Source organism: Oreochromis niloticus, linkage group LG7 (genome assembly GCF_001858045.2).
Source record: "Oreochromis niloticus isolate F11D_XX linkage group LG7, O_niloticus_UMD_NMBU, whole genome shotgun sequence".
Lineage (NCBI taxonomy): Eukaryota > Metazoa > Chordata > Actinopteri > Cichliformes > Cichlidae > Oreochromis > Oreochromis niloticus.
This window is the reverse complement of record NC_031972.2, coordinates 63,879,241-64,154,478: the sequence shown is the minus strand read 5'-3', so window position 1 is coordinate 64,154,478 and position 275,238 is coordinate 63,879,241. Positions and strand designations below refer to the sequence as shown.

The 275,238-nt window shown below is 44.1% G+C and overlaps 5 protein-coding genes and 1 long non-coding RNA gene across 12 annotated transcripts in view; 4 read left to right on the top strand and 2 right to left on the bottom strand.

Moving 5' to 3' along the window:
* The first annotated feature begins 24,306 nt into the window (after nucleotides 1–24,306).
* Nucleotides 24,307–25,264, top strand: LOC109203028 (uncharacterized). The gene is made up of 2 exons (XR_002062996.2): nucleotides 24,307–24,508; nucleotides 24,794–25,264. It is a non-coding gene; the product is annotated as an uncharacterized LOC109203028 (long non-coding RNA).
* Nucleotides 25,265–35,967: 10,703 nt separating this feature from the next.
* Nucleotides 35,968–42,517, bottom strand: LOC109202968 (putative nuclease HARBI1). The gene is made up of 4 exons (XM_019361975.2): nucleotides 42,444–42,517; nucleotides 39,890–40,281; nucleotides 39,702–39,817; nucleotides 35,968–36,356 (listed from the first exon to the last, which is right to left on the bottom strand). Exons 1-4 carry the CDS (start codon nucleotides 42,515–42,517, stop codon nucleotides 35,985–35,987), a joined length of 954 nt encoding a protein of 317 aa, XP_019217520.2. The 3' UTR covers nucleotides 35,968–35,984.
* A 1,322-nt stretch (nucleotides 42,518–43,839) lies between these two features.
* cnot1 (CCR4-NOT transcription complex, subunit 1) lies at nucleotides 43,840–67,877 on the bottom strand. The gene is given in 50 exon segments (XM_025909313.1): nucleotides 43,840–44,833; nucleotides 44,928–45,062; nucleotides 45,143–45,275; nucleotides 45,482–45,662; nucleotides 45,746–45,895; nucleotides 45,994–46,167; nucleotides 46,288–46,389; nucleotides 46,485–46,602; nucleotides 46,718–46,881; nucleotides 46,976–47,224; nucleotides 47,307–47,538; nucleotides 47,879–48,048; nucleotides 48,239–48,347; nucleotides 48,470–48,612; nucleotides 48,783–48,977; nucleotides 49,219–49,338; nucleotides 49,490–49,594; nucleotides 49,771–49,911; nucleotides 50,005–50,301; nucleotides 50,515–50,591; nucleotides 50,594–50,647; nucleotides 50,988–51,165; nucleotides 51,500–51,577; nucleotides 51,704–51,814; nucleotides 51,904–52,020; nucleotides 52,269–52,448; nucleotides 52,543–52,683; nucleotides 52,792–53,031; nucleotides 53,192–53,270; nucleotides 53,348–53,634; nucleotides 53,740–53,864; nucleotides 54,587–54,715; nucleotides 54,811–55,009; nucleotides 55,177–55,327; nucleotides 55,944–56,095; nucleotides 56,225–56,347; nucleotides 56,665–56,784; nucleotides 56,950–57,190; nucleotides 57,471–57,598; nucleotides 57,716–57,886; nucleotides 57,993–58,103; nucleotides 58,737–58,863; nucleotides 59,211–59,379; nucleotides 59,507–59,710; nucleotides 60,986–61,040; nucleotides 61,536–61,604; nucleotides 62,885–62,983; nucleotides 65,509–65,616; nucleotides 66,025–66,323; nucleotides 67,722–67,877. Coding segments are annotated over 49 exon segments (7,122 nt in total). The 5' UTR covers nucleotides 66,127–66,323; nucleotides 67,722–67,877; the 3' UTR covers nucleotides 43,840–44,754.
* Nucleotides 67,878–78,528: 10,651 nt separating this feature from the next.
* si:ch211-216l23.2 (nuclear receptor coactivator 5) lies at nucleotides 78,529–88,445 on the top strand. 2 transcript variants are annotated; one of them, XM_005463051.4, is made up of 9 exons: nucleotides 78,530–78,744; nucleotides 78,854–78,940; nucleotides 80,524–80,597; nucleotides 80,782–80,905; nucleotides 83,031–83,230; nucleotides 85,127–85,405; nucleotides 85,500–85,670; nucleotides 85,847–86,086; nucleotides 86,184–88,445. In XM_005463051.4, exons 1-9 carry the CDS (start codon nucleotides 78,683–78,685, stop codon nucleotides 86,219–86,221), a joined length of 1,275 nt encoding a protein of 424 aa, XP_005463108.1. In that variant the 5' UTR covers nucleotides 78,530–78,682; the 3' UTR covers nucleotides 86,222–88,445. The 2 variants fall into 2 exon arrangements, with proteins under 2 accessions (XP_019217519.1, XP_005463108.1); XM_019361974.2 differs by lacking the exon at nucleotides 78,854–78,940 and having other exon boundaries at nucleotides 78,529–78,744.
* Nucleotides 88,446–104,160: 15,715 nt separating this feature from the next.
* znf423 (zinc finger protein 423) lies at nucleotides 104,161–235,505 on the top strand. 6 transcript variants are annotated; one of them, XM_005463054.4, is made up of 22 exons: nucleotides 104,161–105,153; nucleotides 128,115–128,177; nucleotides 146,794–146,997; nucleotides 173,145–173,322; nucleotides 173,788–173,912; nucleotides 174,172–174,253; nucleotides 174,332–174,407; nucleotides 174,514–174,794; nucleotides 174,883–175,166; nucleotides 175,246–175,626; nucleotides 175,761–175,942; nucleotides 176,376–176,861; nucleotides 176,969–177,119; nucleotides 177,245–177,802; nucleotides 177,896–178,080; nucleotides 178,451–178,872; nucleotides 179,252–179,465; nucleotides 180,896–180,980; nucleotides 186,160–186,180; nucleotides 220,698–220,829; nucleotides 223,089–223,204; nucleotides 234,551–234,671. In XM_005463054.4, exons 1-22 carry the CDS (start codon nucleotides 105,114–105,116, stop codon nucleotides 234,578–234,580), a joined length of 4,296 nt encoding a protein of 1,431 aa, XP_005463111.1. In that variant the 5' UTR covers nucleotides 104,161–105,113; the 3' UTR covers nucleotides 234,581–234,671. The 6 variants fall into 6 exon arrangements, with proteins under 6 accessions (XP_005463111.1, XP_005463109.1, XP_005463112.1 ...); XM_005463052.4 differs by having other exon boundaries at nucleotides 176,322–176,861; XM_005463055.4 differs by lacking the exon at nucleotides 146,794–146,997 and having other exon boundaries at nucleotides 176,322–176,861.
* A 2,553-nt stretch (nucleotides 235,506–238,058) lies between these two features.
* si:ch211-212o1.2 (transmembrane protein 189) overlaps nucleotides 238,059–275,238 on the top strand; it is a 49,446-nt gene continuing 12,266 nt past the window's right edge. The window contains exons 1-3 of the mRNA XM_003458069.5: nucleotides 238,059–238,910; nucleotides 265,868–265,987; nucleotides 266,131–266,222. Of these exons, the coding sequence (XP_003458117.1) occupies nucleotides 238,751–238,910; nucleotides 265,868–265,987; nucleotides 266,131–266,222 (372 nt within the window). The 5' untranslated portion in view covers nucleotides 238,059–238,750. The remainder of the gene's footprint in view (nucleotides 238,911–265,867; nucleotides 265,988–266,130; nucleotides 266,223–275,238) is intronic.

Sequence of the window (275,238 nt, the reverse complement as noted above, 5' to 3'; positions counted from 1 at the left end):
ATTATTATTATTATTATTATTATGTGTGCCTATGCCAAGAGGCACACATATTACTATTCCTCGGATTTATTATTATTATTCTTCAGTTTCCGCCTGAAATTTTGCAGCGAATCTCGCCCCGCAGTTTTCAGACAAGCTTCATATATGTTACCTCATTTTGTGCGGCTGGATCTGGAATGGTGTGCTATGACTTTTGGTGTTTATGACTATTATAGTTTTGAAATATTAATATTTTAGTGAAAATTTTCCCGCGCTCCTCTGCCAAACAGTTTTGACAATAGGGTTACATATGTTAGATCATTTTGTGCGGCTGGAGCTGGACTACTATGGTACGACTTTTGGTGTTCATGACTTTTATAGTTTTTTAAATATTAATATTTTAGTGCAAATTTAGAAAGATTCTACTTTTGGCGCCATAGAAACAGACTTCATTTGTGGTGTCTTGGCTCTCTCTAGTGGTATACCCGGAGTAGTCAGGCGAAAAGATCTATCCTTGGCCCAAAACTCCATATCCCACAATTCATAGCACGCCTCTACAGAGGCCTCTACCGAGTCAAACAATGGCGGCCACCACTTCGTTTTCTATGTCTTTTATTCGTGTTTCTAGGTCACAAACTAAACTTTAAGACATTTTCAGGCGAGAATATAGGTGTGTAAACTTCAAATATCTGCTCGTTTTATCAAGACATCCCATTAGCAAGAGTTGTCTTATGTGTTGCTGATAGCCAGCCGGCTAGCATAGCGCCGCTAGCATAGTAGCTAGCGCTGCTAGCGACCCTCAAAGCACCCAGGCTGGGCTTATAGTGACGCGGCTAAAATTTGTTGCAACACCCGATCGCTCGCCAAGTCTGTGTTTTAGCTGGACTCATTTTTCGCTTATATGGGCCGATGATGGTGGTCGATGTGGAAAAAATAACTGAGTTGTTTGGTGGTGGAGCTAGCCGGAGCTACAACAGAGGGCAGCTATCCACCGGTGTGTGACAGAAAGGACATGCCGCGAACCACACATAGGAGGTGGGGCAGGCCACCGCCGATCGACCGGTGGTTGCTAACCTGGAGGTCAATCGTGGATCAGGGAAAGCGAAGGTGGTTGCTAACCTGGAGGTCAATCGTGGATCAGGGAAAGCGAAGGCAGGAGCTGAGGGGTGAACTGAATTTCAGGTAAGAAGTTATGAACTGCACTCTATTTGGGTCAGATATAAACAGAGTTAGGTGTAGTTTATTTTCGTTGTGCTGACCTTTTACAATCGTACTGCATGCTAGCTAGCACGACAGCTGTGTGCGCGGTAAGTTACTGATGTTGAACTTTATTATATTCATAAGGGTTGGTTCGTCAGAGTTGCCGTACAAACGGAATCGTCCACATTCAGAGAAACATTACGATTTATTCTGTCGTTACGAAGCCTCCCCTGTCATTCTCTCGCCAGTTGCAACTTCACTCATGAAACTGATCAACGATCGGCTTTCGCTCTTGTTTATCGCGCTAAAGAACAGCAGCACGTTTAAGCTTGATCAGCTGTTGTAGAATTCATTTGATTTTAATTTCTAGCAGCTCCTTCAGTGGAGACTGCGGCACCCACGGTGTGGATGGAGAGATTTCGCAGGTCTTTCCTCCCCACTGCTGTCAGACTCCACAACAAAGACTTTAACTGATCAAACACACACATGTGCAATAACACTAAGTGCAATAATCTTCCTGGCATCGTTGTATTTTTTACTCAGTTGTATATAGCATTTGTATTCTATTTTTATCTTATGTATATTTTATTCTATTTTATTCTACTGTATATAGTTTTTATTTTATTCTATCTGTACAGTTGTGTACTGTATTTATTCTTATTTTATTTTATTCTAATTTTTGCTTCATAACTTTTGCACTGTCCACTTCCTGCTGTGACAAACAAATTTCCCACATGTGGGACTAATAAAGGTTATCTTATCTTATCTTAGTATCAGCTGATGTTTGCTGGGGCACAGCTGTAGAAGCGGCTGGTCCAAACCAGGAGATGTCCTTACTGAATCATCAGAGCTGAACTGGTGATGGAGAACAGGTTTACCCTTTAGGTGACATGAATGAGTTGAAGGGAAGTTATGAACTGTTTCTGACAGACAAAATAACCAAGTCCTGTTTTTGTGTAGCTGACAGCTGGTAACTGTGCAGGGGCGGATCTAGCAAAGCTTTTGCCAGGGGCCAGGTAGGGCATTAACAGGGAAGGGGGACACAAAGATATACTTTTCTTTCTTACTCTCATATAAAATATTTAGCTTTTTATTAAATAGTTATCTGCATCTTACAACCACAGTTGTATAATAATACACAAGATTGGCTGTAGACCATTGTTAATCATTCAGAACACTGTGTAAAATAACAAAAACAAAAAGTGAATGCACATGGGCATGTGTGAAAAGTGGTCCATAATGTAATGCTTCAAAGCGTGTTCATGCAAAATTGTCGGGTCTGCCGTGGTACAATGGACTTCTGCTCATGAACCTGTGTGCACAGCGTCTGCAAATCGGCGCTGTACGAAGTAACTTCATCTTACACAAACTGTAAGCTGTCATCTGTGAAGCGTGAGCGGTTTTGTTTTTACCATAGTTCATGGTGGAGAATGGCTGCTCTTCTGAGTTTTGCTCTCTGTAGCTGTATGAATGGCAAACTACAGTGATTAGCAGCGGCATAGGCACACATAAAATTTTCTTCTGAAATTTTCGCTTTTAGTATTATTATTATTCTCCAGTTCCGCCTGAAATTTTGCAGCGAATCTCGCCTCGCAGTTTTGAGACAAGCTTCATATATGTTACCTCATTTTGTGCGGCGGATCTGGAATGGTGTGCTATGACTTTTGGTGTTTATGAATTTTATAGTTTTTTAAATATTAATATTTTAGTGAAAATTTTCCCGCGCTCCTCTGCCAAACAGTTTTGACATAGGGTACATATGTTAGATCATTTTGTGCGGCTGGAGCTGGACTATTATGTTATGACTTTGGTGTTTATAACTTTTATAGTTTTTTAAATATTAATATTTTAGTGCAAATTTTAGGCCAATTCATCTTTTGGCGCCAAATAAACAGACTTCATTTGTGGTTGTGGCTCTCTCTAGTGGTATGCCGGGAGTGGTACAGCCTGTGTACCCTTATTTGGATTACCGTAATGATGACAATTTCAACGGTGCGCACAGCGTCGCTGCTTTCAGGAGCCCTTGGATTTTTAAGGTTGCGCAAATCATTCAAAAGTTACGGTAATGCTTGTGGAAAACTCAATATCCCACTTCATAGCACGCCTCTACAAGTGAACAATGGCGGCCACCACTCGTTTATATGTCTTTATTCGTGTTTCTAGGTCACAAAATAGCTTTTAAGATTTTCAGGCGAGAATGTAGGTGTGTAAACTTCAAATATCTGCTTGTTTTATCAAGACTCCCATATTTTAGCGACAGTGCTCTGACTACGTCGGTCCTGCCTGACAGCTAGCCGGCTACCTAGCTGGCTACTAGCTAGCTGCCGCGTTGGCTGCAAATGGATAGCGAGGGGACTCTCTCTGTCGTTTCACCTCCCTGGTCTCTCGCAAATGCTCGCATAGAATCGCAGTTACAGCTGGATGTGGAAAAAATAACTGAGTTGTTGGTGGTGGAGCTACAACAGAGGGCAGCTACCCACCGGTGTGTGACAGAAAGGACATGCGCCAACGAGACATATGAGGCCGGGCAGGCGATTGCTAACGCGGTGGTCAATCATGGATCAGGGAAAGCGAAGGCAGGAGCGTGAGGTGAACTGAATTTCAGGTAAGAAGTTATGAACTGCACTCTATTTGGGTCAGATATAAACCGAGTTTAGGTGTAGTTTATTTAGCAGCAGTTCTCTTATGTGTTGCTGATAGCCGGCTAGCTAGCTAGCGCCGCTAGCATAGTTAGCTCGCCGCTAGCAACCCTTCGTGAAAAGCACCCAGGCTTGGCTTATATTGAGGCGGGTGAAACTCGTGTCAGCACCCGGTCGCTCTCTATTTGGGTCAGATATAAACCGAGTTTAGGTGTAGTTTATTTAGCAGCAGTTCTCTTATGTGTTGCTGATAGCCGGCTAGCTAGCTAGCGCCGCAGCATAGTTAGCTCGCGCCGCTAGCAACCCTTCGTGAAAAAGCACCCAGGCTTGGCTTATATTGAGGCGGGTGAAACTCGTGTCAGCACCCGGTCGCTCTCTATTTGGGTCAGATATAAACCGAGTTTAGGTGTAATTTTTTTCGTTGACCTTTTACAATCGTAATGCCACGGGAGTTTATATACAGCTGTGTGCGTACTAAGTTACTGACGTTGGACTTTATTTTATTCATTAGGGTTAGTTCATAGAGTGCCGTGCCGTACAAACGGAATCGTCCCACATTCAGAGAAAACATTATGATTTATTCTGTCGTTACGAAGCCTCCCCTGTCATTCTCTCGCGTGTTGAAACGTCAATCATGAAACTGATCAATGATCGGCTGTTCGCTCTTATTTATCGCGCTAAACAACAGCAGCACGTTTAAGCTTGATCAGCTGTTGTTAGATTCTTTTGATTTTAATTTCTAGTATCAGCTGATGTTTGCTGGAGCATGAAGATGAAATCAGGAGATGTCCTTACTGAATCATCAGAGCTGAACTGGTGATGGAGAAACAGGTTTACACTTTAGGTGACATGAATGAGTTGAAGGGAAGTTATGAGTTGTTTCTGAGAGACAAAGACCAAGCTCCTTTTTTGTGTAGCTGACAGCTGGTAACTGTGCAGGGGCGGATCTAGCAAAGCTTTTGAGGGGGAGGCTAGGGCATAACAGAGAAGGTGGACACAAAGATATACTTTTCTTCTTACTCTCATATAAAATATTTAGCTTTTATTAATAGTTACTGAATCTACAACCAAAGTTTGTATAATAATACACAAGATTGGCTGTAGACCATTGTTCATCATTCAGAACACTGTGTAAAATAACAAAAAACAAAAATGAATGCAAAAGGCATAAATATTATTTAGTTTGATGTGTGGCGGGGTTCTGCAGTGCCGCTGAAGGTGGACCCCACCCCGCAACACGCCTCCGCGTAGTCTGTCTTCTCGCTGTTGGGGTTGTTCGCTAGTTAAAGCTAAGCGCTGTTGGGTACAAACCATGTGGAAAATGGTATAACTAATGCTTCAAAGCGTGTTCATGCAAACATTGTCGGGTCTGCCGTGGTACAATGGACTTCTGCTCATGAACCTGTGTGCACAGCGTCCTGCAAATCGGCGCTGTACGAAGTAACTTCATCTTTACACAAAACTGTAAGCTGTTATCTGTGAAGCGTGAGCGGTGTTTGTTTTTACCATAGTTCATGGTGGAGAATGGTGCTCTTCTGAGTTTTGCTCTCTGTAGCTGTATGAATGGCAAACTACACTGATAGCAGCGGCATAGGCACACATAAAATTTCTTCTGAAATTTTCCTTTCTATTTGTTCCATCGCATATTACTTCTGGTTATTATTATTATTCTCCAGTTTCCGCCTGAAATTTTGCAGCGAACTCGCCTCGCAGTTTGAGACAAGCTTCATATATGTTACCTCATTTTGTGCGGCGATCTGGAATGGTGTGCTATGACTTTTGGTGTTTATGAATTTTATAGTTTTTAAATATTAATATTTTAGTGAAAATTTTCCCGCGCTCCTCTGCCAAACAGTTTTGACATTAGGGTTACATATGTTAGATCATTTTGTGCGGCTGGAGCTGGACTATTATGTTATGACTTTTGGTGTTTATAACTTTTATAGTTTTTTAAATATTAATATTTTAGTGCAAATTTAGGCCATTCATCTTTTGCGCCAATAAACAGACTTCATTTGTGGTGTCTTGGCTCTCTCTAGTGGTATGCCGGGAGTGTACGCCTGTGTCCTTATTTGGATTACGTATGATGAAATTTCAACGGTGGCACAGCGTCGTGCTTCAGAGCCTTGGAATTTTTAAGGTTGCGCAAATCATTCAAAAGTTACGGTAATGCTTGTGAAAACTCAATATCCCACAATTCATAGCACGCCTCTACAGAGTGAACAATGGCGGCCACCACTTCGTTTTATATGTCTTTTATTCGTGTTTCTAGGTCACAAAATAAGCTTTTAAGATATTTCAGGCGAGAATGTAGGTGTGTAAACTTCAAATATCTGCTGTTTTATCAAGACATCCCATATTAGCGACATCTCTGACTAAGTCGGTCCTGCCTGACAGCTAGCCGGCTACCTAGCTGGCCTACCTAGCTAGCTGCCGCACTTGCTGCAAATGGATAGGAGGGGGACCTTCTGTCTTTCACTCCCCGGTCTCTCGCAAGCTCGCATAGAATCGGATTACAAGCTGGATGTGGAAAAAATAACTGAGTTGTTTGGTGGTGGAGCTACAACAGAGGGCAGCTATCCACCGGTGTGTGACAGAAAGGACATGCCGCGAACGAGACATATGAGGCTCGGCATCGCCGGTTGCTAACGCGGTGGTCAATCATGGATCAGGGAAAGCGAAGGCAGGAGCGTGAGGTGAACTGAATTTCAGGTAAGAAGTTATGAACTGCACTCTATTTGGGTCAGATATAAACCGAGTTTAGGTGTAGTTTATTTAGCACAGTTCTCTTATGTGTTGCTGATAGCCGGCTAGCTAGCTAGCGCCGCTAGCTAGTAGCTAGCGCGGCTAGCGACCCTTCGTGAAAAAGCACCCAGGCTTGGCTATATGAGGGGGTGAAATCGTGTCGCACCCGGTCGCTCTCTTATTTGGGTTTCGATATAACGAGTTTAGGTGTAGTTTATTTAGCCAAGCAGTTCTCTATGTGTTGCTGATAGCCGGCCTAGCTAGCTAGCGCCGGTTTCTAGCATAGGTCGTAGCACTCAGAAGGCGGCGCAGGCGTGAGTGCAACCTCGTTCAGGTCGAAGAGTTATGACCCAGCTCTAGGCTTTGCGTTATGTATATAGAAGCCGGTGTTGGTGAAGTTTACTCCGTGTCAGCACCCGGTCGCTTCTCATATTCTGAGGTCAGATAAACACCGGAGTTTAGGTGTAATTTATTTTCGTTGGACCTTTTACAAGTAACCACGTATGCGGTGCTACTAGACGACGGGATTTTTTATCATAAGCTGAGTGCCGTCTAAAAGGTTACCAGAACATTTGAACTGTCTACGAAGCCTCCCCTGTCATTCTCTCGCTGTTGAAACTTCATCATGAAACTGATCATGATCGGCTGTTCCTCTTTTTATCGCGCTAAACAACAGCAGCACGTTTAAGCTTGATCAGCTGTTGTTAGAATTCTTTTGATTGATGTTTGCTGGAGCATGAAGATGAAATCAGGAGATGTCCTTACTGAATCATCAGAGCTGAACTGGTGATGGAGAAACAGGTTTACCTTAGGTGACATGAATGAGTTGAAGGGAAGTTATGAACTGTTTCTGACAGACAAATATACACCAAGCTCCTTTTTTTGTGTAGCTGACAGCTGGTAACTGTGCAGGGGCGGATCTAGCAAAGCTTTTGCCAGGGGGCCAGGTAGGGCATTAACAGAGAAGGTGGACATAAAGATATACTTTTCTTTCTTACTCTCATATAAAATATTTAGCTTTTATTAAATAGTTATCTGAATCTCACAACCAAAGTTTGTATAATAATACACAAGATTGGCTGTAGACCATTGTTCATAATTCAGAACACTGTGTAGAAATAACAAAAAACAAAAAGTGAATGCATGTGTGAAAAGTGGTCTATAATGTAATGCTTCAAAGCGTGTTCATGCAAACATTGTCGGGTCTGCCGTGGTACAATGGGACTTCTGCTCATGAACCTGTGTGCACAGCGTCTGCAAATCGGCGCTGTACGAAGTAACTTCATCTTTACACAAAACTGTAAGCTGTCATCTGTGAAGCGTGAGCGGTGTTTGTTTTTACCATAGTTCATGGTGGAGAATGGCTGCTCTTCTGAGTTTTGCTGTCTGTAGCCGTATGAATGGCAACTACAGTGATTAGCAGCGGCATAGGCACACATAAAATTTCTTCTGAAATTTTCGCTTTCTAGTTATTATGTGTGCTATGCCAAGAGGCACACATATTACTATTCGTCGGATTTATTATTATTATTATTATTATTATTATTATTCTCCAGTTTCCGCCTGAAATTTTGCAGCGAATCTCGCCTCGCAGTTTTGAGACAAGCTTCATATATGTTACCTCATTTTGTGCGGCCGGATCTGGAATGGTGTGCTATGACTTTTGGTGTTTATGAATTTTATAGTTTTTTAAATATTAATATTTTAGTGAAAATTTTCCCGCGCTCCTCTGCCAAACAGTTTTGACATTAGGGTTACATATGTTAGATCATTTTGTGCGGCTGGAGCTGGACTATTATGTTATGACTTTTGGTGTTTATAACTTTTATAGTTTTTTAAATATTAATATTTTAGTGCAAATTTAGGCCAATTCATCTTTTGGCGCCAAATAAACAGACTTCATTTGTGGTGTGTTGGCTCTCTCTAGTGGTATGCCGGGAGTGGTACAGCCTGTGTACCCTTATTTGGATTACCGTAATGATGACAATTTCAACGGTGCGCACAGCGTCGCTGCTTTCAGGAGCCCTTGGAATTTTAAGGTTGCGCAAATCATTCAAAAGTTACGGTAATGCTTGGTGGAAAACTCAATATCCCACAATTCATAGCACGCCTCTACAGAGTGAACAATGGCGGCCACCACTTCGTTTTATATGTCTTTTATTCGTGTTTCTAGGTCACAAAATAAGCTTTTAAGATATTTTCAGGCGAGAATGTAGGTGTGTAAACTTCAAATATCTGCTTGTTTTATCAAGACATCCCATATTTAGCGACAGTGCTCTGACTACGTCGGTCCTGCCTGACAGCTAGCCGGCTACCTAGCTGGCTACCTAGCTAGCTGCCGCACTTGGCTGCAAATGGATAGCGAGGGGACTCTCTCTGTCGTTTCACCTCCCTGGTCTCTCGCAAATGCTCGCATAGAATCGGAGTTACAGCTGGATGTGGAAAAAATAACTGAGTTGTTTGGTGGTGGAGCTACAACAGAGGGCAGCTACCCACCGGTGTGTGACAGAAAGGACATGCCGCCAACGAGACATATGAGGCCGGGCAGGCGATTGCTAACGCGGTGGTCAATCATGGATCAGGGAAAGCGAAGGCAGGAGCGTGAGGTGAACTGAATTTCAGGTAAGAAGTTATGAACTGCACTCTATTTGGGTCAGATATAAACCGAGTTTAGGTGTAGTTTATTTAGCAGCAGTTCTCTTATGTGTTGCTGATAGCCGGCTAGCTAGCTAGCGCCGCTAGCATAGTTAGCTCGCGCCGCTAGCAACCCTTCGTGAAAAAGCACCCAGGCTTGGCTTATATTGAGGCGGGTGAAACTCGTGTCAGCACCCGGTCGCTCTCTATTTGGGTCAGATATAAACCGAGTTTAGGTGTAGTTTATTTAGCAGCAGTTCTCTTATGTGTTGCTGATAGCCGGCTAGCTAGCTAGCGCCGCTAGCATAGTTAGCTCGCGCCGCTAGCAACCCTTCGTGAAAAAGCACCCAGGCTTGGCTTATATTGAGGCGGGTGAAACTCGTGTCAGCACCCGGTCGCTCTCTATTTGGGTCAGATATAAACCGAGTTTAGGTGTAATTTATTTTCGTTGACCTTTTACAATCGTAATGCCACGGGAGTTTATATACAGCTGTGTGCGTACTAAGTTACTGACGTTGGACTTTATTTATTCATTAGGGTTAGTTCATAGAGTTGCCGTGCCGTACAAACGGAATCGTCCCACATTCAGAGAAAACATTATGATTTATTCTGTCGTTACGAAGCCTCCCCTGTCATTCTCTCGCGTGTTGAAACGTCAATCATGAAACTGATCAATGATCGGCTGTTCGCTCTTATTTATCGCGCTAAACAACAGCAGCACGTTTAAGCTTGATCAGCTGTTGTTAGAATTCTTTTGATTTTAATTTCTAGTATCAGCTGATGTTTGCTGGAGCATGAAGATGAAATCAGGAGATGTCCTTACTGAATCATCAGAGCTGAACTGGTGATGGAGAAACAGGTTTACACTTTAGGTGACATGAATGAGTTGAAGGGAAGTTATGAGTTGTTTCTGAGAGACAAAGACCAAGCTCCTTTTTTGTGTAGCTGACAGCTGGTAACTGTGCAGGGGCGGATCTAGCAAAGCTTTTAGGGGGGGGGGGAGCTAGGGCATTAACAGAGAAAGGTGGACACAAAGATATACTTTTCTTTCTTACTCTCATATAAAATATTTAGCTTTTATTAAATAGTTATCTGAATCTCACAACCAAAGTTTGTATAATAATACACAGGATTGCCTGTAGACCATTGTTCATAATTCAGAACACTGTGTAAAAATAACAAAAAACAAAAAGTGAATGCATGTGTGAAAAGTGGTCTATAATGTAATGCTTCAAAGTGTGTTCATGCAAACATTGTCGGGTCTGCCGTGGTACAATGGGACTTCTGCTCATGAACCTGTGTGCACAGCGTCTGCAAATCGGCGCTGTACAAAGTAACTTCATCTTTACACAAAACTGTAAGCTGTCATCTGTGAAGCGTGAGCGGTGTTTGTTTTTACCATAGTTCATGGTGGAGAATGGCTGCTCTTCTGAGTTTTGCTCTCTGTAGCCGTATGAATGGCAAACTACAGTGATTAGCAGCGGCATAGGCACACATAAAATTTCTTCTGAAATTTTCGCTTTCTAGTTATTATTATTCTCCAGTTTCCGCCTGAAATTTTGCAGCGAATCTCGCCTCGCAGTTTTGAGACAAGCTTCATATATGTTACCTCATTTTGTGCGGCCGGATCTGGAATGGTGTGCTATGACTTTTGGTGTTTATGAATTTTATAGTTTTTTAAATATTAATATTTTAGTGAAAATTTTCCCGCGCTCCTCTGCCAAACAGTTTTGACATTAGGGTTACATATGTTAGATCATTTTGTGCGGCTGGAGCTGGACTATTATGTTATGACTTTTGGTGTTTATAACTTTTATAGTTTTTTAAATATTAATATTTTAGTGCAAATTTAGGCCAATTCATCTTTTGGCGCCAAATAAACAGACTTCATTTGTGGTGTGTTGGCGCTCTCTAGTGGTATGCCGGGAGTGGTACAGCCTGTCTACCCTTATTTGGATTACCGTAATGATGACAATTTCAACGGTGCGCACAGCGTCGCTGCTTTCAGGAGCCATTGGAATTTTTAAGGTTGCGCAAATCATTCAAAAGTTACGGTAATGCTTGGTGAAAAACTCAATATCCCATAATTCATAGCACACCTCTGCCGAGTTAAACAATGGCGGCCACCACTTCGTTTTATATGTCTTTTATTAGTGTTTCTAGGTCACAAAATAGACTCTTAAGATATTTTCAGGCGAGAATGTAGGTGTGTAAACTTCAAATATCTGCTTGTTTTATCTAGACATCCCATATTTAGCGACAGTGCTCTAACTACGTCGGTCCTGCCTGACAGCTAGCCGGCTACCAACTAGCTGCAGCACTTTGCTGCAAATGGATAGCGAGGGGACTCTCTCTCTCGTTTCACCTCCCCGGTCTCTCGCAAATGGTCGCACAGAATCGGAGTTACAGCTGGATGTGGAAAAAATAACTGAGTTGTTTGGTGGTGCTATAACGCGGAGCTACAACACTGGTCAGCTATCCACCGGTGTATGACAGAAAGGACATGCCGCGCGTGTTTGCTAACGCGGAGGTCAACCGTGGATCAGGGAAAGCGAAGGCAGGAGCGTGAGGTGAACTGAATTTCAGGTAAGAAGTTATGACCTGCACTCTATTTGGGTCAGATATAAACCGAGTTTAGGTGTAGTTTATTTAGCAGCAGTTCTCTTATGTGTTGCTGATAGCCGGCTAGCTAGCTAGCGCCGCTAGCATAGTTAGCTCGCGCTGCTAGTGACCCTTCGTGAAAAAGCACCCAGGCTTGGCTTATATTGAGGCGGGTGAAAGTCGTGTCAGCACCCGGTCGCTCGCCGACAGTATGTGTTTTAGCTGGACTTATTTTTCGTTGATATGGGCCGTTGATGCTGGAAACCGAAGGCAGGAGCGTGAGGTGAACTGAATTTCAGGTAACAAGTTATGAACTGCACTCTATTTGGGTCAGATATAAACCGAGTTTAGGTGTAATTTATTTTCGTTGACCTTTTACAATCGTACTGCCACGGGAGTTTATATACAGCTGTGTGCGCGCTAAGTTACTGACGTTGGACTTTATTTTATTCATTAGGGTTAGTTCATAGAGTTGCCGTGCCGTACAAACGGAATCGTCCCACATTCAGAGAAAACATTATGATTTATTCTGTCGTTACGAAGCCTCCCCTGTCATTCTCTCGCGTGTTGAAACGTCTATCACAGGGGTCGGCAACCCGCGGCTCCGGAGCCGCATGCGGCTCTTTAGTCCTTATAGTTCGGCTCCGCGTGGTTTGGGCAAATAAATTAGAAGTATTTAGCTGAAGTGTATTTTATTTATGTTAGTTCTTTTTAACTCGTAGTTCTAAATTGGAAGATTAATGTGATATTGACATATAAAAATAAAATTATATTCTATTATTTTTTTTCATCGCTCAAAATAAGAGGCACACCCGCGGAAGCCGGTGTATCCGCCGAAACGCCGTGAATTTATCGAGACTTTCAACCCCAGGAAGGCCAATTATGGATCTTTGGATCCACATTATGTCAGCAGCTGTTCTCCACCGTGAACTATGTTAAAGACAAACACCGTGAGTAAACTGACTTCGTATAGCCCCGATTTGCGGACTCTGCGCAGAGGTTCAGGAGCAAAGTCCCATTGTAAACAAATCACGGCAGACCCGACAATGTTTGCATGAGCATGCTTTTCAGCATCTCTTTATTGAGCACTTTTCACACACGGTTGCTGTACGCATACAGCCAGCCGTAGCTTTTCAGCTCACAGCCCGACATACACCACCAACAACACAACAGCACAGATAGTGCAGACGTAAAGGCGGTGAGGCGTGATTGCGGGTGTCGCTCAGGTGCGTCCGCCTCCTCTGCAGCGTCGCTGCAAACCACGCCCCGCCGCACGCATTAACCAGGTAAAATACATATTTAGGCAGAATTTTGCAAATATCTATTTTTCATTTTTTAGCAGCATAGTGCTTTTTTCCAATTATTTTTTAAGAGTCAGGTCAAGGCTCCAACAGCCCAAAGGCGATATAAGGGTGGCGGCTGACAACAGTTTTTGTTTGCTACATGGATCATTTTAGTTCAGCTGGGTGTCTTTCCTTTTGTTATATTTCTTTAAGAGTTCAAAATGTGTTAATTACGTAAATATAATTTAATTTTCTCTGTAGCACTTCATGGATTTCATAAGCAACACACCTTAGTTGTTCACACAAAGACAAAAAACAATATATACAGTGTTATCTTCATTTTAGATGTCAAAAAGTATTTGCGGCTCCCAGTGTTTTCTTTTGCGTGGAAACCGGGTCCAAGTGGCTCTTTGGGTGTAAAAGGTTGCAGACCCCTGGTCTATCATGAAACTGATCAATGATCGGCTGTTCGCTCTTACTTATCGCGCTAAACAACAGCAGCACGTTTAAGCTTGATCAGCCGATGATGCTGGTCGATGTGGAAAAAATAACTGAGTTGTTTGGTGGTGGAGCTAGCCGGAGCTACAACAGAGGGCAGCTATCCACCGGTGTGTGACAGAAAGGACATGCCGCGAACCACACATAGGAGGTGGGGCAGGCCAACGCAAGACTCACTAGAGTGAGTCTTGATGCTTTTGGCCCATCAAGACTCACTCTCATTTCATCAGTCCATAAAACCTTAGAAAAATCAGTCTTGAGATATTTCTTGGCCCAGTCTTGACGTTTCAGCTTGTGTGTCTTGTTCAGTGGTGGTCGTCTTTCAGCCTTTCTTACCTTGGCCATGTCTCTGAGTATTGCACACATTGTGCTTTTGGGCACTCCAGTGATGCTGCAGCTCTGAAATATGGCCAAACTGGTGGCAAGTGGCATCTTGGCAGCTGCACGCTTGACTTTTCTCAGTTCATGGGCAGTTATTTTGCGCCTTGGTTTTTCCACACGCTTCTTGCGACCCTGTTGACTATTTTGAATGAAACGCTTGATTGTTCGATGATCACGCTTCAGAATCTTTGCAATTTTAAGACTGCTGCATCCCTCTGCAAGATATCTCACTATTTTTGACTTTTCTGAGCCTGTCAAGTCCTTCTTTTGACCCATTTTGCCAAAGGAAAGGAAGTTGCCTAATAGTTATGCACACCTGATATAGGGTGTTGATGTCATTAGACCACACCCCTTCTCATTACAGAGATGCACATCACCTAATATACTTAATTGGTAGTAGGCTTTCGAGCCTATACAGCTTGGAGTAACACAACATGCATGAAGAGGATGATGTGGACAAAATACTCATTTGCCTATTAATTCTGCACTCCCTGTAAACACCAAGCTCCTTTTTTTGTGTAGCTGACAGCTGGTAACTGTGCAGGGGCGGATCTAGCAAAGCTTTTGCCAGGGGGGCAGGTAGTCCATTAACAGAGAAAGGTGGACACAAAGATATACTTTTCTTTCTTACTCTCATATAAAATATTTAGCTTTTATTAAATAGTTATCTGAATCTTACAACCAAAGTTTGTATAATAATACACAAGATTGGCTGTAGACCATTGTTCATCATTCAGAACACTATGTCAAAATAACAAAAGACAAAAAGTGAATGCAAAAGTGCATAAATACTTATTTTACGTGTTTGATGTGTGTGGCGGGGCGTGGTCTGCAGTGCCGCTGGAGGGGAGGTGGACCCACCTGAGCGGCATCTGCAATCACGCCTCACGGGCGTTGTTTGTGCTCTCTCGGCTGTTTTTTGGGTGTGTGTAAGTTGAAAAGCTACAGCCGGTTGTGTGGGTAAACCAACCATGTGTGAAAAGTGGTCCATAACGTAATGCTTCAAAGTGTGTTCATGCAAACATTGTCGGGTCTGCCGTGGTACAATGGGACTTCTGCTCATGAACCTGTGTGCACAGCGTCTGCAAATCGGCGCTGTACGAAGTAACTTCATCTTTACACAAAACTGTAAGCTGTCATCTGTGAAGCGTGAGCGGTGTTTGTTTTTACCATAGTTCATGGTGGAGAATGGCTGCTCTTCTGAGTTTTGCTCTCTGTAGCCGTATGAATGGCAACTACAGTGATTAGCAGCGGCATAGGCACACATAAAATTTCTTCTGAAATTTTCGCTTTCTAGTTCTTTATTATTATTATTCTTCAAGTTGCTTCCGTACGTTTTTCGTCCGTTAACTACTTCCACAATTTTCAGCCGATTTTCACCGTTCAAATTTTAAACTGTTCTGCTATTTTTGCTAATTCCTGCAATGACTTTTGGTATTTTCTGCTATTATACTTTTTAAAATATTAAGCTTTTTTCCTTTAATTTGTCCCATTGAAATGAATGGGAAACTTCCGCAATTCTGCTAAAACTTACTCTTTTTTGAAACTTAACTACTTTCTAATACTTTCGCCTAGAACAACCATTCAAATTTTAAAATGTTCACAAATTATTGGGCTATTCATGAATGATTCAGCTTTTTCATATCTGTTACCGTTTTCATCTTATCCCTCTTTAAGTTTTGAGTTTCATCTTTGTGATTTTTCACAAAATACATGCGTTGTTATGGTTGCTATGCAGTTGGTTCTAAGTGAGCCACTGTACCTTTGGCAATTTTCTCTTCATGTCCGAACAACTTCTTGCTACTCGCTCAATTTTCACTCAACCCACACAAATTATACATCAAAACGTAGGTATTTTTGCTGGCTTTCAGAAAATGTCACCATCATTGTTGTGAGATTTATAGAATTTTGGCAAATCTCCTCAGACCAACACAAAGTCAGAAAACTCTCCATAGAAAGTCAATGGAGAGTTTGTTCAAAATCATCGCTTGATTTCTCTAATGAGAGGCATATTCGAATCGTCATATCTCCTTAACGAAGCGAAGTTAAAACATGAGGCTTGTCCCCGTATATCTTCAGACACTCCTGACGCTCACAATTCAAGAATTTTTTTCTCACCTATTACTGTTCTGAAATGAGTTAGACTTGTTTGAGGGTAGGAAATTCGTCGTTCGCTCAGATTTCTTCAGATTTCAAACTCTGGAAATGAACCACTTTTTTCTCTCGTCATATCTTTTTGATAGATTTCCACAGAGACCTGAAAATTTCCATGATTGTTCACCAAAGCCTGCTGTCTCTTACGGTGAAAGAATGATATTGATACTCCAAATAGATTTAGAGTTAGAAAGCGTTGTTTGAGGGCAAGTCAAGGCAGTTTTTGCTTTGCTCTACTCAGTTATGGTGCATTACAAGTCAAATATCTTTAATAATTCATATTTTAATGATAAAGTGTCAACACTTTAAGATTCCCCGATCTCTTCTGAACAAAACGGTGTAAGAATGACCGTTCTAGCCCCTACGGTTAGGAAATTATGGTCATTTGTTTGAGGGGAGTCGTTATTATGAGAAATAGACTGCAAAAATCCTGTGTCTCTCTGTGCTGCGTGCACCTGTTTTGGCGGGAAAAAGTGCACAGGCTCTCTGATTGGTGGATTCAAATTCAGCAGCTCCCAGGCTGCTTGACTGAGCTAGAAACTTACTTCTCTCTCCCTGTGTGTGGGTGTGTGTTTGTTTGTGTGTGTGTGTGTGTGTGTGTGTGTGTGTGTGTGTGTGTGACAGAGAGAGAGAGGGAGAGAGAGAGAGAGAGAGAGAGAGAGAGAAAGCCTTTTTATGGGATTATCTCATTGTAAGATTCAAATTCAATATATTTAGACTGGTTGACTGAATTTGATCTTGTGTGTGTGTGTGTGTGTGTGTGTGTGTGTGAGAGAGAGAGAGAGAGAGAGAGAGAGAGAGAGAAAGAAAGCCTTTTCATGGGATGATGTCATTGTAAGATTCAAATTCAATATATTTAGACTGGTTGACTGAATTGGATCTTGTGTGTGTGTGTGTGTGTGTGTGTGTATGTGTGTGTGTGTGACAGAGAGAGAGAGAGAGAAAGCCTTTTTATGGGATGATCTCATTGTAAGATTTAAATTCAATATATTTAGACTGGTTGACTGAATTGGATCGTGTGTGTGTGTGTGTGTGTGTGTGTGTGTGTGTGACAGAGAGAGAGAGAGAGAGAGGGCGAGAGAGCCTTTTTATGGAAGCATCTTTTTGTATGATTTAAATTCAATATATTTAAACTGGTTGACTGAATTTGGTCCTGTGTGTGTCTCTCTGTGCATGTGTGTTTCCATATGTGTACATATTTCTGATTGTGTGACTGTTATACTTTTTTTTGCTGATTTTTTTTCATTTAACAATTATATTTGAGGGACCCTTAGCATGTTCAGGATTTTTTCAGCTGTCCATTTTGCTTTTCCAATTTTTCTATTTAACTTATTACTATTGTGCTAAGTCATAGCATTTCTGCTGCTTTTCAGTATTTGTGCTAAATACAGCATTTCTGCTAAATCATACTATTTCTGCTATTTTATAAGATTTGTGCTAAATACAGCATTTGTGCTAAATCATACTATTTCTGCTATTTTATAGGATTTGAGGTAAATATAATATTTCTGTGTAATTATAGTATTTCTACCAAATCATAGTATTACTGCTAAAACTAAAAGTATTTCTGCCAAATCTTGATAGTTCTGCTATATTATTGTACTTGTAATTAATTATAGTATTTGTGCCCTAGCATAGTATTTCTGCCAAATCTTAGTATTATTGCTAAATCATAGTTTTTGAGCAAAATCATATTATTTGAGCATATTCATTCTATTTGTGCCATAGAATAGTATATTTGCTGAATCACAGCATTTCTGCTATGTTGTAGTATTTGTCCTAAATCACAGTATTTCTGCAGTGTTTAGGTATTTTTGTTTAAATAAAGTATCTCTGTAATCTTGTACCATATTTGCTAAATTTCTGTATTTCTGAGAAGTTATCATGTTTCTGCTAAGTTACAATATTTCTGCTAAGTTCTGCTAGGTTATTTTATTTCTGCCGAGTATTATGTTTTCTTTACATTATTGCAGTTCTGCTAAGTTTTTACATTTTTGCTAAGTCCTGCTATGCTTCTCCAAATATATTACAATTTTTTGCTACTTTTCAGCTTTTTCAGCTATTTTTAGCAGACAACTTCAGCGTTACAGCATCCACACTGCATTTTCGCAGGAAATGCAAATTTTTCTAGTTTATGATTTATGATTTGGCAGAAACACTGGGAATTGGTATAAATAGTATGATTTACATGAAATACTTTGACTTAGCAGAAATTCTATAATCTAGCAAAAAGCACTTCAGCATAGCAGAAATTCTATGATTGAGCAGAATTACTAGGATTTAGCACAAACACTATGATTTGGCTCAAAAACCTTTATTTTGCAGTTATATTGTGATTTGGCAGAAATGCTGTGCTTTGGAACAAGTACCAAGATTTGGCAGAAATACTATGAGCAGTAATAATATAACATAGCAGAAATACTGTTATTTTGTGGAAATAGTATGCTTTGGCACAAATACCATGATTTGGCAAAAACACTGATTTAACAGAAATACTATGATTGAGCAGAAGTACTAAGATGTAGTAGAAGTACTTTGATTTAGCAGAAATACTATTATGGAGTAGTAATGGTTTAACATGGGAGAAATATTGATACAGACACACAAACATACACATACACAGAGCCTAAAAGGAACAGAGGCTGTGAAGAGTCTGGACTTGGTATATCTAGGTCAGTTAAATTGGCTGCACCTGCTGTAATCAGCCCTTACACACACAGACACAGAGAGAGGTATAAGTTTTCTGCAGTGTATTTCTCACATTCAGGATTCCCCTCAAACAAATGGCCATAATTTCCTAACCATAGGGGCTAGAAAGCTCATTCTGACATCGTTTTGTTCAGAAGAGATGGGGGAATCTTAAGGTCTTCATAATTCAGAGATAAAATATAGATTATTGAAGATATATGACTTGTAACACACTGCAACTGAGTAGAGGCGAAGCAAAACTGCCTTGACTTGGCCTCAAACAACGTTTTGTAACTCTAAATCTATATGGAGCATCAAAATCATTCTTTCACTGTAAGAAACAGCAGGCTTTGGTGAACAGTCATGGAAATTTTCAGGACTCTGTTGCAATCCATCAAAAAGATATGACGAGAGAACAAAGTATCTCATTTCCAGAGTTTGAAATCTGAAGAGATCTGAGCGAGGGACAAATTTCCTACTCTCAAACATATGCAATTCATGGCCAAACGGTAATAGGTGAGAAAAAAATTCTTGAATTGTGAGCATCAGGACTGTCTGAAGATATATTGGCACAAGCCTCATGTCTCAACTCTGTTTTGTTAAGGAGATATGACGATTTGAAAATGCCTCTAATTAGGGAAATCCAGCGGTGATTTTGAACAAGCTCTCCATTGACTTTCTATGGAGAGTTTTGAGACTTTGTGTTGGTCTGAGAAGATTTGCCAAAATTCTATAAATCCCACAACAATGATAGTGACATTTTCTGAAAGCCTGCAAAAATACCTACATTTTGATGTATAATTTGTGGGAGTTGAGTGGAAATTGAGCGAGTAGCAAGAAGTTGTTCGGACATGAAGAGAAAATTCAGAATGGACGAGTGTACACTCTGAGTTAATTGCATAGCAACCATAACAACGCATGTATTTTCTGAAAAATCACAATTTTGCAACTGAAAACTTAAAGAGAGATAAGATTAAAACGGTAGAAGATCTGAAAAAGCTGAATCATTCAGGAATAGCCCAATAGTCTGAGAACATTTTAAAGTTTGAATGGAGTTTCTAGGTGAAAGTATGACAAAGTAGTTAAGTTTCAAAAACAAGCAAGTTTTAGCAGAATTGTGGAAGTTTTCCATTCATTTCAATGGGACAAATTAAAGGAAAAAAGTGTAATATTTTAAAAAGTATAACAGTAATAAACACCAAAAGTCATAGCTGCAATAAGCAGAAAGAGCAGAACAGTGTAGAGTTTGAACGGAGAAAATCGGACAAAAACTGCTGAAGTAGTTCAGTGCCGAAAAACGTACGGAAGCAACTTGAAGATGAAGAAAAGATAAAGAATAAAGAGAAACAGGAACTCAATAGTGTGGAAGCCCTTGAGGGCATCCACACAATAAAGAATAAAGAGAAACAGGAAAACAATAGTGTGGAAGCCCTTTAAGGGCATCCACACAATAAAGAGAAACAGGAACTCAATAGTGTGGAAGCCCTTTAAGGGCATCCACACAATAAAGTAGAATAAAGAATAAAGAGAAACAGGAACTCAATAGTGTGGATGCATAAAGCATCCACACAACTAGAAAAATTTGCATTTCCTGCGAAAATGCTGTGTGGATGCCTTGACGCTGAAGCTGTCTGCTGAAAAGCTGAAAAAGCTGAAAAGTTGCAAAACGTTGTTGTGGAGAGACGGACAATTCTGCTGAAATGAGCAGAAGCTGCTGAGAATTGTGCTGATAACAGGTGAAAAGGCTGAAAGTTTTGCAGAAAAGAGGTGGATCAGCAGAATTTCTGCAGAAAAGAGGCAAAGAAGCAGAAACTTGCGCTGAAAAGAGATGAATCAGCAGAGTTTCTGCTGAAAAGAGTTTTGTTTTTCTGAAAACAGCCAAAAAAGCTGGAATTTGTGCTGAAAAGGGGTGAAAAAAATGAAAATTTTGCCTACAGGGGTGAAGAAGCTAAAGTATACCAAATCAAAGTATTTGTGCCAAAACATAGTGTTTCTGCCATATTGTGGTACTACTACATTACAACATGAATACGGATTAAAGATGAAAGAAACTGGCAACAAATTCCTCCACTACAAACCAGTCTGATACCACTTCTTTGCAGTGTTCACGTTTACTAAGGCACTACCCAAAAGGCGCCACGAGAGGGCACTCCAACACAAGAGATGAGGTGAATGAGCAGAATTTCTGCTGAAAAGAGGCAGAAGGTTCTGTATGTAGAAAAAGAAACACTGTTGAACCATGTGTGAAATAAATAAAGAAATGAAATGAAAGAACAACCTGGTTCTGCTCAAATTCACCAATCAGAGGTACTGCCTCAGTCTGCTTCATCAGGCTGTGTACTTGTTTCTGCCATGGAGCGTTAACAAGAATCTGAGGTCCATATTAGAAAAGCTGCTAAAATCATAAAACTTTGCAGAATTGTAATAAATTAGCAATATAAATTACAGGTCTGTGATAGTGTATAAATTTGTAGTGAAAAAAAAAAAAACGTGGACCAAGGTGGGATTGAACCCACGACCTTTGAGCTGCAGAGCCGTGTCATTACTGATTGCGCCACCTGGAAAGGGGGCGGCGGTCTGAAAGACAGATACTTGGGCAGTCAGAAAATAGATCGCGGTGAGAGGCGAAAAACGCCGTTTTTTTGGAGTTACAAAACGTCGTGTAACTCAAAAACTAGGAGGGCTAGCAGCATAATTCTTGTACTGGGTGAATCAGCGGACTTTGGTGTATTTTGACTGCGATTTTCATAGCTCGTTCTACCTCCGTCGCGGAGATATGACGAGAGAAGAAACGGCTTCATTTCCAGAGTTTGAAGACTGAGAGGAGGACAGATTTCCTACCCTCAAACAAACGTAATTCATTGCTTAACGGTAAGATAATTGTAAAAACTGCTTCCACTGTGAGTGTCAGCAGTGTCTGAAGATATATTGGCACAAGCCTCATGTCCTAACTTTGCTTTGTTAAGGCGATATGGCGATTTGAAAATGCCTCCTGTTACAGAATTTCAGCTCTGAATTTCAAAACCTCCCCATAGACTTTGAATGGGGAGTATCCAGACCATGTGTCACTTCGAGGCAAATTGCGAAAAAACGGTAAATCTCACAATAAAGATAGTAACATTGTCTGAAAGCCCGCAAAAATACCTACGTTTTGATGTATAGTTTATGGGGGTTGAGTGAAAATTGAGCGAGTAGCAAGAAGTTGTTCGGACATGAAGAGAAAATTCAGAATGGACGAGTGTACACTCTGAGTTAATTGCATAGCAACCATAACAACGCATGTATTTTCTGAAAAATCACAATTTTGCAACTGAAAACTTAAAGAGAGATAAGATTAAAACGGTAGAAGATCTGAAAAAGCTGAATCATTCAGGAATAGCCCAATAGTCTGAGAACATTTTAAAGTTTGAATGGAGTTTCTAGGTGAAAGTATGACAAAGTAGTTAAGTTTCAAAAACAAGCAAGTTTTAGCAGAATTGTGGAAGTTTTCCATTCATTTCAATGGGACAAATTAAAGGAAAAAAGTGTAATATTTTAAAAAGTATAACAGTAATAAACACCAAAAGTCATAGCAGTCATTAGCAGAAAGAGCAGAACAGTTTAGAGTTTGAACGGAGAAAATCGGCTGAAAACTGAGGCAGTAGTTAAGTGCCAAAAAACGGAGCAACTAGAAGAATAACTAGAAAAATTTGCATTTCCTGCGAAAATGCTGTGTGGATGCCTTAACGCTGAAGCTGTCTGCTGAAAAAGCTGAAAAAGTTGAAAAGTTGCAAAAAGTTGTATGGTGGTGAAAAAAAAATTTCACCCTGAGCAGGATTTGAACCTGGCCCTCCTGATCTCAAGGCGGCTACTCATCTCACTGAGCCAAACTTATTCTCACGAAGAGAAGGTGGACAGACTGACCATTCTGCTGAAATGAGCAGAAGCTGCTGAGAATTGTGCTGATAAGAGGTTAAAAGGCTGAAAATTTTGCAGAAAAGAGGTGAATCAGCAGAATTTCTGCTGAAAAGAGGTAAAGAAGCAGAAAGTTGCGTTGAAAAGAGATGAATCAGCAGAATTTCTGCTCAAAAGAGTTTTTTTCTGAAAACAGCTGAGATTTGTGCTAATAAGAGGTGAAAAGGCAGAAAATTTTGCAGAAGAGGTGAATAAGCAGAATTTGGGCTGAAAAGAAGTGAAAATTCTGCTGAAAAGAGTTCAATCAGCAGAACTTCTGCTGAAAAGAGGTGAATGAGCAGAATTCTGCTGAAAAGAGGTTTTTGCTGAAAAGGGGTTAAAAAGGTGGGATTTGTGCTGAAAAGTGGTGAAAAAACTTAAACTTTTGCTGAAAAGGGGTGAAAAAGCTGAAATTTGTGTTGAAAAGAGTTAAAAAAGTTTAAGTGTGAACTGAAAGAAATGTTGCCATAAGCGGGATTTGAACCCGGCCCTCCCAGTCTGAGAACGGATGCTCATCTCACTGAGCTAAAACACAGGTCAACTCGGCAAGGAAAATCAGTGAGGCCACTGATGATATGGCAGAAATGGGCAAAAAATATTGCAAAAAAAATTCAATATCTCAAAAAGTATAGCAGTTATGAGCACCAAAAGTCATAGCACCCATTAGCAGAAACAGCAGAATTTTTTAAAGTTTGAACGGTGAAAATCGGGTGAAAACTGAAGGAGTAGTTAACGTCCAAAAAACGTACGGAAGCAACTTGAAAAAGAAAAATAAAGAATAAAGAGAAACAGGAACTCAATAGTGTGGAAGCCCTTTTAGGGCATCCACACAATAAAGATAAAGAATAAAGAGAAACAGGAAAACAATAGTGTGGATGCCATGAGGCATCCACACAATAAAGAGAAACAGGAACTCAATAGTGTGGAAGCCCTTTAAGGGCATCCACACAATAAAGAGAAACAGGAACTCAATAGTGTGGAAGCCCTTTGAGGGCATCCACACAATAAAGAGAAACAGGAACTCAATAGTGTGGAAGCCCTTTAAGGGCATCCACACAATAATAAAGATTACAACAACAATACTGTGAATGCTTTTACAAGCATTCACACTAATTAGAAGAACAATACTGTGAATGCTTTTACAAGCATTCACACTAATAAAGAAACAGAAGAACAATACTGTGAATGCTTTTACAAGTATTCACACTAATTACAGCAATATGATGCAACAAACACAGCAGTGCTACTAATCCAAAATACTCAAAGCTTCATAGAACTGAAACAAACATTTATTTTTAGCTCCATTCTGCTGCTGATACATAGTTTAGGTTTCTGAATATTAAACTTGTTGCTGCCTTTCATAGTGTGTAACTTGAAGGCCCTGAGTACTTTCTCCCACACTGAAAACACTGGGATGATAACATTATTTGAACATTACCTAATAAGACTGATTCAGGACAGACAATTAGTTATGTTAAACTTTCCTAGCAGTCCTTCACAAACAGGGAACAGTCTGTCTATTCTCTCCATCTGTCAGCTGCTGCTGGCTCTTCCTCCTCCTCTTCCTCACACACTGCTGAGTTTGTCCTGGTGGATCATCAGGGGTGCAGATGTAACAGAGTTAGAAAATAGCTTAATGAATTTCCTCAAAATTGATGTGCTTTGTGACTAGTTGGAGCCACCTGGTGGACAAATACCGCAACTGCAACTGTTAAGGTTCCAAATCGCTGCACAGCGCATGCCTCAGCAAAGGAAAATACTCCCAAGCTGGTGGTAGGTGCTTGTGAGCGATACTGTTGTCAATTGTGTATGTGTATTAATGAAAACATTCTTATAGTGGTAATTGTCAACATGTATTTTGATTGTAAGCAGTACTAGCATGTATCCTGAAAGTTACAGGCATTTTGATGCATGGGTAGTAACTTTATTCACAAGTAGCATTTTTAGTTAGCATGCTAAGCTAAGCTAATACTCGTTAGCTAGTCGGGTGCTTTTTGACTTGCACTCAGCTCTAATGTTTCTCTGTGTGATTGTAATTGTTCTAATTCTTTTTAACAGAACTGAATGTTGCAGTTGCTTTGCACACTGTTAATGACGACTGTGTGCTGTTTTCTTTGTACCAGGTAGGCGCTGTTAAGTGTAAGTTTTAATTGATGCTGTTGTATAGGAAAAAACATGATGAACAATGATGATTGTTTTATAATAGAAAAGCTGTTTTATATGTTATTGTTGTTGTTGGTTAGGAAAAAGGAGAAAAATAAATAAATAATACTGCTACTATACGATCACAGGTTTGGTTTCAGCTAGAACTTTTAAAGAAAGACTTTGTTGATGTTGTGTTGTATAAATATATCTTAGTCATTTGTTAAGTGTTATGTTGGGGGAAAAAAAGAAAAAAAGGAAAATACTCCCAAGCTGGTGAACTGAATGTTGCAGTTGCTTTGCACACTGTTAATGACGACTGTGTGCTGTTTTCTTTGTACCAGTTGCCAGAATAAAGAGGGAGCCCAGAGTAAGGGCAAGTCCAGCGTTGCAGTGCCGTCCTTCCTACATGGGCATATCACGCCACTTGCACGATAGACTCACAGAACAGCAACAGCTACACAAAGCCTCACAGATGATGTGCAGCAGTGGGTCCCTCAGTCTGTCCTCACTCTGGACACTTGCAGTTGTCACACATGGAAATCAAATGTGTGATAAGCTGCAGGATTCAAACACAAGTGTAACTTATAAATACATGTTCATACTTTTATTCCACAATCAGAGAGAAAGAAACAGAGAGAGAGTGCAGGACAGACAGACAGGTGACAGTCTCAGGTGTACACACTGCTACAAAACAGCACAAGAGAAGGAGGATTTAGTGTTTGTGTTATTACGAGTGCTAAACAAGAAGAGTTCCCAGATGGTCCAGTGGACACATGTGTGACTCCTGTGATTAAAGCATCTTTCTTTCAGCTTAACGAGTGAACCGTCAGCTCGTTCAAACACACGTTAAAGTCCGTTTGGCTCTACACCACCGAACAGAGGCAGCAATATAACATAGCTAACATTAACAGTGCAGTGAATCCTGCTTGTGCCGTCATATTCAGGACTGCAAACCGAGCAGCATCACTGACTTTCAGCTTGTTGTGTTTGTGGATATATGACTGACTTTAATTATCCATAAAATCATCACATTCTCTGTAAGATTAAGGTCGACTACATATATATATTTAGAAGTAGAGGCTTTAAAACCAAGTTACCACTTAAAGCAGCGGTCCCCAACCCCCGGGCCTCGGACCGGTACCGGTCCGTGAGTTGTTTGGTACCGGGCCGCGAGAATTGAGGCCCAGGTGTGAAATGTATGGTTTTCAGGGTTTTTATCGGTTTTCAGCGTTATTTTGTTATCGTTTTTATCGTTAACTCGGTTTTCCTGGGTCTTTTCACGTGTGTTATGAATAAATCTTCTTTTTTTCGGTACCGGCACTAGTTTTATTTTGTTGTATTTATCTGCGACACCTTATTGCCGGTCCGTGAAAATATTGTCGGGCATAAACCGGTCCATGGCGCAAAAAAGGTTGGGGACCGCTGGCTTAAAGTACAAACATCGCTAATGTCACATAACTTTCCCGACATGTGGCCAACAGTAATGTTTTAATGTTCTTAAACATTCGCACATAAATAAGTGACATAATATTCAGTACTTACTTTTGACAGTTCACTCTTCGGCCGCTCCCTTCTGCCGTATTTTGCGGCAAAATTATCCACACCCACCGCCGCGCTATGGATTGTGGGATATATGGGGCCACGAAGCGTGCACTGGACCACGCTTGATATTTGGGGAAATTGACGGCGCATTTGGAGTATGCATTTGAATTGGGACAGCCGTCGTCGCGTGGCGGTGACATAATCGCACTTGAAATGCATACTTCAAGCGTGCATACCCTGAATTGGGACACAGCCAACGTGTACAACCATTGGAGATGTGAGCAGGACAGACGGAACAATTGACGGAAAAAGTGTGGACTTTATACCAGTTTTTAAATTGTGTTGATCGGCCACGTAAAACCAGAGTTATGATAAAAATATTTGCAATGTTTGGTTTTCTTCCTGAATACTGTCGTTATTTATATTTACTGCGGGAAGAAACGGTAAAAACGGCGTTTTATAAGGAAAACGCTCGAAAGCACTCTCCGCCTGTGAGCAAAAACAAAACCAAAAACCCCCACCCTTTCCTATTGGTCGAAAAAAGTACCATGTCGACCAATCAAAAAATGATATGGCAACGTGGCATCTAGTTGTTAAGAAACGGGGGGAAGTTTTAGGAGTGACGGCGGTGTTCTGAGATGTGAGAGATTTGAGACGTTTATATGGGCTCAAAATGTGGTCATAAATATTTTGTACTTGTAAATCAGTTTTGTATGTGTAAAAGAGATTTGTGTGTGTGTAAAAAAGATTTGTGTGTGGACTTAGCCAAAAAAACCCTGCAAGTCCCAAGTACGAATTTTGACCCTATTTTTCTTCCTTTCATCTGATTGGTCAATGTCATGTCAATCACAAATGTAACAATCCAATCAGAGAACAGATGGGTTTGGCTGTCGGAGGGGCGCTTTTTTTGAACTGGAGGTCTTTGAAGGGAATAAATGCCTTTTTACATGCTAACCCAGCGTTTTCCTTCATCACCACGAAGGAAAACAGTCTGTGGTCGTCCGAGTTTGGTGATTTTTGTGTCACAGGTCTACGTGTTTAATACAGGGACTTCCACAGCCTTTTCAACAGCGCTGCGGACCGCGGGGGGGGGGGGGCAGTGTTGTGGAAATGACAGTCTTCATTACAAAGCTTTCTTCGTTATGAATTAGCATACATGTTTTTATTGAACATTTGAAGAACTAGCAAAAAAACCAGAAACTCTTGTAGAGGACATAAAGTCAGATATAGAAACGACAAGGAGCAGGTGCATCTAGTACAGGTAGCGCTGCTGCAAAAACCCACAGAGCTCAGCAGCCAGCGCAACAAATTCTGGATCCTTTGCTTTTAGTTAGCAGTTAGCATTAGCAGCACATGCTGCGTCCGATGTGAAAGGACCTTTATGCTGCGCACTGTGACTCACAGCAATGGTCCCGGGTCAGCCCTGACTTTGTGTTAATGGTATTTCTAACCACTGATATACCACGACTTTATCCTTTCAACAGCTGCTGAAAGTTAGGGGACCTAGCTGCTATCGGATATTTCTATAGAGATCCTCCAGCTTCAAACTGTATTACCCTTCAAGGACCTGCAGTTCAAAAAAGCGCCCCTCCGACAGCCAAACCCATCTGTTCTCTGATTGGATTGTTACATTTGTGATTGACATGACATTGGCCAATCAGATGAAAGGAAGAAAAATAGGGTCAAAATTCGTACTTGTAACTTGCAGGTGTTTTTTTGGCTAAGTCCACACACAAATCTTTTTTACACACACAAATCATGATTTACAAGTACAAAATATTTATGACCACATTTTGAGCCCATACGTTTAGCGCAAATCTTGTGTAGTTAGTGTGTAGTGTAGTCAATAGTTTTGTTGTGTGTGTCAGAACAATGAGGCGACTGCTGTCTCCAGGTAGAAACAGCAGTGATACACCTGCTGCTGTCAGACCTGCAGGTATCAGGCTGTTGTTCTCCTTTATCTCATAGTGGACAGAAATTAGTTTTTGGAGTGGCACAAATAATTTGTGTGCCATCAGATTTGATGCAGAACAGCTGATTGTTCTGTAAATAGTTTGAAATGTTTATTTAAAAACGCCTTGGCTGCATTAAAAAAAAAATAGCTGCAAAAAACTTTGTTGTTTGCCAAACTGAGTTACTTTTTTGAAGTAGTAACTATATAATTAATTGCCCAACATTGGTCATTATATATTCTATTTACATTATACATGCTTCCCTTAGGCAGCATCATTAGAAGACATAGCATAAATTTTCACTGCTATGCAGATGACACGCAGCTCTATCTGTCCATGAAGCCAGGTAACACACACCAATTAGTTAAACTGCAGGAATGTCTTAAAGACATAAAGACCTGGATGGCCGCTAACTTTCTGCTTCTTAATTCAGATCAAACTGAGGTTATTGTACTCGGCCCTGAAAATCTTAGAAATATGGTATCTAACCAGATTCTTACTCTGGATGGCATTACCTTGGCCTCCAGTAATGCTGTGAGGAACCTTGGAGTCATTTTTGACCAGGACATGTCCTTCAATGCACATATTAAACAAATATGTAAGACTGCTTTCTTCCATTTGCACAACATCTCTAAAATTAGAAATATCCTGTCTCAGAGTGATGCTGAAAAACTAGTTCATGCATTTATTACTTCCAGGCTGGACTACTGTAATTCTTTATTATCAGGATGTCCTAAAAACTCCCTGAAAAGCCTTCAGCTGATCCAAAATGCTGCAGCAAGAGTCCTGACAGGGACTAGAAAGAGAGAGCAGATTTCTCCTGTTTTGGCTTCCCTTCATTGGCTTCCTGTTAAATCCAGAATTGAATTCAAAATCCTGCTCCTCACATACAAGGTCTTAAATAATCAGGCCCCATCTTATCTTAATGACCTTGTAGTACCATATCACCCTATTAGAGCACTTCGCTCTCACACTGCAGGCCTACTTGTTGTTCCTAGAATATTTAAAAGTAGAATGGGAGGCAGAGCCTTCAGTTTTCAGGCCCCTCTTCTGTGGAACCAACTTCCAGTTTGGATTCGGGAGACAGACACTATCTCTACTTTCAAGATTAGGCTTCAAACTTTCCTTTTTGCTAAAGCATATAGTTAGGGCTGGACCAGGTGACCCTGAATCCTCCCTTAGTTATGCTGCAATAGACGTAGGCTGCCGGGGATTCCCATGATGCATTGAGTTTTTCCTTTCCAGTCACCTTTCTCACTCACTATGTGTTAACAGACCTCTCTGCATCGAATCATATCTGTTATTAATCTCTGTCTCTCTTCCACAGCATGTCTTTATCCTGTTTTCCTTCTTTCACCCCAACCGGTCGCAGCAGATGGCCCCGCCCCTCCCTGAGCCTGGTTCTGCCGGAGGTTTCTTCCTGTTAAAAGGGAGTTTTTCCTTCCCACTGTCGCCAAAGTGCTTGCTCATAGGGGGTCATATGATTGTTGGGTTTTTCTCTGTATTTATTATTGTGTGATCTACTGTACAATATAAAGCGCCTTGAGGCGACTTTTGTTGGGATTTGGCGCTGTGTAAATAAAGTTGAATTGAATTGAATTGAATATACTGTATTTTGCAGACAGAGAGTTACAGACTCTCTCCCAGACCACAGACTCATAATACAAGTCAGAGCTTTATGAAAAAAAAAGAAAGAAAGTTGTGTTTTCAAAATTGGAGTTCAAGTTATTTTTACTTCCAATAGTGTTAACATACTACACAGGTCATGAACAAGATTTTTTAAATTTTCATTGTAAGTGGGCTAAAGCAGTTAATTAAAAGTGGTCTAACATAAATGTAAATGCTGTAATTTGATTATTTTAATGAACCATGTAACTTGGATGGATTAGATGCTGGCGTGACCACAGTGCACACGTCTGATGTCGCACACAGTGGTCCAAGGGACGCTCAGGGAGTTTGTGTGTTCGCTCAGACACATGAAATATTTGAGGGAACATTGGTGGAAACATTATGGGTTCGCGGAGTCAGACGTGGATCAAATATTGTGCAGTATTTTGAAGTTCACTAAACATAGATGTTTACATTTTTCATTTATTTTTTATATTCCAAGATGGCGCCGCGTATGGATGCCCTGGTGCTTCAGTGCGTTACTTCTGTTTTGTTTTTGTGCATAACTTGTGAGTCTGGGCACTCCTCTGGATATTCTTACACCAGAGAAGAGCTTCTTAACTACAGGACTACAACACCTGTGGATTTACTTCCAATATTTGTCGCATCTGCGGCAGATTTACTACAGACTTTGATCAGGAAAGTGAGACGCCGAAGGAGAGGAAAGCGAGCCGGCGCACTCATGCGTCTGAGGAGACGCGGACTGCGAACTGCTCTTCCTGGGATCTTCCTTTCCAACGTACACTCACTCCGGAACAAGATGGACGAGCTGGCCCTGATGAGAAGCATGAACAGAGACTTTGCTTCCTCCTGTGTCTTATGTTTTACGGAGTCGTGACTCTGTGAGGACATCCCGGACCGCGCGCTCAAGTTGGAGGGTTTTCATCTGCTGCGCGCGGACCGGCAGGCCTCTCTCTCTGGTAAGACCACAGGTGGAGGTGTCTGCTTCTACATTAATAGTGGCTGGTGCACAGATGTAACAGTGATTGCTCAGCACTGCTCTTCCTCTCTGGAATACCTTTTTATTCACTGCAAACCGTTTTATTCTCCGCGGGAGTTTGCGTCATTCATCTTGGCCGCTGTTTACATCCCGCCAGATGCGGATGTGGAGGCAGCTCAGTGCGCCCTCGTGGAGCAGATACTGCACATGGAGCGGACATTCCCGGACTCTCTCATTATTGCTCTTGGGGACTTTAACAAAGCCAATCTGAGCCAAGAGCTTCCCAAATACAAGCAATATATTAAATGCCCGACCAGAGAGGAGAGGACATTGGACCACTGTTACAGCACGATCAGCGGGGCCTATCGTGCAGTGCCCCGCGCTTCACTCGGACTTTCTGACCACGTCATGGTCCACCTGATCCCCGCGTACAGACAGAGGCTGAAGCTCTCCAAACCTGTCGTGAGGACTAAAAAAACTTTGGAGCCACGAGGCTGTGGAGGACCTTCGCACGTGTTTGGAGTCTACAGACTGGGACACAATGAGGACTGCTTCTAACAGCTTGGATGAGTTTACGGACACTGTCACCTCCTATACCCACTTCTGTGAGGACAGCATTGTGCCATCACGCACCAGGGTGCGTTATAACAATGACAAACCCTGGTTTACTTCTAAACTCAAAAAGCTGTGGCTGGAAAAGAGAAAGGCGTTCAGAAGCGGAGACAGGGACTGCTACAGAGAGGCCAAGTACAGGTTCACTAAAGAAGTGGACATTGCTAAACATCAGCACTCTGAGAAGATGCAGCAGCAGATCTCAGAGAATGACTCGGCCTCTGTGTGGAAAAGTTTTAGGAATATCACCAACTACAAGCCTAAAACCCCCCACTCCACTGATGACTTGCTCTTGGCAACACCCTTAACGACTTTTACTGCCATTTTGACGAGCCATCAAGCAGCCTTCACACCTCCAACGGCCCCAACAATACAGACTCTTTGGACACTCATTCCTCCACCTCTCCCCCCACCATCAAACACTTCACCTACAACACCTCCCTCCTCACCCCACACCAAGGAGGATTTCACACCACCTTCTCCCACCACAACTCTTCATATTCATGAAGCAGATGTGAGGAAGCAGTTTAAGAGTCTGAATGCTCGGAAAGCTCCTGGCCCAGACGGTGTGTCTCCTGCCACCCTCAGACACTGTGCAAACGAGCTGGCCCCAGTGTTTTCTGGCATTTTCAACTCCTCACTGCAGGCATGTCATGTGCCTGCCTGCTTCAAGTCCTCCACCATAATCCCTGTCCCCAAGAAACCAAGGATCACTGGACTAAATGACTACAGACCTGTGGCTCTGACATCTGTGGTCATGAAGTCATTTGAGCGCCTGGTTCTCTCCTACCTCAGGACCCTCACGGCCCCCCTCCTGGACCCCCTGCAGTTTGCATACAGAGCCAACAGGTCTGTAGATGATGCTATCAACATGGCTCTACACTTCATCCTGCAGCATCTGGACTCCCCAGGAACCTACGCCAGGATCCTGTTTGTGGACTTCAGCTCTGCCTTCAACACCATCCTTCCAGACCATCTCCAAGGCAAGCTTTCCCAGATGAATGTGCCTGATCCCATCTGCTGGTGGATCACTGACTTCCTGACAGACAGGAAGCAGCATGTGAGGCTGGGAAAGAATGTCTCGGACTCCCGGACCATCAGCACCGGCTCCCCTCAGGGCTGTGTTCTTTCTCCTCTGCTCTTCTCCCTGTACACCAACTGCTGCTCCTCCACCCACCAGTCTGTCAAGCTAATCAAGTTTGCAGATGACACCACCGTTATTGGACTCATGTCAGACGGGGATGAGTCTGCCTACAGGGGTCCGTTCTTCGTACCTCGCTTACTACATCCAAGATCAAATGACACATCCAAGATCAAATCATCGCGCCAACTTTGAGCTCGCTATTCCGGTTCTCCGAACACACCTGTTGTTGACGATTAGTACAGCTGGATGAAGTAATGTGAGATCACTGGGTGGCTTAAAAGGGGCTACGCATCAATAGTAGAAACATTGATCGGCGACCCTTTGATTGGTCGGCGAAAATGTCGAAGGAGCGCGCTCAGTATTTTTCGGCAGCAGAGCAAGAACTCTTGATTGAGGGATTTCAGGAGTTTCAGAGTTTAATTAAAACGCAGGGGAACACTGCAAAGGCTGCAAAAGCAAGGAGAGAGGGCTGGCAGAAAGTTGCTGACAAATTAAACTCGTAAGTAATTTATTATATTATATTACATTATATCCTCTTTCACATTAGAGCCACAACAGGACCCACTAGAACATGGGGACAAGTAAAAGTGAAATATAAGAATATTCTACAGAATGGTAATATTTATCACTTATATTGCTTTTAGTCTCTTGAAAAGAGACCCTGAAATAATCTGTTTGTTTGTTTATAACAGCAACCAAGAAAAGGGCAGAGCAAATAAAGACAGGTGGTGGTCCTGCACCCCCTCGTCACACCCCGGCAGAGGAGCTGGCCCTAGGGTTGAATGCCACCAGACCCATTGTTGAGGGCATCCCTGGGGGCAGCTCTTCCTTAGACCAGCAGCCGGGGTGCAGTAGCAGCACCTTCATAACTGGTAAATGAGCTCATAATTCTATTTGTACAATGTAAAATATTTGGTTGTTGCCTTAATTAAAATGCTTTTTGTACTGTGACATTTATTGACATTGTGGGTTTTTTTGTGTGTAGTTTCACATAACACTCCATCACTTCTACCTGTTCCCATGCAAGGGGTGAGTGAAGCATGCACAGTAAGTTGGGAGATATATATATATATATATCTTTTTTTAAATTATTTAGACCAATAGGCACATCCCTTTGTAACACCATTTTGTTTCCATTGCACAGGACAGTGAAGCAACCCTGTCAGATGACTGTGGTTTGGAGGAAGTCCCTGTAAGTGCATGCATAATGTGGCCTGAATTTGTATCTACTTGTGTACTTCTATGTGTTTCTGACTGCAGTATGATTTGCAGGCAAAGAAGCCGGCAGAGAGGCCTGATACAGAGGTGGGCAGTCTTGTAATTAATTTTACTTCCTATATGACATGTATTGACCGTTAAATGTTGTCTCTACAATTGAAACAGGGTGACATTCGTTTGCTCTACAGGGAGTGCAGAATTATTAGGCAAATGAGTATTTTGTCCACATCATCCTCTTCATGCATGTTGTCTTACTCCAAGCTGTATAGGCTCGAAAGCCTACTACCAATTAAGCATATTAGGTGATGTGCATCTCTGTAATGAGAAGGGGTGTGGTCTAATGACATCAACACCCTATATCAGGTGTGCATAATTATTAGGCAACTTCCTTTCCTTTGGCAAAATGGGTCAAAAGAAGGACTTGACAGGCTCAGAAAAGTCAAAAATAGTGAGATATCTTGCAGAGGGATGCAGCAGTCTTAAAATTGCAAAGCTTCTGAAGCGTGATCATCGAACAATCAAGCGTTTCATTCAAAATAGTCAACAGGGTCGCAAGAAGCGTGTGGAAAAACCAAGGCGCGAAATAACTGCCCATGAACTGAGAAAAGTCAAGCGTGCAGCTGCCAAGATGCCACTTGCCACCAGTTTGGCCATATTTCAGAGCTGCAACATCACTGGAGTGCCCAAAAGTACAAGGTGTGCAATACTCAGAGACATGGCCAAGGTAAGAAAGGCTGAAAGACGACCACCACTGAACAAGACACACAAGCTGAAACGTCAAGACTGGCCCAAGAAATATCTCAAGACTGATTTTTCTAAGGTTTTATGGACTGATGAAATGAGAGTGAGTCTTGATGGGCCAGATGGATGGGCCCGTGGCTGGATTGGTAAAGGGCAGAGAGCTCCAGTCCGACTCAGACGCCAGCAAGGTGGAGGTGGAGTACTGGTTTGGGCTGGTATCATCAAAGATGAGCTTGTGGGACCTTTTTGGGTTGAGGATGGAGTCAAGCTCAACTCCCAGTCCTACTGCCAGTTTCTGGAAGACACCTTTTTCAAGCAGTGGTACAGGAAGAAGTCTGCATCCTTCAAGAAAAACATGATTTTCATGCAGGACAATGCTCCATCACACGCGTCCAAGTACTCCACAGCGTGGCTGGCAAGAAAGGGTAGAAAAGAAGAAAAACTAATGACATGGCCTCCTTGTTCACCTGATCTGAACCCCATTGAGAACCTGTGGTCCATCATCAAATGTGAGATTTACAAGGAGGGAAAACAGTACACCTCTCTGAACAGTGTCTGGGAGGCTGTGGTTGCTGCTGCACGCAATGTTGATGGTGAACAGATCAAAACACTGACAGAATCCATGGATGGCAGGCTTTTGAGTGTCCTTGCAAAGAAAGGTGGCTATATTGGTCGCTGATTTGTTTTTGTTTTGTTTTTGAATGTCAGAAATGTATATTTGTGAATGTGGAGATGTTATATTGGTTTCAGTGGTAAAAATAAATAATTGAAATGGGTATATATTTGTTTTTTGTTAAGTTGCCTAATAATTATGCACAGTAATAGTCACCTGCACACACAGATATCCCCCTAAAATAGCTAAAACTAAAAACAAACTAAAAACTACTTCCAAAAACATTCAGCTTTGATATTAATGAGTTTTTTGGGTTCATTGAGAACATGGTTGTTGTTCAATAATAAAATTATTCCTCAAAAATACAACTTGCCTAATAATTCTGCACTCCCTGTATAAGAGAAGTCTCCAGCAAAAAATGGAGTATACTGAGCTAAAGAAACAAAAGCTTCTAGGTGAAATCGAACTTCAAGCTCTAATGATGCAAAAAGTTCAACTAGAAATCGAGTTGCTTCAAAAGGAACTTCAGAGTAAGTAAAAAGAGCACTATTGATGACCTTGAGTGATACAGTATATATGATTTTTTTCCTGGCAAATGATGACCGGCTTTTTTTTGATGAGACTGAAAAAGATGCTCAAATAAATTTCAATGAAAAATATGTTTTGTCATGTTTTTAATATTCGAAATAGTGTTGCACAATTCTGTCCAGTGCAGCTCTGCCACTAGGTTGGTCCAAGTGCACTGGCTGGAGGTCATCATCAGGCTGCACCTCCACCACAGGAGTCCTCTCCTTTCTGATGGTGGCAATGTTGTGCAGTACGGCACATGCAACAATAATGTCACATGCCCTGTCAGGTGCAACCCTCAGACTTTTCAGACACTGAAATCTTCCCTTTATTTGCCCAAAGGTCATTTCAATGCGTGCCCTTGTCCTGGCTAGAGCTGCATTGTAGCGGGTTCGTGGCCCAGGGTTGGGGTCAGGGAATGGTGTCATGAAGTACTGCCTGCATGCATAACCCCTGTAGGAGAATCCCATCGTAGGCCCCTGTGTAATGGAGAAATGCTGTTATGTTAGGCCCAAAATAAGTATGAAATATCAAAATAAGTCTCTTTTTCTTACCACGCTCAAATAATGTGCATAACCCTGACTCTCTGAAAATTCTTGAGTCATGCACTGATCCGGGCCATTTAGAATAGATAGAATAGAATGCCTTTATTGTCACTATACAGTTGTACAATGAGATACAGAGCATCTCCTACTCAGTGTAAACATGCTGGGGGGGGGTACAGTTCTGCAGCGCTATATACACATATGGACAGTATTAACATAGGGAAGAAGATATATATATATATATATATATATATATATATATATATATATATATATATATATATATATATAAAATGTACAATTTACAAGCCGTAAGTAATATGTAATAAATAGTGTTATGTATGTACAGTTGAGTTATTGCACATGGAATTGGTATAAATAGTGGTGGTCCATAGAGGAAGTGGGAAGTGGGGGGCTGTGTTATCGGTGCATGTGTGAGTTCAGGGTGGTTATCGCTTTGGGGAAGAAACTGTTTTTGAGTCTGTGGGTTTTTGTGCTGATGCACCTGCAGCGCTTCCCTGAGGGAAGCAGGCTGAACATGTTGAAGCCAGGGTGGGAGCTGTCCTTGATGATGTTTGCTGCTCTGCTGAGGCAGTGGGAGGAATAAATGTCCATCAGGGAGGGGAGAGGGCAGCCGATGATCTTTTGTGCTGTCTTGACCAGACTCTGAAGCCTCACTCTATCCGCCTTGGTGCAGCTGCCGTACCATACCGTGATGCAGTAGGTTAGCAGGCTCTCAATGGACAAGCGGTAGAAGGTCAGCAGCAGGTTGGAGTTCAGCTTGTACTTCCTGAGGACTCTCAGGAAGTGCAGCCGCTGTTGGGCCTTCTTGACGACCGCTGAGATGTTGTCTGTCCAGGAGATGTCAGCAGAGATGAGGACACCAAGGAACCGGAAGGTGTGGACCCTCTCCACACACTCCCCGTTGATGTAAAGGGGGGCTAAGTCAGTGCTGTGTCTCCTGAAGTCGACAATGAGCTCTTTGGTTTTCTTAGTGTTCAGTGTCAGGTTGTTTTCTGAACACCAGGCTTCTTCAGGACTTCCTCCCTGTAGTCTGCTTCGTCTCCCTTCGAGATGAGTCCGACTACCGTGGTGTCATCAGCAAACTTGATGATGAGAGTGTTGTTGTGGGTCGAACTGCAGTCGTGGGTGTAGAGAGAATACAGGAGGGGGCTCAGCACACAGCCCTGTGGGGAGCCGGTGCTCAGTGTGCGAGTGGAGGAGAGATGAGGGCCGAGTCTTACAGTCTGGGGCCGGTTTGTGAGGAAATCCTTTATCCAGGCACATGTGAGAGGAGGGAGGCCAAGAGTGACCAGTTTGGTGATGAGGATGTCTGGGATGATAGTATTAAAGGCTGAGCTGTAGTCCACGAAGAGCATTCGGACGTAGCTCTGCCGCTGCTCTAGGTGACTCAGCACAGCGTGGAGGGCTGTGGCGATGGCGTCTTCTGTGGATCTGTTTGCGCGGTATGCAAACTGGTGGGGGTCGAATTCTGGGGGGAGGTAATCCTTGATGTGCTGAAGGACTAGTCTCTCAAAGCATTTCATGATTACCGGCGTGAGGGCCACAGGGCGGTAATCATTCAGGCTGGAGATGGGAGACTTCTTCGGCACTGGGATGATTGTGGCTGATTTTAGACAGGATGGGATGGCTACCTGATCCAGTGAGAGGTTGAAGAGTCTGGTGAAGATGAGGGTGAGCTGGTGTGCGCATGCTCTTAGTACCTTGCCAGGTACTCCGTCTGGACCGGCCGCCTTCCTGGGGTTCACTGCTAGGAGCACACGTCTGACATCGTGCTCCGTTACAGTGAGTGGAGTGGTGCAGGAACCAGGTGAGGATGAGGATGGGAGCAGGGCTGAGGCAGATGAGTGCTGCTGTTGTGGTGTTTCAAAGCGGGCGAAGAAGCTGTTTATTTCCTCTGCCAGCTGCACACTCGGGTTTTCTGTTTTCGCAGTGCTGCCTCTGTGGTTGATGATGTCTTGCATTCCCTGCCACACCTCCTGTGTGTTGTTGCTGGACAGGTGGGACTCGATGTTCCTTTTGTGGTCTGACTTGGCTTTTTTAATCCCCCTTTTCAGGTCAGCTCGAGCAGCCCTGTACAGAGCTCTGTCACCTGACCTGAAGGCGGCATCGCGGGCTTTGAGGAGTGAGCGGACCTCGCTGGTCATCCAGGGTTTTTGGTTTGGGAAAACCCGAATGTTTTTGTCCACTGTCACATTTGCAGTACAGAACTTGATGTAGTCCAGAACTGATCCTGTGAAAGTTTCTAGGTCCTGGTGTTCAAATATGTCCCAGTCTGTCTCTGTGAAGCAGTCTTGTAGTTTGTGGAGAGCATTTTCCGGCCAGGTTGTAACAGTCTTTGTGGTGGGCCTGGCACTGCACCTGAGGGGGGTGTAGGCTGGGGAGAGCAGGAGGGAGAGGTGGTCGGACTGACCGAGGTGGGGGAGGGGTATGGCTCTATATGCATGCTTGATGTTGGAGTAAACATGATCTAGAGTGTTTTCTCCTCTGGTGGGACATTTGACATGCTGATAGAACTTTGGGAGTACAGTCTTTATGTTGGCCTTATTAAAATCACCTGCAATAATGTGAACACCATCCGGGTGGATAGAGAGCGCCGTGTTTACGTTGGCGTCGGGTGGAATGTACACAGCCGTGATGATCACTACTGTTAGCTCTCGCGGTAGAAAAAAAGGCAGGCATCTTACCGACATGTACTCGAGGTTCGGGGAGCAGTGACTGTTTATAATTGTCCCGTTGTTGCACCAGCTTTCATGCACGTAAATACAGAGCCCCCCCCCTGCTCTTACCGGAGTCCTTTGTCCTGTCCCAGCAGAGCAGAGTGCGGCCTGCTAGCTGCACGCTAGCATCGGGTATTCCCGGGTGAAGCCAGGTTTCAGTGATGATCAAGGCACAGCAGTCACGAACATAGCGATTTCCCACTAGTTGTAATTCCAGGTCGTCCGTTTTTTGCACGAGGGATCTGGCGTTGGAGAGATAGAGGCCCGGCAGAGGTGGCTTGTGTGGTTTGTTTTTTAGCCTCAGCATAATGCCGGACCTACGGCCCCGCTTTTGCTTCCTCTCCCTCCGTCTGCGCCTCCGCCTAGTCCCGATAACAATCCACGGGGAGCCCGGTGGTCTCGCTATGTGATCTGGGATGCTGCGCTTCCACATTTGTGATATGACACATAGAGTCACACACCATCTAAGAGATTTCATTATATGTGAACACACTCCTTTTCATTATATATTACCATCTAAAATATTAGTATTACTCACCTGCACATTTATACTGTGAACCCCCTTTCGATTGACAAAATCCCCTTCATTGGGGCCTGGGGGGGCCTTGATCGCAATGTGTGTGCAGTCTATGGTACCAATCACATTAGGGAAGCCTGCGGACAATCGAGCTATAGTTACAGACATAGGTCATGATTGCATCACATTCATTATCGAATTTAATGTACCTGCAATAGAAAAAAAGCCCTGTTTGACAACCTGTGGTCTTAAGTGGCTTGGAAAAACCACAAACACACCCAGGAAATGCTTGAGTGCCAGGTATACTTTGCGAATGGAACGGCAGACAGCACTTTTGCCAATGTTCTGTGCGTCTCCAACAGCGTACAGAAACGTGCCACTCGCAAAGAAACGCAAGGCAATGCACACAGTTTGTGCAGTTGTTAATGCCCAACTACGGTGAGTGGAACTCTTAACATAGGGATCCAACAAGTTGGTTAAGTAAATAATACCCTCACGGGAAAATCGATATCTCTCTATGAGCACACTGTCGCGCTGAGCTAAAGGATCCTGTCTATCCCGCAATATACGCTGAATTCTGAAAACTCTCCTTATCAATCTTGCACCTTCCTTGCTCGCGTACAAACGGACAGGACATGGCTGCGACAGACTTCCCAAATCCACCTTCGCTTTTATAGCCGTGGTCTCTCATCTTGATTACACGAAGTAATTTACTATTACTACTCTAACATATGAATTACATCTGAAATAATCAAATACATGAAATAGAATGATTAATAGTACATTTCGCTTTTTTTAGGAAATGACCTGTATGTATCTGTATGAAATCAATAACAGAATCAAATACTGCATTATCTTTAGTTACATTGATAATATTTATTTATGGAAAAACAGTGGAGAAATATCGCTGTTGCTTTCGTATAAATGAAGCGGACATACCTGAGTGGCCGCGATCTAATCCTGTTTACATAAAGTAAGCCTGCTCCCGAGCAGGTTTACGCTTACGGATCTGTTGCTATGACAGCAAGTCCCGGATGAGCTTCGGAGAACCGAACGATCCAAGATCACGTGAAATCGTCAACAATCAAATCCAGCTAACTTACTTAGCGAGGTACGAAGAACGGACCCCAGGAGGGAGGTTGAACGTCTGGTGTCCTGGTGCAGCCACAACAACCTGGTGCTGAATGCCCAGAAGACAGTGGAGATTATTGTGGACTTCAGGAAGCACACAGCCTCGCTCCCCCCCCCCCCATCACCTTTGTGGACTCATTCCGCTTCCTGGGTACCACCATCACCCAGGACCTGAAGTGGGAGCCCACCATCACCTCCGTCATAAAGAAAGCCCAGCAGAGGATGTACTTCCTGAGGCAGCTGAAGAAATTCAACCTGCCAACACGGACGATGATGCAATTCTACACTGCAATCATCGAGTCCATCCTCACCTCCTCTCAGCCTGGCTGGGGGGCTTCTTTGCCTCCCTCCTGCTGTGGTCTGTGACCGGCTCCCGGTGCAGACGGCTCCCTGTGATAGTGTTTCCTCACTTGGCTAATGCGTACCCAGCCCAATTTTACTCTTTAAGTGTGTAAGTGTGTGTGTGTGTGTGTGGGGGGGGGGGGATGTGTGTATCCATGACCGTTTCTGTTAATGAGAGTGTGGGGAATGAGTGGGAGGGAGGGTGGGGTGGGCTGCTTTTAACCATGTAAAGCACTTTGTGCTACAGTTTTTTTGTATGAAAAGTGCTTTATAAATATTGATTGATTGATTGATTGATTGATCACCGTGTGGTACGCTGGAGCCACTATCAGGGACAAACAGAGACTGCAGCGTGTTGTGCGCTCTGCTGAGAAGGTGATTGGCTGCAGACTCCCATCTCTGCAGGACCTGTACACCTCCAGGACACTGGGGTGTGCAGCTCGGATCACAGCTGACCCTTCTCACCCTGGACACAGTCTGTTTGACCTGCTCCCCTCAGGCAGGAGGCTCCGGTCCATTCGCACCAGAACCTCTCGCCATAAGAACAGTTTCCTCCCCTCTGCTGTTGGACTCATGAACAATAACCACATGACTGTTCCCACCACTAACACATGACCCTACACTGTGTTCACTGCATCATTCCATGTCTGGCACTGATCACCACCTGCACTCATGTACATATCTATCCTCTTAGCACTTTTAATTCTTATTTTTATGTCTATTTAAGCGTTATCTGACAGTATGTTTGCACTAAGTACCGCAGCAATTTCCTAATGTTGTAAACCTGCTCAACATTTGGCAATAAAACCCTTTCTGATTCTGATATTGCAAACATTTGCACTGTAATCAGTAGTTGCACACTATTTTATATTATTTTTTGACAATCTTTAAAGCCATTATTCAATACATTGTTATTGTTAAATAAATATCGTCAAATAATCGAGATCTCAATTTCAGTGAAAATGCTCGTGATTATCATTTTTGCCATAATCGAGCAGCCCTAGCTACATGTCAGAACTCCAGCCCGCAATTTTAATCAATTCAGTTAAGATGGATTAATATACAGAACATGAGCCGCTTTAACTCGGACTTGCTCCCACCAACCCTGACTTTACTGTCCAGCGAAGGCAAATGTAGTAAAACTATTACACTGAGAAATGACCGGGCTCCAACCATGAATGTCGTGTCACGGTACAGCGTACAATTGGAATTAATTTTAATAAGTTATTTTGGATTTTCTCCAAACCACACAGAGGCTCAAATACGTCTTATCCTCATCAGAAAAATCACAGAAACACAACCAGTTCTGGTATACCCTCCAGCACCCGCAGGAGGTCTGTTTCTGATTGTTTGGTCAGGAACATTCTGGTGGAGGTCATTTTCCTCCCACTCTCTTCAGATGGTGCTGGGAGACACAAACCTGCCAACAGCTTGTATTGATGTGCTATCTTGGGTCCAGATGTCTCCTCCTGCTGTTTGTGATTCTGATCTGAGCCAAATGTTGAACTAGTCAAAAAAATAAATGTCAGTGGACTCTACCTGCAAAATTAGTGGTGGGGGACCTCAGGCCTCAAGGGCCGATGTCCTGCAGGTGTTAGATGTGTCCTTGATCCAACAAAGCTGATTTAAAAGGCTAAATGACCTGCTCGACATGTCCTGAAACTCTCCAGAGGCCTGGTAATGAACTAATCATGTGATTCAGGTGTGTCGACTCAGGGTGAGATCCTGCAGGACACCGCCCCCTCGAGGCCTGGAGTTCCCCACCATTGTGTAAAATCATTCCTGTTTTGGGCGTTGGCTCATTGTTACCTCTGGACCTGTTGTTAACTTCAAGACTAAAGCAGCTGAAACTGATTTTCAACCCTTTTGATACTTAACTTCCCAGAAGTTTTGACTTAATGCTTAAGAAGTGTTTGATCTTTTGAGCAGTGTTCATATACTTAGATCTGTTCAAGTGGTGCTGTCTTAATGTGACACAGCCAAGCCCCATTAACGATCATGATCGTCTACAACTGGTAGTTTCTCTTTGGCAGCATATACAGGATTTGACATCAGATTGACCAATACCAAGTCCAAGGACCTTCTCCAACTGAGTTCTCCTCTTTAAACCATCGCTAAACATCTGCAGATCCCAAGATGATCAGTTCAAACCCAACCCAAATGGTCGCCCTAGGATGTGAGGAAATCAGTTATGATGTTTAGAAACAATTCCAAAGACTCAACTATAAACTGCTGCCGCACCAGCATCACCGTCTACAGTGAAGTATCTGGATTGAGAGTGCGCCAACCAAGACACCCGGCTACAAAGCAAAGACCTTTATGCTTAACTGAAATTACTAACTGTCCATATGGATAAGCCAAATGTCTTCTGGAGAACCGTTCAAATTTAAATGAACTCTGATCACTCTTTAGCAAGCAGACAGCCAGAAACTCGCTGACTACAAAAAGCATCTGGCTCAAAGAGTCCATTTTTCACTCTGTAGGTGACAGAAAACGACAATCGTGCCCACGACCGGACGCAAACATCCGACTACAACTGTTCAGTATTTCACTGTGGTATAAAAAGCTGTCTTCCTATTATTTAAAAACTAACAGGCTTGAACACTTACTACTATTATTACTGCCAATACAGTTAGTCTCACTTTGTTAATCTTAGTCATGCAGACCTGAAAGAAGACAGATGAAATAGCAGTTTGAATGCTTTATTTACTGTATGTATGCATACTGCTGTTAAGTAGCAAGAACTAAAGGCAAACTAGAAAGGACTACAAAATACAACACATGGACCAATACATTTACAAAACATTCAAAATGTTACAAAATGGGCTGTATTGGTCCTTCTATTGTTGTTCTTCAATTTGGATCTTTATACAAATTTGTCAAGATACAAGGTTTCCATCACTGCATAATTTTACACGTGCCAGGGAGAGACTTCCAGAGCCAGTTTCAAATGGACAAACCATCAGCAAACGTTCTCCACCAACACACCAGGAGTAGACCCCCACCCCACCTGGGAGAACTAGATCTTTCTGTCCCACTTGGAGATAAAAGGAATCAAATGAAAGTAGGCAGCTTTTCTCGTCACTCTACCGTTCAGCCGCTGAAGAAAAACAACAAAAAAGCCAGAAAAAAAAAAAAAAAAAAAAAAAAAAAAAAAAAGGATGTGTGGGAGGGAAGCAAACCAAGGACTTTGGTAGTGAGTGAAAATATGTTTACATGTCTTTACATGTCAAGGTACATTTTATTTGACATGTGCGCATTGCTTTCCACTTGTCTACTCCCATATTCTCCCCTTTTTTCCCCCCAATATTTACATCAAAGCATCAAAAAAAAGTATATTAAACAGCATGTCCCGATCCATTCTCGCCATCTCAACTCCAAAGGGATACGACAAAAAAGGGGGAGGGGAAAAAAAAAAAAAAAAAAAAACCTAACTAGATCCATGAGCAGTAGTCCTTTCATCCACATTCCAGATGACTGTGGTTGCCAGTTTATCCAGTGCCAACAGTAAAGAGGGAGGTGTGTATGTGTGGGGTGGTGAGGGGGGTGGATCAAGGCCACAGCATCTCTCCCGAGGGCTACGAGCTGGCTGGTACACAGGCTAGCTGGCACCGGTGCCCTCCATCACCTGCTGGGCCTGCTTCTGTCCCATGCAGCACTGGGCGACAGACTGAAACAGCCTGAGGAGAGACGGGAGGAAAAGACATCAGCGTCGATTTAAGGCGCCACAACTACAGCTGCTCCCAGACATCGCATATCAAACAGGCAACATACTTTTCAATCTCAGGGGCACAGTGCACAAAGTCGTGGCTCCAGAACTTAAAGGCAGGATTCTTGATCAGCTCGATGAAGGTGATGAGGAGACCCCACGGGTGAGGCCTGTTCACTATCAGCCTCTCCAACAGAACCCTAAAGAACGAGGAGGAAATGTTAACAAAGTATTCGTAGATGATGTCATCGACATCGTCTGGACCTCGGATCAGTCTCACCTGGTGATCTGCTCCTGGATGGCCTCAGTGTTGGCCTCGGCAAACAGATAGAGCATCGTGCAGCTGAAGTAGTGAGTGTGACTGTTGGGGTAACGCAGCTGATTGGCGATCGCATTCAAGAACAGGTAACGCCCTGGAAAGACACGAAATCAGAAGCCTGATGAGAGCTTTCATTCGTTTAAGGTCAGATGGTCAACATCTAAAAATCCAGCTCCGTCTGCACTACCAACATCCAATAAAGACATTTGTTATTTGGGTGAAGAGCTTTAAACAGCTGGTTTCTAAGAAGTAGTGTCTAAATATCTATGAAAAGACCTTATTTTAATGCTGCTAGCCTACCCTCAGTGTCCAGGTCCACAGCCAGATTCTGGAAGATGTCCATGTGAGCAGAGTGGGTGATGGTGCTCATGGAGGGGGTGCTGCCCTTATTGTGAATGTGAGCAATTGCCTGTGTCCCCACATACAACACTAGAGCATTGATCAGCTGGATGTTGTAGCGGTTTCCTGGTTCATTAGACACCTGGGAGACAAAAGATGGCCAATCTCGTCACGCTTTCGTGCTCCTCTTACTCCTGATTTAAAGTAAACGGACACCAAGCCTACCTGCAGGTTACTACGGAGCTCAGACAGGAACGTCACGGGTGAGCGCGTCTTCAGATATGAGTCCAGATCCTTTTTGAACTGTGAAGGCATCACGCCTGTGAAGTTTGTGAGGATCCGTGGAGCGATGTTGATCTCGCTCAGCATGTCCACCTGCAGCAGGAATCGATAAAGGACAGGCCTATTACATCTTTCAGTCTCGAAACCAACTTGGCTCATATCCACGAGTCACACCAAAGCGCTAATCGAACCTTCAGATTGGGTGTGAAAGGGTCAGGAAGCCTCATATTGCGTGGAAAGGCACTGAGGATGAGGTTGCGGAGCTGGATGCAGTTGGGTGGGATGACGTCACAGAAGCCATAATGGTAATCGCACAGAAACTCTGGGAAGTCGTGAAGCAGAACCAGGAGCACTCGCAGCGTGCCCTGAATGGATCATCAGAACAGCAGACTTTTTGTACACATCACTCAAAATACTCTTTGCTTAAAGAGCAACATTAACACTTAAGAGCCAGGATATTGATTTAAATGACCCTGAAAGATCACCTTGTAGAGGATTTGCATAGGTTTGTTGAGCTCTACGTTCCTCAGGAAAGGGGCCAGGTACTTGAAAAGATCAATCAACAGTTGTGCGTACATGGGCCAACCCTAGAGGACGGCATCGGTTTAAAACGAATATTCAAAAACCATTCAAACAAAAACAGCCATGTAATGTCAATTATGTAGGACTTCTTCTTAAATACCTTCTGCTGTGGGGTGTGTGCAAGCATCCTGGCAATGAAGATGCGATGAGAAATCAGTTCCAGCCAGGCGTACACAAAACCAGGTGCTTTGGTGGGTCTCAGGATGTGGAAGGTATTGCTGCGCATAAAAGCAAACGTTGGACGACCACATGGACCAAAGAAAACATCACAAGAACTCGCCAAACTACAGTTTCTCGGCAGGACGAGACCCTTCACAAAAAGCGACTCCTTACCAGAAGGCAGTGAGTGTCTGGAAGTTGATGGTTTCCAGGACATGTTCAGGGGCGTTGAGCTCCAACAGCAGCATGATGAAAATGCGGTGATACGGCAGCTGCTGGAATTCAGTCTGACGAACATCGTGGTCCTGGATCAACACGCCAACTACAATGCCGAGCACCTGTGGAGATATTAAGGTTAAACCATAATGAAAATGCGTGAAACTGGGGTATAAATGATATATCAGAATAATATTCAGTGTTACGTGGGTTCACCTTGTTGAGGAGGTTGATTTTTGTCACTGTGTTGGTGGCCTCTCCAGAGTGTTTCACCAGCAGGGCTATGAGCCTCACAAAGGCATCCAGGTTGTGGTAACATTTAGCTCTGATGATGGCTGCACTGGCTGCTGGGTTGTGCTGCTGTTCAGCTTGTGCCCGATAGCTAATCTCCACACACATTTCTGTGCACAGCCGGAAGAAGCGAGTGATCAGGTCATCCGTCTTCAGAATTCCCTGCTGGTGCATCTAGGAAAAAGAAAACGGGGATGCAAACATGAGTAACAGCACTACTTTTTAATCTTTCCCATTAATAAATGCTGATAAACACCTGGCCAACAAAGGCAGAGAAAGCTTTGGTGCTATCCCTGCCAGCAGCAGCTGAGTGATACAGGTTGACCCATTCCCTCAGGAGGTACTCTGCCTTCTCCCTCAAGCCTGGAGGATCATCATATTCTGACGCCTGTGAAATCCCAGAGTGCATCATGAAGTTGGGTCCACCGTGGGCCCGGTCAATCATGGCTTCATAGTTGGAGCGAACCACATCCATCAGCTGGGGAAGCCTGGAAACGATGAGGTAGAGGGCATAGGAATCAGGTCTCAGCACACTACACCTCCAGAACTACTCATGCCATCAGAGCAAAGGTCAAGCTAGGGTCTGCCACCTCAGACGAGCAGACCACAAACGCATGTTCAGATCATTGAACATCAAACACATGTAAGCGCAGTAAACAAATGCCATCACAGAGCAAAGTGAAACATTACCGTCTACCAAGATTTTGCACTAGCGTCATAAAACTGGCCAACGGAGCTGTAAAGCAGCTCTGAAGGTTAATCTTCAGCCTCAGATCGTAGCTATAATCATTCCACTTCTAATGAATTAAAACTGCTGTGGTTCATTACCCCTCAGGTGCATTAGCTCTGGAGTGTGCACAGGTCCTCATTAAAGTCTCAATTGTGTGGAAGAGGTCAGCTTCTGTGACGTGGCTCACACTGCGTTCATCCACCAGCAGCAGCTTCACCAACTGCATGGCAAATGCAACCGCCATGTAGTGCAGTCCATTTTCCATTGACTGGAGGGAGGAGGGGTGGGGAAAGCATTTTTTTTTTTTACATTTAAAAACACATTTACAGAGCAACCAACGAAAAAGCATCTTTATTCCTCCAGAATTTTTATTTCACCAACTTACAAAACAGATGTGACGACCAGTTAATGGCAGTGAACAGACAAAGACGGCTACCCACAGAGGTAGAAATGTGTACCTGTGCTAGGTGCAGGTCATACTGCTGCATATTTACAAGATGGTTCCTGATCAAAAGCTCCACCGCCTCGACGTTGTACTTGTATTCGTCACGGCATTCAATCAGACACCTGCGAACATGAAGCGAGTCAGACACACTAAATCTAACAGATTCATGGAAAATGTTACAATAACTTTTAGGATGGAGCAGGATATCCCATTCTGTACAAAAACTGTTCTAACATAGACGCACCTGGTGATCTGCTTATTGCACCACTGTGGGCCATAGGCACGTCCATCCTGGAGGGCTTTAAGCACCAACAGGTGGCACTCCCTATAGCGAAGCAGCAAGTCGGCATCGGCGCCGCTCGTAGCATCCAGAAGACCTTCAACAGCCTGGAAGATGGAAGGAGCATTAAGACTTGACCTGTCTAACAGCGATTATTGAAGACAAAACAACATCAGTTCTATAAACTGGTTCCAAGTATGCACAAAAGGAGCAGACAGCTACTGTGTGGAAGACGTCTAAGAGCCAAATCTAAACCAGCAACATTTAGTTATCCCACCTTCTGCAGCAAGCCAAGCGCTGCAATGCCATCCCTGGAGTTTCTAGCCAGAGCCACAGCTTCCAGCAAGCTCCGCAGGGCCTGGGTAAGAGGGTTCATGGCAAGCGCTGGAGGGATGGCATGAAGATGCTGCTCCAGGTCTGCTATGCACTTATCATAGATCTGAGCAACATCATCCGTCGCCCATGCCTGTTGCTGAGATATCGACATGGGAGAAAAAAACAAAAAAAACAGTTTCTGGGTTAAATACGGCAACACAAGAAGTATTTAGTTAAATGTTGCTTTCTGAGCGACTCATCCAGTGAATATTAATAAATGACGACAGAATAATAAATAATAATCTCTCCATGCTACTGTAACCTGCAGGACATGAACTTCCAAACTTATCAGTTCTGTTCTTTGGGATGAGCGCGTGGGTCCCTGAAAATAAACGTACCTTCATGGGCTGAGCCAAGAAGCCAGTCGGTTGGGAAAGGTCATTACTTGGTAAGAAACCTGGAACATTTCTAGCAAACTCCTCATACACAGCCAGCTGCTTAGGGTCCACTCCTCCCACCTGCAGCACAGGCACACCGTTACTCAGAGACTGTATCCACAGATTATGAGTTCTTCTTGTTGCATCTCTTCAAATTAATACAAATTCAGGGCAGGTTTCCATTGTTAATCATGTATTTTAAGATAAAACTAGCATGTTACAATGACCTCACCTTTAGCCTGATCTGCTCTGGCATACGTTCAGCCTGGTAAGTCAGAACAACGGGATCACAATAGCGACGTCCCTCCTGGCGTGCATGCTTCCTCAGCTCAAACTCCTGGAAGAGTAAAAAGGAAACAATGTCAAGAAATTTGACTTTAACATTTCTAGACAGTTACAAAGCTACATGTATTCACCATTCCAACTTGGGCCATAGGCCAATGATCAGTTCCATGAAAATCCAAGTAGATTTGCATTTGTGCCTTTTGACGGAGTCCCCTTTAAAAGTCTTACCGTGGCTAGTCTCTTGTCCATTTCAGGGCCAGCCTTCTCCACTGCTGTTTTCTGAATGAAACAGCAAGCCAGTTCACAGTTGTCTTGAGCAATTCTGGCTGCAGCCTCTTCCATCATGTCCCTCTGTTGGGGTGTTGGTGCCTAAAAGGAAAACAAGTTTGTTATTTGATGCATGTTTTTCCTTTGTCTTAAGTAAACTAGCAATTTAAATACACACCCTCGTGGAGGCCTTACCCTCAGAGCTGCAGCAAAGCTATTCTTTAGGTTGGTGGCAATGCTCATGAGCAGAGGCTCACGGCAGGTGATCATGGCCATGCCAGCAGTCAGGTTTCTCATCATATGGTGCGCAGCCACACGCATGCGGGACTCTTCAGAATCCAGAGCAAAGTCCTTCCTGATGATCTGCTCACAGGTTGTCATTGCGATTTTGATAGAGCGATCGACCACAGGGTGCACCAGCTCCTGGACGGCACGCTCCACTGATTGACGCACACATTGCTTTAGCTGAGGATGAGCCTGCAGCAGAGGGATCTAAGAAAACAAAGAGCGGCCCAAGAATGAGAGAAACGACTAAGAAGAGATCCAAACACATGTAATCATTATTACTCATATTAATTAGTTACTCTCGGTTCCATGAGGTCCCTGACGGCATCTAGTGTGCGTAGCTTCATGTGTGCATAGAATCATGTGACAGTCTACAACTCTGCCCAGACACGAAAATCACGACGTGGTTTTTATACTTACGTTGACATTTATATTGATGTGGGGAGCCAGGCCTGCCAGTGCATACACATTGATGTCATGGTAACTAAACTGCGGGTGGGGGGCCCGGTCGTTGCACAAGTGGTGGTGGTTGCAGCTGGGGTGGAGGGAGGAGCTGCAAATGGAGCAAAGTCTCCTGTTGGTCACAAAATGCTAATTTGATTAAAAAAACCACAAGAAAAAGGCAGATTATACAAAACAAACAGCAAGGACACAAAAACCAACGAGCTTCTTAAAGTGTTCTCAAAGGACAAGTGATAGCCCCAACATGACAAGTAATAATAAGATTCTGATATGTTCAATTATTCAAAAAAACAAACAACAAAAAAACAAGACTATTCAAGTTTTAGACGTAACAGAAGTAATGCATTTTGTTCCTACATGACAAAAAAAACCCCAAACATTTGAGATGTTTAAACTACAAAGACAATTTTAAAAAAGGAATAAATGATCACCTGCAGTAGAGACTGGCAGCATCTCCTCTGGAGGTTTTGCCTCCTTCTTTGGTGCCGATAGCTGCTCCTCGAGGTTCTTTAGCTTCTCCTTGTCCTTCAGCAGGTTTCCTGGCTTCAGCTCGTTGATGTCCAAAGATAAGTTCTTACACAGAACTTCAATCTCAAACTTCAAATTCAACTGTAGTAAACAAAACCATACAGGCAATGAACATCTGATACCTTTTTATTTACCAAAGGAAACATCATTCATTTGAACTGTAATTTTGTTCATGACGTTAAGTGATAATGAGTTCACTGCAGTTTTCAGTGATAAGACATCCTGCTATGCATCATTGTGCATTTAATCTTAATTGTTAAATATCACTCAGCTCAGTAGGATTAATCAAAAACAGGAATTAAGAGAGGCAGCTCCACTGTTACTGTAAATGTAACACAGCCTGACTGGAGTTTAACACTACGGTACAAATCCAGATGCGTTTTCTAAATAGCAACACACAAGGCTAATTTATTACCTTGAGGTCATGTTCCTGATGCAGCTCAGCGAGAACATTCATGATGGCCATTGTCCAAGGATTCTGGGGTCTGAAAACCTGTGGAATCAAAAATATAATCACGCTGAGTGGTTTGGACATTTTCCCCCCACTGTATATATAGAAAAGTTAGTATATGGGCCAGTCTGCTTAGTGTCTACTGAGAAGTACACCTATATTTCTCACCATGCTTCGCACGCTGGATTCCAAAACTTTGGCCACAAAGGGAACCACATAGAGCAGCTCCTGCTGGCCTTTCACATAAGCTTCCAGTAGCAAAGACTTTACTTCTAGATCCTAGAAGAAGGGAAAAATAAACATTAGGCCACTCTGAAGCACAAAAAACAGCAGATAATTTTACAGAGCAAGTAATAAAATGCTCTTACTGTGTAAAGGATAGGCTTGTTTTTGGCCAGTGTAATCATGCCTAACCAGTGGCCAAGGTTCTTCAGCAGGGAGCGATCAGAGAAGTTGGCAGCTGCCTTGTCTGAGGTCAGAAGCACCTGAAAGATGCAGGAAAAAAAAAAGAAGAAGAAAAAAAAAAAAAAAAGAGTATTTTACAAAGGATGACAGTTTAGCCAGAGCAAAACCAGTTCACCCAACATAATAATGTGACGTGTGAGAAATGTATGAAAGTAACTACAGGCGCTTCAAACTAGGCAAGTTTTTGGCAATAAGACACCAGAGCTGATCCAACTTTTGGCAGGTGTCAAACATTGCACTGAACTAAATATTCAGTCTTGAAGTCTACCTTGATGTTCCTGTAGGTTTCATTAAGAACCATCTTCACAAACTCAGGGTTTTTGAGTGTGTCCAAAAAGTTTGAGTAGAGGCTGTGAAAGTTGGGCTCGATGCTGACTCGCTTCATCACCAGGTACTGAGACACCCAGGGCATAAACTCCTCTTTCACCGTCTCTTTCAACTCCTCGACCTGACAAAACAAACGTTCTGCTTTTAAAAAAAAACAGCATCTTTGATTATTAAGGTTGTTCTAATGCAGTAATATTTTGTTTCTTTGCCTTCACCTTCTGAGTCATGTTGGACTGAGAAAGGTTGTTGAAAATAAAAGCAATCTTCTCCTGGACATTCTCCGGAGGTTCTACAATCCTTTCCGTTTGGTCAGTAGCCACCAGCAGGGTGTCAATGTTGGTAGTGTTTATGGAGGGCTGTAGGTAGGAACGGAGACATTTATAAACATTCTCATTTGTCCATATGTAAACGAACGTTCAGCATTACAAGGCTGCCGCATGGTGTCCGGTCAAAACTGAACTCACAGGCACATCCTTCTTGAAGTTGCTGGGTGTCGGTCTTGCGATCGTGGACGTCTTGGAGGCCGTGGTTGTCGTGGTGGTGGTTGTGACGAGGGTGCTGGGCTGGCCTGGCTGTGGGGCTTTAAGGCCGGCAGGTTGCTGTGACTGTGCCTGGGCTTGCACCAGAGCCAGGCTCCCAGGTGTGGTGATGGACCCCTGCATCTTCACTGGAGGGTCCCGTGACTGTTGTCCATACTCAATATACTGCACACACAGGATATTTGAAGATGCAGAGCGACAGATTTAATTTAGCTGAATCAAAGGCGCGCTTCTCTCTTCAGCCAGAGACAGGACTAAGTAAGACTTTATGAATGCTCATAACAGATAAAGGATTATCACAAATAAATTAAGGAAACCTGATTACCTCTTGTAAATGGTGGGGGAATTGCAAGAAATGACCAATTGAAGCCAGGTGCTGACAGTACTGAGGGTAGTCCTTTAGTCTAGAAAAAAGAAAAGATGTCAGCTGTAACGTAACGGCTTATACTTACACTTGTTTTGCAAAAGAAAAAGCTTGTACCTGTTTTTGAACCGATCTAGGGCAGCAATTCCAAAGTAATACATTTTGGATCCGTACGGTTTTCTTAAGGCTTCAAGAACATATCGGAGGGCCAAACCAAGGGCCATGTACGTGACAAGACCCTTCTCGATTATTCCACCAAAAAGACAGGCAGTGATATGCAGCTCCTTGTCCGGGTACTGGGGGAAGAATCTGTATTCCTCAAACAGGTTTCGAAGCATGCAGTTGAACACCTCTCGCTCCCGCTTGATGGTTGAATCCTTAAACCTCTGCAGCATTTCCAAGACCTGCATGAGTGCAATGACATCACATAAGAATTGTTTGACAAGTGTGGAAAGGATTCTATTTGAAGAGAAATGATATTTGCAGAAAAATGTCATGCAACTACTCACTTCATCCACAGACATGGTTGGGTGAGGTGGATGGTTGTAAATGCGCTGGAAGTAACTGTTTGCTTCGTCATCTATTTCCTTACTAAAGTGCTGGTTTGCTTCGGGCCACACCTGAGAAAGGTCGGCTGCGAACAGAAAACCATAAGTGATCATTTTAAGTCAAATAATGAATAAGAATGCACTCATTTTCACTACAATAAACACAAAAGTTTCTTAGTTTATCTACAACACCCAAGTCACATTGTTTGTGTCGCTTAAAATTTCTTCACACACAAAAAAAAAAAAATTAAAATAAAAATTCCCATAGGGGCCCTTTCTGAAATGTTACAGAGCAGAGCAAACACAACAGCTGAAACTGAATGACCTGATTTAGCCCAAAGTACAGGCGAGAGCTGGAGGTCAATAACAGCTGAGACAACTTCTTTCACTGTTCACCCTAAAACACCAACATCAAGCATTCGTGTTCATCTTTACAGACTGGGTGAAAGAAAACTATTGTCTCTTCATCTTAGAGGCCTCTAAGAATTCAGTACTGTAGACAATCACGTCATGTTGAAGAAGCTGAAAAGTATTAAAGTGGGGCCGTCAGCAAAAGCAGACAAGGAATGGAAGACTGATCTGTATTTCCTCTCACACTGAAGTTTACAATCATTTTATTTGAAACAAATCACAAATTAACTTGTTTCAGGAATAAAATCTCACGTTAAGGAAACTGTTTTGGTGGGGCAGACAAAGTGCCCTGAAAGCCAATTTCTTTAGTAAGTGATTATTGTCAAAACCAGAGGAAATACAGTGCTGAGCAGCGCAGGGCGGGGCTCTCAGTCACACCACTACCACCACCACTTACAGGCCTTCATCTTACTCTGCTGAAAGGTTGGTGGGTTCAGGCCCGGTGTGCTCATCTTCCTGGGACCAAAAGGATCAGTGCTTCCTGCTGGCATCCCTAGACCAGGACCGATGCCCGTGCCAAGTGCACCTGGAAGTAACAATAATGTCACTTTACTTTTTGAACTACTATGCTTCGCACTTGTTAGCATGTTTGGATTGAAAAACAAAAACCTGAGGTCATACCAGGGAGCTGTGAAGGGAGGCCGGAAATGCTCCCAAAAGGTGTGCTGGGATTAGGATTGGGAAGTGGTGGAAAGGCTTTTGCTGGAGACTGGGGATTATTGAAAGGTGTATTCACTGGGGTTGGGAAACTTATGCTTGGATTGTGGGAAGTAGCTGTGGGCCCCAAATTCAAACCGCCAATGCCACTCAGAGGGTCCATCTAAACAAAAGGGACATAAAGTTAAGCAGGCAGGAATGGAACACAGAGCTATTACAGAAACCCAAAACATTTATTGTACACTTTATAGAAGTGTTAAGATCAAAATTAGCATCCACAAAACCAATCATAAAAAAAAGATATTTCAAAAGACATGATATGCAAGATACCTGTACAGGTGAGATGGCATCTAGGGTGCTGGTGCTCGGGGCACGTCCCTTTGGCATTACACCTGGTGGTGGCTGTCGGGCTTTATTCATTACATTGCTGCAATTAGCCACCATCGTCAGGATAGTCTCCGACAACTCCTGGGATACACTGCTAAGGATTTTAAAAAACAAACAAACAAACAAACAAACAAACAACCAACCAACCCCCCCCCACACCACACACACACACACACACACACACACACACGTAAGAAAGATGTTACACTGCATCAAACCAATGCTGGGCTCCACTCAAAGCTTCCAAAAGTCCAAGAGCCATTATACAAAAGCCCCTTTTCCATTAGTACCTACTCGGATCAACTTGCCACGGTTTTCCATTAAGTCACAGTACCTGGTACTAAAATAGTACCCACTCGGCCGAGGTTCAAGTGATCCGAGCAGGTACTGAAATGTGATGTCATCAGACTGCATGCTACTTATTGAGAGATTAGTCGTGAAAGCGGCACATTCACAAAAATCACAACCGCCATTTTCGTAACCTGGCATCGAGGGAAATGGCTACAATTAAGAAGAAAAAGCCGCGGCCCGAGTACGATCACCTCTACGTGCACCTTTGTTGTAGTGTTTGTGTCGCATACCAATTATGTCACAGGATGCTTGCTCGTGTTTCTATGACGATGACCACGCACAAAAGGTAGCGCTCGATTGCAATGGAAAAACCAGTCGATCCGAATAGGGGCTAAACACCAGGCTTTAAAGTTCCTCACCCAGCACATGACTGCAAGCAGGCTAGCATGGTGGCTAAAGTCTCTGGAGGTAACTGGGCACTTTTGGGCTGGTCCTTGTCAGGAGCCAAACCCCCCATAATGGATGGACAGCGCCTCTTCAAGAACGTCACACAAGCTTGGATGAAAGGTTCCTGTCACAAGAAGAAATATAATTAATACAAAACCAGAATTTTCATGAAATACGTGTAATGTTACACTAGCATAAACAGGACACCCATCTGAAAAGACATCAATTAGCAATCATTAGTTTAAAGACCTACCCCGTGCTCTCTAATTTTGTCAGTAAGCCATTTATCAAGTTTGAGGTATTCACGACGCGAGGCAAGTGCAGCGAGATCAATAACAAAGGCAAACGGAGTACCATTCAGCAGCATTGATAGAGACTGGAGAGAGGAAAAAAACATTCATGATCACATTGGCTTCATTTAATAATTTGTCTCCATTTATTACATGAAACATTTAATAATCCACCTTTACAACTATAGACACTGACTCTTTTTAAATCCAATTATCAGATTATATACAGAGGTCTGTTATTGCAGCAAACACAATGTTTTTAAATATTAAATCAAAAAAGTTTCCAAGGAGAACTAACATGCTATACAGCGTGTACCTTTACCCTCCATCTTAAATTCAGATAAACTGTTACCAAGAGTACAAAAACTTTAATGGTCAAGGAGAACGCAGTATTCTAACAAACCTTTAAGTCTTGGGCCACATCCAGGATGCGAGATAACTTTGCTTGGTCATACTGCTCCCCTCTCATGTACCATTCAGCCATCGAATGCATAATTAGCTGACGTATGGAAGGAGACTGTCCCTGCAAAAGAGGATGACACACAAAGAGTTTTGTATGCAAGCAGGATTTTTTTTTTTTTTAACCGACAGACCAAACTAGTAGAAAACAGGAGAAACACTTAACTGAAGACAACTTGCCAAACAACATGTTACTCAGCAACACTGAGATCTAATAACAAACACTAACCTGTCCATGCCAGGCGTAGTGCAGGATAATGGCAGAGTTGGGGTGATTTCCCAAAAAGATGGGCATCAGGGTGGAGATGAGCTCGTGGCGCAGTGTGTGCCACGAGGTGGTAATCTGCAGTAATGCCAGCACCAACATATCTGGGCAGTGTTTGATCGGGAAGCTGAACAGCTGCTTCACCTGCTCATACTGGCCCACCTCAGACAGTCGAAGCAGACTCTCCACCAGATCCAGACTTTTCCTGTGAAGAATTACAAAAAGATGTTCGCTTTGTCAGAGATTTAAAGTGTCATGGTAAACTTGATTTGAAGTGATGGAATCGTTTTTTTTAAGTGAACACTTCAGTACACGCAGAGCTCCAACTTTGCCTCCAGTTTAAGAGACCATCAAGGACACATCAATTACATTTTTATTGCTTTAAAGCAGAATCTGAAGCCACAGTAAAAAAAAAAAAAAAAAAAAAAAAAAATCAGCAACTGGCACACCGTTCTGCAGAGGCAAGGTGATATTAATTTCCATACCATGTGGCAATCTCTCTATTGTCATCCTCTGGTGGGGCCTTGAGGATGTCAATGGCCACAGTGTGACAAGGGTAGTCGGCAAAGCAAAACACTTCCGGGTTCATCAGGGAGTGTTGAATGAATGACAACTGGAAAAATACAAAAAGGATGAATTAAACTGCACAAATCAATTCCAACAAGATTCCTCTCATAGCTTTCTCCAAACACAACTGTGAATTTTAACCCTCTTGATGCACATCAGTTACCTGTCCCTCAGCATGTTTCCAAGGCCGATAGATGAGATCCACAGGAAAACTTTCAATGCCCAGCCCTCTCAGGATCCCAAACACCACTATCTGCAGGCCTTTGCTATCTCGGATTATAAAGCCCGGGTGGTCCAGTTCATATGTCACCTCTTTGAAGTTGAGATTGGGATTCTAGGGTATAGGTAAAAAAAAATAATAAGCAGTGAAAATTCAGTCGTTAAAAAGGATTTATTTTTATTTTATTTCTGGTTTTCAGATGAACTGACAGTTCACTTACCACTTCTTTGACAATGTCGATGAGTACCTCAACGTTCCACGTATGTGACTGCGAACCATCGTTCTTATCTTTCCCATCGCTCCAGATACCGCTTCCTGGAGCGGAGATAGACTGCAGAAAGAGGAAAGCCATCAATCAGTCATCAAAATCGGTGTTTGAGCCACCGTCTCCACCTTTGTCCAGTACCATGGGATAGAGTCCACTCACATTTGAAAACAAGTAAAGAAAATAAGGAGCAAAGCAGGTAAGCCTGGGTTTTGATAATGTTTCTTTTTACCTTTTAACATTAAGCCCACGGTGTGAAGGCTTAACTAAGAGGGACAGAAAGAGCCGAGTGTTGAAGGTAAAGTGCTACATGCTTACAGAACAAAGCATCAGACAGAAGGGCTGCTCGGCCTTGGGTGTATGATAACAGGGTACTGTATTCGACTTCACTGTGTCATTAAAGGCCGACTTCAGCATGAAAATAAAACGTGCACACGGAGAAGCTGCCTGACATTGAGAAGTCCACAGCTATGCTAGCCAAATCTTTAACTGGCTGATAATAAAACAGTGTGAACTGCTAGACTGTCTCCTGAACTCAGCAAAAACAACACAACAGTTTGAATCTTCATGTTTGCACTGACAGTAGTTCATGGCAAGTCTGTGTGAAGAGAAACTAACTCTGAACTATAAAGCAAACCAAACAGCGTTCTTACAGTTTCCTGTCACCTCCTGGCCCTTCCGTCAAATAAAGTGTCTCACCTGTAGTGGGATGCCGTCAGTTAGACCAGAGTGGGTACGAGCCATCATGCCCAGGACTCTGGCTACCTGGCTGGCTGTCACCTCTCTCACCCCATATTGGACGATTATGTTTCTGCACTCGTCCAGACTGAAGAGAGGAAAGAAAAGGTCAATGTTGCCTATAATCCGTCATTACTGAGCACTCGCATGTAATTTTAGACCAGAATTTATATTAGGACAGGAATAAGAAATAACTCACTTTGTGGTTTGTGATAAAGCATGTTCAAACAATAAAAAGACTGCCAGATTTCTTTGATATTTATTTAACACAATTTACCAAACACCCAAGAGCTTCTTGGTGCCAACACATGGTCGTTCAAATGATTACTTAGAATTTAGTAACAAGACAAATAATTGTAGTCATAGGAGCATTTAAAAAGTGTTTATTTCTTTTAAATCATTTTGTTCACACAGTTTCGAACAAGCCACACTCACCTAGCACAGAAACCATAGCCAACTTCTTGAATGAATTCTGCAAGAGAACTCTCCATCCTGGTCTTAGCTAACTCCCCCGAGTCAGGCAGGATCCTGTCCATGAGAATGTCCCGTTTTTCAGGGTACAGCAGTGGTGCGAGCACCACAGGACAGCGCTCCTGGGGGAAATCTGACGTCAACACACAGAAAGCGTGGCAGAATCAGTGGCAGAAAACAAAACTGGACGTTTCACCATATCGAGTCAGTCTGTGTGCATATTTAAGATTTACAATCACCCCCCAACTGATCCTCCATACCTCGGCAAAGTGTTTTTAGGAAGGCGTCAATCTGCTCTTGCCCTACCCCACTGGCTCCCTTCTGTCCAAACAGTAGATGGGAGAGCAGTAGGTGCAGCACCTCTATGGCAATGTCTTGGAAGCCACCTTCTTGGTTTCCTCCAAGATCTGCGTCAACGTATGACCGCAGGAGGTCTGGAAGTTTCTGCTTGATGAACTGAGCAGCTGACAGACACAAACAGTTTGTTATCATGCGCTTTCCTGTGGACAATGTTTAAAAAAAAAACCATTAGGTGCAGCTAATGTGAAACACTGAAGTGATTAAATGTTCTGAAGAATGATGGGGACAGTACGCCATGCCTTCCAGAAATGACTACAATCAAAGCACACAATGCTCCTTAACGCGTCTCTGCAAGAAGCGCGTTTGTGTGCAAAAGAGATGAGATGAACTGAAACAAACTCGAGCATTCATTTCAGGATTTCTCTGCATTGCTAAGCACATGTCACAGGCCAGCAGTGGAGTGGGGAGAAACGGCACTGTGCTTGGATGCAATACAGAACAACTGTGACTAGTGTGAGCACAAATCACCTTTATCAAAAGTTTTCAAGAAAAGAATTACTTTAGTTTCAAGTGAAATGCAATGCTGGACAGTGCCTTAGCTTACAGCTAAAACTAGACATTTTCCATACTAAGCACAAGAAAAATCATCACTAATTACAGACTTCATTAAGTTTAACTATTCAGAATTTTAAAGTCAAGCTTTGTTTGTTTCAAATGCAGAGTGCAGCACCATAAAGTCAAACTACTTCTGACACATTGTGACATCAGTGTTTTCTGAAGTCTGACAATTCCTGCTGCCGAGGTTATATCCATGACAACGCGCTACCATGTAAAGCAAAAATTAAGATCTAGTATTATGGCTATGGCATAAGTTTAATGTAATGTCGCCTATAACTTAAAATCACCATGTCATCCATTAATACTCGTATAGGTATTTGTAGCTAAAATTCAGAAAGCTACACAAACTGTAGCATAAAGCAGCGGTGACCAACCTTCTTTTGCACCACAGACCAGTTTATGTTCGACAATATTTTCACGGACTGGCAAGATTTATTCATGACACACGGGAAAAGACGCAGGGAAACTGAGTTAATGACAAAAACCCTGAAAACCATGAATTTCACAGCTGAAGCTCAACTCTCGCGGCCCGAGACTAACGGCCAAACGACTAACAGACTGGTATTGGTCCGCGAACCGGGGGTTGGGGGCCGCTGGCATAAAGAATGCAAACTGCATACTAGTGGCAGACTACCAGGCTCATTTCAGCCAAGATCTTAAGACAATTCAGGAAGAACAAGCATGAAATGTATTAGTTCATCTTTAGAAATAAAGATTTGTTGGAAATATAACAGTTTGTTCACTTTACTGACAAATACTGCTACAAAAACATTGTTTATTCATTGGGTTTAAATAAATGAAGGTGTGCTGGAAAAACTTACCAAAGCCACGAAGGTCTGTGTTGCTGGAGTTGAGCAGAGCAAGGCCAAATATAACCTGAGGGGTAAAAAACAAAACACTTAAAAGGAGAGCCTAATATTTCCTTGATTTCACACAGAGAATCTTTAGATCAAAAGTTAACTTTATGTTCATACAAGTGCCAAAGCTACTATATTGCATTTACATTGTTTCCACTTGATCCTTTACCACCCAGTGTCATACAGGCCACTTGACCTTTATGTCATTTTTCACTGAAAAGTTACAAAATAAATTCTCATGTTTCAGGAACTATTTGAATTTTCTGTTTACTGTAGCTCCCACCATTCTGGGCTAAAGTAAATCAATGCAAAGCTGACTTCTGTCTGTTCAGACAGCAGCATATGTGAAAGCTTTGAAGCTCGTCTTCTCTTCTTTCCAAAACAGTTTGAATTTTGTCTCAGGGAAAAACTGTCACAGAGTTACAGTCATTTAAAGAGTGCTTGTAAAATGGGCCAGCTGATGGGCCAATGGTTTAAAATAAATAAAGAAATAAAGTTAATACAGCGGGCTTACCTCTTGGACTTTGCTGAGCTTAAGAACTTTGCTCAGTTGAGTGAATAAGTGAGCAGATGGCTTCAAACTCTGAAAGACAATTTAAGTCAACAATTTAAAACCACTTGTTATCTCGTGTTTCACCTGAAGGTTGAAATACAATTCAGTGTTATTATTCGTAAACACCTTTAACATGTTGGTACAAACGTGGGTGTCTGAGTTTGTCTCTGAGCTACTTAACCCTTTAAGACCTACCATAGAACCAAGTCCGCCAGAGCTTATCTTTATATTTTTACATGCTGTAGTGCCATTTTTGGAAGCATTTCAAGTCGCTATGCATCAATACAACCGTTATAGCCCAAATTTTAATAATAAGTATGCATTAAGTCCATAGGAACTACATAAATTGCAAAAAAGTGCAAAAAAGTACAAAAAAAATTAAATTGTCTTTTTTTTCCCTCTTTTTTTTTTTTTTTTTTTTTTTTTTTACACATATATTTCTAGTTTGAGAAATTTAAGAGGTTTATCTCTCAAAACTGTAAATACAAGAAAGTTGCACAAAATAGTTTCTAACCACAGGAAATGTATTTTGAGTGACTTCATAGTTTTATTTTTTGAGATACACCATTTTGTATGGACTGCAGAAAAAATGAAAAATATTATAATGCAAATTTACGCAAAAAAACAAAAACAAAACCAAACAAACAAACAAACAAAAAACAAACAAACAAAAAAAAAACCCACCACCCACCCACCCACGTGCATCAAAAACTATTTCCAGCAGTGAAATTTGAGTTCCAAGCATGACAGAAACGATACAGAAAAGCATAAAGTCAAACATGACTTTTAAAAAACACCAGTATAGGCTTATAAGGCCCTGAAGGTTTAAAAAAAATAAAATAAAATAATAATAATAATAATAATTCATTTTCTGCGAAAATGATGTCATTTCCAGTTTCGGGCAGGTATTGGCATATATGTGATAGTTCACGCTGACGTCTATTCCAACGTAGGAAGTGTTATGAACAGCTGATCGGATCGGCACAGTGTGTTTCTGGAATATTATGTTTTTGTTGCTGCAAGTGCTTTTTATGCAATTTTTGCAAAGCTATATGTGGAAGGAAACCTTGACCTAGGACAAACTGATGGCATAAGAGTTAAGTACAACTCCTCCGGTTTGATATGCAAAAAAAATTATTGTGCTAGCTTATGTGGTTGCAGCTCTACAGGGATTTAAAAATAGTTACGCAAAACGGAGCGTGCCCGCTCCGACCGGTCTTAAGGGGTTAAAGCCCAACATGTAAAACACTGGTTTAAGAGATCAAGAGCTTATCTTACTGGTACGCTGACACTTCAGCATCTTTCCTTACCTTCTGGTAGTGCAGGGGATTGTCGATGGCGTAGCACAGAGTAGAGATAAAGTTTGGTTTTGATATCAGCGACACACACTCCTGGATCAGAAACTGTGTCTTTGACAGGTTGGAGAAAAAAAAAGAAAGTATAGGGTGAAGAACAAAATCAGAAAATAAGTCATAAAAACAATAACCAGATTAAGCCATTTTAATTAATGTAACTTTCCTAACAGAGTTACCAGTGACTTATGAAGTATAGGTTTCCCCACTTACAGGGGAAAAAAACACAGCGGCACAGAGGCCGTGGTGAGCCGTCAACACACCAAACTGCATCTCAGAGAAAGTGTACTCTGTTTTTGAATAATCTCAAAGACACGAACAACGTGCACTTCAGGGGTTTAAGCTATTTTTCTGATTATAATAGCAGTGTCCTAAGGAAGGATTCATCTTTCTTCTGCAAGTTATATTTGCCCAACTCCACCATTACCAAATATGAAATGTATAAGATTGTCATTAACTATAAAGTGTGAAGAAGTTAATGACAGATACTGACAGTGTCTGTCAGCCTACAACATCAGAGGTCAGTTAATAAGTTACTGTGAAAGTGAAAAGAAGGTACTCGTACTCTTGGACAGCCACCCCAGTGGGCTCGCACTTTGCTGCTGGAAGGTGATTTTATTACAATAGTTGCTCCAACAGTTTAAAGGAAATTTCAAGGGAAGATGTATTTTCATGTTTTCATTACCAAGAGCTTTCAGAAAATGACTGATTTAATAACAAACGCTAACGATAAATTCACAGAAGAAGAAAAATAAATATGATATTAAACAGGAATTGATTACATCAGCCTTCTATGTATTACTGGGGCTCCAAGAAGCAACAGCAGTCTGACTCTCAAAAAGAGATGTGAAACTAAACCAGAGGTTAAAACGGCTCTTACCAAGCGAAACCATTTTAGTTTCCATATCGCAACCCTAATGTTTGTTTGGAAAGAATAAAAATGGTGTAAACCAGAGTCTGGTTGAAATTCAAGCAGGATAAATTTGACATTTTCTTTTTCTATATTTCTGCCTAATTGCAAATTACTGTGTTAAATACAACCAATAATAACTTAAAGGAACGTTTCAGACAACTTTAAAAGACTGTTCTCCCTCCAAACAACTGCAGAAAATAATCAGAGTTTCTGTTCATCCACTGCTAAAAGCTTACGTGTCTGTTTGATGTTAGTCATCAATTTTTCAGCTTGTAAGTTGATGGCAGTGCGAGGGTCAGCGTCTGTAACTACTGTATTTCTGACACCTCAAATGCCTATATCCTTATACATTACATTAACTGGGGTTCACAATGGAGAAATTGCAGCGTGCGGTTGTATATTTACAGCTATTATCACTACAGCAAAAACAAAAAACCCCAAATGTTGCAAAGGCAGTCTGAGGAGCAAGCACAGACAATTTGTATCAGCCCCATCTCCATCCTTATGGTCCAATCTACTTTAAGGTCTAATCTCTCGACTCTCACAGATTTCACTGATGCCACATGTGTTCACAGCTGTATAGAATAGAATGCCTTTTATTGTCACTATACTCATGTACAATGAGATACAGAGCATCTCCTACTCAGTGCAAACATGTGGGAAAAGAAAGGGGGGTGAGGTGCACAGCTCTGCAGCACTATATACACGTGAACAGTAGTCAGAAAAAAATACAAATCTGCAATAAAATAAATAGCGTTCTAAATTTACGTGCAATAAGCCACATTGTAAATAAAGTAATGCACAGTAGTGATGGTAGTCTGTTTAAAGTCGTTGGATTGGGGGGTGAACTGTGTTGTCAGTGCATGTGTGAGTTCAGGGTGGTTATGGCTTTTCTGTAAGGCTTGAGTGAGTCGTTGCATACTCAAAATACTATAAAAGGAACGGGACATGGGCTTGGAAACAACATCCCCACTGAAATTTAAAAGAAAAAAGGTGCTGTTACTTTGTTATTGGTCCTCGTTTCTGTCATTCTAGCAGTAATAAATGTCAAAGAAAAATGCCAAATTCAAAGAAAGCAATGAACATATCCTGTGTAAACATTTAAATTTAAAAAACACCACGCTGCCATTTGGCAGCCAATTTTTTATCTACATGCTCCATGTAGATTGAGTGCATGGCACTCTCCAGTCTTTATGAATCCAACAACTGGTCAGGATGAGGCCTTACAAAAAAAAAAAAAAAAAACACCCTTACAGAAACTGGGCTATTCTTCCTACACAAAGTGTGTGTATGCTGTGAACAAACAGCCACCTTGGATGATGTCAGTGAAAACATATCAAAGTGTAACAACAAACAAATGGAAAAAAAAATTAAAATGCTACACCGCACCTCATTAGATCCCCCATCAAAATCTTTGCCAAGTACGAAGAAGTTGAGATAAGCAATTGTTGAGCAAATTGAAGAACAAACACGCACACTGGGCCACCATGTTAAAGCCAAGTGTGTTTTCCACCTACTGGCTGTGCACACATCCCTTCTAGTAAGAGGAAAACCTGTAAAATCCCACTAAGAGTTTTGTTTTGCTCCTTGGCAATATTTAGCTGCAGCCTTATATGACAACACCACATATGAAAAATCCAGAATTCAAACAATTCAAATTTAAAGTTACCTGGTGAAAGTCCTTGCCACTGCTTTTACCATCGCCACTGAAATCCACATGGGAGAAGAGACAGCGTAGTAGATGCCTGTCTGCCTCAGGACCGTGACGATTTACAATCTGGGAGAGCACATGAAACACACCATAATGTGAGAACATGTCACACAGACCACCACAGCCACACTAAGCCATATAAAGTTCAAGTTTTCATAACAATGAGGCCACAAGTGAAACGTCAAAACATTAAAACAGCAAGATCGTGTCCTCTTTGCTCCTCCTTTCACCGAGGGAAAAAGAGCACTGCCCAGTTGATCCAATCGTATCTTGAAAATGAGCCAACTTAAACTTGAAAACACACAAAAAGCTCTCTAGAAATGAAGAGAAATGCAATTTTTGGTTTGATTAAGGTTTTAAACATCTACAACTTTAAGTGAATAGAATATCTTGTGATGTTTAAGTATTCCAAGATATCTGTTTGCAAATTTAAAATTAAATCAATAACGGTAAAGACTTTTCGCTACCACTCACATGCTGTATTTCTTGCTGGCTGGCTCGGTAGTTTTTCTTTGTTAAATTGTCCACCAGATAGCTGATTTGAGACAAAGCCAGCGAGAGCGAGTCAAGATTCATTGCTGGTTGGGGCGGAAGCAGGCGGCCGAGCACGGCGCAAAATCACCATTATTCCCCTTTAGTCACTTCAGTGATAAGTTACTTCTGCTCCCCCCCCCCAAAAGGTGTGAATAATGTTGACTTCCAAGTTAATGGTGGATGGGTGGCTCCCAGTGCTAAGTAGGTAGAGTCTTTCAGTTTAAAATCAAGTTCAGCATCTGAAATAAGAAAAACAAACACAAAAATCACTTTGAAATATAAGAGAGAAATTTACTTTTGAGCTGCACACTAATGTCCACTATCAATACAAACTATGGCAGCCTATGAGGCCTACTTAAATGACAGACCCAACAATGCAGTGAATAGCTGCATGGCTACTTATCTGCTAATAAATTCAGAAACAACAGTGAACGAAGTTACTGCCACACAGTTTGGTACAACATATGCACTAAGATTTTATAGGGTTACTTAAACTACACTAGGCCTTAAAAGCACCGTAATGTTTGGAACATAGAGTCACTGCGGTTTTGTCACTTAACAAAATCCCTCCCCCCCAAAAAAGTACGTGGCGTTAAGAGCAACCCACCCTGAGTTTACAATGAGAAAAAGACAAGTGTGGAAATCACACACTGAAACAAAGAGCAGGCTAACGTAACTTACCAAATCTTGGAGAGTACCTATGCGCAAGCATGAGACATTTTTATGAGCGTTAACTGATTAATTATTTACCCAAACGTCTTAATATGCGAATAAAGACAACGTTTAAAAAAAAATGTCAAGCTTCAGGGACTTGGTTCATGGAGCAAGTAGTGAAACATGCCAAATACTCTAGCTAACTATCACCATGACGCTGATAAACACTTGCTACGGAGCAGTTAGCCCTGATGTTCACCGAATATTAGCTTAGTATTAACATAAAACATAAGATGTATTATTGTTTACTCAGCCAAGTCCAAACGCGAATTTAAATCGGATCGATACAATTCGTCTCTGGTTAAATACCAACTTTAACCGATTACCAGCCCCGGGTGCGAGAGTACAGGCTAATGCTATCTCATTAGCAATGTGAAGCTAACAGCAACGTGAGTCCGTTTCATGTTGGTTATTGTTATACAGCAGAATCGAGTAAAATGGCTTTCTTTTTACACATTCAGACACAAGTTGTTTATGTAAGCACCTACTAAGGTTTGGAACGCCACATTTGGCAGGAAGCCTGAAGGCCTCGAGTATTGCGGACGGGTTTTGCGCGATCATGTCAGCTAACGTTAGCACTAACCTTGTTAACGTTAGCCTCGCTCTCTCTTCGGGCTCCGACTAGTTTATGGAATCGGTAACACTTTACTTAAAACTGCTATCTTCGGACATAACGTAAATCTCACGTGTTACCTGAACAAATACACGTATACAGCGGTACCTTCGCTACACGAAACATTTTGCTAAATTATGGAATTTTTACTTTTTTTGCGTTCACCAATATGACAGCTGTTTCTCAGCAAGTAGACCTCCCCCGCTTCGGGAGCTAACGGCTATTCTCCGTATCAATATCGCTGCTTTTGTGCCAATTTCTCAACCCAAACCAATCCGCGATCATTTGTTAAATACATCACAAGCCTCACCGTGCTCTCAATAAAGTAATTCAGATCCACATCTCTTTTTGTTTCTCGGAACAAACTTGACGAAATGGAAGGGTTGCCGTGCCTCCAATTCAGTTTGATTTTCAAAATAAAATGGCGACTGTCACCGCCGCGGCGCGCTCACGGTTCGTGAGAGACGAGTGCGTGAACTTATTTGCGCGACACACACCGGGTGCCCGCCGGCACACACCTGAAACCGCCATATATTCAGTCAGCTATTGTATTTTATTCATTTAAAACGATAAAAGCGAAGAAATTATATAAGACAAACAATGAAACTGGCGACATTAAAAGATATCTAAATAAATAGGTTTGCTGTACAGATTTTTTCCCCTTATCTAGGAGGGAATACATTTTAAAGCAGGGGTCAACCTTTTGGAAAGTGAGAGCTACTTCTTGGGTACCGATTAATGTGAAGGGGTACCAGTTTGACATACACTTCTCAAATAACAAATTTCCTCAATTTAACTTTAATTATGTGTTATCATTAATAATTAATAATATTCATCTATGTAAAGACACTAATTATTTTAATTATTTTTCACCATAATTATAAAGAATGCAAGTAGGAATCAAGGTAGGAAACAGATAAATATCAATATGCAACGCTTTATTTCTATATATCTCTGCAAGTATTTACATTTGAAGTGATCACTTCTATGACATTTTCACTTACCACTAACAAATTTTAGGAAATTATGCACTGTTACATACATTATTTTTGTATGTATGTAACATACAAAAATCAACTTTCAAATTTTACAGAACTTTTCACCAAATTGGCAGCATTTTAAAACAAATTATCACATGTCACACTTAACAAACACATTTGTTTTTCAATAATTAAATTCAACTTTGACATGACACTGTAATGTTGCCACTGAGAACATCTATTATGGCTTTCTTTGTCTGTTAGTGGGAAACCTGGCATTGCATGCTGTTCACCAGTGTGTTGTAATCTGGGGTATAACTTGACACTGCAACTCTGAGTGAGTCTTGCAGATGTGCATCAGAGAGGCGTGTTCTGTGTTTGTTCTTGATGAAGTTCATGTCAGAAAAGGCTGATTCACAAAGATAGGTTGAACCAAACAGGCTAGCAACCTTCATAGCTGCTGTGCATACACCACTGTACTTTTCTGTGTCAACAAGGCACCAAAAGTTTGGTGCACCCTGATAGGCTTTGAGGTGGACGTCATTTTGCAATGTTACAATTTCGATTTCCACCTGTCCAGCATCCAAGCTGAACATTGAACTTAGTTGCTCAGCAATGCATGTTGTGTCCACATTCATGAAAGGATTGGAAACGAATGAGACACATGGCTCAAGCTGATCAAGGTCACAAAACCTGTTCTCAAACTCTTGACCAAGTCGGTTTATGACTTGAGTGTACTTTTCTGCAACTTTGTCAAAAGTCTCAGATGCAGAAGCATTGTCTTTCAGCACCATTTGCACAGAGGGAAAGTGCAGCACCTTTTTTCTCTGTAAATGCACAGAGAAGATGCTCATCTGGGCTTTAAATCCATTTAAAGCACTTATCATGTCAGCAACAGTCTTACCTTTGCCTTGCAGCTCACAGTTCAAATGGTTCAGTTTCCCAGTAATGTCCGTTAAAAACGCAAGGTCAAGTGTCCACTCAGTGTCCTCCAGCAGAGATGTGTCTTCCCCTTTGGATTGCATCAACTCTTTGATTTCACCCAAAAGTGACAAAAAAAAGCAAAATCCGTCCCCTGCTGAGCCATCGGATTTCCGTATGTAGTAGCAGGTCACCATATTCAGCTGACAGCTCCTCCAATAGCACCTTGAATGTTCTGTGCTGTTTAGCTCTGGAGCGGATGCTGTTTATGATCTTCACGACGGGAGTCATGACGTGCTCGAAGCCGATCACCTTTGCGCATAGCGCCTGCTGGTGAATGATGCAGTGGTAATGCATGAAGTTTGGGAACTCTGTGTCACCTTTACAGTGAGCGATGAATCCTGTATGTCGGCCGATCATAGCAAGAGCCCTGTCAGTAGTCACTGATACCAGCTTTTCCAACGGTACCTTTTTCTTCACGAAAAACTCCTTCACCGCGTTATAGATGTCAACTCCCTTCGTAGTTGTCTTTAGCGGCAGTAGTGTCAGAAGTTGTTCTTTTGTGGAGAAACCATCAAATACCATCCGGATAAAGACCATCAGCTGTGCTGTACTGCTGCTGTCCACGGACTCGTCACACTGGATGCTAAACCACCTGCACTTTGCCAGATCCTGATCCAACTGATCGGCCAGGTTCCCGGACGTAGCCGACACTCTTCTAACAATTGTAGTTGCCCCCAGCTGGACATCGGAGAGAGTGGAGATTACATCGTTTCCATATTTCTCGTCTTTAAGCACAGTTTTTGCAGTTATCATCATTGCTTCTTTGAAAACCTCCCCGTCTAAAAATGCCTTCTTTTTCTTAATCATGAAATGTGTAGCTCTAAATGAGGCTTCGGTTGCTTTTTGGGAGTTTTTCACCGGTCTCGTGAGAAAAGACTGCTGTTTGCTCAAACCTGCCTTTAACTCGCGGGCCTTTTCCGCTCGCAGTGTTTGCTGCCCTTTGGGTAGTTAGCATGGTAGCTTGTGTGACACGTTCGGAAATGTCTCTCCACGTTGTGCCGCTTTGCCATTGCCACAGTCGCCCCGCAAATGAGACACACGCATGAATCTTTCACAGTGGTAAAAAAGAACTCTTCCTCCCATTCACTGTGAAAATGATATGTTTTCTTTCTTTTTTCCGCCTTTGCTGGTCTTCACGGCAACTGTTTCCGTGGAGACCAGCTAACGCTGATCTAATATTTAATAATATTTTTTTTTAATATATAAATTATCTCTAACAAATTGACACCAATGCAATTGTGATTTAAAAAAATAGCAAGAAAAAATAAAAATAGATGCAGCTTACTGGTAAGTTGTTATGGTGAGCTATTTTTAGAACAGGCCCGCGGGCGACTCATGTGGTCCTTGCGGGCGACCTGGTGCCCGCGGGCACCGTGTTGGTGACCCCTGTTTTAAAGGGATCTTGCGCAAATTTCACACGTGAAGGTGAGCAGGCTGGTGCTCTGCAGCCTGTGTTTTCTGTTTCTTTTGTAATGATGAAAATGATGTCACTGGGGTTGCAAATTCAGGGACATGGCAGACAATTTGGGTTTCGTTAGGTTGTAAATAAAAAAGGATGGTACGGCTAAACAAAAAAAGATCCCACCTATAGCCTGCAAGGTTGGCCAGAAACCTACAAGATTGGTTTGACTACAAGCAGGCGGTAAGGCAGTTTGGTGTCAGCGTCAATGTCAAGAAAATAAATGAGATATGGGTTTCAGGAGGCACAGAAACTGGCGAAGCAGGTGTGAAAATGGTCTCCAGCGAGGATTTTATCTGGAGCCATAACACTTCCTTCCTTCCTCCTGTAGATGTGAGTTTCGTGCATCACCGTGTGGCGTGGCGGCTGCTCTGTGACAGGGAAGAAGACTGCTGATGTGATAAAAGCTGCACCGAGGATTGTTGCCAGCGGCTTCACCACCACCACAGACATCTACATCAGCAGATGCAGGAAAAGGACTTGCTGTATCTTGAAAGAGCCTAGTGACCCCGGAAACACACTATTATTGTCCCCTTCCTCTCAGGCAGGAGCATCAAGAGTAGAGTTCCCAGACTAAGAGACTGTAACATGGTTGAACTTTGGTGGTGCTCTCTAGCAATTAATACACCCAGCCAAAAGTAACAGATATGAGCAACTGCCTGTCTTTGTACACTTTGCTGCACATATTGTAAACATGTTCAGTTCCTCGGTTCTGCATATATTCCTCTTGTGTGTTCACATTGTTGTTGATGAGTACAGGTGTTGGAATGACAATAAAAATCTTTGAATCCTTGAAGTTTGGATAGCGCTAGTTATCTAACTATCCAATAACATAAATAGAATTATATTGAAAATATAAAACAAGATAAAATATGTTTTTATTCATAGCTTGGCATACTTAAGGCGAAATCTTAACGAGCCTTGACATAATATAACATGTTAGCTGTAGTTGTCCAGAAACATCTTTGTGTGCTCCCATCTTGACTGACAGGTATTGTTTCCTCCATCAAAACCAAGATTCAAGTCGGTCGTCTGCCAAGTATTCGACATCGTTTTTATATCGAGTCCTTGTTTTTTGTCAAGAGTTTCACATTTCGTTGAACACAATGAATTTGAATTCATGTTTTGAAACACACTTGCTCGGGGACTCAGAAATGCTTTCTTCTAGGACAGGGGTCGGCAACCCGCGGCTCCGGAGCCGCATGCGGCTCTTTAGTCCTTATTTTGCGGCTCCGGGTGGTTTGGGAAAATAGAAGAAGTATTTCGCTGAAGTGTATTTTATTTGTGTTTAGTTCTTTTTTTAAAACTTGTAGTTCTAAATTGGAAGATTATTGTGATTTTGAAATATAAAAATAAAATTATATCTTATTATTTTTTTCATCGCTCAAAATAAGCGTCACACTCGCGGAAGCCGCCGAAACGCCGTGCATTTATCGAGACTTTCGACACCAGGTAGGCCAATTATGGATCTTCGGATCCACATTATATCGGCAGCTGTTCTCCACCATGAACTATGTTAAAAACAAACACCGCTCCCGCCTCACAGATGACAGCTTACAGTGCTGCGTAAAGATGAAAGCCCCGATTTGCAGACGCTGTGAGCAGAGGTTTGGGATTAGAAGTCTCATTGTAAACACATCACGGCAGACCCGACGATGTTTGCATGAACGCGCTTTTCAGCATCTCTTTATTGACCACTTTTCACACACGGTTGCTGTACGCATACAGCCGGCTGTAGCTTTTCAGCTCACAGCCCGACAACACAACAGCAGAGAGAGCACAGGCTTTAAGGCGGCGAGGCGTGATTGCGGGTGCCGCTCAGGTGCGTCCGACTCCCATGCAGCGGTGCTGCAGACCACGCCCCGCCACACACATTAACCAGGTAAAATAGATATTTAGGCAGAATTTTGCAAATATCTTTTTTTTTTTTTGCAGCATAGAGCTTTTTTTCCAATTACTTTTTAAAAGTCAGGTCAAGGCTCCAAAAGCCTTGACCTGAAAAGGGTGGCGGCTCACAGCAGTTTTTGTTTGCTACATGGATCATTTTAGTTCAGCTGGGTGTCTTTCCTTTTGTTATATTTCTTTAAGAGTTCAAAATGTGTTAATTACATAAATAAAATGTAATTTTCTCTGTAGCACTTCATGGATTACATAAGCAACACACCTTAGTTTCTCTGTGGATTCTTTTAAAAAGCAGTTAAAAACCTTTCTGTTCAAACAAGCCTTTTGTTGATCTACGTATTTTATATTCTTTACATTCTTTACATTTGATCTTTTACATTGTGTATAATATCTATTGATTGTATTGTTTATTTTAATATTTGTGTACAGCGCTTTGTGACTGCCTGTCTGTGAAAAGTGCTTAATAAATAAACTTTACTTACTTACTTTAGATGTTCGCACAAAGCACAAAGGTAAAAAACAATATATACAGTGTTATCTTCATTTTAGATTTCAAAAAGTATTTGCGGCTCCCAGTGTTTTCTTTTGCGTGGAAACCGGGTCCAAGTGGCTCTTTGGGTGTTAAAGGTTGCAGACCCCTGTTCTAGGAGATAAAGGAGGACAATAAATCCCTTAATGAGCAGTTTTAAAATGAACACAGGAAGGAAGTAGAGAAAAAAAAGCTTGAAGAAAAACAAGCTTTTAATAAGTCATCAGTAAATATAGGGCTTCATACTAAAGTTCATGTGGTAACTCTGGAAGTCCTTCTGAAAAAGAAAATGGTTGAATAAGAGGAGGCCAATAAGGACAAAAGCTTTAACTGGAGATGCAGTGGAAAATAAGAAGGCTCTGCTCTGTGACAAACTGTTTAAACAACAGGAGTGCCAGGAAAAGAAAAACAAGATGAGTGAACTCTGAGTTAAGTCACGATAGCACACTTAAAATAATAGTTGATTCTCATGCCATCACGAAGATATATCTTCATTAAGGTAACTAAAACATATGTATGTATGTTATTAGAAAAGGTCATAGATAGACTTTTCCCCGTGCTGAATTAAAGCAAGTTTGAAAACAAAATTGGCCAAGAGACACATGCCAAGGACTGATTGCCTTTGGTACGATTGCCAAGGGTAATTTTTAAAGTGTTAAACCTCATAGAACCATCAGTTACTGACGATATGTCCTCAAATCGAGATTTGGAGATGAACGGAATATAATGTGATCATTGTACTTATGTGTGCAGCTGTCTCCAGTTATCTCGAGGGCTGCATTGTCAGTCGTAACCTATATTAACCTTTCCAGAAACAGGCAACGTGGGACTATACACACCCAAGTCAGCTGCACTGACTTGTGCAGCTGTCTCGGGGTCTCCTGGGACTGTACCGTCAGATACAGCCTGGATAATAGTTTCAGGATCTGGAAACAGAAGAATATGGAGATCCAACCTGGTTCAGTTCAGTTCATTTTATTTACACAGCGCCAAATCGCAACAGCAGTCCCCTCAAGGCGCTTTATATTGTAAGGTAGACCCTGCAATAGTACATACAGAGAAAAACCCAACAATCATATGACCCCCTATGAGCAAGCACTCTGGCAACAGTGGGAAGGAAAAACTCCCTTTTAACAGGAAGAAACCTCCGGCAGAACCAGGCTCAGGGAGGGGCGGGGCCATCTGCTGTGATTGGTTGGGGTGAGAGAAGGAAGACAGGATAAAGACATGCTGTGGAAGAGAGACAGAGGTTAATAACAGATATGATTCAATGCAGAGAGGTCTGTTAACACATAGTGAGTGAAGAAGAAACACCCAGTGCATCATGGGAATCCCGCAGCAGCCTACACCTATTGCAGCATAACTAAGGGAGGATTCAGGGTCGCCTGATCCAGCACTAACTATATGCTTTAGCAAAAAGGAATAGAATAGAATAGCTTTTTATTGTCACTGTTACAAGAACAGTGAAAGGCAGTTTGGCATCTCTCCATGTGTGTGAAGTACACAATAGCGTAAGTATTTACACAATAACAGACAAATTCACATTTACACAAGAAAGATATGTACAAGTTATAGATACACCTGCAAACATACACGCACATACAAACATATATGTATATATACATATTTGCATCCGTACATGCATACACACACATATTTCCACATACACGCTTACATCTATATACATACACATACATGCCATCTAACTAGCAGGTGCATTGAGAGGTGCAGTGTGATCAGTGATATATTGCACATTGAGTGGGGGGGGGGGGGGGGGGGGGGGGGTGTTGTATACTAAATAATGTTATAATAAATACAGTTTAAAGAGGTAAGGGTGTTGGTTGCATTGAAGTATAAACAGAAATACGATTTATAAATAAGGTGTAATGTCCATGAGTGTTGGCAGTGCAGTTATCCTCCAATCAGGGTGGAGGTAGGGCATGTTTGACAGCCTGTGGGTAAAAACTTCTGTTGAGTCTGTTTGTCTTCGACCTGATGGACCTGTAGCGTTTACCAGAGGGAAGGGGGGAAAAGTGAGTGTCCAGGGTGCGAGGGGTCTCTGATGATGATGCTGGCTTTCTGCTGAAGTCTGCCAGTATAGATGTCTCTGAGGGGGGTTAGTGAAGTGCCGATTGCCCGCTCTGCTGCCCTCACCACCTGCTGCAGTTTCCTCTTGTCCTCTGCGGTGCAGCAGTTGAACCAGAGTGTGCAGCAGTAGGTCAGAAGGCTCTCAATGGTGGAGCGGTAGAAGTTTACTAGCAGTCTTTGGGGTAATTGGGCCTGACGTAGTTTCCTGAGGAAGTACAGCCTTTGTTGTGCTTTCCCTACCTGGTGGGAGATGTTTGTGGACCAGGTAAGGTCAGCCGAGATGTGGACTCCGAAGAACTTAAAGCTTTCTACCCTTTCTACCTCCTCCCCATCAATGTAGAGGGTAGAGTGCTCAGATCGCTTTGTTCTTCTGAAGTCGATTACCATCTCCTTGGTCTTGGCTGTGTTCAGTTGCAGGTTGTTGTCGTCACACCATTGCTTCAGATGCTGAACCTCCTCTCTGTAGGCTGAATCATCGTTGTTGTCGATCAGTCCTATGACAGTGGTGTCATCAGCAAATTTTATAATGGTGTTACTGGTGTGGATTGGTGAACAGTCATGGGTGAAAAGTGAGTATAAGAGGGGACTGAGGACACACCCCTGTGGGACACCCACATTCAGAATGAGGGTGGAGGTGGTGTGCTCTCCCATTCTTACGTTCTGGGGTCTGTTGCTCAGGAAGTCCAGTATCCAGCTGCACAGTGAGCTGCTGAGTCCTAAGTTGCTTAGTTTATTAACCAGTTTGTGGGGTTGAACTGTATTGAAGGCAGAGCTGAAGTCCACAAACAGCATTCTCACATAAGTGTTACTACAGTCCAGGTGTGTGACGGCTGTGTGAAGAGCTGTTATTATGGCGTCCTCTGTCGACCTGTTTGCCCTGTATGCAAACTGGTGTGGATCGAGGTTTGCAGGGATGGCAGCTTTAATGTGGGACATGATGAGCTGTTCGAAACATTTGGCAATTATGGGTGTTAAAGCAACTGGACGATAGTCATTCAAGCAGCTCACTGTGTTCTTCTTGGGCACTGGAACGATGGTGGCTGACTTAAGGCAGGATGGTACTACAGACTGTAGCAGTGAGTGGTTGAAGATGGTGGTGAAAACCTCTGCTAGTTGGTCTGCACATGCTTTAAGCACTCTACCGGCTACACCGTCAGGACCAGCTGCTTTCCTCGCGTTGACTCTGCGCAGTGTGGCTCTGACCTGGTGCTGCTCCAGCTGGATGGGAGCGTCATCCCTCTCTGTAATGGCAGGATGGGTGATGGTGTCCCTGTTTTCTTGGTCAAAGCGGGCGAAGAAATGGTTTAGGGTCTCAGGTAAGGTGGTGTCTGGGGAGTTGGTTTGTGTGCAACTGTCTTTGTAGCCAGTGAGTGTCTTGATCCCCTGCTACATGTTTCTGGAAAGTTTTAAGCCTAATCTTGAAAGTAGAGATAGTGTCTGTCTCCTGAATCCAAACTGGAAGCTGGTTCCACAGAAGAGGGGCCTGAAAACTGAAGGCTCTGCCTCCCATTCTACTTTTAAATACTCTAGGAACAACAAGTAGGCCTGCAGTGTGAGAGCGAAGTGCTCTAATAGGGTGATATGGTACTACAAGGTCATTAAGATAAGATGGGGCCTGATTATTTAAGACCTTGTATGTGAGGAGCAGGATTTTGAATTCATTTCTGGATTTAACAGGAAGCCAATGAAGGGAAGCCAAAACAGGAGAAATCTGCTCTCTCTTTATCTTCGGTTGTCTTCCTTATCTGTATGACATGGCCCTTCCTCCAACCCAGTATTGGTTGGTGGACTGTACACAGTATGGTCGTCATATCTTTCTAACCATAACCAACTCAATGAACGTGTTTGTTTCTAAGCAATCAATGATTTCTCTAAAAGATAAAAAGAACATGCAGGTGTGCTTATGATTCACTGAAGATCAAACTGGCTATTACCTGTAAAGCCACAGGCAGACCATTCACCTGGATTGCTGAGTGTTGATTAAAGTAAAAAAAATCCTAAAGTGGGATCCTCACAGATGCTTCCAGCTTTCCTCTTAATTAAAGCAACCAAGGTATTGTTTTTTTTTTTTTTTTTTGTGATACTCAGTTTATACTGAGTATAAAGCACTTCTGGATGGATGCAAACTGCATTTCGTTGCCCTGTACCTGTGACATGTGCAATGACAATAAAGTTGAATTCTATTCTATTCTATTCTATTATACTTTACTGCTGTCACTTGAGTGAACCTGACATGCAAGGTCAGTGTTTGTTTGTGGTTTACGGTCACTGTTTTTTTTACATGGATAATTTTGAAAAGCTGTACTGCTAAAAAATGTCAGTGAAAGAAAAACTAAGCAGGTAATGAAGGTGGAGGGGTTTCTAACCTTTATAACCAGGAGTCAACCATCCAAAGCAACTGAGAGTACAGGTGGGAAAGGAGGCAAATGAGTGCCGGGGGCGATTTGTGATGGAAGGATAGCAGCAACAGGGAATGTTTGGAGACGGTGGCACTGAGAAAAAGACAGGAAGTGGAGCTGAAGGTGGTAGAGTTGAAGGTGTGAGTGACCTGAATGGACAGGATTATAAAGGAGTATATCAGAGAAAATACTCAAATTGAGTTATTTGGACTCAAGTATGTTTGGACATGTGCAGTGGGAGGACAGTGCATGTATTTTACAAAGGATGCCGAATATGGAGCTGACAGGCAGGAAGAAAGGAGGAAGACCACAAAGAACGGAGGACTTGCTGTGAGTTGGTGTGACAGAGATGCATGCTAGTGAGATGGAGGGAGATGATTAATCTGAAGGAGCAGAAGAAAGAAGAAGAACAATCTGATATGACAATAAACAGCAGTGTACAAATGTAAATGCTGTATTGAAATCTGTATTTTTAATTAACCTAATTAATGGAGTTATATCGCACATATTTATTTACTAATATATGTGTTTGACGATTATTATCACTATGTATTTCATTTTTGTACATCCTTAGTTATTAAACATTTTGTCAACTTTTTAGTTTAACACCTACATTTAGTTAATTTGTAGTTTCGTTTCTGCCAGTTTGTTTATAAAATCTCTTTTAATGTGTAAACAAAGAGCTGGAAGCTGCTTGGAGTTTCAAAGGCACAACCATTAATGTTATTAGATGATCGTCCAGCAGGGGACGATGGTGCACCTACACACAGTGAGAGCAGTAAAGCCAGAAGAAGAGCTCTTCCCCTCCTCCCCGTTCATCACCACAGGCTGGTATCTGGTAACATTGGCGGAATAACACCAGGAGAGCGTCTTTTTCTGCGTGTGCTTTAAAGCTGCCTTTTACTGAGGTGAAGTTTAAAGGCAGGCAAAATGTCGTCTTGGGTGAAATCACCTGCGGGTGGTCGGCGGCCATCCGGTAACCCGAACGGAAGGTGAGTTTCCAGGCTAGCGAGGTTAGCATTAGCTGCTAGCTCACAATAATATATAAACGTGAAACGCTGTCAATTAGCGGCCCTATAAACCGCCTCCTGTGCTGTGCAGTGCTCCACAGCCGCGTGTGTTTCGGAGGGCAGCTCCATACCCAACCAGAGAGGAGAGGACCGAAGAGCTCAAGGATGCCCTGGACAGGTACCAGCCTCGGGCAGCCTTTGTGTTGTCGGCAATGGTTTAAAGTGACCAAAGCTTTATTATGAGTGATTTACTGTGCACTTTCACTTCTGTGTGTAGTGCTACGCGTCATTCATGGTTTTGTTTTAGACGAAAGAAAATGCACCGTTGTAGTACATAAAAACTAAAAACAGCATTTAAAGCCTCTAAGTTGCCACAAGTCATATTTAATATTTCCTTATAGCTTCCCTACTCTCTTTATGTCAGCACTGGGGAACATCGTACTTCCTTCCCAGCCCGATTTTTCTTTCCTCCCTTAAAGTAAATCATAAAACAAATAATTCTAGGATCTTGTTTACAGGTTTAACTGGTTAGACCAAACTTTGAATGCAGCTCTTCAGTTTCAGTACACTTATAGTTTCAGCTGCCTAACGAGGTTGTAGACTCATCTTTAACACAGAAATCACTTTTATTTGGGCAAGTTCATAATTACATATGCAACAGGCAACGCAGGTACTGATAGAAGCTTGGTAGTCTGGAATCATAGATGTACAATGAGCTAAAGTTACCTGAGCACTTGTTTTTAGTGTGTTGTAAAACAGTTAGTGCTTGGTTGAAGTATATAAACTAAAAGCAGCAGTTCTGAGCTCTGTGCAAACTGCACTGACTTTATTGCGGCCATATCACCTGACTAGTATAGAAGTAACGTGTTACTGCTGCTTCCTAATGAGAAAAATATCGCACACTGTTCGCTGTAGCACATGTGCTATATGGATGGAAGAATTAGGGCCCACCTTTTATCTTTAAGTTAGGTGTCACAGGTGTGTGCACCTGGCTGTGCACTGTGGCGTTCCAAACATTTGTGACGGAATGGGTCATTCTAACGAGTACGCTAAATTTGAGCATCGTACTATAATAGGATACCGTCACTGCCACAGTTTCTTCTGTCCTAGATATTCCACAGTCAACTGTAAGATGTGTTTTTGTAAAGTTTAGGAACCAGGCACTCGGTCACGAACGTAAAGTTAGAGAGTGGGGTCACCGACTGCGCTCTGCAGACTCACTAACTCCAGATTTACAAACTTCTCAAAGAACATCTGCGCTGACATGCACCAGGAGTTTCAGGGTTTGGATTCCGGTAGCTGAACAGCTCCCGTGGGTCTAAAGTGTGGGTGATCCCATACTTTAGTCTCTATTCTGTACTTTGGACAGAAGACGGATGTAATTTTACTTTCAACTATGACAAAATCGAGTATTTCAACACATCAGCTGTGAATCCTTTGACAGTGTGAATGTGAGAATATGCTGACGTAAGGTGTTAGGAAGACATCAGGAATACAATGTTTGCAACAGTCTACTATTGTTTCCATGTTGTGGGGGGAAAAAAGCTGTTTGAGTGAAAGTTAAAACTTTGATGAACTAAATGTCAGACGCACAGGCTCCTTCATGCACTTACTCTCTGGGTCTCACTTTCAGAAAATCTATTTTTAGACATTTATATGATGGTCATATTAAGGTGTCGTAGAAAGGCCTAGCGGAGAGGAGGCATAGAAATACCTCCTATATTAAACTGTAATGACACTTTTCACTGCTTTTTTTTTCAGTTATGAGGAACTAGAGCAAATCCAAAACTACAGTGGAAGTGTGAAGTATGAGGGCTACAAGCATCAGCCAAATGGTGAGATTTGTTTCTTTGTTTCGTCCGTCAACAAGTGAGCAAAATGGATACTCTTTACACAAGAAATTTTTTTAAATCCTCAAATCTTGATTACACATTTATCCAAAGAAGAAAAGAAAAGAATGCAGTAATATTTTTGCCACTTTTTGAGTCTCTTTCAATGTCACCCTTCTCAAACTTCCAGCCAAACCAGAGGGTGGCACTCCAGCAGACAGACGTAAAACGCTGTATCAGAAGTTCTACAGACAGGTGCAGGAGGAGAGGAAGCCAGCCGACTGCGTGGTTCTCTCTGTTACCAAACAGTGCCTGTGAGTATTTATTCATTGCCAACAGAATTTGCTGGTTTATCCTCGACTATCAGCGAGAGGAGACTGATGTCATTCAGTGTTTCCCCACACTCAGGCCCAAGTATATGTGCCGACTCATATTATCTTTTGTTTTTTGTTTTTCTATCCATTTATATCTTCCTCAGCCTTATATTAAAATCTTACTTGATGCTAACAACCTTTCCCTCGCTGGTGTTTTCCCTACCGGTTGGCTTGCTGGCCAGATTACTGTTGTAGTGGTTCTCAGTGTCATTCAGCTGCTTAGTCAGATGCATTGACTCCACCGTCTTGGACTGCAGCTGGCAACAGTAGTTGTCCTTCTGCTTTGGAGCTCTGCTGTGAGCTTTAGGGTCACTTTAATCAGAGCCTGCAGCAGATGGAGGACTGGTTCATGTGCTGCTGTGCTAAGCTCACAGAGACCGCAGAACAAATGAGGGCTTCCAGCAGCAGCTGCAGACCATGACTGTGGAGTTTTGGTTCACTGCAGGATGAGACTTATTGGATGAAAGCTGTTTTAATGTGTCAGTAAGTATGAGGCAATTAAAGTGTTAAGAGCAGAAGGACTTATAACTCTGTATCAGATCTTATCCTTTTATTATCACCGTCAGTTTTTTGCTTGCCTTTCTTTCTTGGTGTGCTGTGCAGGCTGCAGATCGTTTCAGCTACGAGGCTTTGTTCACATTTAACGTGTTGTAACTTCAAATTTGTTCTGGCTACTCAAATTTAGGTTCTTGTTCCCTTTGGAAAGTCTTTTTGTTGATTTATTAACAGTGTTTCACACGCAGACCCTGTGTGTAAGTGTATTCGTATAACCACGTTCCCAATGCAGATGTCTACTGTGAAGTTTTGTCACCATGGCAACAAACAAAATAACAACAAAAACCAACATAAAAGCCCACAGGTTATTTTTGCACACGTAGTTTTCTTCCTGTGTTGTGTTGAATGATTGTCTGTTAAATTAGTTGTGATAACTGACAACCACAGATGAAGCAACGTGAACACCAGGAAAAAAACACCTCACTTTGTCACTCACACAAATACTTTCACATAAAGTTGGAACAGCTGTTTGCTTTTGGTCTCTTGATCAGTCAGTAATGAAGATTGTATTCATTTATGCACAGTCAAAAAATCTTAAAATTCAGTGTTCAACTACACACTGATTTGCATTGAAGTACATTAACAGATGCATACATGCGAAGGTTAAACATTCTTGAATACACTTTTCACATATCAAATGTGCCACTCGGATCACTTTCTGTTAAAATACTTGTTATTTTATGCTTTTGAAAAACTGCCACAGTTGTAAACCAGTGACATTCTACACATGATAAAAGTGTAACAGAGTAGCGGTCAAAGCACATTAAAACTTGCACTCCTTATGCACTGCAAGATTGCAACATCATCAATCAATTTTCACACTCTTCTACACTAAAAGCAACGATTAATTTGAATCACAGATATGGCCGCTTAAGCTTGATTTAGTCAAGCTTAAGCTTGACTTAGTCTATACTCCTGTGTTGAATGGCACGGCCATGCACCCTGTACTGGGTAAACAGACGTGTCCAAGAAGACTTGCTGAAGTTCAAATTGAGCATCAGAATCAGAGAGAGTGCTGATTTAAGGGGACACATTTAATGTGGAATGGTTTCCAGCACCTTGTTGAACTTGCAGGGTGTACTTAATAAAGTGTCCTACTCGTATAGTCACAAGGGTGTTAACCACTGGAATTGGTTCAGCACAGGAGTATAACTCAAGCTAACTACGAGACTCAGTCGATACAGATGGACTGATAAATATAAATTGATGCAACACTTTATTCAACTTTCTCAGTATCCCAAAGACACTAGGAAATACTAGTATTATAATATTTCCAGTACAAACATCTTATTAAGAATAAACACACAATACAACACTAATCATACCTATGAGAGATTTGAAAATCTGTGTTAGCTTCACATAAAACACTGTTTTTGTTGGGAAAGCACATTTTAAATGAAGGAGTCACCCTCTGCTCCGTCACAGATTTAACTCGGGGTTTCTCCTATACGAGGTGAGTCGCTTAATATAGAACTGTCACGTTAACAAAGTGTTTCTCTTCCTCTCAAAGGGATTACCCCAAATCGCTAAGCCAGTGCTTGCAGGAGCGTGGCCTGTCAGTGGAAATGCTCTACCTTCAAGCGGAATCGGGCCTGACCCGGGCCCTGCAGGATGTCCGAGCAGAAGGCTCCCCCTTATGTATTCTGGTGGAGCAGACAAACGTAGCTCTGTCCTCCTGCACTGTTATCATATTCTCAGAATCCCTCAAAAGTAAGTTCGTACCCCTCGTATTCCTTCAAACTTACCAAACCATCCCTTTTACTAGGCTCAGTTCAACAGTCTGTAGATTCCACATCTTTAAACACAAGGTCTAAAACAAATTTCTTGTAAAACCAAATAAATTAAAAAGACACACTACCATTTAAAAGACCAATATCTAAAGTTACACAAAGCTACAGTTCTTCAGTCATGTATGCATTACGTGCATTTAAAAATTGTACAGAGTCTATCAAATCTAAACGTTAATATCTGGATCTTGGCAAACGATCCTTTGGCTTGCACTTGCATATACTTCACACAACAATACATGACAATACATCCCAAAAAAACACAAACTGAGAAACGGTCAATTTATTACAACATGTGTTTCATTTTATGGGTCATCAGTTCTATCTTAAACTAAATAACAAACCAGACCAAACCAACAATCAGACTTCTGTGGAAGACGACACAAAGGCAACGTTGTAGCTACCATTCAGACTGTTTGTTAGCTTACACACCAACTTCACTTCCATCTTTGATTTTTGTGCGATAACATGAGTGTTACTCTTAACAAAACAAATAAATCAAATCTGTATTATTATCAGACGTATGCACGATCTGTGCCATGTAGGTACTCTCCAGTGGGCTCGTCCTCAACATGTCGTACATGCTCGCAGACGCATTTTAACGTTTGTGAGGCAAGACCCAGGTTTGAGGTCTGCATGCCAGATTCAGCTGCATATGAGGTGCAGTCGAGACATTTAGCAACACAGACCATAAAAGTATTTCTGTGTCACCTCAGTCCTGTGGGAACCACAAAACTACAACGTTTCAGCTGGAACTTTATTTCAGGGAGGACAGAAAATTCTCAGGATGGGGTGAAGATTGTATACAAATCCTTTCACAGTTCCACAGCGGTGTGTGTCACAGTCCAGCTGACCCAGTTTACTCCTGCAGTAGAACTGCATTTTCACATCTGAACCTGGGAGGCAGATTTGCTGTGAATGTCAAAAGGAGACCGCGACCATGTTCCTGATGCCTGTGGTTTCTCAAACTGAGAAATTCTAGGTCGAAGCTGAACATGCAGCACTTTTTAACAGAGACTGATCCTCGACTCCAAAGCCTGACCTGAACTTAGTATCTGATCTGATGCAGATCCAGGTCGTGGTGAACTTGTCCCTGCACAAGTGCGAGATATCAGAACAGGACTCGGAGTGCTCTAAATATGATCACGAGGAGAATATTGGCTACGTTTAAATCAGTTATGGTTTTATGGACCTTTATGATCTCACCTCGTAACTCTGGGGATTTTCATTTGATTTTTTTTTATCTTTTGTATCCTCCTGGACGAAGCGTGCGGCCGGTTTTACACAGGGATGACCCAGGCTCTGGATAAAATCAAACTCAAGTTGTAATAATGTGCAGTTTGCTTTAAATCTGCTTAATAAAGGATAAAATGTCATATTAGCACACGTAAACGACCTAATCTTTATAACACAAATGTTAAACACATTGTTAGGTGAATTCAACCAAAATTACATCAGTTCAACAAAAACAATTGTCTGTCCTTAGAAACAAAGCTGAAAAAGCGTCACCATTCATTATATTTAGAATAAAATGTCTGGATGCACATTTAGATAAATTCAGTACTTATTAATCATGTTGTATTAAAGTTACTGATAAATACACATATTTGCACAAAATGCATGTCCCCCAGTGCCACACATCCAGCAAACCAACCCCCCCCTCAGAAGCATTACTTACCAAAATACTAATTTAATCAGCTGATCCCAACATTGACATCAAACCGATCTCAGCGCGAGCTGAAAGGAAAATCTTTTTTCACCTCTTTCTCCCACCTCAGCCTCATGACACTTCACCGTTACGTTCCCTTTCCCTCCTCAGTCCATCGAAACATGCCCAAAGACCAGGCCATGGACTTTGTTCAAGCAGAGTACAACCGCGGACTGGCTAAAGAGCGACCCCCGAGGGACCCTGCAGACATTGCAGCCGAGGCGTCGCAGCTGCTCGATGACTTTCTGGATCGAGAAAAGATCGCGCGCCACACCGTTCCCTCTGAAACACGCCAGCTCCTCGTGCTGTTAGCTGAGGGTGTGCATCTGTACCCCGAGGAGTTGGAAACCATCTCGGAGTACGTGCGCTCTCGGCAGGACCACATACAAGGTGAAACGCCGATTACACAGTTCCTACAGAAGCGCTGTTTCAGCTTTGACTTCTAACAGCTTTACTTTGTCCTTACGTCGTTTTTTCTTTTTAGCTTCCAACAGCGAGGGTGAGAAAGGGATCATGTTACCTCCAGGGTTAGGAAAACCACCTCCTCTGCTTCCGACTCCATCTGGGCCACCGCAGCCTCAGCCTGCATCTTTAACAGGGGGGCCCATGGGAGACCACGCCTCACCTTCACCTGTACCCCTCTTGCCTTCACCAGGTTTGGGTTTTCCCTCTTTGTATCTTTTTAAGTCTATCAAAGATTTAATGCTGTGGGGCTGTGAAGCATGATGAAAAGTCCTAGTGTTCTACTTTGGTGAGAGCGCTAAAACCTACCACAGCATTGCTAATCATGAAAAGCTAGAGGCTCATTTGCTTCCTTTTATTTATTTTTAGTTGCTCATCCCAAAACCAAACCTCCTCCGCTGCTCTCCTTGCATCGTCTTCCTGGTCCGTCGTTAGGGGGCCCAATAGTCCGAGGTCCCCTGTCATCACACATCCCTTACGGCGGTCCTGGTGTGCCTCGTGGGCCCCTGCTCCACCCTCCTCCTGTGTTCCACCCAGGCCCCAGAGGTCCCACTAGAGGAGCTCCTCCCACTCTAAAGAGCGCTCGCCCTCCACTTCTGTCGTCTCCAGGTTAATCTTTGGTTTCTTTTGGATTTTCTTTCTTTTTCTGTTCTTAAACTTTTGTCCTAAATTTTTTTATTTTTTTTTTCCCTATTTGTTTTCTCAGGTGCTCCTCTTCTTCGTCAGAGTGTCCCCCGGCATTAGGAAATGACACACACACACACACACACACACACACACACACACACACACACACACACACAAAGTTGCAGGTTATGAACAGTGCTCAGTTCATGTTAGAGCAGAAGCATCCTTTTTTATGTGTTAATCTAAATTTAGCTGGAAGATAAGAATGAAAGTTGATGTTATGTCTTCATCTCACTGTGGGTGGTTTGAGTCATAATGTTAAGCCCCCCCCCCGGCATCGGTGCCTTTTTTATGTTTTGTCTGTCGGTTTGGATGTTAGGGTCTGTGACTGTTGGTGACTGTTGCACAGGTCCTTCAGTTAGTTCGGTTGGCAGATTGCACAGAAGTACAGCCACGCAGTAATCAATACCCAATCACACGGCTGCAATAGGATGTCTTCTGTATATAAACGCCAGGAGCCTGCCTGCTTTGTACAGTTTTTCAACATGGTGCGTTAAATTTCTCAAAGTTTCTCTGGACGACAAATATTTCACTTTATAATGGTTTGTTCTTCGGAGCAGCATTTCTGGTTCCAATATAACTTTATTCATGTGTAATTTTATTTGTGCCACAGATAAAAGTGGCACAAATAAAGAGTCCTCTGAAGGACTCTGTATGATGCATGCAGTGTCTTCATGGCAGAACACAAACACGTGTATTTGTTTAATTGCATTTCCTGCACTGTGCACAGTGAAATTGCTGCCATGTACAGTACACTTCAGTAAAATAATCGTCCTTCTGACGTTGGAAAACTGTCAGCTTTGTTTTGTTACCCAGGCTTCTGACAGAGTCCTTATATCAAAGCACAAGACTAAGCTCCAACTATTTCCCAGCATAAATGGAAGAAATGTGACTCTCTTCATTGTAAATCCAGTGACCACATATTTTCTAAACGGCAGGTCTGATGTGAATAAGAAAGCTCCACAGGTTTGGTTACACACTGTAGGTTTCAGCCTTTAAGCTTAATATCTGTTAAATATGTGATGCAGGCAGAGCACACGAGTCTAGAACAAACAACTACGTATCATATGTGGCTTTTTTTTTTTTTTTGTCATTGTCAGTTTCTAGCACACTGTTGTTTTGTTGCTAATATTTATTAGCATTATTGAAAAGCATTCATCTGGTTAAGAAGCCTTTTTCTGTTGGAGCCACGGGAGGCTGAGGCCTCATAAAGACAAACACTTTGGTTCACTTTTGTAGATACTGTAAAAATGTTTCTTTTTCTTCACGTTTTTGAATCACTGTATGCTTTTTCCTTTGCTGTGTAGCGTGCTGATGTTGAACAGGTTTGGAGTCCTGATTATATTTTCAAAGAAAACATTTATAAATGTTTTGAGACGTTTTTCTTTTATTATGAATTTAAATGAACATCTTGATACAAGTTCACCAAACATCTTTCTGTAAATCTGAGTCTGAATAGATGGTAGTGCTAAAATTTCTAACATGTACGTATTGATCAAAGTGCAAATCTGTACAGTTTGATCTATTTAAGTGAATAAAACATAAAAGTGAACCCTTCGTGTATTTTGCTGTACAACGAGCAGCTGCAGCAGCAGTTGAGGCCTGAACAGGCTTTGGTTTCTTTGCATCATGGAGCAGTTTTTAGGCTGTATGACGAGCAAGCAAGCTAAGATTTTTCAAGCTCCAGTGGAGGCTCTTGCCTGGATGGAGATTTCTGGACTCATTTTTATTTCCATACTGGAAGCTTGCCTGGGCTGCTGTACAGTAACACACAGTAAACAGCTTCCAGGCTTCATGGTAGCAAACTGCATATTAAGTGGCACAGAAGTAGTTGTGTATATTTGTATTGCTGATTTTCTGTTGCGTGTTTGCTATAATGTTTTTTTGACATCTTTTAATGTAGTTTTAAAGAGCAGAGTCTCTACTTTGCTCTTTTTATACACAGTCATGTTGCTGACCTGTTGCCAGCTGTTTCCTTTTACTGCCACCTGCTCTTCTAGCCTTTTTGTCTATCAGTTTATATATGTTCCATATATTCTACTGTGAATAATCAAGATTTTTATGTGTTTTTTTTTATTTACAGTCCTGTGCAAAAGGTGTTAGGCAGGTGAAAGGTGCTTTCAGAAATATAAACAATTGGCTATTGGCCCCAAATGTATTCTGCAGCAGGACAATGACCCAAACACACAGCCAAAGTCATGAAGAGCTAGCTTCAGCGTAAAGAAGAACAAGAGGTACTGGAAGTGACGGTACGGCCCCCCACAGAGCCCTGAGCTCAACATCATCGAGTGTGTCTGGGATTACATGAAGGATGTGCGGAAGCCAACATCCACAGAAGATCTGTGGATGGTTCTCCGAGATGTTTGGAACAACCTACCAAGATTCTTTATTTGTCGCATGCATAGTTATAAAAGTACAACACGCAGTGAAATGTGACCTGATACGCTCCTCGACTATGCAAAAAGAGAGAGAACATTATATTCAGTGAGTGAGTTACATACATTATATAAATAAAATAAAACGATCTGGAAATTTACAGTTTGAAATCTGAGAATGTACATTGTGTGAGTGGGGTGTTAAAGTGTGCTGTAGTGCAGCCAGAAGGATCAGGCATGATGTGAGAATATGGTAACAATGACAGGATAGAAGCTCCTCTTCAGCCTCTCTGTTCTTGCTCGCATGGTGCAGAACCTTCTGCCTGATTGCAGAAGTTGGGACAGTTTATTGCTGGGATGGGACGGGTCCTTCAGTATCTGAGCTGCTCTGGACCAGCATATCCTGGTGTAAATGTCCTGTAGGGAGGGGAGAGCAGCCCTGCAGCAGCGTTCTGCTGTATGGATAACTTTGAAGAGCTTTTTGGTCCTTACCAGGCAGACAAGCAGCCTGGTGTGTGCGCACTCGCACACGCTGTTCAGAGGTTTCATTAAGCAATTTTGCTTAATGAAGATGAGACTGTATTGATCCTACGTGAGGAAATCTGTGCATTACCACAGCTCAGATACAGATAGCAGAAGGGTACAAAGAGTATACCAGAATATAGTCAAGTAATACAAAATAAACAAGATAATACAACATATACAGTAACAGTAGCTGAGGTTCTGTGTACACTCATACTCAGAATATGTTACATATCATCCATATACTATCCATATGAGGCTTGTGTTAATATGCAAGTATTAAATTTCAACTATTTTACTGTTACTATGTAAGTAATAGATATCTATAAGTATAGACATGTACATGCACACATACACATATACATGCACACGTCCATACGTCTCCACTTCATGCATAATGCATCAATAGCAAGAGATTTATGGGGCTTCAGTCATTTCAGGAATGTTTTCTTTTCTTTTGGCAAAAAAAATAATAATCAAACTATACCTTAATCCCGTCATGTGACAGTGAGAGGGAGTATTGTCCTCTGAAAGTAGAAAAAACATCAGTTTCCAAAGCTGCAGGTTAAACTGGATTTTACAGCCCAACATTTTAATTCAAAAACATAAAACTGGAATAAAATCTATTTTCTGTTTGAAGGAAAAATGATGTTGCTGCTGTGGATTGTATCGTGTGTGTGAGTGTGCTGTTTTGAGTTGACATGAAGCGTAAACCTTAGAAATCCTGTGATGAAGTTGCACCTTTTCACCTCTAGATGGCGACACACACCTGTTCTTTTATTTGATGTCACAGCAAAAGTTTGTACCTGTGTCCTGTCAAATTGTTTATTCTTATGAAACTTGCTAATTTAAACACTCCTGAAACAACTTTCAGCAAAGTTTTCTCTGACAACACGACTGTGCGCGAAACCGAGTGTGTGACCAGCGTTTTCATTCATCACTGTGATGTTGGCAGTGACAGTGCAGATGACTGCAGTTAATTGTTGAGCAGCTTTACAGCCAACATCATACTATCCAGATTCAAAGTAATTATATGTATAAATCGAAAGTGAAATCTGCATTACTGCGTTATCCTAGCTTTGCATGAATGAAGATGTTATATTTTGGCACGATCTTCCTGCCTCTTCATCTCTCTCATTTAACAACAAGGATCAGGTTTTAAATTGGATGGAACTGGAGTGTGGATGTGGATGCGATGGAGTGCTGCGTTCCTGTTTCTTTCCTGTTCCTGAGAATAAATTGTTACACTTTTCTTCCTGTATAAAAGTAGAAAAGAAAAAAACAACTTGTGCGGTACTTGCTGTATAAGTAAAAAGTGCATTATGATTATTTTACTGATGACATTATATGTGGGAGTCAAATAAGCTGTGACACAAACACAGAGCAGAAATATGGCTGAATGTGTCTGGTACTCTCCTCATGGTGCCTCCACCCCCTCTCCTCCAGCTGTGGCTGCGCTGCTGTGAGGAGCCCATCAACTCAGGAAGTAATGGACAACTGTCTTCACCTCATTACACCAGCCTACACACAGACTCTGATTGGACACTGTGTGTGTTTGAAGGCAGCGCACTGTTGATGCTGAAGTAGCTTAAATTCATATTTCTCGTGTCTTACTTTGAAGAATTATTCCAGCTTTCACAGAAATGTCTGCAGGAGAACATTTCTAAAGAGTTTGATTTAGCAGACTGTGCTTGATTTAAGTTTTCCTTTTAAAAAGCAGCATCCAGAGAACTGGCAGCTTACAGATACCTCAGATTATCTGTCATAACTGATGTCGTTTTTCATTTGTGTGGGTATCATTTATTAATAATACATTAAGCACATCACAAAAAGGACTTATTCTAATAACTGTGCAGTTTCATTATTTAATTGTGCATCATAATTCACAGTATCTTTTGATTGTAGTCCAGTAAAATAAAGCAGAGTTTGCAGTGACTGTAGTTACAGTCCCTGATTTTCACAAACACGTTTATATGAACATTTTTCTAATTTGCTGCACTAATAAAAAGTTCAGTTTGGGGTACATGCTTAACTTTCCTGAGATAAACATTTGTGCTAAATCCCAGTTTGTGGTTTACAAACTGATGAGACGCCAGATGACAGAAACCTTATCATTAATTAAAATAAGAATAGTACTGAAGCCTTTTGCCGTCAGATATCAAAGTCACTCTGGTTTGGTTCCGACCTATATTTAATTAGAGCTTAGTATATCTCTGGCATAAAAATAAATTATTTTAAATAAGCTGTCATTTTATTTAGAAAATCATTCTACTTTAAACTTCTTTACTTTGATGTGTATTTTGTGCTGTTTGAAACTGAGCCCGAGGCCTCGTCGTCACAGTCAAAAGGACATTATTGAATTCTGTTTGAAGGCCTCCTGCAGCTCAATAAATATCAATTAAAATATCAAAATAAATACTATTCAGTTACTACAAGCTATCACTCTGGTTGCTTTAAGTACAGCCACATGATTAAAAACTCACACATTTAAAAGCATTTACGCATAAATACAGAAAGCTTCACACTCACAGCTTTATTAGCAGTTATTCTCCTGCACACGTTGATTTCATTTTTCCTTTTTTTTCTGATTGATCACTTACATTGTTTTCTCGATTAATTAAAATCAAATGAGTTTGGCTTTAGTTTCAGTCACTAGTTTCTGGAGGTCGCTGCTGAACTTGCTGGGCCAGCACATTAATGTCATGATCCTGAGTCCATGACTCAGTGATTTTGTGTTTGGTGTATCTATTGTTATTATTTTCATTATTATTTGTGGGCTGTTCTGGGATGGTTTGTGTTTTGGGATTTTAGATACTGGGTTTCTGGGTTGGTGCTCCCTCTGTTGGTCCCTGGTGTTAGTATTCCCCTGTCTCGTCAGGTTAATCTGGTCCAGCTGTGTCTCCCACCTGTGTGTGATTTCCCAGTGTCCCTCTGTGTATTTATAGTGTGTGTTTGCCTCAGTTCCTCGTCGCATCGTCTGTTTTCATCCTCTGTGTCACCCTGCGTACTCTTCCTGCTGTCCTCCCTTCATGTTCAGGTTTTGGTTTAGTTTCTCCCAGTTTAGTTCACCCGTAGTTCTGTTTTGCCATCCCCACTTTATGTTCGGTATTCTTAATAAATCACCCTCACATCTGAATAAGTGCTGCATTTGAGTCCTCCTTCCACACATCACATGGCTGCTGCCCCGAGTCATGACAATTAATGCAAAAGCTGCAACAGACCTGCATACATGGAGTTTGTTTCTTGGGTGTTTTTATGGATATTATTGGTTTTACAACATGCTTTTTGTATCTAGTATTCAGTAGCTGACATGGTTAGCAGACACTGTAGTTTGAAGAGCGATGTGCCACAACAGCGCCCTGTGTATCGGCTTCGCCTCTGTCAGCCAATCAAATATGACATTGATACGTAAAAGACAATAAAAATGGGAAAACACAGAAACGTTGCGATCGTCTTCTCTACCTCGCTGTCCTTTAACAGCATTCCTCTTATTTGTGACCTCAGCCTTCACGCCCAGCCATCTGTCGCATCATTTGCAGTGTGTTTGCAACCAGGCTCTGGTCATTTAAGTAGAAAACAAGCACACAATTAAAACACTCTTCTCTTCCTCTGCCTCCTCTTTGATGTCTGCACGGTCCACCCCCCAACTTTCCTCGTTCCTTTTCCCCTCCCCACCCATCCACGTTCTCTGCTCCCTACTGGATATCAATCAGAATCTATCACCAGCACCTCTTCCTGCTGCCTTTGTGTCAGAATTCACAGGAACTTCATCAAATGGGAAACTGTTTCATTGTTACATTGGACCCTTACTGTGCGTGTGTGTGCGCGCGCGTGTGTGTGTGTGTGACAGAGACAAAGAATTAATGGAATGCACACACACCTCCTCACCACCCATCATCACATGACGGCACACACACACACACACACACACACACACACACACACAAAAACCCTGCTATCACCGTCATCACTCACTCACTCACTCACACACACACATTTATACACACATTAGGGTGTTAATTGTTGTGATAACACCTTCCAATAACAAGGCTCTAATTATCAACATGTTTGGCTGTCGGTGTGTGTATCTGGCACTTGTGTACAGATCATGGGGTGAGCGTGTTTGCATGTGTGCCAGTGTGAGGTGTGGCACCAGGGGAAGAAGGTTTGATGATTTTGAAATCTGCTGCTGCTGCGTCTGTGCGTGTGTGTGTCTGTGTGAGGGGGTCTACGCTCCCATGTACGGGGTGATGATGTCTCCATCTCAGTCCACATTTGCATATGACGAGGCCTCTTTTGTTGTTTGGTTAATTGCAAATGCTTTATTTGAGAAATGACACCAACGCAGCACATGCATTGCATTAAGAGCACATTAGAAGAAATTACCAGCTCCTTCTCACCGGAGTCATCCTCTCTGGCCTCAAGTGCAGGATTTAAAGAAAGGTGCCTACGTTTAAGGTGCTAAAGGTCCCGGAAGATAAATGCGGTGGGCTTTAAAAACATAACCTAGTAAGTACGAATATTTGAGATGGGGGTTTGGTATTCAACCAGTTGTCGCCTTAAGGATAAGTATGGATTTCTCTGCAGTCTTAGAGGCATTTTTGGGCATTGTTGCTCAATCTATCAATGCAACACAAGTTGCAATGCAGAAAGCTTCTAGTTCACGTTTATTAAAATGTATAAAAAGAATTGATATGTTCCTAAAACCCATTCTTGAAAAAATATAAACAGGTGTGCAGCGTTTTTAGTGCCAGACTTCCTTCACTTTTTCATCAGGTACCTGCAGAAACACAGACCTACTGCAGACTAGCACCTCGCTTTATTCTAACCCGAGGCTGTCTTTGCCTCAGCCTGTATTCAGGCAGACATTAACCCTGTGTGCAGAAACGCAGCTCTCCAAGACCATTGTGTCAATGCAAAATGTACTGTACTCTAGCAGAAGAAGCAAACAAAAAAACCCAGAAGAAGAAAATTCAGCTCTGTTAGAACACCAACAAACCAGTCCAATTTATTTCAGCTCACATTCATGTTCAGCATCTTCAGTGAGTTCTTCTCAGAGGGAGGGGGAATATGTGAAAACAGCTTGAAATGACCCTTCTTCCTGTTGTACATATGCAAATACCCTCTGCATGGGCGTAACTTTGTGCTGAACACTGGGGGGGTCAAGATCTCTGTCTAAATAAATAAATCTGGGTAAATTCCCAGATGATTAAATATGCAACTATTTTGCTGATAATAACTGAAATGAGTAAACAAAATCAACAGCCTATTTATGCAAGATAATTCATAATTTTATTGGGGGGGTTATATTGGCTCGGTTTGATTATTGGGGATGGGGTCATAACCCCCCTAACCCCCCTGGAAATTACGCCCCTGATACTGTGTATGCTGTAGAGCTAGAAGTATAACTAAAAGAAGACAGTAAATAATTTCACAAAAGTCAAACCCACTATACAGCACCGGCCTAAAGAGGCTGACTCTGTCTGGCTACCTGACAGAGTGCCTGGCTAACTGGAAGGCCAATTTGTTGGCTGTTTAGCTAGTAGGTATACTGAGTAGGCAGCTGCTTGGTTTCCTGGCTGGCTGACTGTTTCACTGGCTGCTGGGTTACTGAGTGGGCGGCTGGCTACTTGCCTGCCTGACTGGCTGGCTGTGTGCCTGCTTGGAAAGCTGGCAGTCTTACCCGTGTCCCAAGCCAAGCCCCTGCGCCCCACCAGATCTTAATTGGGTTAAGTTTGCCCGCCACAGATAACATTTCCTCTTTCTTCTGAGAGTATGGAAACAAAAAAAAAAACAAAACAGTCTGGCACTAATGACGCTCCTTAACGGGGCTCTTTTCTGTTTAGGTAGAGGGAAATTAGGAAGAAGGGGGTGGGTTCCCTGCAGAGGCTGATCAACGAGGGAAACACGGCATTGTTAGAAACGAAGCACTCAATGAGTACGAAGAAAGAAAAGAAAATGGAAGAAAGTCAATTTGGTTTGCATTTTAGTGCTGCCACTGTTTCTTTTTAACACTCCCCCATGACTGAAGGCACAAGAGATGGAGACATGTCATTGTATGTATGCATGCAGATTACACACACACACACACACACACACACAGTTACTTTTTGTTCAAAACCAAAGAAATGCTTCCACTTTCGGCTGAACCGGGAAATTCAGCAGACAATAACAGTTTATATCCACATACAGAAAAAAAGGTCTGCACAGTTCACAATAATATTCTTCATTCTTCTACTAAAACATAACATAATATAACTTGAAAAGCACGAGAATATTCTGTAAAAATACATCATTTAATTCATTCCAATATATATGAAATTATATATATGGGAAATATAAAGGGTGTATTCATATAAGACACCCCTGGGTTGTATTTATATAATAAAATACAACTTTCTCTTGTTAGAAAACTGTGTAAACCACTGCACTATGGAGCCATTCGGGTCCCACTGTGACGTCTCCACAGGTGCAGTATTCTCCTGAACAATAGATTTTGTCACTCTAAAAACCTCAACATCAGCCATTGTTCCAAGGAGAAGGATTGAAATCCTACAGTTTTTTCCACAAAGTGTTGCAACTCTTTCCTCTGTGTAGTCTTTGAACCTCTGAGCTTCTGTACTGATATGTCATTAAAATGGTGGTAAAGACGGACACGATCATCTACTCGTGTCTCCAACCCAGCAGTGGCAGCAGTGGCTCAACGCACGAGGTCGTAAAAATGAAGTGCACGAAGGTTTCGGGCAGTCATACGGCTCCACCCCCCCCCACCCCTGTGAGCACTCCTGTATCACTAAAGTGACGACACAGTTACAGCCTTTAATGTGTATTCTGTCAAATGACCAGCACGGGGCGACCTCTGGTTGCTAAATAATACAGCATTATGCTCATTTTATACACTGTATAATAATAAATAATAAAGCACTATTTCCTGAACTGAATCCTTTGTGATTCTCAGTTAGCTTCACCCCATGTTTGTTACACCCATTGTCCAGAAAGTAGGCAATGTTAAAAATGCTCAACTCAAGCTGTTAAATAGACTCTAGTGGGTGACGTCGCAGCAGCTACGTGCATCTTTTGCATACAGTTTATGTTTTCAACTCATACCTTCTCTCTTCCAGGTGGAGAACCACATCGTAGTCGCATCATAATCACATCGCAGTCACGATATTTTAAAGGAGACAAAAATACAAAAAATATTTAAAATACTGAGATTTCAGAAAATGTGCTCACTCTTCTGTTAGTCAGCTGATTATTACTCTATAACTGACATTAAGTTAGGTACAGTGGCATAAAGTGTAAGGCAGCAGAGAGGTAGCTTTGAGTTATTCTGATGAGTGACGAATGTAAGAAAGAGGAGGCAGGAGGCCTGAAGGACGGGTGAGGGAGAACACACAGGTGTGTTTCTGTGTGTATATAAATGTTGCTCATCTATGATATAGTCTGTAATCAATAAGCCTGTGGCCCATTGACTCCTCTCTCTCTGTCTCTGCTCTGGTGTGAAGTCCACGTCTTTGCTGCTCGTCACTTCCTGTGCTGAGAGGTGTGGGCAGGCAAATGTCATTACATTTGAATAGCACGGAGCTGCAGTCGACCTTCACTGTCTGCTCATGCATGAAAATGTTAACCACACTGTAATGAGACAGCAAAGAAGCGTCTGTCTATTGATCTATTTTCTTAACTCTATCGATTTCAGGGCGGCGAGATGCTGCACGCACCCCGCACAGGTTCCCAGTTCATCGTGTTTTCTGCGGTGTTAGAGAAATTTGAATAGTGCATTAAACAGAAACAGACTTTGGGACTTGTTATTCTTTTTTTCAGCTCAGTGTTTCTGTCTGAAACAAGTCTCCTCGACCACTTTCAGTGACATCATGTGGCGTTACGAGCGAGAAAAACCTGAAACTGTGTGTTTACAGCTAATTCATATACCGACCTCATTGTTTGATACTTTGGTCATGTTTAATGTGAGCATCAACCAACACAAAGGTATATAAATGACAGAAGAATAATGAAAATGATAAAAATTTAAAGCCGTAACTGTCATGGTCCCTGTGCCTCCCCGGCCAGCCCAGTGTGGCCACAAGTGTTTGTTGTTTCTCTCTCTCTCTCTCTCTCTCCTACCTGTCTGCCTGGGCGGAGCTCTGATTGGGCTCCCACCCTTGGCCCACGCACCTGCAGCTGATCTCGAGTGATTTGCAGTTGATCTCTGGCTCTTCTTAAGGCTGGGGCTCTGAGCTATTCGTCGCTGGAATATTGAGTAACCCTCGTTTATCTGGACCCGCCCGTTTTGACTCCTGGACCCCGTGAGTGTGAGTGGCTTGCTCGTGTGAGAAGTGTTTGGACAAGGAGCGGAGCAAGTGTGAAGAAGTGTGTTTCCCCAGCCTATTGATCCCAGGGACCCTGGTGTCCCCCCCCCCTTGACGTGTACATAGCGCACCGAAGTGATTAATAAAGTATTGTTGAACTGTGCTACCTTAGTCTGTGCCGGAGTCCGTCCACCACCGTGACAGTAACAGAAAGTTCACCATCACTCCTGTATTTTCTCTCCATATAAACTCTGATACCTCCTCAAAGACCTTGGCACAGGAGACTGGGTGTAAATTAACAGGCTAAACAAATATTAAAAGTAATGTTGATCTTTCTTCTGTTTCCACACTGAATATTTAATGAGAAGCAACCGCAGGCTAAAGGTTCTCCCTTGTTTTCACCTTCCAATTGGATAATGAATGCAGCCTACACACACACACACACACACACACACACACACACACACACACACACACCACATGCTATCCCCCCCTGTGAGCTCACACAATTACAAACACACATTTCAGGATTTGTGTGTGTAGCGTATGCAGCCACATATCAATTATACTGAAATAATGCAGAAGACTGCATTCTGTCCATGCCACTACTGATTCTGTCTGCATAAAAATCCCTTTAGACGGCACAGTGCACGTACACACACTGTGCACGCGTGAAACCACGTGCACTTTTTACCTTTGGCATTGTGCACCAAGCACACATTGAGACAAAAGAACACGGCTCAGTATTAGTATTTAAATCAGTTATGTGTCTAATTATTCCCTATAAAAATAGACGCTATCTAGGGCAAAAGCAACGAGATGGAACAGTGTTGTCTGCAGAGGGGAGACCTAGTGGAGCTGGCGAGAGTTCAACGTGGCAGAAGACAGGCAGCGAGTGAGACGGGGAGGCTGAGAATGATAAAGGAAGAGAGGGAGACAGTGTGCTTTAGGCCACATAAATACAACATGAACTCTATCCACTAGTGGCAGGCAAGCAAGCAGCACAACGATTCCGTGTTGGGGAGCAAGAGTGTGGAGGATGGTGCGCTCCTCACCTTGGTAGTCTCAGGCTTTGATTCCTGTGAGACGCAGAGTGGTGGACGGGACACCGAGTGTGTGAGAGCTCAACGCAAAGGGAGAGTTCACGCTGATGTGGAGACGGTGCCCTCAGCCTTTAGCGAGGTCTGCACTTAACTAATCGTCATTTTTGCTACGGATGTATGAAATGTGAAAAAACTAGTGAATTAGAGAGAATTTTGGGTTTCACCAACTCTGTGGCATCGACGAACTCATTGGATTATTGGTTTGGGGTAATTTTGGGAAGAGGATTCAGCTGAATTTGACAGCCTGAGAAGCACTTGGGTTAAAAATTATAATCAGCCATGCTACCCTCCAGCTGCAATGTAAAGCCAACTTTCAACTACGCCCGTATTTCCCAGGGGCTGCTACAGTGGATTCATCCACATGTTGGATGTGACATATTAGATGCTGGATGGCCTTCCTGACCAGGGTTTTAATAGTTTTGCAATTTTCATTAGTTTTTATTTTTATTTCGTTTTGACTTCAGATTTTCAATTTTATATCAGTTTTAATTAGTTTTTACCAATTGTTTGCTAGTTTAGTTTAGTTTTTATTTTTTGGAAAATCCTTAGTTTCAGTTTAGTTTTGATTAGTTTCAGTTATAGTTTTAGTTGTGTTTGCAATAAAGTGTAACAAAATCCCAGTTTCATCATATCAGTCATTCTCTTCTGCTTATCCTTGGGTATGTTGCTATTCCAGCTACCATACCCTGCACCCTGGACAGGTCGCCTGTCTGTCGCAGGGCTAACATGCAGAGACAGACAACTCACGTTCCCACCTATGGGTTCTTTAAATAAATAAAGGCAGATGAACAACCATTGATACCAGGCAACTATAAAATGTATATCTTGGCCCCAATGAGACTATTAACTCTTGCAGCACTGGGTGTTAAGGCAATTGACTCACACAGTTATGTAGATATCCCAGTCCTGTTGTCTCGGGATGCATCACGCTGCCTTGCCTGGTGTTAGCTTCTGTTTCTGGGGATGAGGGTTGGGCGTGCTCCCTTACCTTCTCCAGGTAAGCTAGGCTAGGTTAGCCTTCTTGTGTGAGCTTTTCAAGTGCACTTTAAGGTTTGTGGGATTTTTTTCCCTTTAGAAATGTCCCTCATAATTTGTCTCTTTCCACTACAAGACATTTGCTTTATCCAAAACACAGTCATATTCAAAGTAATCCCAAATTGGACTCTGGCGCTTTCTCCAGACTTTTCCTGACATGATTCTGCGCGTGGACGGAGCAGCAAGACAGACGACTCGACTAACGTACTGCCACCTGCTGGCATAATGAGACACAGCAAGAAAAAAACCTGGAAACTAAACTTCATTTTCACCCTTGACTATTGTATGACACGCACACATCAACGAAAACTAAACGCATTTTTGCTATAAATTCAGTTAATTTTAGTTAGTTTTGTGAACACTCATTACAGTTTTAGTTATTTTTCCTTTTTTTGTTTTTATTTTTATTTCCGTTAACGAAAATGTTTTTTCACTTCTAGTTTTCGTTATTTCGTTAGTTTTCGTTAACGATAATAACCTTGTTCCTGACACCATTTATCCAGACTTGGGGTTGGTACTTGGTACTAGGTTGGGTTCATGTCTCCACCCAGTCTGAAACTGGGAATTGAGCTTAGCAAACCACTGGGTGATTGATGGTGGCTACATCCATCTTTTATGTAGAGTCTATGTGACAAATGCAGAAGGCAAACCTGACTCTCTGAGAACATGCGAGGTCCATGGAGCTGTAAAGACTGCTGACTGGTTTTGATTTGAACCTGTGAGCCTACGAGGTCGAGGAAAACACAGTTATCATCTCTTTTGTTGCCAACAGAGCAGCACCATTACAGACATTTCTCTATTTAATTAACCCTGTAATGCCCTTTGTATCATATTTGATACATGAGTTTCTGAGACCTCTGTCTCATCAACATGATCAATACTTGCCATAATTTCAAAATGTTATGGACAAAACTCTTTTTTTTGTCTAAACATTGTTGTTAACAAAAAGTTGCCAAAAATGCCCAATGTATCAAATGTGATACAAAAATATATAATAATATATAAAAAAGATATCATACACAACATGATACAGCAAAAACATTTTGTGGATTTTGTTATGAGGGTTAATAAACATCTCAGGTCCAAAAATTCTGAATTTTCTACTACTATTCGATGGGCTGGGTCTTACAGGGATGACTTTTAACATTTTACCAATAACACGTCCATTATTTGTTACATACATGAGAGTGTTGAAGTAATCCAATTGCATATATTTTCATTTTGTTTGTTTGGAGTCAGAACAAACATAATCTGATTGTTTATCATGGTTGAAGTATGAAATAAAGCACAACTTGCTGACTTAGAAATATGTTGTCTGTTTCCTTATTATGTGATGAACACAAAGCAGTGGAAGGAGCCATTGGTCCCCTTTTCTGGTCCTGCCCTACACTCTGGAGTTTCTAGGAAGAAATGTTTAACATATATAACCTGCTTCATGACCTAAAAGTAAAGTCAGATGGTATACTTGCTGTGCTAGGCTGCTCCCCAACCTCACTGGCAAAGCCTGGAATCACCCTCTCCTCCCTCGTTTAGGGTTTGGCTGCGTGAGATGCTTCATGTTTGTATATTGAGGAGGTTCTCTATGGTCTGACTGGCATTCGCTTTACATTTGTTGAAATCTGGGCCTTTTCTCAATCATATTAACATAATTTGACTGCACTTTGTGTAAAACTACACTGATTCCTTCCTGGACTTGCTCCTCACACCTTTTGGACTCCGTGAACGATCTGTGAACTTGGACTGACTGAGCGGTGTGTTTGTTTGTTTCTCTGTGCTTGGATGTTGTTTTTTAATCTTTTCCTTTGTCTTGTGTGATTTCATGTCGTTTTGAACTTTAAATCTTATAAACAAACACTAAAAAAAGAGGAATATGCAATGTACCTGAACTTTGCAACAATATCACAGGCCAGTTGCTTTAACCCTTTCATGCATGAATTATCACAACATCAATCAGGAAGATTTTTGAACTTCTTTTTCTAAACATGTACTTATGTGCAAGTGTTTCATCAACACTGACACAAATACAAGAAAACGGCCTTTGAATGCGTCCACTGTAGTGACCACCATGCATGAAAGGGTTAAGTTTATAAACTTCGACTGTTCAGCCTGTGGTGCACGCTGTGGCGACAGCTGCCGACGTAGCGTCTTTGTCACACAGACTGACCACTGTGAGAACTGAACTGAGACTCGAGTGCACAAAGTGAAAGAGGTTCATTACAATAAAACCACAAAATCAGAATAACAGGAGTGTAAATCTCATTTTGTCGTGCGAGTTAATAACTTCAGTATCAGATGGGTTAAATGTTTTTAGTACTACTCTGAGAAATATAACTGGTGCTGATGACATCCTTGTCTTATTATCCAAAGTGCAGACGGTGTCCACAGTATTTCTGATCCGGTTATGATCAGAAATACTGAAATGAAAACCATGAAATGTTTCTATTTTTTCATACAGGCCACTCAGATGCTCGTCCTCAAGTTTATATCAATAAGGAAATCTTTACGACTACATTGCTTAGAAGCTCTAAAGCAGCACATGACAACAAACATGTAAAGTTATCCTTTTTTCGGCCTTCAAACCCACAAACCTCACACAGACACTGCACCGATTTGTTTGGACAAGTGCATCAAAGGTAGGTTTTTCTTGTTGTTTCACAGACACAATGTAACATATACAGAATGCATTTATTAAAAAATCCACATAATTCTGGCACCTACATTTCTGTGTCATAATCTCAGCGCTCTCACATTCCACATGGCTGTGAAAGCGACTGCTGTTGAGGTATGAAATCTTTAAGCCAAATCCCCATTTTGTGGCTGTAATTCTACATCTGCCCCCGGTTTATTCCATTGATGTGCTGTCTGTATCAATTCCCACCGCACGTCTGTTGGCCGACTTATTCAGTGGCTGCTACTTGATGTTCTCTTGTTGTGTATATAAAAAAGCCAAATCCGTGTGGAGATGACAGAGGGTGTAATCGCTGGCTATGTGAATCAACAATACGACTCTTAGAAGCTATTCAGAGTGGGGCCTGTCCTTGACCCTTAAGGAGCTTGTAATGTGGGCTTTTTTCCCACTCTTTGTATTTACCGGCAGAAACGAGGAGGGGGGACAGGGGTGGAAGGAGGACCGACCGCTGAGCGAGGGCTTTTGCCCCTCCGTGCCAGCAGCCGTCACACTGGGGGAGCTTTACGTGCACGTACACACACACACACACACACACACACACACACACACACACACACACACACACACACACGGGTCTCCTGGCGTGCACTCGTTTCATTTGGAGGGAAGGGTGAAGGTTGGAGGGTGAGGAAGAGGGAGACGAGGGAGGGTATGGAGTGCACAGAGACGAAAACTCCCCCCGCCCCAAACCCTTGCAAACTCCAGCGGGGGGTCAATCTTAAAGGCTGCCCTGTCTCTCCATGGGAAGACGGGGTGGGCTGGGGGGCAGGGAGGCTCAATCTGCGGTCCTGCTGGTCAACACAGGGAGCTCCACGTTACCCAGCTATCCATGACAACCAGAGCGAGACAGGAGAGGGGAAGTCAGGGAGAGAGAGGGAGAACATGGAAAAGCTCAGCTGCGGTCAGAGAGCGCTCGGTTGGAGCACAGAGCCAAGAACAAAGCACCCAGTGATTTTCATTTTTCCCTCTTTGTCTGCCTTACATTGTCCACAGACATGTCCCTCTTTTCTTCACTGGAAATAAAAGGAGCTCCAAAGAAGACACACAAACACAGACCGACGCACACACACATATTCACATCATTGCACACACTTGTGTGGCTAATTGAATTATGTCTTTACAGTAAGTCGAATGACTTATTTTCACCGCGCGAACGCAGAAAAAGGCCATGCGCGTATCCTAAACACCACCACCTTTTGTTTCTTGAACAAAGTAGCTCAGGAGAATTTAAACCTCTGATGGAGATCCACGCTTTTGTAAACACGTAAACGGACAACAGCAGACATTTAATTTCATAAAGTGTCCATTGAAAGTGTGGAAACTGTGCTGCTCGGCCTAAACGGATAGGCTGAAAGGCAGAAGCTCCTGTAAAGACATAAACACAGAGATAAACGTGAAAACATTTTATGGTTGAATGAATGAATCTGCCTGGTACGCTCATGCTTCTCTGTCATAGACGTAAACCTTCAAAACACGCCTGCACTGAGAGGACGGTGGGATGTTTAACGATCACAGAAGAAGAAGGAAATGTTCAAAATGAATTTAGCTGCAGAATCATGATGTTACAGAAAAGGCACACCGAGAACTGAAAGTAAAAAACAATGTCTACAAGATTTAGTTACTTTACTCGTCAAAAACATAATCACTGTCCTCTGTTGGCTAAATTTTTGGATCAACATGTCAGAGGAACACTGCTGCAAAGTGATGTCGTCACGGTCTTGTTTCCTGTCACCTTGGTGATGTCACGCAATCACCGGTACTGATTACCCCGCGCTATTAGCCTCGGTTACCTCTTACGCGCTTCAATCCAGCTCCGTCTCCTCCCTCTCGACTCTCAGAGCCCCCGGTGTAGTTGTGCCGCTCGGCCACAGCTGGGCGCTGTTGCCTAACTCTCTCCACGCCTCCTCTCTCTCCCCGTCAGCACAGCCTGCCTCTCTCCTGCCTCTCTGCCTCAGCCAACCCGGGCTGTGCCGAGCTGCTCCCTGCGGGATCAGAGCGCTCCCCCGCCGGGACCCTTCTCTCACATCCCCCTGCTGGGACGCGGCTACATTTCCAGCCAAGCACTGCCTGCCTTGGCTTTATTATGTGTGTCTGCGCCGCAGCCCCGCCAGCAGAGGCAGGCAGAGGAGGAGGAGGGAGACTGGTAGCCAGAGTCAGGACAAAGAAAAAGCAGGGAGACAGAGGCTAGCGAAGGGTTAGACTCATAGAAATACTGGGCTGCTGTTAACACCGCCGTTAGGACACTGGGAAATATTAACAGAAAGAAAGCGTGGGTTGTAAAAGCAGCATTCCCCGCGGGGTGGAGATGCAGGGGAAGAGCGCAATGTCCATGCCACCAGACCACCACTGCCTAGTGTAGACTATCAGGACGGAACGCAGAAGGCTGCTCGGTTCCTGGAGGGAAACGCAGCGCGAAATAGTTTCGATAAAGTCAAACAAAGCGCGTCGAAGACGAAGCGAGCGCTGGGGAAGAAGCCACGGTTCATTTCCAAAGCAATTTCCCAAACATTCTCACCGCCTCCGGGGCTCCGCGCACCCGAAGGTTCCCGCTGTCACTTTTTCTCCCCTCTAAACACAGCTCGGGACCTGCTCAGGTGTTTGCCTCGCGCGTGGGCGGCAGCTCGCGCCCTGGTCCGTCAGTGCGCTCGGGCTTCACCGGAGAAGACGACGCGAGAAGACATTTAAAAAGCCGCTGTCGCAACGACGGGAAGTTCTCCCCTCGTTTATTCCACAGGTTCCCCCCACTCAGTCCCGGCGTGTTTGGACCAAGGGCCGCTTCGCTCTCAGAGACTGAAGCTGCCGCATTGCAACAGGCGGAGGAGCAGCGGCGGAGTGCGGGAGGACGGACAGCCGGACCGTGTCCGCCTGTAACGGAACACAAACCAACTCAAGAACGAAGAACGCAGCCCCGGAGCAGAGATGTCGAGACGCAAACAGGCCAAACCTCGCTCCGTGAAAGGTAAGAAAGTGTTTACGGGCTACTTCATGTCCACGGGCACTGTGGAGGAGAGCAGCCCGCCACCGTGACCGAGATGCCTTCTGTTGGATCGTTTAGTCCGCGTGTAGTTTTACAGCACGGGCTCGGTTTGATTTTGGTTTTTTAATTGCATGCAGCTGCTGGCTACGGCACCGTTCAAGTGAATTTAACCGGAACCTCTCAGTGTGCTCCGTGGGGTTCTGACACAGTGTCAGGTCCACGCGATCGCTGGTCTGTTTCTGACAGTGGGATGTTGTGATTGGCTTAATTAATAATCTGTGATTTAAAAAATTCAGCTGGTGCTGAGATGCTGCTTTGTATTAATATATTTGACTGTTTGACCCAAATGAAATCTCTTGGTCCCCACTCTGCGTGTCCTCGGGTCACTCGTGTTTATTTTCATTACTATAAAATTGGCTCAAGCAATTTTTTTCTTGCACATTTTCTCTTCAAATGTTTAAAACTGCAACATCATAAGAGAGATAAAGTCCACGGTGGTGTGTATGCGTTTGCACTGTTTCTAAATAATTGCAGGCTTTCCTGAGATATTGAAAATCTACCCAGGCATACATGTGAAGCTGGAATTCAGGGTTTGATTTTCTAAAAGTTTGCCAAAGTCTTTATTCTGTAAGATGGATTGAAAGAAAAAAAAAAATCTTTCTTCATTTTGCAAAAGGAGGCCTCAGTTTTCCCCATTATCATAAAAATGGTATTCATTGCTGTGCATGGGTGAGTGGGCATCATGCATGGGGGCATGTGGTGTCCTTGGCCTCCGTGTTTCCTTTATGGGACCCAGATGGGCAACGGGATGAGCTGACCATGTGGTCGCCACCCCCTCCCCCATTTCCACCACCATGCAGGCCTTTCCTTTCTGGGACTGTCTAGGAAGCGAGTGGGTTTCTGACAGTGATTCGAACCGGGCGGTTAGTTTGATTAACAGCATGACTTTCATCGACAGATTTCAGCCTCTCCTACAGGTTCCCAGGATAAGCCTGTTTCATCGGAGGCGGCGTGAGATTAATTTGTCGATAGCAGGAGGGCCACACAGGATGTCCTGACAGAACGTGTGTTCGCTCGAGGGCTGTTTCTGATAATGTGGGTGATATGTACAGGGAAGAAAAATAAGACTGCTGTTTGTCATTCCATCCAGGGAAGCAGGGTTTACATATGGAAGACGAGGTGATCGTCACTGTCCTCCAGATGCACTCAGGAATCTACTCTGAAGCCTGTTTCGATTTTTAGTTGATGCATGCGGCCCATCTCTGTTGCTATAATACAAATGGAACTGTTGAGGAATAACTACGCCTATCCAATAAAAATAATTGGATTTTGAATTTTATAAAGGAAGCGTTCCAAAAGTGAAGCTGGGTTTGACGTGTGTTTGTCAAGTATGCTGCAGAAAACACTGCATGTGTGGTTTTGGTTCTGCACCTCTGATTCCCATCTTGTTCACAGATTGGATGATAACACCATTAAAACAGTTTAGAGAGATTATTCTGGCGTGGCAGTTTTTTATAATAAATTTCCTGTCACTTGTTGATATTTCTTGTCTTTTTACAGTAAATTGCACTGCATTAATCATTCTGTGAAACGTGGGTTGAATACAGTTGTAGTGTTGTTGATACTCGGCACAGTTGGCCAGTGACTGCTGCTCCATCGTTGCATTGTGTGTGTATGTGTGATTATTCTTGCAAGATCTAAATGTTTTGTGTGTGTTTGTATGCATCATGCACACGAAGCCTGTGTGTGTGTGTGTGTGTGTGTGTGTGTGTGTGTGTGTGTCGCTAAGGCAGCCTGGATAACCAGAGCTTAGCTTTAGTCAGGCAGCCAAGCGAAGCAGAGCAGAGCAAAGCTGAGGCTGACGACCACCACAAAGGTAACACGGCCCTTGTACTGTAGCTCGCATAAGCACCATGTGTTTTGCGTACTCAGTCATCTGTGTGTACATGCATGTTGCTATCTCCCCTCCACACCTTGCCCCACTGACAGCTTGGCAAGACTGGGCATTGCGGGAAGATGGAGAAAAGAGGAGGCGAAGGGTAAAAGGTAGAGGGAGGAAAGGTGTTTGGGGCCAGTGCAGTGGCACATAGCAGGTGAGCGGGCAAGAGGGAGGGAGTGATGGAGGCCAGGATGAGGTGAGCATCACCGGGGGGATTATCTGTGTTTTCATGTTTGTCTGTCTTTCACCTGCTCACCCAACTCTGACTGGCTGGCTGGCTCAGACTGGGGTTACTGGCCAGCCAGGCATACCGAAACAGCAACAAGGACGAAATCCACCTTATCCGTCTCCTGCCAGCCACCTGGTGGCTGTGCGAGCCGATGGGTGATAAATCAATTTCTAGTTATCGTTTGTCCGAATTTATCTGAACAGGGAAATCGGGACCGTTAACCAATTAGGTTCCTGTTTTGTTTTTTTTTTCTATTGACATTCCGACTTTTTCCTGCCTGCTGGTGACATGTTGTCAACATGTGGTTCAGACTGTTGTAAATATAAACGGGAAATTAATTTTATTATTTTTTATTTGCCATTAAAATAAAAAAAACTTTGATCCGATTGCCATGAATAAGATTTGCTAAGAGCTTTTCATTGTACTTTGTAATGATGAGACATCTTCGTCATACACACCCATATAATCAAACAGTAATATTGAAGACAACCAGTCAAACCAGTCCTCGTGTTCCTCTCTCTGATTTAACACAGCCACAGTGTTCTTGCTTGACCAGCGTAGCCTTTAAAGTGATTAGGCCTTGTTAGAAGTGAGGGGACTCGACTAATTGGAGTTTGTTAATTGAACGCAGACTAATGGTGTGACGACGGGCCGTGAAGCTCGCCGATGGGGTGAGAGAAAAAGGAGGAAGAAATGAAAGAGAGCAGCTTTGCTCTTATCAAAATATTATTTCAGTGGATTAATCCGTTTTTAATGTGTCTTTAGCGAGGCGAGGCTGCAGAAATCTCCTTCTCTTCTTCTCTGTCTGCTCCAGCAGCCTCGCTATGCTATCTCTCTCCTCTTTCTCTCGCTCAGCTCTTAGCCCCTTGAGTCTCTCATGCATTATGTAGTGATGATTATTACTTAATTACACATTAATAAATCCGCTTCATTTGCAGGACATTAAACGGGAGTTGAGCGCATGTGACAGGGAGATGGAGGAGAGCGGGAAGATTGGAAGGGGCGGGGCAGGGGAGAGAAGTGGAGCACTTACTTTTGGTCTGTACAGAGCGTTGTTGCGGTTGGTCGAGCCAAAGCAGCGCTTTGACCGAGAGGGCGAGTAGGGGAGGTCGGGCTCGGTGTTGGTGTGCGCCGAGCTAAGCTCTTCTAGGCTAATGACATCTTTTCCACTCCATCTCCTCCTTTCTCCGTCGCACCCTTCTCGTTTTCATCTGCCTTTCACCAGTGTGTGTGTAAACTGATCTTCCATCTAATAATTACTGCCTGTGTTCAGCCGACTGACATCATATTGACACTGTAGCTGGAAGTTATTGCTGGATCCTCCTCTTCTTTGGGCTGCCCCCTTCAGGGGTCGCCACAGTGGATCATCTGCCTCCCCAGCATCTCTACATGTCCTCCACAGCAGCTTTACATTCGATATCCTTTGTCTGCTACATCCACTGTCCCTCTGCACGTGTCCGAACCGCCTCAGCCTTGCCTTCCTAGCATCTTTGATTCTACCACCTCCAGCTCTCTTTTTGTGAGCGCTGCTTTCTCAAGACCGTATATCACAGCAGGTCTCATTCAATGAAGATAAAATGTTCATCACAGTTTTCCCAGACACTGCAATTACTTTAATGTAACACGAAGAAATGCTGCAAATCCACCCACCGGAGAGTCTTGGTGCAGGAAACGCTCGGCTTTTGTGCTCAGAAAAATCACTTAAATAATTCATCATCAGAATGGCTTCACATTATGTTGATTGACTAATCACAGAACGGACTAATGATACATCTTGCTTCAATCACGCTAGTAGGGGATGCATAATAATTCCTGTAAGTACATGGCTTAAATGTAATAAGAAACTCTAGGATGGTAATTATTCATTGCCTGGAGTTAAAGTTATTGTCAATTAACTGCTCAAGACTTGAAATTAACAGCTGCCAACCCACCGAATGGCTAAAAGTGAATTGTGACTGGAAATGTCACTGAGTTACGAGGCAGTGAGCTCGTTTTTGATCATCCTGCTCCCACAAAGGCAAAATGAAAGTATCAATAAACAGCAGGTCATGTGATCTAAATACACGCCGCACCTTTGACCTGCAGTTCGTAGCTCATTAGAACCTCGTTGTGTTTCTCTCAAACCTTTAAAAACATTTCCTCTGATTTCAAAATGAACAGTGAATATTTGTCAAGGTAGAAATTCCATTTTTCTGACAGCGCTGTTCACTGACATTACGCACATGCCCTCGCACTTTGGTTAAAGCCCAGCATCGTCTCAATATCTGCCAGCAGTGTCAGTATGAAGGATTGTGTGCTGTGTGTATAATACAGTACAGTTATTTTCTCATTTCTCATCCACTCTCACTTTCCCGTCTATTTTTCTTTCTCCTCTTCCCATCTGGCTTTGACATTAGAGCACTTTTACTCTTTGGCAAAGCTCGCAGACTTTCATGAGGCGACTGGCTCTCATAAAATTCAGACACCCTGCACATGTGACCTGAAAACAACCATGTTTTTTAGCTTTGGTATTAGATCTGCTTTGTTTGTTTGTTGACACTGTTTCTAACAGTACAAAATAGTCCAATCAGCGTGTATACAGCCACACGGAGTTACTCCTGTATGAAAGCCCGTCGAGGCTTTGCATTAAGGCTTGCTGAACCATTAAATAGCTTTCAGAAAGCTTTGTTAAAAATTCCATTGACTGCTCGGCGGGGGGTGGATTTGAGTTTTTGGTAGTTGTTTTTTTTTTTTTTAATGGGACAAAACAAGCTAATGTAATTGGTGATTGGTGGAGCCCAGCAGTAGCACGCATTGAATGTAATGGGCTCATGTTGATTTGCACTCAATTAGAATCAAATTACGACACAATTGAAAGCTCAGAATATAAACAAACAGAATATTCCTTTTTGGTTACACACAGAACAAAAGTGCAGGTTTAAATAATAAAGAGTACTGAGGGCTGGGTTCCCTTTAGCTGCTTCAGTGTCAGGACTGTCCAGGACACTCGAACAGAACAGAGCTCATAATGTTGCATGTGACCGTAACCTGTAGTGTTACTGTAATTAAACATGGTTTTTTTTCTTTTATATAAATGTAGTCAAACTAAGACGCTCGAGTTTGTGTTGATGTCATACGAGTGAACCTCTCTGTTTGTTTTGGTCTTATTGACTGGCTCATATCAGTAAATACGGGGACATCTACAGATGATGTGATCTTCAAAGATGGTTTGAGGAGGAGCTGAAAGATGTTTCCTTTCCTTTGTTAGCTAGAATCAACACATAAAACCTGCTTCAGTTCCAGAATCAGTGCATCCTTACACTCTGCATATAATATAACCTGTACAACAGTTTTAAATGGAGCACATATAAAGTTTGCTGGGTTACTGTTTATCTTTATCATATTGGATATTTTATTATTTAACACCCTGTGTTTGTTTTCACTGTTAATTTTTTTTGTTCCACTCATGAGACTTCTGTCCTTAAGTGTTCCAGTGATGAATGACTTCATAAATCAAAGAGTATAGGAACCGTTCCTCATCAGGCAGAGCGGGAAATTTGGGTTTTGTTTGAAATAATGGATGAGAGAAGGTCATGTCATCCGGTAGGCTTGGTTAGGTTTTATTGTGTGTGTGTGTGTGTGTGTGTGTGTGTGTGTGTGTCTAGAAAGGGTGAAGTCCCTCAGTGAGGTGTGTGTATGCCAGTGACAACTCCTTATCAGCGGCCAGCCTGGTGTGGTTCTGTGTGTGTGTGTGTGTGTGTGTGTGTGTGTGTGAGAATGGGGCGTCATGGGCCAGGACTGTGCCATTGTAGCGGCTTAGCTAGCCTCGTTTATCAGCTGCGAACTCACTGGACCTTAACACACACCCACCCCTCTGGAGACACACACGCGTGCTTGTGTGTGTGCGTGTCACAGTGTAGCTGAGCTCGGTGCATGCCTGTGCCCTCAGCTTTTAAGAAGAGAAAGATGATGCTGTGTGACTACACACACACACACACAGCCGTTCCAGGCCCTGCTTGCCAAGCCCGTATCCCCCACCACGAGATGGTCTCAGAGGACTTGGACCCTTCTAAGTTTCCTACAGTCTGTGTGTGCATGTGTGTGTTTAAGCTTGTCTTTCAGTCTCTTATAGGCTCATTCTTTGTTCGCTCACTTTTTTGCCTGTTCTGTTTTTCTGAAGGCTTTGGGGTGTTTGACTAGTCTTTTGTATTGTAGTTTGTGTTGTCTTAGTTGGAGCTTATTGGATCCTTAGGTGTTGCAGTAACTTCAGTGATCCATCGATATGTCCGTTATCTTCCATGATATCTATGAGGCGTTGCGAGGTCCCGGCATAAGAACAAGAACGCTAACATTACAAACAGAAATGCACACTCTGTTTGGTCTGTTCGGTCCTCCTCGTCTTCCCTTTAGCCTCCTTCCCTTCTTCGGCTCCTTTGCCTTCTAACAACCTCCCTCCCTCAGTGATCTCACCCTGCTTCATACTTCTTCATATTCTGTACATTAAACATTAGTGGTGGGGGCAATTAGCAGCGCCCCTCTGCACACCTGGCTGATGCATAATATATTTATTGGGCAGGCCTCTGCCTTTCTCTATCTGACACACACACACACACACACACACGGTTGTTGGAAAGATGGCGTTTGGGAAACGCGAGGACTCTGTGTGTGTGAGAGACATTTGTATCTCCAGGTCTGACCTTGTTTAACCCTCTGAGGTTGAGTTTTAGGACAGGTTAAAGGTAAAAGGTTAAATCAAGCTTCTTTTTCTTGCTTGTCTGAGATTGCTCTAGGATTCCTATTTTTTAATGTGCATTACTCTTTAATACATGAACCTTTCTCTCTTGTTTTTTATGATTGATTGATATCTTTAGCTCGCTTGGCTTTTGTCTGTGCGTGCACACACAGCCACACATGCAGCCTGGACCCAGACTAATGTGCATTGTCCTCAGAGCATGGAGCCTTCAACAGAACAAGCTGCTTGTGTTGTGTTCCTTTTTTATTAAACACTCTGCCAGGTCTTTGTAGCGCTCCCTACTATAGGCCTACCAATGGTTCTTTTTAGTGCCGGAGTCTTCAGTTGGTTTTTCTAACTCCTTTCTATTCACCTCCCAGTCAAAAGGCACGGGCGCCCTGCTGTGACACTTACAATGGAGCGAGTGAGAGCAGGAGAAAGTGGAAGAGGGTGAAAGAGACTCCATACTGACAAATACACTGAAGAAACATTTTCAAAGAAAATGGAATTTTTTTTGCTCCTTGCTTTTGGAATTTAACATTATAATAATAGTCAAGCCTAATTTTCTCCTCCTCTTACTGGTTTAAAAAAATCACACCACTTTATATAAATACAAGCTTGAATCAGATGGACTGAAAATCTGAATCCAGACTTGGAGCCAATGTGCTCAGCAAAGCTTTGTCCTATATGTGCCGCCTCTAATCGAGCTGTTCTGTGTGAATCATGACAGTGAAATGGGTGTTGGACAGAAACTGATAAAGCAGAGAGAATAAGAGATTGTATGTTGGTGAGTGCAGACCATGTTTAAAAATGCAGAGGTGCTTTCTGCCATAGACTCCTCTCTTCTCCTCTCCTCTCCTTCCTGCACTGCATGCTGGGAGTGTGAGTGAATGGATGTGTGAAGGTGTGTGTGGTGAGTGCGTGGAGCTGCTGAGTGAGTTTGGGACGTTTGGACTGTTTTTTTCCAGAAAACTTTGGGCTTATGGGTGGTTAAAAGGTAGGTAAGTAAGTAAAGTTTATTTATTAAGCGCTTTTCATAGACAGGTAGTCACAAAGCGCTGCACACAGAGATTAAAATAAACAGTACGATAAATAGCAAAATGCACAATATACACAATATAGAGTTTAAATGTAAATTAAAAATATAAAAATGTAAAAAGCATTGGTCAACAGAAAGCTTGTTTAAACAGTAAAGTTTTTAACTGTTTTTTAAAGGATTCCACAGAGTCAACCAAACGTAGTTGTAGAGGTAGACTGTTCCACAGCCTTGGTGCCACAGACTGAAAGGCTCCGCCCCCTTTCGTCTTCAGTCGTGTTCGGGGAGCAACCAACAAACTCTGAGTCTGAGAGCGGAGACGGCGAGCAGAAGCGTGTTTTGTGAGAAGCTTGGATAAATAATCTGGGGCCTGGCCATTTAGTGCTCTGTACGTTAAAACAATAATTTTAAAACGAATTCTAAAATCTATTGGGAGCCAATGTAAAGAACATAAAATAGGAGTGATGTGAGCTCGCTCGCTAGAGCGAGTTAGTAGTCTGGCTGCTGCGTTTTGTATAGCTTGGAGGCGAGAAAGAGATGATTTATCCAAGCTGGTAAACAGGGAATTACAATAATCTAAACGCGATGACACAAATGCATGGACAATTTTTTCCAGTTGTCCATGTAAGGCACGTTTATTTCATTGTGTTGTGTGAAGTGAAGAATTTTAGTTAATTGGCCAGTTTTACCTTGAGTCATGGCGTCCCTCCCTAGTGAGGGTTCGCCTCCCCTGTCTATTAGACATGGGGCCAGGGTGGTGGCACCCCAGCAGTACACCGTTGAGCAGGTTCTGCTAGCTGTTGGTGAACAGGCGGGCCATGAGAACATAGCTTATGGCTCTCGGATGAACAAGGCTGTGGTTGCCTTTCTCCATGAGGAGTGCTTGATTCACCTGTTAGTTGAAAGGGGGATCATTCTGGATGATTTGTTTGTGGCTGTTTCGTCACTGTTTGTGCCATCTACGCGGGTCACCGTGTCCGGTGTCCCGCCGTTCATCCAGAATGAACTGCTTGAAAAGGAACTGACCCGCTTTGGCAAGTTTGCTAGCGGGTTCAGGGTTGTTCGTCTTGGCTGCAAAGACGCCAGGCTGCAGCACGTTCAGTCACTACGAAGGCAGGCCTTCATGTATCTGAACGATCCTTCGCAGACACTGGAAGTGTTGTTTAAAGTGAGATATGAAAATGGTTTATATACTGTTTACGCAAGTGCAGGTAGCATGAAGTGCTTTGAGTGTGGTGATGTTGGCCATAAACGCTCATCCTCCCCTCACAGAGAGCAGGAGGTGCGCGGTGACACAGGTGACCAAGAGGCTCATGCTAGTGGGGCAAGTGAGCAGGAGTGCGCTGTAGATGCCGGTACGGGAGAACAGCCGGCTCGTAGCGGTGCGGACGAGCAGCCGTCTACGAGCAGCGCTGTCATGGGCGAGCCGCTAGCGGCGCAGGGTGACAGAATGGAGGTCGCAGCCACTGCTCCACAGGCTGCGCTAGAAGAACAGGGGATAGTACAGGGGACCAATGAGGTGGAGGATGGATGTGATGACATACAGGACGGGGAAAGTGTGGAGGAAAATCAGGACAGTGGACACACCAAAGCAACGGCAAGTGAGGTGGGTGTTGCGAATGTAATTTCAGGTTCTTTGAGCGCAGAAAATGAGGAAGACGACTTGTTGGAAGATGATTCCCTGTCACAATGCTCTGATATTGTTTCACAAGAAGACCATCAGCAGTCATATTCCTTAGAAGATATAAACCGCTTTTTGGATGAGACATTTGGCATGCAGTCTGTGGAAGTCACTGAGTTTTTTCCAGATGTCGATCTATTTATAAAATCTGTTCTGAAAATAAGAAGAGTTGTTGGTTATGAACAGTTGAGCAAACAGAAAAGATTCCGTCTTAAAAAGATCCTGACTAAGTTGAGGAGGGAAAAACGAGGAAAAACTCCTTTAAAAGCATAGTAAAATGTTTGGAGCACTAAGGGTGTCTTTCTGGAAGCGTCTCACTGTCTTTTCTCTTTTTCTCCTCCTCTTCTCTCTGTCTTATATGGCGAGCTTGAGAGTAGGTACACTTAACATTAATGGGGGTAGGGATAGGGAAAGGCGTGCAGTCTTAGTGGAGCTTAGCAAGAACAAAAACATTGATGTGTTCTTTTTACAGGAAACACATAGCACCATAGATAATGAGACAGAATGGGGAATGAGTTGGAGTGGGCAGGCTTTTTTAAGTCATGGTACCAACCTCAGTGCAGGTGTAGCAATTTTATTTTCTAGGCCCCTTCACCTGTCACATGTTTCTGTCTGTGAGATAGAGCAGGGAAGGGCACAGGTGGTAAAAGCAACCATCAAGGGAATTTCTTTTGCTTTTATGAACGTATACGCCCATAACTCAGCTGCGGGTCGTGTGCGATTATTTCGTAAAATTAATGATGAGTTATCAAAATTAAATAGCGGTTCAATAATAGTGGTGGGAGGGGACTGGAATTGCACAACCCACCCTTCAGTTGACAGAAACATAGGAGAGCCCCGCCCACCTTCGGGCTCACTTTTGTCTACAATTATTCTTCAGAATGATTTGTGGGGAAAGCTCCATCCCACAGCCAGACAGTATACGTATGTAAAAGTTTCTGAGAGCAATGTGAAGGCAGCTCGGCTTGATAGATTATATATCAACCAGATGTATAATAATAGACTAGTTAAAGCAGAGATTTCACCTGTTTTAGAAAAGATCATCATTTAGTGACTGCAGATATTTCTTTATTGATGCATTCTAACATCTGTTCGCACTGGCGCTTTAACGTGCAGCTGATTCATGACGAAGAGTTCTGTCGAGCTTTTTCTGACTTCTGGTGCCACTGGAAACTAAGGAAAACGGACTTTTGCAATTTGGCTCAATGGTGGGAGGTGGGGAAAACACAGATTAAGCTTTTTTGTCAACAATACACGTCACATGCAACGGCCACTGTTAAGGGCTGCTTTGAGGACTTAGAACGAGAGCTCAAGAGGCTAGAGACTGAGATTATAAGTGGGACAGATAATACAAATTGTACCTGGGACAGTAGGAGGAAGGATTTGGGCAAGTTTCTTCACGAAAGAGCAAAAGGTGCTCTTATAAGGACTCGGATTTCTACCATTAAAGAAATAGATGCCCCAACAAGGTTGTTTTTTAAGCTGGAGAAAAGGGTTCGAGAGTCACACCAAATGTTGCACCTAAGGCTTCCAAATGGGAAGGTGACATCTGACTCAGTAGAAATGAGGAAGCTCGCCATTGACTTTTATGCCAGCCTCTTTAGTGCTGACACGTGTGACCCTGAATGTGTGACGAGGATGCTGGTGGGGCTGCCACGGCTGGATGAGGCTGAATCGGCTGTGTTGGAGTCTGCTGTTTCTTTTGAGGAGATGTCTTCAGCGGTTCAACAACTCAACGGTGGTCGGTCATCAGGAGTTGATGGTCTTCCTGCGGAATTTTACCAGGAATTCTGGTTGCTGCTAGGAGAGGACATTCATGAGGTTTTCACGTACTGTATGACCACTGGGATCTTGCCAACAAGTTGCACGAGGGCAGCTGGGCTTGCTCAAAAATTGTAGGCCTGTCTCTTTGCTTTGTACGGACTACAAGATTCTTGTAAAGTGTCTTTCTAACAGGTTGAAGACCTGTATTGACATGATTGTTGATGTGGATCAAGCATACTGTGTCCCTGAAAGGACTATTATGGACAACTTGTTTTTAATTCGAGACATTATTGATCTGACCAAGCTCAAGGACTTGGATGTGGGGTTTTTATCTCTGGATCAAGAAAAAACTTTTGATAGAGTTGATCACCATTATTTGTTTAAAACTTTAGAAGCTTTTGGGTTTGGGAACATTTTCATTTCTTGGATCAAATTGTTGTATTCAAACGCTGCTGTCATGTTAAAGGTAGGGGGAGGGTTAAGTCGGCCTGTTCCAGCTCAGAGGGGCATCAGGCAGGGGTGCCCTCTTTCTGGTATGTTGTATACGCTGGCCATTGAACCCCTTTTACACCATCTTAGACAGGGACTCTCAGGTTTTACCTTTGAAGAAGCAGGAAGTCCAGTAAAATTGTCAGCTTATGCTGATGATGTTACAGTTTTTATAACCAGTCAAAGTGATATTAACACACTCAGACAGACACTGGACTTATATGAGCGAGCATCCTCCGCGAAGGTTAACTGGTCAAAGTGTGAAGGTTTCATTTTGGGAGGGTGGGTTGATGAAGAAGAGCCGGTGTTACCGGCAGACTTACAGTGGAACAGGGAGGGACTGAAATGTTTGGGAGTGTTTTTGGGAACTGATGCTTTTCAGGGGAAGAACTGGGAGGGTGTTGTTGAAAAAATTGCCGCCCGGTTGTCTCGATGGACTTGGGTCCTGCCACAGTTGTCTTACAGGGGAAGGACTTTGGTTGTTAACAACCTGGCCGCTTATGTCCTCTGGCACCGTGCTACTGTTGTTGAACCTCCAGCCTCTCTTCTCAAGGAGATACAAAAAAGACTGGTTAATTTCTTCTAGGGAGGGTTTCACTGGATCAGGTCTGCTGTGCTGTCTCTACCTGTGTCAGAGGGGGGTCAGGGTTTGATTGTTCCGTCTTCAGACAGCACAATGGTATCTTTATCAAAGACAACAACCACCCTGGTTCAAGACTGCATTTACGCTGCTTCACAGAATAAAGGACCTTACATATGACAAGCACCTGTTTCTTATAGACTTAACTGGCATGGACCTTTCGCAGACCTCTGTTTTTTACCAGTCTGTTTTGACTGCTTGGAAGACTGTTTTTAAAGTACAGAGAGACTGTTCTCAATTTTATGGTGATGTTGGTGAGGAGCCTCTTTTTTACAATCCCTTGGTGCCAAGTAGGATGCTCAGCACTGCTAGTGTGCAGAGGTTCCTCGTAAATGCTGGTCTTACCAAGCTGGCGGGCCTGAGGACGGCAGGGCAGTGGAAAACGGCTGCCAAGTTGGCTCAGGAGACTGGGATCAGGTCTCTGTGCTTTCTGGAGAAGCTGGTGGAAGAAGTCATGGGTGTTCTTCCTGGACTCGCTCTGCAGGTGGTCAACCAAGTTCAGCTGACTTCCCTTCGCTGTCTGTTTGCGCCGCAGTTGGGGAGCAGGATGAGGAGGGAGGCTCTCTTCTTTCCTTTCGAACACCTGTTCTGGGTGACCTGTCAAGGATTTCAAAGAAGGCTATATATAGAATAGAATAGAATAGAATAGAATAGAATTCAACTTTATTGTCATTGCACATGTCACAGGTACAGGGCAACGAAATGCAGTTTGCATCCATCCAGAAAGTGCTTTAGTCGTGATATATATATATATTACATATATGAGGTGGCTGTAAAGGTGCTGAACAGGGGATTGTTGGCTGGTGTTCTGGAGTCGGTGGTCAGGTGTGTTGGCTTCGGGGTCATCTCCGAGGGGCAGCTGGAGGTCCCTGTACAAACCTCCCATAGAGAAACGCAGTGCGGATCTCCAGTGGAGGATAGTGCATGGGGCCGTGGCTACGAACAGACACGTGGCACATATGGATCCACGAACAGGGAACCACTGTCTTTTCTGTCTGACTGAGGAAACACTGCAGCACCTGTGGCTTGGCTGTTCCAGGCTAGCTGGCCTTTTTTCATTGCTGCGGCAGTGGCTTGCTGGCCTTGGGAGTGTTTTGGAGGAGGGTCTCTTTATCCTGGGTCCGAGGTACTCTGCAGCGCAGTGTAGGAAGGTTTGCTTGATTAATTTTTTATTAGGTCAGGCGAAGATAAGTATATGGCTCACAAGGAGGAACAAAATGAAGGGAACAGGATCTGTTAATTTAGAACTTATGTTTAAAGGGTTGGTGGGTGCACGTTTGAAAGTCGAGTTTGTTTATTACAAGATGGTGTCCAACATTGAAGAGTTTGTCTCTATTTGGGGCATTGATGGAGTTTTGTGCAAAATAACTGATGATGATTTAGTTCTGAATTTTTGAAAAAAGACGAATGGAGTGTTTTCTGGTTTGGTTTTGTTTTTTGTGTTTATTGTATTTGGGTGGGGTTGATGGTGGGAGGGGAGGGTTGTTCATATGTTGATTTGGCATTCATTTTCAGTTATGGTCGTGAGTTGAAGTATTGATGCAATAAAGGTGTGTTAAAGGTCAAAGGTCTCCTCTGCTCTCCTCTTGAACGTTAAACAGTAAAATAACTACATTTGTGGACAATTTTCTCTGAATGTCTGTAAATATATTTCTTGTTTCTCGGCTTTCTAAGCCACTCAATTGAATCCAGCAGAGAACAATAACAGTTTCAGCTGAAATGCACGTGGCCTGCAGCCTTGTCCTTTAATTCAATTCAGTTAAGGTTAGGTTCATTTATATAGTGCCAAATCATGACAGTGGTCACCTTTATACTGTAAGGCAAAGACCCAGCAGTGTTCTGGAGACTGTCAACTAATAATTTGTGCTATCTGACTGTATAGATACTTTATACGTTTAGCTGGGTATCCTCTGCATAACAATATAAAATGGATGCTATGTTTTCTAATAATGTTGCCTAAAGAAGGCAGATGTAAAGTACTTGGCCCAGAACAGAAGCCTGTGACTGAACTGTGTGAATAAGATTCATTTATATGGAGAAATTAGAGTCTGTTAGGCAGAAACCAGTCAAATCACTGGAAGGCATTTCCTTTAATATCAGTGGTTCAAAATAATGTGATTAGCAGAGCATTGAATGGAGCACTGAGGCCATCGAAGATTGTTTGTAACCTGTGATAAATAAATCCTGACTAAAATTTCTCAAACCGTTCCTCTGGAAAACATAACGTAGCTGTCTGATAACTATCTGTTCAAGAAATAAGGAAACTGATTGGTCCATAATTAGCTAAGACAACTGGAGAGTAAAGAAAGCAAAGGCTTTTTAAGTTGTGGTTTAATTGCAACTACCTCGAAAGCTCGTGGTAGATATCCTGTTAATATAGATAAATTCTTTGAACAGCTTAGTAGGAATGGGGTCTAACAGACATGCTGATGATTTAGAGCAAGAAGTTAGTTTGGAAAGTGAGACGGAGTCTAAATATTAGCAGTCCTGACACAATGATGCTGTTTATAGCTGTGTTTTCCTCAGGGACCAGGAAACTTTGGACAAACTCATTGTTTTTCCACCACTGGGACTTGGAAAAACTCTCCCCTTTAGCAGGTAGTACTTTCTGAAAGTTCAGAAACTTTGGAGGTGAAGCTTGAAGGTTTCACTCGGTCCGTCTCAGTCAATCTTCACAGTAATTGGTAAAATCAGAGGATCTGCTTTCCAGTCGGTAAAACACACACACACACAGTTTTCCAGCGTTAGAGTCTTTGTGCAGTTCATCTGTATTACGCGACATAATTTTGGGCTTTTCAGGTGCAACATTTGTGCAGGTGTGGGCCTGCAGTAGGCTGACATTTATCTTACCTTTAAAAGATTTGGCTCAGGAGTCGGGATTTATTACCAAACATGAACTTCTTGATCATTTTCCTTGCAGTAGTGGGGACAGATAGTTCTGCTGTTCCATAATTTAAGATGGAACGTCCCGAGGAACGATAGCTGGGATTCAAAGTCTAACTCGGTTTTAATTTTACCTGCAAAAACATGAAACACCCAAAAGTCTGAATAAAGTTCTTTAAAAATGAGGTTTCAAAAATGGAAAGTACATTTTCTAAGATGCTTGATTACACGTCTGCTCAAACAAACAAGCAGCCACGCTCGGAGCGCACACGCGCTGTGTCTGTATATTTTTCTTGTTACTCCCAGAAGGAGCGTGACTAGCGAGTTAATCTGTCCGCCAGCGATGCGGTATGACACAAAGCTGTTTATTTCCCTTCTCCTCTCTCTCTCTTTCTCTCTCTGTAAAGCCTAATCAAGTTTGTATCAAGCTAAATAATGCCTTAGCGTGAAATTGGTGTCTTCAGTCAAAAAGCACTCCTGAGCCTGTAGTACAAGAGAAGGCAATTATGTACCCTCCACCCTGCAGCCCCGCCTCCTCTTAGTGTTCATGTAGTGTGTGTGTGTGTGTGTGTGTGTGTGTGTGTGTGTGTGTGAATATGCACCAACTGTACCTCATCATGTCTCTCATCTCCTTCTGGCATCATTCAGGTCTGTTGCTGCTCAGTCTTGTCTCTGTGAACTCTGTACCTTCATATGACGTGTGTGTGTGTGTGTGTGTGTGTGTGTGTGTGTGTGTGTGTGTGTGTACCAGTCTGTAATGGTGAGTGGAAGCTGCTGGGGAAACTTCTAGTTCAGTTATTTCTGGAGCCTTCCCTGGAGTCATGGTACTCTGGAGAAATGCTCTCCCTCTCCTCCTCCTGTCCTACTCCTTATGCTTCCTTTCGCTGCCCTCCTTCACCTCTCGTCCTTCCTCACTGCTGCTTTCTTTCTCACCTCTGTCTCACCTTCTGCTCTTCTTCTCCACCGCCTTTTTATCCTCCTCTTTACACCCTCCTTCACTTCCTCTTTCTTCCTCTGCACGTCTCTTCTGCTATCGATTCGTCTTCCCGCCACACTCTCTCTGACAGACAGAAAAACAAATGTCAGATCAGAGAGGCTCTTTAATCTCAAGCTGTGTTGTTTGGCCCTGAACATCAGCTCTGTACTGTCTGTGTGTGTGTGTGTGTGTGTGTGTGTGTGTGTGTGTGTGTGTGTGTGTGTGTGTTAATAGGAAGCCCTTAAAAACCTTGTTGTACAGATGAGTTCGTGCGAGTCGCAGGACTAAAAGATAAAACCGGAAAGTCTTCTTACAGCAGCATGATTGTTTTCTACAGCAGCCCTGGAAATATGTGACAGCAGCAAAGCATGCGTGGTTATGTTGGTATATTTTGGTAAGTTCTGGGATGTGTGACTCATTTGGGCACCGCTGGTTAGTCTGCTGGTTAGAGGGGCGTTCGCACAGGGACTGATTTACTCTTGCATCACTGTCTTGCTGATGGCAGGTCGCTCACTGACACGTGTGCCTAAATAACACTGTAATGCATTTGCTGCCTTGTTATATGTCACTGTCGCTGATATATTGCTGATATGCGTCGCTGCTGTCGGTTCAATTGTTTACCTCAAAGTTAAAAAAGAAGTTTAACTTGGGATCCACCCGCTCTGCATCAGCCAACGTGAGGTCGTTCAGTCTCACTGACCTTTACTGGTCCACGGTCCCCACATGGCTCTGACTCGCCTCTGCCCGGTGTAGCCAATGAATACCCGGGCAACGAATAGTCATTGTTTACAAATGGAACTGAATTTAAAAAAGCAGCTGTCTGATGCTTTATTCCTCATTTGCACTTGGTCCATATATCCTGTTTATATCACTGCAACCAAACTGGCTCAGACTTGGCTGGCCAAGATGACAAATGGAAACCAGAAGGCTTCCAGGATCAGAAAAACTGGTCCCTCGCCTGCAGATTATTCATATTCATTTGCAGAATCTGTTGATAGAGATTACAATCACAATGACCTTGTACATAAAAGAATGAACAGAGAGGTTGTTCATGACAAAACGGCGAAGACGAGGACTTCTGTAAGCAGAGAGGAAAGAAGAAATGATCGCCGAAGCTAAGAGCATTTCAAAATCTGTCAAACGAAATCAGATAGAAACAATTCGGATTGAAAGAGAGAAAAAACACGAGAGGAGAGAAAGCAGAAAAAGAGGAAAGAGAAAGATAGAGAGGGCGATGGAGCTTGTCCGCCAGGCTTTGTGTGGTTGTTGTTCTTTCTCGCTGCCATCCATCTAAGCCCTCTGCTAACTCTGTCCCTTTACACACACACTCACAAACAAAAGCACACATGCACGCACACACACACACACGCTGTCCCAAACCTCAGACTAGCCTGGTGTTTCTGGCCAATGGCTCAGTGCTTGGGATGTGTGTCTGTGTGTGTTTATGTGTTTTAAGGCTGTTTTGTTCAGAATGCAGGCAGGCAGAGAGAGCGGTTTTACTGCTGATAAAAGTATTTGGTTAATCAGCTTCTGTCCCTGTCCCCTGACTCTGTGTGTGTGTGTGTGTGTGTGTGTGTGTGTGTGTGTGTGTGTGTGTGTGACACAGGCCATTGAAGTTTGGGGGTCTCCCGAGGGGCATGCTGGGGATGTAGATTGGCATCAGCCCTCGGCCAGTAGCGTCACCAAGTTGTTCCTGAGGGAAAGGGAGGGCAGCCAATGAGAGAGTCATCGGTGCTATAGGGAAAATGATGGGTGTGGGGGCAAGGAAGTGAGTTGGAAAGGGGAAGTAAGAGAGGGAGAGCGAGTAGACGGGAAAAAATGAGTGTCTAGGATGAGAAGCAGAGACGGACAGATAAAGAGAGAGGGAGAGAGTCGGATGACAATTACCCTCTTGACTCCTGTCCAGCGCTAGTTGTCAATCAGCTTGTCCCTGTGGGAAAAGGATCCGCCTATCATTGGCTACAGTGACCCACATCCCGCCTTTCTGGGCTGTCTGGCCGGTGCGCGATTGGCCAGAGTGACCCACTCGTCAAAGAGATCTGGGAACACCAGAGCCTTGGGCTGCTCTGGGAATAAATGGCCCTGATACTGTGCATGTGTTGTTTAGGAGGGGAAAAGACAAAGGATTCGCTTTGTGAGACTGGAACTGCTTTCATGGGACAGCAGAGAAGGAGAAACAAAGATAGAAGGGAAGCGAGTTGGTATGTGGTGGGAGAGATAAAGACAGAGAGAGAGAGGGGAACAGGAAATACATTTAAATGGGTGCTGCAGTAAGAGCGAAGGAAAAAAGCATGGAGGCTGAGCACGGATCCAAGAATCACTTAAGAAAGGAGCAAATATGAAAGAAAGGTGGTAGGAAAATACTGAAGAGGTAAAGGTAGAACAGACGAGGGAGGGGGGGAGAGGATGCCAATAATGGAGGAGAGAGGGGAGAACGAGGTAGAGTGTGTGTGGATAACTGTGCCAGTGACAACAACTGTGTAAATATTTGTTTATGACAACACGATCATGATGCAGAGGCAGAACTTCATGTTGCAGCCCTCCTCTGCTGCTTTTCTAAAATCTGATGTGCAGAAATGAAAAACGGAGGATTGGACGACTACCATCCAATCTGTAGTATATGTCACAGTACTGCAGTCTGTCTCTGAGGTACTGTGGTACACGGGGAAATATTTGCAGCGTATGACAGAACTCACATTCCCAGGCTGCTCCCAGGTGTTCGATCATCCCCTCTGCAGCCTTTATTTGTCACAAAAACACATTTTTCTGAATATCTAACTTGTTGGGTGTCTTTGAAGCAGAGAGGATTAATTACTGAAGCGTCCAACAGCGGCAACTTGCAGGCGCTCCGAGACAAACCTGGGCTCTGAGAGCTTCCACGACCCAACGGGCTCAGCCTGTGCAGACTAATTGCATCGTTGATGGTTCGTTGTCTAATTTCTGCACGTTTTTGACCCGGACACCGGTGTTGTGAGTCCGTGTGTGTTTTGTCACTGTGGACGCCCTGGTATAATCGCATGCTTGACTGGCTAATGAACCGTGACAGCCCATTATAATGCAGACAGGAGTGTTGCTGTACTGTCACTTACTGTGTATGTGTTATGCATGTGTTTACATCTGATTATTTGTCTGCTGGTGTACAGGTGAGTCAGGGGTGCCCAACATAAGGCCCAGTGGCCAGAATCAGCCCAGCAAAGACTCCAGTCCAGCCCACTGGACACCTTTAGAAAGGAAGGCGTAACATTTGGACGTTTCTCACTTGCATAGACCTCCCCACGGCCACTCGTACTACACCAAAGTAATTAAGTAGAAGATAAACAGCTGAATGACAGAAATGTCCAAGTTGTCCACTGTATACTTCTTTATAGTGTCCACAGTGTTTGAATGGTCGAATTTTCTGTTTCATAATTACAGGACAGTCTAGGAAATGAACTTTTGTACCAGTTGTTAGAAGAACTGTGCTGACAGATTGATTTCTTTTACCTCACCAGCGTTTCTCTTCAGCATTTTCATGTAGAAAAATTGAGATGTACAGTTTTTTCTTATATCACGATATCACCGTGATTAAATGCATCATTAAACTCACACTGACAGAAAAGAGAGTTTTACTGGTTTTGCCCACTTAAGATCAAAGTGTGTCGCATGTGGCCCGTGATGGAAAGTGAGTTTGACAGCGTGGGCCAACCTCGACCCCAGGCCCCTACACCTGCTCAACCAGGTGAGATATTCTGTATTTACGCTAATTAGTGGGAAGTACTCAGGCCACCAAATCACAACCAAATAGTCTGTGTTTATGCTCATGCAGTAAACCAGGTGTTCTTATTTATAGTACTCGATAGGCGTCCTTAAGCACACGTCTAGGACTCACATAGACTCATAGACGAGGTGCCTCAGGGGTTAGTAAAAGCAACAGCACGTGTGTGTGTGTGTGTGTGTGTGTGTGTGTGTGTGTGTGTGTGTGTGTGCGCGTGTGTGTGCGTGTGTGTGTGTGCGCGTGCGTGCGTGCGTGCGTGCTGATGCTCCAAGGATTCCCAGAAGCTTCCTTCTTACATGGTGTCACCCGTGTGTCGTGCTCCGGGGGTTTCATTTGTGTTTTTGTTTCTGCGGCGTGTCGGATTGTTTGATCTTTAGCCATCTGCTGTCTCAGTCATTTTCTGCCTTCTTGCCAGTGTCTGTAGATTTTGGGCTGTGATCATGTTACTTGGTGATAGCATCTTAAATCAATATCACAATTAACTGGTACGAAATGACACGAATGCTTGTGACTTTCTCTCACTAGTGATGTAAGTTCTGCAACTTCATTTGCCAAAAATACACCTGTCTGTTAACATGTAGCTAACGAGAGATTGTGCCTGTCGGAAGCTGCTAGTGCTAAGCTGTTAAACGACTCACTGTGCGAGTTTGAGCTAGAGTTTGAAGAGGAGTGTGATGTGCTGCCGGAAGAGAAGCGATGGAGCGCCACATGTGCAAACATATGACTGATTGCTATATTTTTAACCCCACAGGTCACAAAGAGTCTTTCTAAGTGGGTCTTTTTTTTTTTGTAATGGGGCACCCAAATTACAGGTACACATGTACACGTATGTACTTGTACACAGTCAGATACTCCCTCCTCTTGACTGATATAGTATCTGTGAGCTAATCCTTCTCACGTACACCCCCGCCGACCCCCTGGTGTGTACAGGGTTCACAGTAACGGTGTGTTTGTCTCTGAGGGGGACAGAGGGAGGATATGGGAGTCTAAATAAAGCTGTGTGTGCTTGGCTAATGAAACACACTGTATTCCCCACAGTCTCATCAGGAGAAATGGGCCTTTATCTGAGGCAAAGTTACCACGAGGTCTTTTTATAATCTCAAACTCTCCCAACTACCACAGGAACATGGTTTTCATTATGATGTCAGCTTTTAGTGGTTTAAAAAAAATAGTTGTCACAAGATCTGGGGAAGCCCAGTTCAGACAGACCGAGGTCGGGGCCGGTAACCTCGAAACGAAAACCATTGATTCAGACGCACGTAAGTCATAAACGTCTCCCTTTATGTTCAACGAGAATCTTCACTGAAACAGCAGCGTTTTATCAGGGCGCTGTGACGTGACCCAGACGATGTGACATCAAGGAGGAAAAATCATATTGAAGCGTATTAATGAATCATGGCATCCACTCAGGGCTCAGCTGGGAGCTAACGTACTGGTCATTGTGAGGTGGCACAGCAGACGTACTTTGTTTTTCTTCTAGTTTTTGTCTCTTCTAACGTGTCTCGTATGTTTCTCTCTGCTGTCGTTGGCAGTCGTATTCGCTGCGGTGGGAGGTTCCTGTGTTCACGTCAGACTCCTGTGTTTGTCCAGGGATCCATTAGTTTGTTAGCACTCTGTGGTCCACATCTGGCTCCAACAGGGATGTTGAAGACTTGATCCAAACGTTTGAGTCCTGCAGACAATTATCATTATTATTATTATTTTGTCAAATAAGATGAGTCCACAAACCAGGCCGAGTTTATAGACACAGCAGCTTTCTGACTTCACTAAGCATGCTAGGCTAGAGAAAATGATGTGGAGTCTGAAAAACATCAGATTTGAGAGTGTTGCACTGCTCGGTGTGCATCAGCATTTGGATGTTTACAGCACGGTGTGAGTTTGCACCGCTGCTTGCAGCTAATGGGAGGAGCTAAAGTTTGTGTGCTTATATGGGTCCAGTTGTGGCGCAGCTCTGCTGTTTTTTCCTGTTATAAAAATGATTTCCTCTCTCTGCATTCATCTACAAAAATCACTTTCATGCAGACATTTAGTTTCTTTTTTAAGAGGAACGCTTTGCTGATTTATAGCTTCTGGCTTTGTTTGGAGCTTACGGCTCAGGTTTGATGTGAGGATGAGGTTGGTCACCAGGGAGCTGATGAGGACATGGAGTGAGAAGTATTAGGAGAGGTGTAGAGATGTGGAGGGGCGGAGGTCACCGGTGAGAACAAAACATTTGGAGGGATCAGAGACAGAGGTGAGCGAGGGAGAAGTGAGGCACAGCGTGTCGGGGAGGGGGCGGACGGGAAATCCCATTGTGTGGTGGCTCTAGCCATTTCCTGTTTGTGTGCCAGCTGTACTTCCCTCCTTCCTGTTGTACCCAGGAAGTCGGTATGACAATCCAGCTTTGATCAGCTGTGTGTGCGAGTCTGAGAGATCTCAGGTCATTGTCATTGTCATGTTTTGTTAATTCCTTGGTCTATTTGTAGGTTCAAGTTCAAGTACATTCGCTCCAGAGAATAAACCTGTTTAAAGACAAATACCGATGTCCTTAGGCGCTCCCACGCTCGGTTGAAAGTAAGAAGAGGTAAGGAGTCGCCTTAGACTTGACTGGTGTCTGTGATGCTTGGACGAAAGCACACAGTGAAACCACGAGACGGGAAGTAGAAACACGGCTTCATTTTAATCACAAAGGTGGTTTTTCTTGGTTGTAGAGAGAACCTGACGGCATGTTTTATTTAAAATTGTGATATGATCATTGAATTGTGTGGCTCCTCTGCTCTCCTGCAGACGGTGGCTCTGTAATTAGCTGCAGGTTTAAACCACCGTTTATTTGATTTTCTGTGTCTGTTTCCTTTTTTCTAGCTGTCGAAGAAGGAGAGTCTTCAGAGTGTGGAGGAACCTGGGATGGATCAACTGTTCAGACCGGTTAGTGTACAGACACACACACAGTGGTCTCACACATACACAGATGCATGATGACGTATGTTTGTGTGCGGGTGAGTCCAAGCAGGCCGTTTGTAACGTTTACTCGGGGTAACTTTGAGGTGATGAAAATGGAAACGACGGGAAGATTTAGTGACAAAGAAGAAAGATCGAGGGGACTGTGAAGGTTCAGGGGAAGGAAAGAGGAGACAGAGAACTGTAGCTAGGCAGAGCAGGAGTCAGTCTCAATAATACTCTAATAGAGAGAGATTTGTGTGCTTTTTCACTGCTCTCTGTGGTTTGGTAATTTCCTAGGAGGAAGACAAAGACGGCAGATTTTTTTTTCTCAGATTTAGTTTTTCCTTAGTCTTCGTGTCTCCCTCCCATCTCCTCTTGGCTCGTGTTTAAACACTGAGATGGAAATTTAAAGTTGCTCAGCCTTTTGCCTCGATAGGAGATGAACCGCAGAACCAGCTGCTGTTCAAGGTTCACGTGTAACATTAAAGAGAAATGACGAAATACAATCGTGTGTATTAAAGATGGCAAATGTATAAATACGTTCAATTCAGTTTTTTCACACAGCGCCAAATCACAGCAACAGTCGCTTCAAGGCGCTTTATATTGTAAGGTAGACCCTACAATAATACATACAGAGAAAAACCCAACAATCATATGACCCCCTATGACCAAGAACTTTGGCGACAGTGGGAAGGAGAAACTCCCTTTTAGCAGGAAGAAACCTCCGCCTCAGGGGGGGCGAGAGGAGGAGGACAGGATAAAGGCATGCTGTGATTCAGGTATGATTCAGAGGTGTATTAACACACAGGTTTAGATGGATGTCTTTTATTTATGCTTCAGTCCCAAATCCTGGTGCATCTGTGGATTTTGTGTTATTCAGGCTACACTGTAAGATTTCATTTGCTAGCACCTTCTATAAGTCAGTGCCAGTCATTTTCCCACTGATTCATCTGCAGATATTTGTCCATTAGTTCCAGTAACCTATCGTTTAATTATGGCAAAATTATGATCTTGACTATTTTGGTCAGTTGTTATAATATTGAGTATTTAACACGATTATTTATCATTTGTAGAAAATGTATTTCTCTAAAATAAACTTGAAAACAATGCTAAATGACTTCATGGAAAAAAGAGGCTGAAGGAGACGTTGTCGTCCAGTTGGTGGTTAATCCCAGACCAGAGGGTGTTTTTGACGTTAAAGCCTGTGTCACGGGGGAGCCACCGGTCCCTGCCAGCCTGCATCCTCCACCACGGGAGCAACCAGAGGCTCGGGCCACAGCGGACCTGCACCCTGAGAGCCACAGAGCCTCCTCTTTTATTATGTGCTGCTGTTACCTTGGCACCTCAGTACAGAGGTCACATTTGGCCTTCACCATGAAGCTGTGTCTGAACAGGGCAGATTTCTAATTGGTTTACAAAGAAGCTGCTTTCTTGTTGTTGTAGTGATCCTCTCTGCAGAGTTGGTGTAAGCTGTTTGTTTATTAAAGGTGTAGGGCTTGTTAGTGAAGATGAACACAGATGAACTGAATCTCCCTGCACTAATGTTACTTTCATGGAATACTGCAATCGGAGAAACTCCAGCCTCACGGCCTTTTTTCTGTAAAAACACCTTTTGTGATTTGCTCCAATTGAAAACGTCCCTGTACCAGACTCACAACTGCTGCAATGAGTCAAAGGTTCACGTGTGCAAACGATGCAGCTGCTGGGCCCGTATGCTAAGCTTGGCACGACAACGTTGGCGATGTTTTCCTCAGTGCTGTGATTGGTGCTCGGTAAAGATCAAAGTCCACATTTTCCAGAAACAGCTGGACTACTGTAGGTGTTTGTCAGCTGTAGTTAGTTTTGCTGCTCCGGTTTGCAGCGCATCAGAGAACAGTTAAACACTTCCTCTGACTGGATCCCAGCAGGGACGTAAGATACTGCTGAATGTGGTAAATATGCAGTTATCTCTCTTTCTCTCTGCCGCTCTCGCCCCGTCTCTCGTTAAGCTCTGCAGGGATAGGAGGATAGGAAAGTATGACCCTTGGGGTGTCTATGACGTGCCGAACCCTCCCATCCTTGGCCCCCCCCATTTCAAAACTGTGCTAACTCTCCTCCAGGGGCCACTGTACAGGTCTACGTGTGTGTGCGGCTGTGTGTGAGTGTGCGTGTTAAGGGGGGTGCTGACTGAGGTCCTGGGTGGCTCACTAGAACTGCTGTGTGTGTCAGTTCCTGCAGGAAGCTAGAGTCCCATGACACACACACACACACACACACACACACACACACACACACACACACAGACACACCTATCTCAAACTCTTCCTACCATAAAAACACACTGTCCTATATTCCCTTACTCAGCCACTCTCTCAGGTTGGATGTTACTGCCAGCATCTCCATGTCACTGCGTGATCTGCGTGCTCTCTTTCTGTCCCTCTCTTTGCTTGTGCTTTTACCTTTTGAGTGTTTATTTGGGGCGACATTAGGATGAGTTTGCATGTGTGAGAGGGAGGGGGTGAAGAGCGAGAACTGCTGCCTACATCTTACCCGAGCAGATTAGAAAGAAAGAAGACCTCGCTTCCTTTGCTCCCTGAGAGATGATGTTGAAAAGGACGGGGTGAGAAAACAGGGAATAGCAAAAAAAGAAAGGGAACAAGGAGAAATATACCTTCCTATCCTGCTTCCTAATTCATAAACTTCCAGCCCTCTAGGCTATTTTTCCATCCCTCAGTCTTTCTTTGACTTACTCTGGAAAATGTGTGTTGAGTTTGGAAAGGCCTGCTTGAGTGAAGGCGGAGGGAGTGTGAGGGCAACTCGAATAGTTTTATTCTCCCCTTTCCTACATTTCCCCTTCTCTTTTCCTCCTCCTCCTCCTGGCCTTTCTGCCCCCTGAGGTGCCCTGAAACCCTCCTTCCTTTCTCCCTTCGGTCCGTGCCACACCTCAGCGGGACACAGAGACAACGTGTCCCCTTCCCCTGTTTGCTCTGTTGCTGCCTGGCTCTCCCAGTGTGCTGGAAGAAGGAGAAGAAGAGGAAATGAGAGACGTAGTTGGAAATAGCAGCAGTGTTTTTTATTTGTTTATAAGATCCGTGTATTTCAGTCTTGGGTGAAAGAGAGGAAGTCATGAGTGATGTCCAACTGAGCAGGACCGCACTCGAGGGTCATGTGCTAATAAACTGTTGGTGATGAACTTGTCCTCTTTCTCTGGAATCATGTGTTCCTCAAATCACACTGACAGTCTGCTGCAGACTACAGTGACACACACGCACGCACGCACGCGCGCGCACACACACACACACACACACACACACACACACACACACACACACACACACAGAACGATCCAGTGAGTCATCATGGAAAAGATTTGTCAGGTCCCTGAGCTGAAACTGAGAAGCTGAGACCTTCTCATTGTTGTTCTTCTTCTGTGTGTGAATGTGTGTGTATATGCAAGTGTTCACACACACACACACACACACACACATGTGGTGACAAAACCGAGCCGTGAACATGTTTCCTGCACCTGTCAGATCTGTGTCAATATTAGGAAAGCGTGTTTGAGCATATCCAAGCGCTGCAGTTTCTGAATGCGTTTGTACAGATGGTGGATTTTATGTTCCTGGTCAGAGGTTCAAACTGGAGCAATAAGAAAATCTTTGGCCTTTCTGAGGACCTTGAATAAAAGATCTCTTAGTACCATATCACCCCGACTGAAGACTAACTTGTGGTTTCGAGCATATTTAAAACTATTTAAAACCATCTCCCAGTTTGGATGTGGGACACAGACGCTGTCTCTGCTGTTAGGATTAGTTCATAGTCAGGGCGGGATCAGGTGACCCTGAATCCGGCCTTAGTTATGCTGCTGGGGGATTCCCACGGTGCACAGTCTTTGTTCTCCACTTACTTAGCTTTTAATAATTAGTCGTTATTAATCTCTGCCTCTCTTCCACGGTGCGTCTGTTGTCCCGTCTTCCTCTCCCAACTGGTCGTGACAGATGGCCCCGCCCCTCCCTGAGCCTGGTTCTGCCGGAGGTTTCTTCCTGCTAAAAGGGAGCTTTTCCTTCCCACTGTCGCCAAAGTGCTTGCTCATAGGGGTCTTTATTTTCTCTCGATTATTTTAAGATCATTACCTTACAAAATACCGCCTGAAGTTAGAATTGGGTGAGACATGCAGTCCATTACAGGGTCACACCTTAAACCATCCAAGGCCAATTTGGAGTTTCACCAATTAACATTTGGAGGAAGCTCATGCAGGCAAACTGCAACAAACTGCAGCCCTGTGCTGCGCTTAACAGGATCCAATGTGCTTAAAATGATAAGATAACAATATTAATTAGCAAAGTGGGAAGTCACCAGATTGAACTAGTGACCAAAGTGACTGCTGAAGGGAACGAAGCATATCACTGACTGAAATATAACGACTATGAAATATGAAGCAATGGCCAACAGTATACACGTCCTCCCGTCCACCAGTTGGGATAAACAGAGTGTGTGAGGAATGTCAGCAGGTGAGAGGATTTTTTCCAAGTACAAAGGACGGACATAGAGGAGAGATTGCAGGCTGTATCACTTTTCTCCTGCTTCCTTGTAATAGCTTTGTGGTGGCCAGAGCTGAGAAAAACAGGACACTGGCCCTCCTCTCACTCTTTCTCTCTCTCTCCCCCTTTTCTCCTGCTTCCTCTCTCTTCCTCCATCACTCTCTCACCGCTTTCCTCTGGAGGTCCATAATGTAGTTTTAATTTCCCCAAGGCTACCACAGGAAAACAGTTCTGTGCTCGTGTGTGTGAACTCTTATTGTCTGCTTGTGACAGTGCACAGTGCTTTTCTGTCTCATTTGTGTCGGTGTGCATGCGTACAGCAAAAAAACAAAATAAGCGAGCAGCTGTCAGTTTGTGAGTGTGTGATTCTGTCGATCTGTGTGCGTCTGCGTGGCAAGTCTGGATGATTTTATGTGTGTTTGTTGCTTCCTTCCGTGACGTGAATGCCTCTTTCATCATCCTGTTTCCAGACACTGGCGTTGGGTGCTGCTCTCCCTTATGGCACCACATCCCAGGGGTGTGTGTGTGCATAAACACGTGTCAGTGTGTATTTGTGTGTGACTGGTACTCTGTGGTTCAGCAGATCTCCTCTGGGGAGGGGGGGGGTTGTAAAAAATACACACAGTCACACACATGAAGACTGGGGGGGACATGAAGTGGGAGCTAAATGGGAGGAGGTGAGGCGAGAGAGATGGGCTTCTTAATATAGCCACCTAACACACACACACACACACACACACACACGCACGCACGCACGCACGCACGCACGCACGCACGCACGCACGCACGCACGCACGCACGCACGCACACACACACACACTAGAACTCACAGAAAGAAGAGGCAGAGGGTGAGGGGGGGTGATTCTCCTGGGAGGTAGAGAGCAGGCCTGTGTTGTTGTGTCCAGCTGCACCTGTTCAGTCTGTGTGTGTCAGTCTGTGTGTGTCAGTCTGTGTGTGTCAGTGTGCATTTGAGTGTGCAATCATTGCCAAATGTGTCCACCGTCCTTTGTGTCTCTCTGGTTCTGCATGTTTGGAGCTCCAGTCGGTGCTCACAGCAGCAGTGTCTTCGTTTTGTAGCAGCGCGATTAAATGAAGTGTTTTCAGCCCCACTGGATCAATACTGCACTCTGTGTACTATAAATTACACTCAGTGCTTAGTACATAAGCTAATGTTACAGCATAGTGGTGTCCATAGATGTTTTGTTGAAGCAGGAGACTGGACGTGACCGGCCCCCTTAGGTCTCAGATGAAGAGCTGACCCCGTGCTCTGCATTACTGCAGACAGTGCTCCACTCCTCTGTCACTCTTCAGTAAAATACTTGAACTCTTCTTCTTGGGGCAGCGACCCATTCCCAACCTGGAGTGTGCATCCTTGGACTTATAATTAGATCCTCGAAAACAAACCAGCTGTGAACATGTGGAATAAGATTGCTCCCGGTCCTGTTTCATCATTCCTGCCAGTGTTCTCACTCAGGTGTCCTGTGAGCACCTCTCACCAAACGCAGCTCACCACCTTCATAGTGGTTCCATAAAAATAAATCATTTTATAATAACATGCATGTCTTACTTGAAGCTGTTTCTTATCCAGCCTGGTGTGAGTCATGGTCCGGTCTGCAGTGTGATGTGGAACAGAGCTTTGTGTTGAAAATGTCCGATTTCTAAACATTTTCCTGGAAGCTCAACACACTTTTTTCCGCCCTTTGATGCCTCTTTTGGGGATACACAGAGAGTGCGTGCGTGTGCACGTGTGCGTGTGTGTGTGTGTGTGTGTGTGTGCGTGTGCACGTGTGCGTGTGTGTGTGTGTGTGCGTGTGTGTGTGTGTGTGTATGCTTGGCCAGCAGAAACACGTCTCTCTGAGCTGCAGAGTCCCACACAGGCCACAGTAGCATCTCCTGGCTGCCAAATCTAACACTTGAATAACTACCTTACCTTTGCAGTATTGCAGTATGTTTTATTCCCCTTTAACTCCCCCTCCAGCTTTGGCGCGCTCTTTCAGTGCACTTCTGTCACCCTGGGGCAGTTCAGGAACATTTCCCAGAGTTCATTAGTTCCCTAGTTTGCTTCCCAAAGGATATATAGAGATGTAGGATGAACGTGCTGACTGTGTGCGTTTGATTTTTGGTGTTCCAGTTTGTGTCTCCACTAGCACATCCTGGCAACTGCTCACAGAGAGCGCCTGTAGGACAGCGCGTCCATACTGAGCGTGCTCAGATCCGTCATTTTGTTTATATCTCGTTTCTTCGAGGGGAGAGGGAATCAGTTCTCTGTGTCTTTCTCTCTCCTATCCAGTGTGTTTATGGCTTATTATCATTTAGCTCACTAATTACTTCAATGAAGTCATTTTAATGTGGTTAATGAGAGAAAACACGCAGGCGATCTTAACAAATACACCCGTGCTACGAAAATACACAACCCTCCACACATACTGTTCTGTGAGCCTAACGAGTGGTGATTAGTGGGTCTCAGCTAGGCGTGGTTAGGCTGTGCAACATCATTCTGCACCGTGGACTCTTCTCTTTATCTAATTACCCAGGGTTCACGTGCACACACACACACACACACACACACACAGGCATGCAGCGGTACGTTGTGTACACACACCACCTGGATATAGCTTTCCTGCAGATATGCAAAGTGACCTCATTATTCCTGAGCTACCCGTTTATATATTTATATTTGTATGTGTTAATAAACAGTCCTCAGGTTAGTGAGGCTGCAGCCAGGAATATTGCTTATTACGTTTCCCCAAGAGAGGCACAGTGTAAAACCTCTTTTCTCCACATCCACACTGATGTTGTGTGCTGTCACACACTCGGGCCTTTCTGTGAAAATAGCTCATAATATTTAATATGAAGCTGGGATATTCATCGTCTCTGTGGTAGTATATGTATTTGGAACCAATCACAGTGCTCGTTCTGTACTGCGTTTTCTTTAATCCAAGGTTTCACTTTGGGCTAATAGCTGTGGATGCAACTTTGCAATAAGAACCAGCAAAGTGAAAAAGCTGGTTAAGATGCCATAATGACGTTTAAGCACAAAGTCTGCACTGAGGCTCTTTTTTTCCCTGCACCCCCAAATACTGGGTTTAAATCTTTAGGTACCCAGAATACAGCTGCTGTTCCATCCAACTAACTGGTTAATTTCGTTTAAATGCATGTTGTGTATCCCAGGTGTGACGCAGTCCCTCATTATATGGCTAGAATAAAAATCATCAGAGTTCTGTGAGTGATAGAAAACGACCCACATAAGTCGCGCTGTACATTTGGAATATTTCCTGTAGTTAAACTGCAGGACGAGCCTCTGTGGCTGACATAAGAATGAACCGTGTGTGTGTGTGTGTGTGTGTGTGTGTGGCGTGATTTAGAAAAAGAGTGTGTAGTTATTCCTGGCGTAGCGACTGTCTGTGACTCAGAGATTATGGTTCTCAGTAGAGTGTGTTCACATGTGTGCGTTTGTGTGTCTATAAGTGACTACAGCTATGTCACTCTGTGTGTGTGCGTGTGTGTGCGTGTGTGTGTGTGTGTGTGTGTGTGCGCGCGCGCCATAGAGAATGCAAGTGGATGACACGCAGATGTTATTTGCGAGGGACCGCTGTCATAATATTCAATCAATACCCTGCGGACACACACTCATGCGCACACACACAGACGCACACCTCTGAATGTACCCCGAGCACCCGTGGGAGTCGCCTGCTTTCATTAAGTAGGCCCACTGCTTCTCTGTGCTATGATTGGGTGGAGCATCTAAGAGGAGGAGAAAGGTGGTGCACAGTGTTGGTCAAATTACTTGAAAAAAGTAATCAGTAACTAATTACTGATTACTTCCCCAAAAAAGTAATCCCGTTACTTTACTGATTACTTATTTTCAAAAGTAATTAATTACTTAGTTACTTAGTTACTTTTTAAAAACACAATTTACAACCTGAATAGGTGATAAAGCGATAGATCTTTCAGCCCAATTCTACTTTTGCTGCATAATTCATCATACAAAATGTAATCAAATGGAAACGTCTCTTTTTAAAACTTGCTTTATTAGTTTTAATCTTTTAACTTTATGCATCAAGCAAAAATTAAATTATATGCAACATTCTCTGACTGGAAGAAATTTGTTTAACATTTAAACCTATTTTCTGCACATTCCAGCACATAAAATAAAATAAAATATGTTTTTGTGTTTACACTCAGACTTTCAAATAGATGCAAGTAAAACACAGCAGAAAATAAATAAAGTCAAAGGCTAGTTGCTCTATTTTCACCTGTAAAGCAGGACTGAGGTAGGCGGAGGTTTACCCTGGTGCAGGTGTGCCGCAGCGGTCAGTTGAAGACTCCGCGAGTTTCTCTGTGAATTTCCCATTACAGTCGTAGCGCACTCGCTGCTTGCCTGGAAGTTTAGGGGTTTAAAAAGAAGTTTTCTTCCCACGCACAACGGACACTAATGTTTTTGTCACTTTTTATGGAATCAAACTCAAAATAAGGTCAGTACTTCCACGCTTTAAACACTGCACGCTCATACTCTCTCCGCACTCGATATATTATCCATTGTTGATCTGCACACAGCTGTTGTCACGAACGTTGCACTCGCTTACGTCACTGTCATGAGACATTCTCCCAAAAAATCATGGTTTTAGTAACGCAGTAACACAGCGTTCCTACGGGAAAGTAACGGTAATCTAATTACCGTTTTTGCAACAGTAATCCCTTACATTACTTGTTACTTGAAAAAAGTAATCAGATTACAGTAACGCGTTACTGCCCATCTCTGGTGGTGTGAGAGTGTTTTAGGAACTAAGTGAAAAATGACAAAGTAAAAAATTTATAAAGTAACACAGTGCAGTCATTTTGACTGGAAACACTTTTGTATACACACTAAAGGATATTTTCTGCTAAATGGGTATAAAATTGAATAGAATGTGTCATAAATGGCACTTTTAAACCACTGTAGCCTCATGAGGAGTCAATAAAACTGCAATTTTGTGCTTTTATAGAACTCAGGCAGCATAAAAAAATAAAGGCCGTGTTTACTTACTGCTTATATAAATTTTTCTTTTTTACGGACGATATTACTGTCATCTCACACACACACACACACACACACACACACACTGGCCAAGCCAGGAGGTCTGCTCCAGAGTGGTAATGATCATAACCGAGCTTACAGCGACAGCGCTCTTTTGAAGCCCGCCCTCATCAAATTCTCCCCGTAAGAGAAGTCCTAATTACAGGGTGGGTGGGTAGCAGAGGACCACAGAGAGCGGTGTGTAAACACCAGCCTCTCCTGTTGGCCCCTCTCATCCCTTTATCTTCATCACCCATCTCTCTCTTTATCTCACTGTACAGGATTTGGGGGCGAAACACTATTTGAAAAAAGTACAGAAAGAGAAAATAAGCGAGTGATGAGGAGGGAGGGGTGCAAATCCATCTCTTGTCTCTGTTGCTATGACAGCAGGTTGTGTTGGCATGCAGTGGAGTTGGCGCTGCCCGCACCTCTGGCATCAGGGAACCCCGGGGACTGTGTGCACATTGTATGTAGTATGTCCATATTTGCTTTCTGCACGTATGCATGTTCAGATAATATATAAATAAAAAAGTTGAAATGCCTTTTATAGCAGCCTGCATCGTGTTTTATTCACTTCCTACAAATTTGACAAAAACCTGGTGTGTATTTGAAAAGCTGACTGTTAACACACATATTTAAAGTATGTGTATAGACCCTTTGTGTGCTTCTGGTATGTATGCATTTATGTGTGTGCGTGTGCACAATGAGGAGCGTGCACGTGCAGTTTGTCAGCCAAGGGGCTGTTTTCTCTCCCCGGCCAGACGGCGCTCTCACCACTGGACAGATGGCCAACACCCTCCCTCACTTCTTCCTTATCCCTTCATCTATTCCTCCTTCTCTCCCTCCATCACTGTCTTCCTCTCCTGCGTCCCCCCAAACACCACATCACCTCAGTCTCTCGTTCCCCACCTCCCAGCATCCCCTCATCCCTATTTCCCATCATACTGCTGCCATAATAAATCAGAGTGCTGTGCCTGATTCACTTTTCCCTCACGTTCCCTAACAGGCGTCCTCTTACACCCAAACTTAGTTAGTCAGACTAAAATAATAACAGCGAGGGGGAAAACGCCGTGTAAGTGTACCTGCTCGTACACGCTGATGCTGACCTGGCTACTAAGTTTTGATGGTCAGACTTTTTCTACCAGACTCACCCTGAAATTAAGAGCCAGAAATAGCAACATATAACAAAGCGGCGCCTTTCTATCGCGTGTGCACGTTAAATGATGTTTCGAGCTCCTCATGGACAAAACTGACTTGGAGCTTAATCACGTTGACCTGTAGCTGCACTCTCTTAAAATAGTTTTCATTAGTCGTGGAGCTCATTGGTTCTCAACTGGACAGATTTAAAAGGTGAGATTTAACTTTTCTGAGTTCTGCATTGATGAAGCTTCATGAACTGTGTGATATAATAATTAATATGTGCTATGTTGAATTACCTTATTTTTTGTAGAATAATCTTTTCAGAATTGTTATCTTAAATGTTTAAACATTGCTCTCGATCTCAGGCTGTCCCCACTGCTTATCCTTTTTTTTTCCTGGCATCTTCTCTGGTCTGTGCATCATCATTGTCATATTTGCAGTCGTTGATTGATTGTGTTTTATTATGACTTTTATGTGTTAGCAGGGCTTTTCTTTTCTCTCCTCTGGTATCATCTCTGAAGCCAAGTGTCTTCAGTGTCGTCCTTTTGGATCCTCAGCGTTTATAATGTGATAATAAGGTGTGAAAATGGAGACACAATGGAGCGGTGAGGATTGGGCCTCCACAGCCTCCACTGGTCCCCTCTCACACTGCTGTGTGCTACCAGGACACACACATTCACATTACATCACATGCTAAGTGATAATCCACACACAGTATAAAGTAATTGGCAGTGCAGGGCTGGTAACTCACTTTTTACACTGGATGCAATAAATGATAACCAGTTCTGTGCTGTTGTTAAGACCACACTGTGACACTCTGTGACACTCAGGCTACGTCCACACTAATGCGTTTTCGTTTGAAAACGCACCGTTTTCTCTCCGTTTTGGCCTCCTGTCCACACTGAGACGGCGTTTTCCCCAAGGAAAAAACGCAGCGTTTTGGAAACGCTCTCGAAAACGCATACATTTGAAAACGGTCGCAGTGTGGACAGCAAAAACTGAGACTTTTTAAAACGATGACACATGTTAGTCATATGATGCAGTCATGTGACCAATTAAACTAAGATAGCGGAGGGCATTATACAGCAGTTGTTTTGTTTGACAGCCCTATTAAAGATTAATATCAGTCTGTACGTGCTCCAGACAGCTTTTCTTCAAATTCTTTAATTCTCACTCGCTTTTGCAACTTTGTACTTTTGTGTTACTCGCAGCAACAACTCCACCTCATTGTTAGTCCCTTTAAAAAACTCGGTGCTTTTCCTCGACATTCTGCTGCGACGTTTCAAAGAGCCGGAAAGTAAATAAACGGCAGACAGAAATGAGGCAGGTCGAATCGTCTTGCATTTCACGCATGCGCAGGACTGGAACGTAAACGTTTTCGGCCGTTTCAATGTGGACGCACAACTCTGTGAAAACAACTGAAAATGCTAGTGTGGACGCGGAGCGTTTTCAGACATATATGTCGTTTTCAAATTTATCCGGGCTAGTGTGGACGTAGCCTCTGTGACACGCTGTGACACACCGTGAGACACTCGTGGGGACGTCGATCGTGCATTGTGGAGAAAAGGACCCAAATGCAGACTCACAAGCAAAGAACAAAGAAGGGTGCAGAAAAACTCTAACAAAACCTTTACAGGGGAACTAAACTAGAAACACAGGATCAGGAGCTGGAAGATGATCCGACAGGAGACGGGGGGGAGGCTGAGACAATAAATGGGGGAAGTGGAGGCTCACAGGAACAGAGCTGAACTGAAGACACTAAATGACAAAAGGAAGTAAAGTGAACGTGAAGCACACAGGACAGGACTACCAAAATAAAACAGGAAGAGTAACGAACACAGAGACACGACAGAGCCGAGGGAGCGAGAGAGACAAGAACCAGAACCAAACTCAGAAGCAGAGCAGATTACTCTACTTCGAGGTTTTAAGTGTTTGGTTCCGTATTACAGTTTTTTCTGAATGCTTAAACCCTAACTGTGCTTCTTATAGCACAATTTCTAAAACTATTAATACTTATAGCAAAACCACTCACTGAGTTTGCAAAACTAAAAGCACAACTCACTGCTTTACACTCAGTTTCCAAATGATCAACACACTCCTAGCAAAACTATACACATTTATGGCTATTATTTACAGTATTTTGCCAACTGTCTGGCACACTGTCACATGTGAAAACTGTTTTAGATAATTAGTTCACTTTGCAATCAGCCTAAGCACTATAATACAGGTAAGCTGTCCGTGTGGAGTACAATGGAGGGAGCAGGAAGAGTGAGAATTAGAGGAGGCCGAGGAAGAGGACGTGGAGGTGAAGAAGTAGGATGAAGAGGATGACGAGGACAAGGAGGTGAAGTTAGAGGAAGAGGACAAGGAGGAGCAAGAGGAGGATGAGGAGGGGGGAGAGGAAGGGTAAGAAGAGTAAGAAATAGAATTGCTGATGACATCAGAGCTACAATAGTGGACCATGTAATCAACCGTGGAGTGACTCTGAGGGAAGCTGGCCAACGGGTTCAGCCTAACTCGAGCCGCTACACTGTAGCAAGCATCATAAGGACATTTTGAAATGAGAGTCGGTTCGTACAGTCACTTTGCACTAAGATTTGTAGCACTGCCATGCTAATGAGAAACACAACAATACCATAGATGGAAAAATACTGAAATTGTTACTTTACAGAATTGCTAGACGACCAGATGCTGGGAGCAGAGGAAGCATGTTCACTGCAGACCAAGAAACCCATATAGTCAATATGGTGATTGCAAATAATTCCATAAGGCTACGCGAAATTCAGCAGCGCATAATTGAGGATGACCTTCCAAAACATACAAAATGTGAGCATTTCTGTATTAGGTCGTGTACTTGCCCGCAACAGAATCCAAATGAAACAAATCTACAGAGCACCTTTGGAAAGAAACAGTGAACGTGTAAAACAGCTGCGATATGACTATGTGCAGGTAAGCTATAGTATCACTGGTACTTACCACCTTCATGCCCTGTCTCCGCAGTCTCTTATGTGTTGTGTGGAGGGTCCAGGCTGCGAGGATTATGGCAGTGGTGACTTTTCCCAGGAGAAGCTGGGACCCTGTTTACTAGAAGGTTTTAAAATTTCTGTACTTTTAGGTGACATGTGGAGACATGTGGCCTGGTCAAAACACAGAGAGCTACACTCTAAAAGATCTTTAAATATATTAAACATACCTTGTGTGCCACAGACTGCTCCCAAACACGAGGGGGCAAATAATACCTCTAAAACACTTAAGTTGGCTTTATTAAATGTTAGATCTTTAGCTGGGAAAACATTTTTAATTAATGATTTAATCACCGAGCACAGCCTTGATTTTATGTTTCTAACTGAAACTTGGTTGGACCAAAGTAACAGTGGAGCTGTTCTCATCGAGTCGACCCCTCCTAACTACAGTTTTATCAGTGAGGCCAGGGTGAGCAGGAGAGGAGGAGGGGTTGCTGTCTTATTTAATGAAACATTTCAATGTAAGCAGCTATCTCCTGGAAGTTTTCAGTCTTTTGAATATGTGGCTTTACAGCTGAAGGCCCCATCCAAAGTTGTGTTTCTTAATGTTTACAGGCCTCCCAAATACTGCACAGACTTTTTTAATGACCTCAGTGAACTACTGTCTGTGATCTGTGTTGATTTCGACTGTGTAATTATTGTTGGGGATTTTAACATCCATGTGGACAACCCTCAGGACAAAGGGACTAAAGACCTGAGTAACACCCTGGGCAACTTTGGGCTGACTCAGCATGTAACAGAGGCCACACATAATAGAGGACACACTCTTGACCAACTGATCTCCAAGGGCCTGAGCATTTCAAAGGTTACTGTGTCTGATGAGGGCCTGTCTGATCATTACTGTGTTTTCTTTGAAAGTAAAATTTCAGCCCACACAAATATATCAACAGCAGTGATCACAAAACGGTGTATAACTGAACACAGTAGTGAGATCTTTAACCAGGTCTTCCCATTAACACCTGACCTGTCCAGAGGTTCAGTCAATGAGCTCGTCAATAGCTTCAATGCTAAAATGTTAAATGTAATGGACACTATTGCTCCCATTAAGGTGAAGGTTATCTCTGGAAGGAAGAAGTCTCCATGGAGAAACTCCACACTGGTGAAAAATGAAAAAAGAGAGTGTAGGAAAGCTGAGCGCAGATGGAGAAAAACAAACCTCCAGGTTCATTATGACATCTATAAAGAGAAACTTCACAATTATAATTTACAACTGAGGAGTGCAAGGAGGTCCTACTTCTCTGACATCATCACTAAAAACAGTCATAACACTCGGGTCTTATTTTCTACAGTTGACAGGCTAACAAACCCTCCTGTGTCAGTGGCAGCTGAACTTCATTCGACCATGGCCTGCAATGACTTTGCCAAATTCTTCACAGAAAAAATCCAAAAGATTAGACAAGCAATTAATACATCAACAGCAGATCCAGGAAATGTACTGTGTCCACCGAAAAACTGTTTAAACACCATCAAACAGTTTCACCCTATTAACAGCAAAGACCTGGAGGACATCTTAGGTCAACTGAACTCCTCCTCTTGCTGTTTAGATGTCCTGCCAACAAGTTTTTTCAAAAAGGTCTCAAAGACTTTGGAGTCAGACCTGTTACAGATCGTCAACTTTTCTTTAATATCAGGTGTGTTTCCAGAACCACTAAAAACTGCTGTAATAAAACCTATCCTGAAAAAGGACAATCTTGACAAGACACAAATGAACAACTACAGGTCGATCTCAAATCTCCCATTTTTAAGTAAGATCATTGAAAAAGCAGTTTCTCAACAGCTCAATTACTTCTTAAAACAGAATAACTGCTATGATGCCTTCCAGTCAGGTTTTAGACAGAACCACAGCACTGAAAACGCTCTGACCAAAGTGTTTAATGACATATGCCTGAACACAGACAGTGGAAAAATGTCAGCCTTAGTTTTACTGGATCTCAGTGCAGCATTTGATACAGTTGACCACAACTACTGTGGATCCAAACTGTAAAAAAAAAAAAAATACTTTGTATCAATAGGTACCTTCACATCTGAGTAGACAAGTATCACATGTGGAGTTCCCCAAGGTTCCATCTTGGGACCCCTTCTGTTTAACATTTACATGCTCCCACTGGCACAGATTATAAAGAACAACAAAATAAACTATCATAGCTATGCAGATGACACACAAATATATATCACAATGTCACCAGGAGACCGAGGCCCTGTACAGGCTCTTGGTAAATGCATTGAGGAAATTAATGACTGGTTGTGCCATAATTTTCTTCAGCTAAACAAAAACAAAACTGAAGTAATAGTCTTTGGAGCCAAAGAAAAATGATTACAGGTCACCAGAGAACTTCAATCTATACACCTAAAAACCACAAACCAGGCGAGAAATTTGGGTGTAGTGCTGGATGCAGACCTAAACTTAGAAAAACACATTAAGACAATAACAAAATCAGCTTACTATCACCTCAAGAATATTTCAAGAATAAAAGATTTGATGTCTCAACAGGACCTGGAAAAACTAGTCCATGCATTCATCTTTAGTAGGCTTGATTACTGTAACAGCATCTTTACAGGTCTACCTAAAAAATCAGTCAGACAACTACAGCTCATTCAGAACTCTGCTCCTAGAGTCCCCACTAAGACCAAAAAAGTGGACCACATCAGTCCAGCTCTGAGGTCTTTACACTGGCTGCCTGTCCGTCAGAGGATAGACTTTAAAGTTCTGATGCTGGTCTATAAAGCTCTGAATGGTTTAGGACCGAAATACATCAGTGACCTCCTGACCCAGTATGAACCTTCCAGATCCCTCAGGTCATCTGGATCCGGTCTGTTATCAGTCCCCAGAGTCAGAACCAGACACGGAGAAGCTGCATTCAGCTTTTATGCTCCTTATATCTGGAACAAACTCCCAGAAAGCCTCAGATCAGCTGAAACACTCAGTTTATTTAAAACCAGGTTGAAGACTCACCTATTCTCAGCTGCATTTGAATAAAGCACCAAATCCACACTTAAGTTTAAATTTCAAAACCTACTTTTTAACTACTGATTTTATCTACTGTTCTGATTTTATCTACTGTTTTGATATTTGATTTTATATACTGTTTTGTTTGTTTGTTTGTTTGTTTGTTTGTTTGTTTGTTTGCTTGTTTTAATCAAATTCAAATCATGTTTTTGTTTTTAATGTCTCTGTAAAGCACTTTGAATCACCTTGTTGTTGAATTGTGCTATATAAATAAACTTGCCTTGCCTTGCCTTACTGAATCTGGAAGTGCATACTGTAGTGCTGTGCATGTGCCTGCTGTGCTGCATTTGTTTTGTCTTGTCCAGAGAGTGATGGAGCTAGAGGCAGATGGGTCATGAGCAGTTTGTTGTGGATGAGGCTGGTTTTCACCTCACTAAGACAAGGAGACGTGGCAGGAACATTATTGGACACCGTGCCATAATCAATGTCCCAGGACAACGTGGTGGTAACACAACTATGTGTGCAGCTATAAGTCAAAATGGTGTTGTTCACCATCATGCAACCCTGGGCCCATATAACACTGCACACATTATTACATTCCTGGACACCTTACATGACATGCTCACCAATGTTCAGAGACCAGAGCAGACCAGATACGTCACCATATGGGACAATGTTAGTTTCTATAGGGCTGCTTTGGTCTGCAACTGGTTTACAGATCACCCACTCTTCACTGTACTCATCCTCCCCCCACACTCTCCATTCTTGAATCCAATTGAAGAGTTCTTCTCTGCCTGGCGCTGGAAGGTCTACCGTCATCCCCATCAATGCATAGCCCTTTTACAGGCAATGGAGGAGGCATGTGGGGATACTGACCAGGCATCATGTCAGACCTGGATACGCCATTCCAGAAGATATTTTCCCCGGTGCCTTGGACTAGAGGACATTGCATGTGATGTAGATGAAATTTTGTGGCCGGACCCAGAGAGACGACACGATGTAGACTGATTTCTTTTTTTTCCTCAGTGAAATTACTGTTTTGTTTGGACTTAGAAATAAACACTTGTGTTTGTTTTGATGTGTGTGAATAAACACCAGTACTTGAAGTTTGGATCCCTCAATGCTTACGGATCTATGACAAAAGTATGAGCTCAAACTGACATAGCCTACCTTGTGCACAGAGAAAGCAAAAGCCAGATGTGTTTTTCATTCATACCATCAGTGTGTAGTTGGTGCATTGTGTGCTTATTAATGTGATGGCTTGTGTTAACTGTTTGATACGAAAATACAATTTTTACAAAGGTTTGGAAAGTTAAGCAAGAGTTATTAGCTTTTGCAAGAAAACTACAATGTTTTGCTGATTTTGTTTAGGGTTTTCTTATTTGTGAGTAGAGTTTTGCAAAAATAGCCAATAGTTACAAAAAATGTGCTTAAGCCATCAGAAAAAACTGTAAGTCCTGTCAAGGAGTCTTGGAGGTGATAATACCAACTCTATTCTTCTAACATAAAAAGCCTTTTTGGAAGTGTTTCAATGTGAAATTGAATTTGACATCTCAAACTGAACAGAATAACGGAGTGTGACAGCAGGAACAAAAGAAATACAACAACACCAATTAATTATTTAAAAGGCAAGAAAACATTGAAAAGTTTGGTTTGTTCTGTGAATCCGTGTGAACAAATGTCACTAACATATGCTGTACTCTAAATAAAGCTTATTGCAAAAACACCTGTGAAATACCTGCAGGTCTAAGTGACGGGCACGGCAGCCTAACCTAAAATGACAGCAGAGTGAAACTGGGTGAAACAGAGGGCAGTGAATATTTGAATGGGATGGCATCATATCGAATGGCACAAAGATCCGAACTGTGATCGTTCACAGTAACAACGACTAAACTTGTAATGTGTTTCTCTGCAGACATAGTGGCATCTGAAAGAGACGCCGACCCCAAAGAGGGGACCGGTGCTGAAGACGGAGAACCAGACGAGCACGAGGACCGCGATGACCGAGATCACGACGATGACTTGGACGACGAATCCATCTTCACCTGTGACAACTGTCAACAGGACTTTGACTGTCTGGCTGAGCTCACTGAGCACAGAACCAACCACTGCCCAGCTGGTAAGACTGGTAATGTGATTGTGTTTTTTTTGTTTTAACTGGCCAGGCTCCCATTACTGTGTGATACTTTATCATAAAACAGTGAATGCAGTGCAGGGCAGTGTGCAGAGTCATGATAAGATAAGCTAAGATACCTTTATTAGTCCCACAAGGGGAAATTTCATGTTAAGGTATGCCAAAGATACCTGTACATGGTGCACTTAATCCTCAATATCTTGTCAATCAGGACCTAATTAAACCTCATTTATCATATTACATCAACATATCTACTGTACAGTTAAAAGTGCAGCGTGGTTTCCAGCAGGAAAGGTGGCGTGCTTTCAAATTAACATCAAACAGCTGTATCATGAAGAATCACTGGACTACCTTAGTGACACGGGTCCTGCACTGTTCTCTGAATACCTATAGCTATAGGAATCACACCTACCCATAGCGTGTGTCCCACAGGGATGGACACACACACACACACACACACACAAAGGCCGTTATTAGTAACGGTGTAATTAATGGAGGGACTGAAAGGAACACAGCGGGGGCATCTGGTTCCTACAGATTAATCCAAACAGTCCCTTAACAAGCCGACACACAAACGCACACTTACTTTCTCACTACTGCGAGGCAGTCTCCCCTTGGCGTCTGTGGGTATGTGTGTTTACTTTTGATAGGGGGGATGAAGGAGCAGGGAGGGGGGCGGAGGGCTTTGTTTAAACGGGTAAAGATGGTGTTTCTACAGGAGTGGGTAATGTAGATGGTGAGAGCCCCGCTTCATCTACCTCTGATTCACCCGCTGGTTTGACATGAAGTCCCACTAGAATTTCATGTAGTGCTTTGTCTCACATGCAGGTTATGAAGTTGCAGTAATACAAAATCAGTGTTTTACGTTTACTTTTGTTAGTGTGGCGTCATAACAAATATTTAGAAGAACACGAGGACAGACGAATGGCAGACGTCCTCATTCCTCCTCCTGCTCTGTGGGGATGAGCTCAAGACGTGGAGCTCAATAAGAAGGTTTTACTGAAAACAGCAGGAGATTCATTCACACTGGTCACAGCTGACTCTGTCAGGTCTTTAAGTGATGGCGTATGAGCCCTGCTACTGGGTCCAAAATACTCTGCGTTTATTAAGGTTGTTGTGTTTTTAAATGCTTTGTATCTTGTTCTATGTAATCTCAACAAACCCCTAAAACCAGTCAGTGATCACTGTCGGCCTCTCTCGGTTTTTATTACCGCTATTCATTTTAAAGCTCAGTTTTTAAACCCTTCCGTTGTAACTACAGCCCAGCCCATGCAGCAGTATATTAATGACTAACCTCGTATTGTGGATGGATTATCTCAGTTGTTCTCCTGACTGAAGTTTGGTCCGTTTACAGCATCCTGCCATGCGATTGCATCCTCCAGCTTCACTGTGTTTATGCTATGCTAACATAGCTGTGTCGCTAGCCACCACATGGCACATCATTATATAGCAGCTAGCCCAACTTCAGTAACCCTACAAACGTCACTGCTGTTTAGTTTTCTGTCTTCATTTATGTTGGAAGTGATAGCAGAGCTGTACGTTTGAATGTTTCAGAAATCTCTCAGTCAGAACATGCTATATCATGTTTAGGTGGAAGCTAGCGAGCTAACTTCCTGCTAACTTCTAACTCTGTTAAATTTAATAAATCCTGTTTTCATGGATGCCTGGATGTTAAACTTAATTGTTACACCTGGTAAAGCAGCAACGCTGATCATTTTATTAAAGATGAAAGAATTTAGACAGTTTGTAACTCTCAGTGATGCCGCAGTGTTCGTTTGACTTTGGGACCTGAAACGTCTAATGATGACAGACTTAAAGAGCAGATTGTTTGGTTACATTAATATTACACTGATATTCACTTAAAAAATTAAAAGTTGAAGATCCCTTCATTTGCATGTCCATGTCAGTTCACAGACACACAGAGTGCACACTCAGAGCATCACAGGGCCAGCAGCTCAGAGCTGCTGTCAGAGCACGGGATGTGGCCTGTGATTTCAGCAGAGGAGTCTGGGGAGGGCTACATGTTGCTGAGTGAGAAAGCTGAGGGAGGAGGGGGGAGGGTGAGAGGTAGCGCAGTCGAAAGAAATGAAATGAAATAATAAAACATGTTTTTCCCTGGAGAAAGAGCGGTTGAGATTGCACAGTAATCCCACGGCTCGGCGGGATGTGTGCAGAGTTTTGTGCATGTGTTGGCGTGTGTCATCGTGTGTAAAGCATACATGTTTATTAGTCTTGTGTGTGCGTGCACGTGAGCATGCAGAAGAGAGTACGTATGAAGTTCGTGGTGGGACCACCGCTCTGTGGTTATTATTGAGGAGAAGGCTAAATGAAGAATAAAGAGTCCTTTTGAATTCTCTGGTGGAGGCCCGGGGGAGTCGAAGCATGGACTCACACACGCACACACATATGAAGCAAAGACTGCTGGGAATAAACAAACGCCACTCTGAATCTGCATGAGTGAGGTAATGTGTTCATGCTTTCTGGAGTTTGATGTAGTTTGATGTTTGTCCCAGAGCAGAAACCAAACGACTCGGATATCGGCCATCTTGGTTGAGGGTGACAGATGGGACCATCTTGCCAGGAGTAGCTAGCTATGATGCTAGCTTGCTGTTAGCTTTGAATCAGCATGGAAAAAAGTTACTGAGAGGTGACGCTATGTGACAGAAAAAAGGAAAAGATCAAAACACAGAAGACTAAATCCAAAATTGGCTTCTCAGTATTAATCTCTTGTTCACCCCAAAATATTGTTATTATGGGATACATGACAGCAGCTCCTCATTAACCCTGAACTCTCTTGATAGAGGGTTTCATGTCTTGTAGGAATAGAATTATAAATTTAGTGGACTTTGTGCTGAAGTTCATAACCAGGAAAAGAAAAACTCAACTCAAATTTAAAGAAGATTTTTTTTTTAAATCAGCCATAGTCCTACAAATTTCTCAAAGCATTTACGTTCTTGGTGAAACTCTTATCACTGTATTTCCTCAAATAAAACATTTACAGAATTAAATGTTGGGTCTCCTAAAATGACCGATCACTATAAACATTTAAAGGCTTCCCCTACAAATACATGTCATCAAATTTGACTTGTCTACCTCTGGACTCTTCGATGTTTCACAAAAAGTTGTGTTTAAAAAAAAGGTTTTCTGCTCATTAACATGCAGCAGGTTTTTACTCTGAAATGGTAACAGGAAGTGGTCAGTTTGCATAGCAGGGATAACACATTAGCTTTAGCATGGCACATAGTCTAAAATAAGGCCTCCCTCCATTGCTACTCTGTTGTTTTTATGTGAAGGCCTTTTACCCTGTGCAATAGATGTAAATGAAAACTTAGGCCACTATTTAATGATGTCATCCTCCCACAAATCCAAACTCAGTCTGTTCTGCCTGCTGCGTCTCTAAATCTCTGTCACATAATATTTAAACTTTTCAGATTTTAGTGCCAATCTTAGTTACATTAGTTACATTTTCAGTATCAGTTACTGACGATTACTTTGTCTACATTTGTGAGCCTCGATTTGTAGCTTGAGAGCAGTGGTTAGTTAGTCCTGAGTTCTCTGCACGCACACACACACACACACACACACACTCTGGTATCTGTAATGCTAACTATACTTTTGTTGCAAATGGGTCCCAGGTTAGCAGCTAGCTGCTGCTGTAACACTGAATGGGTCCCAGGTGCGAGAGTGAAGCACCAAGTAATTCAGTGCCACTCTAGCAGAAGGCCTATAAAGAGGCGCCATTAATTTGAGTGGAAATTGGACAAACACACGCGCACGCACACAGTGGCACAGATCAATGACACATAAATGTGTATTCACCCACTCAAACACGCACATACCCACAGACCCCACACATCTGGTCAATGTAATGCCACATTAATGTGCATGAGCCTGATAGCTCAGCTGGTTGTGTGTGTGAGATAGAGATTATGTGCCTCGATTACAATACTGTTGTTATTCTGTTCCACTGCAGCATTAAGCTTCTGTGACGGCTCTGCTGTTTGAATTGTGAATAAGATGTGTGTGTGTTTCTTCCAGCATGCCCTGTAATCATATGGTTAACGCACACGTAGTTGTACTGACGTTGTTAATGCTCAGTTTGTTTGTTACGTTTGTGCAACACTGTTTTATTTAAGTGCACGGTGCTGCTTTATATTCTCAACTCTTCCACACCCCTTAGTGGCTCTGGGTGAGCTGCCTTGCTGAGGTGTATATAGTGTATGATATTTTTATGTGTGATGTGTGTCTGCTGCTTTTAGTACATGCGGGTCTATATCCTGTGTGTGTGCAGTACGGTGCGAGAGGGACAGACTGAGAGCGTGAGTCGGGGGAGTGTTGATGGGTCTCGGTAGGAGTCAGAATGTGGAGCAGAGGCTCCCCGAGGAGAAGAGGAGCAGCAAAAAAGCCTCCTACAGATCAAATGGAGAACATTCTCTGGCCTTCCTCTGCCACATGAACACACAGACACAAGCAGACACCCACATCCTATTAAGGAAACCCAAAAGCTGTCTTGCAGGCCGCAGCATTCCAAGGATCAGTCAGTGTGATGTGTTTAGAGATTCAAACGGCTACGAAGGCCACTGTCTGTTACAATACATGTAGAAAAAAGCTGGCACACACACAGATCTGCGTGTACACACACACACACAGTCAACAACGTCCACACTCATGCTAGGTGTGAGTGAGAAGTGCGAGAGGGCGAGAGATTGTTAAAGATGTCAGTAAAAAGCACTTGAGGGAGAGGAGGAAGTGTTGAGAAGGTAGGCACCAAGTAAACGAGGGAGCTGTCAGTCAAGGCGGGGGGGTGGAAACTGCCGTTGTCAGTGACAAATAGCAAGTCATTAACCCAGCGAGTGGCTGGGTGAGACAGTGTGGGTGGAAAATGGTGAATGTGTGCGTCCGTGCAGGAAGAGAGCGGGATACTGCGCATATTCTTTCTGAAGGTATTTGTGAGGTCTGTGGTAACTGAGCGCATACAGCTGCACTCTTGTCTATTCTTTTTCCTCTCTCGGCGGGAGAGAGCACAGATTTCCAGCGAGCCTGTCTAGCTGGGAGGGAGCAGGAGATAACGAAGGAAATAAGGGAGGAAAAGAAGAGAATTGGGGGACCCAAAGTGGCGGGGGACCGAATGAAGACAGGTGAAGAGGAGGGGTGGAGAGTGCAGGCCAAACTTGGTGGAGGGGTAAGGGGAGAAGAGGAGAAGCACACGGAGCAGGGAGGAGTCTGTTAGCGCGTGGGCCCTTGGGTGGCTGGTTTGCCTCCCGCGGGACGTCTTCCCACAGCTAAGCTCTCACCGTCTGTCGCCACCCGCTGTCACAAACGCACACACAGAGGCGCACACGCACCTCGCCGCGTCTGTCGTCGGGATAGCAGCTGAGTCCTGCGAGGCCGAGACTCATATTAAAACCACAGATCACAGATAGGAGGGGTGTAAGGTAAAACTACAGCCCGGCGCTCGCCGGGACGACACTTCCTGTCCAGTAGCTGCTGTTGGCTGACAAAACAAATAAAAATAGATGTGTTTTCCCTTTTTTCTCGCCTCCTGTCTTTTACTCGTCCCTCCCGTTCTTCGCCATGTGCCCCTCTTCTCTCTTTCTGCCCCACTGCCCCCTTCTTCCCTCCCTCCTTTCCTTCCCTCTGTGTGTCTGTACCCGGGGGTGGCCCGAAGATTCCTGTGCTAAGCCCTTGGCATACATACAAGTGCACAGCGCACACACAGACACAGCTGGCTGCCGCTCAGGTTTTCCAGGGAGAGAGCAGGAGCCCGGCACCAGAGGAGAGGGGGATGGAGGGAGGAGAGCGGCAGAAGCAGAAAGGGGGAGGTGTGAGGGGCTGCAACATGCAGAGAGGGAGAGGGAGGGATAGCAGGGAGGGGGTGAGACGGAGAAGGGTTGTTGTGAAGTCATTTTTCATCACAGGGTTCATTTTTCACTGCAGAGTTCTCCCACTCTCTACATCGCTCTATTTCTCTTTATCTGTCCTCTCCTCCTCCCGTTCCCCTCCCTTGATCCCACTTTGTCTCTCTTTATCTTCCCTTTTTCCTCTTTTTCCCTCACCTCTCTCCCTCGCTCTCTCCCTCTTGCCTAAACTCTTTGCGTCCTCTCTCTGCCTCCGTCTCTCTCTCTTTCAGCCTACTTTCTCCTTTATGAAATATGGATGGGAGCAGTTTTGGGCGCGCTGAGAGGTTTGCAGTCGGAGGGAGGGAGGGAGGGATGGAACTTGGGAACTGGCAAGGGAAGGAGGGAAGGAGGGAGGGAGAGAGGGAGGGAGCTTGTGTCTCAGCAGACATGCCTTGTGCATGCACCTAAACACCTCACTGAGCAATCTGTCAACATGTCAGCAACACATGTTTGGTAAAAAAGAGAGAGAGCGGTTGGAAGGAGAGAGGAGAAGAAGAAAAAATCTCTCCCCCTCCAGTGGGAGTAATGGCTCCCACCAGGGCTCTGGAAATGCTTTGAATTCAGCAGATTTCTATTGCGGGGTCCTCCCCCGGGGGCGTCTTTTTACAATGCCTGCATCTCAGAAATTTGAGCCCGAGGACCCCTGGGGGCTTCCTTTCATAATGCCTGAAAATGTAGGGTTATATTGTGTGCTCTTCCCCATGGGGCTTTTATTAATACCTGTATTCACTGCCACTGGAAATTACACAGGCGGCGCTGCAGGGGCCCTCGCTCGCTCCAGGAAGGGAGAAAGACTCTGCGGGGACGTTTTCTCTCTTCCCCTCTCTCTTTTCTTCCTTTCGTTTCCCCCCTTTTCCCCCCTCCTCCTCCCTCTCCTCCTACTTTGACTCTCTTGCATTAAGTAAGAAAAAAGGGAAGAGTGAAAAAGAAGAATTTGCCAAAGGACACGAGAAAGTGTGTTGTGTGTGTGTTGGCACCAGCTCACCCCCTTGTATTCAGCCCTACTTTGCTCCGAGGAAAAGAAACACTCGATTAAAAATGTAACTTCCTTCTTCTTCCCCTCTTCTGTCTCTCTCATCTCTCCTCTCTCTCTGTCCTTGTGTGACTGTCTGTAGATCTTGCAGAGAGTAAATATTTGTGTGTGTGTAAAATGGAAATGCTTAAATCCATAGTCCAGTAAAGTGCGTCTGATTTTGCATTGAAATCCAGACGAGCGCTTCTGTCTCCGAACATTCATTAGAATTCTTCAGCCAAAGGCTTTGCAGCTTCTCTCCGAGTGTCTCAGTGCGTTTATTGATCAAATATTTACACAGCAACATTATAGAAATATACATTTACATATCTCTGAATAAATAACGTCTGTTGGCTCTCCGCAGTCGAGGCAGTTTAGCTTTCACCGGGTGTCTTTTTCATTCTCGAGTGGACGCTGCATTCAGGACAAGAAGAGCGTCTGCTTGGGACGAGACAGGAGCGTTGGACTGTCGCACAAAGACGTACTGCGGCGCTAAAAGGGTTTAATTTGTTAGTTTAATCTGTGATTGTACATCAGATGCTCTTAACTCACAGAGATTGTACCTGCTGTCCTGAGTATGACTTTTTTCCATTTCCCAGAAAATGCAAAATTAAAGATCACTTTTTGAGTTAGACCACTTTGAGCTTGTGTCTTTCTTCGCCGCCAAAAGAATGCAAAGAACAGAATTTAATAATACTCACAGATCTTTGTTACAAGACAAAGTTGAAAGCAAGGCAGCGATTGGCTGTCACTCCCATGGGAAAGACCCACAGGTAAATGTGACGGTTGGTGTGGGTGTGACTTTTGGAGGTAACTGTTGCAGCAGTATGTTAAACTGTGTAACTGGACCACCCCATTGGAGACAGCAGGCTCAGTTGAAACATTAGCACATTAATAGGATAGCACCACTACTTGAGCTGGCTTACGTTCGTTCCTTTCATGGTGACTAATGATATCTCCACACGTTGCTGTGGATATGAAACAGACAGTAAATATATATGAGGCTGCTCCCTCGTTCACACAGCAGGAAACTCTGCATGTTTGATTTTCCTGACGTGACCCCCGAGGGATCAGTGAATGTGTAACCCAAAATTAGATATAACACAAAACAATGCAAAAGTACTGAAAAAGTACTTACCCAGAAATCCTAACCTGGCGCACTATGGAGCTGGTTGCCCTTAGTGATGGCGCTACTACACAAAATTGCATGAAATCAATGTTTCGTTGGCCAAACTTTGACTGTTTCCATGTTCTCAGTGTGGAGGTGTTTGAAAAACCCAGCAAACAAAAACACGAATGTGTCATTGATTTTATTTTTCCTCTGGAGCACAGCTGAGGGTGTAGAAGCGCGTTGTGTGTTTGTTTGTGTATAATCCTGCTTTGGTTTGGAAAGCAGGTACCTGACATGATCCACATGTGTTTACTGTGTGTCAGTATCTCCATGTTTTCATGTGTGGATGTTAGGATAGAGTCGTCACGGGGCCGTGTGTGTGAGGGGGGGATGTCGGGATAATGAGGAACAGGCCATTCCATTGGATCCAGGACCCCCCCCCGCCGCCGACACCTGGAACCTTTTTCCTCAGCTCCCTCACTGCTGTGAGTGGGCTCTCTCTTCCCAAGAGCCCACAGCTCCCGTCACTCTCTCCACTTTTGCTTTTTTCCCCTTTATTTGACCATTTTGTTCTGTGTCATATCTCCTCTCTCCTCTCCTCGCCTCCTCTCCTCAGTCTTTCTTAGAGCACACAGACCGCAGTGTCTCGCTCCTTTTCTCCCTCCCTCCCTCCCTACTTGCCGTCCCTCCCTGCTGAGTTCTCAAACTCTAAACTGACCACATCCCTTCCTTTCACCCTGTCTCCCTTCCCCCCATAAGCCTCCTCCATTCTCTCCCCATCATCTCTGTTCCCTGTGGAGCTGGCCCCAATGCTCTGATCCCTTCCTCCATGCCCCCAACCTCCCCACTGTGCCCTCCCAACACACACACGCACAGACTCGCGCACACACACATCTACCCTGTGGTGACTGGCCCCACAGCAGCCCCTGTCTCCCTCCCTCCCTCTGTTTTTCCACTCTTTCTTTCACTTTTTCCCCACCTCTGTCTCCCACACCCTGTTTGATGCTTTACATTTGTTATGCACTTCATTGAAGCTGTTTTTCTCCACTTGGTACTTTGAAGGCAGGAGTTCACTGCATTGTTCAAGTCCTCATTCAGGTTTCACACCTATGTGTGCACTTCAGTGGTAATCGAGGCTTTGTAATCTTTCTAAATGAGGGCAGTGTTTTATTGGTGGCTTTTGAATGATGGCTTTACAGATTGCCAAATTTTTTTTGAATGTGCAGCTGAAAAAAACCTCTTGTGTAACCTTAAACCCCGCCCTCTGTCAGAATGACATGTTGTTGTTTTTATTGTAACTGTAAGTGGTTACAGTCATTTAGAGTTTCCATAAATATATACATATTCCCTTTTTGATTATACCAGCATCGTGGGGACATCTGTGTGTCTTCAGGTCGTCCGATACTGGACAACTTTCCATACTGACCCCCCGTCTTTGGATCATTTACATTTGTGGCTAAATATGTTGTGAATTTTCACACATTTACATGTAAACTGGAACCTGACTGAATGACACACAAACAACAACAGTTTGAGTCACATGTGGTGACTTTGGTCCATGCTTTGTTAAGGACAGGTGTCACCTGAGGGACAGTGATGTGATACTTACAGTTAGTGTTGTAACAGTTGTAAAAAGAGCTTGTGGAGCTTACTATGGCCAATGAGCTGAACAATGGTTTCCATTAACACCATTCTAATATTGGTGTAATATTTTCCTTTGACTGGAGACATGCGAGGGATTCGTAGTGATTGCAGGCGTACTTTGCTGTTGCACTTGGCTTATTTGTACCTGTTTGTCTTATTGTGGACCGAGAAACACCAAATCTCTGCATCTCTGATTCTTTTTCCAGATAGGAACCAACACACCGATCTTTCTTTAAGAACTACAGACGTGGTCCCACGTCACTTAGACGGAGTGGGCCTTCGGTCTCTACCTGCACTTCTCCTTCCTTACCTGAAATGCCCGACCTAGCCTGCACTGTGACAGATTACTCAGTATATTACAAAAATGGCCTATTTACACTTTATCTCTTCTTCTGTTGTTATAATGAATTACTTCAGCCCTCGTGTTTCTTACCTTGATCTAACACTATGCAGGAAATCTGAACACATAGTATGCTAAGTTTAATACAAAAGTGCACCCAGGTGTGCAGGCACACACACACACATGCAGAGTTTCAGTCACAGACGGTGGTGGCAAAGGGCAGTGTACCACAGGGAGAGGGCCTATAATAGTTTTAACCCAGTGCTCAGGTGTGACTCGCCTTTGTCCAGCCAAATGTCAGAGAAAAGCAAAACTCCGGGGAGAGGGTTGGGGCTGTAGGATAGGATGGGGGTGTAGCAGAGTGGAGAAGAGCCTGAGAGAATGGACACGCAGAGAAAGGAGCGAGCATGGATGCGTCTTATATGAAGCTAAAGATGGGCAGATTTCACTAACGGAGTCTGTTTGTCTCTTCAAACCAACTGATTGTTGTGTCCACCGAGCGAGCTGCTGTTTTTGCCAGGCTTTCTGTCTGGGCCCCTGGTTATGTGGGGGCTGGGAGCCATGCTCTACTCTCTCCACGCCTCAAGAGCTCCCTGGGGGGGCTGAAGGACCAACTCTGCCAACCTCGCTCTCCGTTTCCCCCACCCCAACACTGAGCACACAGACGCTGACGTCAGCTGCTCTGGGCCTTCTCCCCTGGGTGCTACCAGAACCCTTTGTTTCCCTCCCTCCTCTCCATCTTTCCTTCCACCCCTCCTCACTTCTCTCCCTGTCCTTTGTCCCTAGAAATAGCTGTCCTGCTTAGTGCCTGATTGGAATTCACTTCACTTTGGGAAGTCACGGGGCGAGCCATTGTCAAGTGTGTGTTTGTGTGTGTGTACTCATGGCGATCATGAGGGCATGCATATTTCTTGTACATGTTATGTGTGGCTTGTGCAGGTAAGCGATTTGTTGCTGTGTGTCAGGAAGGAAATGAGCTGCACCTACAGTGAAAGGACCGTGTGGCACGTTTGTAAAGGAAAGAGTTTATACCTCCAAATTATTCGAACCGTTTCTCTGATTCTCCGTGAAGGAGCTGCCTCGTGTGATAACGAGGCAGCGGCAGCGGTCGTGATAGACCGCTGGTTTAGACAGAAAAGTAACGAACATGGATGTTTTAATAATACTTACAGGCTCTTAACGGTTGCACACCTCCAGTTTTGTCTCTGTGTTCGTTGCAGATTCATTGTTTGCATTCATGGTTATTTGGCATTTCAAATAAACCAATTACCAGATGCAGCTGATTATTAAAATGTCTAATTGTTCAAACCTTTTACTGGTATTTTTGACGAACTAAGTGAAAGACATCATGGTTTGATGTGACACACACACGCACACAGTTTGATTTCTCTAATACTTTCTCCACAGTGATGTGCTTTAACAATTGTAAGGCAGCATGTTGTGTGCAGGCTTTCCTTGCGTGTGTGTTTGTGTGTTCATGCGTGCTTCTGCTCCCAGCATGGATTCTAGAATTGGGGTTAAGGAACAAGAGAATTCCTCCTTCGTATTCCCTCTTTCCTCTCCCCTTGTCTCCAGCTCTGCTTCCATCTTTGTCTCTACCTCACCCCTGCAAGTGGGATGTCTTAAAATATTAACCAATCTGCTCTTCATTTCTCAAATATGGTAGAAAACACACTTCTAAATAAGTCAGGAGACAGGCCTGCCGGGAAGCGCAGAAGAAGGGGGCACTCGACTGAACAACAAAACAACACAAACAATAACAACAAGGAAAGATGGAGGCGGAAAGAGGAAGGAAGGAGAGAGGAAACTCTTACACTGGATTAGCCAGTTGCCGTGGTTATTGCCTCTGTCGATCTTTCTTTTTCCACCCGTCTCGGGCGGGCGCTCGACTTTTTTTGACTCTAATGAGAGCAGCTCGATTGGAGCATTACTCTGCACTCCAGCGGCTCAGTGGCTGACCGAGGCCTTCCTGTGCTGGGGGCCGGAGGGAGCGCCCAGCGTGAGTAAGATGCACCGTTACGTGGGCCTGCTTCCATCCTGTGTTCCCCGCTCCTGTTTCCTGGGATTGTGTTGAGGCTAGGGCTGATTTTGAAGGGGGATATGGGGGAACGGGTGGTGGATGTTTCTCCCCCTTGTAGGCTGCCAAGCCATGCGGCCTGCGAACGAGCAGATAAAATTGTGTGTGTGTGCGAATGTGAGTCAAAAACTGCTAAGGCTTGTGTACAGAGATTTGTATGCGCCCGTGTTTTGAGTGTATGTGGGTATTTGGTGTGTGTGTTGGGGAGTTTGTCCTCGGAGAATAGTCTGTGCGGTGGTGGTGGGGGGGTGTAGTGACAGCTGCAGAGGGGGCCGGGGGGGCTTACTGCTTGCTGGCTGATAAGGGGGGCTTCACATCAGAGACATGACGAGAAGACTAATAATTCTGCAGCACAACACGCGCAGACACACACACCAACACACCCAGGCTCATAGAAAAGAAGCAGTGTGAGGGAAAAGTTAAGGAAAGCTAGATAGTGCTGTGGGATACTGTGTGTGTGTGTGTGTGTGTGTGTGTGTGTGTGTGTAACACTGCTGACTGACAGAATAGGAATCAGAAAGATTTGGATGTTTAAAAAATGCTTTTAAACAGCACGTCGACTCTTAGGTGTGGGACACGATGCAGGAGTGTACTGCAGTACTTGTGAAACACCGTCTGATGCACAGTCGCTCATTCCAACATCTCCAGGTGGGGCTTGTTTCAAAGAGAGAGGTGCAAACTGAGGGGAAATTAATCGAATTAACTGACGATTTGACCTGTTTTGGGGTGTTTTTGTTACACTGATATAAACATAGAAATGATCCTTGTTGTGCATTTTCACTCCTATTTAAGAACAGATAATCCAACCGCACATCCAGATTTTTGGGAAAAGGGACTGGTTGGCGTAGAGTGCCTTTGCTTTATACAACATGTCTCATTCACACTCCATCAGAGGGTAGCTGGGTCTGCAGACTGGGATCGAACCACAAACCTTCCAGTTAGCAGGTGACCTCGTGAGCTACAGCCACAAATAGGCATGTCCCATTTTTCTTCACTTTAAATTAGAGATGGCACGATACCACTTTTTTATGTCCGATACCGATACCGATATCATAAATTTGGATATCTGCCGATACCGATATGAATCCGATATAGTGTGTTTTTTAATCAATAAAACTGTTTTTTTTAATATCTTGCTGCATTTTGTATAAGTTCATACTCAAGTTTAAATAAACAACAACACTAAAGCTATTCTGTTATACCTGTATGTAAAAAATACACTGCACCCAAAATATTTCATAGTTCAGCAACACTGATCAATCTAATAAACTTAAACCTGCACCATCCTCCCTATTCTGGTATTTTAAAGAGTACTTAGCAGAAATATTAAGCAACCTAACTAATAGGGTTGCAAACTCCCAGCAAAAAAAATAAAAATAGGGAACCACCCCCCACCCTCCACCTCATGATGCTTAATCGATGTAATCAACTTTAATTTCACGAACTCGTTTTAAGACTAGAGGTGATAGATCTTTTAGAGCGGTGGCCCCCAGGTTGTGGAATGCTCTCCCTCCATCTTTACGTTGCCTTGATTGTATTTATTCTTTTAAAAAGCAGCTTAAGACTCATTTATTTGGATTGGCTTTTAATTAGATTTGTGCTGTATGTTTGATTGTTAATGTATTTTATGTATTTCTGTTTTATATTACTGTGAAGCACTTTGTGGTTTTTATCCTGTGAAAAGTGCTATATAAATAAATTGATTTGATTTGATTTGATTTGATGCAGGGTCAAAAAAAAATACACAGAAATAAATTATTTTTCAAGAATAATTAAATAGATTCAACATCTTTCTTCAACAGAATTGCAGAATTCACAGATGGTACTTTCCCAAAGGAAAAAGTACTATAGCTTACTAGGGTATATTAGACTTAACAGTTACTATATACAGTAATGGACTTCTATACATTTTACATCAGATTAAAACTTTGGGTGTAAGATTCAGATAATTATTTATTAAAAGCGAGACATTTAAAATGAGAATAAGAAAGGAAAGCATGTCTCTGTGCCCCCTTTTCCCTGTTCATGCCCTATCGGCCCCCCTGGCTAAACTTTGCTAGATCCGCCCCTGCACAGTTACCAGCCGTCAGCTACGTAGAAAAGGATCCTGGTGTAGAAAGTAATATTAAATAAATTCTAACAACAGCTTATCAAGCTTAAACGTGCTGCTGTTGTTCAGCCGCTGGTTTCCTCTTTCTGGTGCAAAGTGGGCCAAAAACAAAGAAGAGAGACGGACTCGCCACAGAAAAGCCGATCAGCTGATCGTTAAGCAGTTTCACGATTGAAGTAGCGGCAGGAAGGTGAGGGAGAGAGAGAGGCAGTCGCTCCATATATCGGTTGTTAAGCTTAACGTGGGAACGCTTTACAAACATTCAGAGATGAACTTACACTCTTGCTTTACTTCTCTCTGGGATAACTTCCTCGGAGATGAAATGCTGGTTTGGTAGAGAGGCTACAAATACACACAGCTGCTCTATCAGGTGACGCACACTGCTCTGACGTGCTACGGTTATGAGCCGAGTTACGCCGTGTCGCAAGTTTTGTGAGGTGTTTTTTTTGATACTTAATGGATCGGATTACATTTTTTATTTTTCGCCGATATCCGATCCAGTAATTTAGGTCAGTATCGGACCGATACCGATACGTAATATCGGATCGGTCCATCTCTACTTTAAATGATGCTAGTTGTTCTGTGTGGTAATGCTATGTAAGCTTTGTATACGACACTTCACACTGTGATACAGGTTTTTATGCTGAATTCCAGTCTCTAGTTGTCAACTGAGATATTATGACATGAATATGTGGAAATTTAGCTGCGTATAATCATCAGATGCCACAATTTAGGGTCAGGTTTTATAACAGTACCTAGCAGGAAATACACAGGTGTAATACTGTACAACATCAGAGCCACAACATGCAGCACAAGCTGCAGTAAGAAGTGATGCTAAATATATTTACAACAGCTGTCTGCCCTTTTGAAAGAGCGTACAGTTCTCAGCAGGTTCAGAATGAATCCATCCCACTTTTGTTTCCAGTAACTGTAATTATGTGACTGATTATATGGCTGTAATAATCAAACGTCCTCGGGATTTCTTTGATTTTTTTATGTGCCAAATCATGCTGAAAACAGCTGATCAGAGGTGATTTACGCACTGCGGTTTCAGCTGTGTGCCACCGTGTACCGGTACTGCTCCGAGTACTCACCTTTGCATCTCACATACTCAGTTTTTCCCGTTAAATCTGTTCCATTAGTGAAATGTGTGTTTAAAAGCCCCACCAGCCCTTAATTATTCATATTTTAGTAATACAATCCAAGTTAACGGTTCAAACATTAGTACATAATAAAACTCCTGAGGCTTTGCTTTTAATTTAATTTGTCCGTTTAAATTAATTTTGGGGGCATGCTTGTGCTTTTAGCTTGCTGCTCTGTGGAGGGGAGGGGGTTGGAAACGAGAGAGAGGGAGAGAAAGGAGTGAGGGGGGGCGAGAACGTCGATATCAGGGCTTGCTCAGGGAGATGAATCTGTTACAGGTGGAAGAATACAGCAGCAATACAGGTGTGTGTGCTTGATGGAGGCGCTGGCTGATGCATGATGGGAAAGGAGTTTACTAGCCAACTGAAAGCAGATGAAATTTTATCAGCTGTATTTAAATGTTTGCATTGAACAAAGGCAAAGGACACGAGCAGGTGGACACTGAGTGACAGCGAGAAAAAGGACGGGCTGGTTGTGAGGAGCTGGAGACGAATCACGGGGGAACGGGAGGAATACAGGGGCTGGGATAGAGGTGGGGATACAAGGGGGCCCCCTCGAAACGCAAGCACAATGAAGCCCAGTCAGTCAGAGGGCCAGTTCCATTTCTCTGCTCTCACCACTCTATTAGACTCTGTGTGTGTGTGTGTGTGTGTGTGTGTGTGTGTGTGAGAGAGAGAGGTATAGAAAAAGAATGTGTGCTCATGTTTGACTTTGTGGTGCCTGTGTGTGCATGTGCAAATGTTCAGCTGCATGTCTAGAACTGTGTGTGTGTGTGTGTGTGTGTGTGTGTGTGTGTGTGTGTGTTTGAAGCCAGTGTGGTGCTGTACAATAGTTTGGGTCCCAGAGCAATCCGCTTTTCTGCTGCAGAGACCAACCAGTCAGTGGTCTCCATTGATCTGCACCCCTTCACCACAGACACTCCCACCCACTGTGTGTGTGTGAGTGTGTGTGTGTGCGCGCGCACATCCCATTTTCTCCTATCAGCAGCCACATGCACGTGTACTCATGTTTTATACCACGCCTCCTCCTTTCGTGACCTTCACCTTTGTGATAGCTTTTTGTGAAACAATGTTTGTATCTGTTCTTCAAAGTGTTTGCATATCTCAGGGTTTGTGCAGTTTTGTGTGTTTGTGTGTGTGCCTTTCCTTTTCCTGTTGGGCGGTCACAGCAGAGAGAAGAAAGTAGAGAGGTGTGTGTGGAAGAGAGCAATTTACCCTCAAAACCCTCCTTCATTCCACACACACACACACACACACACACACACACACACACACACACACACGGCTCCGCTTGGCGGATGTAGGTTGTAATTACGGGACCCCCCGGCCTCTGTCTTTCTGTCTTACCCGACTTTGCCCTGCCGACCTCTCCCCCCCTTTGATCTGTTTCATGTCACCAGCTCACACACACATTTACACACCTGACTCTCTCACACACACACATACACACACACACACACACACACTTTTTTCCTCCCAACCCTAGCTTTGTTTCTGTGTGTGCATCCCTCCGTGTGTGTCTGAACGCTGCTTTTTGTTGCAGCCAGCGTGAGGTCGTTAATTCACACAGGAGCCTGTTTTCTGGACGGTTTGTTCTGAGAGCTTCTTCACCACCACTCTGAACCTGCTGCTTTGTCCTGGTTTCATCCTTTCTATCTAATCTCTGTAAAACCACATCTGCACGTGGAATATAAAGAATGTTGGTACAGTTTGTGTTCGTAGTCTGTTCGATGTCAGAGAAAAGATATATTAGTTTAAATATTACATGAATCAATGAGTTTCGAGTATTTTAAGGATCAGTCTTTCTGTTGTGTGTCTGCCTCCTGCCCCCCCCCCGCCCCCCCCCCGTCACCTTTTTCCTCCCTTCGCTCGTTCTGCTCGTCCTCGACCCTCGGCTTGTCGTCTTCTCTTTCTCGAGGGACAGAGAGGTTTAATAGATGAGTAATTATTCTCCAGCACTCACGCTCTTTTCAGGTGAAACCACATAGATGAGGTGACCAGCTGTATTTCTGTGTGTGCACCCACATATTCTACATATATGAGAGAGAGGTTGGTCATGTTAGCGACTGCTGTTAGGCCTCACATATACACCAACTCTGAATAAAACACATTACATTAAATGCCTTCAGGTGAAAAGCTTGTGTTGCCTCTGTCGGTGCTTTTTTATCTTATCTTTAATAATTTGTTAATGGCCAGAATCACAAACCGACTCTGAATCAGGACGTCCAGGTGGGTGAAAACTGATTCACATAAAACACGTTGCAGTTCATGTCTGCTCAGTTTTCTTTGCTGTTTTGGTTTGGTTGTCTTTAGTTATTGGCTGCATGTGTTTGTGCATATTTATGCATATTACTTGGTCGTGTACGTGTCTGTCCCAGTGTGTATTCTCTGTTTCCATCTCTCCTGCCGTCTGTGCCACTAATCCCTGAGTGTGTCAGTAATGGCAGGTCCAGGTGTTCTGCACTGCTCTGCTCCTCCCTCGGGGACTCCTCTTCACTGTGTGTGTCTGTGTGTGTGTGTGTGTGTGTGTGTGTGTGTGCGTCTCTCATGGGGGGTTTAAGAGTTGTGAGTAGGGGGCTGTCCAGGATCCCATTTTCCAGAAGGGGAGCGCTGGGCTGGCAGTACCCGCCTCTCGCAGCTTGCTCTCGGGTTTCCCCTGGGCACAAGAACCCCCCCCCCCCCCCCCCCCCCCCCCCCCCCACCACACTGTTGGCCCCCCGGGACGTCAGCAGCCTCTCTGTCTCTTTATCCCTCATTTTTCCTACTCTCTGTCCTCTGATCCCTCACTTGGCAGCCTCAGTTACTTTCCTGTTGATGGAGAGGCTTTTAAAGGCGCTAGCTTGGTTGAAAACACTGTGTGCATGTATATTTGTGTTACATATAGAGAGATGAGTGTGTTTGTTTACCTGAGTCTATGTGTGTAACTGTGTTTGAGTTTTGAACGGCAAGCTCCAGCTGCCTGCATCACTTATTTATAGGTCCCACGTACGCGTAGGCGAATGTGGGAGGACCTCTGTGTGTGTGTGTGTGTGTGTGTGTGTGTGTGTATTGTTGATACATCAATCACATCCATTTATAGCAGATGCAGTTTGTTTTAAAATGATGAATGCACACATGATCCTGTGTGTGGTTCTCACTAAACACTAATTATCTGTTATTATTCACAAGGCAACACTAACAATGCTTTGAAATATAACTTGGCTCCTGTTATTCATAACTGTGCGTATTATTGCAGTTATGTGGGTATTTCAGTAAATGTCCAAGAGCCTGTGTGTGTGTGTGTGTGTGTGTGTGTGTGTGTGTGTGTGACTCAGGTGAATGTGTTTCTAGGTTAGTGAGCGGTCTGCCAGTCCACCAAACCTCATTCTTATAAATAGATGATATGGCCGCCGGCATGCACACAATGGGATCACACCACTCTGAGCGTGTATGTGTGTGTGTCTTCATGAAAACACGTGCATATGTTGTGTATGTGTGCGTTGGCACGGTGTTGTTGTTTATCTAACACTCTGCCTGACAGCTGGTTCTCATTTCTGAGTGAACAAACAGCAGACAAGATGGATGGAGGGACGAGGAGCTCGCCGCACGGGGAACGCAGCCACCGACTCTCCCGGTTTAGGTGCCTCGCTCGGCGTTTTCGACTGAGAGTTGATGAAGTAAATATGCAAAGGGAAACGGTGAGATTAAAGGAGAAGGAGTCTGAAGATGGAGAGGATAGGGAATAAAAGAGGGAAGTGTGGTTAAGAGGAAGCAGATGCGAGACCTCCTCTCCCACATGCTGTGTGGGAGAGACAGACCTGGTTGTTGTTGCGTGTACCTCTTTATGTGCGCTGCTTTTTTCCATCACTTTATTGGCTCAAAGAGTCGACGTTTCCAAGCGCGCTGTATTTGTGGTGCTGCTGAGCTTGGCGTGGTCGTAATGACAGGCAGTGGAATCACAGAGGTGTGCAGCAATGTCACAGGTTTTTACTCTGATAGCCAAAGTCCCTAAAATGCGCTTGCATACATTTTGAAAGCTCATTCAGCAGCTTTACAGCTGAACCACAGAGCTGTCCGCATTAATCCTCAGATACTTCTTTATGTGCACTTCAGTATTCATTTGTATGACCTGCGCTGACCTTGTCTTAGATTGTTGAGCTGCTCTGTGTGTTTAATGCACTATTTGATATTTGTATAGCGTTTTTTATACTGTATGCTCGGGGCAAACTTGTCATCTGCCAGCCCGCTGTCCACCCACCCCCATCCTTAGCCCCCTGCCCCTAACCTTCTGCCCTCAAACACACTTGCACACACACACAAACACACACTGCCCATATGGAGCAGTTGGCGCCCAAAAGCGTCCAAAGCAGCCGGACCCATTCCCAGGGCAGGAGGTGAGGGTCCCCGCCGCCTGCTTAGAGCGTGTGAATGCATGTGTTTCTGTGTGTGTCCATCTATCGTGTTCTTGCGGGCTCGAGCCCCGGACAGACTGCCGCATCGTCCTCTCTGTCTGTCCTCGCTGTGGCTCGTGTGCGTTTGTGTGCGTTTTTCCTGACAGACTGCGTCCCGTGTCAGCTGCAAGGACAGCAGCAGAGGACTGTGGGTCCTCGAGGCGTAGGCCAGGGATGCAGCCGTGTCCGCATATGTGTACACCGCTTCACCAGTTAACATTGAACATATGTGTGTGTGTGTGAGGAGGGGGGGGGCATGTTCATGTTCAAGAGAAAATAAAGTCAGAAGCTGGTCACTCGGCATTATTTTATCTGCGGTATTCGCTGATTATGGAAATAAGACAAAGCATTGTTCTGTCGGCACATTAGATGGACTACACAACAGGTAGTTTCACTCCAACAATCTGACTGGTCAAAGTAAAAGTCCTACTGTGCAAATCTCAATGCATGGCAACCAGTAAGCTAAGCACAGCTGACTGGTTGCCATGTCAACTCTCATGGTAATCACAGAGCCAGGTAGGGATCTTTCTTCTACTGTCTTGTTTGGCTGTGCCGATTCACTATGTGCAGCATGTGTGACAAAGCGTCAGATTATTGCAGCACGCTAAGGCTCGTACGTTACTGTTACTGTCAAGTTATGACTGCGGCTACACGTCCAACATCACAGCCAAACAAAGTAATAAGCAGCCCCCCTCAGTAAATGTGATCGAGCCTGCTTTTTCGGAGCAAAACACACAAATCGTGCAATTTATTAGTGAAATGTAATCGTCAGGTTTGTGCTGCGGCCCGTCGAAATGATTTTCAGCATGGGTCTGAGACGATGCTGTTATTTTAAGCTGCAGGATGTTGTTCACGTGAATGAAAGGTGCAGCAGAAATGATGACACGTTTCTCAACTTACTTCACCGTGGGATTTTGAGTCGGGCTTTAATTGTGTTTGTGTGCATATGTGAGATAGTCAGAGCCAGAATGAGTGTGTGCTGGGCTGCCCAGAGTGAGCCAAGGGTGGAAGTTGTTTTTCTGCCCCCTGTGGTGAGTGTGTGTGTGTGTGTGTGTGTGTGTGTGTGTGCACGCCTGGGGCAGCCTGGGGCCATCGGAGGGGGCCTAGGGAGCGGTTGAAGGAGGGATGAAGAGGGAGAGAGGGATGGAGGGATATAAGGTCAGCGGGGGTCTTGTGGGGAAAAGGTGCAGGTCTGGGCTGATGGCCAGCCTCAAAGGTGGACTGGATAGTTGGACTGGGAGGAACTGGGCTGTAAGAAAGAGAGGTGGAGCACACGTCTGTACCTGGGATGCTTGGAATAGCGGCCCTGTCGGACTTTCTCTCATCCACTCATGCAAAATCAGAATTAAAGAGAATATTCGACCACACCAGCTCACTGGTGTCCTTCATTCGAATTTATGCTTTTTTATTTGAATAATATTTTATTCTGACAGCTAATTGGGAGGTTAACCTAACAGATGACTTCTTTTATTCATTTATAATATCAGTTCACTATCTTGGGCAGTTTTAGCTTTCGTTGCAGCAGCCTTGGGACCTGAAAGCCTTTTGCTGCAACCAGCTGAGCGTCTTTGATTCAAACATCAAAGACGTATAAAAGAGCGAAAGCGTGACATACATGGATTGTATTTCCATTTCAGGCATTTAGTCGACATCGTTATCCGGGGCTAACTAAATGAACCCGAGTTGTTCTTGGCTGTCAGTTCATTGACTCATTTCATCAGTCGCTGCACCGCAGCCAGACATGCGATATTTCAAATGTACCTACTGGTTTTTATTTTTAGGGTTTCCAGTAATTATCGCAGACCTTGACGTCTCCAAAGTTTCTTTTAAATTTAGATTTTGCTGCTTTGATCAAATTTCTGTGTGTGTGTGACAGTTATGACAAACGTACTGAATTTGAATGGGGGGAGGCGGGAACATAAAGAGAAATCGATCAGCGTGTGTGTCTCTTCATTAGAGTGTTTCACCAAGGCTGTGTCCTCCACACGTTGCCGCGCTGTCTGGCCTATTAGAGAGACACACGGGGAGTGTGGGTGTGTTGTTTGCATGTGTCTGTTTGTGCGCTCGTCTGTCATTTCAGGTAGACTCGGGCGGTCCGTTAACTTTCTGTCTGCTCTTTTCCATCTTTTAGTGCACACCCATAGGTCCTCTCCTCTCCTCGTTTTCGTCTCCTCTTTCATCCCACCATCTTTTCTCTCTCTTTTGGAGTTCAGAGTCCGTCCATCTGGAACATCCTCCCCCGCCTTCTCTCCCTCGGTCCCGTCCAGGCCGAGACACGGGGGTGAAGGCCAACACCAGTAGGGGAGGAACGGTGGGAGAGATAGAGGGACAGAGGGAGAGATGTCAGTGCTATAATGAGTAACAACATGAAAGGTGACGGAGGGAGGGAGGGAGGGAGTGGAAGAGAGATGAAGACGGAAGAGGAGAGGGACTGCTGAGGACAGAGGGAGGGAGGAAGAATAGAGGGAATGGATGGGAAAGACTGAGAGTAGGAAGCGGAGCGGAGCGGTTGGGGCCCCGCGGTCCACTCCGCTCCGCTCGTTCGTTTTCATTCGCCAGAGAAGAACAGAGAGGAGGAGGAGGAGGAGGAGGAGACGGGGGCAAGAACAGCGTGTGTCGGCGTCCGCCTGTTTCTCTTATTTTTTTTCTCCTTCAACACTTTCTGTACTCCCCCACCCCACCCCACCCATCCTCCTCATCTCGTCTCCTCTCGAGGATTCTTCTCTAATTTAACTTTTCATTGAAATTTTCCTCGCCCCCCCCCCCGTCCCCGTCCTCCAGTCTCTCCCAGTTTGCCACGCGGCCTTGTCTTGCCAGGTCCCCTCGTGGCCGACTGACAAAGGCGCCGTTAAAAAGCCGTGTGATCCTCCATTTTAGCGCCAGCCACGCTAGTCAGAGGATTAGGGCTCTTTAATGACGCTAATCTCTCCTCCCCTTCTTCCTCGACGCCCCCCCCCAAAAAGTGATTTCACCCTCTTGCTCGAACTAAATCTCCGCGGTGCAATCTCCCCCTTCTGCCTCTCCTCAGCCCACTTTCCCACCTCAGAAGCGTTACCACTGACTGACTCATGCATTCCTTTAATGACCAACGTGTGTCCACACAGACTTTTCTTTTGAAGGGGTGGCTGGGGGTTATTTACTTCCTTTTTGCCACTTTTCTCACGTGTCTGTAAGGTTCGGTTTCTTTTTCTGAGAGTCGAGCACACACTCACTCCTTTTCTTTATCTCCACCCGAGTCATGTTTGACAGACAATGAGTGAGGTGGCGTGCGGGAGCTGTGTCAGTAAGCTGTCCTGTGGAGTGACAGCAGTGCTGTTAGTACCGGCCTGATGATGTCAGCTCCTGATGTCCGTGGAAGCTGAACTTCAGTTACACATAAAGAACTTTTTTCTGTCACAATAGCAGTTGTTGGGTTTTGTTGTTGTTTGGATTAGAGTGTGATATGTACCTGTGTGAGTGAAAACGTGCCGACAGTCAGACAAACAAAATAAGAAGCCAACCTTTAAGAAAGCAGACAAGTTTTTTCTTATTAAGAGAAGCAGAAATGTGAACAGTCACAGTGACACTCCCAGCCTCCTCGGGGGAGCCCCCCATCATGAGACTGATCCCAGTGAGTTCCACTCAGTCCATTATACTGGTCCACTCTAAGTAATGGGCTGGATTGGTACTCGATGAGGGACGTCACATTCTGGGTTATTAGATGCTTCTCAAATTTAAGGTAGTATTTTTATCAGGTGAAGAAAAGTACGCCAATATATTAGGACCAACGAAGGCTACAGCGCTCACGCTGTCTTAGGCTACGTCCACACGTACGCGGGTATTTTTGAAAACGGAGATTTTCCGTTTTCGTTTTAAAAAATAATCCCGTCCACACGTAAAGGCAGAAATGAAGGAAAACGCTGCTAGGAACATGCCAAAGCAGCAGGTGGCGATATATTCCTAACCGTGTAGAAATGTTGGCCAATCAGAAGTCTAGAAGCCTCGGTGGGAAATAGTAAACAAAGATGGGGCGTAGAAGCAGAACCGAGTCGTATGTGTGGAGGGACAGTAACTGTGTGTGTATATGTAAGCATTTAAACACTGCAGAGAGTACAATTAACAGTAACAGTATTGTAGAAATTCATTTCACCGGAACAACAACGTGGCGCACAGTGTGACGTCAAAAAAGGCGCACATCTTTGACGCTGCGTTTTCTCCGTTTTTCTCGTCCACACGTAAATGCAAAAACAGAGTTTTCGAAAATCTCCACCCTGGCAGGCGTTTTTAGAAATCTCCGTTTTCAGTGACCGAAAACGCCGTTTACGTGTGGATGAAAGGTGCAAACGCATAGAAAAATCTGCGTTTTCAAAAACGCATCGTTTTCTCTCCGTTTTGGCCTCCCGTCCACACTGAGACGGCGTTTTCGCTCAAGGAAAACGCAGCGTTTTGAAAACGCTCTCGAAAACGGTGCTTTCGTGTTGCAGTGTGGACACACGAAAAACGGGGACTTTTGAAAACGATGACACATTTTAGTCGTGATGCAGTCATGTGACCAATTAAACTAAGATAGCTGAGGGCACAGCAGTTTTGTTTGACAGCCCTATTAAAGATTAATATCAGTTTGTACAGGCTTCAGATAGCTTTTCTTCAAATTCTTTAATTCTCACTCGCTTTTGCAACTTTGTGCTTTTGTGTTACTCGCAGCAACAACTCCACCTCATTGTTAGTCCATTTAAAAAACTTGGTGCTTTTGCGAAGTTTCAAAGAGCCAGAAAGTAAATAAGCGGCAGACAGAAATGAGGCAGGTCGAATCTTCTTGCGTTTGATACTCACGTTAGCAAACTGCGCTAGCGTTTACAGTATTTAAAACCAAAATCTTCAGAGTAATCAGCTCCCGAGCGTTGTATCTGTCTGTTTATCTGAAATTCCCGTATTTCCACACGTTTCTCATTTTTGTCTCCATTTTAATCAGATTATTTGTTTTGGTATTTTTCCTTGGTCCTGTTTCTCCCAGCACAGATTAATCTCCGTCCTCTCGACATCCCGTTCATCTCTCTGTTCCTTATAGTTTCTTAAACCTATTTAAACAAATTTCTTTCACACTTCGATGCGTTTACAGTTTCTTTTTTCAAACTCAGCCCCCCCAGAATCCTATTTGCTCATCGCCATGCCTACATTCACCCCACGATCGATTCATCACACGAATCTGTTTCCACTCTCAGTGAGACATAGTCCACAGCAGAGCCGTCACACACACAGCAGACGTACACGATTGTGGATGGTCTGTGTGTGTGTGGGCGCGCGTGTACGGGTTCTAACTATCCTGGTGGGGACCAAAATCTGACATTTACTATACTGGTGGGGACTTTCAACACAGTGGGGACCAAAATCCAGGTCCCCTCAGGGTTGCGTGCGTGTGTGTGTGCGCGCGTGTGTGTGCTGGGAGAGATTTCTAAAACGATCAAACTTCTGTAATGCACACAGTGCGTCGAGCTGCAGAAATATTGCACTGGTAGTGACTGTTGGCACAAATGTCTTCTCTGTCTGTGATTGGTTGCTGGCCCAGTTGATAAAGCCATCAGATAAAAGCAAAGAAAACAACGTCTCCTTTCCTCTCTGATCTCCTCGCTCCTTTACATTTTTCAGGCAAATGCTAAATAGCCACGCTGTGCTCCTTCGCAGAGCGCACAAAGAGGAACAGAACAATATCAAGCATTATTCAGCCCTCTCTTTTGTCGCCTCAAATCCATTCTGAAGTGTCTATTAAAGGAGTCGTGGCCTTTTTGTCGCCTCTGTGCCAGACTACACAGGAGGGAGAAAAAAGGAGAGAGAGGGAGGAAAAAAGGAAAAGAGCAATGCATAATCTCCTATGTATGACAGATAAGGGGAGTGAACATCGCCATCTTTCCGCTCTGCTCTCCACATCATCTAATCGCTTTTCCGACGTTTCAATCTGCCAAGGCCCTAATGAAAATATGATGAGGCGGATCTATGGTCCTCGGGGACGGACGGAGGGACGGGGGAGGAGGGAGGCGAGGAGAAGGAGGGAACGAGGGAGAATGAAGGGAGAGAAAATACACTCTGTCCTTATTTCTGGACTCCTTCGGGGATACATAGTTCTTGGAGCTTTCTATTTAGATGTAGCTGCTGCCCGAGTGGCTCTGGTTCTCTCTCCACCTTCTGTTTCGTTCCATCCTCTTTGTGTTTGTGTGTTTTTACCTTCCACACACTCTTTCTCCCACCTTTTGCCTTCCAAGAAAGGTGAAAGTTTTGTTTCCCCGCTATTTCTGATGGGGTTAGTTTTTACTCGCTGATCTGCAGCTGTGATTTTAAAAAAGGGGGACGCAGTTACTCCTTGTAAACTTCCTGTGTCCCCCCCTCTCTCAGACGGTGATGATGACCCAGCAGGTTTATCCTGGGTGCCTTCCTCGCCCTCCAGTAAGGATGTGGCATCGCCTTCGCAGATACCCGATGGCTGCTGTGACCTTGGCATGGCTACTGGCGGCGAGGAGGAGGGAGGAGCGGGCCTGCCGTACCCATGCCAGTTCTGTGACAAGTCCTTCAGGTACCACATTCAGATGTTTGGCTTCGGAAACGTCTGCAGGTAGTAGAAGGCAACAGTAACACATTCAGATGCATCCTCATATTCTGCTTATGAATATCAACGTGCGCACCAACAAACTGTATTCTCAGTATCGCCATGGTAACACACGGACCACTAAGGCAAACGGTAAAGGGAGTGAGGTGAATACATTTCTCACTCACCTCTCGGGGGACTGAGTCAAGAACCATTTTAAGAACAGCTGTCACATGCACACCATAGAGTCATCATCATCATCATCGTCCTCTGTATTACCCACTCTGTCCTCGCTATCGTCCTTTTCTGCTATCGAACCAACACTTTGTAAAAACGGTTCGTAGATGTCTGATATCTTCATATCCAGTTACTTTGACACGGTGCTTTTGTTAAATCACTGCGTAAGTGTTGCTGCAATAACAGATAATAAACGTTATCGTTGGTCTCTCTCAGCCGCCTGAGCTACTTGAAGCGACACGAGCAGATCCACAGCGACAAGCTGCCTTTCAAGTGCACCTTCTGCAGCCGTCTGTTTAAACACAAGCGGAGCCGAGACCGCCACGTCAAACTCCACACAGGTACATCCAAACATCTCACCTGAGACGAGCTGCTGTGTCCTCGCTTTGCCATCGGTCAGCGTTTCAGTTCTCCGGGACGTTTTCTATCCCTGTTTTTAGTCACTACGTGTCAGGATTGTCTGAGAACTTTACGACCACAGAGATGTTTGTAAAGTTGTTATTCGATGAAGCAGAGAGGAAGGAAAACTGTAGGTCTAGTTTTTGCTTTAACATCATCAGTGAAGCTTCTCTGAAGTGTGTTTGCCTTTCAATGATTTAGGAGATAAGAAGTACAGCTGTCAGGAGTGTGAGGCTGCTTTCTCTCGCTCTGATCACCTAAAGATCCACCTGAAGACGCACAGGTAACTGCTTCTGAACTTATTAGCATAACAAAGCGCTCAGAATCAGTGCTGATTTCTACTTGATTTTTCTTTTTTCAGCTCCAGCAAACCGTTTAAGTGCAGTGTGTGTAAGCGTGGCTTTTCCTCCACCTCGTCGCTGCAGAGCCACATGCAGGTAAGTGTTAGCTGTTGTACTGACTATGAGATTAATAGGCACAGGTGCACTGCATGACTGCATGTGAATATTGTTCCTCGCGTCTGAATGTCTGTGACTCCGGCAGGCTCATCGTAAGAACAGAGAGCATCTCGCTCTGAGGAGCGAGAGAGATGGAGGAAAGAAGGGAGCGGGAGGAGACGGTGACCTGGAGCAGGACCTGTACATGTGCGATTACTGCGAGGAGACGTTCAGTCAGACCGACGAGCTGGAAAAACACGTCCTGACCAGACACCCCCAGCTGTCGGACCGGGCCGACCTGCAGTGCATCCACTGTCCTGAGATCTTTCTTGACGAGGCTTCGCTCCTCACGCATATTGAAACACAGCACGCTAACCGCAAACACAAGTACTGCAGAGCGTTATCTCTCAAACTTCTCCGCTCACCACTTTTATAACCATTACTCACCTCTGACTGGCCTTTTCTGTGCCCACAGATGCCCTGTCTGCTCAGAACAGTTCCCCTCTGTCGAGGACGTGTACTGCCATCTAGACAGCCATCGTCAGCCCGATTCGTCTAATCACAGCGCTGCCAGTCCCGACCCAGCGCTGGGCAGTGTCGCCTCAATGAGCTCAGCCACTCCAGACTCCAGCGCCAGCCTGGAGAGAGGCTCCACCCCCGACTCCACACTAAAGCACAGCCAGGGCAGCGAACGGGGCCGCAGGAGAGGTGCCGATACTGGCGAGGACGTGGGGATAAACCTGGGCCATCAAGGCGGAGGTGTGTTAGCCACTTATTTACAAAGTAACTGGGCACATACCAGTTAGTCACCACTAAAGTACCCTTTCTGTCTGTGCAGGCGGGGGAGGATCCTGGGGTAAAGTGACGTACTCTTGCCCTTACTGCTCAAAGAGAGACTTCCACAGTCTGGCAGTGCTGGAGATCCACTTGAAGACCATCCATGCAGATAAGCCACAACAGAGCCACACGTGTCAGCTCTGCTTGGAAACTCTGCCAACGCTCTACAACCTCAACGAGCACGTGCGCAAAGCTCACCGTGCGAGCGGAGGAACGGTGGGCGCGGCGGCGGCGGCTTTTCCTCTGCTGCAGTTCACCAACGTCACGGCGTTCCACTGCAACTACTGTCCCGACATGTTCGGGGACATCAACTCTCTGCAAGAGCACATCAGGGTTTCCCACTGCCTGCCCGGTGGCATCATGGCAGGATCCACCACATTAGGTGTGTTTAAGAGTGAACTGCATCAGGTCAGCTGTGAGCACAGCTGCTTATCGGTTAGATGGTGTTAAGTACAGTGTCATCATTTCCTGTGACTGTTGTTGCTGCAACGATTAAAGTGAGCTTCTCCATCCTAGAAGGGAACCATGCCTTCTTCTGCAACCAGTGCTCAATGGGTTTCCTGACAGAGTCCTCGCTGACGGAGCACATTCAGCAGACACACTGCACCTCCGCAACAGGTGGAGGAAGTGCATCAGGTGGAGCAGTGGCCAAACTCGAGTCTCCCGTACTTCAGGCTGGATCTCAGTCCTTCATGGAGGTGAGGAAAAGTCCAGTTAAACTGTAAAATCTTTTCAATGTAACCAGTAATAAGAAGAAACGCAGCTTGCCTCGTTAGTTATTTCATTTATTCGTCGGACTGAGACTTTTTAACCCACAGTTCACAGTGGAAACACTGAAACAACATGCTGCTGTTTGAATTAGTAGGTTACACGAACTGTTTACACTAAACAGACACTTCGAGTAGCTGTTATCTAGCGCCTTATAAACGCATTAACATACCGACATGATTTTATCTGTAAGCTCGCAGTGATTGAAATGACTTTTGCCTCATTCTGTCTTCTCTGTCGCTGTGTGAGGACTCGGCGTATTGCATCATAATCTTTAAAAAAAAGTAAAGCGTTATTATCCACGCACAGGTTTACTCCTGCCCTTACTGCACCAACTCTCCTATCTTCGGCTCACTCCTCAAGCTCACCAAGCACATCAAGGAGAACCACAAGAACATCCCGCTGGCCAACAACAAACGCCAAGCCAAAGTTGCAGACCTGAGCCCCGCCTCGTCGGACGTCGAGATCTCCTCCCCGAAACGCCACAGGCTTGGAGGGGACTCCACTCCATCCATGGGGAGCAACGGAGATTATCCCTGCAACCAGTGCGATCTGCGGTTTGCTAGTTTTGAGGGTTTCCAGGCCCACCTCAAGTCGCACCTGGAGATGTTGCTGAGGCGCCAGTCCTGCCCCCAGTGCAACAAGGAGGACTTTGAGTCACAGGAGGCGTTGCTCCAACACCTGACGGTACACTACACCACCACATCCACCCAGTATGTGTGCGAGAGCTGCGATAAACAGTTCTCGTCAGTGGATGACCTGCAGAAACACCTGCTCGACATGCACACGTTTGTCTTGTACCACTGCACTCTCTGTCAGGAGGTCTTTGACTCCAAGGTGTCTATACAGGTAAACGACACGTGGCTCGTTGTTCAGTGTGACGTTTTGCAGACACGAATCCCGAAAGATGCAAAGTTTATCTGCTCAAGACTTTGTTTCTCTGGCCTCACATCCAGGTGCATTTGGCAGTGAAGCACAGCAACGAGAAGAAGCTGTTTCGCTGCACAGCTTGTGCCTGGGACTTTAGGAAGGAGACGGATCTTCAGCTGCACGTTAAGCATAACCATCTGGGCCAAAGGTCGGGCCTCCCGGGAGGTCTCGGTGCAGGTACTGTCGAGCTGTGCCACGTTACATTTAACAAATACACGATTATGATGTGAAAAGAATGTCTGATATTTCCCGTTCCTGTGCCACGGATTCATCTTCATGATAACTTGATCTTTGACTGACAGGACTCAAGCCCCGGAAGTGCATCTTCTGCGGGGAGAGCTTTGGAACAGAAGTGGAGCTCCAGTGTCACATCACCACGCACAGCAAGAAGTTCACGTGCCGCTTCTGCGGCAAAGCTTTCCACGCCATCTCACTGCTGGAGAGACACCTGAGAGAAAAGCACTGCATCTTCGATGGCAGCAACATCACCGGCAATGGAGGTGGCACCGGGAGCAGCGGGAGCCAGAACGGGACGCCTAACGGTTTGGCGCAGACCTCCAAGCGAGGAGGAGGAGGAAGTGGCAACGGAGGAGCAGGAAGCGTGGAGAGAACGACAGTTGCAGCTGCCGAGCAAGCCGACTTGCAGAACATGCTGCTGAAGAGCGCAGTGGTGGGAGGAGGGTCAAGCCAGGGGGGAGATGCAGCCAACAGCCACGAGGCGAGCGGAGGAGAGGAGGAGCTGGATAATTCAGAGCCCATGTACGCCTGCGATATCTGCGGCGCTGCCTACACCATGGAGTCCCTGCTGCAGAACCACCGACTGCGTGACCACAACATACGGCCGGGAGAAGATGATGCCGGTAATAATCCTGTCGTACTCTGTCATCGTTAGGAAGGGAGTCCTCTGTATTATTATCGTATTTCTGATTATGCGTATTAATTATGTATAACAGGTTCTCGAAAGAAGAAGGCGGACTTCATCAAAGGAAACCACAAGTGCAACGTGTGCTCCCGAACCTTCTTCTCTGAGAACGGGCTTCGTGAGCACGCTCAGACGCACCGCGGCCCCGCCAAACACTACATGTGTCCCATCTGTGGTGAACGTTTCCCCTCTCTGCTGACCCTCACCGAGCACAAGGTACTTCAGACTGCTGCATTTGTGTCTTTTGACAAGTAATTTCCACTGAACGAACGAGTGCAGCGCGGTTAGCCTCGCAGGTGCAGCAGTGCAGACACGTCTTTGTTTCTGCGTGTGTGACGTTTTTGTCGTTTTCTCTTTCTGCACCTGGATTTTGATCCTGACGTGTCTTTGGCTGCTTTGAATTCAAAGCTCAATACTCCTCAGAGAGGCGATGTGTTACATAACACAGCCTCTGTCACTTATCAGAACAGTGTGTTATGATGCTGATGTAGAGGTTTTATCAAAATGACTTCTTCGTCTGATTTTTAAGGTGTTTTCATGTGTCACAGTTATGTTAATCGTTGGCGTCTGCGCTCCCTCTCTTCAGGTGACCCACAGTAAAAGCTTGGACACGGGAACCTGTCGAATCTGTAAGATGCCCTTGCAGAGCGAAGAGGAGTTTATAGAGCATTGCCAGATGCACCCTGACCTCCGCAACTCCCTCACCGGCTTCCGCTGCGTCGTCTGCATGCAGACGGTCACCTCCACGCTAGAGCTGAAAATCCACGGCACCTTCCACATGCAGAAGATCTCCTCGGGCCCGGCGCTCGGAGGAGCTGCGGTCGGAGGCGGGAATGGAGGAGTAGCTGGAGGAAACGGCTCTGCCTCTTCGTCCCCTAATGGGCAGCTGCAGCAGCACAAGCTGTATAAGTGCGCCTTCTGCCTCAAGGAGTTCAAGAACAAAGGCGAGCTGGTGAAGCTGGATGTCAACGGCCTGCCTTACGGCCTCTGTGCTGGTTGCATGAGCAGGTAGGCAGCAATGCTATGAACAGGGTGCGTGCAGCATGCAGCATGACTCAGCCCTCTGTGGGAAGGAATAATGACTAAAGTCAAGAATGAATGCCTCTCCTGTTTGGAAGCTTTGCCTGGCACAGGGTAACTCAGCACATGTGTTTATTGGGTGCATTTATTATGAAAATACAAACTAATAAAAGTATATGAATATTTGAAATGTCTTTCAAAAACCTGCCCAGTATATTCAGATTTTCTGCTCCAGCTGTCACAAACTTCACAGATACTTCGTAAAACTGCCAACGTTAGTGAAAAAATGCTGAACCCTTCCTTTGTTTAGCATCAGTTAGAATCACTGAAATCAGCTAAAACAAATCAAATGCTCAAATCACATCAGGGGCACGAACGGCCAGAGTCCCAGCCAGGGAGGAGCCGTCACGCCCGGGGACGCGCAGGCAGAGAAGGCCGCGGCTGGGCTGAGGTGTCCAGAGTGCGGGGTGAAGTTTGAAAGCCTGGAGGACTTGGAGAGCCATGTCCAGACAGATCATCCGGAGATCAGTCCTGAAACCAGCGCAGCAGGAAAGAAGGCCGAGGTTTCACCTGCTCCTAAGGTGAGAAACAATAAGAGGGCAGCGTTTCCATAAAAATAACTGTGTCTGCAAAACAGAATAAGTGTCCCAAATACAGAAAAGTCAAATGTATAAGAAGCTCTTGGTGTGATCCAGCAGAGCGATAGAGGCCAGTGTTGCATTTAACAAATGGAGACATTTCCAAGGTTGCAAAAGACGCTCCTGAACTCTGTGTGTGCATGAGGTTGTGTATAAGTCTGCAGCTTCCATACGTGCGTGGGTGTGTGTCAGCTGAGCCCACTGGGTCCTGCGGCTGGGGCGTGCTGAGGCATTGTGGGAGCTGTTCGCTCTACTTGATATTGACAGTCAGGCTCCCCGGGACCTGCCGCGTGTCTGTGTGTGTGAGAGTGTGTGTGTGACTGAGTGTGTGTCTGTATGTTGAGAGTGTGTGTACTTGCGAGCGAGCGCGTGTGTTGAGAGACAGTTCCCAGGGACCCTCTGTCTTACCTGCACCTTTGTTTCTGCTTAGTCTAACAGCACAAAGCAGACAAAGTAGGATTTCTGTGTGTGAGTGTGTGTGTGTGTGAGTGTGTGTGTGTGTGTGTGTGTCTGTGTGAGTGTGTGTGTGTGTGTGTGTGTGTGTGTCTGTGTGTGTGTGTGAGTGTGTGTGTGTGTGTGTGTCTGTGTGAGTGTGTGTGTGTGCGTGTGTGAGTGTGTGTGTGAGTGTGAGTGTGTGTGTGTGTGAGTGTGTGTGTGTGTGTGTGAGTGTGTGTGTGTGTGTGAGTGTGTGTGTGTGTGTCTGTGTGAGTGTGTGTGTGTGTGTGTGTGTGTGTGTGTCTGTGTGTGTGTGTGTGTGTGTGAGTGTGTGTGTGTGTGTGAGTGTGTCTGTGTGAGTGTGTGTGTGTGTGTGTGTGTGTGTGAGTGTGTAGTCATCCTAGCAGGCTGAAGCAGCAGAGAGACAGTGGAAGTGGGGCCTTTGTGTATTTTGTATGTGTTTGTGCATGAGTGATCACTCTGTGCTATGAATGGATAAGCAGAGCCTCTGGTTCCCTCTGTAGCTCCTTCTCTCTCTCCTTTGTCCTTTTTTCCTTCTCTTTCATTGCTTCTTCCCTTCATCTCGTTCCCGTTCACACCCTCCTTTTTTAATTTCTTTCTCTCGCTTTCTCCGCAGCGATCCAGCTTTGGTGTTTGTGTAGCTGCATACCTTCTCTTCCTTTTCCAACCCTCCAAAGACTTGGACTTTCAGTGCAAGAATTTGTGAGGTTGAAATGTCTCATATGTGCAGGGATGACTGCAAGTGCGGAAAAGTGCAATTTTCCAAACACAAGTGTTTTATTTTTAGCCTTTCAATGCACTAATAATTCTTTCATCCCTGTGCAGTTTGTCTGTATGTGTCTCATGTGCTAACATGTAAGCCTGTTTCTCCTGAGCTTTATTGTACTGATGAGTCTTCTGTGTTCCTTCTGTTATAGAAAAAGACCTACCAGTGTATTAAATGCCAAATGACGTTCGAGACAGAAAGAGAGATCCAGATTCACGTCGCCAACCACATGATCGGTGAGTGAGGCACTTTTCTTTTCCGTGTGCGTGACTGTAGAGTTTGGTGTGAACCCAGCCACTGTGAATGTGTAATGGCACTCTGGAAGCACGAAAACACAAGCATGCACTCACATGAACACAGAGGTGTGAGACAGGCAGGTGAAACAAAGACCTCTTTTTGTCTGGTGGGCTGTGAGGAGCAGCTGTTGTGCAAACTTGGAAAGTTTGACGGAGGAACGGCCACGACTATAGATCAAACTTTGGAGGCCTTTAAATCATCGTAATCTTACAGGTGACTCAAACGTAATACGAGTGTTTAAACGTTTATATGATGATGCAGGTCATAGGTGATGTTTTTAGGTTTGGACAGGATGGCCGACACAAACCAACACGCTGCACAATCCACGTTTGTCTGCACGAGCGAGCTGGAGCCGCTGCAGCGACGCGAAGCTTCTTCATTTAATTCCATCATCATCAAAGGGGAGCAAAGGTCGTACGGTGTGTGTGTTTAACTAAGACCTGACTCTGGGATGTTCTTTTGTGAAATTCCCCTGCAACGTTTTTCTCCCACTTGCTGCTAATTTGCTGCCTTAGCATCTCTGTCGTCATGGAGATTAACGAGGTGGACCCGTGGGTTGATCTGCAGCCCACACCCTCAGCCCCTCGCCAGACCTGAGTGTGTGTGTGTGTGTGTGTGTGTGTGTGTGTGTGTGTGGTCTCATGGCGTCTGGAGAAGAGAGGCTCCAAACATCAGCACAGCTGGAATAACTTTTACTTCACTCCCTAGTGTGTGGCCCCGCCCCCACTCGCTATCAAACACACACACGCTCACCTGCCACGGCTGCAGCGTCCGTGTCTTCTACCTGCCGTCAGTCTTCTTTGCTCTTCACCACATGACTGAAATGACCTCCATTATCCTGGCCCTCCTCCTCCTCCACCTCCTCCTCCTCTCCCTCCTCTCCCTGTGTTCCTCTCTCATTCTCCCATCACCTCCTCACCTTTGTTGATCTCCTTCCAGTGCTCGCCACTTTCCTCCGCCCTGAGCTTCCACTCAGTCTGACGTTAAACTCGTCCTTCTCTCTGCAGCGTACGCACACATCCCTACACAGTGGTGGCAGTTTTGGGTTAATTAACGTGCTAATTGTGTGAAAACCTAGCGCAGATTAATTATGAAATTGAGGCAGATTATTTTTAAGAGCTTGCCCAGTTCCTCTTACATTTCCTGCAGCCCTTTCCTCCCCCACTCTTCAACAAAGACAGAACGATCTTATTTAGTCTGAAAGCGCCGATGAAAAGAAAATGAGCAGATGCTCAGTTTCACGCGTCGTCTTCCTCGTCTCCACCGCAGATTGTTTCCTTCTCTTGGTCGCCGCTGCACTAATGCATCGAGTTTACAGTAATAAATAAAACTGAGATGAATGCAGGACGTGAGTGGCCAAAGCTTCTCAGACTCAGCTGTAACGTGTTGATGTAAAATGATCATTTCCTCTGTTAAACAGTGTCTACATTTTCCTTCATCACAGCGTGCACACAGGTTTGTGTCAGTTTGTGTTTCCTGTTGTCCCCGCCCACTGCGTGCCACACAGGCGGGATATTTGAACCAAAGAAAAACATTAATATTCATAGCTCTAAAGTTTAAATCAGGCTGTTTGGATGTTGTGAGTTTATGGCCTGTCAGCCACACTCTGATGGTTATGCTCGTGCACGTGCTCAGACTGTGGACGTGCACTGATTAGGAGAAAATAGCCACGTGGACAGCAGCGGGCACTGACTGTGTCACTTCCTCCTGCCGTTTATAATTCCATTTTTTTCTCTTCTATTACACTCAATTTTCATGTGCAGTAAAGTGTTAGTGCCTGTTTAACAGTCGGATCAGGCGCCCTTGATAATCAGCTCTCACATTCAGGAACTCCGACACTTGTAAGTGTGCTCGTCTCAGACTGTCACACAGCTCGGCCGCCTCAGTCTGCTGCACGTCTGCGTGTCACAGAAACACAAGTCTAACAATGTAAAGTCAGAGTAAAACAGTGAAACTGTGATAGCGTCTGCAGAAGAGGCTGATTCCCAGTCAGTGTTTTTACGGCTACGCTGACAGTTTTGACTGTCTGAAGGGAGGAGGCCAGTTTCTACTCAGTCCAGTAATGTGATTGTCACATCGCTCCGTGGGTAATACACGGTGCACCCCACGGTCCTGTTAATTACGCTGTCAGGAAGAGAAAGAGACACAACACACAGGCAGACAGAGGGAGAGAGGGTCAAAGTGGGAAGTCTAGAGAGGAATCCCTGCAGCTCCGAGGAAAATCTTTACAAGCAGGAACGCTCCGCTCATGTTTGGGCCCAAAAACAGCTCATGACATATTTACTCCTCACCTCATTGAAAAACAACATTAGTGCTTAAGATGTTCAAAGCTCATCATCAGCTCAATTTATTTTGTTACTACAAAATCATTTCTTTATTTCATTTAAAAAACACTTTTTCACATACCTTTTTTTTTTCTTCTTTTTTTTTTGCACAAGCAAAAATATTTTTTTAACACGACCTTTTTAGACAGATTGAGGAAACATGTCGGTGTTTATCTCGTTGTATCGTATCCATCAGGTCAGACTGGTCAGCGTGCTGTTATTCAAAGAAAGATTATAGAGCAGATCGACATCGGCTCTGTCAGAACTGTTTCACACCGAGCTTTCAAAGAGTTTTTTGAGGCTCGACTCGACGACGGGTTGTTTCTGTGCTTTCTTGTGTTATTTCTAAATTACTGGTTTAAAGCTGGTCTTTATAAAGACATCACTGGATTATTCACATACATTAGTAATGATGCTAAACCTGAGATCACTGCCACACGCCGGCCTGCTGGCAGCACTTAATATTGCGGCTCTCAGCCCAAACGTGACGGTACAGTCACGCCCTGTGTGTGTTCGCGCCAGCCTCGGCTCTTACACAGCACAACGTTAATTAAAACACCATGTGGTCAATGCCCTGCTCTGGAGGCAGAGAGCGGGAGGGAGGAGGAAACGGAGGCGCTATAGGAGGGAAGGAGAGATCATGCAAGAAGGATGCAGGGGGCTAAAAGAAATGAACAGTTTAATTTCCTTCCTGGTTTTTACTGAATCAGTGCGGACTCTTACGAGGTGTCCTCGTGCAGCAGTACGATGGTTTCTGCTGGACAATGATGTTATTATTTACTGATACAACTCATCTGAAAACCAAGAGAAAATTGTGAGCAGACACCGAGCAGATATCTAGTTTACCGGCGAGGAAACGTGACGGGGATCGCACCTGTGGCCGCTCGCATGAGCGTTACAGCAGCAACACGCTGGATTAACCTGTAAGGCTGGACCAGTGAAAGTGCTTTATGCAGCTACTCAACACAGAATAATAGTGCGGTGGAGTGGAGTGGTAATGCCCACACTTCACACTGTTTAAAGACACACATGGACACATTCACACACAGCCTCAGTCCATCTCCCACACACTGAGGAGAGATGGAGAGAAAGAAATTGAGCTATCCATTTCTGCCTCTGGTACAAAGCTGCCATTGGAGATTTGTGTGTGTGAGAGACAAAAGCCTAAGGGCAAGGACACTATACACTAAATAAAGCAAAGAATAATGTGTTTACATCTGGTTTAATAATTAACATTTGATAATGTAACGTGCTCCTGCAAGACTTCAAACGTCTGCTGTTGCAGGTTTTTCATGCACAGTAGGGCCATATCCCACCTGTGCGTGTGTGTGTGTGTAATCACAGAGCAGTGTGTGTGCAGCTTTTCTAGCCTCCAATATTTCTAAGCAGGTGGAGACGAGGAGATGAGGCGAGCACATAAAAGACAAAGTATGTTCTTGTGTTTCGGGCACGCGAGGAGATGATACGAGGGGGTCAGGACAAGATGACAGATGATGAAAAACCCAAATAGAGGGAGGCAGAGCTCAGAGTGGTGGAGGAACTGAAACGGAGGAATAATCTCTGCGCTTACAGCGAGCTCCGCCACTGACAGGATGTCTGTGTTTGGCTGTTCGATGAGCTCGTTCTGCTCCGAGTCATCACCAAGACCATGGAGCGACATCGGAGCAGAGGGCAGGAGCTCCCTCTTTCTAACGTGTGGCTCACTCCCTTATCTTCACTTGTCTTTCTGTCGCCTCCTCTGCCTCCTTCTCATTGTATGTACGTGTGTGTGTGTGTGTGTGTGTGTGTGTGTGTGTCTCCTTGGACTGCAGCGCAGCGACTTTTGGCAGACTGTATTGTCTTCTGCTGTGCAGCTGCACATCATGAAGAAGTTCCCTCCCTGTGTGATAGTGTGACGTGAAGACGAGAGCCGGTGTGTATCTAAACGTGTGTGTGTGTGCGTCTGTGTGTGTGTGTGTGTGTGTGTGTAAATCCATTTTGTTTTTACAGAATAAAGAAGCATACACGTGCTGTCCCCGTTTGGTGGTTTAGAGCAGACCGCTCATTTTGAAATGATGTATTATACCTTTAAAAGACCCCTCCCTAAACACACACACACACACACACACACACACACACACACACACACACACACACATACACACGTAAATAAAGTCCTTGACAGCGTGTTCTGAGTGTTGCATGCAGCCACTAATGCTTTACTAATCACCTCAGTCTAGATTTCACAGCATGAGCCCTCACTTTCTCAGACACACACACACACACACACACACACACACACACACACACACACACACACACACACACACGCAGCATGTTGTCAGCCCTTTCCATTGGTACTAATCAGGGACCAGTCTCCAATTAGCATACTGGTTATAATGCTCACTTTGATGTAGCCGTGGCTAAGTGTCCTTGCTCTCTTCATGCTTACACCTTCCTTTTCTTTTGTTTTCATCGACTCGCCTGCATCAGTTTGTTTCTGTGCATCTCTATAGTTCAGCTTTAAGCCTTAACTATGCTCCTGTGTCAAAGTCATATTTACTGGAGACGATCAGAGCGTTAAAAGTATCTGACAGATTTCCTCACGTCAGTTTGTAGCAGCTGTTTTGAGTTTCAGTGTCTCTGATGTTTTCTGTGGGATGATGAGATTCAAACAGCATTTGTTGATGACGGCGAGTTCCTTTACCTTTAACACTGCGTTTGCCTCCTCCCCACACGCTGCACATTCACAGTACAGATAACTAATTGTGCCCGTTCTCTCCTCATCCCCACCTGCCAAACGGATGGCCTGTAGAAGAGCCCGCCTGTCGGCAAGGTTTGTCCCCTTTCTGTCTCCCACTATGAGCAAGGCAGCACTACGCTGTCCCACTGCCTGCCCATCATCATGAACATTTTACTGCTTTTGAACATGTACAGAGTAGTATCAGTATTCATGAGCTTTTTTCTTGTGTTACTGAGTACAAGGGTAGAGTAACAGTCACAGTGCATGATGTGGAAAATAAAGGTCCAGCACAGAATCAGTTTATCAGAGCTCAGGAGTCAGTGTGCGTAACAACACAGTGAGGCTGAATCTTTGCATAGTTACCCCTCACCTCACCTCAGATCTCCATTCACCCCAATCCCCGCTGCTAGCTGCATGCTTCATTGTCCTCCCTACCTCGTACACACCGCGCACACACACACACGTGCATACACAGATGCCTTGGAGGTATCGAGTGGCCACTCACCTGGATCTAAGTGTTCCCTGTGGAGTGTGGTGGCTAATGATGTGTCCTCAGCATGAGCTTTACTTACCTATTTACATCAATGCACCATAATAACTGCAGCAGCTTCCCTTATTTACATCCTTTACATTTCTGATAAACTTTGTAGCTGGTCTGATGCACACGTGGCCATCACTGCCCCTCCAACAGCATCTTCAAGGTCCCTGAATGAAGCTGGGCACATTTCAGTTAAAGCACCAACGCGCTCACCTTTTAAATTTGATGGTGACTTTGGGTGAAGACCATAAATAGTTTATGAAGCCCTTTGTGTGAACTAAGGCATTAAATAATACTGGCTTGCTTTTATTTTCTACCTGGAGGTTGCATTTATTTGGCATTTCAAACCTGCATTCAACCTGTCTGTTAGCCTGCAGTCAAATCTGTGACGCGCTTGACTAGTAATGTCTAAGCAGCTGTCCCACGGGCTGCGGCTGAGCCGATGTGTGTCTGTACAAACATTTCTAAGCCCCCCCCCCCTTTACACCAGTGTGCAGACACACACACCTATCTGTACGTCTGTGTGTGTGGTGCTGAGCAGGTCTGGTGTGGTTACTTTGTGTCACTGAAGACTTAATGAGGCGAGTAAGAAGCTTTTAGAGTCAATGGAGGTGGATAATGTGGTTGAGGGCTCACTCGTGTGTGTGTGTGTGTGTGTGTCAGCGTCTTTGCCACAGGCTAGCAGCGTTGCTGTTCTCTTCTGCCCTGCTGCACCTGCACTAATAAGATGCAGACGGCTCTGGCTGCTGTCGTTGGTGAATAACCAGCATCTGAAATGAAGAAAGTGCGTCGCTGTGCGCTCCGTGAGGAGGGCGTCCACCATTTATGGTGCAAACTCATCTTGGAATTTCACACATGCTAAATCCTTATTTGGACATTGTTACCTTTTTTCCGTGTTGAAGGAAGCCGACGGCCTGTCAGAGGAAAAACTGTCTCATTGTCTGGTTTTTGCTAATTTGTATCACTACAGGCAACGACGAGAGTTGGTGCCCTGAAGAAGTAAAAGCTACTTAAACTGTCCCAGCAAACAGTCTGCTCTCACACACCTGGCCTCTCTGCCGTCAGTAGAGCTGCTATAACACCGTTAATACTGCTTTTACTGCTTAAACACTGCTTGTATTTTACAAACACTTGAGAGTCATGTTAGAATATTTATGCCTAAGTGAATGTAGGACAGGATAAAGCGGCTGTTTCACAGTAATTGACCAACGAGTTGGTTTATCTCGAGATTACGTGAAAGAAATGAAACAGCAAACGCTGAGCAGCATGTCGCTCTTCATCGTGGTGGCTTCAACATAGGGACAGATGACAGAAACCCCTCCTCCTGCCTTCAGTTCCTCCTCCATCCATCCTTCCCTACATCCCTTCCTCCCTTCCTCCCTCACCACCTGGAGCCAGTGAGCTGTGACACCAGAGGGAGGAAGGGAGTGATGATGAAGGGACAAGGGAACGAAGAGCGAGAGAGAGCGAGGGGACCGCAGAGGGCTGGATGAAGGAGGATGGGAGGAGAGATGAACCGAGTCTTAGTTTTGACCGAATCAGATTCATTTATTTGTGGATTTTTTTTCTTAATTTTTAAGGTGGAAATTTTAGTTTATTTAAAATGTACGTATTTATGGAACAGTCACAACTTCCTGGCCATAAGCTAACGTGTTGCTAGCGTGCAGTCCGCGTGCACGCTGGTTATGTTTTATCTGCTTAGTCGCACGTTTACTCGGCTGCTGTTCCTCTAACTGCTCTGACTCTGTTACAATGACGCGTTTGCTCTTTGTTAGTCCCCATAACCTGCCACTGTCGGTTTTATTGACTGCATGAATACGTCGACAGAATTGTTGGTGTATTTCTGCGTGTGTGTGTGTGAGTGTTTTGAAGGCTGGGAGCATAGCCGTCCCCTGGAGAGCTCATTTTGTCGTCTTCTCGCTTGATTTACCTTCTTCTTCTTCTGCTGTTTATTACCAGTCATTACAAGCTGTTTGGAAACCTAATAGGACACACTGACAAATAGTCTGGGAGAGACCCAACCAGGATAGCTATCACAACACAAAATAATGAGTGTGTGCGCTCTGCTCGTGAGGATATGTGTATATGCAGCTTCAGCTTTCTTAGGAAACATATAGAAGTTTCCTGCTTTGCATGGGCGACGTCTCTGTGTTGCATCTGTGGACGAGCACAGACTGATGTATAGCATCTCTACCTGCAGCAGCCCCCTTTACATTCCCCTCCCCTCTTTTTCCTTCTCAAGCTGTCCAGGTGTGGCTGCACCAGCTGCTAAAGACAACAGGACCATTTTACACACACACACACACACACACACACACACACACACACACCGTGCTGGCTAATTGTCACAAGACAAACAAGGCGCTTTGCCTTTATGCGCTTCATAAACAGAGGCCAAGCAACAATTAACTCCCTGCTTAATTCACTAACTATTCTGAATTCATTTTCTCCTGTGACAGGCACATCTGTCACAGCTGGTAGCGACTGAGCGTGTGTGTGTTTGCTAGGCCTGTGCAGTAATGCAATAAGGTTTAGCCTTTAAACAGGCTGCACAGAGCAGGCTTTACTACAGCGTGCAAGCACGATAACGCCGTGCTCGGTGTGCGACGGAGACACACAGAGGGACCGCTGACTGTGTGAACTTTAGTCATGTTTAATGGTCATGTTTCCTTTTCAAACCCATCTGGGAGGGTTGACCTGTCTTCTGTTTAAAAGATGACCTGAGTGAATCTTGCAAATAAAGATATTTTTGTACAGTTACACTCAGATTGTTACTATTTTCAGGACTGACAGGTTTCTGATTCTCAGCCTAGTTTGACAGCATCAGCGGCACTTGCATATTTCAGGAACATATTCCTTGTGATGAATGGTTGAAAAACAGTTTCCAGAAACATCTATAGAGCTGTAGAATAATTGGTGGATTATCAGATGGATAATATAATCTAGCTCGTTATTTTACTGTTATCTTACACATGTAACTTCTCACATTGTGACATTTTGAGGTTGAGAAGGACACACAGATGTTACCGCCTCCTTTTCTTCTCAAAGATTTTCATAAACATTTCTGTTTTTTGGACAGTCTTTAGTCCATCTGGGTTTGAAGTGTGGAAATCACCACAAATCGTGTGAGAACTTCTCAGGATGTAAATTTATGCAGAAAAATGAGTTTGTGTGTCTTTTCTAGGTGAGATTATAAGGGGCACTTACTTGATGGCGATACCTTGATGGCTGTTCCTCTAAAAACAAATCATCACGGTCACCCTGTAGTCATGAAGGAGATGATATTTCTGCCTGAAGCAGTGGAAATAAGGCAACAGTTCGTTGGTTCATCCCTGAATCTAAAAAAACACATTTAATTTAAATCTATACAGAATAAAAACATCACAAAAAGTAGCACTATGCTAAATATAGAACGAAAATGAAAGGAGCATTATATAATGGCACAAGAAAGAAAACACAGGAGAGTTTAAGAGAACAGAAAAACAAATTGTGCATTGCCACAATGACAAAAATAGTGGTGATTACAGATCAATAGAGTGAGATTCGTACTGATGGTAAACCACAGGAGAGGAAACGTGCTGATGCAGAGACAGAAACTGCAGAAGACTTGGAGGCAACGCAGATCAATATGAAATGAAATGTAGAGAAGGTGGAGGCGTGGAAGGTTGGATGACTAAAGCCGGAGACGGGAGGAGAGAGACGGAGAGGACGAGAGCGATTTCTGGCAGAGTTTGGCTCACACTCGGTCCTCTTGCCGAGCAGCTGGACTTCATTAGTGGCTGGTGTTAATTACTGGGACTGTATATACACACACACACACACACACACACACACACATGCATGAACGATGCTCACACGTATGCACACACTCACACAGCCTGCGATTCAGGGTCACCTTGCTCGCCTTGTTTGAACCAGCAGAGAGAGAGGGAGATGGTGCCAGACAGACACACACACACACACACACACACACACACGCACGCACGCACGCACGCACACACACACACATGTCAGTCCACTGTGGGAGTTTTGTATGTTATTAATGCAGCTGGATTGTAAGCAGCTGATAGATGTAGTTTTACTGTAGTTGACTCAGTCTGTGGTTGTACTGCATGTACTGGAGAGTACTGAGGTACTTGTAGTACAATTTATGATTGTGGAGAAAACCATGGTTGTCGAGGGTGATGACACCAGATATCTTCATGTAGCAGCAAAAACCACTGTTAAAAGATTTACGTTTAATTGTAATACTAATATTTTCCAAATATGCCACAATGGTCACAAATGGTTTATTTAAAAACTGAGAATTTAGTCTGCTCGTATATTTTACTCAAATTCTAAGTAGGTCATGGACCAGCTGATCTCCTGACAGTGTCACGGGTCAAACAAATGTTTAGTTATCGCAGGGAAACATCAGCATGGACATGCCAAAACTACAATTCCCTGAATGGCCACTCGCGGTTGGCTCTATGCACTCCTGTGAAGAAGTCCCTCCTATTCCTTCCATAGAAGCTAAGATGCTAAGTATCAGTCAGGTGCTCTTAATCATATGCACTTAATTAAGTGACCATCAGTAAATGGGACATTCAAGTATGTGTTAACTCAGCTCCATAGTCCCATCAGCCCGAGGCCAGGCTGCCCAGTGCTCAGAGAAAGAGCTCAGACTGCTGAAGTTCACCACAGTGCCGTTATCAAAAGCCTCTTATCTCTAAAAGAAGATGGCAGCTCAGGTTTGCAAAGCTGCATTTTAACAAACCACGAGACCTCTGAGAAAGCCGGACACGGCACGTTAGCACAAATGCATCATACCGACCGTAAAGCATGCTAGTGTGGTGAACTCTGCATGTCAGAGTAATCTAGAGTCAAATGTGAGGCCAACTAAAGCCTGTATGAAACTGCAGGACAGTGCAGAATATCTACAACAAACATATGGAGGTGTTGCAGTCAAAGTCTAAACTTTGATCGAATTTCCATGCTGTGGTAGGATGTTAGGAGAGCTGAGCATGAACAAAGAAGAACGGGCCAAAATTCCTCGACAGCGATATGAAAAACTGCTGCAACAAACGTCTACACAGCTCTGTGCAGACGTTTTAGGCAGGTGAGAAGAATGCTGTAAACAACGAATGCTTTAAGAAATAAGTGTTAATCATTCTTATCATCAATCAACAAAATGCAGAGAATAAACAAAAATCAGTATTTGGTATGAGCACCCTTTGCCTTCTTCTAGGTACACGTGCACACAAGTTTTGAAGGCGCTCAGCTGGTAGGTTGTTCCAAACATCACGTCCTTCATGTGATCCCAGATGTTGAGATCAGGGCTCTGTGGGGGCCGTAGCATCACTTCACTACTGCTTGTTCTTCTTCACGCTGAAGATAGCTCTCAATGACTTTGGCTGTGTTTGGCTCGTTGTCCTGCTGCAGAATACATTTGTGGACAATAAACAATCGTTTATCTTTCTGAAACCTTTCTTTGTTTGCAGTATTTTCCACACCTGCCTAAAACCTTTTGCACAGCACTGTATATACTTGTGGTTGGATCCACCATGGGCTGATTAACTCAGCGGACATCATGAAGGCTTTTTAAACACTGAGGAAAAAAATGTTAGAACAAGAAAGTGATGGTCTTTGTGTTGGTGTACACACTGTATGAGCCTGCTGCCAGATGTTCAGAAAGTGTGATGTGATTATAGAGCTGCTGGAGATGGCAGAGAGGCGGAGACAGCTCAATATATCCAAAACTATATTCTGAGAGCATAAAAAGTGGCTGTTGAGGTCACTACTGCTGCTGGCCATCATAAGTAATAAATAGGTTTCACAGATTTATGTTGATTCGTGTTCCAGCAGAGGAAGAAAGGACGGTTTAAAGCAACACAGCATGAGGTGGGATGCTGCGACGTGCTGGGAGAGGTTGGAGGGTTTTCTTTGACTCATAATTACACAGAAGAAGGCAGGAGTGAGCACAACTAGGAGAGGAAGGGTGATACGTCTTTCGGCTCTAAGCAGATGTCGACCAGGCTGTTCTCTTTATTGCAGTACAAAGGCCTTCTGACAAAAACACACACACAGCCATGCATGCACATCATCCTGGATAAATCAATGCATTCGGCTTTCAGTAATTTCCCAAGGTGCTTTGCTCCCCTCCTCCTGGGTGAGGAGGTGACAAAGCCAGAATCTCTTACTTTCTGCCCTCCTTTTTTAGCCCGTCTTTTCTTTCTTTGCATTCTAGCGTTCAGCACACTCACACGTCAGTGTGTTATGCGTGCGTTCACAATGCTGCTTCACAACGGTGTATAAATATTGTGTTATTTTACGCAGCGGTGATGAGAGATGCATTTGTCCCATCAGTGTCGTTTAAATCTGACAGAGAAGCTGCAATAATGGTTTCGAGGCCCGTAGAGTCTGTGTGCATGTTATTTATGTGGCACCATTTTTATCAGAGCGATTAAAAAAATCTCTCGTATACTTTGTTTAATCTGGAAAACTCTCGTCAGCAATGACAACACAGAGCACCAGCGTGAGGTGTTTAAATAATGAAACGTGGGAGCAGTTCACAGATAGATTTGATTTCCTGTGTTCTGCAGTACACAAATCTAAGAAGGCCTCTGGTGTTTGTGTGTCTGCACAGCATCTCACCTGCAGCGCTCTATCACAGGGATCCATGATAGCTGAGACACCGCGCTGACCCCGCACACACCGTAATGGCAGTCACTATGCAAATCTGTCTGACTGTAGTTTGAACTTTTGGGGTCTTTTATGACCCTTTGTTCTCTCTGCTCCTCAGCTCATGTTCGCTGTCTCTCTCCATCCTTCTGTCTCTCCTGGATGAGAGACGCTCATTTGTGACAGAGCCAACCTGCTAATGGTGGATGGCAAGAAACTGAATTGGTCATGCCAAATACACACACGCACACACGCACGCCTGATATTTGTACGTACAAACACGTATGCACAGACAGAGACGTTCTCCTATGTAGGCACACACACACGAATGCCCAGGTACGAGCGCACACACACACACACACATACACACACTAATGTATTCACGTAAAACTCTGTATACTCCCTGCTGCATTGCTCCTGGTGCTGGGCTCCCTCTCTGCTCTGCGCCGCGCCTCCTCCTCCTCCTCCTCCTCCTCTTCGTCCTCCTCCCCCACCACCTCCTTCTCCTTCTCCCAGTACATCTGGCACGCTCAGCTGCTGAGGAGCGCCATAATTATCCCGCCGGAGACGCACATGCTCGTACACACACACGCACACTCTGCGACGAAAGCTTGCACACGCTTGTCTTCGGCGATCCACGCCGCTCCCTGCTGCTCTTCGTCACTACCGGGGCTTCATTAGAGTGTGTGTGTGTGAAAGTGTGTGTGTGTGTGTGTGTGTGTGTGTGTGTGTGTGCGCCTTTGGATGCTATCCAGATGTTTTTTCTTTACAGTTGAGGAGTCGGGCGTGTCCTAGATGCAACTGCCCTGCTCCTGCACGCTCGGTGTTTTGTGTCGTCTGTTTCACATATAACCTGCTTGTATGTCCAGTCTCGTTTAGCCGTCACGTAGCAGACAGTGAGCACGCCACTAGGACCTCGTTGTGGTAAGAAAACGTGGACACTGGGCGTGCGCCTTATTCACACAGGTCTGAAGTTGTGCCAGTAAGAAACTCTTTGTATTCATGAATCTGCAGGAAACATGTAGAAATGGACACATTCCCCGCTCACGCTTCCTCTCTGCGCAGGATTAATTGCAGGGCTGTTTTTAGTCTGTCTGGTGTCACGTTGTAATTACTGCTCTGTTACAGGTAAAGAGACGGCTCGGGTCAGAGAGCTCGTGTCCGGGGCGGGTGGGCGGGTACGTGTGTGCGTGTGAATGAGCGAGTACAGTGTGATTGGTAGTAACTGTGTGTGTGTGTTTATAGTAGGATCGGCGTGGAAGCGTATGTGGGTGTGTGTTTGTGAGCGCGGCCTGGCAGTGCCCGCTGTGGCTGCTCAGAGTGGTGCTGTAGGTTTGATTCCTGGTGCCACTTTGTGTCAGACTAACCGCAGAGCCAAAAGCAATTGAGCTTTGTGAAAAGCGTCTGGAAACACCTCCCGCCATTCCACTTTCAATCGGAGCTTTTAGTGCCACGGGAAGCTCGGAATAAAGCACCTGCATCAGTCGCATAGATCGCTGCTAAAGACCAATCAGGTGACAAGCTTTGACTCTGTCTGTATGTCACTGAGACAATAAGCCACTTGAGCCTGTTGATTGCACTGTTTCTAGAGCCTTCACCGAGCCCCCTTTTTTCACGTGCTTAGAAATGAATGCACGGCTCCTCCTTAAATCGTAGTTACACATATAATAAAGTCACAGAATGATTTATTAACCCGTTGATGCAAAGATCGCCACTCTTACCCCTTTCCTACATATTTGTACTGTTTAGGCCTTTTTGACATGCAAACGTGTCCAAGCGCAGGACATGTGACTCCTGATATTTAAAGAACAAAGATGGCTGCATCATCAGGAATCCAAAGAAGACACGACTGATTTGTCATCAATAACTTTGTCATCGTAGCCTTTGTGCTCTGTGCATACATGATAAACACCAAATATCCTTATGACTCACTCTTGTGTGTACTTTTTGCAGTAACGCGTCCACGGCCGGGTTAGCTGTCGTTATCTATGTCGTCTGATACTCGTAAACCTGATTAAAACCAGGAGATCCAAATCTGTGCAAACACAGCAGACATGCTCTGCAGTCGTGTCCATCTCCTCTGCACAGAGTGACACGTTCTTTTTCTGCAACATCAAGAAGTGCACACACAGCGATGTTCCTGCACCTTCCGTCCTCGCCGACACATATGTGACTACAAATGCATTTTTCTACCATCGGTATTGATGACACCATATGTGGGTTAAATCGGTGATACATCTAAGCAGAGAATATCTCACATGCAGTGATGTGAAATCCCCACTCACATAATGAGAGGCTTTGGGACTGATTGAATGGCCCGGTATGGTTCGCTGCTGTTTCTCCGTCCTCTTTGTCTTTAATCCCTCCCGCTCTCTCCTGCACTCCATCATCCTATCCCTCCCCACCAACCCCATCACTACTTCCCTCTGTTCATTGTCTGTCCACCTTCCCTGAGGTAACAGGTGTACCCATGAGATTCGCTGGACTCTCTCCCCCCCTCCCCTCTTTCTCTCGTGCTCATAGTGCTAGAGGCCTAGGTAGAAGTGTAATTTCCCCAGTGTTCTCTCTAACCTGGAATATCTGACACTGTGACACCAGGAAACCAAGGGAATCTGTGTGTGTGTGTGTGTGTGTGTAAGCCCATGTGTACACCAGGAGATGGGAAATTTTTGCAAGAAGGTTCAAAGGGGTTTGTTATTTTGTATTTTTTCATTGTGAGCTCTTACATGAAGCGCCTGGTTTCCACAGCGGGGCCAAACAGGAGCAGCCAGGGCTTTAGGGGTAAATGACACATGGTAATATTTTTATTACATGGTCAGACAGTATAAGGTTTATATAGTACTGTGTTATATGGAATACAAGCCCAGCACAATTATAATAATACCTAAAACAATAGAAGTTGAAAAACAAATGCATGACTGCGATGGGTGCAGCCTCTCTGTCACCTTTGAACTGGAAGGTTGGATTTGGGAGTTGCTTTGATAAAAGTTGGAGACTTTTGGAAAGTACTGCATGTGCACGTCTACAAACTGGGAACATTTTTAGTGCAGGAAGAGAGATCTCCAAAAGGGAAATTGAATCCGGAGCAAGAGCAGAGTTAATGTACGCCACGGTGGTCCCGACTTCCTGTAGAGAAACACAGCGAGTTATGTTTCCAGCTTTAACGTCTGATTCAAGACTGCACTGTTTAAAAACACAGCTTTGGTTTTCTCACAGTGATCTTATCTTTACTAATCGGAGGTAATTACTGTTCCTTTTATCAGCGTCCTCCTATCCAGCTGTCCGTCCGTCACTGCAGCGCCTGCAGACAGCGCCGGCTCCCCGACTAAAGTTTGGACAAATGGCTGTTGGATCGATAGCTTCCCACCAGCAATATTTGGTATCAATGCATGTCCTCCTCATTACCGCAGCAGGCTGCCCTCTCCATGGACCTGAATTATTCATACACACAAACAGGCACGCACACACGCAGAATGCTGCATCACAGAAGTAACCGGCCTTTTCCGATCGTCCTCTTTTCCCTGGTTCTCTTCAGGCCACAGCAGAAGAAGAAGAGCGCAGCGAGTGTCAGCCTCTCTAACCTCTTACTCGCCCAGATGCTTACTCACAGATATTTGTCGCGGTCAGCACATTTTTTTGTGCCTGTGTGTCTTTTACTGTAGTTTCTAATTTCTAATCTCTTAGAGCACGCCATTACTTTTTAAAAAAGCGGTTCAGGTTAGATACATCTTTACTAACGTTAATGTTGCCAGAGAAGAGGCTCTGCAGGTTGGTACAGTGTAATCAAACTTATCGATGTGAGATGTACGAACAGTGTTAATGAAAGCTACGTCCTCACGTCTCTGTGCATCAACTCATTTGTTCTTTTCTGTGAATCATGTAATCATACAGGAGTTGACTGTTTTACGTCTTGCCTGCTGTCTTTAATTGTTCAAACAATCATCTCCTGTAATAATGATCATAAAGTTTAATACCCTGGTGCTGCTGTAGCCGTTAGCCACTTAATGTTGTAATGTAATGTCTGCAAATGGTTTTTAATGATGCCGCCTGTGTCTGTGTGTGCGTTTGTGTGTGCGGTCCCTAAAGGCCAATCACGTCCTCTCTGCAGGAGGAAACGCGACATTACAGAATACATAAAAACTGCTGCGCAGCGTTCATGTCTTTGATGAACCTGTTGACACAGATACACACATAAACATATTTCCACCATATCTAGGATGAAAGATGATTAAAAGGGCTTTTCAGGCAAACCGCTGCACGCCGCACACCACCGGCGACCCTGACGCAAACATCCACAGACACGCACATTTCCAACAATGCTCCCAAGACACAGCTGACTTCAGACCAGATGTTAGGAGCAATTAATCTAAGCCCATGTATGTGTGTTTGATATCGAGCTGTCGAGGGGGCGTTTGGTTGCAAATCGGTTGTATTTGTGGTCATGCCACTGTATAGTGTTCACCACCATCAGTTGTGTTGTAGATGGTGCATAATCCAGCAGCAAAGCCTTTTTAGTATGTGAGGCAGCATCTCAGCCGACTCTGGGGCTGAATTCAGATGAGATATCTGCATGTATGTATTTGTGTGTGCGTGCCTGCGTAGGTGGGGGGCAGCGTGCCCTGAGGCACTCGGTCCTTAGCGGTTAGCTAACGGGGCGCAGAGCGACCCTCATCCTCGCCCTGATCGATGCGGCGCGTACGTGTGTGTGGGAGTGTGAAGGCGTGCTGTGTGTGTGTGTCTCGTTAGCAGGAAGCAGAGGAGAGTCCAGGGATCCCTGCATTCCCTGCCCAGGGACACACACAGGTCCCAGCACCTGGACCAAACATACACACGCACACACAACTCTCGTTTTCTCCGTCTGTCACTCTCACGCACGCTCTCTGCCCGAGACACAGACTCACACACCATGCATACAGATCGAGTACACACAGCAGTCCCAGCGCGCTGCAGTAACACTAAGCTTAAAGTACAGACATGGCCTGTAACACAAACACATCCACTGCTGAAGACGATGCTTCTGAGGTTCACAGTGGAAAACAAAGAAGAAGAGATGCATCGAAAGCGATGCAGTGACAGCGTTAAACGTGTTTCTTTGTGTGTCGTCGGTCGCACAGAATCGTGTGCTCGATGAATCTGTGTTTGTGAATAAAGAGGCTTGTGTGTACGTACACCCATTCATCAACTCCTTTGGTCAGTTATTAGCACCCTCTGTCAAACAGAGAGCAGCCAGGCATCGGTGTGTGTGTGTGTGTGTGTGTGTGTGTGTGTGTGCACTCACCAGATGGACCATGAAACTGTTGATGTGGAAAGGTATGGTGGGTGCAAGAAGTGTGTGTATTTAAATAAGGCTGCTGATGTTCAAACATCCAAGAGTGTGAACGCGGTCTGTCTCGCTGTCAAGGACACCTTTAATTACAACAGCGGGGGTTCCTCTGTGTGCGTGTGTCAGCTGACTATTGCTGATTATTGTTGATAAGATGATCAGGTTCACAGAGTATCCACCTGCACTTGATGAACATAAGCATCAGAAATATTTGCTGCTGCACATTTAAATTCCCCCCAGGTAAGTGGACTGCACTATGGAGTGTTTTTTCATCTTAGTGGTTAAAGTGTTTCTGCCTCACACACACACACACACACACAGAGCTGCTGTGCTCTGCTTGTTATCCAGAGAAACCTCAGGTTCAGCCACCAAACCTGCCTGAAGTGGACAACCTACCCACCACCTCAGGCACAGCTGCCCTTTCTCAGTTTTCGTCCTCCTTCCTCCTCTAAGCCCCGCCCCCCTTCTCTGCAGGAGGAGCTGGAAATCGGGAGGGTTTATGAGTTGGCCGTCGAACTGCTGAAAGGGTGGGCACCTATGGGGACCCTCACAGCAGCAGACTGACACATGCACACACACTGCATACTCAGAGCCAGAGCCCAGGGAGCGTGTGCAGAGAGCAGCTGTAAGGCCAGTCGACTGTTACTGTAGTTCTTTGTTCAGCCCTGGCTCGGCTCCACTGCCCCCCCCCAGCTGTCTTCCCCACCTTTTTTTCCCTTTTTTGTCCTTAATCTGTTTGTCTTTATGCTTTATGTTCATTTTACTACATAATCATTTGTTTTCCTCTCCCTGCAGTCGTACAAAAACACTGGAGTCTTTAAAGATACGACTAAAATGCAGACATATTACTAGATTTTACTAATTGATGTCATGTGTAATTCACCATGTAAATCGTCTTTGTGCAAGATTTTACAGGTCAACAACACGTGTCAGTTTGGAAGAATGTTGTTAACCAAGTTAGCTTAAAGATACCAAAACTTCTCTGACTGACGTGCACCCTCATCAGTGCAATGACTGCTTTTCCTGAATAAGCTTCAAAATATTTTTGAGAAAGTTGTAGCATATAAAAGATGTCTAAATCCAGTAGTTACACACACACACACACACACACACACACACACACACACACACACACAGTCTTAGGAGGGAGGCAGACAAAGAGACTTTCAATGGCAGACACAGAGAGGCGTGTATTTCAGTTTTGCGCGGCCAAGTTTTGGTATATAACCAAGATCAAGCTGCTTTTTGTCGGTTTGTCACTGTTGTGATTCCCCCACATACTGTGTGTGTGTGTGTGTGTGTGTGTGTGCACGAGTTTTTGTATGTAAGTGTGTAACGTGCCCTCCCCAGTGAGTCTGTACTTGGGCTTAACAGACATTTCAGTCATGTGTGCACATTTTTCTTGTGTCAGTGTGTCTTGGTGTGTCATGCCGGTTTCTGAAGTGAGGGGATGAAAGAAAGCATCTTCTGTCGCCACGGCGATCAGGCTAATTACAGCAGCTTAAGTGCTTTACCCACGGTCATCACACACTGTCAAAATACACCACTGAGCTCGAGTGTGTGTGTTTTAATTTTTAAAGGCCATGAAAGCTTGCTTTTAACCAGCTCAGCTGTACTTTGGAGCTGTGTGTGTGTTGCTGCATGCAAATGCACGCACACATTTGCAAACACTCATCTCAGGGAGGGGGTCGCAGGCACCTGATGCTTCTTCTTCTTTCCTTTTTTTTTAATGCCTCTTCCTCCATGGTTATTTCTTCAGCCTCTGTCTTCTCTTGTCTCGTCCTTGCTCTTTTTTCCACGACGCGTCAGCGACGATGGCTGGCCTGCACTACGTGTCTGTTGCGTGTAGATCTGTCTGCTGTAATTCTAAAATGCCAAACGCACCACATACACGGGGGCATTGTGCTGCTTTGTGTTCATGTCGATTCCTTTGCGAGTGGATAAATTAATTACTTTGGGAGTGTGTGAGTTTGTGTACCTGTGTACTGAGGGTTTTTGGGTTATATGGTGCTTGTGGAGCCCTAATGGAGTGTGGAGTGTGTGTTTACGTGCTCCCAGGCTGCTGTTTATCGCTTAGCGAGCTGGAACTAATTTACTAATTGAGTTTTGAGTTGGGAAGGAACGACAGCAAGAGTGGGAGAGGGAGAAGGGATGGAGAGACACTCGGGGCATCGGAAAAACTCTTACATGTTTCTTGAGAAACGTGGGGGTGGGGGGCTATCTTTTTTGTTCAAGTTGTGCGCTGCACGACTCTGGTCTCTCTTTCAAACACACACGGAGTCCTTCTGCATGTGTGTGTGCACGTGTGTGTTGGATAGCTGACTGGCAGCTGTGAAGGCCGGCTGCTGGATTATAAACAAGCCTCTCCCAGAATGCACTTCAGCATCATTTCCCCATAAGGAACAAGTCTGAGCACTTGGAATGTGGAGAGTAGACGAAGGAACAGACTGTAAACTTAAAGTTTGAAAGGTCTGGTGAAAAAGTGCACTCGGTACTTAAAAGCACAACTGGTTGAAATACGTTTCCCTGCCATCTCACATAATGTGGCTTCTGTACTACACAGCAAAAATACACAAAGCTTCCTCTAATGATGCAGCTTTAGAAAACAAAGGATCCAAAATCCCCCGAAGATATTTGGATTAAATGAAAGGAATGGGGAAAAGGAAAAAGATGGACAGCATGTTAGAGGAAAATGAGAAGGACAGTAGGTGGAGGTACTGTGTGATGTTCATGTTAGTCCCAGCTACCTCATATTTTACCTGACCTCACCTGTTCCTGCTGCAGTTAGTTTTTTCCCTTCGACACCACACATCGCTCATTTTCTAAGAAGAATTTGTGCACACAATATGTACATGATTCTGAAATTTAAAACAAACCATCTCTGTTTGGTAAAGTGAGTCGGATTATGTACGTGTGTGCTTTGTGTCTCGTCGACATGCTCGCTGCGGCACGGTGCAGCTTGTTAATGTTTGCTTTGGAGCCCGTTGGAACCCATGCGTCACACACTGGATACGGGAGGCAAGGATGCGAGCAGTGTGATGCATCGCAAACAGCCTGTTGTTTTAAGCTGCAGAGTTTAGTGTCAGGTAGTTTTCATCACTTTGTAAAGATGTGAAGACTGTCATGCAGTGAGAGGAATGGGAAACAAATCCTTCAGTTTACTGGTTTAAGGACTGGTGATTTCTGGGATTGAGGACTTTATTATTCTCAGAAGAGTTTACGTGTGATTCTGATGTTACTGACAGGAATCACATGGGCTCTTCTGTTCAGCTGTTTTGACTGGACAACAGATTTTGCATTATGCGAGCGAGGACCTTTTGTCTTCTTTGAAATGATGTTGGGCTGCGTTTCGCATTAAAACCGTCTCCTGAGCATCGGGAGAGCATGGTGGGGATTTTTTTTTTTTCAGAGAATGATTTTTATGATAAATCTTCCTCTTTTTCCCTCTTGATCTGTTTTGCCTTTATCCCCAATCCTCCATCCATAACCCCCCTCCCTCTCACTCAGCGGTCCTCCTGTTCTCCTCATCTCTCCTCCCCCGCCTCCCTCCATCTCTCCATCCCTCCTAGGGAGAGCAAATCCCTCTTTTCCTAGGTAGGAGTGTAGGGAGGAGTGGTAAGGCTTAGATCTCGGCCCCCCGCATCGTCCCTTCATCAGGTCCCCCTCTGGTCCTTCCTCCCTCCCTCCATTACTTCTCCATCTATTTATTCTCTTGTTAAATTATGGTTTTATGCGCCTCTCCTTCCTCTTACGCGGCCTCCTCTCGTCTTTCTCATCACATTTACATTTTTGCATTGAGCTGATGTTCTTATATAGTATGACTCACTTTTTTTTATGATTGTCAAGCCCTGCGTCAGCCTTTTATCTGCTAAACTGAAGACTGATTTCAGTAAACTAGCTTATTGAAAGAAAAGTTCAACCGTTTTTCATCGTTTCCTCTTTTGTTCCGGATTTCTTTCGTATTTTTCACTTTTCCCTAACTCCCTCCCTTCTTCTCCACCCAGTTATTGTTAAATGCACACTAACCATTACGTCTGCCTCCGCCTCCTTGCAGTCCTCCTTTCACTTTCCTGTCCTTTTCACTGTGCCATACTTCTTCCTGCACGCTTTCATTCCTGCACTTTTTTTGCTTTGACAGATCAGGGGTCAGCCGGTCATTAGGATGTCTTTCCTCTGTCGTTTCCTTCGTGCTTGTCATTCGTTTCTTTGTCTCTCTGGCCCTTTTAAAGAGGTGAGACGGATCAGGACAGGAAGCACGCAGAGGGAGTCCACGGGCACACTGTGTCCTCATACCATTATAAGATACGACCTGTGCTGCATATCATCTCTTTGTACGCCGTTTGGTGTAACTCTACTTTCAGTGGAGGAATGGAGTCACAAGCGCTTTAAACAAGCCTTCATTTAACATTTGACTCACTAGGCATCAGTAAGGACTCGGCAGTTAAATGTAGTTTGAAAATATTGCACACATTTGTTATATGCTTTAATTATTGAGAGGATCGTGTCAGAGATATAAGCTGTAACAGTGGATGCTCTCACTGAACACTGTGCGCTCAGACTAATGTGGTTTTCTCATTTTGACATGACTGAGAGTACAGAGGCTCCGCCCCCCAATATAACACAGAGGTTATATATATTGTGCATTGCATAGACAACATGGTAAATATGTATTAATGGAGAAGCACGCGGGTGACAGAGTTATTTTCTGCAGAGAGCTCAGTCCTGTGGATGCTTCTCCTTATACTGAGACAAGCTGTAAACAACGGGTAACTTTTACGAGACAAAGAAATAAGATATGAGTTTGCAGAAACACTCACCCTCTTACTGTCTCCATCACTTTTTCAAGCTCGTATCCCTCTCCCCAAACATTTATCCATCTTTCCTACCTTCCCTCGTGCTGAATCCCGCTCTCTGTGAGGTGGTGGATGGATTACCCATGTGTGGTATCAAGGCAGCTCCCTAAGCTACACGCACACCGACACAACAGCGCTGGTGTGTGTTTGCGCATGTGTTATGGTTGTGTTAGCATGCTGTGCTGGTGTGTCCAGGGCTGCTGTGGATTAAACAGACTTTTCTGTCTCCTGCCTTGGAAAAACACCCGCACAGTTATACTGTACACACAAAAGGGCAAAAGCCTGCTAGAAGGCGCATATAAGAAATAACCCAGCTTACATGGGGCTAAGCGCACGTGCACGTAAAGCCATATGTACATGCGTGTGCACGTGCACAATCTGCACCAGAGTTCACCTGCAGCCGAAAAATCAACAAACGTGTGTTATCACACTTATCTACATGCACAGAGCACAAACAGCACACTGCACTATATGGAAGCAGCCAACCATCTCTCACACAGACATATACACATATTTCCCAATTTATTGGTCCAGATCTCCCGGTGTGCAAGGTGTGTGACGGAGGAGTTGGAGGCAAATGCCAGGCGGGGAGAGAGAGATGGAAGAATGCACCCCCTGCTATGTTTTGAATGGACCGGTCCACACCGCCGGCCCCTGGGGGCCCCTTCATTGCTGCACCACCTCTCTGTCTCGCACGCTCTCTCCCCCTTTGTTTCTCCCTTTTCTCCCATTTAATCCGCTGCCTCGCGCTCGTCCCTCTCTTTTTCTGATTTCACTGTTTTTTTCACTCCCCATCATCGTTTCTTTTCATGCGATTCGTGTCTCACTTTTCTTCTGCTTTTTGTTGTTTGGTCACATGTTGGGGCAGCTGTGGATGGAGATCAGGTTACGGGTGGTGCAGGCACTTCCTCGGGGTTGGCATACGTGTGTGTGTGCGTGCGTGTGCGTTGGCCGTCTGGTTGCCATTTATCCTGCTGAGCTTCAGGGTTCCTCCTCTACATTATACAGTATGTGTATGACTGTAAGTGTGTTAACACCACAGCAGCTCTGCGAGGCTGGGCCATTGGGACCATGCCCCTGCTTCACTGGCTTGGAAACCCTGTCTAGTCACAGGACAATGGAGAGAGCTAGATATCGAATCACGTAAAGCCGTGTTGCTAAGCTAAAGTTCAGGACCCACTGCGAGTGCTGCAGGCCCATGGTACGATAAAATAACAACATGCATGTGTTTTCTTTGAACTAGCATGTGATGCACTTCAGTACTAAAGTCAGAAATAAATAAAATACTGAAATAGGTATGATAGTCATTATAATAAAATGAATTAAATAATGAAACCAGTGTGACCGTGAATATTGGCAAAAATGTCTTCCATCTATGATTCCAAATCCTGGAAACTTTTTCTGTCCAATAATCCAAACTGATCAAAGTTCAGACTAATAAGCAGAAGTTATACTGACATAATGAACATGCATTATTCTAAGGCAGTGGTTCTCAAACCATGAGATGGACCCCACTGGTGGGCTTTGCACAGTCAGGAAAAAACTACTGTGGTGACTTTTATTGTACTCAAGTTTAACTTGGATACTTGTTTTTTTGTTGTGACTTGATAAAAAATTGTGGGGGGTGGAGTGTGAGTTTTTTCCCCCCAATATCTAACGTGGGCCACACACGGCTCCTGGTCGACTCGTGCGATGCAGAAAAACTTTCAGAGTTCGTCTCGTCGTTGTTCTAGGAACACATGTCCGTTGGTTTTCCAAAAGCAGCTCGAGTGTCGTGCGGCTGCTGCTAAAATCTCCTGCTGTGGACCGTCCAAGATCACAGAAATGAGAACTCAGTGTTTGGTCGTGTGTTTGTGTTTTCTCGTGCTTCCTGCAAGACACCGATGATGGCTGTGTTAGATTTATTGTTGCCTGTCTGTCTGCCAGTGGGTTCATTGGCTAATGACTAATCATTAAGACAAGTGTGTGTTGTGTGTCTAGAATCAGCAGCAGAAGCTGAGGTGATTAAACAACGTTACCTCAATCTTTCATCCGCTCTGGACTACCCATTCGTCTCTCGGTCTCGGGCTTTGTCTCCATCCTTTTCTCTTCTCCCTCCATCATTATCTCTCTCAGCCCATTTCCTCTTCTCATCCAAACACTCTCCCTCTCTGCTCTCAGCTTTGTTTCTCTCTCCCTAGCTGCACAACATTAGGAAATGAATGAATTAATAAACCACACGCGCACTCATTGACGTGACCAAACACACACACACAGCTCTGACAGATCGACGGAGTGGGCGAGTGTTTTGTTGTCATTAGGTGGGAAACAGACAAGCTCTCCATCATCATGACCTGTGTGTAAGTGATGGGGATATCCATAACTCTGTGTGTGTGTGTGTGTGTGTGTGTGTGTGTGTGTGTGTGTGTTTGTTCAGGTGCTTTCCTTTGTAACTGAATGGTGATGTCCACATATCTTCTCAGCATTATCCTTCAGGACTCGGATACTGCCGATTGACGTGCACACAGACACGAACACCGGCCTCTGGGCTCTGGCTCTGTCCAGGCAGCCACACCGTATATGTCCATGTCCATGTGTATGCATGTCGGGGCGTCGGGCTCCACCGGGGGATCGAAAGCAAGAGGAGTGGAGCGAATGTTTGATATTTGACAGCTGATTAAGGAGAGCAGTGAGGAGCAGGGAGCCCTGACAGGATGTCTCCCTGGGCATCACGGGAGGTACAACCGGGAGGAGGTTACAGAGAGACCAGAGGACGGGGGAGAGATACAGTGGTGATGCGTCAGTGCTGACGAGGGCAGATTTAGGTGGAGGAGGAGGAGACAGTAGGAGTGCAGAGGAGGTGGGATGATGAGAGGAGCCGTCCCTGCAGTTGCCTGGTGGCAAGGAGAAAGTAAGCAAGAGATGAGCTGGATGGAAACAAGGAGAGGGAAGGTGAAGCAACAGAGGAGAAGCATGAGGAGAGGAAATGGAAAACGGGGTGGAAGAGGAGAGAGGAAGGTGGCCTGACACCCTGCTGCTTATCCTTGAACACTCTGAGGAGGTCTCTCCTTCCATCTCTTCTCTCTCTCCTTCACACACACACACACACACACACACACACACACACAGTGCCCGACTGGCACACGAGGGTGCTGTTGCAATTAAACTGGCACAGCACGGAGCCCAGATTGAGAGAGAGACAGAGAGAGGAAGAGAGGACTCCATGCTGCATGAACAGTAGCCCTGGAAGACGGAGAAGAGGAGGGAGCGACGGGGATGGGGAGTGTGCTGGTGATGGGGGTTAATGCAGGAGTTCCACAAGTAATTGTTATTGCGGTTACTCACACGTAGTCGCAGTCGTGACGACAACACTTTGAGTCGTAGAAGCAGCAGAAGAGTCGCAGACGTAGAAAGACGTTTACTTGACCCCAGCAAGACCTGTTGGAATAAAAGGAGGGAGTCATAGATAAGAAAGAGCCACCGTTACCTGATTACATGAGTTAGAGTCACTGAATTATATTTCTATGATGGGAGAAAATTAGTGATAGAACATAAATATAAACATGACTGTTCAAATTAGATATTAGAAACAGGAGGACACGGAAATATGAACCCTAAGAATTCATTTTTTAAATTATTCATAAATGGAAAAGTAGTAAAAGGTAATTTACTACAAAAATTAACAACACAAACAAACTGTGTGCTGAAAGTGTGAGCATTGGTTCCCAGTACACAACAGTAACTACAGTGTCTGACATTAGTGTCATTGTTGTCTGCTGTGTCCTGTAATTTTAGGCCTAATAAAAATATGAGCTACACTTTCACCCTGTTACTGTCACACAGCACCTTCCCTTCTCCTGCTGTGATTGGTTCTTTAATTAGCTCCTAACAAGAGCCTTCAGGAAGCCAGCGTGCTGATTGGATGTCTTATCATTGTTAATTAGCTCAATTAAGTCATTAGGAGGGTCCTTCCTGGGGCCACACAGGTAGTGCCTCCTCTGCTTTCACGCCTCTGTGTGAGTATTCAAAAACGGGGAAAGAGACAGCAAAGCTGCGTAGAGATGAAAGCGCTGACATGAACTGTGTTTATACAGACAAACCTCTGTTAACTCTCAAACATATGAAGGTTTAGACCCTGGATTGGGTTGTTTATTGGTGACATGGGTCATTAGCTTTTTTGTTTTTTGTCACTCTGTGTGTGTGTGTGTGTGTGTGTGTGTGTCTGTCTGTGTGCGAGCGTCTCTGTGGTGTCCAGGTGTGATGCAGCCTGTGGTGGTTAAAAACACACATCTGGAGCAGAGCGAGCACAATATACCCAGATGTGCTCCAGTAAGATGAACAAACACACACTCGCATGTCGTGAAATCACGAGCTTTTACTGTTTCGAGTTGGAGGCGTGGAGTGTGTGCGTGTGTGTGTGTGTGTGTGTGTGTCCAGGCATCAGCTGTGACTGTCAGGTGTATTTGTACAGAAGTTGACAGATGTTATTTTGATGTTGATGAGCGTTGAGTGACAAAGGACAAAGAGAACACACAACACTAAAATACTGACACACACACACACGCACACACACAAACAGAGGCTCCTCTATGAAGTCAGCCATGAGCCAATGTTTGGTCAAGCATGGTTGGGTGGAGAGGCAATTAGTAAAAGCCACATAGGCTGGGCGCTGTGTCTCCAACTCCAGCTGTTGTGTAGCTACAAATTAGACAATTATTTTCACTTTGCGTGTGTGTCTGTGTGCGTGCGCTCCAGTTAATGCAAACAAGTGTTCATGTGTAATTCACATCGACCCATAATCGCTAACACCTATGCATTGTTGAGTGAAACAAACCCACAGGCCGCTGCAGTCCATCAAACACACTGAGTGTCAGCTGTTGGGCTGAGGAGTCACGCTGAGCGAGGACTTTAGCTTCAAATCTGATTGGTGTATTTTTCAATCTAACCAATTTAATAAATACAGTTTTAATTAAAAATAGATTTGACGGTTGCTCCAGATGGAGTGTTTTCTGGAAGCACTCTCTAGAAACACCACAGCGCTGTCTCACTGGACACTTCCAGAGAGAAGCCCCATTTAAAGTCTGTGGAGAATTCTGCAAACTGGGGAAAAGCTTTTATTTTCTTTATTTGCAATTTATGTGCAATTCTTCTTCTGACGAAGTTGTATTTTTGTATTTTCCTACTCAGTTGTATATAGTATTTGTATTTCCATTTTATTCTATTGTATATATTATTCTATTCTATTTTATTCTATTGTGTATGGTATTTTATTTTATTGTATTTTATTGCTTTCCAGTGTTTTCTAATATCTGCTACATAACTTTGCACTTTGCTGTAACAAAACAAATTTCCCACCTGTGGGACTAATAAAGGTCATCTTATCTTATCTTATTTCTTTTCAAAAAAACAGATTAATGGTGATTCTATTCATGCACGTTTTTATGTGATCCTTGCAGTTAAGCCCACTGTAGATGATGTTTTATCAAAATGGCTTTTTTGCTTCTTCATAACAGGATAAAATTCAAGTGTATGTCTGCGAGTGCGCCTTTATTCAACTGTGCACATTCAGTTTCATTTAAAGTGATTAATGTCTGCTGTGAGAGTTTGGAGATTATGTGAACTGTAAAGTGATGCCATAATAATTAGGGAAGAGTTGTTTCGTCAGCATTCGTCATGTTTTCTAATATTAACCACGAGAAAGAGCGAGGCGGCCAAACACAGTACTGAGGTGAAATATGTGCACAGCAATGATGGAGCATCTCAAAGAAGCTAGACGAGCATGCCGAGGTTGGGAGACGCATCAGTTTCTGCCAAGTGTTCGTGTACTTCTTACCCGTCACTTCCAGAGTAGGAAGGTGTCTGTTTGTTTTCTCTACAAAACACCGAGCTGATGGGAGCAGCATCTATTGTGTAGCTCTGCTGTATCCAAAGAGGAGAGAGAGCGATAGAAGAAGGAGAGCACCGCAGAGACGGTGAAACAATGCCCTCTAACCACCGCGCTGACATCTCTTTGTTGGAAGTGTGTGAGCACGCACGTGCGTGAGCATGTATTAATATTGATTTAGCTTTGTGGCGGGGGGTCTTTGAACCTCACTTTCCCCCCTCGAGGCTCTGGGGACACATCGTAGACACACACATATAAAACGCACAAGAAGCGGTGTCAAGTGTAATTAACGATATAACACGAAGCCTCGACAGAGAGGCGGAACGGCGGCGTATTGGATGCGTGCGACGATGTGAAGGTTTGTGAATATTGTCTGAGTGTTTGTGTGACTGAGAGGCAGAGCCGATGAGCGGGGCTAAACTCTGAGTCCCAGCAGTGGCTCTGCTCTGCATGTGAACTCTCTTAAACAGACTGCTGGAGTGTATTTAGCCAAGCACTTGTGTGTGTGTGTGTGTGTGTGTGTGTGTGTGTGTGTGTGTCTGAATTTTTAATCCAGATTGTGCTGTTACGTAGCCTAGATCAGCTTTCTTTATTAGCTGTACGAGTGAGATGCGTCTGAGTTTGTGCTGTGGGTGATTTAAAGCTCGACATGAACATTTACTGTGTTGTTTGTGCAGAACAGAGAGCTGCTGTCAAACTGATGTGGACCTTTGCATTGTCAAAGGGCTGCAGAGAACACGCTATTTAAATCATATTTTCTGCAGTAAGACCGATAAAACCCACGGATGATGAATACGTCCAAACGTACATGGCTAACATATCTGCCTCTCGATATGTTTCTGCATTGTTTCTTCTGTCTGTTGCTCTGCTGGTATGCCTCTCTGCTGATCTTTGGGGAGTCTGTTTAGAAGTCCACACACACACACACACACACACACACACACACACAAATCTCCAGACACATTTATATTTGATTCCTGGCTCAGAATAATTAATAACATTGTGTTCATTTATTTATTTGTTTGTATTTGAGGCTGACAGAAGTGAGGAGTGTGTTTGTGCTCGTGTTTCTGTCTGAAAGCATAAACAAGTTATTATTTTTATTATTTACCAGGAGTACATTTACCCTATACTAGAGTTCACTAGCATAATAGTGTGTATATATATATATGTGTGGGTATGAAGTATATTAAATATGTGCAGAGTAGTTCAGATATATATATATATATCTGTGTATATGTGTGTATATGTGTGTATTAGGGAGGCAAATCCACCAAATATCTTTATGTATATAAAGAATTGTTTTGTTTGCGGCACTGTTGCGTGGGTACGTTCTTCAACTTCCCTCTTCCTCACGCTTGTTTTGGTGGTTTTCACTGGATTGTGCTCGTAGGTCAGGAGATCAATAACAGCAGTTTGACTCTCTGTGGTTTCTCTGCCTCTTCTCTAATGTTGTGAAGGTGTAAAAGAAAGAGAACCTTAGTCTTGGAGCAGCACCACGATATTCTCTGCTTTCGAACGATATCATTTTTAAACTCGGATGTAGATGTGCGGCGATGAATAATTCATCTGTGAGTTTCCACCTGATCTTGATGACTCAGCACAGCGACTAACAAACACTTGTTCTTTCTTTTTGTTGTTCTTGGCCGCCAAACGAAGCCTCTGACAGGAAATCAGCCCAGCGTCTCTTTATTATCCATACCGTAGCCCTCGGAGACAAAATAACTCAAGAGTAATTGGACATAATCAGATTATACTGCTGCTTAATCTCACAAGGTCACGCAGCCTCCCTCGCTCAGAGCAGGCAGCCACTCACCAGCTTGTTCCTTTATAGAGGTGACCATGCTGATGCTGATGATTCAGGGGTGATTGTGCTTCTTGTAAGGTTGATCATTACCTGATCCACCCAGCTGGAGACGTCTTTTCACTAAAACGTTGCCTTGATTAGCTGCTCTTAGGATAGCTTGGGTACACACCGATACGCATCGAGGCACCGGCAGCAATACAGAGCTTTCATGTTAGCGGTGGAGGATGAAGGCTGTAGAGCTGCTGTTACACTGAGCTGTGCCAAAGATGAAGCCTTCTGTGTTATGAATTACTGGTGAACAATGAACAAACCTCCTGGGTGCGAACCACTGGGGTTTGATCATTTTGCCTCAAAGTAAGAAATACAAGTGTAAAAGGAAAAAGATGAGCGTCGTTCTCCTTCTTCGACCCACTCTGACTTCCTTCCTTCCTTCCTTCCTTCCTTGTCCATCCGCAGCTCGCCTTTCACTGTTCGTGCTGCTGTTTAGTAGTTTCTCTGCCTCTTCTGTGTTTGCTCTGTTTTCGAGTACCAGTCATGTTTACAGCCAACAGGCATCCTCAATCTCTGCTGCTCAACCACCCACACACTCTCTCTCTCTCACACACACACACACACACACACACACACACACACTCACACACATGCACAGTGCGTGGCTGAGGGAGGTCTCTAGCCATGGATGCAGGTATCTGGCAGGCTTTTCCACACATGACCTGGTAGTGATTTAGTGTCTTCATTAGCATGCTATTGCGCACTGTGTGTGTGTGTGTGTGTGTGTGTGTGTGTGGGCATGCGTGTGTGTGTGGGCGATACATTTGTGCTTTAGGGAAGGTTAGAGTTGGCTGGCTGCGCGTCTTGTGTTAAAGTTGAGCGTATTTTGGTGTGTGAGAGTTTTTGGAATCAATAATAAAAAAAGCTGGACTCCCATCACTCTCCTTTTCTCTTCTACTCTTTAGCCTCGCTCTCCTCCATCTTCAAGTCTGTCTCTATGTTTTATTTTTATTTTTTTATCCTGTAAGCACAGCGTGGTTCAGTTTGGCACAACCGAGTATGGCACTGTGGTGTGTGTGTGTGTGTGTGTGTGTGTGTAAAAGAGACAGGCAGGGTGGCTCGGTGGGGGATTTAGCTGGCCAGGGCAGGGGGCGAGGACAGATAGGCTAGACCAAGGTCACTCTTACGGTGCGTGTGTGTGTTTGTGTTCCTGTGTCCACGCTCGCTCGTCCAACCCCGTACAGCTGATGATGTAGCCGGCTCCCTCTCTCTCTCCCTCTGTCTCCGTCCTCTTTAGTTTTTTCCATCACTCAATGATTGTGTTTAATATGTAACATAAAACTGGAAATGGCATAAAAACCACATCCTTGTGAGAAGCCTGTATTTTTCAGACTGCCCCTGTACTCTCTGCCTGTGTCTCACCATATATCTGTGTGTGTGTGTGTCTCCGTACAGTTTCCTGTCTCTCTCCCTCTCTGGGTCCAGATGGGCAGTTTGCAGGTTAACTGGAACAGCTGGAGCTGCATTATTAGCATCCTGCTGTGAGCTCTTATTGGCTCCTCTCCTCCTCCTCCTTCTTCTTACTCCTTTCTCTGTCTTTTTTTTTTTTTACAGTAAAAATCACATGTGGACGATCCACAGCAGTCATGGAAGCTGATGTTCTGTTTGAAAGTTTGACTTGTTTTGTTGAAAAGCTCTCAGGTTTGATTCCTGTAATAACTGCTTTATTAAACATCACATTCAGCATGTGTGCAGAGGAGGTGCATGTAGGGTGGAGTCTTGGTTAAAGGAATACTGAGTATGTCTCTCAGGCTTTCTTCTGCCGTTTTGTGTGAGTGTGTGTATTTGTGTGTATGTGAGTGTGTGTTAATTTAGTTGTCGTGGAATGGCGTTGAGCTTTTTAGTGGTATTTGGATGCAGAGATGCAGTGAGGATAAGCCTACTAGCTCCCCCTGACTTCCCCTGGGAGCACAGATTAAAGAAACACACACATGCACGCGCGCACACGCACACACACACACACACACACACACACACACACACACACACACACACACACACACACCACTAAACAGCAGGATAGGATTAGATGTGGGGAGGTAAACACAGTCACATGTACACACATTTCTTTTAGATTTCCCCCTAAAAATGAGCGATTCTTGAATTTGTAACCATCGCACTTCCCATCATTTTGCGTCGTTGTGGCGTTGTCATCTCTCTCTGCGTAACATACGCACAGCCGTGGATTTTAAACTCTAATATTCATGTCTATGTAAATCAATAGCAGTTTGAAAAACAGAGTCATTCAGAGAAAAGCAAAGACGGTCAGGGGTGACCCTCTCTCCATCACCTTGACAACTAGATCAGAGCCTTGATTACAGTTGCCTTGGTGATTAGTCTTGGATACAGACATGCTTTTTAACCTGTGAAGACTGATGATTGTGTGTGTGTGTGTGTGTGTGTTCTAATCTAAATGTGCCTTTCAGATATTTATCTGAGACCTGCGTTGTGTGGTCCGAGCCATCAGTCGGCCTTTCTCGCAGGTCATTCAGCAGACTTTACCTGTAAATGGATTCTTTTCTATGAGTTGTGGATCACACACTCACAATATTCCCAGCAAAGGCTGTGACTGAATAAAAAACACCTGTAGTAAAAATAAAAATACCAGTAATTAATTAAGGACATGCCCTAACCCACCATAAACTCCTTTATAAGTCCTTGTGGATGTCTGCTATAGCTTTAACTAGCAGAGAAACACAAACAGATTAACACACACACACACACACACACACACTGATGATATGCATCCAGGGGGCTGTAGTTGGGTTTTACATATGTAAACAGATGGGAGAACGGAGTGAGCGTGGAAAAAGCAGGAGGAGTGAGGATAGAATGGACGACTAGAGAATGACAGGTACTTCAGTTTTAAATGTTGTCCAAGGGAGTGGCAGGCGTGTGTGTGTATGTGTGTGTGTGTGTGTGTGTGTGTGTGTTGATGGTTTATTCACACACAGTGATTAGGCTTATTCCCTCTTGGCCACTTTCAAGCTTTCAATTAAGATTCTAAACACAAATATACTCTGCATTCATTACTCTCATCCCTGCTAACGAGCTAAAAAGAGGTGTGTGCGCGCATGTGTGTGTGCGCGCGTGTGTGTGTGTTACTAGCTTTCTGTGTGCTTATTGGAGAAAGCGGTAATTCCCTGTTTTCCTGTGAAAGTCCTGAGCAATGATTCCAAGGCCGGAGCAATGATGTGTGCACCTTTCCTGAATATTAATTAAAGTCTAATTACATATGCTAATACAAAGACTTACATGTCAGCTGCTTGTTGTTACAGTCAAGTGCTCTCCAGATGACACTGAGCGTCGTCTGTTGGTGTGTCTGTCTGTAACTGTGCAGGGTTTCAGTATCAAAGCGCTGCTTTAACATCTCCTCTCATGAGCAACAAAGAAACTGCTGCTTGAGTGCAACGTGCATCTTGTAGTGCAGCTGGTGTCACTGACTTCTTTGCATTCCTTTACTTTTATTTTAAGCATTAAGATTCAAATATTTGAGACCTTTTATGACGTGAATCGGACAATCTTTAAAAATTCATTCAGTAAAAAAAATCCCATTTTTCACGAGTACAAAACCTTTTTATTTTCTTATTGCTACAAAAACATATGAGTGCAGCTTAGCAGACGCTAATAAAGTCATGCGTTCATAATGTAACTGTATCCCTTAATAACCCACAACCAGTGAGACGGCGGCGACGTACGATCTGTGTGCGTGTCCGTGTAAATCTACGCACATGCGAGTGTGTGTTAGCGAGAAGGCTCTTGGCTTCGGCAGGACCGAGCGCTCCAGCTTCCTACTGTTATGTAATCTGATAGGGAAAATCCAAGCTGCTATACACAAACACACACACGCACATTATGCACACAGTCTCCTTCCAAGACACACATGCACTTTTGCACTACACAAATATGCTCAATTTGTGCACAAACTGGTCATCACCATATGCTGCTCTTGTCTGCCAATAATATGTCTGTCTGCTTGTGTTTGTGTATTAATGTGTGAGAACGAGTGTTTTCGCTGAAAATAGTGATTGCGGGATCTGACCGTGTCCAGAGCGAAGGAGCAGGAGGGACGAGGATACTCAGTCATTCATTCATCTTTGTCTCATGTGAAGCGTTGAGTTGTTACCGGTTTCTGCTGATAGTGAGAGCTTGTTTCTCCCTTTAGACATTAGCTCTCTTGTAAAAAGACGAGTAGTTCATAAATTCCAGTGGACCCTTACTTCCAAAAAAGCCCAAAGTTGGACCCATATTGCACTTAAAGAGCATCACTCCTTTCTTTTGTTTCCTCTTTATGTGCCTGTCAAAAAGGTGAGAGTTGAGTGTTTCTGCCCACAGCCCACTGTTACCATTAACCATTCAGTACACATACAGACACCATGAATGAGTCCATAGAACTGACACCAAATCATGATGTATCTGCATTAGGATAACACACTCATTACTGTGTGTGAGGACAACTGTGATTTGTTGCTCACCTGCTGGTATAGCACTCTGTGTGTGTGTGTGTGTGTGTGTGTCTGCGTGTGCGTGTGTGTCTACACCGGTTTCCCTATGTTGGTGGGGACCAACATTCAGGTCCCCATGGGGTTGAAGACATTATTCACACTCAAAATGTGGTTTTAGTGTCAGGATTACAGTTGGGTGAGGGTTAGGCATTCATTTTTGATGGTTAGGGTAAGGAGCTAGGGAAAGCATTATGTCAATGGGAGGACCCCACGAGGATAGCAAACCAGACATGTGTGTGTGTGCATTATGGCGGGTGGTTTGTGCTACTCGTTGTCTGAACTTTAACCTTTCAGGAGCAGCTTGGCTTTGATGAACAGGGACTAGGAAGCCCAATAAACCAAAGCCGAGCAGACACCGCACCGGACACTTTTACAGTCTCCATCACGCGTTTGTGAGAGATTGTGCGTTTAAACATTTGAAAGCAGACTGGATGTGTTTAAATGAACAGATCAGGCGTCGTAGCTCAGCCTCCCATCTTCATTCAGCAGTATGTAAAAAATCCACAGAGTCACATGAGGAGTAAACAAATGATGAAAATATTAACAGTTACCTCACAGAGAGAGTGATGGAAACAGAGAGGGAAAATGGAAGATGAGAGGAGGGAGGGAGGGAGAATGTGTGTGGGTGTTGTGTACTCGCGGGACCTCAGCACTGCAGCATTCTTCCTCTGTGTGTGTGTTTGTGTGTATGAGAGAGAGGGAGAGGGTGAGTAAAGGTGGGGGCACTCTTGGGACCCCTCCAGCACTGCAGCAGGTTGTGTGTTTCTACGAGTGTGTGTGCATGTGTGTATTCTCCAGCCCCCACACTACCAATGGGTCAAGCTCACACCCCGCGCATCGCCCCCCCTGCCCCTGGTTGCCATGGAAACACACCTTGAGCGAGCCCCCCAGAGAGGTGCATACTCCTCCTCCTCCTCCTTCCGTCCACTGCTCTCTTCTTTGCTGCGCTCGTTCTTTCTCCCGACGCCTGTGTTGCTCACTCCCCGTCCGTCCCGTCATCTCTCCTTTCCTCTCCACACAGCCTTCCTTCGCTTTCCTCCTTCTTCCCTTTATCTTGCTGCCTCTCCCTTGCCGTCCTCCCCATCAGTCACCTGGCTTGGTTTACGGCCTTTACACCACCAGGGACCAAACACACACACATTTTACTGCTCTCACACACACACACACACACCCACATTCATATAGTTTGGGGTTGGGGATGGGGATGGGGGGGGTGCAGGAACAGGAACGGGGAAGGCCAGTAATGGAGGGTAGATACCCCAGAGACCCCCAGCAGCCATTCACAGAGAGAGGGAGGGGGAACGTGCGAGCTTAGGACATGTGGGGGCCGGGCACCCAAAGGAGTCCCCAGCCGAGACTAAGAAAGGGTTCAGATATTTGTGTATGCATGTAGATGTGTGCAGTATGTAAGAGGAGAGGCAGCGCCTTAGGGAGTCACCCCCAACACAAACCAAGGAGCTCATTTATGTTCTGCTGCATGCTGCAGGGGTCTGTGTGTGTGTGTGTGTGTGTGTGTGTGTGTGTGTGTGTGTGTGTGTGCGCGTGTGTGTGCGTGTGTGTGTGAGACGGGTATGATGCCACCTGGTCCTTCTCCTCTCGTCAATTAGCAGAGAGCGAGAGAGAGAGAGAGAGGTGGGTAACAAGACAATGAGACTGAGGGAGAGCATGAGCAATGGGGATGTGGTGGTGGAGGAATTGTAATGATGAGTGTGGCTGCAGTGTGGACTTGTGTCCCTCCTTGTTGCTGCCTTCTGGCCATCCACACATACTGCACTCAGTTCTGTCCTCACAATGTTTCCTCGCTTGCTAACATTTCCTCTTTGAGGCGAAACTTTACCAGTTGTTGTGTGTGTGGTTCCAGCGTTGTCTCGTTTACGATCACACTGTAGTTGGTGCTGTCTTTCCTTGCTGTCCTTCTGTCTGTCTGATATGCTAATCGAATGCTGTTAGATAAATGTACGATTACAGACAGGAGACAGAGTTCCTGACACATGGCAGAATAAATGTTAGACAATGCACATTTAAAAATGAGAGTATAGCAGCATGATATTTATTTAAAGACTACGATTAAAAAGAGCACGATTTACTGATTCCATGTTCCACCAATAACTGTGGTTTACATTTGAAAGCATAGATTTGCTTTGATGTGCATTTAAAAAGCAGAAAAAAGTTAATTTTGTGTTGGGTGGTAACAAACTCAGAGGCCTAACCTTCACCCTGCCTCTCTCCCTCTCATCCCTCTCTCCCCTGTGTTCTCTGTCCCAGCACAGGCCTCCCAGGGTTGTGTGTCTGTGTGTGTGTGTGCGCTGGTGGATCAAATGCACTCTGTGAGACAAAGCGTAGCGGCAGGATGCTCTATGACTCTGTCATCTCACTATGGGTCACATACACACACACATGCTCACACACGGACTGTGTCTCAGAGGGGGACAGCACACAGAGACAGTGGTCCCCACACACACACTGATCAAAACAATGTATTTGTCAGAAAAGAGAACTCTTTCATGGGACACACACACACGGGCGATGGAGGCCTCTCTCCATGCCCTTGTGCCGGACAGCCCAATTATCTCTCTGCACCTCACTGTTTCCCCTCAGTTCTCTCTCTCTTTGTGCGTTTTGCCGCCCTCTCTTTCTCTAGTTTCGTATTTTTGGGCCACTTTTTTTACTCTCCCTACATTTGATTGACCAATAATTAGCTTCAAAGGTTTCTTTTGTAATTCTGTTTTTGTTGATGTCATCTGTGCACAAAAGTCCTTTTTACTCTTAGATCTCCCTGCTGGAACGTTATTGGCTAAAAACAGAAAAGAAGATTATCACATCGTGAAGGAATAATGCGTTTTACAACCCTCGTTGATGACTTAGATTAAAAAGGAATTCCCCACCTAACTGTCAACTTCACAGAAACATAACGACTTTGCTTGATTAGTGCAATGATGTGTGTTTGTGTAACTGCAACAACTGTGTCCCGTACACAATAACCTGGACCAGCGCTGATGTTGTGTACATGTGAGGGTGACTGATGTTTGACCGCTCCTCTGATCCTGGCAGCGTGGGAGAGTGTGATGCAACTTCTGAAGAGAGCTTTGCCCCCACTGAGGACACGAGCTTTAAGGTGGCTTCGACAGAGCCCCCCAATACACATGCACACAAGCGTGCACATGCTGAGATCACTGACGCGTAGGCATTACTTACAGTGTTGGCCCTTTGCCTCCGTATCACCTTCTGTACAGCTGAAATGATGCATTGTTAAATAAAGGCGTACTTTTAAGGAAATACTGAAAATGTGAAACGTGACGATTGATTCAGCTGGTAGAGCCGCACACGCCTCTTTCTCTCTACCTTTTTCTCTCTGTGCACCTCACTCCATGTGACTCTCTCCTGCTGGTTCAATCTCCTAGTAAATGATAATGAACCTCTATCTGTCTCAGTGTGTCTCGGACACTCTGGCGCCCCACACAACCCAGCAGCCTTTGAGGTTTGTGTGTGTGCGGGGGAACGGGGATGTTTGGGGTCCAGGACCACGGCGCATACCATCTCATTCACATAAGCCCATGTGGCACGCACACACACACACACACACACACACTCTCCCCCGTGGCTATTGAGACGGGATTAGGGCACCCTTGTGTCGGCCTTTGAGGCACAGAGAGATAGGAATCTGTGTGTGCATGCTTGTGTGTATTAGTCAGTATGGGTGTCATGGATGTGTGATTGAAGACGTTATTAACCTTGCGATCCCCTGCAGCTCTGACGTTGAACTTCCACAGACTCTTTTGCCGTGTTGGTGTGTGTGTGTGGACGTTTGCACTTACAGGACACAAGAAATGTGACAAAAAAGGGAAAAGACACAGATCGCGCTCTCTGTGCGTTTGCATGTTTGTGTGTATGTGCGTGCAGCTCCTCAGGAGGTCACAGATTGGCCCACAGAAGACGCCATCTGATGTCTCCGGGCAGTACGGGCCTCTGGTGCGCTTGTGTGTGTGGGCGAGTGGGGCGTCTGTCCTGTGTGGTACAATGGTGATAAGGACAACGGGCGGGAGACCTGATCGTCAAGGGGCGCACGTGTGTGCATGTGTGTGTTTGTGTGTGTTTGACGCCCACCTTTCACCGTGGGTGTTGTGATGTCACTCACGCAGTCTTCAAATAGACAGTAACACTGCTATAATCCCTTAGAGAGGACGAAGGCTGATGACGCAGCTCGTGTGATAAAGATACGCTCGATGATATTTACATTTAATCTCTGTTCAGAACTCTTTATGTTTACGCAGCGAGCTCATTATCTCTCATCTACATCACAGTGCTGCTGTTTCAGGCCCACGGCCTGTGACGAGCTATGAAAAACAGTTAGCGGCTGTCACAAACTGATCAATCTTAATTTGAATTTGATACATTGATAGTGAACAAAATGTAATGCGTGACCGAGTCTTACAAAGGAAATCCGAATACTGTCGCATGAAGCGAGAAGTGCAAATTGGAAGCCGCACCAATTAATCAGAGAGTGATGGACCAAGAGAGACGAAGGGGGACACAGGAAGGAATGGGTGAAGTGAGGGATGGCTGAGTGACTGCAGTGGGGAAGGACAGATAATGAGGACAGAGGGAGGGAAGGGATAGCTGTAGGAGGGGTAGATCATCCCCAAACCCGATGGGGAAGACAGGCAATTACCAGCTGGGAAAGATTTTGGTTCTTCTCGGTGCGTGAGTAGGATAATGTCTCTCAGTTCAGTTTTCCGTACGTTGTCCTTTCAATTCTGCTCAAACTACAGCCTCACATCATTTCACAGATATTACTTAAGAAATGTAAACAAATTGTGTTCCTTTCAAACTTCCTTGTTATGAATACTGGAATGGTAAACAGTTTAAACCTTGTGTCCACACAGAGTGTGACAGAGGACACAGAAAACATCCACCATGCATGTTGTATTAATATTCTGATATCATGTCATATGTTCCCGTGTTATGTTGCCTAATCCGGCCTCCACACGCGTGTCTGTCTCCTATTTGCAGAGGAAGGCATCAATCATGAGTGCAAGCTGTGTAACCAGATGTTTGATTCACCTGCCAAGCTGCTTTGCCACCTGATAGAGCACAGCTTCGAAGGCATGGGAGGTACCTTCAAGTGTCCCGTCTGCTTCACAGGTGAGAGGCAAACTGACACATTTACCTTCAAGGACAAGAGCACAGACGAGTCCTTTTCTCTGTGTCCAAAGTTTGCTTTGATTTTAAACCTCATCAGTTTTTCATCAATTTGATGACGTACACGACAGGTGACTGTTGTTCTTCGTGTTGGTGCTGTGCTTGTACAGATGCTTCGCTGGTGGAAAATCTGCGGCGTCATCAGTGATGGCGGAAAGAAAAATGTCGTAGCTGTTTTGTGTTTTACTGTGTGCTAAATAAAACGGTCTCAAAGCCAAAGTGGTGTGCTCAGCCTGGTAAAGTTAATATCTGCACTTTAATCATCCTTACCAGCTCCAGTACCTGCTGCGGCTCAGAGCCGTCTCTCTCTGCGTCGCTTACGCCGTTCAGTAAATGTGCTGGAACGGCTTTGGCATTTCAGATTTTGCAATATTCATTGTTTTAACATTTCAAACTGTGGGAGCGATCCCGCAGCAGGGCGCCACAGCTAAAGAAGCCCCTACCAGAAGTGTGTGTGTGCAGATGTGAACACAGTAATGTCTCCAAACCGGTCGAATATGGAGTACTTTCAACGTTTGCAATACACTGGAGGGCAGAAACAAAATGCTGGATGACCACATTAGGCCTGCGGTGTTCACACTTTCATTCAGCACCTATTTTAGGAGAAACTAAGTCAGCACCTTTGCTTTCTCTTCTTCTCGTTCCATCTCCCTCTCTGTGCCTGGCTCTGCGTTGCTCTCTTTCCCTCTCTCGGTTGTTGAGTTTGTCTTGTGTTGTGTGCCTACCCCCCAGGTACACACAAACGCTTTAAACTTTAACTCTATTCCTTGGTGGCTTATGAATTAGTAAGATGGGCACCACTCCTGTGGGGAGGCTTAATAATTCAACACATACACACTCACAGCGAAAACCAAAAGTTTACTGAAACAAAGGGAAGAGAAAGAAGGAAAAAAGTGTATGAGACGGAGCGGAAGTTAAAAAAAGGAGAGATAATTTATTGATAAATAGCACACGGTCTCTGAGGATAGCTCTTCCTGTTTTCTCTCTTTCCTTCTCTCGCTGTACTCTGTCCCATATGTTCCCTCCTTTCCAGTCAACCTTCATTTGCTTTGGCTGTATCTAACTGTGGTGGGGTTGGGGGGGTATTTATAGTGTATACTAAGTGTCAGTTTTGATTCTTACTCTCCCAAAACAACATGTAGGAGAACTTTGAGTGCCCTGAGTCACGACTAGGCCGACATGTCTTTCAGTAAAGTTCAGTAATACAACTTGAATTTGACACCCTTGGCCACACGTAGCTGGACTTCCCCTTCAGGTGGTGAAATATCTTTGAGTCCCAGTAATCACTGGATAATCCTAACCAGTGATTACTGGTTAATCCTAACCAGTTAATTAGAAGGCAGCTGGACTTCTGTTTGGTTGCATACGTTAACTGGCTGATGGGAATTGTAATAGGATGATCCTGTTCATCCGGACGTTTCAAGTGGGAGAAACGTTTCATCATCATCCAGGTGACCAACGTTTCCTAATAAACAGCACATCTGAACAATGACTGGAACTGGAATCATTGTGCAGATGTGCTGTTTATAAGGAAACGTTGGTCACCTGTCGAGTGACACTGAAACGTCCAGATGAATACGATCAACCTTTTGGGATTTACTGACCTGGATGATTGAAATGCATCATGACTGGTGGGAAGCCTTTGTCACCTGTGGGTCCTTTCTCATCTAAAACTCTCATCAGTCAAGCAACATGAAATTCAACATAAACCCAGATGTGAACATCATGAAAAACACGAGGTTTACTGTCGTGCAGAAATAACTGCCTCAGGTGATGGGCAGTATATACATTTATTATGTAATAACCTGAAGAGAGACGTATTACAACAGCTTTGAAGTTTATCCTTCCACTGAGTCTTTTTCATACCGTCTGCAAACTCAGCGAGTGTCTTCAGTATCAGCGAGAGGCTGGGCTGTCCTTGACGTCCTTAATAGAAGCAGATGGAGCCAAATACATGACAGTCAGGTCAGCATTACACAAAAAGGCTCGGCTCCACAACGTCTTTCACTCTAGTCTGTCGTCTCTGTCCAGGATGTGTACACTGGCGTCCTCAGAGGACTGCTCTCTATCCTTCAGGTGCAGGCCGACTGCCCCCCCACCCCCAGTCAGACAGGACCGAGGAAGCCTGTAGAATCGATTCAGACACAAAGACCTCATCTAATAAACGCTGCGTAACCTGTTCTGTGTTTCTTCTTCTCTTAGTGTTTGTGCAGGCCAATAAGCTCCAGCAACACATTTTTGCCGTCCACGGTCAGGAAGACAAGATCTACGACTGTTCCCAGTGTCCACAGAAGTTCTTTTTCCAGACAGAACTACAGGTAGGACACCCTCATTCTATCTCTGTGTTGACATTGACCTAATTTTCCCATCTGTGTACTGTTCCAGGTAAATTATTAAAATAGTGCAGACGTTGCTGCAGCACACTGTAGTGAATGAACTTTGGGCCCAGGAACAGTGACTGTACAAGGAGGTGCTAATATCCTAAACGAGGCAAACGCTCCCACCTTCTCTCTTTCACTGTTCCTCAACATTCACTGACGTCAGTATCTCCTCGCATCTCCTCTTTCACATCGTTCCTGTTTATCTCTGCATTCTTTTGTCCCTCTTTTTCCATCTTTCCTCATGAGGTCTGGCAGGGTTCTGGCATGCTTCGTGTTATTAGGGTCGAGACACACTGAGTGTGTGTGTGTGTGTGAAAGAGATGAGTGGATATAAGTCACCCCAGAGTGGGTCCTGGACCAGCTGTGGCCAGGTCTGTGATGATGTAAACCTTCCTGTCATCGTCCTTCTCTTGACGCCTTTGGCAGCTGAGAAGTCAAACATGGTTACTGTTAGCGGTGAAACATCGTGACATCGTGTATCGACGTATCTGTATGTGAGACGTACACAGGATTTAATCCCACATAAAATACTAAATATTTACACTTTGGAGTTTTAATTAGCTTTTATTTGTGGGTCAGTGTGTCTCCATAAAATGGGATGAGTGAAAACGTACAAACTTCTCATTCTGTGTTTAAACCTGCAGAAGCACCATCATCACGTGTCACACGTCTGCTTGGTGCGCTGCTTTTTCCTGTTTCTCTGTTTCATATATTACATCTTTATTGGCCTCAGAATGACACAGCTGACGTTTAATCAGTCAAAGAAGCAGTATTATATGTATTATGTTAACTCCATAATGAACAATGTACTGGCTTCATCGATAACTGAGAGAGTCGGCGAGAGAAGAAAGTCCGAAAAACAGCGAAATACACTCAAAAAAACAAAAAAGAAAACATTTTGTAATCATGATTATATGAGTTTTGGCAAGGCCCAGCTACTCTGCACACACACACACACACACACACACACACACAGACAGACACACACACCCACACACAAAGTGGCAATGATATAAGGCCAGTGGTGGTGGGCATATGGCTGGCCAGTCCATTTAACAGCAGGGTGACTGCTGGACCCTGTCGGTTAATGTCCACACACAGGCACCGCTCACACCTCCCTCGTTCTCTGCACGTACACACACACACACACACACACACACAGACACGCACACACACACAGACGCACATAGACACGCACACACACACACACACATGCACACAGACACGCACACACACACAGACGCACGTACACACACGCACACACACACACATGCACACAGACACGCACACACACACACACACACAGATGCACGCGCGCACACACACACACACGCACACAGGCACACACACACACACACACACACACATGCACACAGACACACACACACGCACACACGCACACAGACACGGACACACCCACACACATGCACACAGACACACACACACGCACACAGACACACACACACACACACACACACGCACACAGACACACACACACACACGCACACACACATGCACACAGACACGCACACACACACGCACACAGACACACACACACACACGCACACAGACACGCACACAGACACACACGCACACACATGCACACAGACACGCACACACACACGCACACAGACACGCACACACACACGCACACAGACACACACACACACACGCACACAGACACGCACACGCACACACACACACACATGCACACAGACACGCACACACTCTTATACCAGATGATTTCTCTCCTGCCGTCTGGCCAGGTCACAGGATCTTCACAGAGTGATGAATTGAAACGATTGTTGTTCGGTTGTGTGGAGACGCCGTGGGCAGACGCTTCCTCGTTAAACACGTGAACGTTTGTGTTTGGTCTGCTTTAACATTTCCTGTTCATAATTTAATGATGTTAAGAGAAGAAGAACAAGGTGTTGCAATGCTCGTTTTTAAAATGATTATTTTAGCCCAGTTAAACATTTGCCTGTTTTTAGTTCAGATCAGACTAGCTTGCTTTTTAATTTCACACCATTATTTTGCCTCGTATCGAGTTCCGACATGGATTATAGAAAACGTCTGGTTCATCACCTTAGCTGAGATGTTTCTTTCTTTCATTCCAGCTCAGTTCAGCTTTTTCCCGCTCCTTCTCCTTCCTCCTCTTTGGCTGTTGCACTGGTGCTATATCCATCTTGTTACTCTTTGGTCCTGACCCAAGTGTGTGTGAGTATGTGTGTGTGAAAACTTGCAGCCCGAGCCTGACCTGCCACAGCTCCACTGCCCCATGGGAGGTCTCTCTAAGTGGGCTAGACAGAAAGGCTGACTGGGGGAGATGGAGAGCTACAACCATGGAGGTTAATGCCACTGCTAGCTGTTTCCGTGCGTGTGCGTGGAACTGAGAGAGTAAGTGGAATAGATGTAATTTGTGTGTATGCGTGCGTGTTTTAATGAGGTACGGATGGATGAAGAAGGCTGGTTGGCCGGCTAGAAAAGGCTTTGGCCTCTTTCAGCCCCTCCGAGGGGCCATATGATGTCCAGCTCACTCTCTGTTTGCGCACACGTGCACACACGCACACGCGCACACACAATTGCACCCCAAGGGTAATTGCAGCACAGACACGCCGCTGCATCATCCTCTCTCCCTTCTGACTGCACTCCTTCAGCCTCTCTCTCCGTCTCTGTCTCTCTCTTTGCATACAAAGTTCTGGCTTCCTTCATCGCTCACATCCTTCTGTCTGTCTCTGACACACACATACCCAAATTTTTTCATTCTCCCTTCCCGTCTTCCTCCCTCGCTCTGACTCCCCGCCGCCGTCCCAGAAGAACCAGCCCCTATGCATATTTTAGCCCCTCTCCTCTCTTCCTCTCTTCTGTGCCTCTCCCCAGCGCCCCATAAATAGTGCAGACGTAAGCTGGTAAATAAGAGATGTTTTGGTGTGTGTCTGTGGGTGTGTAAATAAAAAATGCTGTGGCCCTGATCAGTGAGGTCCTTCTGGATCTCTCTCTGCCTTTACTCCCAGACTTCACAGACGACTTACTCATTCTCTCAGTTTTCTTTCTTTCTTTTCCTGCTTTGCTCCTTTTTTTCTCACTAATTAGCATCACTGTATCTGTGTTAAAAGGCTGACTTACATTCGCTCCTCTAATAGATATACATTCTTAAAAACTACCAAATGTAGCTTATACTGTGTTTTAGACTGCGTTATGTACATGCAAATATGTACATTATGAACGGTAGTCGCATGAATCCTGAAGGCTGTATTTCCCTCTTGTGGATGTTTCTAAACAGTCGTTCAGCTCTGTGTCAGCTCTGACTCCCTCCCTCGTTCCCCGATAGCCATCTTGATCGTCACATTCGTCTTCAGCCTCCAGGGGGTGCTAGACTGCAGCGTCTGCCCTCCATGCTTCCTTCTGTGCCTCGCTTTGTTTAAATCACCCACTTTTTTCCCCTCATCTGTTTTGCAACATCATTTCCTTTAGCTCTAGTAAATATTTAAACACTGCTGGATGGGTGAATCGCTGGTCAGATGAATAAAAAGATGGATGGGGGGTCCTTTTGTTTGTGTGTTGGTTTCTATACACATATATACACATAGAGTAATGACTGCGTGACAGTAAGCAGGCAGACAAATGACCGAAATACAGAAGCAGAAGTGTAAAAACAAAGAACTCTACAGATTTTAGGTTTGCTGCTTCCAAACGTCACAGACGATGCAATGATATTACTGAGTACAGCAGCATGAAGACATTGGTGCAGCTCTTCATCAGGTGCTGCATGTTGGATCTACCTAGAAAGTAGAAAATATGTAAATCTGTGCCCTCATAGCAAAACTAATGAAAAAAGCTCTGCTCCTGGTAGTTAATACAAAGCAAGGAATATCTTGGGAGACGTGTTCACTGCCTGCTGCTGGTATTAGAGCACAATGTGGAATGAGCTGTGTTTAGTAGTCTGTCTGTGAATAATGTTGTCTTTGTCTTTGTGTGAATCCGAGAGCCTCACTGCCTCGCTCTGACTGAATTATGGAAAGGTGTGGATGTGGCTGAACTGGCAATAGTGTGTGTGTGTGTGTCTGTATCTGGGTGTTGCATTTGGTTCAGAGTGTCATATCAAGTCATTGTGTATACTCTCTGATCCGTGTATTCCTTGATGCTGTGTGTGTGTGTGTGTGAATTTGATCCGTAGATCCCCGTGGCGTTCCAGGGGAGCGTACTCAGCTGCCCCACTGCTCACTGGGAGACTCTGTGTTATTAGAATGGGGACCTGGGACACAGACACAGTCACAGTCACACACACACACACACACACACACACACACACACACAGTGATGTCCCTGAATCCCCAGACTTGTTGTTGTTCAGCAGGGAGAAGACACAGAAGGAAAAAGTGATTCAAAACCAAAGAGAGAGGTGGAGATGCGGACACACAGAGGCAGCTGATTACAGTAACACGTCTGCTGATACGACCTCAGCTACTACTGATGCTAGAGCACTACAATTATTCTGAATAAAAGGCATTTTTATTATATTAGTTTAAAGGTTGAAGCAGAAGCAGCTTAAATATATCAACAGAAATATGTTAAAAGGAAAGTCGGAAAAATGTTCCGGTCGCCGCCCCCCAGGAAAAATTGAATCCAAATTGTGTCTGTGGCTGTTAACACTGTAGGAACTTAGTGCAGTCTTCATCGTTACACGCTGTGAATGCAAAGCACATTATGTTCATGTTGCATTTACATAATAGAAAGATGTCAATGAAGGGGTGAGAGTACACCTGTATGTGTGCATGCGTTCCCATTTATGCTTTCAGGGATGTAAAATCGTAAAACAGTCAAAGGCATCGGCAGCAGCAATCACAGAGGCTGTAGTTACCACGAAGTCACTTTGATGTGGTGCGATAAACAAATGGATGCACATGAAGCGGAGGGACAAATACAACGGAATGACACTATGTGAGCCAACGCCTGGAGGGGTCCTAACAGCTTGGACCGGGTTCCTGTCATTTGGGGTGTGTGTGTGTGTGAGACAGGTAAACAGCAGCAATGTGTCAAAGAACAGAAGAGGCACTGTAGTATTGTGCTGTAGCAGCTCTGCCAAAACACACTGTGGCAGATATAGGCAGTCGCAAACACACTGCACCTCCGTCCATCCATCCATCCGTCCATCCGTTGGTCTCTGTAAGTCTGATTACCTGGGACATTATTGTGTCAACAGTCAGTGGGACCTTGACTAGAGCCTTTTCCTCTCGTTCACTCTTCACTGCTTTTACATGTAAATGGCTTAGAAACACTGTAAATACGTTTTGAATGCATCACCTAACTGTAGCAGTTTGGAGTTGTTACAGAGTATCCTGGTTTTTTCACTATGACTTATTTTATTCACAGACGTTTCTTCAGCAGGCAGCAGTTGATGAGTCACACATGTTCAGTTTACTGTCACACACCAGCAAATATTGACAACATTTCCATGTGTCGGCTTTACAGATGTGATTCATTTTTAGACTAAAAGCCACTGCTGGAGTAACTTTAAATACAGTGTACAAAAAGAAAGCCCATAGTAAATATGAAGCTCGTGGTATGGAGCATATTTTATTGGTTAAATTGGGAGATTCAGCCTGTTAGATGTTCATTACTTAAGTCGTTAAAATGAAGGATAAAAACTATTGTTTGGTTGGTTTGTTCTCCAGGCACATTTTCTCTCTCTCTGCTCCTCAACACTGAAATACATGTGACTTTCTTGATTATCTGATATTTATTATAAAACAGCTTCTGTTTAATCATCTTCATCTGCAGCTTTGCGTTCACGTATATCCCCATTTCTTCATGTATGGCTTCAACCCCTCACCTTTCATCCATTATTTTACGTTGATCTTTGGTCATTTGGTCATATCCACTAAAAATGAAAGGGAAAAAAAAGCTGGCCCCTCAGGGATTCATGGGGTTTGGGTAATACGACCAGCACGCTCTGCTGAATTGCGAGCGCATGTATCGGATGAATCGTGTCTGTGCATTTATTTAACCTCTCCCTTTCCATTTATTTGCTTGTCTGTTGACATTTTGTGTGCATGTGTGTTAGTGAGGATGTTTCTGTGTGTTTTGTTAACCAGTGGTCATCTGGCACTAAACTTTACTGTGTGTGAGCGCCGCATTCCTCAGCACTGAGAGCGCGCTGTGTGCGTGAGGATGAGAGCGATGGTTCACTTGAAGCAGCGCACGTTTTTCTCCGTAATGATGTGACTCAGATGTGTCGTGCGGTGCTCGGGAATGATCGGTTATTTCTGCTGGAGGTGAGGTCACTTCCTATTTTGTGTAACAGCTTCCAGCAGGGAGGCGCCGCCTTTGCTGCGAATCTGGTGGAGAGTCAATCGTGTTTGTCTTTGACGTTGTGTTTGTGCGTGCCCTTCATGCTGTGAGTGTATTTTGGGTTTTGCGTACCGGTCCAAACCTGGCTGCACGGGCCAGGAGCAACAGGAGAGGGGAAGTCCCCGTGGGAGAAAGAAAGGGAGGGAGCCCTCCAAACAGGACACGGTCAGAGGAGTCACCCTGGGTGTGGTGACAGTGTAGTGGGGGAGTCGGTGATCATCGTGACTTGGAAAGAGACGGGAGTGAAGGAGGTCTTTCTGATCATTTGACAATCGTGTGTTCTTTACAATAAGAGGAAGAGCTATAGAGAGATAAGACTGAGGCATGGAAAAGCAGAAGGAGAGCAGGGAATACGTGTCGGCGGGACGTTAAGGGCAGGGGGTGCGTTTATTTTTGAACTGCTCCCGAGGCAGCATCCTGTCCTGGACAGGTGGGGCTAAAGACGAGCCAGGGAGCAGAGGAAGAGGACTAAGACGGCCCATCTGCTCGTCGCAGACACACAGACATGGATGTGCTCATGCTGTTGGAAGAGTGTCAGCTCGGAGCTATAAATACACTGAACCCAAAGAAGAGCACAAGACGACTGAGGTGATTTTTCATTTGGTGTTAAAAACAGCAACAGAGATGGGGCGCGCACACACACACACACGCACACACACACACACACACGCGCTCATATGTGGAGGCAGCACACACGGCATTGTTCCAGCAGCAGTGCTTCCTCTTCCTGTGACTATTACACACTTGGCACCTGCTTTTCAAAGTGCACTTGTTACATCATTACAGAACAGTAAAGTTTGTACCTCTGACTTAGCCAAAGAAACGGTACAGCTGCACAGACTTCTCGACTGTTTTCTCTGTATGAAGCTGACCGGGCTTAACAACCATCATGCGCCTGTGCATGCACGTACATATTAGAGGCGGCGGTGGCGCTCCTCCCCCCTCTATAACCCAACACAAAGGCACCCCCATTTTTGTGTGTGTGTAATGGTGTAGACAGCAGATAGGATTAGATTTTCCCTTATCTCTATCTGTTCCCCATGAGGCTGTGTGTTCTTGTGTGTGTTCTAGTTTTCTGTTCTGCTTGTTTTTGGTTTTCCTTCGAGTGTGTGTGAGTGTGTGTGAGTGTGTGTGAGTGTGTGTGTGTGTGTGTGTGTACATGCATGTGGCCTTAGCCGTGAGTGCAAGTTTATGAATCTGTTCCTGTTTGTGTGTGTCAGCGTGGGTAATACGACAGGGCCATATTTCCCCCGGGCCCGTGGCTCTGCAGGCTTTAGCCTTGCTCTCTCTAAGCAGTTTGACAGTCCTGTGTATCGACTGGGCCAGTCTGGATTCTTTCTTTTTTTTTTTGCCTGTCCCGTTTGGATCTTTAGCCATCAGAATTGTTGTCTGAAGGCCCAGAAAGATGCCAAGCGGATTTACTTTACCAAGTGGATCATCATGGCCTTGCCATATTGGTCCATTTGATTGACCTTTATTATAATTATATATTTATTTGATTTGATTTTTCGGTTGTTACAGATGGGACAGACATGACTGGGGGATAGGACAGGGAAAAAGAATGAAAGAAAAAGAGGGAGAGAAAGAAAAATAGAGGGGAGAAGAGATATGAGAAAGGGGGAAGAGAGAAAAAAAGAAAAAAAAGAAAGAAAAACAAACAAAACACCTGGATCACCTGTATGGGGATAAGAAAAAACAGATGAGAAAACAAACAAAAAAGAGCAACATAATAAATACAACACTATCACAATAAACTAGCTAACAGTAGATACTAAATATTACATGTTATTGTGCAGTAAGCAAGATCGACAGCGCACAATGTGCTTTGAGGTAGCAGCCAAGAAAGGTGTAGCTTGTGTCTGTGTCTGGATTCCTGCTACGTCTCCAATGTCCTCGGTTAAAAGATCAAATAAAATTCAGAATTCACTTGCATTTTAAATCAAACCTTTCAGGAAATTTGCAGTAAAATACACCAAAATGTAAAAAACCAGCTCAAACATAACGACAGACGTTTGCTTTTATTTATGCCGTCTTTGTTGTTTCCTCAGTTTAAAACAATTTTTTTATCATAATTAATTAAAATATTATAAATTACTGTGACTACAAATGTCGGTTCAGCTGTTTCACTTTAAAACGTTCCCAAAATTTAGGGGACAAACGCTTTTCACTTTGCTGAAAAGCTTTTATTCTGAAAATAACACAAGTGGAGTTTCTTTGAAGTTTATTTAAAAATTTACAAACATCCTTATTCTCTCCACTCGTACCTACTTCTGTCACCCTTTTTCTGTGGAATATATCAATTACTCTGCTGTAGAGCAGATGTCACACTGTGACACACACACACACACACACACACACACACTGATCGATTACAGGGCTGCATAATCGATAGCAAGCCCCCGACTACTGCGTAAATGAAGAGGAGTTGTCGGGGAGTGTGTTGTACGAAGCGTGTCAGACTGTCATCCGTCCCTTCGTTACCTTCCTCCCTGATGCCTCCCTCTCTTTTCTTTCCTCCTTTCCTTGCTCCTCTCCTTTGGGCTATTTCCAGCAGTCCTTTGCAGCGCCGTGAGGCCCTCTGGGGAGCGACCGCAGCCTCCCTCCCTCTGTTCCTCCCTCCTTGTCCTCTGTCCTTCCTTTTCATCTGTTTCTTCATCTACAAATCAATACAGCAGCAGTTGGACCCAAAGAACCTGAGGGAAAACAGACACTCTCTCTTTTCCTCTTTAGTTCCATTCTGCTTTCCTTTTCCTAGTTTTGATCCTCATCATATTTACTTTTCTTCCTCGTCTCCATTCCCCTTTTTAATGTCTCATATACGGCCTCATATATGAGACAAAAACCAGATATGCATGGTGCTCCTTTAGGAAATGAACAAGTGAACACTGGACACATGAGCAGTGGACAAATTCTCCTCTCTGTCACATAAAGAGGAGTGAGCCTGACCTCTTCTGGTGGGAAGAGGAAATGCAGCCAGTTTGGCAGAGAGGCAGAGGACAAGCGAGGCCGACAGAGTGAGCCGCAGTAGTTGGGCAGGGAGAGAGAGAGAGAGAGAGGGTTTCTCTATCATAATGGGGTCAGTGGTTCCCAGTGAGCTCTCCCTCCTCACTAGAGAGTCCTTCACACACACACACACACACACACACACACTTGTTTTTCACTGTCCCGTTCGTTATATTCCTCATTTGCTCATCCATTTCTGTGAGACCCTGCATGTGGTACTGTGTGTGTGTGTGTGTGTGTGTGTGTGTGTGTGTAGAAGGCTCTCCAGTGTAGGGCATTAATATCCTTTGCTTTGCTCTGGACAGGGTAGCTTGGCCTCTAAAGCCGAGTGACAGAGACTCTTAAACACACATACACAGTCGTACAGCACACACATAGCCTCTGTCTCCCTTTCTCTCTCTCTTTCTCTCCCTCACTCTCTCTCTCTCTCACACAGACACAGACACACACACACACACAGCAAAGGGCTCAACAAAACATGCACAGCAAGATAAGGGCCATAGAATGACAAATAAGTATTTATCAACCCCAAAGCACGTATAATCCTTCACATTTCTGTCCCCATCCACATCCTCGCTGTTCCGTTCACCCCCCCCCCCCCCCCATCCCCTCCTCGCCTCGCTGTTCCGTTCACCCCCCATCCCCTCCTCTTTTTTGTCCTTTTTTTCTATCCATAGTGGGGCCTATCTGTGAGACACAACGATTAATCTGAGAAAGCTGCTTTTAGTGGTGGCGAAGGGTGGGGGTGGGGGCGTTGATTGGGAAGATCTCACTGGGAAATGTGTGTGTGTGTGTGTGTGTGTGAGTGAGTGTGAGTGTGAGAGAGAAAATTTCACAGGGAGAAAGCAGTAACATCCAGGGAAAATGAGGAGGAGGAAAAAATCCTAGTGGAATCTGATGCACACACTCATTTCCAAAAAAATCTTTCCAGCCATCTCCCTACATGCACGCACACACACACACACACACACACACACAGTAACTCCCCAGCTCGAGATGTTATGCTAGCTAAGTTCCAAAACTGGCAAATCCAGATTATCAGGAGTTCAGATGCTGTTTGTATCTGATATGGAACAGAGGACTGACTCTGTGTGTGTGTGTGTGTGTGTGTGAGATGATGAGAACATGAAGCATGTTTCTGTGTGTGTTTAACACCCCCAGTGAGAGTTGTGCACGCTCCAGCTTACCTTCACGTGTGCATCTAGCTTTGCATTCACTGTGCTGTACATCCACCTTCATTCTGCTCGGCCTCAGTCCATCATCTCCATCGTCTCAGTTTTTACCTCGAGGTCACATCTTCAGTCTCTCTTTGAGCTGGTGTGAATTTTCATTTTGAAAAAAGGTGGATTTTTCTTTTTGCATTTGTGATGATGTATTGATGTGTAGTGCGTTGATGTGTTTGGAGGGATGTGAATGTTTCTCCGAGTCATGGCGACACTTTCTGTAAAATTTAAATCACAATATGAAAAGCCACGAGGGTTTCAAGGCCCTGATGAGCAAACCGAGGTGCTCCAAATACTACACGGCCTTGAGTTGGTCCTATGGACTTTCTATTCCGTCTGCAAAAATGTCGGATCTGTTGTTGATCTATTGTTGGCAGAGCCGCGTGTTAAGCTTGGTGTTTAAATTGCTTTCAAACTGCCATTTTTCTTTTCCCTCGGTTGTTTTCCCGTTAGCACATGTGAGGCTCTGCGCTGCACCGACCGGTACGTCGCAGAGTCGTTTCCCTCCCGTTCCCTTCTTTCGTCAACCTACGTATGGAGGAGCGAGGAGGCCTCGCTGTCTGTGCTGTGGGAGGCGGTTGTGTTTCTGCTCTATTATTGGGTGGGGGGGCAAGTGGAAAGCACTCCGCTCATGTAGCCCATTATTTCTCTCATCATGTGTTCTCACTTTTTCTCCCTATCTCTCCCTCTCGCCCTCTCCCTGCAGAACCACACACTGAGTCAGCACGCGCAGTGAGACCGAGGCTCGGCAGGATCTCGCAGCTCAGCCGGGGCCCCCGACCCAGAGCCGGCGGGGGACCCCCATCTCCACATCACAGCCAATCAAAGTGTCATTTGCTACTCACATGTAAAACTCTAACGATCGCGCCACTGGGCGCGGCTATTAGGAGCAGCGGGGGAAAGGAATATTAATGGGATATGCTATTAAATAAAGAAAGGAAAAAGTGGGTGAGGAAAGCGGCGAGTGCTAGCTGAAGGAAAGAGAACCAAGGTATTGTACGTGCAGTATTTTTTATTGTCCCTGCCAAAACCCCCACCAGCTTCTTCGTCCTCCCCGTCTCCCCCCTTCCACCAATCACTCCCCAGGTCATGCAATTTATTTTATTTTTTAATGAATAGAAAAGAAAAAAAAGCAAGAAAACAGCCTTTGTTTTGGGATTTTTTTGTTTTTCATAGACTGTAGACTTTCTCGTCCCCTCGGTCGCTTATTGTATTCGACTTCATAGGTGCCGTTTTCTTTGATTTTTCCTTTTCCATATGCGCCTCTTTGCTTTTGTTTTCATTTTTGTACCTTTCATTTCTTGCAGTAAGTAGGTACTTGTGCTGTGTTGTGATTGTTTGCCAGTCGTAATATTCCTAAACCCCTACCTAAAATGATCCTTTTTATGATTATTGTTATATATATTTTTCCTTTTTGTAATTACTATGAAAACAAAAAGACATGAAAACAAAAATAAAGTGCAGAAAACCATACAGATGTTTCTTTTTTTGGATTGGGTTTTCCAGTCTCTATGGGGCCTATAATGGTTATTGTAAAAAAATAAATATCATCGATTTCAGTGCGTCTGGTCAACGACTGCTTTTTGAATGTGAATTAACCAGATTGCAATAATCTAGTACAGAAAAAAGATGAAAGGAATAAATAAATGACAAATAAAGAATTGCTGTGTGATGTGATTTATGAGCTTGCTTGGGTGCCGTATTTGCTGATATTGCGACACTGAGAGTGACCAAGAACTGCGCTGGAAACGACGCAGCCATTCGGCTCAGCGCACAAAGACAAACGACTACGGCATAATCTGAATCTGAACCAAAAGAATATGACGGCCTTTATCATTATGCCCAGGCACAAGGTGATAGCTGGACTGATCACACCTGGCAACAATCCTCTGTGAATAGATGTGTTTGAAAAAAAGCACAGTGGACCATCTGTATCTGTCGAGTTTCATCTAAGGTCACGCACACAAGAACAAGGTTTATGATAACCACACTTATCAACAGCAGCAGTGCGCATTTTAAGATAATTAGCCTGATATGGTTGAGAATCATACACGTGTCACTCGTGATGAACAGGTGCAGATATTGTGGTTTGGTATGCATGACTCGAGCATGCAGTCTGGCTGCAGGCTCAGCTCGTTTACTCTCGTACCGGCTTCAGTGACAGTTTAACACATCTGCTTCCATCAAGCTTTTTCTCTGCTTTTTAAAATGGAATTGATGTGTGCTGAAATCATGTAGCACTGTGCAAAAGTCTTGAGTTGCCCCTCATTTCTTTATATTTGTACTGAAACATGGACAAGCACACATGTAAATATACTCTATGTTTGGGATCATTGTTGTGCTAAAATATTGAAGCCATCGACAGATTCTTTCCACATGGTGTTGCATGATGGATCAAAATCTGGCTGCACTTTTCTGCATTGATCATTCAAACAACTTCCCCAACATCAGCCCCAAACCACTGACACCCACAGTTATAGTTCTCTTATGATTCCCTCCCTCCAATATTTTGAACAGATGAATTACTCCATAGGATCCGTAGCCACCGAGTTTCAGCCTGGCTCTTGTGTAATTTGGCACACCTCAGCCTTCGTGTGTTCCTTCCTTGAGGATGGCTTCTTCACAGCCACCCTCCCACTGAGACCATTTCTGATGAAGAGGAGATGGATCAGCGGAAGGGCCAGATGCATCTCTCTGAATCCGCGTCAGGTCTTTGCTGAATTTTCTCTCATGACTTTCAGATATTGTTTACCTGGTGCAAATATTCTCTTAGACATGCCACTTCTTCTTTTTCCTCCAACTGTCCAGGTCGTTCATATTTTTTGAAGGGCAAACTGCACATCACACTGAGATATAGCAGGTGTTAAGCTAATAGTTCTTTGGGAATCACCTTGTTGGTGCAACACGACTATTTTATGCCTGTCAGTCTATGTTGTCTTTTGCATGTTTTCAGATTTTTCATGCGTTTTTGCACCAGGGCACTAGAAACAACATGTCTAATGTTGTTATGTGAAGACACAACACTTCTTCATCCTTTCAATTAACTGCTTTTTTATGCTCTAAACAAACAAAAATCCAGCACGAGGACTGAATATGAGTAAAAAAGCAGCCGAAAAGGTACAGCTTTGAAAGACTTAGGAGACTTTAATTTGAAAAGGTACGGCTGTACCTTTTCAGAGGTTCATAATTTTTTCACTTCTAGTTAATATTAGTAATGCAGTAACGTTTCATAAACTTTGCACAGTTTTGTTTCCTTCTTAGAAGAACTGCACTTGAAGCCAGCATTAAAAATGACTCCAGAAATAATCCAATGGGTGACAGATCAAGAGTGCAGGCACAGTTACTACAGAGTCATGCTGCTGTAATATAGACTACAAGCTATACCTCTGTATGCATAAGTTAAGCATGTAATGCTGATAACAAGCTGAATGCTCTTTATCCCCGAGGACATGGTGTTCCTAAAAAGAATATTGATCTGTCAGACTACAATATTGTGCCTGATTACTGTTCATCAAGTCTGTGACCAGAGAAGGCAGTAATGTTTCGTCATTTCGTTTATATGTTCTTTTTTAAAATCTACATGGTTCAGTATTAACCTGAATTTGTGGATACAGCGATGAACTGTGACTTCCACTACAGAACTGTACCCATTCTTAGAGCGGTGTTGTCTGAGGGACTGCAGATCACACTCACTCATCCTGGTTCCTGAACTGTTTTACCTTATGCAGTCTTGAACACTTTCAGTTTTACTTCTAAAAGCCTCACTGGGATGTGGTTTGTGTGCCCACATATATGTTATCCTTTTGTCAGCTAACCAAACTAACTGCAGACGGCGTTTTTTACCATTACCACAGACATTAATTAACTAATGGGAGAATTCCATTACAGCAAAGATGATAAGAGACGAGTACATGCCAAAGGGAAAGGCTTTTAAAAACTTTAGTTTGGGCCAAAGTCAGCTAATTTTTTTTAAAGTGAATAGAATACGTAACACGAGGCATTTTGAGATAGCTGCACACAAACACACACGCGCGTTTCCACTCTTTCTTCATAAGAAAAACAAACGTGTATATACATATATATATATATATATATATATATATATAGATATATATATACATATATATATATATATATATATATATATGTATATAGATATATATATATATGTGTGTGTATGCCTTATTATTCGTCCTCCAGCTCCTGTATGTCTGGCTGATTGTTACCTTAATACTACCGTATTTGTTAAGGACAGGTCACCCGTCCATCACAGACACAGACAATCATTTAGACCCAGTTTATAAATGACCATATAACCTGAGGTGCACATGTTAAGACTGCGGGATGAAGCCTACATATCCACAGATGCTGACACCGGGCCCTTACTGTGAGGCGACAGCACCAACCACCGCGCCATCATTAGTGCTGCAACCCCAGTTAAAACAATTATAAACGTGTGTATCGATATTTAAAGACACATGATCTACAGTCTTCTGTGCACCTGCAGGCACTCGGATCGTACTTTCACTTTGTGACATCGCTGCCAAACGCAGACGGTCCCTAACGCTGACGACAGCTCGGTGAACTCTGAGGACCTGTTTTTTTCAGCGGAGACACAAATAAAGTTTGTTTATCTGAACACTTGGAACTAAACCGCGGTACATTTAACCGTCTGGTTGTCGTTTGCTGCACGTTCACAGCAGTGGCGGGTACAGCTCCGTGTAATAGGTCCGTGTGTGTATTTCCGGGTGGCACGAGGCTGCTCCGGTAACATCCCAGCTAGCATCACTCGGTTGAGCCTACCTCCTCTGCTCGGTCTCAGCGACAGCCGGAGGCCGTGACACTATCGCCCGGGACAGCTCCACGGTGGATGTCTTGTAGCTGAAAGCCCAAAGCGGGGAGAGTCATGGCGGCGTCGCTTCTCTCCGAGACCGACATCAGGCACCGGTCCATGGCGGAGGAGGATCCGAACGGTAACGAGCATGGGGCGGCTGCACGCAGCGCGGCGCCTCGCTGGGGACCGCAGCACGCCGGGGCCCGACAGCTAGCACGGCTGTACTCGCCAGGTAAAAGCGTCGTTCTTGTCCTCGGTGGTGTTAGTACCGGTGTGACTTACTGTCTGTGTGCATCAGCGGAGGCCTCACAGCCCACAGTGCGACATCAGAGCTGACAGACGCGGGGATGATGATGATGATGATGATGGTGGTGATGATGAGGGTCACTATTTTGATGGCAGTTCCGTTAACAAACTTAGCAGCGGTATGTAATTAACGACTAATTACTACAAAGACTGTGCAGCAGACTGTGAATTATTGCATTAAAACTCTGTGAAGGCCTAATGTCTAAAGGGGGGGGGGCACAGGTTTCAGCTGACTGACCCCCCAGCATGCTCACATGGTTGAAGTCTGCTGCAGGACACTCACAGCCAGCAGTCTCACTCAGATATGTTGCAGGGAAGCACAAACTTTGATTCAAGCAGCCCAGGAGAGGGTTAGGTGTACCTGTGTCTCAGGCCTCTGTTAAGCTCGTGATGGTGCACACGTTGATCCACTCACAGACATTTATGCATGTTAACAAACATTTTCTTACTGAAGGCCCACTCAGTCAGGGAGTATGTTCCTATCCATGCTTTCAAAGTGAAATGTGCTGCACGGATAGTTGGGTGTCAGTGACCGACCTCCCGCCTATCTCACATCATTTCTTGCCCCATGATTACAAGCTTATTTGTACATGTAAGTGAAGAGTGATCGAATAATCCATTTCCCAGCTCTAGGGCAGTTTTGGTAGTTTTAGGACGATCTCAGTCACCATTTAGGCTTCCCACAACTAAACGAATATGATCGAATGACGTGTGTCAACGAAAGCTTAAAGTTTCCTGGATGTCGACTAGATAAGACAGATACACAACAGACCATCGAAACAAAAATCACAGCTAAAGGTGAAGAACTTGGAACTTGAAGCAGATCGTCATCCGTTGTTTGCAAATACTTTGGATTTCTGGGAAGTGACCAACCAAGATGAAATAATGTGCAAAGAGTGCTGTGTGTCTGCAGTTACACACCACTAACTGCAGTACAACGAATGCATTAAAGCCAAGAAAAACACTGCAGTGGTTGCTAATGTGAAAAGTCCAACATCAGCCAGTGCAGCTTGTCAGCATATCCATCCAGCTCACAGAGATGCACTGAAATCACCAAAGCAGCTGCATTCCCTCTGGCCAACGATAAGTGTCCATCAAACACAGTGAGTGATGAAGACTTCTGGAAACTGGAAAAAGGAGTGGGAATACTTCACTGTACACGAAACACTGGGAAAAGAGAAGGCCGTCAAACTTTACTACTTAGTCACATGCATCATGCAGGTACAATGAGCAGGGTGCAAAACTTTATCTCCTGCCTTTAGTAGATGGATAAATTCATTATTTGTAGAGTACTGGTTTACTGCAGAGATCTGTGCATCAACAGGTGTGTCCCACCACATGGAGAAACGTAGGGCTAGGTTTGTGTGACAGTAAAACCTTTTTGTCACTAAAATCAGTGGATTGTGATGAAAAAATGCATTATCAACACAACACCACATCGTGCAGCCTGAGTGGTGATGTAGGCCTTCAAACCCATTCTGTACTTTTCTGGTTTGCTAAAGGTGAAAAATATTTTAGAAGAAGGGACGAGCTAACACCTAGGGCCGCTCAATGAATCGAATTTTAATCTCGATTACGATCTGGGTTTTCAACGATCATTAAAAATAACTGAGCCGATTATTAGCACCTCCCTCGTGCTTTACTCTCGCGCTGCTCCGTGTGGCAAATCGAGCGCACCTCTCTGCGTTTCGAACACGCGTCACAACAATTAAGAGGACCCGAGGGAAGCTCGGAAAGCTCGGAAAGCTAAGCAGAAGTTATTTGGAGAGGAGAGGATAATGGCTGCTGAAGAAAGAATGCCGTTGGTTGAAAAGAGAGGTAAAACGACTTCAGTGGTGTGGAAACCAATGTTCCCTCTAAGCTGCGCACGTGCGCAATTGCGCACTGCTGGCACGGTCTCTGCGCACAGAAAATCTGCGTTGCGCACAAAAAAAATCTAACCTGAATTGAAATTAAAATTAAAACTTTAACAATTCTGTTTTGCAGTGTTAGTCAGTAAGTGACTGGCTGCTCCCGTATGGGATTAAAACGATGCCACCTTATCCTATAGTCCAGCCAATGATGTGATTCACATTCGTATATACGCAGCCAATCAGCGTCGCTGACAGGCTATGACAGCGTCCTTATGTGCCGACACCGGTGTTTTAGCAAAGCGGCGTGGCTGATGTGCAGTGAAGCCACGTTAATGACAACGTGTCCAACCATTGGAGATGTGAGCAGGACAGACGGAACAACTGACGGAAAAAGTGTGGACTTTATACCAGTTTTTAAATTGTGTTGATCGGCCACGTAACACCAGAGTTATGATAAAAATATCTGCAATGTTTGGTTTTCTTCCTGAATACTGTCGTTGTTTATATTTACTGCGGGAAGAAACGGTAAAAACGGCGTTTTATAAGGAAAACGCTCGAAAGCCTGTGAGCAAAAACAAAACCAAAAAACCCCCCCACCCTTTCCTATTGGTCAAAAAAAGTACCGTGTCGACCAATCAAAAAATGATATGACAACGTGGCATCTAGTTGTTAAGAAACGGGGGGAAGTTTTAGGAGTGACGGCGGTGTTCTGAGATGTGAGAGATTTGAGACGTTTAGCGCAAATCTTGTGTAGTTAGTGTGTAGTTAGTGTGTAGTGTAGTCAATAGTTTTGTTGTGTGTGTCAGAACAATGAGGCGGCTGCTGAATGTTACAGGTGTTACAGCAGTGATACATCTCCTGTTGTCAGGCCTGCAGGTATCAGGCTGTTGTTCTCCTTTATCTCATAGTGCACAGAAATTATTTTTTGGAGTGGCACAAATAATTTGTGTGGCATCAGATTTGATGCAGAACAGCTGATTGTACTGTAAATAGTTTGAAATGTTTGTTTAAAAACGCCTTGGCTGCATTAAAAAAATAAATAGCTGCAAAAAACTTTGTTGTTTGCCAAACTGAGTTACTTTTTTGAAGAAGTAACTATATAATTAATTGCCCAACATTGGTCATTATATGCTGTATTTTGCAGACAGAGTTACAGGACTCTCCCAGACCACAGACTCATAATACAAGTCAGAGCTTTTTTTAAAAAGAAAAGAAAGAAAGTTGTGTTTTCAAAATTGGAGTTCAAGTTATTTTTACTTCCAATAGTGTTAACATACTACACAGGTCAGGAACAGGATTTTTTAAATTTTCATTGTAAGTGGGCTAAAGCAGTTAATTAAAAGTAGTCTAACATAAATGTAAATGCTGTAATTTGATTATTTTAATAAACCATGTAACTTGGATGGATTCGATGCTGGCGTGACCACAGTGCACACGTCTGATGTCGCTCACAGTGGTCCAAGGGACGCTCAGGGAGTTTGTGTGTTCGCTCAGACACATGAAATATTTGAGGGAACATTGGTGGAAACATTATGGGTTCGCGGAGTCAGACGTGGATCAAATATTGTGCAGTATTTTGAAGTTCACTAAACATAGATGTTTACATTTTTCATTTATTTTTTATATTGCAAACATTTGCACTGTAATCAGTATTTGCACACTATTTTATATTATTTTTTGACAATCTTTAAAGCCATTATTCAATACATTGTTATTGTTAAATAAATATCGTCAAATAATCGAGATCTCAATTTCAGTGAAAATAATCGTGATTATCATTTTTGCCATAATCGAGCAGCCCTACTAACACCTGGATGGAAGCATTGAGCGTTAAAAGTTGTAACCATCGTCAGCATGGCGTCATGTTTTGGCCTGAATCAAAGGCGACGCATGTTGATTAAATTTAGAGTAACTTCCAGTTCTGCACTTTTGTTCTGGGACGTTGCAAATAGCTTTGCATGATTCACTTTTCCTATGTTTTTCCTGCTTATCTTATACTTAATCATTTAATTCACTTCAGCACTTTTGCTCCTTTACCCTCCCTTTAAGCAAACGTGTTTCTAATAGGCGTCATGTTTAAACAGCAGGAGGTGGATGAAGCCGCTGTACTCACAGCTCTTACCCACTCCAACTCTTGTAAAGTACTTGTGTTAAAAACCTTACAGTCGGATATCAGGGCTGAGTAAGGGAGGGCGTTGTAGCCTTTCAAGAACATTTGTGATAATGATTTGTGATGATATAGAAAAACCCACTGAACAGGCGCAGCCTTTATCAGGGTAAGTAAACGATAGGTGTGTTTCATCCTTCTTTTTCGATGAGCTCCTGTCATGGATCGCACACTTTCCAAGTTAAAGTGTGAGTCTTTAGAAACATGCTACCAGCAGCAGTGTTACAATAGGAGTAACACAGCATAGGTCGAACGGACAAAAGCAGCCCAGGTAGTGCTGTCCCTAAAACATTTCAATAAACCATGTAGAATAATTGCTTAACACATTAATTTAACAATGACTAAGGTAACTTGGCCTTTTGGCCATTTAAAGCCCTGCTTTTCAATCATATAACTGCATCAGTCATTTTTCTCCACAGTTTGCTCTTCCTGTCACATGGAGTACAGCTGAGCACTGCTTAGGTTACACATCACCTTTAACTGGAACAAAAGTACTGGGCTTTGTTATTGAAGTAGCTCCTTTATTAGGTATGAAATCTTCATCAGAGGCTGAGGCCATGCAGGGCTCGCCTCCTTGTTGTGTCCACAACAGGAATGCATGGCGATGGTATAGCAATGACATCGTGATATGATGTTTTTATGTATGCCCGTATGCTGTGGACAGTGTGATACAGCACAGTCGTGGGGACGAAGCCCTTACTGCCACAGGATTCATGAGTAAAGTGTTTACAGTCTAGTGAAGTTGTTGCCTTCAGGTGTTCAGTTCGAGGACAAAATCAATGTGTGTGACAGAGTCTGCAGGAGTAATCCTCCAGTCTAGTCCTCAGGGCCCAGAGTGTGGCTGGTTTTCTTTGTTGACCGCTAGTTTAAATTCACCTTATGTCTTCCAGGACAGGTAAGTCTGATTACGCACCTAGAAAGAAAACTGCCTGGCAGAATAAAACCAAGGAGCAGTCTGAACCCTGTGGGAGAAAATCCCAGTACTGCTGTTGGGACAGGCTACAAACACCTCCATCACAACAAGGTGTAGCTCCTGTGACATCAGCCCTTATATGATGGAAGCCATTGTGGTTTTCCTGAATATTTTCCCTCCTGCATTTGTGTTTCTTTCATTAAAAAAAAAAAATCAATCAATATGTAGTTCATTGTAGTTCAGTATGTCTTATGGAAATAATTAAATCCATGTTTTCACAGTGGGATGTTTAGCCTCCCTAACACTTCCACGTTTTGTGGTTTATTGATTGGTGAAATAGATGACAACAATTTAAGGCACAAGATAAATTGAGCTATTTCATCAGCGGACATGCGTTGCTTTTGGCACGAGGGTGGGCACGCTGTGGCTCAGACCTAAGCAAAGACAACCTGTGTTACCAGTTGTGCATCAAGCTGGCTTGTGCCACTTTTTGCCCGACCATCTGCCCTGCGTCTCACTTCACTGAGCATTTTAATTGCCTCTGGTCGAGATATGCTGGCAACTTGTTGACAATTTCTAAAAAAGGAATGATGATCAGAGAAAAAAAGGTTTGCACCACTATCTCCTAGAGCTGGGCGATAAAACGATAACGATATGTATTGCGAAATAACTTTTTCTCGATAGAAAAATTAAACTATTGCGATAGACCTCATCTCTCTTGTCCTCTTAAAAAAAAAAAAGAACAGCCAATCCAAATTAAGTAGCGCAGAGCCGAACCAATCACAGCCGCAGCATCACGTCACGTGACTTGTTACGTACAGCACAAGCGCCAAGGCGCACATGTGTATTTGTTTTTGCAGCCTAGTTTGCCGACTAGAGAAAAATCAACCGAGAGCGTGAGTGAAGGTTACCGAAGAAAAGACAGATGATGGTTCCAATTCCGGAGAGCTTGTCGAACAGAAGGGCCACAGAAGTTCCGTAGTGTGAAGGTATTTCGGCTATTTCAAGTCTGACAAAAAACAGAGTAGCGCGCACTGTAAATTGTGCCGAAAGCAAGTCTGGAAATACAATAAAGCGGTGCATGCTCAATCTCTGACTGAAAGCGCTGATTCGTCATTCGGCTTTTGTCAGACTAAAGTAACTGTTAAAACTGTTTGAAAAGCTAAGCTATACAACAAGGAGAGATTGAGAATTTCCTTTTAGTTCTCAGTTTATTTGATATTGACAAAAGTTAGTCAATTTTGTCTGTTCTTCTGTAAAACGGCCTAAGATTTATTTTTAGAATTAATATTTTGTTTCTAAGTGGAATTGACAATTTAGTCTGTTTTGTTTGTTCTATTTTGAAACTTAAAGGCTTTAGCGGCTGCCTTTTGTGTAGTTTGCAATATTTGCCTTTATTTATCTGAAACTGAAGCCTCATGTTCCTTAAGTACATCTGCCCTGTTGAACTTATTATGGGAAATAAATATTTAAATCAAAACAAGCTGCTGATTATTTCACATTTTACTTGTGAGCAACAGCACATTTAAATCTTACAAATATAGTTATTTGGCTTATATCGTGATATATATCGTTATCGCCTGAAATGAAAAAAACATATCGTGATATGAAAAAATCTTATATCGCCCAGCTCTACTATCTCCACACGTAACATACCTGGTGAGGTAAATTTGGTTCATATTTACAAACCTGTTGTGTTTGTGCCCCAGAGCGACTCGCTGAAAAGGCTCCTCAAGATTTATTATAACGTTCATTTTCATTTAAAATCAGCCATCACCCCTGACTTTAGTGGAACCTGGGGTCACCAGTCGTCCTATTTTTAGTCACTGTGAGTAACAGAGTCACCTTCGCCATTAGTGGAATTGGATCTAGTCTGTTATTCAATGCAATTACATTAGTGAGATAACATCTCAGCTCTGATATTTGAGTTTTTCTTTCCTGCTGTTGCCAGGCAACACAAACATTACACATTAATGTAACCAGATGGGTTTACCTGCACACAGCCGGTCACACACAAGAGATTATTGAAGTTATTTAGGAAAGAAATGGATCGTGTGAGGTACGAGAGATGTTTGACCAGAATTAGGTTTTTGTTTGTGTGGATGTGTGATTCAGAAATCACAGCTCGACTGGACGAGGAACAGTTGACATGATTGTCTGACTGCCATGTTTAATAACTTGTAATTGCTAGCATACTGTGTGTAAAAGGAACATCACACACAGGCTGTTAAATAATCACATGTGTAATATTCTGATCAGAAGACATCTTAATTGCTAAATGTAGATAAATGAGCATTATTATTATTATTGGCTGAATTCAGATCTGGACTGGGACAAAAAAAACAGGCAAGTTTGGTCCAGACGGCCCACCGTGATTGGTCAAAAACAGCGCTGATGGTCCAGTTCAATAAATATATATATAACTTTTGGTCAGCAGACAAAGCTGGTGCTCATAGGCGAGGGTAGGACAGGTAAGCTGACAGCTACCCACAGCTCTGTCTTCAGCGTTGCTGCCCCAGTCCTTCCCCTTCTGGACTAAACTCCCGCCCAAACTCCTCCACTCAGAGCAGCAGCTTCTTCCTGACCTGGAGTGGACACTAGGGCAGGGCAATATGGCCAAAAATATTTATCACGATATATATTTGAAAATTTGCGATAATGATATAACTGATGATATAATTGACAGTATAATATGGCCCTGCCCTAGTGGACACTTTTCCGTATTGGAACCATCTGGGAACTATGGGCTCAGATTTGGAGGGTATTCTGACGCAGACTTTATTAATCCCACACTGGGGAAAATCGCATGCACTGATTCTCACTTAGGGCTGGCCCATATCATACCGTTCACAGTAATACCGGTATAATGGTAGGCAATGATAAGAAAATGAAATATCGCGATAGAATATGGGTAAAATGCACATGCGCAGTGCCTTTGTTTTCATACGCACATGGCAGAAAAAGCATGGCGGCAACGGAGAATGAGAAGGGGGAAAGCGGATCGTTAAATGAAGCAGATGAACCAGAACTGGTTTGTAAAAATGCTGCAACTTCAGTGGTGTGGCACTGGTTTGGCTTTCGTCCGTCAGATACACACCAAAGCACAGTTTTTGGTAGAGCATGCTAGCGGGCCGTCGTTATTACCGAACTGATTTTATGTGGTACACGGCGCTCAAAAATCTGCCAAAAAATGTTTTAGTACGACTTTGCTAAGCTGCGAAGCCGCACCGCTTGATGGATTGTCGGAGCATTATGGCTATCGTAGTCAGGAGCCTCGCGGAGTGATACGTACTGTGCTTCAACATAATATTACCGTACTGTGTGTGTATAACCTCTTTTTAAGTTTTGTGGATATTATACATAGTTATGCTGAGGATATGTCGGCCAGTTTCCACTGGAAATGCCTTTTTGTTAAACTGTCAGTGAGGAATTTGCACTGTTAAATTTTTATATAACTTTAATGCACATAAAAAACAGCTGCTTGTTTAAGTGAAAATACATTGATGAGGTTTTTTTGCACTAATAAAGTTGTGGAGTTGTAAACTACAGGGTGGGCCATTTATATGGATACACCGTAATAACATGGGAATGGTTGGTGATATTAAAGTCCTGTTTGTGGCACATTAGTATATGTGAGGGGGAAAACTCCTCAAGATGGGTGGTGACCATGGTGGCCATTTAGAAGTCGGCCATCTTGGATACAACTTTTGTTTTTCCAATAGGAAGAGGGCCATGTGACACATCAAACTTATTGGTAATGTCACAAGAAAAACAATGGTGTGCTTGGTTTCAACGTAACTTTATTCTTTCATGAGTTATTTACAAGTTTCTGACCACTTTTAAAATGTGTTCAGTGTGCTGCCCATTGTGTTGGATTGTCAATGCAACCCTCTTCTCCCACTCTTCACACACTGATAGCAACACCGCAGGAGAAATGCCAGCACAGGCATCCAGTATCCGTAGTTTCAGGTGCTGCACATCTCGTATCTTCACACCATAGACAATTGCCTTCAGATGACCCCAAAGATAAAAGTCTGAGGGGGTCAGATCGGGAGACCTTGGGGGCCATTCAACTGGCCCACGATGACCAATCCACTTTCCAGGAAACTGTTCATCTAGGAATGCTCGGACCTGGCACCCATAATGTGGTGGTCCACCATCTTGCTGGAAAAACTCAGGGAACGTGCCAGCTTCAGTGCATAAAGAGGGAAACACATCATCATGTAGCAATTTCAAATATCCAGTGGCCTTGAGGTTTCCATTGATGAAGAATGGACCCACTATCGTTGTACCCCATATACCACACCAAACCATCACTTTTGTTGTTCCAACAGTCTTGGAGGGATCCATCCAATGTGGGTTAGTGTCAGACCAATAGCGGTGTTTTGTTTGTTAACTTCACCATTCACATAAAAGTTTGCCTCATCACTGAACAAAATCTTCTGCATGAACTGAGGGTCCTGTTCCAATTTTTGTTTTGCCCATTCTGCAAATTCTGTGCGCCGATCTGGGTCATCCTCGTTGAGATGCTGCAGTAGCTGGAGTTTGTAAGGGTGCCATTTGTGAGTAGCTAATATCCGCCGAAGGGATGTTCGACTAATGCCACTCTCCAGTGACATGCGGCGAGTGCTACGCTGTGGGCTCTTGCTGAATGAAGCTAGGACAGCCACTGATGTTTCTTCTTTCTTGCGTCCACATTTTGGCAAATCCAACACTGAACCAGTTTCACGAAACTTAGCAAGCAGTTTGCTAACTGTAGCATGGGAGATGGGTGGTCTCGTAGGCTGTCTTGCATATCAACACGATTTCGATCCGCTCCTCACGTGTTAACCTCTTCGACACGTCAATGGCTGTGAACAAAGAGAAACTTGTAAATAACTCATGAAAGAATAAAGTTACGTTGAAACCAAGCACACCATTGTTTTTCTTGTGACATTACCAATAAGTTTGATGTGTCACATGGCCCTCTTCCTATTGAAAAAACAAAAGTTGTATCCAAGATGGCCGACTTCTAAATGGCCACCATGGTCACCACCCATCTTGAGGAGTTTTCCCCCTCACATATACTAATGTGCCACAAACAGGACTTTAATATCACCAACCATTCCCATGTTATTACAGTGTATCCATATAAATGGCCCACCCTGTATTTTGTCTCGTGTCAATTATATCGTCAGTTATATCGTTATCGCAAATTTTCAAATATATATCATGATAAATATTTTTGGCCATATTGCCCCGCCCTTTTCTCACTTACATCACGCTCGGCTGCAGGTTTGCAAAATAAAGTAAAATTTATTTTTCAACATTAGCTGAATGTAGCCGTTAAGTCCATGAATGAATCAGCGTCCTGATAAAAATATAAATAAATATAAAGTGTACTGAGCTATGGATCTCGGGGTGATGTCTGCTGGTGAGTAGCACGTGGCATTAATCTCTCAGACACACCAGTTTGTTGCCATGATTGTCCAATTATTGCTTCTCAGCACAGAACCTTATAGAGTGAGGTAATAATAATAAAACCATAACACTGAACACAAGTTTTAAAAATGCTTTATTCTTCTGAGCTCCAGTCGCCTGCCTTCGTCCTGTGCAGAAGGAAGCTTCTGCATGCAGAGTCGTGCACTCACGGCAGGATGCAGACATGGATGTGATCGAAGCCGTAGTGCTCGCTTGTTTTGGATCCTACCTGCTCACAAAATGGTCTTTTTGGAGTAGCTGGTTTGTCATATATGAAAAGGGCACACAAAATACTACCTGTTCATAAACATTACTTTATGGACTCATAGGAAAAGTACATGTACATTTGATTTTGGAATTAGCGTTTATTTATGTTTAAAACAATACTGTACTATACTGAAAACAGCACTAAGGTCTCAGGCTGTAAAAACTGAAACGTTGAACCAGAAACCTTCAAAAATGGTCCATAAAACTGAGAACATCCTCACTGTGCTGCTTTAAAGCTAAAGAGCATTACTCTTCTTTGAATGAGAATAGGAAGAATTGAAAAAACTGAACACTGTGTGTGGTAAGAAAGCATGGCAGCGTCATCCTGACTCAGCTGTAGGCTCATTCTGTTCTAAACAGATTTCAAATTAATTTTAGTATCAACATATAGATTGGTTCGTCTCTCTCTATCAATGTTGGGATCACAGTTTTTGATTTTAAAAAAGACATTTTGGTGACACTGATGTAGGAGGGATGATGTTGATCGAGGACCTGGCCGTGTTTACTGGCCTGTGGTTGTTGTTGACAGTAGCACTGATTGATGGTTAAGAGGATCACGCATGCATTTGGGGTCCTGACACTTTATCCCCTCTCACTTAGTGACCGCGGCGCTTAGTTAGCACACTGACTTTGGGTAAAAATAGCACACAAGGCTTAAATATGGGTAGCATTATGATGCAACACAAGCTGCTGTTAAACTTCAGATTGGTGTGTTACACAGTGTTACTCAGCAGTAAAGTTTATACCAGGTCATTAAACTTTTGGAGGAGCTTTGTTCTTTCCCTGTACTTCTGAGTGAGCGACTGTAGTCTGTTAGCTTTGCTGCTCTCACACTTTCAGAGCGACCTGAAGATCACGGACGAGCCCCCGCAGACAGCCAGGCAGGTGTCCGTCATCTGACACTCGTTCGTTTCTACTTGCGTCGACCGAGTGCGTTGTGACTTTGGTAACATACTTGAGGGAAGTAGGTCAGACCTTCCGAACAATGAACGATCGATAGTAAAACTTTACTGGGAGCGCAAACAATAAAAAGCCACCATAACCTTCAAAGATGTGACCAACGCCCTTTTTTAAGGTTTGGTCCTCACATCAGAGGTTAGCATGCAGACAGTTATGGTTTTATGGACACAGGCTTTCACATCTGCCCAGTCCAACACTAAACATGTCCTGGACTGTAGTAAGGACAAGGTCAGGTATCAGACTTAGCTGAATTAGCTGCTTTGATTGTTGAGAGTGTAATGAGTGTTTAATGTAAATATTATTCAGCTTTTCAAATAAAACAGTTATTTAAGTTTTTCCCATAAAAACAAACGATCCAAATCTATCTGAAAGGGATCGAGCTGAGAGAACGTGAAAAAGAAAAACTGGTAGTTATGTATAATCTGTTGTTGGGTTGGCAGCTGAATTCCCCGGTGCCGCATCTGAATCCCATCGTGATTTGCTTTTGTGTATTTCTGGGGTATTTTACCTTAAAAGCCTCAAAGGCATATTTTCAAAAATAAGCGATGCAGTTTGAACACCAGATTTGATGTGTCGATGCCCAAATCTGGTCTTGGACTGTTTTTTCTGAGGTCCTGTCGTAAAGTGTGTCGCTTGATTTCGACATAACGACATTCAATAAAAGTGTCCGTGGATAAAGCTCGCTTTCTCGTTGCGACTTGTAAATGTATCGTAATCCAGCGGTCCCCAAGCGTTTTTGGGCCACGGACCGGTTTAATGTCAGACAATATTTTCACGGACCGGCCTTTAAGGTGTGGCGGATAAATACAACAAAATAAAATGATACGACCGAGACAAAAACTGTGGGATTTTGTAAATATAATAATAAACGCGAATTCACTGTGTAACTGTGTAACTTAGCAGCGTCCTCCTGAAATGCGCCAACAACATTAAGAGTAACATCCTCCTCTCTGCCCCATAATGCTCTCTGGTCACTATGGAACGCGTAAATAGTTCTTTCAAACTAAGACACACAACTGCAACACAGGAAAAGACGATAAAACCCTGAAAACCATAAATTTCACACCTGAGCCTGAACTCTTGCGGCCCGGTACTGCTCCGTGGCCCGGGGTTGGGGACCGCTGTCGTAAAGGGAAAGAAGAATGGGACAAGTTTTTATTTTTTTAGATGTCAGGGGTGAGGATGGCTAGTTTTATGGCGTGGATGATGGCTTCTGGCTTATCGCAGATTTAGTTTTTTAATTCAACATTTCAAATAATTTTGTCTTGAATGATATCGGATGAGCAGGTAAAGCTCTGAGTTACCAGCGTTCGTACTGAAAGAGTGAATTTTAGGTTCTGGGTGTTTGTTGCTGTTCTTTTTGAGTTTTCCTCGGTTTGGCCGAGCGTCGCTGTTTGTGAAGCACAGGGGCAGCTGTCAGCCACATAAACTTTAATGGCCTTTCCCAGAGGAAAATGTGGTTTTTGGGGTTAAAACTAGAGGCCGGTGGCTTCCTGGCTGTAATAAGAGCACGGTTATGTGTGTGCACATTTGCTTCTTCACCAGGTGAATCTCTAAATGACTTAGAAGCGTTCCCTCATTTCAGCCAAAGGGCACAGCAGGCGGCAAGTGGAAGATATGCTCAGCGAAGCTAACAATGCTGCCGAGCCATTTTATGAAAACTTAAAAGCAAAAATGTTCCCCCACATGCTGACAAGTGTCTGTTTAAAGAAAAATAAACAGCTAAAATTCAAAATGTCAAAGTGTCCATTTAAGGGAGCGTCACGCTGTTATGTGCTTAGTTGTTTGGGTTCGGTTCAGCGTCCGTAGGAGGTAAATCTAAATAGCAGTTTGGCTTGTTAGAGTTTGGAGAAGTTTGATGAGGCGTTGGCAATGCTCCGTAGAGCCAAACATGGGCTCATTACAGCAAAGCGAGGATGGACAAACAGCTGGATATATCTCCCTGTGCCTCTGTTTCTGCATCTCTCCGTTTCTCTCATTCATCCCCTCGTCTCTCCTCGGTCCTGCCGTATGTCTGAAGTGTCACGGTCTGCTGCTCCTCTCCTCTCCGCTCCCCCTTTTTAAATGTATCATCGACTTCCACGTATCACACGTTTCTATTGAGTACAGTGGAAGACTCTCTGACGTGCGTGCACATGTGTGGTCTCCCCGGAGGCTCTAGTGTCCGTGGGTGTGAGTGATCTTCAACCTCATCCAGCTCATCTGCCACCCTGCTTAAACACAAACACGCACTTCCTTATGTGTGCACGAACTAATTGGTCTTTTGAACCTGTGAGCAGTGCTGAAAGAATAAACACAAAGAGCCATATTTACATGCTTAATAACTAAATTATTTATCACAAGTCCCACCTGTGTGAGCTACAAAATCCTGACAGGTGTATAACTGAAGCTTTCACGAGTCACACCTTCCTGCCTGTGAACAGAACGATGGCTTTTAAGTTGAGGGCTGCAGATTGATCTAAAAGGACTTTACCTGAAGCCTGCTGTGCACCTGAACAGGCATTATGGTTAAATGCACTTCTTTTTCCCAGCGAGCGGCTGGATGTTAACAAACAACAATGACGAGGCAGCTACAAACTGAGTGTTTCAACAAAATCAGACGGGTTGCTGTATCTGTTTCAATAATGTAGGACAGTCAAACATCATTTGTAATTAGTTATGGGTGTTTTGATTTTAGTTCACATTGATTTAAAAAACACAGCAACTATATTTTTATTGTTGATGACGTTAGTCAGTCATGTTGCTATGCTAATGTGAGCTATTTTTTTGCCTTCACCCAATACATTTGGCTTAATTTCTTTCTGTGGTGCACATTTAAACTCACACTTGTCTTAAAGTCTGCGTCGTTTGATGACCTACAGTGCTAAACATAAAGGTTCACGTCCTTGAATTGTCATTTGAGGCCTCAGAAACAAGTTGGTCCTCACAGACTCTGATGTGAACGTTTACAGTAGGCCAACGTTGTTTAGTCTGATTAGCAGGTGTACTGTGTGCAGTTTTAGTGTTCCTGTTGTCATCATACTGTCATGTTGTCAGTACATTCACAGAAACATTAGGCTCTGACATATATGAGTTCATGTGCCCAGTTACAAAGCTTTTCCTTATAATCATGTTATTGTGAAATAAGAGCACAAGACAAAAACATGTTAGCTGACTTGGAAAAATAAAACTAGTCTTAATTAAGAAACATCCGTGTGTGCACGCCCAGGGTCATGATTGCAGGAAAAATTATGGCTGCAGTGGAAATGCATAGTTGTGCTCAGCCCCAGGAATGGAGCACCGTCGACTTCCATCTAGTCCCGTCGTGGAGAACGACACACCTGAGTGACATGAGTGACACTTTCACCTCTAAAATCAGACTGATTGTTCTCTTAAAGATGAGCTTCTGTGATTTCTCTCTCTTCTTATATGTGGCAGTTCACACACACACACACACACACTGCCTGACTCCCTGAACTATTGACCTCAGGGCCGTAAAGGTCAGGGGTCACAAACCTTTGGATCACGTGTGTCAAGCCCAGAGGAACACGTGGACTGTGCTTGGCTTTAACCTCTGTGTGTGATCGTGACCTCAGCGTCTGTGTGGCTGCTGCGAGCTGCAGAGGACCGTTATCGCAGAGTCAGCACAATCAGAACATTAAATTGGCCCGATGCATTTTTTTTTGCCCTGGATTATTAATAAAGAGAAGGAGAGATGATACTTTTTTTCTTTTTCCTCACACTTACGTGAAATTTACTGTTGTAATTTACCAAAAGAAGTCATATGTGCATCTGTGTTTGTGATTAATGCTGTCGGTCGAGGTGTCAAAACAATAATTAAATATGCAAAATGTAAATATACAGTATATAAATACATCTTCAGGTGTATTTAGATTACAGGTGCCGATGTACTTGAGATGTCATTTTTTTCATGTCTCCCTCGCTTTATCTGAAAATGGATTTAATCATTTTCAGATAAAGCGAGGGAGACATCACATTTCATCACATTTCCAACTAAGAAGAAGAATATACTGCTATTTATCTATCACACAGCTTTTATTTTAGTTTTACTGATGTTATATGAGAATATTCAGCAGATTGACTCGAGGTCAAATGTTTTTGGTCGACAGTAATGATTCTGGGTTTTGAGAAGTGTATGGACTTATGCTCTGCCTCTGTTTGTGTCTGACTGCATTACTGCCACACTGGTTTGTTTCCTTGATAATGGTGAGGAAGTATGCTGTCAAGCTGCTGTAAATCTGAAGGAAATCTCTTCATATGTGGAACCAAAGTGGACTGAAGGATAAACTGAGTAGAATTTGGTGGGCAAAGGTCACTTTGGTCTATTCAAGCACATTCAAGCAATTTCAAACAAACATAAATATGAAAATATAAAAGGGCTGCGTTATGAATAAAGACAGCAGCTTTTTAAATTGTTGGAAAACCAAAAAGTTGAAGGAAAATTCTGTGATTGTTAATTAGCACATCCTTCTGCAACAGTTTAGCCACTTGAAATAGAACAGAGATTAAATTGTGAGTTTGATTTTCCTCACTGTTTAATGTAATTTAACCATTCGGCTCATGGTACGGCCATCTGAAGTTGGAATTTTCACCTGGAATTCTCCCTCAACTTCCAACATAGAGAGTCGAAGCGGTTCACGGCTGCATTGCTAACGATCTAACATAACGACAGTAAACAGTACTGAAACTGTAACATGGTGCTGCTGCTGTCTATTTGTGACTCACACACACACACACACACACAGAGCATCGATGAGGGTTTATCCATGACTGTGCTGCATGCGTATTGTGCAGCATTGCTGCTGATGCATGAATGGTTCTACTTTGCTAAGGAGCCAAACAAATCCCATTTTTCCCAAAGTTTACAGCTTTACTGCTGGAACGCGCTCAGGAGTGAGTTCAATCTGAATCAAACATCAGATAACTTTATTGGAACGTTTGGCTCATTATTCCCACAAACCTGCGTGGTAACGTAACGATGTATAACACAGAACAGTACTTCCTATACGAAGCTGATTCAAACTTGGACAAACAACCCAAACATATTAAATGGTAAATGGCCTGCATTTGTATAGCGCTTTACTCAGTCCCTAAGGACCCCAAAGCGCTTTACACTACATTCAGTCATTCACACACTGGTGATGGCAAGCTACATTGTAGCCACAGCTGCCCTGGGGCGCACTGACAGAGGCAAGGCTGCCGGACACTGGCGCCACCGGGCCCTCTGACCACCACCAGTAGGCAAACATGGGGTTAGTATCTTGCCTAAGGATATTTGGCATGCAGCCAGGAGGCAACCTGGGATCAAACCACCGACCTTCTGATTGGTGGGGGACCTGCTCTGCCACCTGAGCTACAGCCACCAGATAAAGCTGTTCTTCACGGTGCTTTACGAGTTGACAGCCCTCTGTGTTTTACTTGAAGCGAAGTTGCAGTGGAGTCAGAGTGAGCCCCACTGACGGATGACAAACGTATTCTGGTCTGGAGATCTGCAGATGGCCCCGCCCCTCCCTGAGCCCGGTTCGGCTGGAGGTTTCTTCCTGTTAAAAGGGAGGTTTTCCTTCCCACTGTCGCTTGCTCAAAGGACTGTTGTTTGATTTTTGGGTTTTCTCTGTGTGTATTGTACAGTTTTTAACAACTGCTGTTGTGCTAAATAAGTAAAACTGAACTGAACTTTGAGACAAAGGGACTGAGGCGACCACCAATGGGAGCACAGTATTGATTGACATACTGGAGAGTAGAGCTGGGCGATATGGCCTAAAATCCATCCATTACACACTATAAGGCGCACTTAAAATCCTTTAATTTCCTCCGGTGCGCCTTATGTATGAATTCTGGTTGTGCTTACTGACCTCGAACTGATTTTATGTGGTACACGGCGCTTCAAAATCTGTCAAAAATGTTTTAGTATGACTTTGGCAAGCTAGGAAGCTGCACCACTTGATGGATTGTCGGAGCATTACGGCTGCTGTAGTCAGGAGCCTTGCGGAGTAATCTGGGTCCTAAACTCCATCCGGTTCAGGTCCCAAAGTCACACGATCACTGCGGCATCACTGAGAGTTACAAACTGTCTAAATTCTTTCATCTTTAATAAAATGATCAGCGTTGCTGCTTTACCAGGTGTAACAAATAAGTTTAACTTCCAGGCATCCATGAAAACAGGATTTATTACATTTAACGGAGTTAGAACAGGAAGTTAGCTCGCTAGCTTCCACCTAAACATGATATAGCATGTTCTGACTGAGAGATTTCTGAAACATTCAAACGTACACCTAAATGAAGACTGAAAACTAAACAGCAGTGACGTTTGTAGGGTTACTGAAGTTGGGCTAGCTGCTATATAATGATGTGCTACGTGATCGCTAGCAAAACAGCTACGTTAGCATAACATTAGCACAGTGAAGTTGAAGGATGGCCTCTAACTTTTTTCCACTCGATAAAAGTTAACGTGAGGGTTTCTGGTGGTTAGGGACAAATGCAATCGCATGGCAGGATGCTGTAAACGGACCAAACTTCAGTCAGGAGAACAACTGAGATAATCCATCCAATAGTCATTAATATACTGCAACAAAATGGGAATAGAGCAGTTGTTAGGGAATTCAGCATTAATGAATCAATGGTACAGAAGTGGAGGAAGCGCAGTTTTTGGCTTTCCCCATATTCCAAAAGTGCTTCGTCTCTTTGCTGTTACTGTCGCCCGGCATAATTTGCAGATGATGTTGTTCGCAGCTGCTGTGATGCTTTCGACCAAAACAGGCGCAGCTTGATGACACCATCAACATGCGCTATCGCGCTAGAGCAGTATAGTCAAAATCTCTACCGTTGGCCAAATTTATATCGTTTCTACCGTATACAGTTTATACCGCCCACCCCTACTGGAGAGCAGATAATATTACTTAGACAACTGCAGCGCCAGTGAAGTCTGTCCATCAGAACTCAATGAAGAGACATTTGATCATTTTCTGATTTTCCTCCTTTTCAGTCAGCTGGACTCAAACATTGAGAATACTTCTGCAATTCAGTCTTTTGATGGCGAGTGACTTCATTTAGCATGCTCTCTCCCTCTCTCTCACACACACACACACACACACACACATACACAGACGTGTGAGCGCTCTACTTCCTGCTTTTACCTGAAGCTTCTCCACATAGCTTTAACCTGCTCTGCTTTTGTCTGAAGCTGGCGCTCAGACCTGCAGGCCGGCCGTCTTCATTGCAGTTAATGTGTCCTCACACGCCACCTTTGTTCCAAACAGGAGTTAAGATATTCACCTTTTTGTTGCTGTTTGTTGCCTTGTTTACCTTCTCTTTATACTGTTTATACCACCTGTTTCACTAGCATCAGAGTGCGTGCACGTGTTTTAGCCAATCAGAAGGGAGAAGCTACAGTGCCAGCATCAGCATCATTCATTTAAGATGTTGCAGTATTACCATGAATTCTCTGTTTAGATCTGAAGCACTGAGCTTCATTTCGTCAGTAGATGTGAATAGTAAGAATTTATCAATATTTGTGCAAATATATCAGAACGATAGTATCATCAGGAATATTCCTCCTGATTTAGATCCTACTACGTTTACATTTTATTCGTACATTTTGAGACGTATGTGTGAGATCTGACTTCTGGCTTGCAGACAAAGCTAGCGCACACTACTCATTCACATAAATGATGTGAGTACAAATTCAGATGCACACACACACACACACACACACACACTCTGCACAAACACACACAGTGCATCTGTGGCTTTAGGCAAGCCTTCTAGGCAGGATTTTGCTATTGACCTTGACCAACGCGCGAGAGGAGCTGGGAATGCTGTGCGTTTTCAGAGAAGAGCTATGTGTGTGTGTGTGTCTGCGTGTGTGTGTGTGCGTAATTATTCTTATGAGGGCTACAGATGAATATGGTGGTAGAGGAAAACCCAGGAGATGAGGGGATGGCACACACACAGACACACACACGTACGCACACACACACACGTACGCACTCACAGACACACATACACACGTATGGACACACAGACACACACACTTGATGGGATCTGTCCATCCTTTTTTTCTGTCTCCATGAGGGAGCGAGGCTGGAGCAGGGCCTACTTACACTGACTCTCATGTGGGTTAAATATGTGTGTGTTATTGTGCCTCATATATGCATCTGTTTGTCTGTGTGTGTGTGTGTGTGTGTGTGTGTATGTGTGTGTGTGTGTGTGTGCACGCAGCATTGTGTCGGTATGCCATTACTGAATCTCATTTGCTACATTCCTCTTTGTTGCTGTTGAATCTACAGGGTAATAGATTTATTAAGTTTGTCTGGCAATATTGTGTGTGTGTGTGTGTGTGTGTGTGTGTGTGTGAGAGAGAGACATAGATATTGTGTTTGTGTGTTTCTTCATCTGTGGATGTGTACTTTGCATTGATGTTGGTTTTGTGTGTATGTGTGTACCACAGAGTGTGTGTGGGTGAATGTGTGCGTTTGCTTGGTCCCTGTGTTGTGCGCTGTTACTGTGTGTGCACGCGTGTGTGTGTCCCAGGTTCTGCCGTCCGCTGAGATCAGATGAAAGGAAGGAGGCTGTGACGGATCCACTCCGTCTGAACGAGGGAATTCGACCTCCCCTTCTCTCTCTCTCTCTCTCTCTCTCTCCCCTTCTTTGTGACTCTACCTCGCTCACCCAGCCATGTTTCCATGTTACTGTCACTCTCCCTCAGTCTCTCTCTCTCTGTCTCCCCCCTTCATTCTCTTTCTCTTTGAGCATGTGACCCACTTTTACCACCCACATCTCTCTCCCCCTCTCCCCAAGTCCCATTAGGAGACGGTCTTCTGAGAACCAACCAGGGGAGGGAGAGAGAGAGAGAGAGAGAAAAGAGCAGCAGAGCTGTGTGTGTGTGTGTCGCTCGCCCGCACAGTATGTCATCACCCCCTGTGATTGGGTGCCTAATGTGTTGGCAGCCTCCACATCAGAGCGAATAAGTGTTTGTAAATGGGCTCTGTCTCAGAGCGAGGCGGCGGGCGAAGGCGTGGTCGAGGTACGGTGGCAGCTCCGACTCGGTCTCTGAGCCGCTGTCAGACTAACGTGGGGAAAGTGCGAGTTCCTTTTTGTCAGAGGCCCTGTAGGTGGTTATTCAGCGCGAGTGCGGCTGCCTCGCTCGTTGTTTGTGTTTTTTGTGTTCCTGCCTTTGGTTGGGTCCCTCGCTGTGCGTGCTTACTTGATTGGTCATAACTGTATCAGAAAGAGCTTTTTTTCTTCTCACTTTAACATGGGAATGTGTCACTGGCAGTGGAAACATAATGACATGTTATAAATGAATACAAATGCACAGCACAGGGTCCTGGCCTCTGGCTGTTTCACACACCGACAGTGTGTATTCAGTAAACTTCTCTAAACGTGAGATCCATGTTTTGAATCTGAATATTTTCTGTTGTCACGTCTTTCAACGAGAATGTTCCAACTCGAGTGGTCAGCCACATTAGATTCGTTTTTAAACGAAGCCTAATTAACATTTCCAGCCTGTAGCAAAAACACACACAAGCAGCATAATGTTTGAGATGTTCATTAAATATACCTGAGTCGGTTAATGAACACCTGTAGCCCTCTCCGTGCGCTGCCCCGCTGGTTTCTGTGCACTTGTACAGGGATGTAATTAAGCTCCCTTTTTATACACACTTAAGAAACAATGGCTGACTTAAAGCAGAGTCCTGCCTGTCTGCTTGCCATTGTACTTTTCTATTAAAGCACAGTGACGAGAGAGGAAGAGCTTTTTTTAATAAACGGTAGAAGCAGCGTCCTTCCTCTTCAGTGCAGTGTCACACATCTTCTTTCACAGCAACAATCACAGCTCTGCTTTCCAACCTCGGGTTTATCATTCAGGCCTGTAGATGAGTTTAAAAGTTACACATTTGTAATTTCTGCACTAATGTGCATCTTTTCTGTATTTTAAGTGTATGCACACAGTTAAAAACAAGAATTCCTAAACCTTTGATAAAGTGTACTGCCACACCAACATTGTCCTACATTTATCTCGCTCTCGCTTCCCTGTCCTCCATCATTTGCCTGTGCAGGTCATGAGGGGATAGGGTCTCATTTGGTTTTCTGATAATGGATATGATCTGATAACTCCCATCGAGCCAAAAGCCAGCAAAATTGTCAGTCTTCTGTGGCCTAATTACCCGCTGCGATGGCCAGCAGCTTTCTAAGACAGCGAGACTCTTCTTAGGAACCACCGTACACCCTGTGTGACCATTGGACGAATGCATAAAAGCAAATTAGTGGCTCGGTGTCAAACAAGGCCCTGATTGGCTCTCTTTTATGCCTGTGCACATAAACTATCTGGGCTCCTGTTTGTCATCGGCCTGATCACAAGGAAACACGGCAACCTCACATCCAAACATCGTATTTGAAGTTTTCACACATAGAAAAAAGAAAAACATGAACATGTGGAACACCTGGATCTGTTCTTGCTCCAGTTTGTTGTGGGAGAGGGAGGAGCTTAGCCAGCTTAGCGTGCCGAACACTTGACCCTGCTATTCTTCTTGTTCTTTCTTAAAGATTGTAGGAGTCTTTTTCACGTTGCCTCGTACTGTAGCTGTTACTGTATAAACGGGTATAAATGAGTCACGTTCCACACCCTTTACATACTCACTGTGTATTTACCTGACAAACAGCTCAGGTAAAGGCATCTTTCCTATGTGTTAGGACATTAGTATTCACAATGCGTTGCCTTCCTGCCTGCTGCCCGCCACTCATTCCCCAGACAACGAATCAGCCGGCGTTGATTAATTTCAGCCTATTACCACCCCTCGTTCCCCTCCCCCAGCTCCGCCCAGGTTAAATCCCCGTGCACACCCACGTGCACGCTCGCAGGCAGGGGGTGCTGCTGGGTGAGCGATGGCAGAGAGGTTGCCAGGGAGCCAGTTGTTGTCACAATGATATTAATGAGTGTGCCGCTCTGGCTCTGTGTGTGTGTGTGTGTGTGTGTGTTTACATGCCTTTAATTTGGGTGTTGTTGTGCCCAGTAAAGGCAGGTCAAGTATGTGTGTTCTTATCGAGAGAGAGGTTTGTGTTTGCTGAGGGTGTGTGAGTGCTCAAACACGCTAACATATGTCCATACATGCTCGTAAAGCCTGTTTGTGTGTGTGTGTGTGTCTGTAGCTGTGTGCGATATCCAGCAATGCCATGGCCTGAGGGACGAGGGCTTATATGTGTGTGTGTGTGTGTGTGCGCACTCTGCGGAGGCCTGTCCTAGTTTCCTTCCCCTCACCAGGGAGCTGGAGGATCCAAGGACTGACGCACATCACCTGACAGCCGCCCCACTGCTCCACGGCCCTGCACTGTGGGTGTGTGTGTGTGTGAAGGAGATCGAGTGTCTGAATGTGTGTATGTGTCAGATGATTGTGTGTGTGTGTGTGTGTGTGTGTGTGTGTGATAGAAAGAGATGTGAAAATGTATTAGGAAATCCATCAGTTTGAGCATCATTGTACGTCTGTTAGTGTGTGTCTGTGTCTGTGTGCATGCAGACAGTGAGAGAGATGGAGAGAGTGAATTTTGGTGTAGCGATCCCTTGAGGTGTGTGTGTGTGTGTGTGTGTGTGTGTGTGTGTGTGTGTGCCTTTGGGGCAGAGTTTAGAAAATGGTGTCAGATGAAGCTTGGAGACAACAGAGCTAAATGTGGTCCACTTAACCTTCGTATGGACTGTGTGTATATGATGTAAACACACTGGACCCGTGTCACATGTTCGCAGTATTGTAGTCTGCTTTGTACCATAAATGTGAGTCCACGGGCCTGGTGCTCACACGTGATGCCTCTTAGCAGAGGTGCTTTTCTCAAGAAGAATTTGCAGCATTTCCACAGACACAGACGAACATTTGGAGATTTGCAAAGTTGGAGCTTAAAAACATTTTCTACTCTCTTCGTCACTTATTCTCTTCTTATATTTCAGTGGTTTCAATGGTTCTGTGAAAGTTCATATTATGTTTAATACTGGGTATTAAACCTCCTGCAGATGAACCGACTCCACTCCTCCGTCTCAGACTGCATCTGCTGGTTGATCTTTATTTTGCTTTAATGACCTGCTGCAACCTGGAGGTCTCAGATATCTCGCCAAAAAATCGTGTTGCATAACATAAATGTGAAGAAATCAGGCCTTTACCTATTGTCCTGTTATCGTCCTGTTATCCTGTGAATGAATTTCATGTATCTGCACCTGTTCTTGTGATCATCATCATCATCATCATCATTTATTTATATAGCACTTTAAAAACACACCTGGTAGACCAAAGTGCTGTACAATACTAATATGCACATAGTAATAAAAATAAAAAATAAAATAAAATAAAATAAAAATAAAAACAAAATCAGTTACCCAGTTGGCCTGTTCTGTGATGAGCAGAACAGGCTCACCTGGTACACCTTAGATTTTTAGCACCACCCTGGGTCAGGCCACCTTTAGAAATGCTCTGATGACTCTGCAGTGATTGGATGTGTTAGTGATGGGCAGGGCACTAGTGTGTGAATGCTGTCTGAGAGGAATCATCTGAGTGTGAGTAAGACCAAAAAGATGGCAATCAACTCCAGAAGGAAGAGGATGGCGACACGACCTGTGTCTGTCCTCAGACAGGAAGGTGATGTCGTGTCTGGGCCCAGCGCTTGGATGTGCCCATCGAGAACTGAGAGACCAAAAGGGAACAAACAAGCTCTGATTTTTGAGGAAGCTGAGATCCTTTAGTGAGTTCTGCAAAATGTTGACAGGTTTTCTGTCACTGAGTTGTGGAAACTACGATGTACTCTGCTGTGATGTGCTGGGGAAGCAGTGTTGGAGCTGGTGACACCAGCCGATACTTGGCATGAGCCATCATGGTTATGAAGAATTAATTAATTATATGTTCATATTATCCACTACTAAAAAAATAATAATAAAGGAACACTTTGAAAACACATCAGATATCAGAGGGTCAAGGTCCTGCTGATCTCTGTGCTGATATGGACGGTGTTAGAAACGGGAGCACGCCGCGTCACTTACAGGAAAACGATCAACCTTCTGCACAAAGGAACCCCCAAATCATCGTAAAGTAACGCAGCATGATGTTGCACCTCAACATGTTCCTCAGTAGTTCGTATGTCCCCGTGTGCTTCTGTGTGTGCCGATGTTGGGCCATGCTCCTAATGAGACCATGGATCTGACACCGAAGCATCATTCCCAGAGCGGATCTACTGAAATTGGGTCAGGCGAACGCGGGGGCCAGTCGGCATTATCAGGAACTGACCTCATAGTCTCGCCACATGAGGCCGGCGTTGTTGTGCCCTCGGAGGAACCAGCAGCCACTGCACCAACGTGATGTTTGACAGTAGTTTAGAGATTTCATCCTGATACTTAACAGTAATCAGGATGCTGTTGTTCCTCAGTGAGTATGCTCAGTGCCTCCCCTGCACCGTCACTGACCACATGCTGAACATTGTTACGGGCATCCTCCACGCCTTATCAAGACCCATGTTTGCCACATGTGCTGGTGGCGGACCTGCCTGTTCTGGTATTACAGCAGTCAGGCTCCATGGTGCTGCACAGTGAACACAGAGCTCACTAGAGGATTTCGGGCTCATAAAGTCTTCTTTCTGATTGGTTGGTCAGAGACATTCACACCTGCTAGAAGTCCTTCTGTCAGGCTCTGGCAGCTCCTCCTGCTGTTCCTCCTTGGACAGAGGCGCGGATGCCCGCTCTACTGATGGGTAAAGGATGTTCTACAGCCCTGTCCAGATCTTCTACAGTAATTGCCTTTCTCCTGGAATTTCCTCCATGCTCTTGAGACTGTGCTGGGAGATACAGCAAACCTTCTGCCAGTGGCATGTATGACTGAGCCATCTTGGAGCAGTTGGACAACATTTGCAGCCTTTGGACGGTCCAGGTATCATGATACCAGCAGTGACCCTGACCCCTGTAAGAACAGTCAGAGAAGATGACGAGGGGTAAAAGTGACGTCACTATAAAACCTCTTTGGAGGTTCCCCACCAACATCCTAGAAGTTTAACTGATTTGATGCTGAACTCTGGTTAAAATGTATTCCTTTGATTTTTGTTTTTCAGCAGTACATTAAATATAATCTGTACAGACTTCCTGTTAAAGATGATTGTTTGAATCAAGCCGAGGGGAGTATGTGATTATCAGTGCACCGAACGACTCGTTCACAGCTGAAACAAAGTGACAGAAACGTTTTTCAAAACAATTTTCAACAACCAGCAAAGTCAAAGTCATTTAGAAGTTGAACTTCTACCATCTGCTTCTTTACAACTTTGATGGTGTCTATTTTTAGAAGGTGAAGGGTCACATTTGACGATTCGTGAAATATCCATAATCACATATTCTAAATCTCGGGTGACCGCTCAGTCCATATGAGAGGCTGATAGCATATTCATACTCAGGTCTACAGGCCTGTGTGCTTTATTAGAAAAAACTGTCATGAATATCTTATAGGCTCCTAATGCTGTGTGATACGTTAGGATCTGAACACATTAAAGTTTTAAAGGCACATTAGATTGGCAATGACAGAAGGATTAGGAGAACGGCGTGGGGGGCGGGGCTGTAAAAGAAGAAGAAAGTGAGTTAAAAACAGAACAGTGGTGGTTTATATTTGTGGGTTTATTTAGTGAATGATGTCACGTTTCCTGCTTGAGCTGGCAGGTCAAACGAGCAAGGACCACGAAGAAGGAAGCAAGGTGGCATTCAGAAGTTTGTGGGAGACGCTTCTCGCTCACATTACGTGCTCAATGCTGCGTGCTCAATGCTGCGTGCTCAATGCTGCGTGCTCAATGCTGCGTGTGCCTTTGCAATAATATATTATCTCTGATCTTTAGTGCTGTGTGGCTGGAGGCTTTCTCCCTTCTAATATTGCTGAATTGCAATAGAGTACTTTTAGTTAGTCCCTGTTCTTCCTCTTTAGTTGATACTGCTGACCTATGAGTTTGTCCCCGCAGAGGTCTACCTCCCACCTGAAACGGCCTTTGTGTGTGTGCTGCTCGGTGCTGCGTCCGTGTCAGTGTTTCACATATGAGAGGTCGTGACCCCGCAACCTGGAGTACACTTGTCTTCATCTGATTACATATTAACAGCCTGGACGCACAGGCGCGGTCATTGTGGGCGACGGGTCCTTTGACCCTCGGTAAAAAGCGACGTGTTCTCCCAGCGGACCCCCCCCCCACTTGATTAATACAGACACCCACTGTCTGTCTGTATTTCCCTGTCAGCCCAGCAGTGTCAGGTGTTTCTGTGTCGTCCCCAGGTAAACGGCTCCAGGAGTGGGTGTGTGTGATTCTGTGCCTCTTTCTTTTCATCATCAACTTCTCCTTCCTCCTCCTGCACTTCTCCACTGTTCACATCTACAAGATCGTCCTCGGCATCGGTAAGCTGACACTCACACGCAGTCACTAAACTGTGATGGCTTTGATTTTGTATGTAAATGCTAATAATCATTTTTCATGAGTTCATGTACGAATCTAATCAAGTTTTTGTAATTCTCTGTCCACGCCTGCATTTATGTAACAGTGCTCGGAATAGTGACGGCAGATTTTGCATCGGGGATTGTGCACTGGGGAGCAGATACCTGGGGATCGGTGGACATCCCTGTTATTGGGAAGGTACGCACGCGCACACACAGAACACACACACACACACACACACAGGCAGGCGGGCTGTATCAAACGACTTCTAATAATTCCACATCAAATCAATCCAAAGTTCATTTTCCTGCCAACCAAACTCTAAATCAGGTGTGCAGCAGTCTCACTAGTGTCGGTTCTGCTTTGCCTCAGTCAGGCAGGCGGGTCGCTGACCAGCTGGTAACCACTGGTCACCAGGAAAAAGTGTGTAATCACTGACTAGTTGTTGCTGGCAGTCGCTGTGAAATCAATTGGTAAAGCTGCAGGCTTACAGACTGGTCAGAGAGACTGGTTGCACTGGAAAGCTCCTGGTCATTGATTTGGTTTGTCTGCAGACATTTACAACCAACTCCCCAAACATCTGAGACCCTCTTAAACCCCTCGTAGTTGAACACAAGAGTCTGCTTGCAGCCAAAGCAATCACTGCAACGGTTTTGATACAGCAGCTGCTTTGTCACCAACTTTGGCTTCTTAAGTTTCCTCAGTCAAGGTAAGTTTAGCAAATGGAACCCGGCCATTAATCACATGGTTCTTTCGATTGCTTCTGAGTGTTTATGCAAACATTTTCCCTCATTCTTTTTTCCCTCAACATAGAAGAACAAAGTCAAACTGTTCATCTTACAGCCAACTGTTTACTTTTTTCCAAGCTTGATTGTTAAAGCTCGCCCTCTCTTATTTCGAGCTCCACACTTTAAACAGAGATGGAAGATTAATGTCTGCTATTCAAAAGAAATACAAGTCATATTTCCCAAACTCCAAAATATTCTAGTAGCAGCAGCAGTAGTAGTAGTAGTACTAGTAGTGACATATATTTTTGTATCTTTAGTGACCTTTCAGAACACAAAGGTCAAATGGCCCAGTGTCATGTTATTTGGGCCTACTGTCAAAAGTACCTGTATCAGTACCCACCTGTGCACACTTTTGGAAACAAATTTTGACATTTTTAATATTTATTTTTTCATTAATCGAGAAGTACCACACCATCTGTTACAGTGCTTATTAGTGGAGAGTCCAGCTAGCTCTGTCCTTCGCCTGTTTCCCCACTGGCTGACTCACTGCTGTGAGTCCACAGTGTGGTTCAGTTGTTTCTCATCGTGCTTCTTGTACAGTCGTGGTAACTGCGGCTGGTAACTGCAGCGGGGTAACTGCAGCTGGTAACTGAAGCAGGGTAACTGAAGCTGGTAACTGCAGCGGGGTAACTGCGGCTGGTAACTGCAGCGGGGTAACTGCAGCTGGTAACTGAAGCTGGTAACTGCAGCGGGGTAACTGCGGCTGGTAACTGCGGCTGGTAACTGCAGCTGGTAACTGCAGCTGGTAACTGCAGCGGGGTAACTGCAGCGGGGTAACTGCGGCTGGTAACTGCAGCGGGGTAACTGCAGCTGGTAACTGCAGCGGGGTAACTGCGGCTGGTAACTGCAGCGGGGTAACTGCGGCTGGTAACTGCAGCGGGGTAACTGCGGCTGGTAACTGCAGCGGGGTAACTGCAGCTGGTAACTGAAGCAGGGTAACTGAAGCTGGTAACTGCAGCTGGTAACTGCTGCTGGTAACTGCGGCGGGGTAACTGCGGCTGGTAACTGCGGCGGGGTAACTGCGGCTGGTAACTGCGGCGGGGTAACTGCGGCTGGGTAACTGCGGCTGGTAACTGCAGCGGGGTAACTGCGGCTGGTAACTGCAGCGGGGTAACTGCGGCTGGTAACTGCTGCTGGTAACTGCGGCGGGGTAACTGCGGCTGGTAACTGCGGCGGGGTAACTGCGGCTGGTAACTGCGGCGGGTAACTGCGGCGGGGTAACTGCGGCGGGGTAACTGCGGCTGGTAACTGCGGCGGGGTAACTGCGGCTGGTAACTGCGGCGGGGTAACTGCGGCTGGTAACTGCGGCGGGGTAACTGCGGCTGGTAACTGCGGCTGGTAACTGCGGCGGGGTAACTGCGGCTGGTAACTGCGGCGGGGTAACTGCGGCTGGTAACTGCGGCTGGTAACTGCAGCGGGGTAACTGCGGCTGGTAACTGCGGCGGGTAACTGCGGCTGGTAACTGCGGCGGGGTAACTGTGGCTGGTAACTGCGGCGGGGTAACTGTGGCTGGTAACTGCAGCGGGGTAACTGCGGCTGGTAACTGCGGCGGGGTAACTGCGGCTGGTAACTGCGGCTGGTAACTGCGGCTGGTAACTGCGGCGGGGTAACTGCGGCTGGTAACTACGGCTGGTAACTGCGGCGGGGTAACTGCGGCTGGTAACTGCGGCGGGGTAACTGCGGCGGGATAACTGCGGCTGGTAACTGCGGCTGGTAACTGCAGCGGGGTAACTGCGGCTGGTAACTGCAGCGGGGTAACTGCGGCTGGTAACTGCAGCGGGTAACTGCGGCTGGTAACTGCGGCGGGGTAACTGTGGCTGGTAACTGCGGCGGGATAACTGCAGTGCTTTTCCTGCACTTTAAATGCACTCTGAGCTGGAAGGCCAGTGCAGCGGGGTACCTGCAGCTGATACCTGCAGCAGGTGGAGAATGGGTTCATGTCCTGCTGACTGAACAGCAGTTGGAGAGTCTGTGGGATGAGAGCGGCACTGACGAGGCAGCTGACGTCATTTTCATTTATTTTATTTGTTTGTCAGAAAGTGCCTGGTATTTGAAATGAGTGCAGAAGAGCACCTTTATAAATGATAGTTGTCAGAGTGATACTTTAGAATTGTCATTTGTACTTAGAAACATATAATCATTTATGCTTAGAGGTATATAATCGTTTGTAGATTGATAGAATGTCTGATCCTTAGTAATCTGCAAAGACTCTCTGTACCATAAAGAGGGGGGTGCGTTCACTCCTTTTCCAGAGTGGTCTGGCATACCACACACATCTTAAGGTCATGAGAGAGGTACCTTCTCTTTCTGATATATAGTATGGGAGGACACCTACTCTCTATCTGTTTGGCTATAAGAGCCTTTTGTTTAGGTGATCTGCTGGACTCCTTGGCGCCAGCAGGTCCGGTGGGAGGCTTCACAGGGTCACCCTTTGACACACATACACACACCCACATTCACACACACACACACACACATACCTACACGTACACACAGACTGGTACTATTTGTTCACATATATGCCTGTTTGAGATGTCACATGTTAATGAGACTATGCATATTCATGTAACCACAATAAAGAGCAGTGCTACAGAGGGGCTGACCGAGAGTGACTGGGGTTCAAGCGGCAGGAACAGCGCTTGGTCTGGTCATCTCCCTCGTCCACGAGATCACACAAAGAGCTCTGGTGCCTTGCGTCTTGCTTTTGCTAGTTGGAGTGGATTTTCTCGGTTGTTCCAGCAATAGGTTTGTGCCTAGACAAACCTATCAAAGGTATTTTAAAAAGCCTTTTTTAAAAACACGTCCATCCTCAGATCCATTATTTTTGCATCGTTCTTGCTTTGGTACAGTTTTCCTGAATAATCCCAGTGAGCCGGATGGGACAGGTTTCTTTGGTTGTTGGTTTTTACAGTTGGAGGCTTTGTTAAAAGTTGGTGTCCTCGCTTTCCTGAGACTGTATCGCCGTAGTAGCAGTCGCACCTCATCCCCACAGCTTTACACTTCCATAGTGACCTGAAGCTTAATGTCACTGTAACACAAAGGGATTTCCCTGTAGACAGTAATGTCCAGTGCACACACACACACACACACACACACGGGGTCACATGTGAACAGTCTCACCTTGAATATTGACGACCTTTTAGCACACAGTGCCCATACAGTACGCACATATTTATGTGGCTGTGTTACAGTAATCCACACACACTCCTCTCAGCCAATTAGAGTAAAGGTTATCCTCATTTCATCCAATTAAAATCAGTATGATCCGGTGCAGCATGCAGATTGGTTCATGTGAACTTTGTTTTGATTAATGGCGTGTGAATTTAGTGAGTGGAAGTGTGGGAGCGTTTCATCTACTGTTCCTTGTATTTATGAATTATTCATATATAAATAATGTGTGAAAAATGGAAGCTGATGTGTGTCTTAAACCTGAAGCATCCCTGTAAGAACCATAGGTATTAATCACACTGTCCCACATGTTATCAGTGCATCATTAATAATAATATGATATTGTTCACAATTTGATTGCAGTTCACACCATTTGTTACTTTGACTGCAAAACTGCAAACACATGGAAACATTTGTTTTATTTACAAATACTTATTATCACAGTTAAATATGACCGCAAACACCAGAATCACACTAATACCTATAATGCCATTTGTAGTACTTTTGTAGTACAAGACAGTATTTGTTGTACTTCACTGATATTATAACGACTTAAAGATTCTAATGTGATTTAAACAACATTATATAAACATGCATACAGCGTGATGCATGCATGTCATTCATTGTTTCCTCGTTCTCTTTCTGAGCTTTGTGTTAAACATGATGACACGTGCAGGCTGTCACACCTCATCACTACAGTGCTGCATTTGTAAACTGTTGTGCTGCAGCTCCTTATTTTTGCATTAAATCTGTGCAAACAGAGGATGGTTAGCCACCAGCTAGTGAGTGTAACAGCTTAGAGGCTGGACCTGTAGAGCACTGTCGTCTATCAGTGCAGTGCACACGAAGGAACGAATGATGTTCATTTTAAATTTATTTAAAATAATCCAGTGTCTGCTTATATTGTTTATAAATACAAGGGGATTATGTATTTAAACATAAATACAGATGTTTGGCTGCAGCCTAAAACCACGAACAGGTACAGATGTTGTTATGTAGTAACATGCAGTACATGCAGTACTCACTCAAATGTAACGTGTAAAATGAAATGATGTATAAATGACTGCACAAACACACCAGGAAAAAAACAAAACATGAATTGATTAATTTGCATTGTTGTTGCGTCTAAATCAAATATGTCTCTGCTCAGCAGACTGCTGGGTTTCAGGCTTTAGATTACTGCCAGTACTTCAGTGTAATCTGATTAGCTGCAGTACTGACAGTCTTGACTTTGATGTGATGATTTCTAATGGTTCATGTAATTTGGGCTGTACCTAATGTATGGCTCTATTTTTAGATGCTACCTTAATAATACTTATTTAATATGTGCACTGTACTATCAGATGATGCTGAACAGTAATTTCAGGATCCCTGTGTTACTTGTTGTGTTTGCAGAAGGTATTATTTGGTGTGATGTTTATTTCTAATGTGGCATTTATTGAGGTTTGGGGTAGTTATTGGGACCAAAGGCACAGCAGCAGTCACAGATTTGCATGGTGTGTTGGACACTGTAGGAGACCTCTAATAAAGACTTTAACTGGCAGAGAAGAATGGACCTTTACAGAGAACAGAGGGCTGACAATAGTCTGCTGGAAATAAAGCGTCCACCTCAGCTGTATTTGTGAGACTGAGAATAAAGCCGGCCCGTGCTCCCGGTTAGCGTTAGTTTGAATATCAAAGACGAGCGTGATTCAGAACACCTGAGGCTAATGGCGGCCGTATTAGAGTGTTAGAAGTTGGCGCCGTCTTTTATTTATGTCTTCTGTTATTTTATTCTGTTTTTGCTGATGTATGTCCAGTTTCCTGTCGCCTCTGCCTGTTATGACCTCTGTAAACACGTGTTGTCTGTACTGTATGTACCGCTGATCTCCAAACTGTTCATCGTGTCTCGTGTCAAATCTGCTCTCACTGCAGGTCATCGAATTCATTCTACACATCTCATGTCACACCTTATATTTCAGACTGTGGGTCGTGTTTTTGTGTCACTGCTGCTCTCCTGCTGATGTTGTGCTCAGGCTGCGAACCAAAACCCTCAAAGGGACTTTTTACTTAAATAATAAAGTTTAAATTAAAATGAAAGCAAATATTTAAAAAAGCAACCCACAGGTAAGTGGGAGTTAATGATACTCTGTAAATGTTTGCATGTTTGAAACAAGTGCTGATTATTTTAATAATGAAGTAGTAAGTAAGCAATCAGATGAGGAACAGAAATGAATTAAAAATTCAAAGGAGGAAAAAAAGTTTTAATTGATTAACTGTTTCTTCTTTGTCAAGGCAGCACGGTGGCACAGTGGTTAGCACTGTTGCCGCACAGCAAGAAGGTCCTGAGTTCAATTCCACCATCAGGCCGGGGTCTTTCTGTGTGGAGTTTGCATGTTCTCCCCGTGTTTGCGTGGGTTCCCTCCGGGTACTCCGGCTTCCTCCCACCGTCCAAAGACCCCTGCGACCCTGAGAAGGGGAAGCGGATGGATGGATGTTTCTTTGTATTTAAACACTTTAAGTCCAAAAATAAATGACTTATAATAATAAACACAGTCATGTCAAATAAAATAAGGGCCACATACAACCTAAACTAAAACAGACTCTGCCTTCTTAGTAAAGCAGTAAAGAGTTCTGACTGCGTCGTATCTCCTGCATGAGATCGTGAGATTACCTGGGTGTGTATTCATGTGTGTGTGTGTTTCTGTGTGTCTTTATATCAACTTTTTGTTGCAGAAAAGAAAACATTGTGTGGACTATCAGGTCATTAAGTCCAGGCTCAGAGTTTTACTGGTCTGTAGGGCAAAGTTATTTATATAATATACATATATTAATATTTTAATATTTTAAATCTATAAATTAATGTTACTGAAGACTTAAAATAAATGGAGTACACCCCCTTCAGACTCGCGCCTGCTTGCTTTCCCTCCAATAGAAAGTGGGGTAGCTGCCAACAGCCTGATTTAAACAGACTGAGTTATCATTCATCTGCACACACACGCTTTTATTTGGACTTGTGTAGCTTTAGATTTTTAGACCCAGTCTAAACATCTGTGGGTGGGAGCAGCTGAAGAAGACGTTTTTCTTTAAAACAGGTGGTTTGATTAAAGACTTTTTTCAAATCAAGGTTTTTATGGCAGTTACAGTAACAAGCACTGCTGTTGGATGCTACAGTTAGACTGTGTATCATTAGTGAAACATAGGGCTTCATGTGTTTAGCTAGAAAGTAACAACAGTCGTCACTTACGGAACGCGTCAAAGTCGCTGTCCTAATGGAAACGTAACCCGTGAGTACCCACTGTACTCTGGAGTACATGCATCATATCAGCATTTGGCTTAAAAGAAAAAGAAAATCTGGAGTACAAACTTGTGTATGAACTAACGGAAAACATGCACACATTCAGAGAGCGCATTATGATGCATGCTTCTGTCCACATCACAGTTGGAATATGTTGTTGTTCAGACAAAATAGGGCGGGAATTATTGCACAAAGTGCACTGCGAGGTTGTTGCTCTCCAGGAGAAATTGTGTAACACCAATTTGTTCTTTCTGTGCGTCTACAGAAAGCCTTTTCTCTACTCAGCAGTGCTAAAATTGCAACACTAGTTAAAGAAGTGCTCGACAATTTCCCTGTAGCGTTTCCAACATTTCCTTTAGGAGGCTTTTTGTCGTCATCGTGTCGTTGAGCCTTAATTGACTCAACAAGGATTTAGCAGTCCTCTAATGACACCACTTTGAGGACAAAGTCACGCTCATTAGTTCTCAATGATGCTCGATTCACACTGAAATTTGCCAGATGTGCTTACAGTTTTGGGATATATGTTTTAACATCCTTTCTCCCCATCTATTTCACTTGTGCAGTCATATTTTAAAAGCATTGCTACTTCTGTCCTTGTGTCGTTAACGAACAAATCTCTTTCAAGGCAACTCTCCAGTGAGGCTGATTGGAGCGTTCAAAGAGAGTTAATTGAATGATGTAAGTCGGTTCTTATTTAAAGGACAGAAGGAGGAAAAAAGAGTGCGATATATTAAAGGATGGTAAGGTTGGGCCCAAAAGAGAGAAACTGACAAAAAATACAGCAGATGAGGTTGGAAGGACAAAAAAAGAAGGGGGTGGAAGGGCGTGTCCGTCCAAGCAGTGGGACAGCGGCGGTTGCTGCGATGTGAGCTGGTGATTAACGGATGTCGTGCAAGGCAGGCCGTTAAACGGTGTGGGATTAGAGGACACGCAGCGACCGGTGGCCCGCCGTTAACTGGGAGCGCCCGTGCCGCCCCTCTCGGCACGACCTCTGCGGCTTAGCCGGCCTTTCATCTAGCTGAGGGCTGCGGTGAGAGGAGGGGACGATGGAAGGGGGGGGAGGGGGAAGCAGCGGTAGAGAAGGGAGCTGGGCACGTAATTGTGAGGATATCAACAGATAGTTTCAGCGTTTGCAGTGGCACCTACCGACGACGTCCGCTGATAGGCGTGTGTGATTGTTTCGAGCGGCTAACCCGACAGTAATGAGTTTTCACGCTGATGTTTCCACGGCTGCACACAAACACGCACTCGGATAAATGCGCACTGTGCACAAACGCATGCAAACCTTCCTCTTTTTGCTTTTTCCACACAGGGAAATAAATTACCTTTATCCTCTGTGTGCATGTGGGTGTGTTTCTTTTTGTCCTCTTTTGTGCTTCTGAGATTCAGATTCAGTCTTTCATTTGAGACCCCCATGCTCTCACAGACAGGTGTCTGCCTCTGCACAGTGCTGCTGGGGTTTGCCTGTGTGTGTGTGTGTGTGTGTGTGTGTGTGTGTGTGTGTTCTACAGCACACATTTTTGAATTGGTGGGGTGTCCATGGGTCATTTATGTGTATGAGTGTGTTTGCACAAGTTGACTGCTGTTCTGTGGTTTATTAGGATGCTGGATATGAGCTTTGGGGTTGCACAGGATGCTCGGCACCACAAATTGTGTGAGTGTGTGTGTGTGTGTGTGTATTTGATCTGCATTGGCGTAAAGAGGATAAACATTGTTTTGTGTTGTGGTTTAAAGTGAATTTAAATTCATTAGAGGAATCCAACAATGACTTTCAGCCTGTATGTGCATGTAACTGCAACACCTTTATTTAGCACAGACTAGATTGGCTGTTTACCCTGTTCCATTCATTTATGTCCTAATGTCATACTTGTGTTATTAATACACTGTTATCTCAACATCTGAGCCTCTGAAAATGGTTCATGAATAAAATTAAACCTTTGGATTAAAGATGAAAGTGTGCAGTCCAACCAAATCTTCATTT

What these genes read in the sequence shown, in the direction of transcription:
- si:ch211-216l23.2 (XM_005463051.4), top strand. Translation starts at nt 78,683, where the DNA reads ATGTCGTCTTGGGTGAAATCACCTGCGGGTGGTCGGCGGCCATCCGGT. An exon ending in TCCGGTAACCCGAACGGAAG is followed by an intron (nt 78,745 to 78,853) that starts GTGAGTTTCCAG and finishes TGTGCTGTGCAG; the next exon opens with TGCTCCACAGCCGCGTGTGT. An exon ending in CTACAAGCATCAGCCAAATG is followed by an intron (nt 80,598 to 80,781) that starts GTGAGATTTGTT and finishes TCAAACTTCCAG; the next exon opens with CCAAACCAGAGGGTGGCACT.
- LOC109202968 (XM_019361975.2), bottom strand. Translation starts at nt 42,517, where the DNA reads ATGTTCCTGACCAAACAATCAGAAACAGACCTCCTGCGGGTGCTGGAG. An exon ending in CCAGAACTGGTTGTGTTTCT is followed by an intron (nt 40,282 to 42,443) that starts GTGATTTTTCTG and finishes CAAGGAAGGTGC; the next exon opens with AAGATTGATAAGGAGAGTTT. An exon ending in GGGCTTTTTTTCTATTGCAG is followed by an intron (nt 39,818 to 39,889) that starts GTACATTAAATT and finishes GATTGTCCGCAG; the next exon opens with GCTTCCCTAATGTGATTGGT.
- znf423 (XM_005463052.4), top strand. Translation starts at nt 105,114, where the DNA reads ATGTCGAGACGCAAACAGGCCAAACCTCGCTCCGTGAAAG. An exon ending in TGGATCAACTGTTCAGACCG is followed by an intron (nt 128,178 to 146,793) that starts GTTAGTGTACAG and finishes GTTTCTCTGCAG; the next exon opens with ACATAGTGGCATCTGAAAGA. An exon ending in CCCGGGAGGTCTCGGTGCAG is followed by an intron (nt 177,120 to 177,244) that starts GTACTGTCGAGC and finishes TTTGACTGACAG; the next exon opens with GACTCAAGCCCCGGAAGTGC.